We start from the raw sequence: 288,358 nt of genomic DNA, 5'->3' as shown, positions 1-288,358 counted from the left end.
ACCCTTGTAGCCCCCCTGCCACCAAAACCCAGCCATAGAAAGCTACTACAAATACCTTTAACATCACTGTAAGTAATCCTTATTATTTTGGATGTATCACAAATCAAAACGTATCTACTCTCAATTTATCATTAGTTCCCACGCACTGAAGAGCCAAACTGTGGATTCCAGTGAAATCTAACCAGAAGCTGGCAGGATGATGAAGGATACAGTAAATTAATGAAACTGTTAAATCAAGAAATCGTCATTGGATGGCTATTTGCTTTTTTCATCTCTGCAGTAATCATGGCAGCTACCACAGCCACTGGCACTGGCCCTTTCAGTGCAGGTCATGCATACAGTGGCCAGTATATTGGGTAACATGTCAGCATCAGCATCACTCAGCCATGCATTTGCTATGCATTTGCACTTTCTGCATTGCTTATCAGCTTAGAACTTACACAAGATAGGAAGCAGTAGGAGCTGTCAGTCTTGCCAGATGACAGACACGACTGTACTGAAGTTCACTTGCACACACTGGAAATTTTTCAGCACCATCAGTTGTGGATTTCTACACAACCATGCTGCCAAGTCAACAGTCCCTGCTGTGCAAATGCAGCAACCTCACATTCTCACACATTATGGCACTCTTCTGGGGTGGCTGCACTCTTAGTACTGATGGTGGTCATGAAAGAGAAGCAGACACAGTTTCACACTGTTATCACTACTGTCAGCTCCAAAACTTCTCTTCCTAGAGTTGTGGAATGAATGAAACTGGGAAAAGTCTTTTTTTGAGGTAACTCCACATCCCTACAACAAGGAGAAATAATGCCCATTGGCAGCCTAAATGGCTGCTTTTCCTGTTATAGCAACCTATGAAGGAAGTGCTCTCATTTTCTGAAAAAGAACAATGAAGAAGCCTGAAGGCGGGTGAATTTGTGGGACAAAGAAGTCTAAGGGATACTTACTGACTCAGTCCCAATCAGGTCCACAGGTTACCCATGATATGTGCAACTGTAAGATCACTTAAGGAGTTGAGGTAGTATTGGTAGGTGAGGCTTCATAGCCTGGAAAGGAAAAATACTGTCTTGAGGTCATATGCAGTGTTCTCCAGATGTACAATACTACTGACAGAAGGTCACATAAGACAACTGCATCTGCCTCTCCAAAGCAGCAACAGTGTGTCATTGCCCTGTCAGCCCTGCCTGTCGTACCTTCCTCTCAGCTAGTCTCTGTTCCCAGATGCCCAGGGCTGGGGCTACACTGATGCTCTCCACTACCCTACTCCTGGCTGGGACCCCATGGAGGTCTGAAAGTTTGTTGTAAAATAAGGAGTTAACTGAAAAGCCTTACAAATTACACAGTAGAGCTACTGTAAAAAGTGAAGACCCAGAAAGTGTCTGTTCCAGCTGACGGCAATGAAAACAGCATCAGCTGGACCCTGCACACAGGCTAACCTTCTCTCTCTAGGCATGGTCATATCACAGATGTGGGGCTCTGGAGCAAGTGAGCAATGATCCAGCCAACCCAGAACATACCTGGGTAGGTACTGTGAATATGTAATAAAATTTAGAATTAAAATTTTTATGTCTTTTTATCGTGTCCCCTGATACACACTATCAAACACTGCTGATCACATTCAGCTCTTTTCTTTCCCATTAGTATGGATGCTCAGTGTACTTCACAGTATTCTTCCTGGGGAAAGTGACCTTGCTGAGGTTCCTGTACCCTGTCCACTCAAGCCAGAAGACAGTGAAGTTTTAAAAAGGGACCACAGTAATTTGGGTTGCTGGAAGGCAAATAGAGGGAAAACTTTAGGGCTTAAGTTCAACTTTGAGTCTATGTCTCTGGGGACTACTTAGGGAGAAAGGGACAGTGACTACACCAGGGCATACCTATGCCACTACTATGCCTTAAAAGACCCAGTAATACTAGTTTAGTGTTCAGCATGAGGCTAACACAGAACTAGACACCAATGCTGTGAAAGTATATCTCTTTCTAGGAATGAAATTCATTTGGCTAAAAGTAGTAGATATTTATGAGAATGACTACTTTGTGTTAAGGTTCTAATGCAGTTCGTGTTAGTGCTTGAGGTCAACTCATTTGTGAAAACTTTGACACCCATCTCCATCCACATAGCTATGCCCTCAGCCAGAGTTTCCAAGACCAATTGGCATTCTTTTCCTAAAGAGAATATCTACATATTTCTCTTAAAATGGACACAAACTGTCCAATATACTGAAATAGGTGGTTAGTTTCTGGTGCTCCCCCTGTTCAGAACACTAGTTGAAGACCTCTCAGACAGGTACATTCACCTGAAAAAAAAACTAGAAGGGAATTCCTCTGAAAAGTCTTTTGAACTGTGAAAATAGTATGTGGATTGGCTGACAGCTTGTCACCTTGGGGGCCATACCTCATTATAATCTGAATGGTTCCGTGAGATGGAACTAAGCTATAATCTTGGAAGTATTAAGGTACACAAGAGATGGATATTTTAATATGTTCTTTTGCCTTTATCTATTTAGTAAGCTAGGCTAACCTTTCCTACACCACATAAGTTACCAACAAGGCCATGTTGGTAGATTCACACCAAGTATTTGTAGAAGTATCACCATATATAAGTCTGTGAGCAGAGCCCAAAGATGTAACCCTCCACTTCTTGCATTTCTTGATTCCTGCATGTCGAAAGAAGTGCAACAAAGCTGGTGAAGGGTCTAGAGCAAAAATCTAGAGTACAGTCTAGAGTGGTAGAAGAAGATGGTGGTGTTTAGCCTGGAGAAATGATGCTCAGCAGAGAACTTATCACCCTCTATAATTACCTGTAAGGAGGCTGTACCAAAGAGGACACTGGTCTCCCAAGTACAAGGATAGGATGCGAGAAAATGGCCTCAAGGTGTACCAGGAGAGGTTTAGATTGGATATTAAGAATAATTTCTCCACTGAAAGTGTTACCAAGTGTTGGAACAGACTGTTCAGGGAAGTGATGGAGTCAATAGCCCTATAGAATTTTAAAAGATACGTTGATGTGGTGCTTAGGGACACAGCTTAGTGGTGGGCTAAACTAAGTGTCAAATTAAAGGTTGGACTCAATGATCTTAGAGGTCCTTTACATAATAAATGATTCTACGATTCCATGATTTTGTTGTTGATTTCAATAATCTTCTGAAATAAAAGCACTGTCATAGCATAACATTTTGTGCCAGACACACACCACCTCTTTTCACTTTGATGCTGTAGTCTAGATATGCTGCTGACATGTGTCTAAGGATTTTGAACTGATATGCTGTAGTGAGTGTATGCCTAGTGCTGTTTGAGTAAATACCACCGGCTGTGTCTGAGGCAGTGGGAGGTGATTTGTCCTTGTAAATGCCTTAATACTGTCAGTCTGAATTTGAGGCAAATCAGTTTTAACTTCTTTCTGTTCTGGTCCATTCTGGAATGCTGAAAACAGGTGCAGAAAGCCCTTCCTTCAGCCCTACGCATAACCAAGTTTAGAGACAGAAGGAATACATGTCTCATCATGTAGTGCATATTTTTGGTGCTCAGAGTCCAGTCTTACAGAACAATCTCCCATGCCTTTGGTAAACCAGAAACTTCTACTTTTGTACATAGGACAGCTTTGACAGGCTCTTACATGAGATGAAAAACCGTTCACTTGTGACATATATACAACATTCCTACCTATATAGGCTGGAACTATTATAGGAGTCTAAAGTCCTCAAATTTAGAGAAAGGGTTTTCTTCTCAGGGTGAGTATAGACATAATGTAAGGAGGAATTGAGGGTGCACTGAAGAGGATAAGTGCAGCTTTCGTGGACATGACTTGTAATACAACTTTGTTGAAAACATCACTGATCTGAAATGCTATTTTCATGAAGGTATGTATCTATAGAACCCCCAGTGAATATATAAGTAAACAAGTTATTCATCACTGGGATGAAGAAACTCATGAACTATGATGGCTACTTCAGGAAATGCAGGTAAACTAAAGATAAACACATATTTAATCATAAACATCACTCCTATAGTCTTTGAAGTCTTTCTATGTAGAAATAAGAAAAATCAGACTGAGGAAGTCTGTGACAGAAACATGTTCACAAAAGTTGCAGTTCAATATTTGTTTAATTCTTCATTCAAAGAGTAAAACAAAAAACAGCATGCAGTGCTTTCTGTGATAATAGGCCTCTCCTTACTGTAGGAAACTGGAGTCTAGAGTCATCGATAAACAAATACTTCACTCTCCATGTCCCAAACCCTTGCTCCCACACACTAATAGCCAAATGTAAGTTACAAAAACATTTTTATGTGCTCAGTGATATTGCTGAGGGACACTTTTTACAGGTTGAAATGGTTTCCTTCCAAACTCATTTCAGTCATGACTGAACATAGGAAGTATAAAAGCCTACTTGTCTAATATGTACTTTTAGTATTATAGTTGTACCTTAAACCCCATGAAATTCAATGTTATATAAAAAGTTAATTTATGTGATTTTAGATGTAACATAAAAAACATAAAATTACTACAAATAATTGCTGAATAAATATGCTTAAAACCTGAAGGTAACATGACATATAAGGAAAACTTCACAAGAATAGATTCCTGACCTCACATTATTTTGACCTTTATCAGTGACCTAAAAAAAAGAAAGTTGCAGTCAATAACTTAAAAATGACAAAGATTGTGTAATTGGTTAAATAATGAGTACAGATAATTGCCACAAGAAGATATGGATCAGTTGGTAAGCTAGGACAAGAAAAATATTCCTTTCAGAACTAAACAATGCAAGCTGTGTATATAGAGAGATTGTTTTAGGGAGGCAATGTTAAAATGTAAAGACTCCAAAAGAGTAATTAGATAATCAATTAAATAGAAATTTCCAATAGTTTCCAGTATTATAACTATAATCAGTAATTGGTGAGAATATGAAAGAGAAGTAAAAAGGTGCCTGTTAGAGATCCACATCTTGAGAAGAATGTTAAAACACTGGAGAGAGACTAAAGCAAAAATAAAGCCACAGAATCACAGAATATGCTGAGTTGGAAGGGACCCATCAGGATCATCAAGTCCAACTCCTGACTCTGTGCAGGACACCCCAAGAATCACACTGTGTGCCTGAGACCATTGTCCAAATACTTCTTGCATTCAGGCAGGCTTGGTGCTCTGTCCACTTCCCTGGGGAACCTGTTCATGGTACCAGACCATGCTCTGGGTGAAGAACTTTTTCCTGATATCTAACCTAACCCCCCCTGACTCAGCTTCATGCTATGTTCTGTAGTCCTGTCACTGGCCACGAGAGTGAAGAGATGAGTGCCTGCCCCTCAGCTTCCCGTCATGAGGATGGCGAAGATTTGACATGAGGATGTGGAAGATCAGTGAGGTCTCCCCTCAATCTCCCCTTCTGCAGGCTGAACAGACCAAGAGACCCCAGACACTCCTCATTAAGCCTTCCCTTCCACACCCTTCTCATGGCCTTCCTTTGGACACTCTCTAATAGCTTAATGTCTTTTTCATATTGTGGTGCCCAAAACTGCACATAATCAAGGTGAAGCCATACTAGTGCAGAGCGGAGTGGGACAATCATCTCCCTCAACTGGTTTGTGATGCTATGCCTGATGCACCCCAGGACATGGTTGTTGCTCTTGGCACTGCCATCAATCAAGACCCCCAAGTGCTTTTCCACAGGATTGGTATTTCACTTCTCATTTTCTCGTCTGTACAACTCGTGCTGCCCTGGCCTGGGTGTAGAATCCAGTTCTTGCCCTTGTTAAACTTCGTATGAATTGCAATTGCTTTTCCCTCCGATTTTTTGAGGTCTCTCTCTACAGAGCCTCTCTGGTCTCAAGGGAGTCGACAGCTCCTCCCAGTTTAGTGCCATCAGCAAACACACTTATTATTCCTTTGAGTCCTGGATCCAGATCATTAATGAAGATATTGAAGAGAATTGGACCTAAGATGAAACCCCATGGAATCCCACTAGTGACCAGTTACCAGTCTGATGTTACTCCATCTATATACCCATTCACTATAACTCTTTGTGCCCAACTTGTGAGGCAGTTGCTCACCTATCACATAACATGGTTATCCACCTGTGTGTTGGACATTTTGTCCAGAAGGCCACTGTGAAAAACAGCATCAAAGGTTGGCTGAAATCCAAAAAAATTACATCTACTGGGTTTCCTAGATCAAATAAGTGGCTTACCCTCTCATAGAGGGAAATCAGGTTTTACAAGCAGGACTTTCCCCTCATGAGGCCATGCTAGCTCTGATCTGGCCCTGAAATAATAATTCCTGGGATTGAATAAAACATTCATAAACTTAAAAAAAAATATTTAGTTTTTTTAAAGTAGCCAAGGGAACTTGAAAGAGTTGTTTGATCATACTCTTTAACTATTTGCATGGCTGTGCTTACAGCTTAGGTATATTTGAAATGCCTTTGTAGGGGTTTTCATTCTAGCAAGGGAGATAGCTGTGCCAGTATTCACCAGACAGTTGTCTGGATGTGTTGGCTTAAATTAATTATATTAGGAAATTGCAATTCACAGTAGTAAGAACCCTCTTTGTGGTGTGCTTAGTGCAGGTGATGCTCTGACATTTGATTAACAATATCATGTTTTTGAAGAGGATCTTGAGAATGGCATTCCAAGTCTAGAGGCCTGAATCCACTGCTGGACATCCCACATAAGACTACACCATTATCACCAGCATAGGACCTAGTTTTTTAAGTATGGAACCACTTTTCTGCACTGCAGAAGGAGAGGAGGGATATTGCAGTTTGGATGAGGATCATGGTTATCTGTTTTGAGATTATGACGATGGCTGGTTCAAAGAAACAAACCAAGTTAATACGATGTCCAGAGTTCAGCAGGTGGTAGAGAACTTGTAGTGACCAACAGTTCTGCAGGCCCCAACCCTGAGGAAGAAGACAGCTGCCATTTGATCTGAAGAGGATGCGAACACAAACGTGAGTAACTGGAGCATGACAAAACCCTATAATTTGTATTTGTGGCAAGAAAACATTAACAGATTTTGAAATTATGAAAAAAATCTAGTTCATCTAAAACCAAGAATAATTGAAAACAATTAACATTGCTTTTAAATGTGTTATAATTTAAAATTAACTTTTAATGGAGGAAATTGTCAGTGTTTGTATTTGAACAGTTCACTGTAGTTTTCAGGAAATAAATGTGTCATTTTTAAATGTTTGGAATAATTTTCACTCTCTTCCCTATTGACTGAAGTACTTCTTAAGCAAATGTTTGCATATGTAATTAGAAAACTGTATGCATGAATACTTGCAGCAATCATATTTGCAGCACTGTAAATTTTTTGACATTTAAACTGTTGAAATTAGTTGCCTCAAACATTAACACTGATTATTTTGTTTTAAAATTTTATTGGTGACACTATTCTGTCTATGTTATTAGTTCATACACATATACTATGATCTAGTATGATTTACTCTTAAGTCAGGGAAATAAAAAATTTTGAAATATTTTCTTCTGTAACAGATTTTTTTTTTTGTGTATGTATGTGGGATGATGAGGAAAAACTTCATTGCTTTGAGTGACATATATTCTATTTCTCTTTCAAAAAATACTCTGCTCTCATGTTCAAGACCTGAGCTTGATTTGATTTCAATATATGCATGACTGTCTTCCATGTCATGACTAGCTGTTATGTTAATAGAGAAGTGCACTGATATAAAACTTGGGCAACATTTAAGAGTTCTGAACCTTATCAAAGTATATCTTTTTCCTTCTAAAATTCTATGGATTTCTTATGCATTTCTCCATGAATTATTGCAATTTTAAAATATGTTGTTCTGGAAGAGTAGGGGCAGGTTTGGGTATAATCTCAAGTAAGACATTTTTGACCTCTTTCAAATTTGTTCATCTAATGTGCTGGAAGGTTTCTTTGATGAAGTAATGATTTCTGCACTGATCCCAGACTCATTAAATATAAAATATGATAGTTCTTCATGCTGAAGTGTTTTTTGTTTCACTGGCTGAAGTACCTTTGGCTGTTAAACACGGACTCATGGGGTATATTTTCTGTTTGCACTTTGACCACTCAAGCTTCAAATCCAATTGCTAAAATTTATTACAGATATCAAATCAATGTTAAATGTTACATTTCCCACTGATCACGATTGTTCATTAATACTTTTAAAGTTTTTTTATTAATATACCATTTGTTGACTTAAACAATTATTAGCTGTTCTCTAGTAAAGAAAAAGAGGTCCTCAAAAAAAAATTTGTATTTTGATAGCATGTTCCTTTGCCAAATATGGTTACAACAGAATTAAGACAAAACTCAGCATTACTTAGGTGGTGACTCAATCTGACTGAAATGTTAAAGGCACAGAAGGTCAGTGCCTCTTCACTTTGATAAGTGCTTTGATGAAAAACTCAGAAAAAACATGTGTGGATGTATTTGTGCTATTCAAAGCTAATGAATTGAACATAGTGAAAAAGAAAATTTTCTTCCCAAGGAACAAAGGCTATCTGTGCATCTGCAGTTTGAGATTAAAGGTAGTACAAGGACAATAGTGTTTTCACTTGTAGTACTCTTGCCCCATTATAGCTTGGCCCCACAATGCTTCATTTATGAGGAATGCGTTATGGGAGACAGTTTAAAAATATCCAAGTGATAGATACTCTTTTCCCTGTTGTGTTCAGAATAAATGGCTTACTGTTATACTGTAATTGCAGAAGAATTTACTTCAGAGCTTCTGGGAAAATGAATTTCATAAACCCTTAAAAACATTCATCTAAGTCATCTTTTCTGTATTTTTGTTAAAAGATAAGGTATATTTCAAATATCATTGTCCATATTTCTCTAACATTTTTGAAGTATAAGAGTGACAAATGCAAGTTTTCATCGCTGTTGGTCCATTTTCCAGACCTTTGCATGTATCACCATTCTCATTCCTGGAATAGGAACTGTATAGTTTTATCAGCTACACCATAAGTATTTGCAGACTGAGACTCATTTATATACCCTGATAAAAAATTAGTTTACAAATGACTCGTGATTAATTGTTGGGTAAATGATCCTGCACACACTTTTCTTCTGGAAAATGGAATGTAGGAAATTCTGCTCAGAAAGAGAAAAGCACGAGAATTCACTTTTACCACAAGCATTTTATTGCTCTATTCACTCTGACTTTCTGGCACTGTAACCTAAGTTAATTAAAATTTTTAAGAGCCAAGATGTCAATTTCTTGCCCATTTCCAGCAATGTACACCCACGTCAGCAGTAAGATACAGCAAATGGAATAGTTGCTGTGTGTTTCATTAGTATGATCCTCCACTACCAGGTAAGTTCATTTAAGAGGCAGGTTTTGTAAACAATGTCATATCCTCATAGCACTTAATTTTTGGTCACTATCCATTCCATAAGTTGTTGGGCAAACACAGGAATTTGGCAGAGTCATAATGTTAGCAGTTTCACAGAAACATGGAAACATAGGACAAACATCCACCAAGAATGTAGGGTAGAAAATACAGTATGCAGGTGTGAGCCCATGCATGGCGTTATTCCTGCATGGGTTTCTCAGTGTGTATCCATCTAAATGGTTTCTATTTATTTTACAGGCTTAAAGTCTCACAGAAATAAGTTTTTGACAGGACTGGAGTACAGCTCATAAAACTGTGAATTTACCAATCAATACACTGTAGCAGTCCTCATAGATTTATTTCACTACTAAGTTTAAGTATAATTATTTAGGAGTTAGTTTACTAAGGCACAGTATCCATTAGGGAAAATGAATGACATATGAATGGAAAGGGATGCTAAATCTAACAGTACAACCATATTCATATTTCCTAATGAAGCAGAACAGACTACTTTATTCCACAAGAACTTTTGCATCTAATCTAAATACCTTTCAGTAGTACCTTCTAAACATGAAACTATGGGAATTTTTTTTTCCCAGTGGTATTACGCAAATTGGACACCTAATCCCTTTTGTTTATATGGTGAGAGAATTGCAACCCCCTTCCTCAACCCTTGACAGGAGGTTTTTGTCCAAATTAATCAACAGAACTTTTCTGCTTCTTCTTCTGAATATTTTTGGAGTATCAGATGATACTGAGCTAGAAAGATTTACAAAATTCCATGGCTACTAACCTGGGATTCTAGGTCTAATTATGTGGCCTTGAAGAGATATCGTGCCATAGCTTGTAATGGTAGTGTTAGAAGAGGTCCTGAGGACTATGATACAGTAGCAATTTGACAATAGCAAGTTTGACTAAAACTCCCCATATCTCTTTATAGAAGGTGTCTGAATTACCTGCTCTGTATGAGCTTTCTGTACAGAAATTAATTTTATAAATTTTATGTATTTTAATACAGAATAGCTAAAACCTTTGCCTGACTCGCCATAGTAAGCAATTAATTACTTTATTTCTTATGACTTATTATATTTTTGTTTGCTAAAGTTATGCAAGAACACTTCCAGAAAAGAGGTTTCCTAAGTTTCTTATAAAAAAATGTTGCAGAAAGTTGAAATCACTAGTTTTCTTCTTGTTCGCTTTGTCAACTATTTCTGAAAGTGCAATCCAAACAATGCTTTTTTCTCATTACTTCAGAAATAACTAGTTTGGGACAAAATGAAACCAGTTATAATTCCTGTGCACATACTTTTAAAGTGCATACCTAAAGAGATATTTTCAGCTTATACTATACTTTTTTTTTTCATATGTATGTGTGTTTAGTCCTTAAACCACAAAAAATTGCATCATTTAAACTATTAAATGTCACTTCAGCACAGTCATTCTTCTGTACTGTAGCATGTCAATCAAAAGCCATAGTTCCCTAGCTACATTTCTGCCTAAGAATCAAAAGCATACAGATAATTATATTTGCAATAAATACTGTGAAGGACTGAGTTCTAAATAGAGCCTTACTGTAGTATTCAAGAGAAAGAAAGGTCCTGCCCCTTCTTTGTTTCCCTCTTCTGTCCCCATTCATCCAGAGTCTTAGAGAAGGGTTTTTCCCGCCTATTCTCTCCTAGCTGGTGAAGAGACTGATGGCTAGTCCTTCTTACAGTCCAAAGACTTATCAAAGAGTGGATATTACTTGAGTGTTACTCTTATCATCTTCTTCAAAGAGAAAGAGAACATTCAACTTTATTTCAAAGAAGATTTTTCAGCTTTGGGGATATGCTTTTCCTTTTCTTTTCCTTCCTAATGGGCAGAACTGAATGTAGACCAGATGGAATTTAACTTTCTTCATCCTCTGTGAAGTTATCATTTGCATAAGAAAAAAGAAAAACAAAATTCTGTATCATCTTTGATATTATTCTCGTACTTTTTTATGACAATGATATTTTGGAGAAAAGTACAAAACTATTGGTTTACAAAGATAACAACATGCCAGAAGATATGTATTAAATGTTTACCTAAAAAAAGGAAAGAGACAAATTCTACAGTTTTAAGTATTCCTCTCTTCATAATTCCTTCCATATTCCATTAGTTTGTCACATCATGCCACTTATGTTGTATCATCTGGGTAATTAATGAATCTTTTAATAGCTGTCATTAAATAATAAATTAGAGAGGTAGTTATGCTACCTTACATGTTGCAGCAACCTATGCTATTATTTAAAAGAAAATCAAGTAGTTAAGAACATATCTAAGCAGAGAAAGGTGAGAAGAAGAGAGCTACCTATGGAAAGTTAGAAAGAAGAGTATAGACATGTTTATCTCAATATTATATCAATTTTGACAAACATTCTTTGTGTTTATATCTTATATTGCTAATAGCAAATAGGCAAACATAAGTAAAGTATCTGTACATGTATTTGAATTAAAATCACTTATTGTTTTATTGACAAAGAGATTAGTTCTACCTTGGAATTCCAGGGACTGTTATAAAAATATCCAGGATATCAGAAGGTCTTCTTTTCAGAGAATATAACATCTTTTCAGATTTCTATCCTACTTCACCATTAATGTGACATTTTAAAACTCATTATGTTCAGTAATACATACATAAAATACATACCTATGTGAAAAAAAAAAAAAAAAGAGGGGGTTACAAATTTTTTTTCATGTTTTTTATGACCTTATATTGTACATGATTATAGTAAGTTTTGCATCTCTTGCTCTCTTGCTGAAATTCAAAAGATAATATTCATCCCCTAGAAAACTTCATGGATCAGGGCACAGATATAACAATCAAAGACTACAGAGACAATTCCCTGTAGTGTGACTTTGAAAACCCATCTGAATGATGATAAATAAACAGAATTATTAAACATGGCTTTTTTTTCAAATGCTGGCATACAGGAGGAAATCAGTGTCTCAGAGGGTGAAACCCAGAGATGTTTGACTTTGGTTTTGGTTTTTAATCAAAATGGAACTTGATACTAAACACTATGGTGCCTACTTAAACACTATTCTGAATATATCTTTTATTTTTTATTCAAGAAAGAAATGTGGACTTATTGAAGTCTAATTAAATGCATTTATTTTAAATAAGTGAAGTAGAGCTTAGGCCTCAAAAAGAAACTTAAGAACAGCAGTAGCATTATTGATGAGATACACTGGACTGCTGCTGTACAGCATCAGAAATATTTCTTATGTCATGGTGCCACAGGTAGATTCTCTACACTCTTTTTCAAGTGCAGAAGTATGACCTTTGCTGCTAAAAAGCTCTTGGCCAAATGATAGGTTTCTACATTTTATTTTATTTTATTTTATTTTATTTTATTTTATTTTATTTTATTTTATTTTATTTTATTTTGTTGTTGTTATTGTTTTAAATCTGTACCAAGATTACATCGAATTACCAGTTTGATCACTGATTATGCCTTCCTTCAAAAGCATTTGAAATTTAAATCCTAGATGTCATAGTAACTGGAGTATTAACTGTGTTCATAGTAACTGGAGTATTAACTGTGTTCTGAAAACAATTAAGAATAAATACTACTACTGCTAAAATAGATGTGCATTTATAAGTTTTGTGAACTCCCAAACTCTGCTTGATTTCTAAAATATTCTTTCCCCTCTTTGAACACAGTGCCAAACTGTACCAAGAAAACAGAAGGAAACAGAAATCTTCCTGAATCCCTCTTGAACTGTGGTATTTGTCCTTCTGGATGAGTATAAAATTCTCAAAAAGCAGTAAGGTACAATAAAGAGGAAGAAAGGAAAAACAACAAACAAACAAACAAACAAAAAAGAAAGGGACAAGAAAATAAGACATAGGGGTATATTTATCTCCAAAGCATATCATGAAAGAGTGATGTGCTGCCTGATATCTGAATCCCTTTTGTTCTCACATTCTGTAGTGAATTTAAAGGTCATTTGTAAGTCCTTGTCTTCACTGGAAATGAGGTCCCAAAATTGCTGTAAAAGCTGGTCTGCTTGAAGTACAGTTACTTATCCCAAGAGAAAATGCTATCATTTTCAAATGAAAGAGTAGGTGAATGTGGAGCTTACTTACTGCGTCTGCCACAGACAGCATTTAGAGTCCATTGTTATATGCAAAGATAAAGAAAACTACTGTTCCTGAACACAGTATTCTTAGACTCTCTATATCAGTTTATAGTGTTTTTCTGACTACAAAATTACTGTTTCTGGTCCTGATATTTTCTTTCCTTACTCCTTCATACACTACAAATGCAAGACCATGAAATTAAGATGAAGCTGCTTGGGGCAGGAAGAAAACCTGATTATTTCACACTATTTTTTCTTGAACAATTTCTATTTCAAGAGGGCCTAATCCCTAATTTTATGTGCACTGTTAGTACACTGATGTGTATCATCCTACCAGAAGACACAGATGATAAAAAATATATTTAATCATGTAAAAATTGTCTGATCCAACCATTTTCATTGAAGATCTTCCTTTGCCAATAGCTAACCAGGAAACAAGCTTCAAAACCACCTGACCAGCCAAAAAACCTTCACAGAATCTTAGCTTTTCTTTTTTTAACTCAGTTAAGTAATTAAATATTCAAATAACCTAAATATACTTTTGCTAGCAGAAATATCTCATTGAAGGTTAAAAAAATGTTTTAAATATCTCTCCTCCTTTAGCGTTACTCCTAAAACACTTTTCATTTTTATGTCTTTCTTCCACTTCTTGAAGTAGATACTTTTACTGTGCAGCAAACACAGAGCATGGAAAGCTTACGTGGATGGAAAAAAACCCCAGAAATTGTTCCCACCATTGATAGTGTAAAGTAGAAGAGTAAGTGATTACTGAGAAATGATATAAGAGAAAATATTTTCAATATATGTGAATTACAGAATATCTCCAAGAAAGATATAGGGTTTTTTGAGATATGTAAATCAAAGTTAATTCCATTTCTTGTTTCTCACTCTTATCCATCTAAATATTAATGAGAGACGGTCTTATTACTCTTTTGGTTTGCTTTCTTTTATTTGTCTATGTAACTTGAAATAATTTTTGTTTTAAGAGTTGCATTAATATAGTTTTTTGTATTTATAAACTCTCTGTGAAGATATGTTATTTTTAACATTTTTCTAAATAGTCACCAATGAATTTGGAATGGCAAGTAAAAATGTAAGAGTAAAGCTTTTGTTTTTTTGTTATATTAAAATATAGTTGAGTAAATCTATTAGTCACAAATATTTCATACATCCCAGAGTTACAAAAATTAAACAATAGGTAGCTTGTGCTGAGATGTAATAGAATGCTATGTATTTCTCTTTCTTTGCCTGGATGTTTTTGGTCAAATTATAGTAATATTTGACAGGACATGAAAAAATCATATTTCCATAAGACCAATAATATTTTTAATTTTTTTAATTTAATGAAGATTTTAATAATGTAAATAAGTGTAATTTTAAAAATAGAATTTTTTTTTTTTGCAAAGGAAAGGCTTTCTTCTACTATATATTTGTGAATTATTGCACAAATCATGGATAACATCAGTACATGGGTAAAGACACTGTTTATGTTTAACCATTTATGGTTAAATGTTAACACCATTTATGTTTAAAGACATCAGTTATGTTTAACCAAGAAAGACCTGCAATCCTCTTTTTATTTTGGCCTTCCATGTTTCTTTTGATAGTGTAACGTTAACCTAGTCATATAGTGAATAGAAAAAAATAAAGACATGGAAAAGGATCAGAGCAGCATATTACTTCAAACATTCTTACGGTAACTGTTCTGTGAGAAACACTTCCCACTGTGTAAGCTAAATGACATTGGCATGAGAATAATAGCTCAGAGGTTGGAAAAGCTACTGTATTTCTTTGCAAACAATAGAAATAAGGGAATGTGAAGAGGTTACATTTAGTGCCTTAGCCCGCTTTTTATGATACAGATCAACAATCTGCATCATCATATTAATAGCCATTTTTCCACAGACCAATGGAAAATTTTCTGGCCACATCTGTTTGTGCAGAGATCACAGTTGGAGAATTTCTACTCACATTTATTGTAAGAAGAAAAGAAAATGGAAAGAAAGACATTTTGGAAGTACAATACGAACAAGGGAGTTTCACCATAAGTACTTAAAATGATTCCCAATTTCTTTCTGACACAGTAATTTCCTGGAGCAACTTCAAAAAGGTCTTCCCAGTTCATTGTGATGCCCTCTGTTGAAGACCATGTTTCATGAAAATGCAGTTTGAAGTGGAGTTCCAAGCAAGGGAAAAAGTAGATTAAATGAATGCACTTGCTCTAAATAGAAACTGTAGTGATATGAAATTCCATTCATGATTGTTTTCCAATACAGATCCATCGGTAAGGTAACAAACGAACAAATAACATATGAAAATCTCAGTAACACATAGAATTTCCTCCCTGAAAGCCTAATTGCTCTATCTTTCCTGTTTATTAGTAAGACATGGAGATTCTGTTTTGCCTAATTTTAAGATAGGCACTTCTGCTATTCATTGACTCTCCTGTTCGATTTGAAATGCTTTGTTCACTATATGACCACAAGATATGTAAATTGAAGGAAGAGGTGATAGCAAAGAAAAATACATTTTAAAGTAAATAACTTGATAGCATTCATGAAATAAATGAAAATGTACTATTCAAACAAACACCTGGTTAAGGATGGTCATAAAAATCATGCTGTTGGTGAATAAGAGTTTTAGTTATTTTTACCATACTAACAGATCTCTTCAGGTACACACACTGCCTCCAAATTTTTATTACATTGCAAAAAGGCCTCAACCTGACCTTCATTTCTAACATTATATATACAAGTGTTTCTATGTATGCAAGAGCAGTACAGTGTTACCTAAATTATAGCATAGAATATAACCCTTAGTTCTGTCTTCTGTGTAATTTCAGAGACTAATCAACTGTGCTGAAATGTAGATTTATTAGAGATCTTTGTCCTCTGCTCTTAATTGAGCTGCTCTCTTGAAAAAACAAAACAAAACAACTCTCTGCATTCATAGTTGACAACTTTTGCTGTAATAACAGAAGAAATTACGTTCACAGACAAGACATGATTGTCACTTTCTCACTGTAATCAACTAATTGTTAGGGCTCTTCTGTTATCTTTAATAAATGAAATCTTGAGGTAAAAAATAGATAAATAGCAGAGACTTTTGCTGGAAGTCAATCAGTCACAAACTGGACATAAAAAGCTTATTGTTCATCAGTGATCTTAAGAAACAACAAGGTCATATGAAGTGGGGCTGACCTTGGTCTCACTCTGGAGATATGAAAGGAAAATATCACTAAAGAAAAGGAGTTATTACAAGCATTTGCTTCTGACTGAACATAAAATTTTATAAAAGCAAGAACAAGTATCTGTAGAGGATCTTAAATATATCAATAAAATTTTCAAACACAGCACTATGGACACAAGACCTGAAAAGTGAACAAAACTTCAGTATGTATTTGATATCTGCAGCTTACAGCTCATAACCCTTTTTAACACCCTCTCTGCAGGTGATTTTTAAGATCTCTGCTTCATAGTGGATTCATATGTCAGAAAACAGGTCTCGATGCTCCTGACTGGGCAATACTAAAGTGACCATCACTGTCATATTGGTGGTATTCACTATGTCAAGCTGTGAATAAACAGTTCAGTATATACTAGTATATACTAGTCATATGAAAATTGAAACAGGACCATGAGTGTGACTCGTAATCTATCTATTTACTATATATTGGACAGGTGGGGTCAAGAGCAACCTACTTATCTCTGCAGAACAAGTTTTAATGTTCAAATAGATCAGTTTATTGTCATCAAAACGTCAAATAACACCTTACTTTTCACTTTGTGTTCCTCAGTTTTTCAGCTTGGTCTCACCAGTAGAGTACTGATTTTCAGCTACTTGTTGGCTGGAAGAGAATGGTCACACAGTTATGTTGTCACTTTGGCATTTGCTTTCTAAGTTACGCATGGTGAAGATTTCTGGTCTGAACTTTAATTAAAGAGGAATCATATGTCAATAACAGTCTCATGGTTTCAAAACAAGTAAAATCAAACTCCTGAAAGGATTAAACACTGAAATATTTAAAACAACAGATGTCTAGTTTGATCCCTAGGCAGAGCTATAATTCAATGACTGAACAAAGCTGAGGATAGTGAGTTGGAATAAAAAGTACTGAGCAGCAGCACTCAGTACCTCATCGGAGGTTTCAGTTATAGAGCACATTATTTATTAAACTGTCAATCTGCTGTAACTAGAATAGCATTAGATCGAGTTCCACAGCAACCACCTCAGGATCATCTGGGAGTGCTCTATCAGTAAGTCTTGAAATTGTTATCCAGATGCTTCAGGGTAAGGCAGTGCCTGCCAGTAAAGTCAGTGATAATTCTGACTAATTCTGACTAAATACGGGCATCTTTTTTCTTTTCACACCAGAGCAACTAGTAATCACCGTATGGAATAAAGTGACAATAGATTGGGAATTTAAAATGGAAATGTCATCCATCCCTACAAGCATGATAGTGACAGTGGAAACCACTGTTGTTTCTCTCAGGTTTTTAAAATGTCCTTGACAGAATAACAATCAGAAGAATCTGTTGAAAAGATTCCTCCCTAAAGGTAATCTGACTGGTGAAGGCCAGACTGACATGATTTTCTGCTCACAGACAAAATCAAGAAATGTTCAGAAAATAAAGTCAAGGTCTGTATGCTCCTTGCCTCTAACAAAATTCATTAGTATTGGGATTCTGCAAAAACATCTATAGAGATTCCTGTCCAGGCAAGTCAATGGCCATCCCTTTTAACTTGGTAAGTTTTGGCATCAAAGGTGAAACACTAGACATTTTTTTATCTAAAATGTAACCAGACAAGGCAGTTTGTCAGGTTTGGACAGCTTTATTTTGTCACTATATGAGTTGGAGCACAAGTTTCATATATGTGCACAGATGTGAAAGTATGTTACTCATTACAAACGGTAACTCTCAGAAGAGTCTTATTGTCAGTAAAAAGTATGTTAAATCAATTTTAAATATCAAAATTTCAGGACAATTCTAATATCACATAAATACCAAATGGAATATACCTAAAAACAGAGTCTCACAGAAGACAGCAAAGCCATTACAGTTAGTGGGAAAAGCAACATGGTTGGAAAGAAAAAATCTGGTTTCAAACAATAGTAAGTACCCTGCAATCATTTTTACCACTTCTCTATATGTCTCAGTCTTTTTCAGAGCTGTCACATCAAATGATTAGCCATTGGCTGCCTTCATGTTCTTGGTACAAAATGGCTAAATGTCTGAAATAGTGAGTCTCAAAACATTGCCTATAGCTGGTATCAAAGCAATGCTCCTGTGAGCTGAGCTGCACCAGACATCTGGTGCGTATATCAGATAACCAACCATCCATAAGCATTTTGTATGGACAGTTTAAATACAATGAATGGTTAAGATTGACCCATTAAACATTACTGAGACATTGGCAAGGTAAATCTTCAGTCATATAGCATCAGCCTCACAACATGAGATGCAATTAAAGGTCATCTGCTATGGTAGAGAACATATGTTGATGCTACCAAACATATGGAGAAAAAAGAAGGAAAATAATGCTGAGAAAAAGACACCTAAATAAAATAAAATACAGGATGCTGCATCTTTCACATCCCTAGAAGTGAGTATGCTGCAAAAGTTTAAACCAAAACCCACAAATAAAATTTCCCATTTTTTAAGTAGACAGGGAAAGATTTTTGACAGTGTTGAACATGCCATCAGTGTACATACCTCACCAAAACCTCAAAAATGACAGTATCATTGTGAACATTCTACTGGTAGCACTACACTACCAAAACAAGCAGACAAACAAGTAACTTGTTGCAAATTACATCTACTGAAATGCAGGAATCCCTGAGAAGGCTTCCCACAAATCTAAAAATATTTTGCACAGGAATTTTCTTTGGGGGAAATTACCCCTTGAGTGTAGCTTGGCACTGAAATTAAGAGATTGTTTCTAACAGTCAAAAAGTAAAGCAGCTGCACATGTAGCAGCTTTGTCATCAGTCTCACAGATGTTTGCAAATCTTTGTTGTCTCAGCTGCTTGATGGGTATTCATGTATTCTGTGGTCCAAGGGACTGAACTGCACTTCAAATTCTTGCTCCCTGTTATATGGGTGTGGTACTGCACTGTCAGGAAGCTATGAGGATGGGCAGATACAGGAGGAAGGTGCCAAACAGAGGTCCAAACCTGAGTACTGGAACAAGTTGATCAGAGAAAGACCAGTGACAGTAACGGAAATTAGGAAAAGGTCCTGAGTTGGCTACGGAGGGCCATGGGCATATGCAGCACGTGGGAATCTGGGTCACTGAGGAGGCGTCACAGCATGGACACCCCTACAGCACAACCCAGGTAGGAGCCAGAGCAAAGGACTGAACTCCAACGCAGCCCGTGCAGGATGAGAACTGGCCCACAGAGGCTAATCCCAGACCTTATCCCTATCCCAGGTGACCTCACAGTAGAGCTGGTCCTCACTACCAGCGTCCCAGGAGGAGGAAAAAGGTTGCGACGTCCATTGGTGCATGGCTACTTCGCTGACCTAGATGAGACTTGAACTCTTATCTCACCGTAATCTCAAATGAAATGTTCATGCTTTTGTGAGTTCAATATTCTTCATTACTGGAAACAAAAAGTAGAAGGTGTATGACTCTATGACACCTGTGGGTGTAAATCAGTTCTGATTATTATTAGCTCATGTAAAAATTGTCCCCTTATATCATAAGCCTGCAGAGGCTTAAACTACTGAGAGTTAGCACTGCCTCCCTCTACCAGAAATAAATTTATATGCCTGAGAAGATCCACTGAGGGCAAAACAATATGAGAAAATTGGATTACTTGAATATAGACTGTATTAAATATGAAAATACAGCCAATATATTCCATCTAAAAAAACAGATTGCTTCCTCAGGTGCTTTTTAACTTTATCCAGATGCAGTTGAAGCACGTTTCTCAGCTACCAACTTTATTATGTGAAACAAAATCTCTTATGTTGAGAATAAACCACACAGAAGCCCCTTGTGACAGCAGCAAGAGGGACTCCCCAGGAGCCCGTTTCTCTCTGCCTTGAAGGTCCTCTTAATATCACTGATTACTTCAGAAATACAGGACCAAACTCAGACTCACAGAGCATAGGTAAATATATTTCTACTGAATGCACCACAGATATCTCAAATAATCCTATGTGTAGACAAACTTTTAATTTAGGGATATCAAAGGAGTAAAAACAATGTTGAAAAACTGAGTCAACACCATCCATTTTAAATTTCTTTTGTACAAACAAATTTGATACCTCTTGGTCTTAACCCTTCAAAAACTTCATATGTTCCATATAGAGCTAAGATATAAACACAGTAGAACATCTTGATGTAACCCAGAATCATAGACCCATTTAGGCTGGAAAAGACCCTTCAGATCATCAAGTCCAACTATTAACCTAGCACTACCAACTGGTTCAGAAGACAATGGATTTCACTGTTGATTAAAATAATAGAAAAAAAAAGTAAGTCAAAAATCACTATTTGCCAATGAATAGCAAGCAGCCTTTATATAAGTTTTTGGTTATTTATAAAAATCACATTATAAAATAAGTAATTGCCTAAAAAAATTAAAAATTAGAAATTGAAAGGATAGTGGAATTATTTATATATATATATATATATATAAGGATGGGTCAAATTCTTATACCTTCTCATAAGATACCTAAAGGGTTTGGGGTTCTTTTTATTCTCTATCAGACTCTATGTACAGAGAATTTAAAAAAAAATTCAGAAAAGCTTATCATCTAGTACCTAGAATCAGATTGTTGTTCATTAAGTTAAAAGTGCTCTTGTAAAAAAGTAGTTTGTTATTCAAAAACATGATTTACTGCACATAAGGTGGGGCAGAGAACAAGGCTGATTTCTTATAAGGAAGTATTGCCTCTTAGATATTCAAACTGTAATTGCAAAATGTCTGAGGAACAAAGCCTCAAAACAAAATTCAGTGTACAGCATCCTTGATGAAATATCTTGTCATGCAGTTCCATTGAATGGCAAGCTGTTTATGAGAACTGAATCATTTTCAATATATAAAGAGCACTCATCAATCTCCTTCCTTGTTGAAGTTTCATAGTTTAAGCACTGAATAGTCAAACAGGCCATTAAAATTGGTGTTTAATAATAACTATTTGAAAAGCTCATCTGAAAGCAGATAGAGCTTCCATGTGACTGTCTGCTTTGTATATGCCCTGGTATCACTATACAGTGAGAACAGCATATGGTTTCTTTGATGGAAAGTAATGGAAAATGACAGACTGTTTGAAGATGCTGTGGTACCAGTTTCATGAATAATGCATTAGGGTAACAGGTATAATCAGAGCAGTTTAATAGTCTGCAGCCTCCAGAGATACAACAGCAGCATACAGAGGAATTATCCTTGTACTAGGACCACCTGACACTTTTTTTTTTTTTTCCTTGACTTTATTTGATGGAGACTACACTAAAATGTGGTTTTTAAAAAGGCAGTGTCAGAACCAAAAATGTTATGTTCTGAGTCAGAATTAATTTAATATAAATGTTCTGTGCGATTTACCTTTTAATAATAGGCAGAAATTTCAAAGTCCCTTTTCTCTATTTTTAAATTGAACATGGGTTCTAGAGACTGAAATTTTATAGGAAAATAATTTTATGGTTGTTATTATTCATGCATTGAAACCATTTTCTATATTGTGGAATGACTTTATGCCATTTCAAATGATATACCAATTGCACATACACCAAAAGTTGGTTTTAATTTGATTATTTTCCTGCACTAAAAATAAGTATAAGAATAATTTACAAAAAAACTGTCTTGCAGAATACTGTTAAAAAATTTTGCATGAAGAGATTTACACTTAGGGACACATAATCCTCTTGGCACCTAGTTCTTACATTATGATGTCATGACTCCATAGCAATGAATATGAATTAGGGTAAATTACTTGGGATACAAGATTACAGTCCTTGCACTTACACTTTTGCTCAAGGGAAGATGTCTATGTTTCTGAGTTAAAAGTTCCATTTTCTACCTGACAAATGAGCTACAGTGATGTATGTCCAGGTTTCAACTTTATGAATCTGTTCTGATTGCTATATATCTGCATCTGAAAAGTCATCTTGGCAGATCTCACTTTAAAAATAAAAAAATCATGCTGGGTTTTTAAATAGCATTCTGTATGTTAACAGGGCACTGTGTAGTAATTTGATGTGTGTGTGTAGATATATATATATGCATGTGTATCCATATAAATACATATTCTACAAATAAGAAAAAGCAGTAGGAACCTAGGCTGGGTTCGTGTAGGATATATTTTTGAAAAGTAAACTAAGGTGATCTAAAACAATAAAGTCAGTTACCACAAATAAATTTCTATAGAACACTATTGCCTATGAAATGAAATTTTCTACGTTATGATTATCTGTTCTGGTCTTTCCACCCTTTCTTCACTGCATCTGTTATTGCAGGTATAAATACTGCATGTCTTGCAGCTCTTAACAAACCAAGTATATGCAAAAAGAAATGATAACATACTGGGGACAAATTACTATATTTTAATTTTATAGCAACTTCAGAATATCTAGGGTTTTTAACTCTGAATAATTAGGAGCTCAGATACCACCATTCATTATTGGAAGTATGATGCTTCTTGTGTTGCAGCGTTTCTTATTCTTCCAGTAAGCAAAAATCTAGTCTTGCAAAGAGTAATATATTTGAGCATGAAAAATGTGAGTTTCTGGTTTCTAAACTGACCTTGGTAAATATATATTACACTAACATCTGGGAAATTTTGCATGCAGGAAAGATGATTTCTGTAAGTATCTGCCTTTCCTTGCAACTATTTCTTTTCTAGAGACTGTGTGAACGTGTTAGGAGCTTTCAGCTACCAAGACTGTACCAGCCCCTCCCTTTATTAAAACCTTCTTTGTCAGCCCCATCTCATAATCAAGCTCTGTCTATCATTTGTGTGTCAGCCATTACTGACAGATTTGTACTAGATTTTTTATTGTCATTGCTTGCTTTCTCAGCAATAAAGATTTGACAATGCTAGAAAGTTCTGCTGTGTTCCAACCACAATGAAAATCACAGCAGATACAGGAGTGGTTGTTAGGTCTAGAGGAGTAGGTTTTGTAGCAATATCTCATCAGCATTTAGTAGATTCAGAATAACTGCAATATTCTTTATGAACTAGTCTTTCTGTTGAATTAAGAAAATAAAGCAACAAGGGACAGAATGAATCTGATTCAAAGTCTGAACTTGAAAAAGCACTCCAAAATTGTATTGCTTGCCTGAACTTATTCACCTGTAAAAAAATAAATGCCCAGCCTCAAAGTATTAATTACAACTTCTAGTACTGTCTCAGTAGCATAAACTGGTGCAATGAATAGTTGGTATTGGGATATCTGAAAAAAGTTTAATTATGATAATCCCTTTTGTATTCATACTTGTTTAGCACTTCTTCCATATACTGTACATGAAAATCAGAAAAAAAGAAACAAGAATACAAAAAAATATGTAGGAGCTTTCATGGAACCACAGAGTTTAACACAGGGAATTCTGCCAGGTCAGATTTAAGCATGCGGTCAAACTGCACCAGTTTACATGTACAACAGATTAAAAGCTAAAAATGCCAGTACAATTTGGAGTTTGAGATAAGAGAAAACCGTTTTCCTGGGCAACCCTAAATCAGTTAAAAGATATTCTGAAAATATTGTTAGGTGAAGAAATTACTGTTGAAACTCTATTGTCTTGTTGGTTTAGAATGACCAGCAACAAGATAAATAATTCTGTGTGCATAAGACTGCATTTGAAATCCCCTGCAAAGAGACGCATGCCCACCCATAACACTGTTACATTAAGTGCTAGGCATAAATAACAACAAAGAAGAAAGTAGATATCTTCTGACTGCGGATTTACCAACCCATCTGCAGTAGAATTCCCTCCTGTTAAATGACCACTGGGGTGTGACAATATCATACAGACCATTTGTTACTATGATGTGGACATTGCTGATTCAAGCTAATGGCTTGGGCATACCTCAAAGATTGCCATGCTATGGTTACGAGTCATAAATCATGAAGGGAGATTCTTCAACTCCACCTCTCTGCATGGAAACCTGTTAGCAGAGGCTAGAAAACAATTCCTGACATACACACCAGAACAGGTATGGACATTAGTACTTCTAAACTTATGTCAATGCAGTAAGCAGTAGCAATTCATAACCAACCAAACTGTGATCACTACATCTGCAGAAACCTCATATGCCATGCTTCTGTGGGAGGGCTGAAACAGCCCTTTGCAGTGCCCTTGGCAGTTCTGAAGATACATGTGGCAGGAGGGTACGGAGAAGTGATAATTTTTCACAGTAGGCCATCACAGAGTTCTCCAGCAGAGCTGAGTAACCAACTGGCTGTAGGGACTTTCTATGTGTGCACACACACATCTGACATTTTTTCATCTGGGCAATTCAATAGTCAAACAGAAACTGGAAATACGGTTATCTACTCTGCTCAACATCATTTGTTAGGTTTGACTTAGCTTACTGTCCTTTTTTTCTGGCCTTACCTTCTTACTTCTGTGTTCCAGGGCAGACAGAGGACAGATGGCCTGACTATCTTATCTTTCCAATTTCTCCTACAGCAGGGAAGAGATTGGATGGGAAGAGCAGTGCAACATTTCCTTTATCACCAGAAAAATATGTGGAGAGATGAAAAGCCTTAAAGATCTGTGAAGACACAATGAACTGCTCTGTTGCTCGTAGAACAGCCTCTCCACAGCCCCCTGACTCTCAAGAGCAAAGATTTCTGTCAGGAGTGCAGACATAGATTCTTTCCTTTGTTGACCATCTCCAGGGATGACTGATTGAATAAGAGACTGTGAATAAGTTAATTCATTATCTGATGAATATCCCTTATGCTTTCCTTGTCAGTGTGGCATAGAGGCCACAGCTGCAGGGCCTACACAAGAACCTTGAGTTGTCAAAGATATTCCAGCAGGGAGAGGATTTAATGAGACTGGGTTACATAATGTAAAGGAGAGGACTGCCAAAGGAGGATGACTGAGGTGCCCTGTGGAAATGTCAGTGTCTCACTGGCCTTCACTGAGTAAAGACGGAGTCACTGCCAGAGTAGTGGGAAAGGCCTCTGAGTACTGTAATGTGTTATGCTGGAGAAAGGAAGAATCTGTGTACACCAGATCTATGAAACATTGTCTGATACAGGTGCTTTTGGGAACTTTAATTCCTGCTATGTGTTCAGCATCCAACACCAATATGGAAGAAGTTGGTTCTAATTCACTAAGACTTGTGAACTGTAATTCTGGCATAATTTGAGACAAGTTATGGCAGTGTCCTCCTGATCCATCCTCAAATCACATACAGGTATTGGAAAGCTGAACACTCAGGAAGAACCTTTTGTACTGGAGTAGAATAAGTCATTCATAGGGCCCAGGGTTCTGCTCAGGCTAGGAGGAAAACCAACCTTGCCTTTCAGTGTCTGTCTCCTCACCAGGATGCAAATGTCACTGATGGGTGTTGGGACTACTTTCTTCCCGTTGGAATGAACCCGCCTACATGCCAGCATTCAGGAGCTGATAGTTTATTATGGGCAGTGGCTCAGTGAGTGGTGACCCAGTGAAGCGAGTGTGCTTTTCCTTTGCCATTGGAAACATCTTCTTTTTCTTAAACTAGAAATAACTGTGTTCTCTTTTCACATCTGGCAGCAGAATGTCAGAAATTCTACAGATCATAAACTTCTCAGACTGTTCTTGACACAGCATGATAATTTCCTTAAGCCATTTTCATTTCTATGAAAATGAAGACTTTTCACGGTTTGTGTTTGGTGGGATTTCTTTTAAGAGGGGAAAAGTAATGTGAGAAAGAAAAGAGATAAGTGGGAACAAAGTAAGAAAAAATTAAAACAGAAAACAGAACAGAAGGTGCAACATATATAAATATATAAACATATGAGTTGCGAGCATTTTTATTTCACCAAAGGAACATTTTTTATAAGCTTTCTTTCTCTGGACAGATGCTAATAAACTAGACCAAGTGCCTGTAGTTCCAAATTTTAGGAAAATTAAAACAACAACAACAACAACAAAACCACAAAACAAAACCCACAACACACACACACACAAAAAAGCACAACAACTTTTATGACCCTACCCTCCTTTTCTTTTTTCCTGACACCCAAATTAGTCTCATTAAAGGGTCTGTGTATTTTTACTTACACATAATTTCATTATTAAGTTCATCATTTATCAAGTTATGAACTTTGTCTTGGAATTCCACAGAATTACTAGTTTTGTAATATAGAAGTTGTCATAAATAGGGAAAAGTGTCCAAACGTCCTCTGGAGAATATTTATAACAGAAGTAGGTAAGTTATTTCAGGGTTATATGGATGCTAACAACAATAGCAAAGAGGAAGCAGACAGGATGAAACAAAACATAGAAATGATTGTAAAAGGATAATATGAAGAGGCAAGTTAGTTTTCAACTTTAGAAGGATGAAAGAGGAAGATAATAGGAAAAAAAAAAAGAAGAGACAGCAGAAATTGTGATTGAAGAGCTGTGTGGATTGCAATTACTGAATGGTAATTAAGGTGGTGAAAGACTTGCTGTATGAATTTAACATAGTCATGAACAATACACTAAAATTTTGCGGGAGTTGAAGTATACCTAAAGGTAATTGAGAACATGTACAATAATTTGTCAAACAAGGACAGAGAGGAAAGGGTATAAAACACCCATGTGAAAAATCCCTTGGTGTAAAAGAGTTAACCAATAGCTCTTCTAGTTTAAGTCCCAGTAGGCTGCTCCAGGAAAAAGCTGGCACAATATGACCACAATTCCCAAGGAAAGCCTGAAGTCTTATTCAGCCAGACCTATCCATTAATCATTACAAATAGGTTCCTGTAAATAATATAATTCTTCCCTTACTTTTTGGAAAGCAGAACAGCTCAGAGCACAAAACTGCACTAGCTGCATATTTTGCAATTATCACAGTAAAGATAAAAAAAGCAGAAGTTAATGTTTGGAGTTAGCTGTTGGTTTGCGGGTTTTTGTTGCTTGGTTGGCTGTGGTTTTTTTCAGTTTTGTGTTTCAATTTTTTTTTTTTTTCTCATAGAAGTTGTATTTATAATCTTGTCTTTGGGTACCAGTGAAAATTTATCTAGAAAAACACTAGCTGGAAAAAAAAATTGACTCCATAAATGTTCCAATTTTTAACAATATTAATTTATAGTATAAACACAATGTTACCACAGTATAAACTTTTAAAATGCACCACTGCACCACTTGTTGGGGAAATAGAGGCTTGGTCCTCAGGAGCCTGTTCCAGTAATCAACTACCCTCTGAGTGAAAACCCTTTTCCAAGGAGTCTGTGTTCTCTTTTCACATGTACCAGCAAGATGTCAGAAATTCTACATACATCCTAAACCTCCCCTCACTCAGTTTCATGGAGAGGTATACGTATGGAATCTCTTTTTTTTTCTCTCTTTTTTTTTTTTTTTTTAGTAAAAACTATTTGGCAGAACAACAATTTTGTTTTACTTCTAAATCACCAGCTAGATCATTTCTCCTTGTAAACTTCTATAGTGAAAAATCCTCCGCACTCCACGTCATCTTCTATATTCTTTCTATTTGAAAGAAAAAAAGGGTATTAAAATAATAATAGCAATTAACAAATTGCCAATTACAATGACAATCAATGAATACCTAAAAACTCATATTTTGCTTCCTGTTCTTTAATAGGGTTTTGCATGCATTACTTCTGCCACAATGGAGGTCAATGTCACCTGAGTTACAATTCTGAAGCAATTGACATTATACTGGGACACATATCATCCCTTGGCTGAAGAAACAGAGGACCTGAAATGCAAACATGAAGATTTTCAGGCATATAGGGGTTTTTTTTCCTTTTTTTTTTTTTTTTTTTTCCTTCTGTGTAAGAAATAAAAGGTCAAACCTTTTCACATCGATGTTAGGTGTACAGGATAATCTGTCCAAGCTGATGGAAACTCATATCCTCCATTATTATAGATGTGTCTATATTGATATCTGCTACTGTGAGGGTTCCAAATTCAATACAATTCTCTGTGGATCTCAGATCTTTTCAGGTCCTTCGACCCTTTGAGGAAGTTCTGTACTTTCATTATTCTTTTTTCTTTGTTTAATAATGAAAAATTAATTATCAATCCTTCATTGTTTAATGATGCACATACATTGCCTCATCCAGGCTATCTCTATCTCCTTCTGTAAAATCAACTAATTCAGATATGGTTCCGTAGCATTATAGGACTCCAAAGAATGTTCATTTAGCATGTTGAATTATATAATGCAGACATGCACCATGACTTAAAGAGGAAGGAATTATCAAAACTCATGACAGAACAATTTTTCCTTGGGTGAATAATCAGAAGGGGGAAAAATGGAGTATTTAGCAAAAAAATAGCTATCTTAATCCACACTACTTGAACAAAAAAAGAGGGAATTACAAGTCTATTTTATTCTGACATAGAGAATTCCCTGTCTCAGTGTATTATCACCAGTAATTATGAGTTCCTGTATTGTGGAAGGTGTATTAAGGAACATCATTTCAAAAACACTTCAGCAAGCTAACTTTCTAAGCTTGATTTAGGATTTTAACACTTCTTTATAATATGAAGTATGCTATGGATATAAAATAGCAGAGAAATATTTCTGATGAAATAATAGAAAAGTTGATCAAATATTAACATAAACTTTTATTTACATTTACAAACAGTGTTATTACTGCTGCATTTTTGTTGACTCAGTAAAAAGAGCTGATACTTGCAGCATTATACCTAATGAATTTATATTCACAGTTCTGTTGACTATACGAGAACCACAGTTTATGTACTCCAGCACTTAAGTCCACGGGAAGCACTATCTATAAATATGAGCCATTAAGCTCCAAGGTTATTCTACAGACTTTTTTTCTTGTGTTCTAATCCAATACCAAAAAAGGTACATGCATAAAAACAATGCTGTTTGTAAAAATCTTTGACAAACAGTAGACGTTGATTGCCATGCGTGAGAATTTGCCTGTGTTGAAGTATCAAGTCAGTCAAAAAATACAGCATAAAATAAAGACAGTCAAAAAATAAAGACAGTAAAAAAATACAGCATAATTTATCGTAGTCATAATTAATTTAGCATAATTTATACAGACACAAAATAAAGACAGACAAAAAATAGAGTAAAAAAATACATCATAATTTATACTTAAACTAACAGAGTGAGTATTTGTCATTAAGCAGTTTTATCTACAAGGAATGAATCCATTAAATGTCTGTTCATTCCATTAAAACAATGTTGTTTTAGGAGGCAATAATTCTGAAAACACGATAAATAGAAATGAACTTATGGATTATATATTATTTATTCTTGATCTTGGCAATCCATATAGTGTTATCATATTAAAATATTTAACTGTAAGTCTCCATAAATCATTATACGCAGCCATGAATAATATCATTCAACCAAAAAATATCAAGAATCGGGTCCACTGAATTGTTTATAACCTATAATGCAGTCAGAATTAACCCAAAATAGTATAAAGCATACTTGATGGCACAGAGTTTCTCTTGCTGTTATTTAAATATTTCTTTGTAACTAGTTCTATAATTTTCAATGTTCATTGCAGATTTTGGTTATAAATAGGTAAATAAAATGAAGACTAGATCATGACTCAAGTTTTTTCTGAATGCAAAGTTGTTAAGATTTATAAAAATATTGAATAGTCTGAGGAAAATTTAGTGGATTGGGTTTTTCTTATTATTATTTAAATAATGATGAAGAGCAACTGTCTTTAAAACCACTTTCTTTCAACTTATTTCAAGTATTCATATCTCTTTCAAGTTCAAAATGCCATTCCTACTGGGCAATATGTAATTGCAGTAATGATTGAATGTAAAATGCAGTTCTTATTTTTAGTTAAAAAATTGACTAAATTTAAAGAGATGTTTCTTGGTATGCAGCTGCATCCAGAGAAATAAAATAGTTCTCAGTATATGTTCTGAAAAGAGTGAATACTGTCACAGCTGGGATTAAATTAGAACACTGCTTAAAAAACATCAGTGGTGTTGTTACAGCTGCCCCAAAATGGCTCAATCCAGTGAAGTACAGTTCCAAAAATAATTTATTTTCTGCTTTTTATTACAATCTCTCACTCTCAGCTTTCTACCTCCTGTAAAAGCAACATATGAAAGATCAAGAAATAAGAATTAAAGACTGCCATGAACATCCTCTTTCTGTTAAATTGCAATTCCACATTCTCTAGGAACTATATAGCTTGATGATTTTATTTATTTTTTTTCATGCAATACAACAGAAACTACCAGCAAAGCTTAATATCAAATGCAATATCTAGTCAAAATAAGCCTAAATATTGTAGAATGGGTGACAAGTACCAGTCTTTTTTTTCCCATAACCAAGGGTTAATTTGCTGCTCAGGAAACATTGCATACTGCGAGATTCACGGTTCAAGATCTTTTATTTTCCACAAAATGAGAACAAGCTTCACTCCTGTGTTCCCTGTTTGTTTTGTTGGGTTTTTTTAAGGTGTAGTTCATTTGCAACACTCTTGAAAATGTACCTAGAAGGTACTTTGAGTTAATTTCTCATTCCTTATCAACTACATGTGGCACATTAAATTAGCATCTGTCCATTACTCAGAATATATTTCATATGGATTATGGAAAGATATTTGCAAGTCTGTTGCTCTCTGTCAATCTGAATCAAATGGCATTTATTTTACCTGAGAAGCACTTCAGCCTGAAGCACAAAGGGAATTTGGGCATTTTTTTTGAGAGGAATTTTTGGTAGTTATGATTTTTACACAAATAAAAACTAAATACAGACAAGGCAAAAATTCCCCTCCAGTTAAGGTAGCATTTGTGTATTCCGTGCTTTATAAGGACTTTATAAGTGCTTCATAATTTATGTCTTCAGAATAGTTTCAGAATTAAACAAGTATGTTAACAAAGATGTGTTTGAGGAAAGATATTTGAAAGCTCAGAAACTAACTGCAGGAGATTAAATATTTCCAACTTACACAAGTCAAAGCAACTTCACATTTCAGCATGTGACATTATATGTTTCCTCACTGATCAAGAAATATATATTTTTATTCAATTTTTAAATACTTAAAAAGTGAACACCAAATCCCTTACTTGTGATTTTTTTCTGATTCGTAGCACTGCAATAGCTTTTAAAAAATAATAGCAATTGCAGTAAAACTGGTCTCAGGTAAATTTACAGCCTATTGTCCAAAAGAACAAACAAATGTCAATTACAGAGGCATATGCAACCTGACTTTTCAATAGCTGAGTGTGCTACACTGCAAAAGTTCCATCCTGATAGCTTTTGGGTCATATTAATAGAAATACATTAGCTAACATTATTTAAATGCCCACTGAAATGAAGACGAAACTGTATTAAATGCAAGTTAAATGATATTTTTCTAATTTAAACAGGTTATACGTTTTAAAGTGTACTAGCATACACAGAACATTTCCTTAACTGCTAATAGTGTAAATTTCATTCTTTTTGTAAATATTGTCAAGTTCTTGATTACTAGAAGGAACTCTTGAGGATTTACAATTAGTGGCATCACGTTTTAGTGTATGCCTAGTGCCTAGAATTAAGTGTCAATTAGCATCTTAGTCTAGCATAATCTAAAAAGGATTTTAGGAAGAAAAGAATCTAATAAACATTAACTGTCATCTTGAGACATCCTTTCGTAGCAGAACAACTAAGCAAATGTAAGTCTGTGTAAAGTGAGGCTATGTAGTGATCAACAGTTTTCAGAAATATTATAAATAATTAATTTTTACATTAAAGTTTTATGTAATTTTTTTCTTCACCTATAATCATTTCTCTGCCCCCAAATCTCAAGTTAAACCTGAGAACTGAAAAAGACACACATATATAATATATATATATGTGCATCTGTATACTTGAGCATGGGTACATGGGTACAATATACACATAGACATGCAGAGAGTTCAAAATCTACCTTTTTAGCATTTTATGCATGATACTGTGCACCTACATACTTAAACCTGCTATACTTCAGACTTTGTGCCATAAAGCTTAATACCAACTTCTATGAATACATTAGGATACTACATGACAGATAGAGACTTTAAACAATAACTTCAGGCCTCATTGCTTTGGCACTCCAGGGTTTCATTTGTAGCCTCAACACTACTCTTTTATCTTATTCATTCTTATTGCTCTCATTGAGAAATTCTATGATAGCATTTCTGAATTCTTTTATTCCAGCCCATTCCACCTCAGTAGTTCACTTTCTCTCTCCAAAAGCCAGGTCTCCTTCTGAGAAATAATTTATTTCTTTTACCCAAAATAGATTTCTTAATATTCTTGATATTCCCACTTGGAGTGGTTAAGGAGTAGCAAAATGGAACTATTTCACTGGGTCTCCAAGTATCTAATAATTAATTGCAAACTTCAGGAAAAATGTTAGGGCTAATGAAGCTTTACAGGAAAGGTGAACTGAAGATGCAAAAAAAAGAAAGGAATTGCAAATTACAGAATCCATCACTGTTCATTTTATTCTGAAAACATAAGGCAGAGTGAGGTCAAATTGGAGTAAGAAAATTAAGATAGCTAAAGATGAAAGAGTGGTTAACATTGCAAGAGTCAACTACACACTTAATGTGAAAGGAACTGAAACTTTAAACACCAAAAAAGGTCTCTTCTGAGATGAAGAATGAGCTGATTTGAATTGAATCATCTTATACGGGTTTTGATTTTTCTGTTTCTAGTTATCATCTTTGCTTGGTATGATCACAACAGAAGCTAATGGCAGAAAATGTGGCCTATCAACCAGATAAAGTAGTATATTTCAATCCCAAACACATTACATGACACAGAATAGAGAGAGCTAGGGTCAAATGGTCTTTAGAAATTCAATGAAAGAATGGAAGAGTGTTTTTCTTTGTAAGAAGGAAGGCATTGTACTAGAGAAAAAAATATAACCAATTGCATTAATGGCAATAAAAACACAATAACTAACTTCATTTTTTACAATGTGTACAACTTGTTAATCTAAAATTACCATACCCAGATAAACATCTGAAAAGTAAAACTGAATAATGAGAACCAATTAGTAAGACCATCTACGTAGGATTTCTGTCAATTGTGTAACAATTTAAGAGCTAAATTTCAGACAGAAGGTGAAGTTAAAAGATAAAGCAGCTCATCAGTGAAGTGAATAAATTCTTTGATTGTATATAAAACATAATAGCAAAATAGTTTTTTCTAAAATGTTCGGTATAACACAGTCATCAACAATTAAATAAGCTGATCTGATAAGGACTTTTATAGTTTAAAAAATGTGATAAGTATTTTTCAAAATATTCTGTTAAACTTTGAAGAGTTATCTATTTCTACATCCAGGGGAGGACAAAAATATGAACTTCAGAATACTCTGTCTAGTATTATCCTCTCATTAGCCTCAAAGGTGGCTGTACTGTCTGAAGGTATCACAGATGCACTTTGGCCTTTTCTTTCTCCCACAGTGTCTCTCCCTCTGATTAGCACTTATTTTCAAATAACATAATTCAAAATCACAATAAGTTATAGGTTATTATTATTAGGTATATTACAGGTGTGTTATTATTATAAAAAGATTAGGTTATAGGCTTGAAAAAAAATGGAAATAATTAAAAAATTAAGTTGAACTGATTTTTGAGCTTTCTTCATACTTCCATTTTTTTAAGTCCACATAAACATTTGTATGAAAAACTTTAAAATTAACAATAACATAATGCACAAGATAAAGGAAAGGTTATACAAGAGAGGAATTGATTAAAAACATCTCAATTTTTCTGAAGGTGACATTTTCCAGATCAGGGGAATTCCCATGGAGTCAATGGAAGTCTCCTCTGGAAGTCTTTTGAATGCTAATCTGACCAGGACTCGAAGAGCACGTGCAAAGCATGCAAAGATTAGTTCAAGAACAGCTATCCAGTTATCTCATTTTACTAATTTGTAATGGAAGACATGACTCTCCTTTATGAGAAAAATATCTGCATGAAAATTGTAAGAATTGAAGGCATTTTGCACTAACAGATCTACTTAAACCCTGGAAAGATTGTTCATGTGAGTGGGTTACTTTACATTAGGAAACTACATCTTGGTAAGAGTTTTCTTTAAGAAATACAAAATCAGAAAAAATTACTTGCATCGTAGCTCTTATACCTTCAACTGCTGACTTTCAGTGAGATGATATCTGTCCAGTTCTGCACTGATGCACTTCAGAGCTTACTGTATGACAGAAAGATGATTAAGGCTGGAGTTTTTAAAAGTTGCTACAGTTACCATCTATGTTTTGCACCTAGATTAGTCATGGAAACCAAGAAGACGGCGGTAGGGGAAAACTAGTTTACAACTATGTCAAACCGAAATGCGCGATGTCAGTTCAGGGCTGCCCTAGGATGCAGTCTGCTTCTCAGAAGTGATAAGATTGATGTAACTATTTAAGTCTAGAAGGAGAAGTGAGAAAATTTACTCTAAACTCATTTGTACCACAAGTTACATAATACTCTCAATCTCTAAAGAATTAATATAAAATAGAATTGAATCAAAAAATCACAGAATTGTTTGTATTGTCCAGGACCTTTAAAGTCACCTATTCCAATGCCCTTGTGATCATGGACAGGAACATCTCTGACTAGATCAGGCTGCTCAAAGACCCGTTCAACCTGGTCTTGAACATTTCAAATCATGAGACATCTGCAACTTCTCTGGGTAACCTGTTCCAGTACCTCATTATACTTATGTTAAATTTTTTTCCTTAAAGTCAATATAAATCTAATCTAAATCTGCCTTCTTTCAGTTTGAAACAATTGTCCTTGTCCTGTCACTCACTACAGACCTTGGTAAAAGGTATTTCTCTGTCTTTCTTATAACTTCCTTTTATATAGTGAAAGTCACAATGTCACCAGAGCCTCCCTTTATCCATACTGAACCCCATCTCTCTCAGTATATCTACAAAGGAGAGGTGTTCTAGCTGTATGATCATTATTGTGGCTTCCTCTGGATCCACTCTAACAGAGTCATGTCCTATTTGTTGTCACACTTCTTTTTATACAGCCCCAGACATGGGTGGTTTTCTGGCCTGTGAGCACACATTGTCAGATCAAATCCAATTTTTTATCCACCAATACGCCAAAGTCCTTCTCTGCAGGGCTGTTCTCATAAGGTTCATTCTCTAATCTTTATTGAGAATTGCCACAGTTCAGGTGCAGGATTTTGCATGTGGTCTTGTTACACTTCATAATATTCATGTGGACCCAATCTTCAAGCACATTAATGTCCCTCTGGATGGCATGACTTTCCTTCTAGCATGCCAACTGCATCACTCAGCTTGGTTTCACCTTGATGACTCAGTCCCACTGTTCCATTGATGAAGATACAATATAGTGTTGGTCCCACTATGGACATTTGAGGGACACCCCTTGTTACTGGTTTCTGCTTGGACATTGAGCTGTTTACTGTAACTCTTTGGATGTGACCATCCAGCCGATTCCTTGTCCATCTAACAGTCTATCTATCCAGACCATATGTCTTCAATTTATTTGCAAGAATGCTGTGAAGGTCTGTATCAAAGACCTTTCAGAAGAGCAGATAGGTCAGCTGTAGCCCTTCCCTTGTTCGCTGCTGCAGTTGCTCCATCATAGAAGGCTACCAGACTGGTCAGGCATGATTTGCCCTTGGTGAAGTCTCTCATCATCTCCTTGTTTTCTGTATGTCCTTCAACAAAACTAGTTCTTACTGGTGGAACTACCGCAGGCAGAATGTAGCTTCCCTTTTGTCACATGAAGTTAATATAAACATTGCTGAAAATAATGTTGGGTAAAATAAGGTTTTGACATAAATGAAATGTCTAAATTTTCTTTTTTTTTTTTTATCTACACAAAGTAAGGAGTGCAGAGTTACGGTGGTTTACTGTCTAAGTATTCCTCTTACCTGTAATATTGATATATAATATAAATTCTTCTCTTTTGAGAATAATTCTAAAACTCTTTTTCAGTGTTGTTTGAGGATATTTTTTAAGTACAATAACATACAAGCTCATTGAGTATTTTTTGTGCATATATAAGGGAAAATTTTTATAAGCTGTTATGATCATCAGATAGCCTGCACAGGTATTTAGTTTATTTTAAAAGTATTCTAGATCATTGTGACTTGGGTAAGGAGAGAATAATTACCTTGATAATTGATTCTGGTTTGCTTTATGTGTAATAGAAATAATAATATTTTCTCAAACCATTTTTCTTTCTATGCAGAATATTTAACAGAAAGACCCCTGGAAGTCTGAGAGTTCCTGCCTAGTTAGAAGTGTCTGTGTACTGTATCATTATAGACAGTACACACAACAGACAGATTCCAGACAGAATAAACCTAAATCTATGCTTCAAAAATTCCTGGGGAATTCTACACAAATTTTGTAATAAATACAAAATCAAGTGATCTTTCTGAGCAGTAAAGACTTGGACTTACAATGATTGTGAAGCTGAATGTTGCTTGAACTGCTTTTACATTGTATAGAGCTCCTAGATGGTAATAGAATCAACATATTTGTTTCTTGGTTGTCAAGGAAGATGAAAACTGTATGCCTGTTATGGAAAATATTTTTGGGGAGTCCATATGGCCTGGTTCAGTTCGCACATTTCAAACTTTATTTCCTTTTACTCTTATGAGTTGATAGACTCATAACTGCAGGCACACCATAAGGTGCTTAGGAGGAGTAACACTGGCTGTGCAAAAGCTCTTAAAAGATTTTCACCTATGCAAGGTGAAAGGTTAAGGATATCAGGAATATATTCAGTCCGCAACAGTTACAATTCTGTCATCAGGGCAGTGAGCTAGGCACCTCTTGTGGAAATTCAAGGAGACTAATGGAGCCCTCCTACTGTGGAAGGATTCACAAAAGAGGGCCTTTTAGGCACCAGTCCTTATGTTTAGTGTTTGCAGTATGATTTCACATTTTGTTATCAGGTTTCCTACTAGACGGTTTGGGGTTTTAAGAGGCCTAGTCAGCCGGAGTAACCTCCATTCACATATATGATATAATTTGTGAACTATATTGCAACTGTACATTATTCATCTTACTCTAGGATGCATAAGTGATTCAGTCTATCTACTTGAATAATCTTTAGAAGAATACTAATTCATTTTTTGTTTTCCAAATACTGCTTGACTGTGGATGGTTCACCATACCCATTCCATTTACACAGTCTTATGTTATGAACAAAAGGCCATTGTACTTGACCTGTGAAGAAGAAGCTGGAATGAAATTTTGTCTCTCCATATTAATTTTGTACTCTACTTCTTTTAGTAGGAGTGATTTAAATAATTCAGTTGGGTTTAGTTCCAACCTTTTGATTTCTTATGTTGGCTTTATTACAAGTTGTAACTGCTCTTCAACTCAATACCCTCCTTGAGTCACCTTTTTGGTCCTTGGATTCTTTTACAGGATGCAGTACATGAAATTATAGCAAAACATTTTTCATTTTAATTATTTTTATATCTGTTTCAGAGTTATTAAACTTTTCTATAAACTTTGGGTGATTTGGCCAGAGGAAAAAGCAGGTAGCTGATTGTTTGTTTTTGGAAAACAATTTTTATTCTCCCAATAAAAATGAATTCTTATAACAGAAAGCTGTGCTGAGAGAACACAAATAGTATCAAGAGAATAACTGCTGTAGAAGTTATTTTTAGTATAGTTTTATATATATACTTGCCCTATCTCTGTCACCTATTTCACTTTGAATGTGAACATAGCTGAGTCTTTAAAATCACATCTGTCTATTAAAAAATTAGTCCTTGAAAACTATACTATCTTCTGTGCAGAAACATCTAGAAACTTGAGATCTAAAGAGTGAAAGAAAGCTATGCTGTTCTGGAAGAAAATACATGTTCTGACAGTATTAGTAGCTAAAAAATATACATTTTTTTAATCTATTGTAATTTAGAATCTATTTACTCTATTTTACTGATTCTATTTATTAAAAAAAAAAGCAAAATGAAAGTTATTGTTGTAATCATGTGTAATGCAAAAGATTCCTATGAAGGTATATGCAATGCTACTCTGAAATATTTGGAAATAGTGGAGTATTTACGTAAATAAAGATCTGTAAGAGTTACACGAATACAAATTTCATGTTAATCTTGGATATCAGTAACATTGTCTGATGTGGAGGTTTTACTATTTCCTCACACCAACATATTTCCAACAATCATTAAGTAGTAGTGCTTGTGTCTGTTAATTACCAGAGTGTTTCAAAAATATATCTTTTTTTATGATATATTACCCTAACTGCTTCTCACAGATAAAGTTTCCATCTTGAATCGATGGTCTGAACACTTTCAGACCCTCTTCAGTACTAACCGTGTAGTTCAAGACTCAGCATTGCAGTTCATCTCACAACAACCCGTGAAAACTGAACTGGATACCGCCCCCACCATGGGAGAAACTCTTAAAGCAATACAGCAGGTGAAAATTGGCAAGGCAGCTGGGCTTGACGGAATCCCACCTGAAATCTGGAAGTATGGTGGCCAAGCACTCTGTGCTAAGTTTCATGAATTTGTGGTGCGCTGCTGGGAACGAGGTGAACTACCTTCAGACCTTCGTGACGCTGTCATCGTCACCTTGTACAAGAGGAAAGGAGATAAATCAGACTGCTCAAATTACCGAGGTATTACTCTGCTCTCCATTGCTGGTAAAATCCTTGCAAGAATTCTGTTGAACAGATTAATACCCACCATAGCAGAAGATCTTCTACCTGAAAGCCAGTGTGGTTTCCGAGCCAACAGAGGTACCACAGACATGGTATTTGTTCTCAGACAACTGCAAGAGAAGTGCAGGGAACAGAACAAAGGACTCTATGTTACCTTTGTTGATCTCACCAAGGCTTTCGACACTGTGAGCAGAAAAGGTCTGTGGCAGATTTTGGAACGTTTAGGATGTCCTCCCAAGTTCCTCAAAATGATCATCTTGCTTCATGAGGACCAGCGCGGCCAAGTGAGACATGGTGACGCACTTTCTGAGCCGTTTCCAATAGCCAATGGTGTGAAGCAAGGCTGTGTCCTTGCACCAACTTTATTCACAGTCTTCTTCAGTATGATGCTCCAAAGGGCCACGGCAGACCTCGATGATGAAAACGGTGTCTACATTCGATATCGTACGGACGGGAGCCTGTTCAACCTAAGGCGACTGAAGGCCCACACTAAGACCTTAAATTGTCTTATCCGTGAGCTGCTTTACGCTGATGATGCCGCCCTTGTTGCTCACACAGAAGTAGCTCTGCAGCGTCTAACATCCTGCTTTGCAGAGGCTGCTGAGCTGTTTGGACTGGAAGTCAGCTTGAAGAAGACAGAAGTTTTATACCAGCCTGCACCTCAGGAAGTCTCCCATCATCCCCATATCACCATTGGTGAAACAGAACTCAAATCAGTCCAGCAGTTTAGCTACCTGGGTAGCATCATCTCCTCAGACGGTAAGATTGATGCAGAAATAGACAACAGGTTAGCAAAGGCATACAGAGCTTTCGGTAAACTCCATAAAAGAGTGTGGCAAAACAAACACCTGAAGAAAAGTACCAAGATCAGTGTTTACAGAGCTGTTGTACTGTCTACTCTTTTGTATGGGTCCGAATCATGGGTCATTTACCGGCACCACTTGCGTCTCTTAGAACGCTTCCATCAGCGCTGCCTCCGCACAATTCTAAACATCCACTGGACTGACTATGTGACCAACACGTCTGTCCTTGAACAGGCAGCAATCACGAGCATTGAGGCCATGCTGCTGAGAACACAGCTGCGCTGGGCAGGGCACGTCTCCAGGATGCAGGACTACCGCCTCCCTAAGATCGTGCTCTATGGGGAACTTGCCACTGGCTGCTGCAAGAGAGGAGCCCCGAAGAGGAGGTTCAAGGACTCCCTGAAACAATCCCTCATCCTTGGCCATATTGATCATCACCATTGGTCTACCCTGGCCTCCAATCGGGAGGCCTGGAGACACACCATCTATAACGCTGCTGCTGCTTTTGAGAACACACGCAGGATCACTCTCGAGGAGAAAAGACAACGCAGAAAGAATCGCGTCTTGTCTGTATCACCTGGGGAGTCTTTCTGCTGTGCCTTCTGCAACCGGACTTGTCTATCTCGCATTGGCCTTTTTAGCCATCAGCGCGCTTGTAGCAAGCGTGGGTAGAGCCCTTTCAAATCTTCGTTCGCGAAGCCTAGCCATGATTACCCTAACTGGTAATGTTATCATCTGTGGTTTTTTAATTTCATCCCTGGACATGATATTGTTCCATTGGTAGTGGGGACATACCAAGTTTGTTTTAAAAACTTATTTGCAATCCTAAAGGTCAAGGTGTATATAATCAGTTGGTAGGCTATTGACACCTTTATGTTCCATAGAGTGAAAGATTACAAATACTTCTTTTTTTTCCTCATTTTTTTGCCTCTAAAATTAAAGGAAATGGTCATGTTCTTTGTAACATTAACTCCATTATAGAGAATGACATTATCAAAAATCATCTGTGATTATAGTAAGTTGAACAAAACTATTCCAAACTTTTTGTGCATAAAGTGATATTGTTCAAATGGCTTTTTATAACATTCTCTCTATGAAGAAGTTTTTAATTTCATAGGATATTAGCATGCAGTTTTTCACTGCATTTATGAGGACTTTGTTTTTGAATACCAACTTCAAATCCATGGAAAAATCATGCAAAAACATAATGTCAAAGAGCCTTCATGGGAGAAAAAGATACAAGCAGGTTTATCAGTACCTGATATAATTTTGAACTGTATTCAAAATTAACAATATGTCTCACTTCTTTTCTGACTAATAAAATCACTGGACTCTAAGGGGTTTTTTTATTCAGTACTCCTTCATTTATTCATCTCAGAGCTTCTCCACTTGACAAAAGTATTTAGTCAGTGATCACAAGAGAAGGCTGATCTTATCTGGACTCTTCAAGTTCATCCACCTGAAACATACAGAAGACAGAATGCCTTGTAACCAAGTACCCAACATGAAGCCATATGAGCTGAAGTTGCCTCAAACATAAAAGTCTCAGATAAGAGTCCTAATCACAGAGTTATCAGTAAATTAAGAGCATTCCTCCCCTTTTTTAAGAGTGGAAAATGTAATGGCAATTTGTTTCTGTTCACTTTGCCGGTTTTGTAAATGTTCCTACCAACCATCTAACATATAATCAGATTTCTGAGGCACTCCCTTTAAGAAATCAAGAATCATGACTTTTTCAATGTCTTCAACAGTGAGTATAGATGCAAAACACTCATTTATTATTTCTGCTATTACATTATATTCTCAGGGAGCCTCTTTTTTTTCGCATATCTGTGCAGGTTTCCTACCTCTGTTGCCTTTGGGAAAGAATTTATTAATGGCTTTTATGCCTTTTGAAAGTTGCTCTCCAACTCTATTTTTGGACTGCTTTTTATATTTAACCTGCAAGAATTTGTTGCTCCTTTCATTTTCTTCAGTTGCACACAATTTCACTTTTCTGCACGATGTCTTCTTGAATTAAACATTTTCTATGACTCAGCAATTTAATCATACCAACTTTCTTTTGCATTTTTTTGAAGTCTTTAGGCTATTTTTATGCAGCTCCTCACTTTGAAATTACAAATAAAGTCTTGGATTTCTTAGTTTTGTTGCTTCAACAAGGACATTGGATGCAAGTACATTCTAATTTCTATGCTAGATCAGCTTTTTGAATGCAACATTTCAAATAGTTTCCAACTCTGTTAAAAAATAAGTTCTCATTATTTTTGTTTTCTGACTATCTACCTAATTTTTATTTATCATGAGGTATGTACACAATGTTTTTTTCAGGGAAAAGATTCAACAGGAGTGCAAAGTGTACAGTTTCTGCCTATATCTGTTAATATAGGGTTATATCTAAGAGAGAAAACACAGATCTTTTTTTACTTGCTTATTATCTTTTTTACTTGCTTTTTGCATTTTTCATTCACCACAGGTTTGTTGTTATAAAAAAATATTGCATCAAAAATCTGATCTAAAGCAGTTGAACACTTTTTCTATGCCTCTTATTCAGCAAAGCACTTAGAAAAACCTTAAAAATCCTACCATCTTTGAATTAGGCTGGAAAACATCACCCTGCAAAGGAGTAAAGGCATGTGAGTAGATAGCCATACCTTTTATCACAAAGGAAGAGAATGCATACTTCATATCTGTTTAATCAGACCTGGGGACAAGAGGAAACCCAGGTGCCTCACTGAATCATGCCCCATAATAACTCAGACACCGCTTAAGGTTTCCCACAGTTTTGCAAAATTACATTTTAGCTTACTCATACCTGCAGTTAAACAAATAGGTAAGGACTTACACCATTATAGCATATTTTTAGAGTTTCTTCTACTATTTGTCAAAGCAATTGTGCTTTCTGATCCAGCTTTCCAGAGTGAGGGATCCTGAGTACAATGTTTCAATTTTGAAGTGACCTAAGGGCAAATACAGTGTTAAGTATACTTGGAATATAACCAAATGAAGGTTAGCTGGCAAAAGTAACTGAAGTTTGCATTTCTGGAAAGTTCACAAAATGGATAGCCAAAAGTTATACATCAGGAAAAATCAATTGGGAATTGAGGGAAACAGCTTTCAATGATTTAGCCTCGCACAAATCAAAAGTGGCAGTCAGCATTAATCGAGCTGGGGAAAGAAAGGATGTTCCATTTCAGACTCCATTTTGCTATCAGTGAGCTTTATATAATGGCCAGTCTTCGCGAGCGAAGATCCGGGGAAGGTCTTTCCACCTTCCAGCCTGCGCATTGGATTTTTTAGGTGAGACACAGTGTGCGCGGAACTGAGCCCACCCTTTAATCCTAAGGTTCATCTGCCGGGGCCAAGCGAGCTTGGACGGTGGCAGCGAGGTCCTTAGGACGTAGGTGGGTTGCCTTTAAGGGCTAACGAGCCCCACCTGCCCGGGAGTGGCCCTGACCGGGAATCGAACCCGGGTCTCCGCGGTGATAGCGCGGCGCCTTTACCCCCTAGACCACCAGGGGCTCCAATCAGTGAGCTAATAAGAAGCTAAATAAGTAATATCTTCTTAATTGTTTTCCTGGCAGCTTTTAATATTAAAGATTGTCCAAATCTATTATTCAAATATCACAGTACTGAAATCTGTTTCAGCACTGTGTATCCAATTACAAAAATAAACAAAACAAACCAACAACCCCCCTTTTATTCAATTCAAACTGTAAGACATTTTTATTACTGTGTTTTCAAACACACTCTCAAGCATGTACACAAAACCATATCCATTTATTCTGCTGTAAAACCCTAATGCTTTCATGACAGTATTTGCACAGATGAGATATGCAACTAATCAGTTGTTCCAAGTTAGAGACCTTTGAATTAATGCATTGTATTGAATTTTAAGAAATTTTTATTACACACAGGCTTGAAAATTAAACTCTGACGTTTATGCTGTAAGATCCTGTTCACATTAATAATTAAGTGATGCTGATTAATGAGTCACTTAGTTGTTGTTCAGTAACATCCCTAAAAGTGTAATCAAATCAGGATACCAGTCAAGTAATGCACTTTTATCGGAAAACAAGCAATGTGTAGTAAATGAAGGAACATGTATTCTTCGACTAACTGCTGAATGAATTATATAATCCAGGTATAAACAGCAGTCAGAAAAGACATTTGATTTGAAATCCTCAACAGTTTCTATAAACCTTTGCAAGCTGGTGTTTTCTAGTCTGGAGGAAAGGAGGTTCAGAGGAGATCTTATCACTCTATACCACTACCTGAAAGGAGGTTGTAGTGGGGTGGGTGTTGGTCTCTTCTCCCAGGTAACAAGAACAAAAGAAAACAGCCTCAAGTTGTGCTAGGTGAGGTTTAGATAGAATATTAGGAAACATCTATTTGTTGAAAGGGTTGCCAAGCCTTGGAACCGACTGCCCAGGGAAGTGGTGGAGTCACCAGCTCTAGAGGTGGTGACACATAAGACACATAAACCTGGTTCTTAGGGACATACTTTAGTGTTAAGTGTTAGGGACATGCTTGACAGTGTTAAGTTTGTGGGTGGAATTGGTCTTAAGGGTTTTTTTCTACCTAAATGATTTTATGATTCTAAGTATACACTAGGCTACTTTTAATACCATTTTCATCATCTCTATCCAACTCCTACTTGTTACACAAAGTTAAAGGATTTCACTATGTGCACCCATAATGTTTGTGAATTTCACTTCCAAATGTGGACCACTAGGTGCTATTTATTTCATTTTCTTTGATGTCAGGCATCCCAGATGTTCATTGAGACAACCTGCCTGGTCTTAGGATATCCTCATAGTACCTTATCTGACACCATAGCCATTCTACAGATGGGGAGCTAAGGCACAGAATGATATCAAATTGTCATTTTAGTTTGTTCCTTGATTTGAGGTACTTTTTTTCTTTACCATGTTTCTGGCTACTTGTCATGACACAGTTTTCAAAAAATTACCAATAAATACCATAGGCTTCAGTTGTTTCTCTGAATTCCTAAGTTTCTTACAATGAAACCTTGTTGCACCCCAAAAAAAATCCATGTACAGGAAAAATAATGAAGAAATAAAAAAGTCCTCCTTTATACATTTTCAGAACCATGATCCTATAGGTCAGAAAAATTGTAAACCTACATGTCCTTCTATCACTTCACCAGCACTTCCTGCTGTCTTCGTAGGAAGAAAGATGTCATTTATGTTCTTATACTATTACATTGGAAAAGAAATTAATCTATAGAAATGTCTTGATTCCTTGTTTTGGATCAGTTTGTATTTTACTAACAAGCAACACAGACTTGATAAGGCATTACATCTGCGTAGCCCTCAATGGAAGTACATGCTAATTCCTTCTGTGAGAGGAAATGAGAAAAGTGAAATCTATGATTAGAAGTCAATACATACAAGAAGCTGATTATCTGCTGTTACAGTAAAATCTATCAAAATTATATGATTCTCAGAACTGCTGAGAACGTACTGATATTCTTACTCCACTGGGAATAAGATGTGTTCAGTATCTCTGAAAAGAAAGTCATTTAAAATTGATCTGGATGTCTAATAATGTCTAATTGAAGAACTCTCTAAACTGAATACTAGAGGGATAACTAAGAGTGTGAAGGAAAACATATGACATCAGGGACTGGGGTTTAGAAAAGTGTTGAAAATTGATTGAGCTGAAGGAGGCACTCAAATTCATGGTTTCTTTTCTTTGCATACCTATGCTGTCTTTATTCATTATTTATTAACAGGTATTTTCTAGTCAAAGTGTTTCACATCACAGAACAGCAAAACATACAGAAAACCATTTCAAAAAAGAAATTAATATTTTTATAAAGACGCTGTAAATGAGCACACAGAAATTATGGGTTTTGTTTGCAATGACCAAGACTTGACTGAGACATTTTAACCTCTTGAATAGCATTAAGTCAGGTAATAATCCCATGTCATTACAAAGGAAAAAACCCATCAGTAGTTTCAGGTCAGATTTCTAGAAAATAAAACTCTTAGAAATTCTCCCAGAAAATAACTACTTTGATAATAGCTACTCAGAATAGTAGGAACAACTGATCCTAGTTTAAAGGTTCAATTGTTAGTATTAACGTATTATTGTAGTCCCGTGGATCTGAGATATTATTTTGTAGTTATTTATTTCCCTGAAAGGTGTCATGTTTCAAATAAGCTATGATGTGCTTATTTATCCACTAAGTTTGGTCATGGTACTTTCTCGAATTTATGTTTGTGTAAAGATAACATTCCTGCCTCTACCCACAATAACGCACTTCACAAAATCTTGCCTCGTTTCATCATTTTCATTATACAGGACTTACAGCAATTTCTCTGCTCTGTTTCTGTCTTGTTTCTGGTGTTCTGTGATCTTTTATGTGATACTTCTTATCTACTCAGATGATTACACATTTTGCAGCTTTGATCTATGCAAGTTGCAATTGGGCGGACTTGCTTGATCTGAACATTCACTTCTCTCTGAGACAGAGTTTCTAAATTGCTTGTCCAATTTTTTTCTTTGTTTTAAGCAAAGCGTATTAATGTGTAGGTTGTAACTGGAAAACAGATATCCTACTGACTTTAAAATGATTATATCTGTGCAGCTCGTGAAATGGCAAATGGTTTTGCTTTTCAAGCCTTCTTTTTCCTGCTGAGCATCCTTTCTCACAGTTTCCATTGCAAAGCTTTTTTTTTTTTTTTAAGAAAACCCTAAAAACATATTCATGTACTGCCTTTCAGAATATAAGAAGGTAACATATTTGCTAAGAGTAAACTGCTGCTTACTGATTCTTTCTGACAGAATCTAACAATAACATCAATGAGTCTCACATAGTTGTGTTTAGTACATTTGTGGACCTAAAATGCAGAGTACTTTGTTCCTTTCTCTGTTCCATCAGGGTATAAGCTGTCATTTTGTTTGAAAAGTCTTAATCCTTTCACAGCTCTGTAACCTTAGATCTTTTAAGAAAAACATTATCTTAAATTAAATAAAGCTTTGGTGTTTTTAAATACAATTAAGGTCCAGGGCAAATGTCAAAATAATAGAATTCTTGTCTAGTTCCTTGCATTCTGTACTACAAGAAATTCTGAGGATGGAACTAATGGTAACAATCTTTCAACACAGTTCTTTAAGTAATTTTTCACCCTTTATCTGTTTATGCCATCTGTAGAATGAGAAAGTACTTAATTTCTTGCACTTATTCAGTTACTTCCTTCTCCTTTTGTGCATATTAACGTAGTTGCCTGCTAGTGCAAAATCCAGATGAATTACAATATGGCAATCATCTGTCAAGAACAGGACAAAATCCATTTTCTCTGGGTTGTATGTTGACCTATAGGCCAAACTCTTGGCAAGAATGTGACTGCTTAGCATAAAAGACAATGTGTTGAGAATCTGGTATTCTTTTGGTGGGATAACCTGTACTTCTTCTGGAGGTCATCTGGTCCAATGCTCTGGTCAATGTAGTGTAAATTACCAGCACAGATTCAACATCAAATTCAGACCAGGTCGCTCAGTATTATACTCACTTGAGTTTTGAGTATGACCGTGGCTGAAGCTTCCACAACGTCTCTGTTATGACATTTGATCACTTTTGTAGCAAGTTCTTGTTAATCCCTAATATCTAGCTTAAATTAGTATTTTTTAAACATTTTTGTCCATTGTATAATATGATTACATTGTGCTCCTCTGGGAAAAGTCTGGCTCCAGCTTCTCTATGACCTTCAGAAAATTCTTCATGTCTAAATAGACTCTGTTCAAAATTTATTCCGTTTTATATTGACATGCTATATATTTTGATTATTTGAGAAAAAAGAAGTATTGAATAGTAGCTAGAATATTGGGAAAGGATTTTTTTAAAGAAGGAAAAGGTCAGAATATTGGGAAATTCAGAAATATCTATAAGAAACATGTGTACCCCTAATGCAAAAATGTAGCATCTGAAGGATTTGACAAAAAAAATTAAGATAACGTTCTTGTGTTAAGACTATAATGCTGTTGAATTCAGGTCTCTCACAGACAAATAGGTTCTTGTCCATCCCTGGAGAAATATTTTGCATAAGAAAAATTGAGAAAGGTCCTGTGAGCCATCATGGTCTTTATCCTCAAAGTCTGAGAACTGATGATTTTTCACCATTTCAGGAGAGATTATTTGGAATCTAAATTTAATTGTTTATCTTCCTTGACATACTTGCAGATAAAATATTTTCTCATTTTCCTCCAGCCGTTTAAGAAACCTACAAGATTCAAAACAGTAACTTATAATCTTAAGTTCACACTTTTTATGTAAGCAACAAGATATATGCATATGAGTTGAGCGACATTCTGAGAAACAATAGTTAGTAATTTTGTCATACAGGAATGCAACCTTACACTGGGGAGTTGTGTGTATCAGCACTGCATAAAAGGTGAAAGTCATAGAATTTATCAAAAGGAAATCAAAGGATAAATGGTATACTCCATAATATGCAGCATTTACTAAGAGTTTCTTTTTTCACCAAATCAACTGTAATACCATTTCATTTAATTATTACATTGACTGTTCTTTTACAACTCCAGAAGAAGATGAAATGTATTTATTCATTGACCAAAAACTAGCACCATAAATATATTTGCTGCAATGCACCAGCAAAGCAATTCCAACAACTTCAACCCACATCCATTCATTAGCATATCCCTTCTGGGCATTTTGACCTTGTCCCTGCTATTAAAAAAAACTAAAGTCCTGCAGGCTATCTTTAGAAAGTCTTCAGGTTACTCATTTTGCAAAGAAAGTTGTTCTGCAGTTAGACAGTCCAGAGAGAGATACAAATTCAAAATGGAAGTAGATGCATCATTTCTAGAAAGAGCAGCAATCAGAAACTAAGACAGTAGAAATTTCCCAAATCGCTCTCCTTTTCCTCACTTGATTGATCCCACATTATCAGTATTTTTCTGCACTGTAGCCTAGATCTTAGATTCCCCATCAAAGATTTCAAGAGGAACAGATCCTTTATTCTGTCAGGCACCAAAGCAGAAAAGGACTTTCTAATCCTCCTTTAGTTATGAGGTTAAAGTAAATAAATGCAAATGTATACATCAGTCTAAATGTATTAATATGAGATAAATAACTCCCCAAAAGCTATCTTAATTTTTCTGTCAGTAAAAGTCTCTTCTTTTAATGCTTTCTGTGCTGCTTTGCAGATCAGCAAATCTGACAGAATTCAAAGAGTTACTGCCAAAATGATAGAGACAAAGGAAAACAAAGGACAAAATACTTTCACTTTTACAAAATAAAGTACATATATCTTACTTGCGGACAATCTCTGTAGTGTTATCTTCTATTTGGTGGATACTATCTTGTTAAAAAATCTATGCCTTATCTTATAAATAGCCTGCTTTGGATGAACATTGACCTTAGGTAGAGCTGAAATGATAAATGATCATTTCCTTAGTGAAGGTTTGCAAGCAGCAAGTGTTATCAATTTTAAAGTAGTTTTACAAGTAGAAAACATGTCAGGAAGAGCAAGATTCTGTCAGATTATCTATACTGCCTGACACTCCACCCCTTGTGAAAATCTATAACCACGGTATTCTTCATGGAGAACTAACAAATGATTAAATAAATAAAAAATGAATGAATGAGGTTTATTAGCTACACATTTTTGTTTTTTTAAATCAACTGTATGGTTAGGCATTTTCCATAAACACCTTAAAAAATTTTAAATACCCAAAACCTAGAAATATTATTGGATAAATGAAGTAAATCTGGAAATATTTTCTTGTTGTGTTACAGAACTATTCCAAAAAAATGGATTGGTGGAATTTTCAGATACTTCAAAATACTACTCTAGCAATATGATAGTTATTGAGTAAATCTTCACAAGGCTTTTAGCACAGCCCTTGTGCTTGCCTCATCCACAACTCATTGTACAAGCTCAGTAGCATTTATTTCGTTAACAGTAGAGAACCAGAGCTAGCTGGCTGTGTCACGTCACTGCTTATCTGGAATTCTTCTCTACAGCCATTCTCATCCGACATTTCCCTAAATGCATGCATATACCTGGCTTTTCTGTCCAGTGAGCAGCTACATTCAGAGACTTCCATTTAGAAAGGAACAATGAGTTCTGTCTACAATTTTCACTCCTCACAGTTTGATAAAAGTCCTGTTCTTAGCTGAATGCCGACTACTGTTTGTTTTGCTACATGTAACTGGTGGAAGGAGATGGGAAACAAGAAGTTTATTTGCTCCTGTTAAAATGCCACTGAGAAGCAATGGAAGCTGTAAAGAGATCTGAGAATTCTTCCTTTATATAAAGTATTTAGATAAAGATCTGAGAGCTTCATAAACAGTGTAAACTGTGAAACAAAGTGAAGGTGAAAGCACACAGAAAGAAAGGCACGTTTATTTTTCTGGGAAAAATTTGTCTCTTCCCTATAAGAGGCAGAGGCAGGCAGGCATGGTCAAGTTTGGACTTTTCATCAAATCCCCATGCCCCACCTCCATGAAACAGGCTTGCAGGACTGGTCATTTGTCTCATTCAAAGGAATGGGTGAGAAGGCTCTCCAGGACAGGTGGAAAGTGACAAACACTACTGCATTTCCAGAGCAGTGGTAATGGTCGAGACAAGTTTGAGACTCTCCTCACTTGGGTTATATAACCAGACAAATTTTGAGGCATATGACAAGCATATGATAACCACATCACGGTGAGGGAGGTGCTGGGATGTTCAGGGGAAGGTTAAACAACCCTAGAAGTGCCCTAATGAGTATTCCATATTTTCCTTCTCTGAAGCACGGACCTGGAGGATATAAATCAATACCAGTTTCGTGTGAAGGGACTGTTCTGTGGTACAGGGCCCTAGATGAGTCCCTGCATGAAGTCGCTGTATAGCATCCTTTCTGGTAGCCACGTGTCACAAAACAGCAATGGAAAAAGCAGGAGTGAGAGAGAAAGCTGCCAGTGAACAGAAACAAAACAGACAGGAAAATTGCCTGGAACCAACCTGAAGCCCACTTAGTTTGGCATTTTTCTGCCTACACAGTCACACGAGCTGGCTGCAGACAATGCTGGTGTTATTTAAAGACAAGCCTTCTGTTGTTTCGGGAAGAATGTTTGAAAATGACACTCAAGGTGGAGCCAGGAATGATGTAGTCTCACATTCTCAGCAAAGCCTGGAACTGTTTTCATGTATGTCTATGTGATTTGTTTGGAACCCTTACACCCTTGTTTTGGTGCACTAAGAGATTAAAAAATGCAATATATTTTTCAGAATATTCTTTTTTTTTTTTTCCCCACAAATTTCCTTATCGTATAGATAAGTATTTATAATAAAAGATAGCTTTCTCTGTTTTGTGTGTCTGTGTAGAATGTATTGTAATGGCAGTTCTGGCAAAGGTGTGACATTAATTTATTCTATTTCCAGAAACAAAAGAGTACAAGCCACTTGTACTTCAAGTGGCTTCAGTAAACAGGAAAATATTTTTATCATGGATTTTTAGGTACTTATTTTTCAGCTTTTAATGGAAAACAGTCTGAAAAGGAAGCCTTTAATTTTTATTTTTAATTAACCAAAGAATTAGAAGGCATTCTTGCAAAGAATTCATTCATTTAATAGAGGCATTCATAAAGTATTCTGCCATAACAACACAATCATGTAAGAATTGAGCATGGTATATTTGAATTATTGAGATCATTACAAACTTCACCCCAAATAACAGCACTTTTAATTTCAAAATATTAATATTTTTTAATAATACTTTTCTTATCAACTGAATGTCTCTAAAAGTATGCAAGGATTTACAAACACCTGAGACACTGGTAAAAGACTGTACAGAATGGAACCAAGTAGAACCTCAAATTACTATTCCTTTCGCAAAATGCTTCCTAATATGCAATAAACCATTAATAATGATAATACTAGAACTAGAGTAGCAAGAAAAAGAGATTAATTTTAAAACATGTTTTACTTTATTCCACTTTACCTGGAATACATTAACTTGAAAAATATCTTTGAATAATTACTAATTTTCTAATGCAATTTCTTGACTCGACACATAGCTCAACCGGTCTATAACCAGAAGAAAAAAAAAAAAAGAGAAAAGAAAGAATGTTTCATTTGTTTGTCTGATGTTGTCTTATTTTCAATACTTATTAAATATTTTCCTACTTTTGAAAATGTATCCAGTTTGAAGATTGCATGTAATCATGTATTAAATATGGTAGATAAACAAATTTAAGACTGTGATTTAATCAAGCATTTTAAAAAAATCAATTAAGAGTCAGATGTGAATTAATTAACCTTTAATCTAACTAAAGAATGGGAAAATGGAGAAACTTGAAAGTCATCTAGTTGCTGTTCACATTTCACAACATGCCATAAGATTGTTAAACATTATAATAAGTATAACCTCATTATAACATTTAGATAACCATATTTTTCATTATGCAGACCTTCATAAGTTCTTAAAAATTTAAAGAAGAAAAACAGGCAATTTGCAAAAGGTGTGGCAACACCGTAAATGATTACAGACTTTCTGAGCCCTCTAACCCAGATATTTGAAAAAAGGCATCCTATGCCAATGTTCATTGAAAAAGTCTACTCCTCTCCTTTCATGGTAATAAAAATTTCATTACACCACTTCATCAGTAAACACTTCTAGGTAAGATCTTCGAATGGAAGAGTTACAATCACAGTCTATAAAAGACTCCCCTAGAAAGCCCTGGAGAGGGCAAAATGTGTGTTATGCAGAGCAGACTACCCAAAGCTGGGCATTACAGTTGTGTACAGGGAGCTGCCTGTGTGGGAGGCCATGGCAGTAGGTTGGAGTTAGCAACCTCTTTCAAGAAGCCAGAACTCAGTAGCCTGTGTGCACAAGATGAAACATAGTTCAACAAGAGATTCAAATAGTAAAATAGACTAAGTTGTAATTTGCACAGAATATTACTGGAATAGAATTGCTATTACTGAATGAAATCCTAACAGAAAGAGACTTCTGGCCACTAGACATTTGTCAGCTGGTTGAACTTTCTCATTATTTTAGGTATGGAGGCGATTGAGTACATATATCAATGCCATGTATGAATAAGAATTTTGTGATACAGTATGTTTATACAGTAAAGAGCCCTTTTGGCACATAAAGAATCCAGAACTGATGCATTCAAGGGAACATCACATGCTCACTGAGAAGAATTATGGTTAAGAAGAAGATTACAATTCCTAATACTATGATTTACAAGGTTTTTCCAGAATTTTTCTCTGTGCTGAAAAAGCACAACAAAGTTCCAGAATAAAAAAATATTTGTGTAAACTGGGCTAACTTTGTCCATTTCTGGTGCTTATGACTCTGTTCTTGCACGTGTATCTGCAAACTATAGTAATTATACATTTCTCCTTAGGTCTTTGTCTTTCATGAGACTATTTTAACACTTGCATGTAACTGAAATTGGCCTGAATCAGTCCACCAGCTTGAACAAGGTTTCAATCAGAAGTGCAGTACCAAATACTTTCAGTGATTTCTGTTAACAGTTATCATTGTTATTAATGATTTTTTCAATATGAATTGAGGCTAATATGTAATCACCATTTCCTCCAGTGCTATTTGGTTAGTTTTCTTAATTAACTTCATAATCGTCTTTTAAAATTAATTGATTTTCCATTACTTTTCTAGCCTTCTTTTTCTCTTATTTTCTTCTATAAGAACATGAAAATGGTGGTATGTACAAAGGCATTTAAGAAATGATTAATCAATTCATTGTTTTAAAGACTCTAGTCTCTCTGTTTTCTTCCTTGTCAATTAGTGGCATCATCCAGAAATTTAAGCTTCTTAACTTCTAAGAATAAATAAAAACAATTGAGCTTCAAATAACTTCGTTTCCTTTTTCTATAGGGAAGAAGTTTTACTAGATATGTACTATTAGTAAAATGGAAAAAAACAACCAAACAAAAAACAAAGCTAAACACAAACATATCAACAACTGAAAAGAGACCAACCAAACATAAAAAAGCCACTACCCTTTTTTTCCTAGTTTACACCTACTGGTCTTAAATTACTACCACACTGTTTTAAGAAATAAGCTACCTCTATAGGAACAAAGATCTTCTCTAGCTATGATCCTACTGGAAACCCTCTCAGTTGTGAAAAATTATAAAATATAGACCTTTTATATTAGAGAGGAAAAGTAGGCTTTTTTGTTACTTTAAGGGGGGTTGGTTAAGATTTGGGGTTTTTTAGTGGTTCATCTGGACTTTTTTCCCCTTTTTTCTATTGATGCATTTGCTGTGAAGTGATGAAATTGCTGACTTGAGTGATGACAGCCTGAACAATGATTGCTGTCAAAGAAAGAATTCTTTTTATCTCCAAACTTCTGAAATATTAGAGCCAGCCAATAGAGATTTCATTTTTTTTAAAATAGCCTTCCAATTACCTTTCCTTTTAGTTCTATTTTTGTTGCACAAAAGGATGCCAAAATGTGTGTTTGTCACAATCCCTTTTTCTTTCATTTTTCTCTTTTTTTTTCTTCCTGATGAAAGATTTCTTCTATGCTGTGCAGAAAATAATCTTTGAATTGGAACTTCACAATGATAGACAATATGCTTCTAGGACTTCTGCATAATGGGCATTCAAAGCTTTACTAAGAATGTGTAGGGGGAAGAGGATGAAAAAAATTCATCTTTGATATAAAGTTACTGTATTGTTTTATAGTAAAACAAGTAAAAAGAAGTGAAAAGTTTTACAACCAACAAACGTATACATAAAACAAGAATTCTATGCACAAACATCAGACAGATATAAACATGTAAATATATGTTTTTTGAAAGGGGAAAGCCAGGTAAATGTCATCACAGTTAATAATCAGATAAAGGTACCTCAGAAAGGCTAATATGAGATTACTTAAGCAGTTTTAAGTACAAAGATTTACTCCTTTTTTCATTCTTGACACTTAATCACTATACAGTATTAAAGATTGAAATGTTTCTGAGCATATCCTGACACATATTCCATTATACCATTTACATTCCAGGTTAGCTTTTGTTTCTGTATAAATCCCACATATTACTTTGAAGTTGGTTTTGAGTATAGCTTTAATGAGGTATTTTATTTAGATGTGATAAACTATTCAGAGAAGTCAATAAAAACTTCTAAACTGTTTTTCTTAGACAAGCTAGATTTCCATGTTCTAGTATTGTTAAAAATTTGTTAAATATTCAAAACACTTTTATAACTGCGAAAAACAAGAATTACAGGCCTATTATGGAAATAGAGTCAATTTCTCAATTTGAAATTAATTATATATAAATAGTTCAAAATGTGTGAAAATGAAAACAAAGCAAAATAAAAAAAACAAACAAAAACACACACACAAAAAAAATTTCCATTTGAAAAATGCCAAAATTTATATTTTAGAACTTATTAAAAAAAGAGGAAGAGAGGGATAAGATTTCTTTTTTTTTTCAATGGAAAAGGAAATATGGTTTCCAAACAGCTTCAATTTATTTTTGCCTACCTTATTTGCATTAATTCAAGAATATTTGTTGCCATTTTCCTCAGAGGCATAGTTGGTATAAATAAGAAAAGTCTATTAAATTAAGTTATTATATCTTTTAATGTATGTTATAATTAGTAAGTTTATTTATGTTCCTTTTTGCCTGTTGACAGATTTTATCTGTAATTTATTCACACCTTTTAATTCTACCAGCTTTATTACTATCTATTATTATTATTATTGTTGTTATTTAAATAATTAGGTTACAGATATTTAGTGTTATGGAACTCTTTGACAAATCTGTGTTGCATTCTTTAAGACCTATCAAGATTTTTAAAGATTACTTAGTCCATAACCTTATGATTTGATAATTAGGTGGATTTCTGCAAAGCACATGATGAAGAATTGTTATGGAAGACATTTTTATGTAATCTTCTGTTCAGTGTTTCTTTCCAACATTCTAAAACATATTTTTTTCTACCTGACGTGGGATTGAATACATTTTGCATTAGTTATTCTGTTACCTCAGATCAGCTGGAAAGTAGTCAACCCATTTGGTTAGTCTAATCAATTGTGGCAGGAAAGTCACAGTTAAAGATACTTACTCTAAAATGATCTCTATCTTGTACTATTAAATCACTTTTGAAGTACATATAAAGTTTAGAATTATAAAGTATGGAATAGGGAACAAAAAACTGAGTGATGCTGAAATTAGAATAGTGCAGTGAAAAAGGATCACCTTCATTTAAATATAAAAGTTGTAATGTGCATAATTATTATATCTAGAAATGTAAACATTTTTTCTGTTGATTCAATGAATTTGTAGCACCTGCACCAATTCAAAAAGACAGTGACATAAAAATACAAATAAGTTATGAATACCATAAAGACAGTAGTTTAGTCACTTTATATTAATAATTCAAGTACCACTAATGTTATCTACATTAGTAGATTGCCTCAGAGGTAGTGGTTTTGCACATTTCTTTCTCTGTTTTCAGAAGTTATTCTCTCACATGAAACTATGAAATTCTGAACACACAATTTATTCTGAAACCAAAGCATAGTGAAAAATACAGAAGAGTATTTATTTTTTGGATGTTTGTTCTTGTATGCATATACATTTTTAGAATTGCTGTAGTCAAAAAGTTTATGATTTCTGTTCCGTGTGAAACAATGAATTCTGAATTTCTAGATGCTGAAATGAGGTAACAATTCATATACTTTACTGAAATAGTATTGAGACTATTTTATTAGATTCACAGATAAGATCAAAGTGTTTGCTTCTATTAACTAAAGTACTACAGGTTTCCACCAACATGAAAACAATTTCAGAGGAAGAAAATATGTACAAGGATTTTTTTTAATGGTACACAGCAAGACAACTAACATCTGATTGTCTCTCAAGGCACTTTATAAATTTTTGCAGAAGAGATAAATTCTAGAAATATGTACCTATTCCTGTTATTCATTGCTCTCTGTGACCACTTGACACCAGCACTCAGTTTTGTTTCCACAATACCAAATAAGAAGAGATTAGCATAAATCATTCAAAGTCACTGTTAAGGGTAAGGTAAAACCAGAAACACATTTAATACAATTAATGCTACAAAGGAAAACAGGGATTCTAAACTTTGTGTCTTCAAAAAGTATATTTATTTAATCAGAAATGCTTCTACAACACTACTTTGACCTGAAGGTAGTAGTGAGACTTCTGCTAGGCATATTTTTTTTTCCTGAGATAGCCGTTCCAGGGTAGACAATCTGCAGATACTAATGATGATTATGTATTTGTAGATGTTATATAAATATATGCTCAGCAGGCAAACAACCAGTGCCAACTGACTATAAATAATCAATAGCTTCAAATATTTGCTATGCTGCTGGTAAGGAAAAGGATACTGTTTCTGTAGATTCAAGTTATTCAGGGTGAAGCGGATAGTTAACATCAATAAGATAAAAATAAAAGATAGCAATGAAACTTATGTACATAAACAAAACCTGAATATGTAAAAGAAAAGAAAACTATTAGCAGATGCTTTTTAGAAGTGTTAGCTCTCAATAGAAGGTATGTCTTGATTAACTCAGTACACTAGACAATCAAGATTTGATTTTGGTTTTATGAAGACATTTGAGCTCTGACAGTCTAAGTCTGGGCAGTACTTTTGCATAAGTCAGGCAGCAAATTCAGCCACTGACTTAATTTTTAAAACCAAAGTCCAAAATAAGCAGATTCACTAAAATATCTTTTTCTTTCTTCAAATAGACACAATTGAGGCTAGTTTTACCATGTACAAAAAAATCAAAGTAGGATTTGTGACACTGAGTGTCGAAATTTATTTTTGTTGAAGCATTACTATAGATAAAAGATTATTCATTAGAAACAAATGTTTTGGAATCTAGCTTCCACATTCTATAACTGTCCTGAAGAAGAGCTATCTGAATATTGTCTAGGACAATGCTATACTGAAAACAAGCAACTTTGAAGCTATGGTAAGCCTCCTAAATCTATTAACCATCTAAGCCAAAAATAACTGAATTAACTAAATTTTGTGTCAACAGTACAAAGGTTCAGCTTCATATAAACACTGAGGACTTGGTAATGACTTCATCCAACTTTAGTAGGATAGTACAATAGTATTGAATGCAAACACTGAGGTTCACCATGTGAAACCAGAGGCACCTCTCAGCCTTTCCCAGAAAAGATGTCTTTGTGGGCCCTAAGTAACCAATTAAAGTTTGCAGAGGGTCAGAGGAAGCCAGAACAGACACTCATTACTTGCTACTCATCACTGCTAAAATTCTGTCTTGATGCAGCATTTGAACACCTCTCCTCATATGGCAAAAGTTACTGATTCAAGAGTCAATTAAGAGACCAGACTCTCTCACTCCAGCTCCAAGGTCAGAAGCATCTTCGCCACCACTCAGGTTCTATCTTAATATGCTGGACTGGAGTCCTAAAAATTCCTCACTGGTAATAAAGTTCAGAGCAAGTCACTGTAGTCTAGGGGCAGGGTTGTACACTCCCTGTTGCAGAGGGAAGGCTGCATTGATGGACTCTGGGAGATGTCCTCATTTCTTTGGGCTGAGTTAAGGTAACATTGGTGCTGTGTCCTCACCATGGAATCAGAGGGACATACGGCCATGACATGGCATTGTCAGATGTTCCCACTTAGAAGAGAGGGCAAGGATTATGTCTGGCTGAGAGAACTTTGAGGTGACAGGCACAAGCAAGTCCCAGCCAAGATCATTAGCATGGCACAGACAACATCACACATGAAACCTAAGTTTTTCCAAGCTCTGAATGTAACTGAGATATAAACATTTTGGAGTAGCTAAATCACAGAACCAAAAAGAGTTCTTGCCAAGAAAGATTTAGGAATGGTTGAAACAGCTGAGGCATTCTGTGAGGACCCTTTTCTTTCAAGCTTTTGCAGATAATAAAAATAAAAATTTATAAAAAAAAAATCACTAACTAAGAGAAAAGTACATCTAATGTATCAAAAACAATCAAAGAAAACTCCAAACAAACAAATAAAACAAAACCAACCAAACTAAAAACCTCCCTAAAACAAAGACAAACAAAAACCAAAACACCCTGTCCCCAAGAAACCAAAACCCACACAAACAAACAAACAAAAAAACTTGAACAGAAAAAGATGGAATTCGTTGCCTCAAAAAAGGTAAATTCCCATTTCCATGAACTCCAGTTCATGGTACGTGCCTCCTCCTCATCCTCCAGCAGATCTGTTATGTTTAGAGTAGAGATTACCAAGCAATCAGTGATTAGAATACAATGGCACCTAAATACTCAGAAACATAGTGGGGAAGAGATGTTAACATAATACTGTTTTATCTGAATACCGATTTTATTTCTCACTGTTCTTATTGCAGTTGTGAATTCTTCTTCAAGTTCAGTGCCACTTTTACCACTTGCAGTTGAAAGAAAAGATTAAAATATGGTTGGAAAGGTTGCCTGCCCTGAAATTTACAGCCTGGAGTTTGTCAACAGAAAAGTCATGATTATGAATAAGCCAATTAAGTGCAAAACAGAAAATTCCACAGAGACCTGACTACATGTTACAGTGATTTGCTTTGGCTGAGTTCAGTAATATAGAACTCCTTGCTCTTGCCTCAATCAAGTGTCTAAAGAAGGTATCATTTGCACTTCTAGGTCAAAGATGGTAAAGTGAGAACAATATTTAATCCCCAAGTAGTCATTCCCAGTGGGAGATTCTGTCTGTACAATTTCTTTACTTCTGACCCATTTGTAATCATCGTGAAGTTTCATTCTGCAATCAAAACTCATGGGATTTATAGGACTAAGTCTTATTAATGCCAATGGAATTTATGTAGGGTTAGTCTCTAGGCACTGTTAACTGACCAGAACCAACAACTGCTGGTGAAAGCTGGGAAATTATATACAATTTGAGGATTATAATTATACATTCAGCATTTTTTTTTGTCTTCAGTTATTTTATTTTGCTTTATCCATCGCAAGAGATGAAATTACCAAAGTAGCATCTCAATTTAAAGAGAATATTCCTCACGTGGATAATGCTCACTTTCTGACTAATTAGTACAGTTAAAGGAAAACTTTCTTCCTTTGATAATTTGGGACAATTTGGGGTCAGCAACATTATTGTCTATGACAGTAAACAGGTTTATTAAATAGATCAAACAGAAATTTCACATTCTGCTTGATCCTTAATTACCTGCAAATTTAAATCCCTATTTTATTGGAAGTCTCAGGTGTTCTACTCAAAATCTCTATTAAAATGCAAATAGGTCATTATATAATTGAAGATATTTAAATTAAGTATATTTTCTTCACCAGTTCATCCTGTCATGAATTTGTGAATTCGTGAGATATTTGAAAGAACAAGGACTAGAGGGAATTTGAGGGGGGTCTGTGCAAATTGTAAGAACACATGAAAATTGTCCAATCTCTCCATTTTCTTTTTCACCACATAACAGTAAAACTCCACAAAACACAAGAGTAATATCTCTAGCTTAGGAGGAAATAATTAATTACATAAGGTATGGTTTATCACTGGATTTCATTACCCTAGAAGGTCATTTAAACAAACAATGTGACTTTTAATCTGTTCAGTGACACAAAATATGTAAAGGTCCAGAGTATAGAGGAAAATTCACAGTACCTGTTTGTGTTTGGGAACAGGTGATGATGACACTCTAACTATGCACTGTTAAAGTGCACAGACTCTCGAGTTGGTTGCTTTGTCCAGTAACGTCAAGAAGGGGGACTGAAGGTCTGAAGCCATTTGAGGCCACCGGGTCTTAGCAAATTGGCACAGTATCTGAGTGTGGTGGTTTTAATCTAGGCCTTCCTTGGTTACCAGTTTGTAACCAAGGAAGAGGCAGTGTTCCCAGTATTCCATACGATTTTTACGTAAATCGGGGTATAAATAAGAAGGGAGGAGAGGCCTTCACTCTCTTCTCTTCTGGCGGGGTACGGGAACAGTGGATCCTTGCGTTGGTCTCGCTTATCTAAGGCTGAGGCCTGCAGCGACCGCTGGCCTGCCACGTGGAGGATAGCAGAGTGCTGGCCGTGTGTGCCAATCCTCGTTTTTTTCTAAGGGACGTGGTGAGATTTGTTTTGCTAGTTACTTTACTAATTCTCGGGTTTGATTGTGTATATCTGCTCAGTGTCCCTTCTTTGTCTCCTTTTGTTCCTTTTCCCCCTTTCCCTATCCCTTCGGGGGGTGTTTTGATTCCTTTTTGCTGTGTACATAGCATCTTAACTGTAATATACATCAAATATATACTTTTTTTATATAACTAGCTTGATTTTCGGGTTCTTCAATTTGCATACTTTTTTTTCCTTTGCCCTGGGGGAAGAAGGGAGGGAGGAGGCGGGGGCTGCTACTGAGTCCTTGGGCATTTGGCAGGGAGCCAAGTCCGAACCATCACACTGAGACACAATAAGACGAAGATAACACTGGTAAAGGTTTGACTCTAAAAAGTATATAGGTTGCTCAAAGTGAATTGTAATACCTTGAGGATGATTCCCTCTGACAAGAGTGACTTAAGTTCGTATTTTTAAGTTGGTAGCTCCAAAAGAACCTAAAAAATTCCTAAGAGCTCTTTCAAAGATAATTGAAATGTCGCATTCTAACTATTCCAGAACACTCTTCATAGATGTAATTCTTCAGGATGACTAAGAACTTCTGAGCACTATATTGAAGTGGCTACTAAATTTTCCAGAACTATCCCTTGTTTGAAGATCTAAGGAACATATTTTTTTAAGGTGACTTTATAATATAGCTGTGTGACAAATAATGAGAGGATATTTTACTGCAAATTCTGCATTTGTGGTGTTACAGAGTATATAAAGACAGGTCTTCAAAGTTAATAAAAACCAAAACAGTGTTGAGTTCAGTGTAGTTGAAACTAAGTATTTTTCAAGGAAAGAGCCTTAAAAAGAGAAAGGTTACAAACAAAATTATAAAAGATAGAGATAATAAAAGTGAAGATAAGTAAAATTCAAAACTCACAATATTCTTCCCTCAGGAATTATGACATCTAATACTCTGACATACATATTTCCCTAAAGAAAAAAAAATCAATTTAAATTTCAGTTTGGAATAATTTGATTATTTCTGTTTCATCAGGAATGAAGTGCTACAGTATATTTACCTGCATAGGTAAACACTTAAGGACATATAGTTATATAAACTGTTTAATATTGCCTATGATGCAACTAATTATTTATGTGATCCTGACATAATGGAATTAAAAGAAGTGAGAAAATAGAATAAAATGAGAAGTATTTTCTTGGGGAAAAAATGTGAGGTTGACTTCTGCATTTGGAAAATTTCAGTGTGAATGCAATGTTCTACAAATTTGTTCATATTGATGTGTAAATTTTCCAACATATAAAGTCTCCTTCAGGCCATTTTCTTTCCTTTTTCCTGTCTCCGTCTCTGCAGAGACACAATATTTACTATTGATTCTAATCCTTGCACTATAAAGCATGAGCAACCTGGTTTTTACTAGATTTACTTCACATAAGAGTGTCATCCCAATTTTTCAGGTGAAAGGACAAAAGAAAAGACATTAGGTGACTTGTTCAATACCAGCAGATGACACCATGATGAAAGCAGAGGCTTTCAGATTTATGTTTGAATGAATCAAACATGCAGAATCAAAAAACAAAGTGTATCTTTTCATTATATCAGTTTTTCTAAGCTAATTGTGAGAGTCTTTTTTTTCCCCAAAAAAAAATACTACCACTTTTTTTTCTAACTTGTTTCACCCTCTCTTTCTGCAAAAACAGCTGCACAAATAGCTATTTAAAAAAAAATATATATATATTCTTCTAGTGAAGTTTTTGCCTACTAACACATATATAAACCTCAGAAATGTAGACACATTTATAGCAAATGGAGGGCAAAGCTATAATATTGCATTTGAGAGTGTTCACCTCCCAAAAACTTGCCTCAGGCTAGACCAAGGTGTATGCCAACTGTTTCTCTCTTTCCTGTACTCCAACACACATGCATACATATTCTGTGCAATCTCATGCTGAAGTTCAGTTTTCTCTGTCAAGTGCTGTCTGAAGAGTGGTCTAACTCAAATCTACAGTGTCCACAGGTGAAGGGAAAGATGAACATTATGCATTGACAGAAAATATTTAGAGAATATATTTGACTTCCTAGAAGCTTAACATTTGCTATTACACACATGAAAGTTTTTTATTATTCCTTTACTAAAGAGAGACAATTAACAGGGAGAAAGGAAAAATGGAGAAGAAGAGCTATATTTCCATGGGAGAGAAGTGAATTAAGGTAGTAATTTATCATGTCATCTCTGCAGATAGTAAAAAAGTATTTAAAGGATAGAAAAGTTAACTTGTTGGCTTTAAAACAAAAAAACAAACAAAAAACCAAAACCAAACAAAGGAAAAAACCACAAAAATCAAAACCAAAACTAAAAAACAAAACAAAACAAAACCTTTCTAAAGTCGATGGTGAAATTTAGAATAAAAATCACTTCATTAAATTAATTATTACTAATGAGCAAAGTGATAGATTTAGTGGTTCTTTTTGTTATATTTTATTATTATATATGTTAATAGAAATGTATATACATGCATAGTTATATTCTCATCATTTCATCATCTATATTGTAAAACTTATCTTGACATGCAAAAAAAGTCATACACATAATTTTAGAGGGAAGTGTTAGTCACACTGTTTATGGCAACACATTTTTCTTCTGCTGACTTAGTCAGAGGTACAATAATGGTGTAGCTAGGCCACTGAAATGATTCACTAGGAAATTTATTATTTTGTTTTTTTATTTAACATTGTAAGTGGTTAATTGCTCATTTTTCTTTTGTTTTGATTTTTATACCAAATTAAAAAAAAAAATAAAAAGGCAGAAAAAAAGCCTTTACAGGTCCCAATTAATGATCAGTAAAATTTTATATACTTTCCAACATTAAAAAAAAAAACCACCATCACATAAAAATTGAAAGTAGTTTTTAAAAATTCTGCAGAGAACTGAATTCCTAGGTGGTGAGAATGTGTCTATTGAACTTCCTACATTAAGACTATAAGTCTAAATGAATAAGGAAGACTCAATAAAGTCTCAAAGTACAATGCTACTCAGAAAGAGACAATCAACAGCAAATGTCACTTCTCTAATAAATTGAGAAACATAAGTCTTATAAGTAAGTGTGTGTTGTCTCTCTCATCTGTCCCTCTATGTAAATATCATGATTTTTCAGTATTCTGATATTTTAAATTCCTGGAATTAGAAATTCACTAGAATATTAGTTCTGATATTTATTCTAACGTGATGTGAACAGTATCTCTTTTGCAGAACATGTAATATTCTGAGTTTAAATCATGAAAATAGTTTGAAAGACAGTTTCAATCATGCATATCTGGTCAAGTTTAATGTTGCAACAGCTGGGTAAAACATTATGGGCCTAAATTCTATAGGAGGTCATAATGGGTACTATACTGTTCCATTCTGTCCTACTAACTTCCAATTTATGTAAAAATATATATAAAGTTAAAGCCAATTTCAGAAAAATGTTTTATTATTAAAAAGTACAAAAAGTACTGGTGGCAATCTGTCTAAAATGGGTGTATTTCTTTTAATAAGAAAATATTTAAAATATAAAACCAGTCTTCCTAATCTGATTTTCATAATTCTTGGTAAGTTTAACTGAAAATTATACAAGAACTATATAATTTTCTATGTTTTTTTGTTTTTTGTTTTTTTTTTTTTGGTGGGGTGGGAAAAGACAGACTGCTCTATCAATCTAGAAATTTTATTTCTCATTTTTAGCTCATTCTCTTTGTTCCCTTTAAAAAAATAGCTTGTGTTTCACAGTGATGAATGATATTATCTGAGCAGCACTCTGTCTTCCCCAGCAACATGAGTTCAGACTATTGAAGAGAAATAAGTCTTTCAAATTCCTAGTAGCAACCTTTCACCTTTGCTCCTTGGTCTCATGAAAGACCAGAGAGTAGAAACTGAGTTAAGCTTTTCAACACCAAATAACCTCAACTACAGATCTCATTTTAGAGTCATCGGGAGTGTCACTCAGAAGGCAGACTCTTTGACACCAAGGAAAAAAAGAACTTGTATTTTGAGCATCACAAGAGGCCTATTGTTGCTGATTGCTAGAAAGGGAGAGAGAGGAAGGAGGGATGGAAGGAAAAGAAACAACAAAACAAAACAAAAAATCCCTCAAAAAACCTTCAGAAGCTTTTAAGGAGCTTTGGGCTTTCAAAAATAAATAAAATATTTCATTGAAATCCCTTTGTATATTACAACAAAGACATAAAAGTTTATCATAAAATAAAGGTCTGGTAACTTCAGCAAATATATCCATGGAAATAGAGTTTACAAAATGTTGTAAATAATTAAAAAACAAAACAAAACAAAACAACCCACAAAAAACAAAACAATTGCAAAAATGTTAAAGTGAGGTTTGCCATCTGGGTTTGAAGGTTATTAGAATGTTCTTTGTTGGAAGATGAGCTTTTTCAATTAATGACTATGTAGATTTAGATCAGTAATTCCTTTAGTAATTATACTCTGTGTAAAGAAGGAATTATAAGCCTTGTAAGCATGTTTAGTTCTATCAAAGTAGATTTGTGCAAAAAAACTGAATTAAAAAGATAGTTTATCAGTAGTAGTTCACATAATAGATATGTCAGTCATTGCATCCTGGGAGTCACAAGCATAATGCAGACTTGATTTTTACCTAATAATTAGACGAATTCCTTACCTTAAACATATACTTTTACTTGACAGGTTCTGAATCCTTTTGTTTAGCTAGTTGAGGAAGAAGAGAATGAATGGAATGATTATCTTTTATTACCGAATGGACCATAATTTATATTATTATTTATGTTTCTACTGACACATTTTCAGATTTCAGTGTGTTACCATCATCAACTCTCTTACCCATTACTGTTTTGGAAGAATCAGCTGGATATTATTTTTTTTTTTTTCAGTGAAAAACATATTCCAAACAAATGTTTCCAGATAAACTGAAGGAACTCATATATATTCATCTTACAAATGCTGGCATCTGCTTCACTCACATGACTTTAATGACATTCAAATGAAACACCAGACTATTAATTCAGCAGAGAAATAAGTTAGTCAAAAATATTTACAAAAGAAGATAACAGTGAGTACTAAATGTAATTCAATTGTACCTCATCTTTAGGGACTTATTTCTTAGCTTATTCTACAAGACGGATTAATGTGAAAGCTTGTTATAAATCTGACTTCAGTCATCATTAATGGTGCCAGAAAATAAGAAAATACGATGTGGTTTCAGAAACAGATGAATAAAATGGGTGTGTGGCCAAACAGGAAATTAAACTGCGTTTGTTACCAAAATAATAGAAATAATTAGCTTTAGTATTAGCCTTTATTTCTCTGTCACCATAATACTTGGCTCTTTTCCTCCTATTATCTTTCATTTCATTTAGTAAATTTGGCACTTGTTAACTAAAATTAATGCTGATATTTATCCCCCATCATTCCAGTACATCCACATGATCTTGAGCGTGGGGTACTAAGGTGTCAGCAGAGGGTCATGCTTCTCTCTGATCTGCTGCAAGGCTTGGTTGTTTGGCTTCTGGCTCTATTTCTCCTCCCCCTCACATTTTTTGCTCTTGCGTGATTAGAGAGATCCTAAAAGTCCAAAATTCTTTATCATTATGTGATTATCTGTCATAGAAAAGAAAAACAAGATCCTTAAGATGAGTACTTTACCACAGTAAATCAGACGTGTGCAGCTTAATGGACCCCAGTTCTTCCCTGAGGACACTACATACTATGGTCATTTAATTTACAGAACACCAACTTCAGTCCTTCCTGCCAGTTTCCTATAGAGTAGTGTCTGTTATTATGACCTTCTGTTTTCCATTATTTTCGTCTCTTTTTTATTATTATTTATTTTTCCACAGCATATTTTTTTATTTGTGTGCAGTTTGAAAGTGACCACATAAAAAAATTAAAGTGTGATTACTGAGCTGATGTATTGAATATAAAAATAGGGGGATAAAATAAAAAAAAAAATTAAAAAAAAGCAGATATCTTCCATTTAGAATGTCTCATGGTTCTCATATTGGTAGTCACTGATGTCCACGAAAACAGGATCCTTTTGAAGGTGTTATTACAACAAGGGAGATACTGGTTTTGAAAGTCTTTTTTCAAGACTTTTTGTGTTATTAATTTTTTTATACGATTTTGCAGGGAATTTTGTGTGATATTGAATACATTTTGAAAATAATGATTCTCTTGAAACAGAAGCAATACACTATATCAGATAATACAAAAGCATTGTTCCACCTTTCTCTGAGTGCACTCAAACGCCAAAGTACTTTTTGAATTTCGTTTTTTAATCCAATAATAAAGCATCATTTAAGTAAAGTGATAATAGGATTTAACTGATAATAATGCCAACAATGACCCCTTCCCACTGAGGTTGAATTAATTTATGTTTCATTTGAATCTTTCTGTTTGAGTTAGATTCAGTTCTTTAATGTATAACATAAGTCTGATAAAGGAAGAAACAATTTTTCATCAGTTCTACCTTTACTCCTCAAAGCCTTCTAAACAGAATTAGATGAATGAACACAACTCATTCAATAGTGGCCTTGCTTTTACCAAATATTTGTCTGGCAAGGAGAGTTTTTGTCTGACTTTCAATATCTGTTTAAAGAATATCAAGAATTAATTTACTAAGGACTTCCTGATCAGCAGTAAAACAATTTCCTAAATTTAGTCTGAGAACGTACACCATTGTTGCCAGATTCTTACTTTACTTTTTCACCATCACAATAAATTTCTTTTTATCGTGAGCTCTAGGGAAGAAATTTAACAATTTTATTGGAAAATTAGAGAACAGGAGAAATATCTTCAGTAAAAGGACACAGGAGTATCAAGTCTTCTCCTTCATTTCTTGGCAATGAATACTGATACTCTGTTCTGAGTCTTTACAAACCCAGTCAAGAATTATTAATTTCATTCACAAGAATTAAACATTCAGGGTAAACTACTGCCATAAGCTTGGATCTTTTTTTGCACTTTTCCAGTGTTTTGTTTCTTCCATGGGGTTCATCATATTGAGCTTCAGCAGTGAATAATCTAGCCTAAGACTTTGCTTTTGCTTTTGAGCCCTTGTAAACTTAAGAATGAGCAACTATCTTATATGTACCTGAATCTACTGCTACCTGTTATGAAATTCGCAGGTTGGATGGGGCCCTGAGCCTACCTGATCTAGGAGAAGGTGTTCCTGCCTACAACAGGGGTTTGGAACAGCATAATCTTTAAAAACCCTTCCAACCCAAGTCATTCTATGATTTTATAATTCTATGAAATTTATTTATGGATTATTTTTAAAAGAAGCCAAGTGGAAGTACAAATCAAATGAAACTCAGTGAAATTGAGTTTTTCAGAATAAATACCTTGTGTCCTAAACCTGAAACAAAACAAACCAACCAACCAAAAAAAGAGATAAATTAATTAACATCTTTACAACATCACAATGACATATCATATTTTGACAAATACAAAAAAAAAAATTTGAGCCTACAAAGGTTTTGATTTCCCTTTCAGCACCGTGTGAATCAAATCTGACTCCTCTGATATCCACGTAGCTGTGGTGTCCTAACATAAGTGCAAGGGAGATCACACTTGAATTTCCTGCTCCTGTGACAATGTGCATCTCAGCATTTTTTTGCCTTCACACTCTCAGTTTTATTTATAGATGTTTTTATTAAGAATAATAATGACCCCTAGGTCAGCCATTTCCTAGCACTTCCAATCCCTGAGTGCCTGAAGGGCCTAAGGCAAAGCCTGTGGGGCACAACTTGTCTGGCCGGCAACTGCCTGCTTTCTAGAAACTGCTTTCTTTGTCTGGCATCACTCCTTAATTTAAGTTCTTTGTGAACTTCAGAAAGCTAAATTGTTGCTTTGTTTTGTTGTGTTTATTCAGGTACTATTTCCAACAATAAAACATTTATCTGTTTAAAGCATCCTTGAAATACACAAAGAAAAAATCAAAGCCTGATAGGTTTTGGTTTATCTTCTCTTGCTTACAAATTTATGTCCATTGTCACATCAGAAGAGAGGTAACAATCGTTTTCAGAGAATAGTGCTTTCAATTTATGTACTTTTATATAGAAATCTTGCTATTTAACCCCTGGAACAGAATAATTGAGGACTTTTTGATTAACAATCTGTATAAGAGAAAAGTGCAAGCAACACAATGAAGGCACTTATTATCTGTCAACACAGGGCTTTTTTTTTTTTAACTTATGCCACAAATTTTTTTTTTTTGTATATTCATCCTTAGAAATCAACATTAAAAATAATTGGGATTAGATATGTTTGGGAAAAAGATCTGTATGGTTTAATATCATTGTTCAGCATTTTAGACTCTGAGAATGAGGCATCAAAGCAGTCAAGTTCCTGCTAAGCATATGCAGCTTAGTAGTACAAAAGTGATACAAAAACTATTTCTGAGTTCATAACTATTTAGGATAAGAAACTTATAGAAAGGGGGTTATACAGTTCCTTTTTAGTTTTAAAAGTTGGTTCATTTTGTATTATTCTTAGAAAGGAAAAGATTTTTATCTTTAAGCTAGAAAGATACAGAAGTGTTTCTCAAGAGCATCTGAATTTACCACAACTCAGATTAAAATTTGTCCAATGATTTGTAGTTTTTGGAAATAAAGTTATCTGATGTCAAGTTTAACTAACTTAAAGTGCAATATTTTATTTACATGATTGTAATTCTGTCATTTCCACATTTTAAAGGCTGACATTTGTAATCATAGTTGTTGGGTTAAGTTACTTAGTTGAATACAACCTGTTTGTAATTTTCTAGATTCTCAAAATTAAAAGTAGTAGAAAAAAATGACTATGTAAAGTTTCCTCAAAACTCCTTGAAAACACAGTCTCTCCTAAAACAAACTAAGAATACTGTCTCAGCGGAACAAATGCAAGCCATAATCCACTGTTCATTGTACAGGCCAGTTTTTGATGGAAAAGAAGGTGTCATTTTTGGAAGTGAACTCCGTAAAGGGGGATTTGTGAGATTTATGGATCCTGGATTTGGTATTGCCTTGTACTTCTGCCTGTCTTTTACTATTAATTTTATCTTCTTTCTGTCTTGGCATCTCCTTTTCTTCACACCTTTTATCTTATTTTTATTTTTTTATTTTTTATTTTATTATTTATTACTTTCTGTTTTGCATCCCCACACAGTACAGATTAGCTGCATTTTCCAAATCAGATTCCTACACACTCAACTTTCTAAAACTTCCAACCTTTGACATAACTTCTCTGTATTCCAGTAAAACTGAGATGTTTCTCCTCATTTTTGTAGTTAAGGAATAAAGGTGGTGAAAGGACAAGACTGTTGCAGTACACACTAAAAATCCAAACAGCCCTCACACTTTTAATAGTAATATATATTTTAATAGTATTATATACATATATAATAGTATATATATATTTAATAGTGTATATATATATATTATGTATTTAGATTTAACAAAGTTAGCAAAGAATCTGCATTTAGTCAGAACTTCACTGCAATTATAAAACGCATATTTTCTACCTTGGAGATGATTGTATCCCTCACACCGGTTCTGCATTTCAATTTTTGGCATCCCAGGCTTCCCAGACAAATAGTTCTAAGCAATTGTTCATATGAACAAATTTATGTTTTCTTCCTTCATTGCATTTTACTGATATTTTTCAGAGACACTCACCCCAGAGCAAACTGCTTAAAAGCAGTTGAAAATATGTAATAGGAATTCTAATTTTACAATGCTGTATTATAGCAACTATACAGATTTGTCTTGAAAAGGTCAGTGTTGAAGATAACAAAGTTTTTCATTGAGATCTGGCATAGTTCTTTTCATGTACTTACAATGCCTTCATGTTTAAATGTACAAAGCATGGAAGATGAAAAGAACTAAGGAACTCTTTCATAAACAAGTTTCTTTCCTGACATTTGTGACAGGTTGTATGCTGGTGACAAACCAGATCTGTAATAGTTTTACCATTCCTGTAAACAGCACAAGTAACAGACTTTTACATATTCAGTGACAAATAACAACCCCCCCTCCCCAACCTCTTCTTGAGTATTTTCTAGTCATCTGTTACCCTTTAAGGAATTATAAAATAGATTTGCTTGTGAAGATGTCTGTTTGTAAGCTATAAAACTCCATTCTAATTGCCAGTGCTGTCAGTAATTGATTTACTTCAATTCTTCTCCAACAGCTTTAGTTAAGTTACTTTATTTTTCTAATAAATAACAAACAAAATAGTTTTGTTAACTCCGAACAGTCTCTATTTATTACTGTGTCTGTACTGTAGAACTCAGCTTGCTGAAAAGTTGATAAATTTTCCCTCACTGAGCTCCATGCCATGGGTTTTAGATCACCACAAGCACATGCTCAAGCTATTTTAAAACAAAATCACACACCTTTATTCTGTGCTAAACCCTGGAGAGCAGACATAAGCAGTAATATTTAGTCATGAGTAATATGAAGTCATTTAAGTCCTTTAATGCTCAGAAAATGCCACTTCTTAGTTTCTCAACCAATATTAACTATACACGTGGTATTTCCAAACACGTCTTGTGCACTTACAGGCATGATTTCACTAAGCTAAATATGCAAAGGAAAATAGCACAAGACAAGTTTAAAAACTACACTCTCAGCAGTCAGTGGAGTTGAAAAGACTCCAGCTTGATGTGCACTTGAAATTTTCATCAGCCCATAGAGGACTAATTTAAGATTACTTTGTAATTCCGAGAGAATTTAGTAAGGAAGCTGGTTCCTGAAGTCTTGATAATCTATTAAAATGATCCTTTAGATTTTGTGTGAGTCCAGATAATCTTAAAACACTGTTAATTACTCATAAGCCATACTTTTAAAATTTGTTCTTGTTGACTTTGCAAGATCATCATACATGCTGGGAAACATTAGGGTAGAAGGTGGAGAGATGAAAATGAAAGTTATTAAAAAAAAGTTAAAATAAAATTATATCTCAAAATTAGGAATACATAGCTACATTTTGCTTTCATGTATAGTTTATATGGGAGAGGACCTATGGAGTAAAAGGTTAAAAAAAGTACTTGTTCTTTGTTTGACAAAACACCCTATAATCATGTAATGTTAATGTTGTTCCAGTGCAAACCATATTGTTATGTGATTTCAACACAGTGGAAACATTTGCAAACCAAGAGCAAAAATTGTAGCTCATTTAGATAATGCACAAAAAGTATATTGGTTTACTCTACATTCACAATCTCAGCACAGAAGAGTATATCCAGAGAAAACAATTTGTTGTAGTATAAATTTGGCAGAAGCACTTGGAACAATGGACAATGCTATAAAACTTCTTTAGCTTTCTGTATTTGGAAATATCCTCATCTCTTCAATACTTCCAGTTCCATTAGTATACATAACAGGATACTCAGTTTCCTCTGAAAAAACACTAAAGGACACTTGACAGTGGGTGATTGAGTTATTTATTTTTCTGTATAATTTTAGACTCCTTAAGAACGTATGCAAACATTAGGGTACCAGTTATTATAGATTTACTATTGCATTTCTGCAAGAATCGCTCCTTCATTGGAAGAGTGTTTATTTGATTGTTTGCTGTTACATACACACGTGCTAATAGAGTTGGGCCAGAATTGGGGCTGCTCTGTAGTAATTGATAAATATTTTATATAAACATGGTTATTGGAATCCTTAATTCATAATTTTAATGGGCTAAAGCAAAACTGCTGAAGGCAAGAAAGCAGAGAAAGCAAGCTGTGATTCTCTAGCAAACACTTGGGATGTTGTTATAAACCATGACACTAGCTCTGGTTTTAGATGAACCAACCAATTAGTTTCAGACAGGCAGCCTGGTTTCAAAACTGTAAAACAAAAGAGGAAAGACTGAATAAAAAACCATGTCCCAGTGCAATGAGGTCAGGCAGACAGCAGAAAGTTGGGTGTGTGTCAAAGACCCTTGAGAGAAGAGATATGTGAGAGAGCAGCATCAAGGCAAGCTGAGCCACTGCAGTGGTGATCTGATGACAAAGGGGCCACTTCACCCCTCCTGCTCTTGCTCACAGATCCTTAGCACCAATTGCCTCCCTTGTCCTAGTATCGATGCTCATCTCTTTCCACAGTACACTCATTCAGAGAACTAAATGAGCAGAAAATAAACCTCTGCTCTTATGTAGTTTGGTCTCAGCTGAACTGTCTCACTTGAGGCTCCAGTGAGTGCCTGAGTTTGTAAGTGAATTATTAGCAGGTGGGAAAGGAGGGAGACTGCTCTTTTCAATGACAGTTGAGACTTGATGGAAACCTTAGAGATTTTACTGAAAAGAGAACACCTTTGGAGGTACTAGACATTTGCAAAAAGGCTAAAAATTGTGTTTCTGACAGTAAATTCAGCTAAGATAACAGAAGTAAAGAAAACCATTCTCAGTACTATCAGAGACTCCTGATGACCCACCTATCAGGGTCAGATGAATAAAAGGTGACACTGATCGCTGTATCTTAAAGCTTCTTTAAGGCTGATTTAAAAATAGCATAATTTAATGTCATGCAAAGTAAAGCCACAAAACTTGAGGCTCAAGGAGGATATCAGAGAGAAAAAAAGTGGCTGACAGAGTAACATTAATGAGGAAGTTTACATTTGAAAGACTGCTGCAGTTCACATGCTAACCTTATATACAGATAATTATATCTGAATGTTGAACATCTGCTTTTATGAGAGAAAATATCTTATAGCCATGCCTATCTCCTGAGGGAGCTATCAGAGCTGTAAAATCTTCACCAGAGTTTAAACTTTTTGAAGGTACAAGTCTCAAAAAGGTCAGGTGTTCCTGTGCACAAAGGGTGATAGTAGGAGATGTGGGGGATGTCCTTCCAGAGCATAAATAAAACTGAGATATATCAATGTATTTTTGGAGCAGAAACATAAAAAAAAGAAATGTTTATGGGAAAGTCTGTACCTGATGGAAGCTAAGTAGACAAGAAATCAGCTATGAGGTCATATCTGAATTTGCTGGTGGGGGGCAAAATTCTCCTCAGTTCCTAACTGCAATAGAGCTTATGTACAGAGTGTCATAAAGTGTAGCTGGCCTGTAACTCAGTCCTTTATAGGAGTCAGCACTCAAAAGTCAATTCCTGCCAAGGCTCTGTGCATCTATGAAGTCAATATATGACCACAGTGCACCAGTGAACTCTTATTCACTGAAGCATGTTCATTAAAAAAGTTGTGATTCTTTCTCCAGAAAAGGGCAGATCAGAACCCGAGTCTGGGACAAAAGTAAGTCCAAGAAAGACAATTTTAATAGACACACAATCACTGACTGGATTCTGTCAGTCAGAAACATCTCCCCAGCCATCCTAGGTCCTGTGGGCAGCAAATCTCTCTCTCTCAATTTATCATGATATCGTGGATCTGACCAGGACAGGGGTAAATTTTTGCAGTAGCCAGGAAGAGCATTGCTAAGGATGCAGAGGTTATTCTATACCATCTCACATCATTACCAGGAGTAGGGGGGAAAGGTGACTCTTTCAGTGAGAAAGGGTCTCTTTGGGTCTGGACAGTATGGCTGCAGTAGGGTTACAAGCTCCATAGTGAGCATTTTGCATGCGAATCACTCTCAATAGGTTATTATTATTGCTGTTACTGTTTGTTTTCTTAATTCATTGATGTTTCTAATAAATTGTTCTTGTCTCAATGCATGATCTTTGCCTTTTGTGCCTCCAATTCTCTCCTCGAACCCTACATAGGGGAGCAAGCAGCACGTGGTTTTAGTGGGAACATTAGATTGGATAAACCACATCATACAGAGACTCCAGGTATCATTCCTCTGATTTCTGAAAGAACAGATTTCTTGAGTACCAGACTGTTAGGGAAAGATATCGCAGAATAAGGCTGCCAGAGCAGAAGTCTGAGGCTACTACTATTCAGATATATCTGGTATGTTTAGAACACATCTTAAAGAATTTGAGGAATGGGAGAAATTATTTAAGAAGCACTAGTCATAAAATATTATGATAGTAAATACATATGTAGCAGATCTATCAAGAGAAGAATTAATGAAACTTACTTTCCTGTGGGTTGGGGGGTTTATCATTTATAGATTTTTCACTGACAATAAGACATCTTGCTTAATATATTTGTTGGAAAAATCATGATACCCTTTCACTGTAGGAATTCTCTGACATATTTTGGGTGATAAAGAAACATCTAGTCTTCCCATCACTGTATTGCAATAGCATAACATGTGTCTATTATCAGCTTGTAGGAGCCCCTGGTGGTCTAGGGGGTAAAGGCGCCGCGCTATCATCGCGGAGACCCGGGTTCGATTCCCGGTCAGGGCCACTCCCGGGCAGGTGGGGCTCGTTAGCCCTTAAAGGCAACCCACCTACGTCCTAAGGACCTCGCTGCCACCGTCCAAGCTCGCTTGGCCCCGGCAGATGAACCTTAGGATTAAAGGGTGGGCTCAGTTCCGCGCACACTGTGTCTCACCTAAAAAATCCAATGCGCAGGCTGGAAGGTGGAAAGACCTTCCCCGGATCTTCGCTCGCGAAGACTGGCCATTATTTATTATTATCAGCTTGTCCATTTTCATGAAGCCAAATATTTGTAAAACCTCTAATTTTTCTTGTGTTTAAATAAAAACCTTTTTGGTGGGAAAAAGATAAATGTATTTATTTTATATATATATATATATATATAAAAATATATAATGTATATATTATTTATATATATGTATATATTTATTATAGATATAACACTGGCACAACTTCATGTCCTCAAGAAAACAGACTAAAACCAGTGTTTTTCAAAGATGCTTTTCAGAGCAACAAGAGTTGCCTCAAAATAATGCCAGAACAGAGAATATTTTTTTCTAAACTTAAAACAAATAAAATAAATGCAGAAATAATGAACACTGAACATCGAGGCATTTGTCTAATTTAGGAGTGCTAAAGATTGGCCCATATTTTTATTTAGGGCCTCTCAGTACTGATTTGTCCCTAACTCATTGCCATTGCCAAAAATGTCTCTGGCGTTTGTTCCACTTGTGGACTTGTACTTTTTTTATACACATATTTCATCTGACATCTGAATTAACACCTAAGACAATATTTATGGAAGCATACATAGTTGGTAACATGATTAAGCACAGCAAAATGTAGAGCTAAATGCTGTACATTGCAGAGGAGTTTAGTAATGCTATGCTGTCTCAGATGAAACAAAAAACTCACCGAATAATGCTTCTTCATGAAGAACAGAGATGACAGGCAGGGTAGAGAATATAAGCCACATAATGGGGACAGTTTTAGTTCTATCCAGTAAATCCAAGCTTGGCAATGATTACTAAAGTTATGATCCAAGATAAGACCCCAAGGAAAGTGATTAAAGCTGTTAGCACAGTGTGGCCAGTCCAGCAAATGTTACCAATTCAGAGTAGAGATTTTGCTGCCGAAGGGATTTTCCTTTCAAGAACCAGATTAGTTATCCCAAATGTGTTAGAAAAAGCATTTTAAAGAGATTGCATGAAGGCCACTACAAATTGTAAAATCAAAATGAAAAATAAGATCTCCTTCAAACTAGTGTTGAATGAGCAGTGATAAGAAAGAACCTATAAAACCTGTCTTCCAGCAAGACACATCAAGATAAAGAACCCTACATAAACAGCAGAGGAAAGCTAATGCCTTGAAGTAAGCTAAATATGGAGTTGTTCATTTTCACTAGGTATAGGCAGTCTGTTCTATATAGCTTTTCTAATTCTTGAAATAGCTTCCCTAGATGATCTTAAAATTTAAAATATATTTGTAGTAGAAGGATACCAACAGGAAAATTTGATATTGCACTCCTTGTATTAAGAAAAATAAATTGGTCAAATCCATGTTGCAGAAAGGAGGAAACTGCCAAGTTTCCCAGTTTAGAACTAAACTAATTAACTTGTCATCTGATTAACACTTCTAAGGTATTCACCTGGCTAACCTGTATCCAGAATCTACCTTAACATCTCTTCAAGTTAATATACTGTTTCACATTGGCTTGCCAGTTCCCTCAGAGCTAATTTCATGATGTGTACATAATGTTATTTGCAGTTGTTTGAATGTGATCTCAATAAATCTGACAGAAAAGTGACAAGTGGAGGAGAAAAAATTGTCTTTCTGAAGCATTAGAATACTAACATAGAAGGCAATTAAAGGTTTTTGTCAGGTGTTTACTTTCAAGATGCTTAAACCAATGTTCTTATCTTGTTATCAGAATTGGAATATGTGGGCTTCAGAGCCATATATTACCTTTTCAAATCACTATAAGGTATTTGTATGCTCTTATATCACTTTCACCATTATGGCAGAGAAATGCCTCCAAAACAGTTAGTTAGTTAATTCAATATTTTCTTTAAAAATTATGTAGCTAAATATCTAACTTGTGGTTGTCATACTTGTAAATCTCAAATAGTTGTCTACATCTGAAAATTATTTGTCTTTGCGAAAAGACTTAATTTTAACTAAAAAAATTTTCTGTTTGCCTTAGGTATTGGAAATTTTGTTGGCCTTCTATCTTGGTTACAGTCCCACGAGAATCCAACCTCTGGTTGGCACAGTGTAGTACAATTTTCAATTAATTTGCTTTCCTGAATTAATCTGGTTTTATTTCTTTTAGCAAAAACATAATAATTGGTTTCTAGCCAAATATGTTAATTCAGATTTCTTGACATTTTCATCAGCTGAGGGCACTAATCCTGGTGTTTTACACAAATCACAACTCAGTTGCATGATGCCTACCTGAATTACAGCAGATTTAACTGAATATACTATAAAACTGGAATACAGGGGAGAGGAGGGGGACGTCTTCAGACTGTTGAACTTTGCAACAGTGTTGTCACAAGTCTTAAGAGAAAAATGAGAGATTAACTTCATCAAGTAATGGTGGGTTGATCAAATTTGTGTATGTTCCTCATGTATATCACTTGCTGGTTTTAAGGTGAGTTTCATTGAAGTTGAAAAACACTTTGAGGTCTTCAGACGAAAGGTCCTATAAAATGAAAAGTGATGGTGTTATTAGATTGTATATTCCAAGTCCCTCTAGGATGGCTGCAAAATCCACAAACTGGAGTTTGCATTAGAATCTCTGATCGTAGGTAAATTCTCTATCTTTGAATTAGTGGATTAAAGAAACAAAAGAGAAACAGAAACTTTGCATTGCATTTGAGTCTCTAATGCATTATGTATTATATAGCATGTTGTTCTTGATCCTCCAAGTTATTCATAATTAATGAATAATATAATAAAACCCTTCATATCCTCAGTGTTAAGGTAGTAAAGTGATTTATGTACTCAAATAACTTAAGACATCGTATTACGCTCTCATTTTAGGTACTTGGAAACTGAGACAAGGATAAACGAAAAGGTTTACATTTTTTGAAGAGCACAGACTGGAATTACATACACGACGTAGACTTTATAGAGTACTCCTTCTTACCAGAGCATTAAGTCTTACACATCTGCTCCGATGACGTCCCAGGTGTTTAATCTATACTGCAGAAATTCACTAGGACTGCTATTTCCATTACGTTATTGCTATAGTGCCCCTTAGACTCATACTTTAGTTTCCTTCTATGCAACATAAATGGGAGAGGTTAATCATTTTACTACTCCAGTTGTTCTCTCTAGAATCCTCTGTAGAGTACATTTATATTTGGTGTCTTGTAAATATTGCATATGACAGAAACTTGTAAAAAGGAAGACACAAGGCTTTCAGAGATAGGGTCAGGTTAAAATAGCAGTAAAATAACCACAGGACACAGACAAGACCCTTAGTACGAATAATGGCTTTCAAGTAACATTTATGTAAAGGACTTTTTTGCCGTTCTTAGGTTTGTTTTTTTAGGTTCTATTTTTTTTTTTTTTAAACTGTTGTCTATATTGGAGCTTTAACTGCTCGTACAATCAGATTTAAATTGTGCTTGCCTTCTCAATTTCATTCAGTAATTTAAATGTCATTTCTCAGGAATAAATAACCAGGACAAAAGGAAACTATTGCATAGTTGAATGGTGTTTAAAGGCATGAAGATAAACAAATTCTATTGTAATTATGCCAGGGGCATAATTTTGACTGTTCTACTCTGCTTTCTATAATTAGTTTTGAAAGCAAATACTGTTACATTCAGCCACGAAATGAAGTGGAAGAGCTGAGTTTATTAGAGATTAATAAAGTCTCCATGAACATTCCTAAAAAGCTACTGAACCCTTAAGTATAGACTATAGGTCAAAACACACTGCCAGTACTTTCTCAGAGGGCAAGAATTTGAGTACACTATATCTATTAACTAAAATGAGAGTGAATAAAGGGCTGTCGAATGTTAATGGAAAATTTTAACAAATTACACCACAGAAAAAGATATGTGGTATTTTTATTACAACATTTAAATGTATTTTTAACAGTCTTATAACTGTGATGTTTCGAGACAAAATCCACAGCTCTCATTACTAAAATTCATTGCAGCAATATGTGCATGTTTAAGTAGTATTGCTCATTTATAAAGACATTTAAATGTAATTTTCTGAAAAATTCTAAACTATGTTACCAAGCTATGTTACCAAACTATATTTCCAAACTATATAAAATGCTTACATTTAAAATGGTGTCTCTTTCCATCCAGTGACTTTCTAAAGAGAAGTGTCAGCTAGTAATGCTTTCACTTCTCTTTTCATAAACCGCAGACTGAATACAAAAATTATAACAATATTGTGTAAGTTTTTTGGAATATACATTTATATACAATATACTGCAAGCCTTGATCACTGCATCGTAAAGAGTAATATCAAATAAAAATGAATACCGAGTAGGGAGAAGAGAATTTAACAACATGCTTCTGTGGGGTGCTTGGCTAAGAACAGCACTATGAACAAACCATACTATTAGGCCTTAGCCTGCCTCAGCAAGAGGCCTGCTTGCAGGTTGCAGGAAAAGTACTGGCATTTGATATCAGGTTGCAAGAATGTAAACTATTGAGATAACGGGAAGGAGCTCTCAGAGAAAGACAATGATTTCATACGCACGAACAGCGCATGGACACTGCATATAGACCAATCACATAGCAACATGTACTAACTAGCAAGAAGTGTGTTTTAACTATTGCAGGCCAATTATGTAGTGACATGTACCTATAGTTAACCAATAGTGACATGACCATTAACCAGAAGTGACATGTGTGTGTGTGAGAATATAAAATAAACGCTGTAACACATAATAAACGAGATATGCCTATTGATCATACTGGTCTGCGTGCAGTTACTCCATGACCTCTCGATCACCTGCTTCCTTCTTCATGAGCTGAAAGACACTCTTATAGGTACACCTGAAAGCTTTCTCTTCTGCTTCAGTCTTTTAATATTTTGTTTCCCATAATAAATTTCTCTCTGTTGATACAGCTGATTTCCAGGCAACTGCTTGAAGTTTTCAAAAGATCAGAAGGAAATTGCCCTGTACTTTTTGAATGGATTGTCATAATAGCCATCTTCAATCAAACCATTCTTATCTTGTATTATGCACTATAAACACGGAAGTATTAAACAATACATATTTTGTAAAGCTGACATCAGGCAAACCCCATAGACAAAATCTAAGACTTGACTTCCCATTCTCTTACACTGTCATCTAAATTAATTTTGTGTATCAAATGATAATTAACTTCATTTTTCAACTCTGCAACTGTTTATGTTGCAAAACTGGTCACTGTTGCTCTGAACAACAACAACAACAAAAAACCAACCAAACTGACTAATAAAAACCAAATAAATCATATTAATTAGAATAAATATTGATAAATGACCCTGAGATTGCTAGCCAAACACAATAAAGGTATTCTTCTTTACTCTAAGAAAGTAGACATTATTGGTTTTTTTTGAGATGTTTTCTATTTTTTATGCCCCTCTGACAGTCTGGTCTTAATCTCATTTTTAGTAAAAACCCTTAGAAATAAGGTAGATTCACATCTTCACATCTTCTCTGTGAGACCTTAGTTTGATCAAGAAGCAAGAAAAATAATTTCAAGGACAGAAATTATAGAATGTCAAACTGTCCATGCAAAAAAATGTGGAAGATGATTCTAGGTTATTAAGAAAGAAACTTCTGAAAAGACAAAGAGGGGGTGGAAGCAGGATAAAAGAGACTGAACTTTGTTCTGAGAGTGACAAAGATGGATAACAACATTCTCATGATGAGATTGAAGCTGTCCTATGTAAGTTTATGATTTCAGAGTGTGAGTGTCCAAGAAGAGCATTTAAATATGTATTTGGTCATGTTTTTTTCAATTCATTATATATATATGTATATACATACTTTCACTGACTGCAGAGACAGACACCAATAAATGCTGGTTTTCCTTTATTTGTGTTTTACCACTCTTGTAATTGCTGTAAACTGGACAAGACTAGGGACAAATATTGAATGGGAATTCTCTCACTTTTCCTGTTGATTTTGATTATGTCTGAACAGCTAAATATATTCAGTCTTGGGCTCTCTCCTTGGTTTATAAAGTACAGCTTACTCTAAATTGCTTAAGACTGTTCTTCCTTCTAAAGGAGAGAGTCATATCCATTGTAACATGGCATTTGACTCATTATGTACCTCATAGAATGAAAAGTTTACTCACACTTGCATTGATTTAATAAGGTGTTTTTCACAGTCAAGATGAAGAAAAAGCTAAATTTCTGGATGTTAAGGACTACCATCTCCAAATTTCTTAGATTTTGTGTAATTGAAATGATTAATATTTTTCCTAGAATACATCAAATGACAATATTAAATTGGATAAAACACTACTTTACATGCTACTGAGTCATTTACTAAAGATAGCAGTCTCATAATATGCACTTTCAAGTGTAGCATTCTTTTATACAGCAACATTTACTTATTTCTTACTCCTCACCTATGCCGTCTGTGCTGTTATAGTGAAGTCAGTATTGATGAATGACTGCATATAGTAAAATAAGCAGATCTCATTTTGAAAGATTCAGACTTCTACCATTTGTAAATTGTTTTTGTTATGCTCAGATACAGGTGAATTTTACAATGAGAAATCAAGTACAGAATGAAAAAACCTTGCTGAAGTGAAAAAGAAACACTATCCCCATCCTCTCCGCCTCCTACTTCTATTTGACAACTTTAAGGAGAAGACAAGAGAGTAGAATAAACTGTGTAGATTAACCTCTAGTGTGGAGGAATGCTTTTTCTTGCTGTTTAAACAACTGCAACTCTAATTTACCACACTGTTATCAACACTTAACTTTTTATCACCCTAAAGTCACTAGATGTGAATCTACCTTATTTCTAAGGGCTTTTACTAAAAATGAGATTAAGACCAGACTGTCAGAGGAGCATAAATCCATGTAGCAGCTCTGTTAGCTCCAGTGGAAGTTACTCAGGACTCCTAAACCACACAGTACTTTAGATTGAAACTGTGAAATAACACTCCTCAGATGTATTCTCTGAACTCACCACTTGGGCTGCAGTGTGAAGTCATCAGTAGTCTTTTTCAGTCAGTAATATTTTTCGATACTGATTTTGTGTATGATGTGAAAGGACCATAACCAGAGGATGGTGACAATAAAAACAATGTGGGTAAAATGCTTCAATCTGGATCTTGATGCTATCTCCTCATAAATCTAAAGCATCTCACACTCCCTTCTGCATGCACAACTCTACATTTAGTACACACTTTAAAACATAATATGTCTTTATATAATCTGATATAATTTTTAAGATATTATATCTCATAGGGAAACTACAAGTTATAGATCTTTTCCCAAAGTCCCAATATATTTCTCTTTCTGTATATGCATGGCTATTACTCCATTAACTACTGTCAATCACTTTGGAGTAACTCAATGAATTTAGCCCACTCACTCCACAGAGGACTGGATTTCTATATCTTTGGAGAAATACAAGTCATTACCCCTACATAGCTTTTTTTTTTCTTTCTTCTTTTTAGATGCATTTTGTACTTGAAAATGACTTGTGACTGGTAGGATTTGTGTGTGTATGTTTTGAGTTTTGGAGATTTTCTTAATTTTTTCCTGTGTCAACTGCTGTTATAATTATATTTTATTATTGTAGAACTGTATGTGCAGGTATGAATCCAAGCTCACTTCAGTGCACAAAATGGTACTACATTACAGTATATGCAACAAGTGAATTCAGCAAGTGTAGGTTTTGTATTAACCTCAAAAGTCAGAAAATTGGCACAGTTGGATGGAAGTGACTCAACAGGACCATTTAAACTGAGAGAGGTGATTGGGTGATTCACAGGAGTATACAGCATATTGTTTGAGTACCACTTATTCAGTCATTATGCAAAATGTTTATTGAGTATAACTGAAGACTGTATCTGGTTGTCAGGAGAAACGCACTGTCATTATTTATTATATGTATATATATATGTGAGCAGTACTATATATATATGAGCTTTAGAACTCAGTGCAAGTATAATTTTCTGTGTTTCCTGATACTGTTACTTTCTTCTTTTGGTGAGATTAGAAATAATTGGCATTTAGATAACAAGAATACACAGAAGACCATCTTTTCAAAAAAAGGTACATTTATTAGCCAGGTAGTTTCAAATCTAAAATCTAACATAACTGTAAAAAGGAGTGTCTGGAGTTCACTGCAGCTGGTAAAATGTGTTTAGATTTCTATGTAAGGTCAAAAAATATACCCTTAAATATATTGATCTGCAGTGAATAAACATTCAGAAATTCAGACCCTGAAAACACATGTATAATTGAATGTTTGTTAAAGCCTAAATCAAAAGCATATGAAACCATTGTACACCCTCCAAAGTAAAAGGTAAAAACTTGCATTTAGAAATTTAGTGATTGCTAGACTTTTCAGTATCTTTTTACATCATTCATATCTGAAACAGTGAAAAAATTGTAGTAAAATACATAATGCAGAAAAGTATACATATCTTTCTTTCAGTATAGGACAAATTCCTGAAATAAAATAGTAGAGGGTGTGATAGTTGAGTCTAGTCTGCATATTTTATTCAATTTTAATCTGTATCTATATGTGTGTGATGGTGCCTGTATATATAAGGTACATATACATATAAAGAACAAATCATCAGAAGAGCACTAAAATTTTCAATCAAATAATTACACTAAGTGTATTTTTTTCAATGAGTAGTCCATTTCAGTCAACAGAATAACTAACTGGACTTTGCATTGCACCTTTTCTTGAATAAAGACCAATGAACAGATGCATATTTGCAGGATCTAATCAAAATTTTGAGAGGTCTCAGTTGCTTGATCACTTCCCTTCAGTTTCCAAAAGTAAATCTCTTTTTATGCCAAAACATTTTCTGAAAGGTCTATTTGTGTGTGTGTGTGTGTGTGTGTGTGTGTGTGTGTGTGTGTGTGTGTGTTCAAAACTAAATGTTCCTGGCAAGAAACCGCTGTCCTTATCTTCAATTAGAGATATAGGTAACAATCTAATTTACTTCCTCACATCAAAGAAGTATATCACTGAATAAATTTTATCAGCTTGTGGACTCACTTGATAAGATAAACAAATGAGAGTCTTCAAATTTATAGTGCATTGCAGAATTAATTATTTGAGGCAAGATAAGTGAAAAAAAGAAACCCACTGGAAAAAAATAACAAATTGTTGAAAGGAGAAAACTAACAGTTTTTGAGACTTGAATGACACTATTTAAAAGTATAAGAATGGAAAATATATATTATGTATACACAAAGATGACATAAGTTCTGAGAAAAAGAAAAGAGGTCAGACAGAAAGATACTGGAAATATGAATAAAGTGAAATCTCTCATTGAATTAATAATAGAAAACAAATACTTGTTCAAAATAACTCTAGCTTAGATTTGAAAGTAACAAATCTTCTAAAGATATTCCTATGTCTGAATTATGAGATGGAAAAATTTTTCATGAAAAGTTCTTTTTCAAGAGATCGGTCCCAAAATGCTTCTAAGGTCCACTGCTCATGACCCTTCTGCTTCATAAACACTGAATGAATATGTTTCCAAACCACAACATTAACTTTTGCAATTGACTTTTCAGAGAATGTTCTTGTATTTTCTATTTTCTTTTATCTGTTTGTTTGTTTGTTTGTCATGAAGTGCAAGTCCTTAATCATCTCTGGTTAGACTTCAACTTTTTACTTCTGATGGTGCTCCTTTTAGCCATTTATTGACACGTTGATGCAGCCAGAATTCAAACAACACTTGTATGCTGAACTAATCCTGAGGATTTCACATGGATGAAATTTGTATTTCAGTCAAGGTAGTTTGCAATGAAAAAAGAAAAAAGTAAAATATAATATGTCAGTGCAAGGCATGCTTTTATGAGTAGCTATTTATTTATGGAATATTGTAAAGTGAAACACAGAGAGTATATATGTAAATGTATATAAATACATGTGTTTATATAAGCAGCATTTATTTTCATACACATAGCATAGATTCATAGACATGCTGTGACACTACATACATTTTGATTTTCCTGCCTCATAACTGAGTAATTAGTATTGTAATATATCTAAATTCCATCTGTGGAAAATATAAGTTTTCTTTTTCTGTTGATTTCTGTAATCAGCGTTTGTTCTAACTCTAGGAAGTAACCTGTAACTTTACTTACTTTATACCCAATTGATTAAAGAATTATACTTTCTGTAGTTATATAAATATACAACCTGTTACATAATTGCATAGCTATAAGTATGTATAGATTGTTTCATTCCCATAGCCAATATTTTTTCTTTAAGAAAATTGATTTCTTCCTGACTGGGTTGAAAGACATGCTGAAACACAAGGAACTTTATATTTTAAAATAACTTTTATGTAGAAATAAAAACCTTGAAAAGAAATGTACAAATATAGACATATAACTATTTCATTTCAAGGAAAACTACTAATTTTTGTTCCAAGTAAAAAAATATTTTGACACAACTATTGCTTGTATTCCTAAGGTAAATATTTTAGTATTTTTTCAGTTCTGATATTTAAAATTTCAAAATACATAATAGATTCTTTTTATATTACTTGACTCTTTTATCTAACCCCAAATTTATTAGGAAAATGAGAATTTCCTTATGTTGCCTTTTTTAATTGAAGTAGGAGGTATTCAAACTTTGCTGGTTTTGCATCAGGAATAATGAAAACATGGAATTTCCACTAAAATGTATAAACAAATAAAAAGAAACACCCAAACTTGTGAAAATCAGTACCTCCTAAATTTTAGTTTAAACTGGTAGAGGAAGAATGTAGAAATTATGGGAGGGAGGGAAGTAAGTTGAAATTGTCTCTATAGGTTACCTAGTCCAACTTCTTGTTTAAAGAAGAGCCTGTTCCAAAATTACTCATCATTTTACAGTGCTAATGAGAACTGTTTATCCCCAATCAGTTAGCCATTCACTTTTAATAACAGATTGGCAGCAGGAAATGTGCAGCAATCAATGCTTAAAACTGAGTTGTATATACAAGTTCATAAAAACCTAATATAGTTCATCAACCTAAAAGTTTAGCTTTGGCATTCACTCTACACAAATCTTGAGTCAAATGATTGCTTGAAGGTCTCATAAAGCATTTGTAATAAGGATAAGGGCTGTCCCTTTGTATCCTGAGTTTATCTTCAATGCCTACAGCATAAGAATGAACTCTTTACCAGTCACTGAAGAGCATATTAATCTAAAAGGCTAAGTACTATTTACCAAGCTTTAAAATTTCCTCTGAAGTTTTCAAATGAGATCTTGATTAACTTTGTGAAAATCATTTATGAATTGATCAGAGTCTACTAAAACTGAATAGTAATGAAATCATGTACCTATATATATAACAACTTTAATTATCAAATCAACTCTTTAAAATGAGTTCACATGTTACCCAAAAACAGTCCTTGAAGCTATGTCCTTCCATCTGTTTTTAAAAAAACTAATTTTTATTTTGTTGTCTCATCAAAATATGGAAAGTATGAGTTGGATTCTGTGGAAAAGGTACCTGGTGAGGGACCTTGCACATGTAGAAAATGAAGCCAGGTATTTGATATGACTTTACTGAATTTGGTGATGTCCCAGTTTAAATGAGACAAGGGTCTTTTGCTGAGGATGTATTAGGAGGAAAAGACCCAAACTTCTCTTTCCAAGCAATTATAAATCCAAAATTAAGAGGCTTCGATTGAAGGAAAACAAATTATGGAAAAGGGAAAATAACAGTCCTTTATTAAAAGGTATGTGTGTATTAACAGGAACACGAAAAAAACACAAGTAAAATAACTAAGTAATACTTCTATATCCACCAATAATTCCCTTCAAGAACAAAACCGATAAACCGGCAAAAGGAAAATAGTTCAATTTCTTGCACCCTTTGGTGCGGTTCCAACCACAGTCAGCAGGGGGCGCCGTTGGGTCACTGGAGATGCAAAATTTGTAATGTCCTGTACCATTCACCAGGTGGCGCTGTTGGGTCACTGACGGAGTAGAACTTGTAATGTCCAGTGCCCGTCACCAGGCGGTGCTGTGAGATCCTTGGCTGCTGCCAGGTAGTGGGGAAGAAGGGGAAGGAAAACAACAGCAATAAAACAGAAAGTTCTCCCAATGGAAGAAAACTCACAAACTTCAGCTGATTACAGTCTGTTGTAAGCAAGGCTTGCAGCCAGCCACAACTGAGCCAAGAGCAGCAGCCAGAACTCCCCTCCGACAGGAAAAAGACAAAGGAACCTGACAGTGTCTACAGCCCGCAGTAGCCTCTCACCCTGGCAGAGAGAGAGACTCCCCTCTCCCCCAAGCCTCCACCCCCTTCCAGTCACACACCAGCCAACTCCCTCCCTTCGTTGTCAAGGAAACAAATCTCTCGGCTATTACTGGGCCAGCCTGGTTCTTTTGTTCACCTAATGGGCAATATACAGAGCACACACACATGGCAGAGGGAAGGGAAAGAAAAAATTCTTTGCTAAAATCAGAACTATGACAGGTGATCACTACACTAACCTAAAAAAGAAAGTATGGACTTGATTTAAACTAGTTCAACACAGATAAAAATACCATTCCATGAAGCAGGACATCTTGATTTACAACCCTGTAATAAGAGTAATTTTGCCCAGCCAAAGGCTGCCATAGAAAACACATGTGCATATCCGGATGAAACTCAGCTCCCCATAACCATTTTCTATGCTTGCTTTGTGCTTTCCCAGTCTGTACCAAACCTATCTAATGAGTTAGAGGTAGAAAGACGTAAGCAAAGTCTCACTTACCTGAATCCTGCCTTAATAAAGTGTCACCTTGTGTCATCATTTGAGTACAGATGGCAGACACAAGAGAATTCGACTGGGTGGGGAGAATAAAGCAAATGGGCTGTCAGTTTTTGGTGGCCATTAATACAGTTGGTTCTAGCTGAAATTTAATACTTCACCTTTGAAATATCTGATTTGAAGGATCTCCTAGTTATCTCCTGTTCACAGCTAGAGTGTACAGCACAACCTTTAAGTCAGCCAGTGCTCTGCTCACCTGGTAGTTATTTGATGCACAGAAGCTTGCAAGAATTATAGTAGGAGGGAATCATTAAACTCAAGAAATTATAACAATTCACAGTAATTTCAACATAAGCATTGAATAAGCACCTTTTGAATGCAGACAGGCTAAGTTGCTAAATGAAGTTCTGGTAACAAAAAAAACTCCCAGTGATTTAACTCATAAGATCATTCATACAACATACTTAATTTATAGCAGGTGTACCCTCCTCCTGCTTTGACGATCAGCTCCTCCTTGCACCTATTTTGTCACTTCTGTTAACACTCAGAGAGACTCAATCAATCTTTTTATTCTAACAAATTTCTAATAAGAATTATTTGCGTTTACACAGCCCCTTCTAATTTTCATAGGGCAGGAAAACTGAGAAAGAAAAATCTAATATTCATTTAGTTAAAATACCTTTTTCATTAAGAGTATACTGCTCTGATATAGCATAACAATAATATAGGTGCCTAGTTGAGTTGCCATAGTATTTATTTATTTATTTATTTATTCTTCATTGGTAAATATCCACTGTTTGGTCTGTGCTTGATTGGAGTTTGGACAGATAACAAACCAACATTTCTGAATTGGTGAATGGAAGTTACTGGATATTCTGTCTTATGCCTTTCTTGAAATAATTCTGCATTTGGACAAACATGGAGATGCACCATACTCATTAAATAAGAAACTCTAATAAATATGCACCTGCACTGCTACATGCAAACCTTCAGCTGAATTAGTTGCTATTCCCAACTATTAATTAAATAGCAGAATTTCTATATTTGGGACAAAAAAATCTGTGCCAGAACATCTGTTCACTTTTCTTGAAATGTATTTTGTATTTTCTAGTACAATAATGTGAGAAATTGATTGTACTCAGAAAGCACAATTGTACATCAAAAAAAACATGCCATGTTGGACTAGCTCTTTGGCCACATTTGAATAGATAGTAAAAGATTTAATAATAGTCCACAGTGCAAGAATTTGAGTGATGTTTCATTTAAAGCCAGGAAAATATATGGGACATGGAGATTTTCTAAGTGAGAGAAGGATTGTAAAAAACTAAATGTTATTTTAATCGCTGTTTTTCAACCAGTAATCTTCCAGTTCTGAAAACTGGAACTGACAAAGGAATTGATGCATATCTCAGAATCACAGAATCATAGAATATCCTGATCTGGAAGGGACCCGCAAGGATCATTCAGTCCAACTCCTGGATATGAACAGGACAGCCCCAAGACTCCCACCATGTACCAGAGAACGTTGTCCAAAGGTTTCTTAAAATCTGTTTGACATGATGCTGCGACCAGTTCCCAGGGGGGCTGTTCCAGTGCCCAATCACCCTCTGGGTGAAGAACCTTTTCCTTATATTCAACCTAAGCCTCCCCTGACACAACTTCATGCCATTCCTTTGAGTCCTATTGCTTTTCACCAGAGAGAAGAAAGTACTTGCACCAAGCTTTCTGAGTTCTTCATGCTCTTTTCAGGGCATGCAGTAGAGGAGAATGAAAGGTCATCAGATGTTTTTATTACACTGACTCTCCCTTCCAAGGAACAAAACACATTAGTATCAATGAGGTCCATAGTAAATTAGTACTTCATTTCTTCCGTTTCTTTAGCATTGCATCCCACAAACTCCCAGATAAACTCTGAAGTTATACTGCCTTTTCAAACTACACTTCTTGTGTACCTTTCCACTAAATCATGAAAAAAAGTAAAAAAAACTTATTTTAATCATTCTCTTGGGATATGTACTTTTTCTTTAGTGAGAATTCTTATTTTGTACTCTCTGAAATATCCTACCACTGTTCAGTTCAACCTTGGGGTTAGTCTGCTACTCAGAAACGGTTGCTACATTCCATATAAATACTGTTCTCAAACATAGATGGATTCTAGCTTTTATTAGCAGAATTCCATAATCTAGGAATATTTCATTTGTGCTTAATGATGTGATGCAGTAGAGAGTTTATAACAAGAAAATGTAGCTGTTCAGGGTGAAGGAATTCTTCTGTCTATTCATTATTACTTAAATTGACTGTTTGGTTTTCTAATTGAATGAGTCTTTGCAATTACTAAGAACTCATAGATGATAAGCCTTCTTGGCTTCCAGTGAAGTCAGTCACTTGATCCTGAAATCCTGTCTGCAACGGCAAATCATGTGGAAGTTAATGAAATCTCTGCATTGGCTTCAATGGATTCCGTATGATTGTACAGGGAAGTAAACAGAGTTATATCATGCCTACTGTCCTAAGAGAAATTATTAAAAAATATTCTCTTGACATGTTGAATGTTCTTTAATATTCTGTTGAATATATTCTGGTCAAAGCTTACTAAAATATAAAATGCCAGTTTCATTTTATATAAAAAGAAGAATACCACAGTGGAATTTTAGCCAGGTATCACAATAGACAGAGAAATGAAACAGGAAATTAAAATTAATGAGGCAAGACTTTTCTCTTATTCCAATGTATTTTTAATTCTTATTTCAAAAGGGAGTACAAGCTAAAAAGCCTTCCAGGTTTATGCGACAGTAGGACACAGAAGCTTGCTCTTGGCTTCATTAAGTCCAGCCTAGAGATGTATGCTCGAGCCTGGGCACACACACACACAAATACATACAAAGTATACTACTTGTTTAAATGAAATTTCCCTAGAGGCTTTTTTGTGTAAGAGAAATCTTTTGCCTTAGTGCACTACCAGTCCTTCATTTCCAGTCATAATGAGTTATTTTACTTTGTATTCTGTTGTTGAAGTTTTTATGAGAATCTTTGCTCTTCCATATGGATAAGTACTTTATGATTTTCATTCTTCATTGATTTAAAGGTCATTATCAATTCTAGTTATTTTGCCCATAGCTCTTTTTTGTTTTCATGCAACTTCCCAGTCCTTCACTGACCTTTGAAAAACTTATGAAAGTTACGGTAATTTTTTTTATCTGAATTCATAGGCTTTGAAGCATAACTGTCTTCTATCATGCACTTGTAACTTAGCCTTTAGGAACTGTGAATCATATTCCTATTTAAAACAAGTTTAATGCAGAAATGCAATTATTAAAGAAATGTGAACTAACTTAAACCTAGTTTGAGGCATTAACCTTCCCATATATTCATCCACTTTGACTGCACAAGTGCTACCTTAATTTTTAGTTGCCTGTCAGTAGAAAAGTATCCCATCAATATGCAATAATTTGAAGAAATGATGTATTGTGCTGGTGGGCAGAAACAACACAGATTGCTTTCTCTGAATACAAATCATTGAGCAGTTTCTATGTTATGTTGTCCATTTACTTCCATGAGAACATTTTTTAATGCCAAATAACAATATCAGCTTCATCATTCTCAGCGTTTGACTTTGGTTTATATTGGTTTTGCTTTGCTTTCTTTTCTTTTTTTTTTTTTTTTTTTTTTAATTTTTTTAATGTTGCTGTGTCTGGGGATTTCTAATCACAGATACTACTTGTGTTAAGATGATGTCAATTTAAAATTCCATTATATTGACAGGTCAGGATTTAGCTGCTGTGATAGAGGAGCAAGGGTGTAACCCAGAGTGATGTACAATGGTCTCTTGTTTATGCATCAGAACAAAAGCCAAGCCAACAGCTAACAAATTAATAGTTTATGAATACCTCAGACAATTTAAAAAAAAAAAAACAAAAACGAAAAACACAATCCTAACAAAAACAACTTGCTTTTCTTCTTTCTCCTCTGAAATCAGGGTTCAAAAGAATTTGATACAACACAGAGCACATTCTGTCCTTTTATACTTGCTAAAAATCTGAAATAAATATATTTGTTTGAATGAAGGAGCTTACTTTACTAAGATTTTTAATCACGGAATGTATGGTGATTTGGGGTTCTCTTTCATCTCTTCTCTCTCTCTCTCTAATGTTGAATGCAAAGCTCTTTTGGGAAATCCAGCTGATCTACAGAAGATTATTCCAAGTAACAACAAAAATACCATATGTCACTTGCTGCTGTGCTGACAAAAGCAAATTCTAGTCAGAAAGGCAAGGAGCTTAAACAAAGGAAAGGCCAGCTACATGATCAAAGGGTTAGTGCAGTTAAATTAATTTTAGTCACTTCTAATACAGTGCAATATAGTACAAATCCAGTTTTCACATCCAGCAAATGGTATATACCCCCTGCCACCACAGTCCTGGAAAAAAAGAGGGCCTTGGTATAGCAATTGAATCTATTTCTGTGGGACTACAGAGAAAAAGCAGTAGGGAAAAAAAAAAAAGAAAGCCATCTTTGGTCCAGAAGGATTTCTAGCTAGGCAAATATTACATGATCCCCATTAATATAATCCCCTTTTACTCTCACCTCTTCAAGTAGAGCTTTTGAGCAGCTATCACAAGGGAACTGAGAAACTGGCAAACACAAGACGAATCAGGTCACAGTCATGCTTTTATAATGGTGCTGACAATGTTTTTGACCTTCATGTATTGGCAGGTAGTCTATTTTCACCAGCAGTCAGAGCTTTTGTTGTCAAAAATTGTCAGTAGTATCTCCGTTCATTGTGCACTTTGAGGATGTAGGTAAATTTATTTCAATGGATTAGCAATGGGAGAAAAAACATACTCATAATTTAAATTTTAAATAATAGTATGACAAAGAAAATGGTCCTTGAATAGTCTTATGACTTATAAAATCACAGCTAGATAGTTAATCACCAATCTAAAGAGAAATCAATATCTTCATAAAGACATCACATGCAAACAGATCAATTAACGTTTGTTTTCATTTTAGGCAATAGAAGGATAGAATGTGGGGTTCTTTTCCCCATTTTCCAAATTGTCAGCAGTGACTTTTCCTATATTTTCTTTATATTTTCTATTTTTTTCAGACTAGAAAAGTCCAGAAAAAACTTGTTTCCAGTATTACTGGTACTGGTCACATGCAACAAACAAACAAACAAACAATTGATTAAAAACACAGACTATAACTTCAAATTAAAACTTTCACAGTGAGGGAGAAGTTATAATTTTCCCACTGTTTTAATAACTGTATTTTTTATTTTAATTTTACCAAGAAATACAAGTTTGGTTTGTTGGGGCTTTTTTTTAATGGGCATGGGAAGGTACATTTAAAACATACAAAAAATATTATTTCTTCCTAATTTATATGAATCAAGGAATGAGAAAGAGTAAAATCTTTCCTTTTGTGTTTCATCGTGGACAAGTATGAGATTGAGAGTGTAAAAAGGCTTCTAACTTTGACAGCTTAACTGTGAGCATTGGGGCAAGGAAAATAGTGGGTATAAAAGAGCTATGTCACCCTAATTTGTGATTCATTCTCTATGCTGTTTTCCCCCAGTAGGCAGCTGTACATGTACTGCTCTTGCCTAGGGTGGATTTAATTTACTTCATAATAGGTATTGTGTTGCTGTGTTTCAAACTTGTGACCAAACCATTGTTTTAACTATTGCTGAGCAGCACTTGCACCATTGTCGTGGTTTTGCTCACCGGCCAGCCCCTGGGGCTGAGGATGGTTTTGTCCAGGCGGATTTCCAGACAAAAAGCCAATCAAAACTCTTAGTGACGCCTTTGCTAATTACGTATATAAGAAAATGGAAGAGAAGGTTGGTTGCGCAGTTGAAATTAGCGCAGTTGAAATTAGGTAGCCATGTAGAGTGGTGGTAAGCCCCAGGTGGGGACCAGGCCCCCCTCCCCCCTCCGGCCTGGGTCCCCCTTCTCTCCTATAACTGAACAAAGGAAAAAAAGCTTAGAAGACTGACTGCTTGGACGAAGAACCGCTGCAGAAGAATTTCGGCAAAGAGATAAGGGACCTCCAAGGTCAAAGTTGGCAGCTGCGGGAGAGAGAAGAAAAGTTCGAAGGAGGGGGGCTGTTTCCCCTTTCACTCTCTCCCTTCAGCAGGGAAAAGACTGAAAAATAAATCCCTGCTACCTTTGGAAGATTGTTGGAGTGAGGAGACCTCCATGTGGCTCACAGAGGAGCTTGTGGATGTACCAGGAAGCCGAGGCTTCATGAGAAGGACTGAAATGAACCTACGCTGGAGCAAGACAGCTCAGGTGGGATTTGGGAAGAGTTGTGACCCTTTAGAGAACCTATGCTGGAGCAAGATGGCTCAGGTGGGATGTTGGGATCCATGTGTGGGATCCATGCTGCTGCTGAAGATTTATGACCCTGAGAGAAAGGCTTACGCCGGAGTGAGAACAGCTCAGGTAAGCTTGGTATCCAAGTGAGGGATCCATGTTAGATCCATGCCGCAGAGGTCTGTCAAGGACTATTCTCCCATGGAGAGGGACCTCCACAGAAAAACAGGGGTGGACTCAAAAACCATTATCCCCTGTGACCCTGTGGTGAAGATCCACAGTAGGCAAGTGTCCCCTTGCAAGCCCATGGAAGAGAAGACCTTCAGGGCCTGGGTAACCCCCAGCCTCCAGTTTTAGCCCAGGAGGGGGGTAGGCCCAGTCGTGGAGGCCAACACAGAGCAAGAGAGAAAGAGAAAGAGTTCCAGCTGCAACGAGAGTGCTGCAGAGTTATTGAAGAGACCCAGAGCTCCGAGAATGGAGAAAGAAACTGCTTCTCCTCCTTGGACTGATATAAAGAGGGGGAGAAGTATTCCTGTAAATACATAGTATTTTACTTAATTAGAGTTGTTGTAGATATAGTTCTTAAGTAGTTTTTATTTTGCTAGTAATAAATATTCATATTATTTTCCCAAATCAAATCTCTTTTGTCTGCCTAAACCTTCTCTCAATTTAAAGTAATTGTGTGGTGGGTGAGGGCAAATTGACCCAGAGCAAAACCACGACACCATTATCTCACTCTGCTCCCCTCAGAACTGGACAAGATACTGGGAGGGGACACAGCCAGAACTCCTGAATCCAGCTCTCCAACAGTACGTTCTATGCTCTGTGGTGTCATGCTCAGCAATAAAACTAAGGGATATTTTTTCTAGACAAGTAGCTGCTCACAGGTTCTGTGGACATTATGTGTGGCCATTTGTCTGCTGAGGGGACACAGTGAATGATCACTTTGGGTTTTTATTTTGATTTGGTTTGGTTTTCTTACTTATTAGCTTGACTTTGTCTCTGCCCATGAGTTTTTCTCACTTTTGTCCTTCCAACTCTCTCCCCCATCCTGCTGCATGAGAATAATGACTGTCTGTGTGGGAGCTTTCCCCCTGGCTGGGGTCGACCTACCACTGGATGAAAAACAATTAATCTTCCTCTGGGAAGGTTCTAAAGCTAAAGTCTATGCAGTGACATCAGCACAGTCTTCATCATACCTCTTTAAAGCAATGTTAAAATTTTTTTTTCTTTTTTTTTTTTTTTTTTTTTTTTTTTGTATTTTTTCCAGATGTCAAAATAGCTTTTATTTTCAGTCTGAAAGAGTATGGTCACCCAAGCCATCATTTTACTCACTGCTGCCTACAGAAAAGACAAACTTACAGATGAGGTGTAATAACAAAGCTCTGGGAAGGTCAAACAGATTGCGTTAGATCAGCCACATCAACCTCAAAGCCTCTATGAGCAGAGTCATTTTGACCCTGAGAAAAGAGTTGTGATAAATGTATATATTAGATGGGAGCTCAAGGTAAATGGTAACTTAAAGAGGGAGTTAAACAATAGATTTAGCACCCTTTCAGAGATCCTCATGAGGGCTGGTATAAATGACACAGAATCTACAGAAAACCTTAAGCCAAAGTGCTAGGTATAAACTAGGTAATTTTAAAATGTTTCTAAAAATGGCCTGAGATACTTGCTTTTTGACACCCAAGTCCCTTTCTAAGTGCTGCTCATTGCATTTAAATCCCAGGATTTCCATTTCACCAGAAAGATCAAGGTAATAAATGCTTTCTGCCTGGATTTCGATTCTACGTGTCTTTTTCCGTATAAGATTGAGGGAGAAAAGTGTGAGCTGGGAGCGTGTTAGGCTCATTACATTTAAAGTACATTGTATTTCACCTTAGAGGAGAAAGTGAAACCTAGGAGCACAATGTTATTCCTCAGGGTTGCACTCCACATGTATCTCCTCCAGTGAGACAATGCCCTGCCTTTTCCAGGAGAGCTTCCTGAAGAACTGTAAGTCAACGCACAGCTTGAAAACATTTATATGGTCACAACTAACAATGCTACAGTCTCAGAGAGCTGCTGCTGCATACCTAATTACATGTACACTCTATTATGTATTAACAAGAGATAAAATACTTCACATACTTTTGGCAAGTTCTGTTTTAAAGAAAAATTGTAAAGCTAAATACTTAATTTAAGTATTATTTACCATATCAAGTAGAGACATTTGTAGTCATATGCATTGCTACAGGACTAAGAAAAATATGTATTCATTGTAATTTGCATAAGTATGTAGTCACTGCCTCAAGAAAACCATAAAAGGAACACATAAAGTATTCATATTTTTACTTAAAATAACATTAAAAATGCATGCATCTTCATTACATTGGCTCATTAATATTTTCAATTTATTCATTCTGTATTCTCTGTCTTATTTTTAGCTTACATTTTATTATTTAATAATATCATACCAAGCCTGAAGTTTCCATTTTACCAGTCTAAAACTCAGTGCAGTTAATGAGTAGACGGGCTTTAAAATACTTTTAATCAAACAGACCTCTCTCATGTTCTCCAGGCAGAAGGATATATTAAAATATATAAATTCTTAACATACTGAAATTGACTGTGTAACTGGGATTAATTCTAAATATACTTCAACAATGTATAACAAATTTTCCTATTTGTCAGACATAGGTCAGGATACTTTAAATATACAGTTCATTTATATCAGCTGGTGAATGATGTGGCTCGTTCACTGGAGTTGTTACATTTTATGCCAGTTACATAAAACAATCTAAAAGCAAAGAGTGTCTATAAGCAGCTCTGACATTTAGCTTAGCTGGAATATATATAGTAACCAAATAGGAAAACTGTGAGATCCTCAAGTTTTTTTAAAAAGGGAAAACATCACATATCTCACAGCAGAACAGCAAAAATAAAATATTTCTTGGGGAAATCCAGAGGACATTACCTTAGTTTTCTTCCTAGATTCTAATCATAGAAGCATTTTCTCAAGGCTTTGGCTTTTGCAAACCAAGAGCTAAATACAGAGGCAGAGTTATACTCAGTTCAATTGTAGAATGATAGAGTATGCCTGAACTAAGTAAAAATTAATTTAATTTCTGCTGATAATACACAATTTAAAATGTCTAAAGGTGAAAAAATAAGGAAAATAGAAATAAAAATATTTGCAAAATATTTGGCAAAAATTATATCACATGTCCACTTTTAATTGCCTGGCAATTTGGGCTTTCAATGTACTTTAGAACGGAAAATTGCTTCATTCAAGGCCAATATGAGTAATTCTTTTTCACATAATGGATTAAATGTGTTCTAACCTGTGCTTCAACCTTTCACCTGCTATCAAAATCCTATCCAAGATTCTTCAAAAAAGAATATTAGTTTGTATAAATGTTTCCAAGTTGTTCTCTGACTTTTAGATGAATTTAAATGCCATTCAGGAGAATTTGGTACTTTGCAAATTCTGGATCACATAGGGTTTTATTTTATTAAATTGTAGTCATCTCATGTAGTTTAGACTGAGGTATGCTCTCCAAATAGAATTTCAAGTAAGTACACCTTTTTAATGTATGTTGTATATAGAAAGATATTCAAGGGAATTCTGTCATATGCTGTGTGATTTAAACTAAAGAGGAATGTTTAATTTACATGTAGGGACCCCATATTTTCTAGCCCAATCTCAGAAACACTGGAGTATTTGAATCATAGTATAAATGGCATTGCAAATACTGGTTTTGGGCCTAATAGCTGAATTTTCTGGGCTTGGGATGCTCACCTCACTGTCTGGGACTAACAGAATCTCAGATCTGTTCCTTTTGTCAAGAATTATATATTATATACCACTCATACCACATACAGTACAAGAGTACTAAGACATATTCTTGTAACTGCCTATATTAATGCCCTTTGTGTGGTATTACATATTTTAAATATACCTTAAAGAAGCACAGGTATTAAAGTATATCCTTTATTTCATACGTTTTAAGATGCATTGTTCCTACTATTGTTTTGGTGTCCAGGATTAATTAAATTTTCACTGTACAGTTGTTCTCCAACAGTAAGAGCATACCTACCTTTGCTAGATACATGCTAACTCTTAGTAGTTTTTACGTCATGCTAGCATTTCTTCCTCCTTTAGTTTCCTTTCTTTGCTTGATTTGTCATAGGAATGGTCTCCTGGATTTTTTTTTTTTTGGTTTTGTTTGTTTTATTCTCGCTGATTAATTTCCAGTTGTTTCCATATTTCATATGTCATTGGTACTTCTGATAGCTGCCTTCAAAGATTACATTTTTTATACTTTTTCTTACTGATGACTCTCTCCTAGATATTGATATGCTTTTTTCCCCTTCTTTTTGCAAAAGTTTAAATTATTTAATCCCTAATTTAGAGAACATTTTAAATACAAGTATATTTAAAGTTACCTCTAAAACTCAGTTAAAACATTAAAAAGTATAGGAATTTTATTTCCTTTTTCACAGATCTAAATAACAATTTTAAATTTTTGAGAATATCCAGCTGAGTTTATATATGTTAATTTTTACTTAATAGCTTTTAAATATCAAAAAGAGGGGTTTTCATATAGATTTAATATAAATTCTATACTTCTGAGTTTTACTTGTTTTTCTTCTTAAATTCACACTATATAAATGCAGAGAATGTGGAAATTAATGCTATGATGAAATGCACTGTGGTGTTTTCCTAAGAAAGATAATTTAAAATTTGAAATAATGTTTTAATATTTTATACCTTACTGTCTATGAAAACCAAAATTAAGCCATTGATCTCAAGGAAATTTTCCTGGTATTTTGGAAGAATTTAGCTCTAAATTTGTAACCCTCTTTAACACTTCTATTTTAGGAATGGGAGTGTAATCTTCAACCCGTGTTAAGTGGTAAAGGTTACTCTATTACCATTGAAAAAAAAAAAAAAAAGAAAACAGCACCAACACCAGCAACAAAAACTGGCATTAGTTTTTCAATATTACTGCTTATATGCACTCTGAAACAGTCAGATGACCCAGTGCTGGAAATTCTACTAGCTGCTGGAGTTATCTCATGTGTCTGTTACTTTTCCATGTGTTTACCTTTCGCACGGAACAAAAAGAACACTAAATTTTCTTAATCTGCTACACATTCGGGTCTAATGATGAACATTTCTATGGAGGGGAAGGAGGTGAACAGGAGCCTGAAAAATGGAAGGCAGAGAGAAAACTTATGAAGCCGTAAACAAAATAGAGGGGTGGGGGGGGAAAGACTTAGTAGGGGTTTCATAGTCTGAAAAAAAAGAAGCACCAAACCCTCACCTGTAGTTATATATACTGAGAAGAAAAAAAGGATAAAAGCAACTGCTGTCAGTAGACCTCTACAAACAGGGTGACCCTTTTAACATTTGAATCTTTCTTCTTCTGCCTTTATATTTCAACTAGGGTTACAATAGCCTAACAAGCTCCCCACACAAACTGAGCCAAATATATAGGTTGACTTTTCACCAAATCTCCAAACAGGAATAATTTCTTGTTGTCACCAGACAGCTGATCCTTTTTTTCAGTTACTTTAGGCTACGAAGTCCCAGAAAGCTAGTTTAATGGTAATTGTTTTATTTTGGAATTACTTGGTTGGGTCATTTTTTACTGCATGGTCAGATAAGTAAAACCATCTGATTGGGAAAGTCAAATGGAACAAGAGAGGGAAGGGGTTATGATGTAAGTTTTGATCCATTATGTCATCTTAACCATCTCAAAGATGCTTGTATTTCCATATTTTCCCTGTTCCATGAAAGTAACAACAGCTTTAAAACAAGTGAGGATGCAAAAGGTTATAGTGCATGTATGTTGACCACTGAGTTATGAGGGGAAAGGCTTTTAAATCTGCAGTCTTTCTGGTTTTTAGGTCATCATGTCAAACAGAATGTAGCACTACCTCTTATCCTATTGCCACCTGTGCTGGCCCTTCTCTGGGTGCAGGCTAGCAGAGGGGTTGTACCTACTGCTTGAACAATGATAATAATATTGGTTAGAGCACTTTGATGAATTCTTATGTCTGATAATCATTAAGAGGACCATATAAGAAGAATGTGCTAAAAGTATATCAGTAGAGAGGTACAAGTGAAATAGGCCCATAGTAAAAGAAGATAAAAGGTCAATTTTATGTAGGGCAAATCTAAGGTTTTGATTGTGTCTCTACAGTAGGAAATTGTAAAGAGAGAAAAAATTCCCTCTAAAACACAGAACTGGGAGAATGTTAAGGCAATGTTAGCAATATTCTGCAACTGCTCAGTTTTTGAGTACAGACTGAATCAAGCAATCAGTGGGAGTTTAGAATGAATATGCAACTTTGCACAAAATCTGAATGAACAAGAGACTTAAGATTTGGGAAACATGATCAACTGAATGACACTTGCTGAACTGTGATTCTACATGTTTTTCTTGAAGACAACACTAACCTAAGTGTCCTTTGCACCTGACTTTCAGTCTCACCTCTATATTTAAATTACATTCATCGGATAGCTCAGATCACAAGAGAGCTCAGGAAGTCTTCAGTCCAACTTCCTGCCCACAGGGGGATCACTTTTGAGGTCAGGCCTCGAGTTGCTCAGGATTTTGTCCAGTTTGGTCTTCAAAACCTCCAAGGATGGTTATTGCATAGCATCTCTGGGCAGATTGCTGAGCTATTCTCAGGAATAAAACGCTTTTCCTTATATCCAACCTGAACACCTCTTTTCTAAATTTATACTCATTGTCTCTTCAGACCACCTATGTCCTTCTGAATAGCAGCCCTGCCTGAGTATATTGATATATCCCCTGAACTCCTAAATAATTATTTGTATTATAGGTACATATCATACCAGTCAGGTAGAATTTGGATTTATGTTTCCTGTGTGCACAATTTTCAGATGTTTCACATAATATGAATATAGGTCTTTCTCTAACCTGTAAACTATTCAAATCTGTTAGCATCACCACCATTTTTCCCTTGAAATGAGACTTTTGCTCACAAATGTGTTAATATTTCATTATTCTTTCTTTATCTGTAGATTCCATCAACAGCGTGACAACCTGAAGTTGGAGGACCTATGCAGGAACCCAGTATTAAAAGAAGTTTTTCACTTTCTGAAGTAACCAACTCTCTTCCAGCTGTTTTGGGCCAACTTGTCAGATTTGTGAAGCTCTAATTAGGACATGATTTCAAGTTTCACCTCGGTTATTGTTTGCCAACACTTCTTTCTCTCTGGTATATTTACACAAATTATAAAGCCTTAGTTGAACAAAAATCTTTTGTTCCCCCCACCAACTAAGGGAGAGTCATGCTTGTAATTTTTTTCTCCATGTTTTAAACTCAAAGGTTAAAATACAATGTTTAAATGGTGACAGAAAAGTCTCAATGAAGAAATTGGGGTCTTTGACCTCAATCTCTGCTGCTTGGAGTGGGAGGGGGAAGAATCACTCTGTGTTTGCTAGCTGAACTACAGTAGCCTGCACCTGACAATTTAACCTATTATGTTTTGAGCATTTTTCAGATCAGACCAAAAATATCAAAGTCTGTATAAGTAACATATTGCAGTAAATAGTATCTCATTTAAAACTAAAACTAGGGAAAACCACAACTATTTAATTACATAATGAATCATATTGGCTGTGCAAAATTACATATAATGTACATTTTTAATAATTTATTCTCCTACTGCTTATATGACTCTCATTTCCATATTAGATTTGGGTTCAGCTTGTATGTGGTCATAGGAGATTAGGCAAGGTAGTTATTGATATCAGAGGAGTAGACAAGTTTAGAACAAGATGAGAGGAAAAAATGATTACGTAAGAGTCAGGAGCAAAATAAAAGTAAAAATCATTGACTTGAGAACCATTTAAAATCCCATTAAAACTGTTGAAAGGGTTTGACTTTTTTAATACTGTTGCTCAGTCTTTATTTTCTGAAGTGTAGATGGTGAAAACACTGAAGTAAATTCATAACCCTAAGACAAGTTCTCTTTACTAATATACTAAATTGCATATTTCTAGAAAAGAAAATTGCATAATCTATGCCTAGTTTTGCAGTCCAACTTGATAAAAAAGGGGAGGAAATACAGGTATTTATTAGTAGCTAGCTTTTCTTCCAGATGCACTGAAATACATCGAAATATATACTACTGCGCCAGTGATGTAATTTTTTTTCCAGAAAAAAATGTTAATTTAAAGATGGTTATTTCAACAAACAGCTTCAAAGTTTTTTAAACCTCAGTTTAGATATATTTCCTTTACAAGCCTTCACGGCACCTCTAAAATGAAATTTGGTTACTGAGTTAGACAAACAGTAATCCCCACAGCAAATGAATGACTTGTTGAAATTCTGCTTACATCAACAAGAAGTAAAGGCAAATCTATAAAAAAGACAATTACTTAATTTAGTCTCTTTTGTGCAGCTTTTCTTGGTAACGCCAAAATAAAACACATATTATGATACCATTATATTTGATCACTACTAAATCATACTTCAAGGCTTTCAAGGTCTAGGCTAGAATTTTTACATATATGGAAGGGTTGTCTTTTTTCATTCTAGCATCTCTTCAAAATTGAAACTGAAGTTTTCTGTCACAAGTCTCTTTTCAGGGAATTCAAGTATCACTATTTTTGTTTCCAAGAGTTCATTTGTGCTTCCTGCACAGCTTAGAGGTCAATAGGAGGGGACACAGTAGATTATGAGACAAGAAAGAACAGTTGGAACTTGTCAGAGGAGGGCACCTTAAGAAAGTTCTGTTACTGAAGTAACTGGAAAATCAATATCCTTGGTAAAAGTAATTGTTTGGGGTTTTTTATGTTGTGTGACTATTGGTTTTGTCAGTTACTATTTTTCACTACGTTTCCAAATTAAAGCTTGCTTGAAGTTTCAGTACATTAGGAATAACATTCCTCACTCTTATACCTTAAAAATGCTTTCACTGTTCTGCTTATCTCCTTTGCTCATATAAAAGAGTTATTTTGCACTTTCAAAGTCTTTATGCCATCCTGCAAAGAAGATCTTTTGGAGTCATCCTCTTAAAAACAAAAAAACACAAAACAAAAAACAAAACAAACCAACCAACCAAACAAAACAAACAAAAAAAGAACACCAAAAAAAAACCAGCAAAAAACCCCCCAGTGCATTACTTTTAAAAATTATTTTCAAACTTCAAGCATAATTAGCAAGTAGTCTACATGAACACCTCCTTTACTCTAAAATTCTTTTATAATGCAGTCACATATTCGTCACATATTCTTCAAGTTATACATGGGATTTGCAAAATGTGGTATCATGGGTTTTATTTAACAAATGGAAACAGAGAGGGTTCACAGTTCATATAAGTTAGAGAAATATTAATATGTTTAGCATTTGTTTCATTGTACTGTTTTTCAAGGAAGGGAGAAGCAGAAAGGACAGGATAAAGAGAACCAGAATAGAGTTGAAGAAGATCAAAATAGGCAAGGTAGGCAAATTTTTAATACAACGTACATGTCTTGAGAGAAAAGGGAAATGGAGCAAATTAGTTGGAAGAACATGAAAACAGAATGAACAAAGAGTTATGCAACATATCGGAAAAGCATACAAGAAGGAGGAAAGTAAATATGAAAGGCAGAAAGAAAGGGAAGAAAAGAGAAACTAAAATAAGACTAGGATGGTGGAAGACGTTTGTAAAAGGACTATAAAAAGATGCTGAAAAACAGATCTAAACTTTATACTGTATAGGATCATAACTGATTTTTCAGTCAAAATTCCCCAAAATTATAAAATTCCTGATTTTTTTTTTCCAAATGACTTTTTTTTTTTTTCATTTCCCAGAAATCACTTATGAGCACTGATGTGCTTCATCTAATTAATCATGTTAGTCACTGACGACAGTAGTATGTCTTAGAAGGTATGGCAATATTAGTTTCCATTGAGTAAAAGGTAAAAGGAAAATAATCTATTCTGTATTACAGGCAACAACATATGAGATATAGGTTGTTCTACAAGGAGTCATTCAAGATATGAAATGCAAATTCAAAACTTCATACCTTAGGGCTTATCTGTGGCATGATTTTACTTTAGCTGTGCTATTAGAGTACAGAAATAGGACTGCAATTTGAAGGTCAGCATCCTAGAACATTTGGGAGAGATTGTTTTGTTTGAATTATTTTTTACTGTTAGATAAATCTGTCTTTGAAGAGATGGAATTTCTTCAAATTTAAAAATTAAAAAAAATAAAAATCTGAACCAGAATTTTAATATGAGGGGGCAATCTGAGATGTAGTATTGTATGATTATTACCTGTACTAGAGTATGATTACTGAGCAATCTATGCTTCAATATCTCATTTTTTAAGTTTACTTATACCAACAGTGGTCAATGTTTTCTAATTAGTTAAATGCCTGCTTATATTTTAATACCTTCTACCTGTGACCAGGGGAGATATTTTTTCATGGTTTCTTTTCCTGTGCTTTAGTATGATGAATGATGATTTACATATATTGCTGAAGGATAGCTAGACAAAAATATTGAGACTATGAATCACACATATTAACACAAGAATTGATTAACCCAGTCAAATTCCCTGCAGACTTCTTTTATTTCACCAGGTGCAATATTCTGTCTAAGCAACTGGTGAAGACTGACAGCTCATAAAGAGCAGCCAGCATTGCCTGTTTTACACAGTATAATCACTCCAAGGTTGGCGGAGAAGATTATTTGATGCAGCCAGGTAAGTTCATCAGAATCCTTGCATGCATTCCAGATGGTATAAACCATCACACTGATATGTAATTTGTTCTTCACATGTTCCTCTTTGACAAAAGCAGCTCAGAAAAAAGGACATTTTTTGCAACACAAGGTTTCCCCAATAAGCAAAGATCTATGGATTGCACTCCTGTACTAATTAGAGATGTTTAATTAACAATGAGAATCTGGAAATAAGAAGCAACCAAAGTGAACTTAGAGAAATGCCAAAGGCTTGATAAATAAATAGAGGTTTTTAAACTACGTGTGCAGGAAATTAAATTTGGGGATTAAACTAAGGACTTCACTTCAAACAGAAGTTTAATTCAGGAGGTGAAGGAAATAATAGTGGCACTGGCTGAGCATTTCAAAGACAGGGAGAGAAGTAAAAATTTGACAATCTCAAGAACTTAATGAACTACTTCTAGATCATGAAGGATTCCATTATAGAGGAGACTGAGAAATGCTGGGATACAAAGTTTTATGTACCTCTACTTAAAAGAAGATAAAAGTATTATATGAAGAGCCTCTGAATGAATAATTGTTACAGAAAAGAGTGATTCAATCATTGTCATAGAAAAAGACACAGCAAAATAAGAACTGATTAGCAAAGCAGACAACTTTAGAAGCCTCCCTCACCAAAACAAAAAAAAAATGAGACTGAAAACATGAGTTTAAAAACTATAGAAGCAAGTAAAAAGTGTTTGAGACATAAATACAAGAAATAAGAAAAGAACAAATATGATCACAATGAAAATTAAGTAAAATAAAGGAGTAAAAATACTTAGATTAAAGATAATTGCATATAATTCAAAGAATCAGAATAAAATAATAGTTTGTTTTCAGGATTCAGAAAGAGCCCTACAAAATATAAAAATTATTGCAAGTATTTTACATAAATCTGTCCAACTGTGGTCAAGGTCTGTCTAGGGGGAATGTACCAAATTTATAAAATGTGAAAAGTAATCCATGAAACTAAAGGCACATTACTTTAACATTAACCATATGTCTAACTTTAGAAAGAATTTCAAATACTAGAACAATTAAAGACATAGATGTAAATGGAAGGTAGAATAAAATGCAATATGGGTTTATCAAAGAGTGCTACCTCTGGATAATAATTACCTCTAATATTTTTTCTTTTGTAAGACAATTATATTTTAAGCTAAGAGCTCCATTTATATGGAATTAAAGACACTACCATACTGGAAAAAAACGTGCAACAGACCTCAAGAACTCAAAAACCTCATAAGGTCAAGAGGTAACATTAAGAAAGAAAGTTACAGGTTGCTACAAGATCCTTGTAAATCTTTCTTTCTAATATTTTTTTTTTACTATAATATAAATAAGTAGAATGAGTAGATGAAATATGGTCAAGAAACAACCACAACTGGGATGTTTATCCAATACAAAAAAGAAGTCTAGGGTATCACCAGGGAAAAGCAATGTGAGAAAAAATCTTGAAATGCAATAGAATGAAGATTAATTTCAACAGTATATAGCAACCCTGGGGAATAACAGAAATTTTAGCTTTAAACTGGGAACTATTCATCTGGAAAGGACCATAGAAGGAAAAGGCACAGCCTTGTTAGCTGAATACACATGTCTAAACCACACTAATGTGATGCATGCAATATATGCTTGTATTTTACACACAAAAAATGTTTGTAGGTTGCTGAATTTATTTTCATAGAGATTGAAACTGTCTAATTATATGACATTATGTGATGTGCTTTAGGAGACTCCATTTGGACTATTGTAAATAGTACAGGCTATCTAAGGCAGATGTTCAAGAAAGCTGATTTTCCAGAACTGTTAAGCAAAGGGTTGTAGTGTCATAAGAACAAAGTACACCCATAAAAAGACTCTGAAGAAAATTAGACTGGGAATCAGAAGGTTTACAGCTGATTGGATATTGGGACTGTGGACAAAAGTATTTTCAGCAAGGTTGGCAATACTCTGATATTTTAATATTAATCTAGAAAAGCAAACATGTATGAAGTGATACTTGATTTAAAGAAGAAATAGAATGGGTAAATCAAAAGACCCCCTGCAGTCCTATGGTCTTGTTTTCTCAATAGTTTCATATGAGTCTTTCCTCCAGTTGTTTGTATTGCTAAAACTTTTATTGGTGTTAACTCTGAGTCATCTCCTTCCTATATTTCTTTTATCCATTTTATAAGCAAAGCCAGTGTGTTATTTAAGGGTACAGTCCTCTACCATAATTCTGTTTTCTGAGGCATGTTCTAAATTAAATTCATTGTTTCATGTAAGCATCCTCATGGATTACTGGATGCAGTGAAACACATCCATATTCAAAGTGCTGGCAATGTGTCTGGAATGAAGTAAAGAACTCCAATACTATACTCTTGACCCGAGTGGTAATATACTTACTGAGTGAAATATTCAGAAATTTTATTATTCAGATTGGATTTAGCATTGCAAATGAAATGTAGTAATTAAAAGTTTTCAAATTCATCACTTTTGAATGTAAGTTAACAGTTGTTCCTTATGAATATCGCTCTAAAATACAGAGAATGAGTCCACTGAATATTGACTATTCTCAATCACAAGTCAATCTTATTCTACTTTTACTCTTTGATTCCTGACCCATGCTTATGTTTCCATTATTGTGAATATATTGTGTCCCTCTTATCCAACAAATTAATATTGCTTATAGAAAATTACCTAGATGTGCTTGAATACAGTGCTATTGGTCTGATAACCTTCAGTTACTAACCATCTAAGGTGTAATTCTTCCCTGTCATAGCAGAGCAATACATGAGTTAAAAGCATTTTTTTTCTCTTTCATGAGTTGCAACTCTCAGCCATTTAATCCTCCAAAACACATCTCAATAGGACAGAGATGCCTAGCTAGCAGCTCAAATTATAGGAATATTGGTTCAAATGTTCTCTGGCACTGGTACAATGCATCTTGAAGTCACATTTGTTCAGATAGCTAAACCAGACTTTTACTGGACAGAAAGCAAGAAGGAGACAATAAAGAGATCAAAGGAACAAATTGTGATACTAAAAGCATAAACATGCTGCGAAAAGAAGAGGGCTACTCAAGATAGGGCAGCCCAGGTAGAACTCAAGACTCAAAACCCACAACACTGATTAAATTAATGATATCAACATTATTTGGATGCCAAAGAAGATAACAAGCAGACAACAAGCAGACAGAAAGCATTTCCAAGATTTTCCAGAAAAATTTAAATGAGTTTATGATTAATACGTAGTTTTCATCTTCAGGGGTAAAAGTCATATTTCTTAATGTATCTGAGTGATGATCATAAATGAAACAGTTTATGTGGCTTCGCTTTTATTTTTTCTCAGTAGAAAAACTGCAATCAGGTTTGAGCAGTAAACAATCTCATAAAAAATATCTACTATACTGTTGCAATGGTTATAATGTTCCGTGACTTATATTTAAGTTAGAAGGAAAGTCTCAGTGATTTCTCATTAACTAGTACTCATTTAAAATATACATTAAAAAAAATAAAATTAAGACCTGTACTACCTATCTTATGAAATTAGAAATCTGTTTTTTATTATGATTTGGGGTTCCTCAATCTGGAAGGATTATACTCTCTTGGAGAGGATGAAACTTGCCATTTGCACTGAGAAAAGAATATGTCGCTTCGTTGCTCAATCAATTTTGCTTAAACATTAGCAAAAAAATAGAATTGTTCACTCTACAATGAATATTTGATAGGCAGTTCTACTTTTACTGAGCCCAAAGTGGAAACGAACTAGTGAAGAAGAAAATGATCAGATTTTACATATCTAAATTATATCATCAAAGTGCCCCTTTCTGTACAACCCATTTGATTCTAAGTTTGAAAAAAAAAAAGCTAATGAACTTGAGTACTATCTGAAACATGTGAACATTATGGAAAATGTCTTAAATTTATATCTGGAATTTCACAGTCATTCGGTATTTTCTTTCCAAAACAATTACACTGACATTAAGAACTTATTTCCTTATTTAATAGACTAAAAGCTAGTAATAAAAGTTTGTTACCATGTAGAGGCTGTCATGTTACTACCTAACACAGTGTTAGGATTACAGCAAGCCAATATATTTTCCACTGAATACATCAAGAACAGGAAGCTTTTATATATTCAGATACATCATTCCCTGGAGCCCCTGGTGGTCTAGGGGTAAAGGCGCCGCGCTATCACCGTGGAGACCCGGGTTCGATTCCCGGTCAGGGCCACTCCCGGGCAGGTGGGGCTCGTTAGCCCTTAAAGGCAACCCACCTACGTCCTAAGGACCTCGCTGCCACCGTCCAAGATCGCTTGGCCCCGGCAGATGAACCTTAGGATTAAAGGGTGGGCTCAGTTCTGCGCACACTGTGTCTCACCTAAAAAATCCAATGCGCAGGCTGGAAGGTGGAAAGACCTTCCCCGGATCTTCACTCGTGAAGACTGGCCATTATTATTATTATATTATTATTATTATTATTTATTATTATTATTACATCATTCCCTCTCAGTGCCATAAATTGCTTTATAGGGGTTTTTTTTTATAAAATTAAAATTCCTGACTCTCTTAGCACAAATGTTTACTTTTTTTTTTCTTTATTAAAATGCCTTACCAGAATGACAGAATGATGCAATAAATTATTTTATACCAATAAACTGGAACAAAACACATGACATCATGTGCAACTGAATAATCATCCAGAAACAGTGAAAACCTGCTGTGTTCTTTAGTTACAGGGAGAGTACTTTTTCTCAACTTATTTTCATATAAAATCAAAATTAACAAATATGTAAAGAATATAGTGAAACTGTGTATAGATTTTCAGTAGGAAAAGGATTATCAATTCCTCCCCAGTATATAATGTTATTTTTTAAAAATAACTCAAATATTTTCCTTTCTACCTTGACTTAAATTTTATTTTCCAGTATATGTTCTTCCATATAAAAATCACTTCCAGTTAATATGACTCAAAATCATATTAAACATGTTTTCTACTGTGTTTTGGATAGATGATAGTGTGAAAACCTAAATGATATCAGAGAAATTAGTTCCTTCTACCTTCAAGATGTGTAAAATATCCAAAGTTACAATTTTATTTTTAATAGAAGACTTATCTGCAAGAACAATTTCCATGAAATAACTAAATAATTCTCAAAATAGATATTGGAATAAATCTCTGGATCATGCAAGAGGAAGTAAAAGATCATGGAGAGATCACTGCAACAGCAACCATAACATGTGAGAACTAACACTGCAATCTAGTTACCACAAATGATAGCTCAACACAATATTGCCTTGCAGATGGAGATCACCCCTGTTTAGCTAAGATGAGGTAATTAAAAACATTTCTGTCTATGAATGAATAAGGCCCTTTTGACAGAGTTTTCAAATATATTTTGCATCTTAAAATTACTAATACAGTTGAAGGCTATTTTGGAATTTAATGAGTATTTGTTCTACTGTCAAACATTAATCCAATCCTGGTCCAAGGAAAAGCATTTTCGTTTATATTACAATAAAGTAGAAATGTCTATACTACTAGTTACAGGGCTCAGCATGAAATTTTAAAATGGAGAAAACAGTAGTCTCTATTTAAAGCCTCCTAAATGTTTCTAATGAATTGCCAAGAATATATTTAATGTTTCATGGGGCTTTTTTTCCCCAAAGTGCAAATTACTAAAAATAATAATAATGGAACTAATTAAAACATTTCAGAATCGTTATTATTTCACTGAAATTAATCAAGTTGTCAAACCTACACTTTCCACATGAAGTTTGTTTTAATATTACTAAATATTTATGGTTTTTAATAATATTTATTTGATAATTTTATATTTTGTTTCAAACCTTCCATTTCAAAGTTTATTGTAAATAAAATACAGTCATTAATACAAATGGGAATAAAATTTTAAAAATCAACAATATTCTAACCACAAAATTGAATTGCTGATTTTAAATTTATTTGAATTTTAATTATTATTTTGATTATGGACCCACACAATAATACAAAATAATTACCAAAACTACAAACAAATTTTAGGGGTAAGAAAAAGAACTTTCCAAGAGCAATTGTGTATACTCCAAAAAATTTACTATGCTACTCAAGTTTTTCCTATACTTTCTTTCACAAAAAACATTGACACATTTTTAGCTTATTTCGGTCAGCAACATATTTTGTCCTGAAACATATGACCAGAAGTCTCTGTGTTTTTAAAATGTAGTATTGTAGTAGTTTGCAGTTCTCCTTCTTAAAGAACAAGTTTAATATTCCACCTTGGTGGTGTTTTAACTTTACTTAAATAGACTCATAGAATCATAGAATTTACTGGGTTGGAAGAGACCTCCGAGATCATCAAGTCCAACCCTTGATCCAATCCCACTGTGATTCCTAGATCATGGCACTCAGTGCCACATCCAGCCTCATCTTAAAAACCTCCAGGGACGGTGAATCCACCCCCTCTCTGGGCAGGCCATTCCAATGCCTGATCACTCTCTCTGTAAAGAACTTCTTTCTAGTATCCAACCTAAACCTCCCCTGGCAGAGCTTAAGCCCATGCCCTCTTGTTCTTATAGGCAATTAATTGCATAAAAATCCATTCTTTCTTATTTCTTATAGAAAATGAATGTTGGTTGTCCTTTAACATATATCTCAGATATTGAAAGCCATGGATACATAGTTCATAAGACAAAAGTAACACTCTTAATAAACTAACTAAATATATAAATAATTATTGGCTTTGTACCAACTAGCTTGAGATTTCATGACTGGAGATGGCTTCACTACTTATGAATGCAGTGGGTACTAAATATTTCTAGGAGATAGCAATTTGTTTAAATAATTTTGTATGTTTTTAAAATCTGAGCATTTGAATGATATCTTTTTTTTGTGGTGACACGTCCAAAGTCATTTAGAAGACATTAAAGAGGTTGGTGTGTCTGGGTAGAACTATTAAGTCAGAGCAGGATGGAACAGACTTCAGCATGCTGATTTAGCCTGTCATAGGAAGAAATGTCACAGCCCACTCTCCCTTGCAGAGCTAGTTCTTTGTGCATACATACCTAAAGTATCAAAATATTTCAACTGTTATAATTGCAGTTTTGAAATGCAGTCCTCTGATGCATGGAAACCTCTGTCAATGTTGGGAAGCAGGATATCTGTGGATATAGTTTCAGAGCAGACTAAAAGACTAAAAAGCATTAGTACCATTAAAAAAAAAATGAGATGTTATTTTTATTTCAAAATATTTAGTTTAAATTAATCTACCTTAACTGTACACAGGTTTTAAAAATTTCACATTCACCCCCTACTTAATAACTTGACTCATAATATGTAATTATTGTTTTTCTTCAAGGAAAACCTTAGAGTAATCACTGACTTTACATAACAGTCTGGTTTTATTTTGTAATCTCATTACAGGAGACATTCCTTCTTTATGTTCTCTTATCTTCCATATTTCTTCATGCATAGCACAGTGCCACACTGTGCATTGAAAGATATTAGGTAAACTATAATTACATTTCAGAATTTCATTTTTGGCAACAGATGTTTTTGGAACTACATTTTGTCATCCTTTTAAATATATCTGGATGAAATCCCTGAAAAACACTTGTGACTGAAACTGATTAAGAACATAATTTTTCGAATGTTGGAATTAAAAGCAAAAAATGAAAAGTGGAAGATAGTATGTTTTTTTTTATGACATTCCTAAGTATAAAATCAGCATGTAATATGTAGCAGTTATCATAATTTTGCCATATCTCTGAGCAGGAGACATAACAAACAGCAAAGAGCAAACGTAACATGTAGGTATTAGAAGTGGTGTCTGCATTTCATTGAAGGACATGAAGACACTGCTACAGGGCTAAAAAAAATGGTTCTTTTTATGTCTGTTAAATTACAAATAAGCTAATTTGGTCACTAGAAAAAGTGAGTAATGTCAACCACTAAATTTTATTCCATTTACTCAGGCTTGGAGTCAATTGTCTTGCATATATCAGTAAATGTTGACTTTTTTAATAGCAACTATTAAAAAAACCCAAACCAAAATCCTCACTCTATACTTCTCTCACTTTGTGTAATAATGTTATGAGTAGAAAGCGAGCATAAAGCAAATGTAAAATGCTACTGAGACAAGAAGTTAGTTTTATGTTCACTTCTCCATAATTTGCCATAGCACAACAAAAATGTCACAAGATAAAATATGAAGATGAGCCGAAAGCAAACAAGAAAATCCTAATTCTTTATAAACTCACTGTTACCAACCTTTCCACTCTGTATGAACTCCATGCTAAAGCCTTCTTTCTGCCAAAAGCTCTAGCACCTTAAAAGAAGGGATTTTTAGAAATAGGTAGGAAATAAATGACACACCCTTCTGTTCTCCTGCAACACTGAGAAGGAACCTGCACTGGACATATAACTGGAAACTATGTGACCTCTACCATACCAGTTTCAGCAGCTCTTGCTGGCTAACTTCAGCCCATAGCTGAGGATTTGGGTTGTCCGAGTCACAGTTTTTGATTCAGATATTATTCCAGAAGCAGAGGTTGAGGGTATCATTCCTTCCTCATTTTTTTACAACCTTCGCTACCCAGGAAGTGACACAAAGTTGCTCTCATCAAGCTTTATATTTAATTTATTTTCTCTCTCTACCATTAATTCAAGTAATTTTTGTTATTTCACTCCACTTACTCCCCTGGATGTTACAAGTACAAACGTAAGAAAAAAAAAATCTTCTGATCTCATACTGTTGTGTAAACCTAGTTGATTCAAACAGGGAGCAGAGAAAAATGACCATACCCAGTACAGTCCGAAACATACTGCAAATGAATACAATTGTTACAAATCATAGGTGTCTGAGAGTGCAGAATGCATTTAATAAAGGTCTGTATAGGTGCCTATTCCAAAATTTTACTTCTCTAGAGGTAAAGTAAATACTTTCTAATATAAACTTGGAATTTCCCATATTTCAGTTTCTATCCATGGCCTTTTATCCTATCACATTGCACTTTGAGAAAAGTTTGCCCTGCCCCTGTCTGTGCCCATGGCTGAAGTAATTGCTGTCTGTAAATATCTCCCAAAACTGTCTGTTTTTCTGGCTAAACAGGCACTTCTCTCAGAGTTTCCTTAGATGCCACATGCTTCAGTTCTCTGACCAGCTTTGTGGCCCTCCACTGGGCTCATTCCAGTACATAAATGTCTTTCTCCTGGTGGGGAGGCCAAAACTGGAGAGAGTTCCTTGGACAACATTCCCAAATGAAACATTATGTACATTTAACTAATTTAATAACTCAAATTCACGGAACTAAAAATAATCTTGAAATGCCTTCAGTTTGGATTTGAAAAGTGTAATGTTTCCAGCATTGTAGATGTCAAAGCAATTTCACTGGCTGATTCAGCTTCAATTTTGGCACAATCAGCAGACTGGCATCTTGAGCACTTAGAACTCAACCAGCATACGAAGAAAGAACTGCTTGTTAAGCAAAGAGAATTCAAGGGCAAACAAGGTCTGGTGAGGCAAGAAACATTTTAAAATTGATACTGAACATTCATGGATAACACAGAGTGAACCGAAAAAGCTAGAAAATGTGCCAAACCATCTCAATTTTAGTGTTTATGTATGTGGAAAATAATTTGTCCTTAGTGACACAAGGAGATCAATACAAAACTTATAATTAAAGATGTTCCTCGTCTAGTAAAATTACGTGTCTGGTTTAGACACATAAAAATGTACTCTCATGGCTAAACATATAGCCATAATGATCAGAGGGCTGGAGCACTTCTCCCATGAAGATAGGTCAAAAGTTGGAATTGTTCAGTCCAGAGAAGAGAAGGCTCTGCGGAGACCTTATTTCAGCCTTTCAATATATAAAGGAGATTATGAGGAACCTGAAGAAAGACTTTTTAACAGGGCTTATACTGACAGGACAAGGGACAATGGTTTTAAACTAAAAGAGGGTAAATTTAGATTGTACACGAGGAAAAAAATTTTGCAATAAAGGGTGATGAGACACTGAAACAGGTCACCCAGAGAAGTTGTGGATGTCCCCTAATTGGAAGCATTCAGCAACCTTGGTGGAGCTTTCAGCAATCTGGTTTAGTAGAAGAGGTCCCTGCCCATGGCAGGAGGGTTGGAACTCAATGATATTTAAGATCCCTTTCACACCAAACCATTCTATTTGAATTTAAATCATAGCAGATACAGCAGGGAACAAGTGTAATAGGCAAGTATAATAATTAGTGCTAAATATTTATTATATATTACTGTTCATTGGCATATAAATATCAGGTGTTGTTTGTCCTTGTCACCAGCAGGTTCCTTATCCTGGGTATAATTCACCACTAATTAAAAACTCTTTGATAAAGTGCCAACGTCAGTGGAATAATTTGATTTCTTTCAGTGTTGTTTTTATTTAGCTAATCCATCTAGCACTACTAGACATATAAAAGAAAGTAGGACAATAATGTGTTTATTAGATATTTAAAAAGCCAAATCAATCAGGTTTTGCCTTTTTTTTTTTTTTTTTTTTTTTTTTTTTTTTCTCCTTTTGGATGGCAATGAAAGCCTGGAGTACTCAGTCAAACAAGAGCAGGTAAAGGTAACAGACAGTCAAAATAGAATGGAACACTTATAACAGGATTCCTGGGATACTTGAATACATTTTGGACATTACACAGAAAGACAAAATGTTGTCTTTTGTTGTATCTCTTGTTGTATACCAAGACTTAAACCGCTCTGAATCACTGAATCTGAGGAAAATCACCTCCAATGGCAACATCTAAAACTGGTCTGGAAATTCTGTGGTTGAATAGCTAGAAAAGATGATACTTGAAAATGTACCTTGTTTTACTGGGGATTGTATTAGATAATTTCAATTCTTTCAAATAATTATTTTCTTCAGTAGGATTTACCAAAAATAAGGTAGCATATAGAAATCAGATGATCAAATATGCTTAGCAATCCAAAAAATATAAGCGAATTAAAATGGAGCACAACTTCAGAAGTCATACTGAATTAAAAAAAATAAATAGACACTTGTTTAAGTTCCTTCTATAATACTGTTAGTATGAAATATCTTAACTAAACATTTTGTTACCTATCAAACGTGTCAGTGAAATTATATTTTGAAATAGTAATAACATGACAGGACAGGGTTTTTTGATGTATCATTTTTCTTTTCAGGTATAAGAAAAGTGACAATTAAACAAATAATTTTGAACTGTGGGAGCAAAGGGAAGAATAAACTGGATGCTAAACAAAAGGAAACATTACATTATAGACTTTGTAAAGATTAGATATGCAGAGCTAGAGATTATGAAATATTTTGGTTTTGGAATGAAATAATAATTGAAGTTGTTCAGTAAAAAACTCTCTCAGCAAAAGGAGAATGCCTGTCCACAAAATCCCCTCCACTCAAGCCCAACAAATTCTGTTTTGTATCTACAAATGTACAGATGTAGGTACCCTTTGAGAAGAAAGACCTCATATCTCCTCTATTTCTGATTTTGTTCTACATTCAGGGTAAAATTACCAAGATTTCTTAGAATGAAAAGAGGTGTTCCTGGTGGTGCACAGGAAAATCCAAATCAGGAGAACAGGTGGAACTGTATGGTTTGTCTCTTTTTAGTCTTAGACTTTAGGCTCATCATCATGGCTAGGCTTCGCGAACGAAGATTTGAAAGGGCTCTACCCACGCTTGCTACAAGCGCGCTGATGGCTAAAAAGGCCAATGCGAGATAGACAAGTCCGGTTGCAGAAGGCACAGCAGAAAGACTCCCCAGGTGATATCAACAAGACGCGATTCTTTCTGCGTTGTCTTTTCTCCTCAAGAGTGATCCTGCGTGTGTTCTCAAAAGCAGCAGCAGCGTTATAGATGGTGTGTCTCCAGGCCTCCCGATTGGAGGCCAGGGTAGACCAATGGTGATGATCAATATGGCCAAGGATGAGGGATTGTTTCAGGGAGTCCTTGAACCTCCTCTTCGGGGCTCCTCTCTTGCGGCAGCCAGTGGCAAGTTCCCCATAGAGTACGATCTTAGGGAGGCGGTAGTCCTGCATCCTGGAGACGTGCCCTGCCCAACGCAGCTGTGTTCTCAGCAGCATGGCCTCAATGCTCGTGATTGCTGCCTGTTCAAGGACAGACGTGTTGGTCACATAGTCAGTCCAGTGGATGTTTAGAATTGTGCGGAGGCAGCGCTGATGGAAGCGTTCTAAGAGACGCAAGTGGTGCCGGTAAATGACCCATGATTCGGACCCATACAAAAGAGTAGACAGTACAACAGCTCTGTAAACACTGATCTTGGTACTTTTCTTCAGGTGTTTGTTTTGCCACACTCTTTTATGGAGTTTACCGAAAGCTCTGTATGCCTTTGCTAACCTGTTATCTATTTCTGCATCAATCTTACCGTCTGAGGAGATGATGCTACCCAGGTAGCTAAACTGCTGGACTGATTTGAGTTCTGTTTCACCAATGGTGATATGGGGATGATGGGAGACTTCCTGAGGTGCAGGCTGGTATAAAACTTCTGTCTTCTTCAAGCTGACTTCCAGTCCAAACAGCTCAGCAGCCTCTGCAAAGCAGGATGTTAGACGCTGCAGAGCTACTTCTGTGTGAGCAACAAGGGCGGCATCATCAGCGTAAAGCAGCTCACGGATAAGACAATTTAAGGTCTTAGTGTGGGCCTTCAGTCGCCTTAGGTTGAACAGGCTCCCGTCCGTACGATATCGAATGTAGACACCAGGTAGCTCCAGATAGTTTTAACTTTTTCAGTGATTACAAAATGGTTTAAAAAAAAGGAAAATTACCCATACAGAAAAAGGCTCTGTAGAAAGCAATCTTTGAAAACATAAAAAGGTTCTGCCTGACTCATAAAGGTCATTTAGATTCAAGTGGTTTAAATAAATGGATTAGCATAAATGGATTAGTTAGCCAAGTTGTGCACACTACTTTTAAGATATATAGGCTTCATACTTGTTCCTAAATAGCCTTCATAAGTCACGCAGAAAATATTGTTCTCTGAGTCTGTTGACTAATGAGATATGATTTCATTCCTGGGTACTAAATAATTTGATTTAGGTATTATGTGAATTGTGTGTCCATATATGCCTAACTGTACATGTCTGTATGTTATGACTATACATTTATATAAATAATGTGATTTATTCCTAACATCTTTAGTTATTATCTTCATCTGCTTAAGCTTTCTAACATATAAGGCTACATGAATACTTAAATTAATAAACACATCATTAGTAATTGTAAGATTCATTTTTATGATGCTTTCAATTAGCATGAATCAACTGGTTAGTTGGAATCATCCAATTCCTTGCACATAGTGGAATTGTTTTATATTAGTCAAAGATGCTGTACTAATGTAATAATGTAATGAGAAAGGATGAGACACTTCAATAAGATTATAGATATACCTGATTTATCCTTTTTACCTCATTCTGATTACCTCGATGTCTTCTGCAGAAAAGGAGCAGTTCCCAAATTCCAAAGACTGAGACCAAATGAGGAGTATTTACTTCCTTATATGTTGTGAATTTCCTTAGATGTTCTTGCAAACTTTTTTAGCTTATTTGATCCTCCTCTGTAGTAAAGCTTTTCAATAGTAAGAGCATACTTAGTAGAAAATCTTTAAGCAATTCATTCTCTGTGTATCCAATTTTCATTTCATGCTTTGTATGCCATTTACTTTGACCTTGTAAACTAATGGTAACAAATGCCACAGTCCTCTTTGAAAGCATCATATTTCAGGACGTACTCTCTAAGAGCATTTCTCAGAAGAACATTACCAGTACATTATGAGACATAATCTTATGCCTCTATTAGCCATAACAGAGAAGGGAGTGAAATTGGACCCTGGGGAACAGTTTAACCATTGTCTTATGCCAAGACAAACCAGAGTTATAATGGTGAGCTAACACCTCACATGTCCATAGAGCTTCAGGGTTCATGCTGAAGGGACAAGGCATCTTGGAGACAAAAATCTGACACTCTGTAAGAATGCAAATATTGTTACATCAGTGGCAATGGTTGAAGATTTATAAGTTATACCTTCATTCTGGTGCCTGAATTGAATTCACTCCTGCATAATACCCCTGTAGATAGTTTTTAATCATATATTATGAGTGTGCCTCATTCTGATGATATGCTACAGTGATAAATCATCAGTGTGCTGCTGCTCTGATGAGCAGTTGCTTCAGCACCCCATTGAATCTGTCACGCAAATGATGTATTAATAAGGCATACTGATGGTGTGTTCTGCAAAAGATGGCACTGACTGGAAAACAAAGGGTTCAGGAATATATTCAGTAAGATTGCAAGGTAAAAAGTCAGTCTGCACATAGCATGCTAGGAGCTGCTTTCCCAGCCACATTATAGAATATTATTTTTCCAAACTGTTTGTGGTGCTATTTTTTTGCAAACCTAACTTGCAGGAAAGAGGCAGGAGAAATCACTTTTGAAAATTATTATTTCAGTTGAGATAAGACAATCGGTATAGAAACAACTTCTTGCTTTTTATCAAGCATGAGGTTTTAATTTCACTTTACAGAGAACAGGGCACAGCAGAAAGTACAGAAATACATGAATTTCGTTCTATGATATAGCTAAATAAAAAGGAGTAGAAAACTGCTTTGATAGATAGATATGAATTTTACGAACATATTTAACGTTTTACATGAGTAATAATCACAAGAGTAAATCTGTTACTGTGACTCTAAAACTATGCCCATGATATAAGTAATACCATAAGAAATCTTATAAAGAGTGATCACATCTCCATCCGCATCCTTTATTTTAATATAGATGGAATAGAAGAAAATAGCGCAACAATAAAAGAAATCTGTGATCTTTCTAAGCACTTTGCTAAATATTAAATTGTGAGGACAGTTTGAAAGCCATATAATTTTTCCATTTTTATTTTCTCTCAGTTTTTTTACTTGAAAAAGTAAATCTTTGAATAAGAGATAGCTTTGAATTCTAAACATTATGGAATACTTTCCAACAGACCATACTAGTAAAATCATATCTTCAAAGTAATAAATTTAAAGAAATCATAAATATTCCTCAAAAATTCCTGAAACTTAAATTAGGAGTATTTTATTTGATTTGGGTAAGCACTATACAGGAATTTTAACTAACCAAAGATTATGTGAAAGACTCTTTCATCAGTCTAGATTTTGCAATTCAGTTTTCCACTAGACAATAACAAAAAAACATTGAACACAAAAATGTTATTTTGTCAAAAAAGTATTGAGTATTATATAGTTATAACATACTATGGGTAAAAAGCACCAATTTTGGATTACATATCACATAGGATTGAAAAATAGTGCTAAGATTTGTTCATAATTTTACAGCTAATGGTACAGGAATGGTACCATACTATGTAGTTGCAAATACGAATTTTTTTTTTTCACAACTGCCAGTATTTGGAATACATTTAATAACTTATATGTAAAAATAATTGTTGTTATTTTCTCTTGTGAATATTGCCTGTTACTGATATCTATATGTTTGTTCTGGTACTTACCTTCCTTCTTGCTTACATTGTTTGTTGTGTTGATTTATTTTTCTGCCAGTTTGACCATTTATAGAAAAACAGATGAATAATATGAAAAATCTGTGTGTCCAGCTGTAGTTTGTAGCTTCAAATTACACCTTTTCAGTGCAGCATCAGAACTAAATATAGACAAAATTAAAAAGATAAACAAGTAAACTAAAGCAAATCCTTGACCCCAAACACTAATGTGTTAACATAATGTTTGCAACAGGTAGATTATTAAAATAATTTTTTTTTTCTGTGTTGGGGTGTGCTTTCCTAAAAATATTAAACACTCTCTGTCTGAATGCTGAACACATTTTTTTGGAAGTAACTAAGTTTGACAATTTTTAAGTTTCTCTGAAAGGAATCAATATCAAATTACAACAAAGTAAAGCCTGAAGGAAAAATTGGCTTTACCTGGCCCTAGGCTAGGCAGGTCACTGGTGAACATTTAAAAACAAAAACTAACTTACAAAGTATGATTCCAAGGAATACTTATTAATTCATAATATTGATCTACAGCCAATTCTTCTAGATACCTCTCTGCCATTTTACCTTTTTTTCTGACAAATAACACTTAAAATATTTTGTTGACATTATAGCACAAAAACAATACAAAGAAACTAGAATATGCATGACAGTTTCTCCTCAATGCAAATATTTACCATTTCCTTCAAATCTAATACAGTAAATCAAAAGGAATATGAATTATCAGAGGCAGCAGAATACTAGCACTGAGAATAAATTAAAACCTAAAATACAGTGAGAGTCTGAAACCAGCTTTATAGGGAAATGGTCTTAAACAAATTAAAATGGGAATTGCTTACTTGAAGGATGCAAAAGAATGCTTTGTCAATTTTAAACTTTTGCTCTTTTTTTTTGTTTTGTTTTGGTTTTTTTGTTGTTTTTTTTTATTTTTTTTTACTGAGTTTTTAATCAAGGCAATAATTTTCTGGGAATAATTTCAGTTTTGACAAATCATTTACTGTCAGAAACATTTCAGTGAAAAATTTCCAGTCAATCAATCAATCACTTCATAAGCTCTCTTCTAAATGTTAGCATCTAATTTCCACATAATATGGTGTCCATCAAAAATGTGTCTGGTTTCTCTCTTTAGATAAAGAGCATTTTTTTTTTAATTAAAAGTTTCAAAATTAAATGAAGAATCTCTGAAAGAAGATCATTTGCTCGTTTTTCACAGTTTTCAGACTCCATCTAAGATTTGGATTGCTCTTGTCCTTGTGACAAGATCCTCTTGAAATTTCTGGGTAAAAGAAATGCTTCTATCTGTGATATTTGCCTCTTAACATAATTTCTGGATGGACATCTACTACTTTTTTCTAATTCCTGAAGGTTTATGTGGTAGTTCTGACAGCACTCTAATTTCCTAGTCCCTGAGACTGAATTTCCAAAACTCTCTCTTCAAAAAAACCTGATGTCTTTGTTACATCTCTCCTTCCTGTAACAGAAAGTGGAAAAAGAGATCAAAAAGTTTACAAGTTGTAAACATTGCCTTAGTGATGTAATCATCAACTGACAGCTGATCTTTTTCTAAAACTGAATTCAGTGTGAATATTTCTATTTTTCCGTAAGCTGATGAAACGGGTACTTGAAGAATCAGAACTAGTGTGTAGCCTTGTTCCAACTGTAACAAGAAGTATAAAGAGATTTTGGAAAAGATCAACAGCTTCTCACCACCAAAAGTATACTGATGAGGCATTAAATGCTTCTTCTGCTTTCCTACTCACTCTTGAAGACATCCTGAGTAAGTGTTAAGATTTTTTTTTTTAGGAGTTTTGCACTCAAGAAAAAGTACAAGTATCAAGTTAAAAAAAAAGAAAATATTTTTCAAAAATATTTTAGGAAGTAATTAAAATACTTGGAATTGTTCAGACCAGAACGTAAAGAAAGCAGAATGAGAACTACAAAATCACTGAGTTCTTTTTCTTACAATATTGAAAAATTTGGGGAGAAAAATGCCTATTTTCTAAGAGGCAAGTTCAAAAATATTTCTAAAAAGGACACTGAAAATTATGTCTGAAAAAAAACCCTGTCATTTTAAAAACTGTTGGTATAAAATGGCTTACGCTCTGACACTCTTGACTAGTTTTTTTCCACATTAATGTGTTTGGAGACACAGTGGGTTTGGTAAATTCTGTAAACAGCTTAGACATCAGGACTGTTTCCCCTTAACTGCCAATGCAAGCCACAGCTACCCAAATCAAAGGCATTACCTAAGTCTTAGAATAGCAGAAACTAGTGGCTGTTACTGTAGTCTGTTTGTGACTAATTAAAAAAAAAGTCAACAAATCGGGACAACCCAGGGAAACTTTCAGTAATGATCAACTTATATTTTCTAACAGAAAATGTGACATGTGAACAATTTCAAAGATACTCATATTTTGCCACTGGTTTTATCCCTAAGATTCATGTTTTCTCATACAGTAGAAAGCATTTTGGGAAAGCAAACAAAAAAAAGTAAGTTAATGCCTAAAGAGTTTGGTGCAGAGAATAATTAGGAAGTATAAATCATACACAAAGATCCTACACAAAACTCCCAGAAATTAGTCAGGGGATACTTCCCATCTTCTCTTTGCAAAACTCAGGCCAACATAGAAAACATGTCATGCCTTCATTATAAATACTTGTTCATTAACAGTTAATATCACACTGAATGGAACAGTTTGCTCCTCATTTTACCCTGGAAATTTCACAAGTATCTATTCAAACACAGTGAAGATAAACCATTTCCTATACACAGAAGAAAGGTGCACTAATCTTAAGAAATTACATATCTGAGTTCCTTATTTGAAGGACTTGACCTAATCAGCCTTTCCTTTCACACATAGGAAGCCACCATATATTTGATTTTAATGCATATTTAAGATAGTTTCTCTGAAGGTAATTGTTCCATTTGATAGAAATAAAGTATGTACAGCAGATGATGTACTTTCAAATGCAATGATGTACTTTCAAATGCAATGATGTACTTTCAAATGCAATGGAACCTGATGTCTGTATGTGAGGTGTAACAACCTTTGGGTTATACAGAAGATACAAGCAGTGTGGACACAAACTGAAAGATAAATTAAAAGAAAATATTTTGTTTCCAGCAAGTTTGTTGAAGAAGTCCTTGTGTTCAGATTGTGTTGAGATTTTTATAGGGCTTGAGTTGCTGCCATTCAATAGTCATTCTCAGTATATATATTAGTCAAGGATGTGGGGGAAACAGATTTTTAAATAGTTTTTTTTTTAATAATGATGAGAGCAAAACATATTCAGTAGGAGAAACATTTCTCATTTGAAGGGGAAATAAACAGACATTCTCTGCTCATTATTGTTTTAGTGAAATTTCTTATGTAAAATAAAATTTTAAGAAGTTTTGATAAGTGTAATAGTGACAATTCCGAAGAAAGCTTTTAGAATGTCAGTTAACTCTAAAAGTTTCCAAAAAGTCAATCCATGGTCAAGCAGACTAACCTAGATACTCAAACAGATTTATTCTTTGCAGGAAAGTTTCCAAAATTAGAAAAATATTCTGTTATATTTATGAAACTAAACAATATTATATGAGTAATCACCATGATAACGTTTCAAGAAATCTTCAATTATTTTTTCATATTCTGCAAACAAAAAAAGTAAAATACATATGGATGAACACTTTTTCTCTGTAATCAACAAAACAGGGCAACAATAACTGTTAAAACGGTATTTTTAAAGAACAACCTAAATCAGCCTCCAATGAATAAGATGCATATTTATTGAATGAACCCTTTACAGTATTAAGTGAAACTAATCTTTTTATTGTCTTAGAACATGTGTCTTAAGCATTCATAAGAATATTTTAGATGTTACTTAATTATAAAGTGGTTTCCGTTTTGAGTGCACAAAGGAAGAGAAAAGGTTGCTGGAGATTACTGATTCTATGGTAAACAATTTGTCTTTTTATTAAAATGTTTGTATTTATCATTTGAAAAATACTTTTCACAGAGAGAATATGAGAGGCATGGATTGCATGTCTGCAGAAAGAACATGTATAAAAGCATCTTATAAGTGCAAAGGAATACATAAGAATTTATTATAAAGTTATATTACTCTTTCCTATACAATTATTCTCCTAACTTGAACTTAACTAAAACCAGAATCAGAACCTGAAGACTCACACACAATCTCTTTGTCTCTCTCTCTCTTCTCTTCATCCCATCCTCTGTCTGTGTGTCTCCCCCTCCCCATTCTATTTCTCATAATTGGAATGTGTTTGGCAATATTATGCTAACTGATAGTCAGTGAGTCACTATGAGATGCCTCCATGATGTAATCTGTAGTTCACATCTTATAGCTAAACTTTCTATGAATATTCCCTGCAGTACAAACATATGATTTGATTTATCACACAATGAAATATTAATTAAAAAAACCCCAAACCTGTTAGACATAACAAAAAGTCCTTCTATAGATACACCAATAGCAAAAGGAGGGACAAGGAAAACCTCCATTCTTTATTGGACATGGGTGGGAACATAGTTATCAAAGATAAGGTTGAGGTATTTAACACCTTCTTTACCTCAGTCTTCAACAGTAAGACAGGTTGTCCTAAGGACAGCTGGCTTCTGGAGCTTGTAGACAGGGATAAGAAGCTGAATTGCCCCCCTGTAATTGAGGAGGAAACAGGTAGCAACCTGCTGAGCCACTTGGATCCTCACAAGTCTATGGGATCAGATGGGATCCACCCAAGGGTGATGAGGGAGATGGCAGAAGAGCTTACCAAGCCTCTCTCCATCATTTACCAACAGTCCTGGCTCCCTGGGGAGGTCCCAGGTGACTGGAAGTTGGTAAATGTCACGCCAATCCACAAAAAGGACCAGAAGGAGGACCTGGGAAGCTCCAGGTCTGTCAGCCTGACCCTCCAGGTCTGTCAGCCTGACCTCAGTGCCTGGCAGAGTTATGGAGCAGATTATCCTGAGTGCAATCACACAGGACCTACAGGATGGACAAGGGATCAGAGCCAACCAGCATGGGTTTAGGAGGGGCAGGTCCTGTCTGACCAACCTGATCTCCTTTTATGATCTGGTGACCCACCTGGTGGATGAGGGGAAGGCTGTGGATGTGTCTATCTGGACTTCAGCAAAGCCTTTGACACTGTCTCCCATAATATACTCCTGGAAAAGCTGGCAGCCCATGGCTTGGACAGGGGCACTCTGTGCTGGGTTAAGAACTGGCTGGAGGCCAGAGAGTGCTGGTGAACGGGGCTGCCTCCAGCTGGCAGCCGGTCACCAGTGGTGTCCCCCAGGGATCAGTGCTGGGCCCAGTCCTGTTTAACATCTTTATCGATGATTTAGAGGAGGGGATTGAGTCCATCATCAGCAAATTTGCAGATGACACCAAGTGGAGGGGGAGTGTTGATCAACTGGAAGGTAGGAGGGCTCTACAGAAGGACCTGGAAAGACTGGAAAGTTGGGCTGATTCCAACAGGATGAGGTTCAACAAGACCAAGTTTCAGGTCCTGCACTTTGGCCACAACAACCCCCTGCAGTGCTACAGGCTGGGCACAGAGTGGCTGGAGAGCAGCCAGGTGGAAAGGGATCTGGGGGTGCTGATTGATAGGAAGCTGAACATGAGCCAGCAGTGTGCCCAGGTGGCCAAGAAGGCCAATGGCATCCTGGCCTACATCAAGAATAGTGTGGCCAGCAGGACTAGGGAAGTGATCCTTCTTCTGTACTCAGCACTGGTGAGGCCACACCTTGAGTACTGTGTTCAATTCTGGGCCCCTCAGTTCAGGAAGGACATTGAGGTGCTGGAGCTGGTCCAGAGAAGAGCAACCAGGCTGGTGAAGGGACTTGAAGGACTTGGTGAAGTCCTATGAGGAGAGGCTGAGGGAGCTGAGGTTGTTCAACCTGGAGAAGAGGAGGCTCAGGGGAGACCTCATCATTCTCTATAACTCCCTGAGAGGAGGTTGTAGCCAGATAGGAGTTCGTATCTTTTCCCAGGCAACTATCAGTAAGACAGTAGGGCATGGTCTCAAGCTCTGCCAGGGGAGGTTTAGGTTAGATATTAGGAAGAAATTCTTTAAGTTAGGGTAATCAGGCATTGGAATGGGTTGCCCAGGAAGGTGGTGGATTCTCCATCCCTGAAGGTATTTAAGAAGAGACTGGATGTGGCCCCTAATGCCACAGTCTAGTAATTGTGGTGGCAGTGGATCAAGGGTTGGACTTGATCTCAGAGGTCTTTCCCAACCCATCTGATTCTATGATTCTATAATTCTGATCTCTTTACCCTGCTGGTATCCTCAGCGAAAAAATACATTTCCTCTGGTTGATCGCTACTGCAAGGCTGGAATTCAGGTTTCATTCTCTCTGCCTGTGTTGATCTCCTTCCTTTTATATTCAGGTGAAGTTCAGACTATTAGCATGACACTGACAGAGATGCTGACATGAGGTGTTTGAAACAAAAGTTTTTGAATTATTAATGAAACTACAAGGACAAAATCAAATGATTCAATGAAAGTTGGGATCTTAAAAAGACCAATAATGGGTACTAAATTTTAATGAAGTTCCTAAGTAACACTGAAATGCACCATTTCATTTGCCGTTAACCTTTTTGATATGCTGCTCTTTGGACTTTAACATCTTTTACACAGGGTGCCTCTTAATGACAAGGACAGGTGACTTCCATTTAAGTGAACATTCTTAACTGGAACATGGCAGAAGAATTAAAATCAGTGTGGGCTAAATATGAAAGGATGGGCTAAATATGGAAGCTTGAGAAGATATTACCAAGACAGAAAAGGGTGAGGAGGTGTGCAGAAATAGACGGTACTTGGCACCCTGGAAAAAGAAATAATAATAATAATAAAAAAAATCAGTCTGAAACAGAACAAATGTAACTTGAGAGATAATAAAAAGGTCTAAATGTCTTCTGGGAAGAGATGCTGAGGAGGATCATTCTTAGAGCTTTTCATGCACAAATATGCCTTATCCTAATGAGGAAGAGACCACACAATTTAACATCTCTTGAAGTCTCAAGGCTGGGCACTAACTTCATGCTGTGATGCAGGACCTGGGATACAATACTGGTGGACTACTCTTCTACTGAACGAGTCCAACTTGGTTAAGTTTTTAAAGCAAAACTGTGGATATTTTTATGAAATTTCATAAGTGAAATTATAAAGGATATCTCAACAGTTGGTATAAAAATGAAGAGACTTCATTGACCGAAGTGTTTCTGAACAAAAACCACTTTTTTTCACCTGCTATCAAAGAGCTGTTTTATGGTCCTCTGATTCCTACTGGGAATTTTGTTGAGTCTGTGATTTGGGGAACTTTTGGGATGTTACTTTTCTTCATGGGAAAGGCAAGAAAAAATTATGACAGGTTAGTTAGAAATGTCTTACATGATACTACTAACCTTTACCCTTCAAAAACATATCCATTACAGGATACTTGCTTACAGGATACTGTTCCTTCCAATTGTCAGCAGCCCCAGAAGAAGATTATTTTCACTTCTTAATCACTGGCTTCAAAAAATACCATATCATCACATTAGGTTATCTTGTCCTTCAAAGAAAAACATTTTGTATTCATTCATTTTATATTTGGGTCACCAGCTCCCAAACCTTTTTATCTGTGGTCTTTGGGGAAAACTTGTAATGCTTACACCATTTTTTTTTAATTCCCTCCAACCTGGCAATTATTATCATCATTCCTTCTTTATTCACCAAGAGGGGTTGTAGGGTTTTTTGTTGTTTTGTTTGCGTTTTGGTTTGTTTTCTCTGTGTGTGCATGTATGAGTATTCCTTTTTTCCATTTTCTTAGATAGGGATACAGAAGAAAGCTATATTGAAACACTGTCTCACTAAACTGCTAAGAAATTATGTTCAATGTTTATTTTCTCTACTTCATTCAGTAACTCCAGCTTTTCTGCCTTTGGAGAATCATAAACTCTTGACCTATACTGTTTATACACTTCATAGTCTTGTTGAGGGGTTTGATAAACCTAGTAACTCAAAAGGAGCAAATAAAACTTTCTACTGCAGATGTGATTAAGAAGGATCTCAGTTTTGATGTGGATATAGTTTTTATTAAATATGAATGAGCAGAAATAAGACTAACTAGGAAGAGAAGCTCTGTTGGAGCTGTGTGGGGTCATTGAAAGTTAAATGACTATGAGATGTATTTGGAAATAGAAGGAATGATCAAAGTGTATATTTCCTGAGGTCTCCTCTCCTCTGTGATTCCTTTTTTAATAGTAGATCCCATAGTTCACCTGGAGATGAGGAGCTCTCTACTTTTTAGAGGTATATGTATGGACTGGTTTAAAATGTATGTATTAATCAATTAAATAATCAACAATTAAAGGATTTTAAAAGTTTTTTTGTCTTTCTAGGAGCATTAAATCAAAGAATTTACAATTTCTGACTAGAAAACTGTGTGACAAAAGAAGGGAATATGCTAAAGGAGGAGAGGTTATGAGTCCAGAGGTTGAATAGAGGAGGGATTCAATCACAAGTACGGATTTGTCTTTGCTTATAATTAATACCCACTCTGTTCAAGATATCTCTTGAAAACGGTTTTAAAAAATTAATATCAACACTTGTTAAGTAGGGAAAATTTGATAGAAAATCTGTAAAATTTTCTGCTGCAGATCTAGCACTGTTAATACTTAAGGAAGGTGTTTTTAATCAACAGTCACTTACACAGATATCCCTTGCTGGAATTTACTACAGCACCTAGACACAGGAAATTTTATTACTGTATTAAAAGCTGAAGCTGTCTAATAAGAACATTCATTTACCTCACATCACTTTTACAAGACATCAATATTTAAATCTTTGCATAGTGTCCCTTCTAGTGTATATCATATGAGCCTTATCCTTTCAAGATAAGGAGAAACCCTTAAATTTCAGTTCAGTGACTATGAGCTTGAGAACTTCACGCTGCGTTAAGAAACAATGTAGCATTCACAGCTTCCACACATTTGGAAGGGAACTGTTTTGCAAGACCAGAAATCTAAGCAAATATAGCAACAAATATAAAAAAGCCCTCTCTAAAACATGCCTCTAATCAAATACAAGCTCCTATATTTTATAAAAATATATTAAATGCTTCATAGATATATCAAGTAAATAGTGATTTTCTAATGCTGTTAACAGGAGATCAGAATAGAAATAAATAAGGTGGGATTTTTAAGAAGTCCAAGAGATGGTATTCTCTTCTCTCCACATGTACATGCTGCATCTTGAAACTGGAAAGTGAAAGTTATTGACAAAATTACTTGCAACACTTGCATTCAGCTTTATCACATTATTATTTTTACTGCTTGCACCTAGAACAATCAATAACCTTTCTTTTCAGCCTTCAGTCATTTAAAGTATTTGCTTATTTTTTGCACCCAAGATGTGTCCTTATCAATACGACTACTTCATGTGATCCTGTAGGACAATGTTTATTTGGTAAAACATGGACATCTGCAAAAATGATGAAGGAATAAGGCAGTGCAAAAAAATAAGAGTATTTACAGTTTTGGGCTCCTACCTGTATTTACTCTCCCAAACAAGTAGCCCTCTTTGAAAAGTCTTTGAATTCCAAAGATTTTACTGGGAAGTACAAGAAACCTATTAATCTTCATATTCACTGAAGATTAACATTAATCCCATACCTCTTACTGAGAACTAAACATGGCATTGATTTCTACTAATTCCATACACAACGGGGATTTCTTCATACTCAGCTCATCTGTAAGAACCTCTCTAATATTTATCTTTAAAAAAGGAAATGCCTATTTTTCTTACATAGCTTTAGGAGTGCACCAAAACTACTTTGTGTGATAGGATATGAAAACATACTAAATGAGGTTACCTAATATTCTTGTTTGAGGAAATTAATTACTGAGCTCTTTATGTCTTTATTTCCTCCTAACCTAATTCTGCCACATATTTTCTCCAATTTTAATAGAAGTTCAGAAAATAATCCTAAACTGATTTATTGGTGTGTCCCAAGAGCAGAAGACAGTAATGTTCTTTCAGTATTGCTAGGGCTTCTAAAGACTTATGCATTCAAGAGAGACTTGATTGCCTGGCAAAGATAACTTTTAAAAGGAGTTGAAAAGCTTTCAGAAACATAAAGATGATGGGATGAAAGAAGAAATCTGGTGCAGAGCATTCCTACTTCATTGCCTTCCTAGTTACAGTATCTTCAAAAGTATGAAGTTTCTACATCTAATGTGAAAAGCACAAGAAAATCAATGGTTTGTTAAGAAAATTGTTGGGATGTCAGTTAGTTTCCAGAAGGATAAGTTTTTGTGAAAGATTTTGTAAATGACAGCTCTCACTAGTAAGTGATGAAATGGAGGTGACTGCTCACAGAACAGTAATGGCAGTATGAGAGGCAAAGGAAGAGATGTGGCAAAATATACAAATAATGTATTACTGGCAACAGAAGAAGAAAGAAGTGCTAAATATACTAATTTTTGCTCAACTTCTTATATTCTTATATTACTTTTTAAACAAAGTAAAACAATGTATCAGATTAAATAGCAAATATAAGATGCAATAGAATTTCAGTGAGTGATTTAAAATTTGAGATAAAAACAAATTAAAATGAGCAAAGGTTATGAGTTTTTCATAATGAACAGTAAAATCACTACTGAAGAAAGGTCTGTCCCTACAAAGTTCATTATGATTCATAGAAGCACAGATAACTTTGGGTTCAAAGGAAACTGAAGCTCACCTAGCCAAGCCTTCTTCAGAAAGTAGGGTTAAATTCAAAATGAGATCAAGTTGCTCAGAATTTTGTCCTGATGAGTTTTGAAAAACTGACAATAATGATAGCAGATATACTGGGAAATTCCAAACATATAAACATGAATTTTTACAGCTCGAGCTAAAAAGCCAATATTTTAACAAGTCTTATGTACTTATATATATATATATATTCATATTTTTTGTGAATTAAGGAAGGTTGAGTGCTTAGCCCACATTCACCAACCTGCTATACCTGTAATTCATCTTTAAAAGGGATTAGGTTAGCTTCAGCCTGTACTGTGAAATGAAAAGTCTTGTGCTGTACAACTAGGTCTTGTAAGACTCAGAGTTATGCTGACAAGAGCAACTTTAAATGTGTCTGTACCTGACACAATATACAAAAGAAATAGAAGCCCAGCAGCATACCAGCTGATTGGAGGAAATGCTCTGACTCAGAATGAAATTTCAAAAATAAATTAAAGGAATCAAAGGACAGGAGAAAGTAGTTTACATTTTAAAAGTGAGGAAGACTTGATGAGACAGCAAATATCCACTAGAGAAAATTCATTGCTCAAACGTCTCAAAAAAAAGCAAGACGTAGAGGATAAGCTATTGCTAAGTAACACTTCATGTTCTGATTCCAGTACTGGCATAACATTAAGAATAGCAGCTGGAGAAAGGTACTGGCTATAGAAGAAATCCAAAATAGAAATTAAAAAAAAAATTTAATTAGTGAATGAGGTGATAGGATGGGCCCTGACTGCCAGGCTCTGCTGTTTCATGGCCCCAGCTCCCATGGAGCCCTGACACCCTCCTGCAAAAAAGGAGGAATGAAACTACAGATAATTTTCAACGTGTTTTCAGCCTGTGTATGAACTTGCTATAGTAGTGTTATCAAAATTAAATAAACACTGAAGAGGAACAAGAAGATTAGAGTTCCTTAATTGTTTTCAATTAATTTTAATTGTTGACATTTTAAGCAGCAATTCAGTTTCCCAAGTTCTCCCCTTCTCCCTCTCTGGATGACATTGTGGTTTCTGCTAGTTTTTTATTGTTTTAGGTTCCCTTAGTGCTGTTTGAAAAAGAAGAGCTTTAATAGGTGAAAAGTTTAAAATCCATTTTAGTCAAGTGGCTACATGGAGACAGGATAGCATTTGAAAGCTTAGCAGTTTATTTTGAGGAGAGAAGAGGGATAAAGGGAGGCAGTTCATCAGTAGTAGACTGAAATCCACCTTGCCACTTTTGTATTTCTGTTATATACACACTTTGCCACCACATACACATCATGCACTATACAAAAATAGCCTTTGGAACCATTTGGACTAATAAAAAGAAAGATGTTTCTCTGACATAAAAAGGGGTTGGTTGTTTTTCTTCTCTTTGGCTGCTGCTGTTGTTAAAATAGGACAAACGTTTTCAGGTAAATCTTATTAGACAAGATGGAAGAAGACCAGTAGCCAGAACTGACAATAAAAGGCGTGTGGAGTTTTAGATATCATAATCCATTTATAAGTATAGTCGTTTTCAGATGAATATTTCTTAAGATGCCTTTTGCAAACATGTGCAAAACTCCCTGCAGTTGTCAGCTAGATTGGTCCCACGTACGTTCCTAAGTAAATGCTGACACCTTGCTCTTTTCTTAAATCCACAAGCCATTAATTACCGACAACTTGCCTTCTGCCTCTGAGGTGGCTTGGTGACTATAAGATCTATTCCAAGTTCAAAGTTAACTATCTTATGCTATGTCAGGGGTTTGCTGCTGCTGCTGCAGTTGTTTGCAGATAAATAATTGAAATGTTCCACCTATCTCATCTGAATCAATGTCTCTGTTTCATTCTACCTGTGCAGCTCCACACCACTGACAGACTTCATGGTGCCGGTGTTTCCAGCATTACAGTCTGCGTAGTCATTTATTATGCACATTAGTCATCATGATCGAAAACTTTGATAATCTGCTTGTTTCCTGTCAAGACATACTGCTAAAAAAAAATCCCTCTGTAGCCCTCCTGGTAGAAAATGACTAAATGATCGGTGATGGGTTCACTGAAAATGGCAATGAGTCATATCGATTTTCCTGAAAGGCAGAATTTTCCTGTATTATAAATAAATAATTAAACATTCCCATAACTTAATCCAGCATTTTAACAATTAAAAAATGTAATTCTTCTTCTGCCAAATGTCCATATTTATCGAAAATAGTCACATATTGTACTTAGATAAAAGCGCAGCTGGATATTCATGAGACACCAGTTTTCTATAAATATAGAAATTTGGTAATTATCACTGTTACGCAGTGGTAATAAGCACAGCTGGGGAATGCTGTTGCAGTTGTTTCTTTGGCTACAAAGCTAAATTTCAGACTTGTAGGTCCTCTCTAGTTTTCATCTGTTTTTTTATTCTACAAGTAAAAAAACGGGTTCAGGACATCAGACTAAATCTGTGCCTGATCCATACATCTGGCTGTCAATGGCATGTTCCAAGGTGGTGGAAATGGAGTCAGTATGACTGCATCTGTGCCTTTGGATCAAGCCACAGACATTATTCAGAACTGAATCACAGGAATATCTAAGCTGAAAACTGAAAACAACAGCACTTCTCTCCCTCTCCCCGCTTCCCCTGCTTCAAATTTCCTAGCTGTTACAATAAAAAACTGGAATTATCTGTTAAGCCTTGCATGTCTTCTTCCTACCTTTTTGTCTCTTTCCTTTACTCTTTCCCTCTTTTTAACTGAGCAAACACCAGTGGTGTTTAAACTAATGAGCACTATGGAAGAATCCTAACTACACAGTGATAAACAGCTAACAGAACTAATATTTAAGAGGCTCTAATTACATTGAAATTATTTAGACACATAGGTACCTGATGGCTAACATTCCAAACTGTCACACGCTAACTAAATGTGAGACATTCGTGCACAGACTTCATTTATAGCTTTTAGAGTTCGAGTTACCTGACTCATTAGAAATTGTAAGGGTTTCTTTAATGAAAAAAAGATATTTAATTATTTATTTATTACTTCCTCTCACTTTATACTCCGAGGACTAACATGGAACTTTTGTCTTTTGTCTACTTCCTCCGGCATGTTACAATGCTCAAGAGGATCAGCTAGTCCTCTTTTGGAGTCAATCCTTCATGACTTGATATAGTTACCCCTAATATCAGAATTTACATTATCTATGCATCCCCCTTTAGAAACAAGATGTCCCCAAAAGCTGATTGAAGAGGGACCTTTGTTGCCCCTTTGCACTGGCCTTCCAACCTGGCTTGCTGTGCAGAGGAGAGCTGCATTTCATACCATTAAAGCCATTGTAAGTGTATTTTATTTCACATCTTTTTCTAGTTTTATAACAATAAGGTAAATTTTCCTTCTCAAATCTATGCCTTTGATACACTTACAGTTTTTCAGTTTTTCATTGATGGAGAAATCATGTAACCACCAACTCAAACTAACCATTGAATCTCTACTGAATTCCATATGATTTTCAGGAGTTCTGCAAGGTTTACAAAGTACCAAGAGCCAGACTGAATTGTATACTCTTGACAGAAGGTATCTTGATTAATTTCTCTTAAGGGAGACATTTTTAAAAGTTTTTCATAATCTGGCTGTGTTTCAGTTTTTCCGCCTTTTTTTTTTTTTTCTAAACTTCTATAGCTGGAAAGTACTATCTGTGAAACAAATTTTAGGAACTACATCTTGATAAGTTATTTGGGTTGCTTGGGGTTTCTTTTGTTTGTTTTATTTTGTTTTCAGTTCATGTAGAAGGAGAATATATGATGAAGTACAAAATAAGAACAAAACAGAAATAGACAAAGTAGGAAGTAATTTCAGAACATGGTAGTAAAAGTGTAGCAAAACTTAGTGCAGGCTTTCTAGAAAGGAAAAATGATTTTATTTAAACCCAGAACAAATGAAAATAAATAAATAAAAAAACTTAAACAAAATCCCCAACTACTTTAATCATATCACTCAGGCACACATACTCACAGTCACCAAGATTTTTGTGCTTTATCATCCCCTTCAGCATGCAGTGACCAAGGTGCTTGTAGAACAGTAGTTGGTCCCAGGATGACACAGATTCCAAGGAACATGAGCGACTTATCACCTCCTCAGTTTTTCTTAGGTTGATGACTACATGAACATTTTGCATGTGTCTGTTGGAGTCTTCAGAGATTAATCTCTCCATCCTGTTCAACCTCTATGAGCCTTCAGAATTTTCTCAGTTATTTGTCTATTGATACAATGTTCTGAAAAATCAACACATAAGTGTGTGTGGGTCTTGATATTCTCCTGACAATCTACCTGCTATTACCACATGCTATTCTTACAGGTGTAGCATTCTTCTGCTTTTTCTTCCATTGATTCTATAGCAGAAAAATCCTGTTCATTCTCCATTCACACCAATCTTAATGATTTTACTGCAGTTCCGTAAAAATGAAAGTTGCAGAACCAATTTCCTCTGTTTCTCTTTTGTCAGCTAATAGATTAAAGTCTTCTCTCAAAATGCAATAGTATGGTTTTTGCACAGTTTTTAAGCAAAATGTGCAAATCAGTAACCACTACTGCCTGGTCAAATGTGGTAGCTGAGGAATAGGTATAAACTTGTAATGATCCCTGGTTCTTTGATGAATAAACTAATCATTACCAAACAATATGAAGACTCTGAAGTGCAGTATGTTTATACAGCAATAGGTAGATTATTTTGAGGAAAACGAAGTCTGTCTGAGATAAAAGGCAAGAAGAACATATATGCCTAGAGATGTGAATACACTTTCCATTCTCAAGTTTCATCTGGGGAGTACAGACAAGGACATATCAGCTGCTGTCCTGGAACACCAATTCTCAGCTCAAGGCTGGGGAAGTTTTTTGAGAACCTTTCAGCACATCCCATACTTTCTAAGTTTCTTCTACATTAATTTTTCACTATTTATTACAGGGCCTTTAGTCTGAACTATAGCCATTTTTAACATCCTTGTGGATATTAACTTATTTTCAAGGTTTCTTTGAATGACATCATCTTCTTACCTAAAATGCTGGTGTAGTATTAGGAATTATTCACAAAAATATGTTGCCATTTATCAAAATTATTAGCAGAACATGGATATTTTATATTTGCTGCAGTTTCATGTGAACTACAATTAATACTATATATGAGTAAAATGGGGGGGGAGGGATAGGAGAACAAGTGATGGATGACTACTCTCCATTATAGTGCTGCAGTCAGTCATGTCTTCCTTGTCTGTTGACTTCTACTTTTGATCTATGAATGAAAAATATAAGAATGAATGAGAAACAAATAGTTAATCACATCTTGTAAAAGCTTTTGTGGGACCACATGCAATAACAAGCACACAAACCCCACTAAAATTGCAAACCTGCATTCCTTCACTGTAAACCTCCCTTTGAGTATGTGACAAATTGCCTGAGGTGCAGCAAGATGTACTCAAAGATTATAAAAGATTAACAGGTAGATGTTCCATATTAATTCCATGCATTGTTAGATATTTTAGTCCACTAGCACTCTGGGCAAAGTACTACTGATAGGTACATTGCAACACCTAAAAGTAATACAAAAAGAATCTAGTTTTCTAAAGCTGTCTATAGGTTTTAGATAGGTCTTCTGCAGAGATGATCAAGTAGCAATTTTTACAGGTATGCTACAAAAATGTAATTTTAAATGGTTTTGAATGCACTGGTAATGCATTGGAAAATTTTATATAGTTTGAATATTTTAACACCTGTCTGAATTAGTAATTAAAAATTTATTAATGCTATTGCAAACACTGGGGGGAAAAGTGAAAACTCATATAAATGCATGTGTTACTCATTATTCTGTATTTTCTCACTTAAATATCGATCATAAGAGTCCCGGTCACTGTCTTTCTTGGTATGATCCCACACTGCCTTAACTAATCACTATCTTGTGTGCAAAGAAGTGTGAATATGACCAGAACAGTTGCATCTTACATGCAAACTGAAAAGCTGTAAGTTCAGGTAGTAAAGAATTGGATTCCCTGCCTACGTTTCATTGTACGCTACTGGCTAGTACCCAGTTTTGCAAAGGTAAAAGATACACAGAAGATTTACAGACAGCTGTTCTGTCAGGTAGTGAAATTTTAATCCCATTCTCCCTCTTGCTCATCCTGACTTTCTTATCAACTTATTTTTGTTCTGTATACAGAACTACAGATCAGTCTACAAGAAGCAGATAGATTGCCTGAAGACTGCACTTATTTTCCTGGCAAACTTTTGATAGTAATTATTAAAAAAGCCTGTGTCAAGTCAAAAAATCACCTAAAATAACTAACTCCTAGTGCTAGAAATGTTATGGTTCTGAATGTCTTTGTACACTGACTCATTCCTTGAAAGTTACACCTGCTTTGGGGAATTACTGTTCAGAAAGGCACATTGTGTTACCTCGGAAACAGCTGTGACTGCATGTGTATATTTAGATAGAAGGTATTTCACTTCCTTCACATTTCTGACTGATATACCATTTACTTTTTATTTAACCTGTTAATGCAGTCAGTCCTTTGCTATCACACCTGCTCTCTTTCACTCTGAAGTCTACCCAGCTGCAGAAGATGGTCCTGTAAGGACCTTTGCACCTTTGCTGACACTTCCACATTTCTGTTATAACCAAAATTTCTACAGGAGAAAAAGAATACCATTAACATATTTAGGACCAGAAAAATAAATTCTATGCACCATCTTTAGAGGATTCAATATTTCATTTAAGACAGGCCAGCTAATAAAATCACACAAGGTGACTTCATTTCCTTTCATTTCACTGCACAATTGAGAACAAGGGTATTTGTCTGTAAGACAAATACCTGCTTGGCAGGAATGAGGTATAGCTAGCTAAAAAGGAGCCTTAAATTATGGAATCTTATTTTTGTTACTGGAATTGAATTGTTGTGTGGCCTTGGGTAAGTCACTTAAATTTTCTATGCCCTGATTCTTAGCTTCCCCTGTGCCACTACAGCTCTAATAGCTGTCTAAATGTTACTGAGCTTCAAAAAATACTTTGAATTCTTCACGCACAGCACACAATACAAATGTGAAATTTGATCACTGTGATTATTATTTTGTTCTACACTGACCTTTCCCTAATTAGGGGAAAAAGTTGCATTACTGATTTAAAGGTAGTGAGATTCTGCTGTCAGTGAATCTAATATTATAAGGCATCCTGCTTTCTGCATATGAACAATATTTACTTCAAAAATATGTATTTTGTCAAGCTCTTACGTAAAAATTAGTGCTTTAAAACAGATAACAAAATAACTGAGAAGATATAACCTATAATTTCCTGCTACTTTCTTGTAATGATAGAGCAGAGAAAGCAGTGAGGAAGAAAAAGATTAAGAAGAAAAAGTAAATATGGTCATACAAGTCTGTTTCCATACTGGTCTATATTTGTTTATTTTTGCACATAAAAATAGTAAAGCTGTTGATTGAAATTATATTTACCCCTTTAGTAGTAAAATATGAATTTCTCTTTCCTTAACCTTAATTTACCGTTTTATTTTTTTTTTCTATCTAACAAAACCTCATTTTCTTTTTTCCCCATTTCTCATCTAGAGTGCTGTACAGAAAAATACTGAAGACATCTTCTGAATGTCTTGCTCTTTCCTGTACAGTGATATATATAGAGCAGCATCATAGTCATGATAACTTAGTGATAAAGACTCCTATGTGCAAATATCATGAGGCTATTCCTGCCAGGGTGAGCTATCTTTTCCCAATTAACTTCTGGAAAAGTGGTCTTGAGTGACATACAGAAGGTGAATGATAACAGGTAGTTTCAGATAGTCAGTCAGAAATGATAAAAACTTGGAAAGGTGAGATAGTGTCAGTAAAGGGGGAAAAAAAAAAAAGACAAGTCACTCAGAGTAACTTAACTTAAACCAGTGATTTTGTAGGTATATGCATTTGCAGTGTTTAAGACACTCTAACATCTAGAATTTTGTTCTTTACAATATCGAAATTGTAAATTTCAGACTCAGAATATTACTTTAAGACCTTAAAGAACAAGAGTAAACAAAATGTGGTATTACTTCTGCTATCATGTAGGAAAAAAGAGCCAATAATACATCTTAAACTCATAGATAAATGCAATTAAATAAAGAAATAGAGTTTGTAGGGGAAGAAAAAATCTATAGCAATAGAAACCAGTGTTCACTAGTTATAAATTGAACAGCATCTTCTTGGATAGGCACCAGAAAACCTTAAAGTCACAACGCTATGTTCTTTCAACCAACCAAAGATTTCAATATTTCAACGTCAGATCAAAAGGTACAAAAATGTCCAGAAATATAGCTGAGAATATCAAGGACATTGACGCTGTCCTAGATTACAGGGAGAATGTGAGCATTTGTTAGATGAAACCATATAAGTAAGGACACTGATAACACAAAAACAAATTTAAAATGCTTTCTGCCAGTTAGTCTGTGACAACTTCTTACCAAAAAACAGAGTTTGCACTTTTGATCAATGAAACATTTATTTTAACAAACTTCAAAAATTTAAATGAGCTGAATAATCTTTTATCATGAGAAATAGGATTGATGTTTTTTTGTCCTACACAATCCCTTTTTCTCTAATCTTTTCAATTTCAGTGTTAAAGCCACAGTATTAGAAAGGCTACCCCAGGACCTTTTTTAGAAACATCTAACTGACTGTGATGACAACATTATTCGTGACCCTCTCATATCCATATGGAGATGCACAGTATTCTCTTCTAAAGCAGATAATTCTTGTCCTTCTTATATTTTCACACTTTTAAAGTAATCTTACCTCTACATTTGTTTTACTTTCTCTTCTAACAATTTCATAGAGATTTTTTCCATTTTCAGTCATCCATATTGTCTTCTTGTGCATCTAATTCAGGTAAATTTCATCCTATCAGATGAGTAATACTATATAGAATATTTTGAGTAAGATCCTGGTAATATGTTACAAAATTGGAGCAATATTTTCCTATCTGTACTGAGAATTCCTTCTTTGATGCATTCAGGGATACCACTGGCTTTTTTCACAGCCATGTCAGAGTCATCCTATTACTCACCAACTGTATTGGATCTGGCTGAGCTGGAGTTCATTTCCCCACAGTAGAGCTCACAGTGCTGTGCTTTGCATTGGTGCCTAGAAGGGTGTTGATAACACACTGGTGTTTTGGCTACTGCTGACCAGGGCAGGCACAGCACCAGCACTGTAACATTCCTTCCTCAATCGAGGGCAAGATCCTGGGAGGGGACACAAGTAAGCCAGCTGACCCAAAATGGCCAAAAAGAGATATTCCATACCATGTGACATCAGCTCAGACGTAAAAGTTAAGGCAAGGAGCAGGAAGGCAGGCATTCCTTGTCTCCAGTGGCTGCCTGCTGAAGAACCATCACATGTGTTGAAGCCCTGCTTCTCAGGAGAAGCTGACCATCACTGCTGATGGGAAGTAGAGAATAAACCTTGTTACCTTTCACTACTGTGTGTGCAAGCTTTTCTTTGTTTTTGCTTTAATAAACTGCCTTATCTCAACCCACAAGTTGTTTTTCATTTTACTCTCTCCCCTGTCGAGCTGGGAAGGGGAGTGATAAAGCAGCTGGGTAGGCACCTGGCATCCAACCAAGGTCAACCCACCACACCACTGTATTCAAATTTTCCTTTCTTTTGCTGCACACAAAGGATATAGTTTACATTTATAGGCTTAAAATTCTAATTAATCATGAAATATATATCTTTGGAATTTTTATTATTTCATTTCATTTCATTTCCATCTCTTAGTTCACAAGTTCATCCAACTCTCCCACTTGCTTATTGGGTCTTCTTGAGTAGAGATGTTAATTTCCACTTTCTAACATCTGCACACTTCAGGATACCCATTTACTTCCTGCATAAAATCTCTAATGAAAATATTAAGTATATCTACACCAAGAAAAATGACTGAGGAAAATTAGTGTCTAATCTCGTCCCAGTCTGATTTGTTCAATGCAACTTTTGTCATGTTCCCATTGCCTAGCTATTAAAAATTTCTAATAAATGTATGTTCATTTGAAATACAAATCTCTACAGGAAACTGTATGAAGTGCTTTTGTAAGTCTAGACATATTGGAATTGACTTGACTATGATGGTTTCCTGGATTAAATGTCAGAAAATATGCATACACATAGATTTGAAAAAATAATATGGAGAGAATTTAGTGGGCTAGATAATAAATAATTTTGTAACTTACTCAAAGGTCTACAGAGTTCCATGGATTTGGTAATTTTTTCTCTGAAATATGTTTTAAGGTCATTATGCAGCACAGAGGCCTATTATGTACATATATATGATGTACATACAGAGTTGTATTTTCTTCTTCCAGAGAGCATTGCCATCATTCATTCATAGTACTGGAGTTTCAATTTCAAGTGATGATTCTTTTAAGGAGTAGATTCTTCAGGAGAGAGAATAAGGAACTATTCTGATTTTTTTTAGAGTATGAATTCTAAGTTTTGGTTCCATTTCAGATACCCTTATTTCTGGTACCTGCTTCCTTTTTATTGCTGTTTTTTGTAGTATTTTATTATCATAGGTTATCTTTTCTTTCTGTATAGCAATCACAATAAAAAAAAAAGAATCTGAAGCAAAATTATTCCTTTGGAAAGTGAAATAGACTAACCTTGATCTTTTCTCCTTTCTGAGTATGTATTAGTATCACTTTTCTTCTGTTTCCTATCCCTGCTAACCCTCTTCTATTTTTATCTCTGTCACTGACAGGTGTAATTTTCTTTAAAAGGCTCAGCTTAACTGTATTTTGACTATTTTCACTTTGTTTCTGTAATTCCTTGCAATTTCATCATAGGCAAATTTATTGCACAGTCTTTTTCCATATTTTGTGCTTGTTTTCCTAATAATCTTTTGGACATATTTGAGGTTGTTTTGTATTGGTTTTCTTTTCATTCAATAAATCTTGTACTTCTTCCATAGGAGTTATTGCACCCTCCTACTTTAAATTAAAGATCATGCTCAAATTTATCCTTTTTACAGAAAATAATTCTTTGCCTGTTCTGTTCAAATACTTGTGTTTCTCATTTAAGCCAATCAACATCATGAGTTAGAAGTAAGAAACTAAAAAGTCAGAGGCTACTTTTTGTCTTACATTTCAATACATCAGATTACATTCTGTGGCTAATGTTATAAATATTCTTTAGGATCTAAAAGAAAGTATTTCACTGTTTCATTTCAGTATTTCATAGAGATATCTGCCCTCTCGCTGTACAAAAATATCTTGTCCCTAAATTATTATGATATTTATTTCACAATACATGCTTGGAAAATTGTAGTGTTTCAGAATTATGTTACTTGTTACTTTCAGAATTTTACTTAGATTATTACATAGAGAGCATCTGCAATTTCTTACAGGTTAAAGGAAAAGAAAAATATGCAAGAAAAAAGGAAGACATTGGAACTTCATCAAAAACTGGATTTAAATTCTATCTAATCACCCGTGGTTTAATGATTCCTTATGACCTGATTAGAACATAACTGCTAGAGGTTTTGAAAGTTGAGCATGGTAGCATATGAAATATCAGAAAGGTTTTATGACTGACCTTAACTTGAATTATCTTTGCTTAGTCAACTATTTCCTTTTGTTTCTAATGTTATAATAAAAATGCTGAATTAACAGTCTATTTACATCTAAAGCTTTCTTGATCTTGTTCTGTGATGGCTAATACAGCTTTTCTTCACTGGTGTAACTCAAAAAAATGACCTGAAGGGAACATTTTGAAATCAGATGGAAAGAGAGAAGTTATTATACCGTGTATGTTAATTCAGTACTTTTTGCATTTATTGAGTCTGCTGAAAAAATGTTAAATTAATGGTCAGCAGTTACCTGAAGACTTATACTGTGTATGACCTAGTTTCAAAACACAATTCATTTGACATAGGCTTCCTGATGTAATGTAATGTCTTTCAAATATCATTGACTAGCAACTCCTTCCCACTTGCAACTCAGCGTGTATAGGTATGGGGTCTTACTAATTCACTATTAACTTCCTGAGACATGAAGTCCATTGTTTTACCCCACCCTTACTCTACACCACAGTTCCTTGAAAACTTTTTCTTTAAGAATTTATAGAACACACAGGCAAAAGAAAAAAATTGCTTTTATATCTTATGCCTGCCTTTTATAAAAATAGGAAAAATTCTGACTGCATGTAAACACTATTAGAGAATTTTGTTGCAGGTTGCATCTAGAAGGCAGCACTACCAGAAGTACTGATTTCAAAACCCACTCCTGCATTCTAATTTTACAACCCAGGGAGTGGGACTACCTACTATATCTTAACCTTTTAGAGACTGCGAGCTTGTATAACAAAATACATTTATTAAAGGAGGGAAGAACTGAAGGAAAATGAGGACAAAAAAACCCCAAAACCAAACAAACAGAAAAAGGGAAGGATTATGGTTGCACCGAAGTCTGTAAAATCATATGACCAATCATTTATTTTTCAAGTTGCCATCATGGCTAACCTCCATAATACCAATGTGCTACTACTACTTACCTTTAAATTGTATGCTAATCTTTTAATTTATATATATATTAGAAATGGGAGTAGCTTACATTTATTTTCTTGCAACCTGTAATTTATATTTTTAGTCTTGCACATTAAATTACATTTTCAGAAGTGCACTAGGTTTAATAATTCATACTTAACAGCTCTCTGATGAATACACTCAATTGTAAACATGATGTCTTGTTTCTAAACTGGTTAAAGTTACATCCATTTAGTACAACATCATGTCATCTTGCACATACTCACGCTTCTGCCTGGTAGCTGTAAATAACACGTCTCTATGTCCTTGGACAATATGTTTAGAATCCATTACATTTGCTCTCTGTCTTGTAATGTAAAGGTCAGTAGGCTCTTATTTATAGAAAAAAATAATAAAAAAATAAAAAGAAGAGAATGTTTCAGGAGCTTTTACAGTTTTGTCCTAAGCTCAGATAACTTATTATTCTTCTAAACATAAGATACTCTGATTTTAAACTTCAGCTCATATTGTCAAAAGATTAGACATTATGAAAGAAGAAATAGTAAAAAAAAGCAGGTGGAGTGTGGTGGTTTACCCTGGCTGGATGCCCACCAAAGGCACTCTGTAACTGGACAGGGAAGAGAAAATATAGCAAAAGGTTCATGAGTTGAGATTAAGGACAGGGATTCACTCACCAATTACTGCCAGGGGCAAAACAGACTTGACTTGAATATATGAATTGAATTTAATACCAACAAATACAGAGCAGGTAATGAGAAGTAAACTAAATCTTGAAAACACCTTCCCTGCACCCCTCCTTCCTTCCTGGACTCTACCTTCTCCCCCTAGTGCTGCAGGGAGACAGGCAATAGGAGTTACAGTTAGTTCATCACGTATTGTTTCTGCCGCTGCTCAGGGAGATCCCCTGCTCCAGCATGGGATCTCCATGAACTTCTCCAGCATGAGTCTATCCCAAAGGCAACATTTCTTCACAAACTGCTCTAACTTGGGTCCCTTTCCACAGGGTATAATCCTTCAAGAACATCCTGCTTCAGATTGGGTCCGTCACACGGTCGTAAGTCCTACCAGGAAACCTGCTGTAGTGTGGGCTCCTCTCTCTATGGGTGTGCAGGTCCCTGCCAGGAGTCTGCTCCAGTACAGGCTTCCCGTGGGTTCACAGCCTCCATTTAGGCATCTGCCTGCTCTAGTGTGAGTCTCCTCCATGGGCTACACGTAGATCTCTGCACCCACGTCGATTTCAATCGGTTGCAAGGGACCAGCCTTCCTCACCATGGTCTTCATCATGAGCTGCAGTGGAATCTCTGTTCCAGCACCTGGAGCACCTTCCATCCTTCCATCTCCACTGACCTTGGTGTCTGCACAGTTGTTCCTGTCAATATTCTCCCTCTCTCTTCTCACAGCTCAATTACATGTGCACAGTAACTTTTTTCCTTCTTAAATATGTTCTCACAGAGGTGTTTCTGCCATCTCTAAATGGCTCAGTCTTGGTCAGCAGCAGGTCTGTCTTGGAGCCAGCTGGCATTGACTCTGCTGGGCATGGAGGAAGCTTCCAGCAACTTCTCACAGAAGCCACCTCTGAAGCCACACCCTCAACCTCAAAACCTGGCCACACAAACTGAATACATGAGGAAAGTAGGCATAGATAATTAGAAATTTTAAAATACTTCATTTTGAACTACCAAAGATTCCCAAGAAAAATTAGGGAGGTTACCTGAAGAATTTAGCTTACACAGTTTTATTGGAATTGGGCAGATAAAATTTCATACACTGCTTTGGTTATTTGTAGATAAAAGAGTAAATTAAAAAAAGAAAATATTAAAAGTTGAAACTTGCATATGACTTTCAGTTCTGTTCCCAGCCCTTTAGAAGCCTATAGCTGTCACTGGTCACATGCCTTAATACCTTTGAAGATCTGAACCTGGACTCATTCACTGAAAATGATATTGTTCTCTGGGTCAATTCACTGCTGTACTAGGACAAAATAATTGCCATGATATTGCACAAATTCTGAGCTACTGCAAGACAAATAATACAGCTGCTGTAGTTACAAAAAGTCCTCTTTGTGCTCTTTGAACTCATGTCTTCTGTTTCTCTGTGGCTGTTTTTTTTTTCTCCTAAACATGTGGAAAGCAAACAGTAGAACACATGTTCTCTGAGATCCCATTTACTTTAGAAAATAATTTTGCTGTCAAGAGTATTGGCATCCTTTTTAATCCACTCAGTAAAAATATGAGCAGTCTAGATTTATTTGCCTGAATTTTGATGAATTACCTCCCACTGATTATTTTTGGACGGTATGGTCACCTTTAAAATTAATAATGTATTAATTTTTTTCCTGTATCAACTGGTTTAGATTATTTCCATCCATCATCAAATTACAGAGATAAACTGATAGAACAAAACCTGTTTTTTTACTGAAGTTGATGAGAGCTTACCGGAGCTGCTTCCACTTCAGTTTTCTAATAGACAAGTGATTTTTCTTTTCTAACCTGATGATTCCTTAAACACATGGCAGATTAACTTTAGATGTCATTATGAGGTAACCTGTTTAAGGCCATTAGCTTCTCTCACACTTTACTTTCCCAATCAACTTGCTAGTGAGGGTCTTTAATTTCATGTTTCCAAAGAGGAAACAGATTTTTGAATTTACAAAGTCATTGTATTTTCTTATGATTGAATGGCAAACAGGATGAATTAATTATCCTTCCTCAGATGGATTTTCCATGTCAATAAAGTTTTTATTTATTAATCTCAGTTAAACCATAAGGTTTTTAAAATACATATTTTACTTTAGGAGCAGATCTTAACCAGCTTTTGCTGTTGAAATAAGTTAACTGAGGAGAAGGTACATTCTCAAAACCTCTCTGGTTACTTGCAAATATGGCTTCTTTCATACTAAAATATCAATCAAGTATTTGTCTACTTGTATACTTAATGGAAGGATGTTAAGCTGTCTTTTACCTCAGAGCAAAGTTTACTGGCCCTCCAATGTATTTGTATGCCTCTGTTTCACTGTGGATTTGCTAGAACACTTACTTCAGAGACAGAAAAACTAAGCTAATTAATTCAATCTCTTTTTCTTTGAAACTCTATGGAACGTAAAATGTATGAAAGTAAACTATGGGAAGCCTTTTTGTGTGCTTTTTCCCCCCCCTACAGCATTCCATCCCACTGGAATGGAATATTTATTTGCATACCTTTGCATTGCAAAATCATTTTCAGAATTCATTGCTATTTCCTGATACTTCCTTGCAATCCCATATACAACACTGAAATTGCATTGTTGATGTCATTGCCTCGGGAATGGTTTATTCCAGACTTATGCCAGGACTGAAATAAACAAACAAAAACCAATCACTTATTACGTAAATGTGGCCATACTATTTTAATTTTCAAAAATATTGAAACTGCTCCCTTGAGGGAATGCAGTCAACATGCCCAACTTCCCTCATTCAATATATGATAAGGGAGGATGAAATGGAGAGTGAAGCAGAGTGGAGACAGCCAGGTTCTGTTGAAATCCTTGCAGAGGAGGGAACTCAGTGGTACTTTTTACCTGATAAATCACATAGCAAGGGAGATAAAAAAAGATGTCTTACTCTTGAACCAGAAACTGGCAAAATCACTCTCTTTAGACATGATACTGACACCCATCTCCATCCCAAGGTTACCTCAGATGTAATCCTGAGGTGCACCTCCCACCCAAAGCTACCTGCCTCCAAGGTACAATCTCTCCTCAATGAGCATGAAATATAGGTAGAGTCACTCAAGCTCTACCTAAACATAAAGAAATACTATAAAAGTAAGTTAAGAATGGGGAGAAGTTAAGGAAGACTCCATTGTAACTTCTGGGATCAGTCTGAACCAGTCTTCTCCCCCACAGGGATGCCAGTTGTGTAAGAACCATACTCTATGCATGATGAATTATTATTACCAGTCAGCTTTTGTTAAGGATCAGAGCTGTCGTGGGTTTGCTTTGGGCCAATTTTTTCTCATCCCCCACACAATTGCTATAAGTTGAGAAAAGGTTTATGCAGACAACAGACATCTGATGTGGGGAGAATAAAATTAACATTTATTACTAGGAAGATAAAGAACCCTATACACAACAATTCTAACTAGGTAAAAGCCTATGTATTTACAGAAAGTACTCCTCCCCCCTTGTAACAGTTCAGGAGGAGAAGCAGTCTCTTTTCCATTTCCAGAGCTACAGGTCTTTTAAATAATTTTGCAGCACCAGAAACTTCTTCTTCTATTATCTCTAGGACAACAGCTCTGATTCATTGCAGCTGGAACTATTTCTCTTTCTCTCTTCTATGTTGACCTCAGGGTTGGACCTATCCCCCTCCAGGGCTAAGACTGGAGGTGGGGGTTACCCAGGCCCTGTGGGGTCCTCCATGGACTGCAAGGGGACACTTGTCTTTCCATAGTCTTCACCACAGAGTCACAGGGAATAATGACTTTTGAGTCCACCCTTGTTTCCTGTGGGGTCCCTCCCCATGAGAGAGTCTTTGATAGACCTCTCTAGCGTGAGTCCACCTTCAGGCAACAGTTCTTCCATTCTCTGCTGTCCCTCAGGGTCACAAATTCAGCTGCACCAGCGTGGATCCCTCACTGGGATCACAAGATCCTGCCCAAGCCAACTTGCTCCAGTGTATGTTTCTCTCTCCATGGGCCACAGGTCTCTCCAGCAAGACTCTGTTTCATCTTAGGCCTCCCATGGAGCCACATCTTCTTCATGCACTGCTCTGCCTCGTTATGGGTTCCTTCATGAGCTGCAGAGGAGGGTCTCTGCTCCCCAGCAATCTTCTACAGACAGCAGGTTGTTTTAGTTTTCAGTCTTTTCCCTGCTGAAGGGAGAGAAAGAGAGAGAGGGGGGAAAAGGAGCCCCCCACTTGGGCTTCTCTCTCCTCCAGTTGCCAGCTTTGACCTTGGAGGCTGCACTATCTCTCTGCTGGAATTCTTTCTGCAGCACGTCTTGTCTAGGTTCTTCTCTAAATTTTTTTTCTCTACTCTGTTACAGGAGAGAAGGGGGTCTGGCCCCCCTAGCCCAGGCCAGACTTGGCCCGGGGTGGGGGACGCACAGCCAGACCCAACAGGGCTGGCTGCTACACTGGCTCTTCCATTTTTCTTCTGTGCCACAACCTTCCCTTCCGCTTTCTTAAGTATGTAATTGGCAGTGGCATTACTAAAACTGTTGGTTGGCTTTGCTCCAGAAATTCACCTGGAAAAAACTATTTTCAGCCCCAGAGGGCAGCTGGTCAGTAAACCCACGACAAGAGCTTATCTGTATATTGCTTTGAATAAGTTTTTGCAGTCCGATAATATAACTCACAATCTTTGAAGCTCAACCGGTAACAATTTTCTATTACACTAACAAACAGTGTTATTCTGTAAACTGCTCTTTGTGAATCCTTCAAGGGCAGTAGCAGTCGCTGGCAGTGGGTAACATACTCACCCGAGGAGACCTGGGAGGGGGTCTCTCTGATGCTGTTGGTGTGTGAACAAGGTAGTTGAACCGCCCTTCAATCCTGTGGACTGCTCAGATGAGTGTCCTCATAACAGGATGCCAACAGACTGGTCAGGCAAAAGGGACATAGCCTTCCTGAGGCGCTGACAGACTAATCAAGAACAAAGGGTCTAAGAAAATACCCCCTTTCATGTGACATTCAGCATGGTCTACACATACCATCAATCTTATCTATATTGTATATGAGGCCAGACTGCCAGACAGACACAGCTTTGGTCTGTATTTGCTTTACCTCTTCACGAATGCAGAATTCACCAGAAGGCAACATAAATCTTGTGTTTTTTGTAGTTAACAAAGGCCAGACCAAAATACGACAATTGTTAATACAGACTACAACTGGCTAAATTATACTAATTAGAATGAATGCCAATGAAAGACGCCTCCTGTGCTTCTATCTTGCTTTCAGTTGTAGTCAACTGCATTTTCATACATATTCCCTACAGGTGTTAAATTCTAAAAGCTTGCCCTTTCTGTCTTCTTTGCATATATCTACTTGTTCTCAGAAGGACAAGAAGTCTGGATGTTGGTTACTCCGTTTATTTCCAAGGAACAGTGGCTTTTGAATATTGAAATAACCCCATATTTTATAGTAGCTATATGAATTAAAAATCCCTTCATGAAAGTGCTTTGTCCATGAGCCAAGTTGTTCTACATTAATCTCTAAGTCCCAATATACCATATTGACCTGTGCTAAGCCACAGTAAAAAAAATTTGTCATACATATTAATCTCCTTTTCATGATCAGCTGTTACTAAGCATCGATTTTTCCTATTATTTTATTTTGTTATCATATAGAATAACTTATACTGAAAGATAAATCATAGCTCTACTTCAAAGTTAGTTTGTCAAAAAAGAGTAGGAAATTATTAAATCTTTTCCCTAATTCTCAACTTTTAACTTTGACACTGGCTTGTTCTCCATTCACCTTCTACACATAACTACTACAAAAGATACCAAATGTGTACTCAAAACATTAGCAAAAACGTTAGTGTCATATATTATCTTTCAGAGAACAGACAATAGAAGGGGAGAGAAGAAGATAAAGGGGAAGACAAAAATGCTCATGTTTTTACTGTTACAAAATAATATTTTTTATACTACCTGAATCTTCACCATATCCTTGGAGCTAAATACACCACACTTACTCATCTCTGTAGTTGTGTTCAATATGTCACAAAGTAGCAGAAACTGAAGGGGAAAAGATATGAACAAGTATCCAGACAGAAATAATAACTGCATCAACAGGTTGCATGTCTATGAGAGAACTCTTCATGTGTTCCTCACACACAAAAAACCAGGAAACCTTAATGTCTTGAGGAATAGAAAATTTCTTATTAAGCTTATCACTGAGGTATCTAATCTCTCCCCTTATTGCTTCTTTCTCTATACTTGAATAAGAGACCAGGTCAAGCACTGCAGACTGTTGGAAGATATTGTTCCACAGGATGGAAACATCATTAGCTCAGAGGAAATTGTATTCCAGTAGCATCTGGTAAAACATTATTTTTCACATCATTAGATCATGTATGAAACGATAAAACCACCAGGAATAGCTTAATACTCTTAAACTCTCTGTCAGTTTGTTGCCACCACCCCTTTCTATGTTAAAAAAATCTCAAGCATCAGCATGACGACATATTTCAAAACAAGAAGATTATGGTTAATTTGGATTGTACCTCAAGTCATAGAAATTGGTAAAGCTACAGATAGTTCACACAGTCTGAGGAAAGGTATAATAATTTAATTTTCACATCTTGGAAATTCTATATGTTAATTTTAAGGAGAAATAGATGTTTTGGGTTGGGTTTTGTTTTGCTTTTTTTCTTCAGAGAGTATTTTATCATACATACTTCATCAAATATAAATCTTTTGTATCACTGTCTGTATTTAGTGTGTGCACAGAAATGATCTTTATGAGCAAGAATACTGTTTGTAACAGCAAGGTTATGTGAACTATGCTGATCCTAAGTAGCTTATGCCATTAAAAACAACTTATTAAGCTACTTGCATTACCATTAAAAGAAGCAGATTGTGACTTCCAAAATGGGAAAGTCAGTAGAAGAGGCTATGTAAAAAGAAAGGGTATCCAGCTCAAAGCAACAATCTCTCATCTTGATGCTGTAAGTGATCATCTATCTGTCTCTCCCACCAATGAATAAATCTTGACACCTCTTGAAAGCCAGAGGGAGATCTGCCAAGTATTACAATATGATCAAAATTTCACCAAGCATTTTGTAGGTGCATCAGTAAACACTTCTCTCTCCATATAATTTCAACAGTGTGATGATAATAATAAAGGATGTTTTGGTCCTTAAGGAAATAGGACATTGAAATTCAGACTGTCCATTCTTGTCAGACTCAAATGGTCTAATGTGGTTTGAATATCTGGCTCAATATCACACTTATCTTAATTTATTAGCAGTTAGTCTCAAAGAGAGGAAAAGCTATCAGTGTATTGGGAATAGTAAGGCAGAGTAATAATTAAAACACTACATTAAATGTCAGTGCACATGAGGGCATTTTGTACTTTTTCTGTTTTACTTTTTAAATTTTTCCTTCTTTTTCTGTGCATCAAGACCATTACATAAATAATAATGATGAAACTGAGTTACAGGTAAAAACCTTGATAATCCTATCTAATAGGATTTCATTAAATGTGTAAACATTGCTGGTAGGGAAAAGGACAATATATTTTAAAGTTGTAAGATTAGATCCATGCCATGATTTGAATGGTGTTAATGGCAGCTTAACTATGGTGTTTGTGAACTTGTGTTTAGAGAAAATGACAGATTAGTTTCACTGCAGTATGTTGATCCTATGTTTATCTTTTTCTTTATAGCTTCTTGACACCAAAGAGAGGGGGTACCTTTCTTTTGTGCTATTAACAGTAAAGAAAAAAGGTGGGGCTGAGGTCAAAATAGAAGAAAAGTCAGGGCATACAATGCTGGTATGGTTTTGACCAAAGAAAAATAAACACAAAAAAATTCAATGAAAAAGGTCAACTCATTCAATCATAAGCATTTCAGCAAGAACTACAATTTTAACAAGAACCAAAACCACAAACGAACAATATGCTCTGCCCACCACCCCCCACCCAAAACCTCCAAACCCCAACAACTTCACAGGTCTTAGGCATTATGAGCGAGGAGTCCAGACATAATCAGACAAGAATATTTGCATAGAATGACCTAGTAAACAGTCTTTTAGTCTTTGTGAAGAGGAGAAAAGATTTAACTCCCTACTGAGGCCAACTTAGACTCAACACGATTTTGCTTTGGTGTACAGTGAAAAGAAATTCTGACACTGGCTGAAATGGTGGTGAGTAGAAGAAGAAAATAAAACCCTTGACTTCTTTCTAGTACTGATTCAGCATTCAACTTGCTGTTATGCTGCACAATAGGTTTATGATCTTAGTTAATCAATCAAATAGTAAACTCCATTTAACTTTACACCATTTCTAGCAATAGTAATTTCAGTCTGATACCATTTATTATGAAATAACCCATGGCTTTAAAAAATCATGGAAGTAACAGTCCTTGTAATGCTTCTAACAGCTTTTAAACTATTTTGGGTCAAAATCCGAAACCTGTTTCCATTCATTGTGGGGGCAATCTTAAAAGTTTTGCCTGAATCTAAACTATATTCTTCTACATCAGATATAGATGGGGACAGAAGAAGTCTTTGAAAGTAGGATTACTTTTTGCAGATACTTTTAGATTAAAAAAGGGTATTTGAAAAGAAATACTGTGGGGGTGGTATATTTAATATACATGTAATTTTAGGAAATATATGTTAACATATGAGATAAGAGAAGATGTGCCTATGTGAGACACCATTGTGGTTTCAAATGAGATTTTTTTTTTTGATTTCCAGAAAATTCTTATGCTATTTTCTTCTTTCATTGTGTTTCATTAAATACATAAAGATTCACTTAAAGATTTTGAGACCATCTTGTATCATGTAATGCTTAGGTAAATCAAGTTTTTTCAAACAATATATTTCCATATGCAATTCTATATGGTCTAAGGTTTTGCAGATTTTATGTACCACGTGGTAAAATTTTTTCTTTCTTTTGTGAGAAAAGATATAGTATCGTAACAAGGTAAAGTCTAGACTACCATATATAGATTTTTTTTTTCATTCCCTTCATCTAGAAAATAGATTATACCTGTTGTGTACTGTGAATATCCTAGTTCAAAGAACAAAACTTCAGGTAGATATGCACAAAGAAAACTTTCAGTAAAATATAAAATGCATTTTTATCTGCATCGAAAATAGCAGAGGAAGAGTTCTTGGTTTGAAAGGAATGATCCTGGGGAGAAAATATATCTTAGGATGTATCTGGAAAACTTAGATATAGATCTGGCAAACTTAGTGCTGCCATCACTAAGATAGCAAAGACGGTAAAGACAGCAACGTGTAGAGCTCTGGTTATTTTGTAGACTTTCTTGTTTCTGTCAAATAAATAAAGTGATATTTTTATCTTTTGCAATTAATTTTTAGAGCCACAGATCAATAAAAATATACTTGACCCCATATATCACAAATGAGGTGAATACTAAGATGTCTCAAAGCACCATTATTCTACATAGATTTTAAAGTAGAGAAAAAAATTTACATATAAAAAATTTAAATCAGCTCCATGACAGACTGTGACCACGAATTTAATACTAGATTTGATATAGGTAATGGTGTTCCCCTTTCAACTCTTTATTGATCTTAAAAGTCAGTGTGATTGTACACTTTATATTATATTTATTTTCTTTTCAGAATGACAAACTACTACTTTTCTTTGTATCATACAAGAGTATTTGTCCATAAAAAATAAGATGCTGCTAAGGACAGGAAATATTTATTGATTACTGTTAGCATCTGAAAGGTAAACAGGAAGAAATAATTGAAAAAAGACCCCAATTTTAAATGAAAATGTGATGAATCCTCCTGCTTCCTTTCAAAACAACAAATAAAAGCAGCAGTAAAGAGGAAGTTGTTTTTTTTTATCTCCCTTAATTTTTAGGAACAAGGAGAACTTTCATTTGGGATCATCAAACATCTTGAGTCCTACAGCAATTGTATTAACCCAGCCATCAGAATCAGTAAGCTTAGGAAGGCCCGTACTATGTCTTAGAGGGATATAACTTAAAGAAAGTACACTAAGTTTACTCTTTTGAATCAAAGATGTAAGCCAGAGTGTTCCATTGTTGAATTCAGTAGACTTCACACTGGTCAAGGCAGAGTAAGGAGTCTTTACCATAAATCTTAACCAAATAGATTAATTTTATGTTGATTTTTTTAAATAAAACTTTTAAAACTGTGCAATTTCCAAAGTGCTTGGAAATATCAATTTAAAATAACTCTATTCAACTGGCACTTGGTGGAAGGAAAGAGGTGTTTCAATATAAAATGGAAGTGATTACAATGTTTGATAAACTTTTTAACTAGAATTTGTAGCCTCTAGTTAGATACTGAAACTCTTCAGAAAGTTAAATAAATAAATAAGATTTTAAATAATTTAAAAGGGTCTTTCTAATTAAATTGCTCAAATAACTTAATTACCTTTCTAGGACAGAGAAAATATTTCTAACATTTTACACTATTTAGTCACTAGAATATACTTTACGACTTCATGGTGTGCAAAATAAATAACACTCAAAGAAAGAATTTGAATCAGATTCTGAACTGTGAAATCCTGTAGTCATGGTAACTTATGGAGAGCATTATCTATTATGTGTACTATGCATACCTTGTGTATATGCTATATCCGTCATCAAACATAAGGGATTTCCACCTTTCTTTCTTACTGCAACAATACAATCAGTAGGCAAGCATATATAATGTAACAGCAAGCTTATTCAATTATTTTAGAACTGTGCAACAGAAAACTTATATAGGCAAAGAGTTTTTATGGCATCAGAATAAAAAGGAATTTTTCCCATAGAAAGCACACCAAAAAAACCACCTTAACGTAGTTTCCTAGCAGTGGACCCTTTTGGTTTTCTTTAAAGATACAGAAGGTGGAAAAGCAAGGGAACTGGGATGTTTACTCCAAACCACATTTAAATCTCCTTTGAGTATTTTGTGCTAAAATCAGCATTTTTGACATCTTAATTCAGATGCATGAATTATCTTCTGAAAAACAACAAGGAGATTAATTAAAAAATTGTTTTCTCAAAAACTTCCTTATTTAATACCTGCTTAAATTCTGCAGCATATCTCACTCTCATTAAACTGTATACACGTGGTTTTTTTTTTTTTTTCTTTTTAATTTTTTTATTGAAAATCTTACATGTATGACTAAAAGTCATGGACGATAGCTTTCAGTTTCATTACAAAATTTGTCATATATATATATATACCTATATATATATATTTAATACAACTAGAAGCAGATCTACTGAATTATGAAACAATGATTGTCTATTAAAATGTAACTCAAATTAAATGTGTTGCAGATTATTAAAATTATTTTTCTCTTTTTGATGGAGCTGAAGGCCACTTCCACATAGTTAATTGATAATGCTGGGCTGCAAAAATTACAAAGCCTTAATGATACTTTCTCACCCCCCAGCCTCATGTCACTCATACATTAGGATTTCAGTACAAGGGTCCTTCTTTCAGAAAGAAATACTTTTAGAGTGAGCATCATCCTCTATGGAGCACCTTCTATTCACAAAGACAGTTCTGCAAACAATTCTGTATACCTTTCAGTAATTGCAGGCAAGTGAAGTAATTTCAAGTTAGGTACAAGCAAAAAAGTTTGCAGGAGCAGACTCTAATTTAGGAACTCATTTACATTTTATCCAAAACAAAAAAATCTGAAGTAATATACCTAAAACCACTATTTAACTTGAATATATGCCTTATTATCTAGTAATAAATCATGAAATATGAAGTATAAATACTGTCAGAATCATAAAAAAGCTGTCTTATTCTAAGAAATCCTACTTCAAAACCATACAGTATTTTAACCAACAGCAGTAGTCCTTCCATTTTGGCACTCCTGAACCAGTGTAGAAATTATGTGTAGTGAGTTACCACCTTTGGGGAAAAAAAACTTATGTGCAGCAGGATATAAAGATGACTTTTGAAGGTAATAGCATTACATTGCTGGTCTTATGTTAAGCAATGCAATACTTTCAAGAAATTGAAAACTCTTTTACTGTCATTCAGCAGCAGCAAAAGACAAGGGAAAGGAGAAAAGCAAGGTGTTTACAGTCTTTGAAGCGTATAGCATGTTTAACCTTGAAAATGAAATCTTGGATTAAAGACACTCCCAGCTACCTCTGTAGTCTTCTGTCAAAAAAATTCAATGTACAAATATTTTATTTAAATGTCCCAGACTTTGTAATGGCTCAGAAGAACAACTGTACATCCTTGGAGCTGCTCTCCTTTCTAAGGGATGAATGGTGGGCGGCATTGCTTTACTGTCATTTATCCATTTCCATGCTTCATTTCCTACATTTATCTGAGACTGGAGAAAAATCAGCATGTTCTAACAAGTCTAATACCATGAGGCAGTAAAATGGACCTGAATTTAGTGGAGATTGGAGCTCCAAAATAAATATAACACTTTATGTCAAACAATAGTAAAAAAGGATAAACTCTCCTGTACAAATCAGAAGAGAGAATAAAAAAATAGCAAATAGATAGCAACATCTTTTCTATACCTACATAGGCATCACAAAACTTTTCAACCATAAGACTACATCTAAATTATTCTCATTTTATATGGTTTATAAGCTACTTCGTAAGTCAATGACAAATACTGTGGAATTTCTTAGTACAAACAATAATTTCTGAAAAGCTACCCAGAAAATTGCAGAGACTTCTAATCAAATAGCTCTGAGAACACAGAGAAACACAAAAATAATATCTCCGGGGCTTTTGTTTGTTTTCACGTCAGTCCTTCTGCTTTTGTTCTAGCAAGTTGCATGCCCACTGTAAAGAAAATCTGCTGAAAAAACTCTGCATGTGTAAATACCATATATTGTAATGTCCTGAATTACAAATTTACAAATTTGTTTCTTCTTATACCAGAGACTCTGTATTCTGGATATAGCAATACTGGGAAGGCATCTAAAGTGTATCCCTAGCTCGTTGAGGTGACAGTAACATACTCTTGGAAGTGAGATGCCTCTGTAGGTATTTGAGTGTTGCTATCTATTTGTACGTGGCTGAGCATTTCATTTTATCAAAAATGCCACTAAATGCTCATATTCTGTGTGATCAGTGCAGTCCTTAGGACAAGTTTAATGAAGATATGTTCCACCAAGGCAAAAAAAAACCAAAACCAAAACAACAACCTAAAAGTTTAAAAATGAAGAAATATTTACAACTTTCCTTAGTCCGAAAGGTTGAGTTTTCTATTTCAATATTCTTCAGTGCATTTTCAGAGAAAGGTTCCAAGGCTATGAGTATAAGCAGTCTGGTCCAGTCCCATACATGTCTGCAAGCCTTTTAAAACGAGGGCCCCAGTCACTGAGGTAATCATAGTTCTGGTCAGAGTTTGAGCTGATGGAATCTAAAGAACTGAGCGACTCTGCCACCGAGCCGTTCCCCTCAAACGCGTATGTCTGCAGGGAGTCATAGGGTGGTGCGCAGGGATCCACATCAGCTTCTTTTAGTCTTTCCCAGATAAATTCCCTAAAAATTACATTATCTGGGATACTTTTAAAAGTTGGTCTGCTCAAGAACTGAATCTCAGGTGTCACATCCCTTCTGGTCTTGGTGTCTCGCATGATGTTGAGGTTCCTCAAGGCAGCCATGTCAAAAGCCTCTGTGTCCTCTTCTCCACCACCCTCATCATCATACCTGACAATGTTCTCTCTGATATCTCTCTCTTCATCAAAAATGAGGGGCTCTTTTTTCCGTCGCCTCATGGTGACAATCAGCAAGACAAGAACTGGAACAAAGAAAGACTGAAGTTTTAGCAATGCTGAAGTTTCCTCATATTTTTACTAGTGCTGGAAGTACTCACTAATTTATATGGCAAAGACCCAAGGAAATAGTAGGCAATTTATGCAGGTAGATACGAAAGCTAGCAGATTCTGAAGAAGCTTTTAAACCATAAGCTTTTTACACATTAAAGAATCTATTTCCCAAATCATTCTGGATTAGCATCTTCATCTCTAACACTATATCCTATGCCCAAATGATAAGAACACATTCATAAAGTAATGGAATAGAATTTGACAACCATGATTTAGGAAGAGATTGAATTGAAGTATATGACCAATCTCTGCTGAACAAAAATAAAGTAAAAAAATTAGAATTGCAGAAGACTGTGCAGCAACACATAAAATAAGATTGTCTTCATTCATGGATTAAAAGCACCTCTACAAAAGACCTTGCTTTCCTGAAAAGTGTAAAGTGCAGCACTTGAGGTTTATGAATTACATCTAATGAGAACTGCTAGAGCTGGAGTTTATTGGAGGAACCAGTGCTAGAAATGCAAATGGTTATTTAATTTTAATCCTTAAAGTTTCTTTCAACTTCAGCTAATGCTAAACTGCAGTGACAGTCAAAAGCACTGGGAGTAACTAGCTCAAGGCTCTTCATGTTCAAATACAGTTTGGGTAAAGAAATATCATTGCTGACACACAGAACGTGGAACCAATAATATGAATACTGCACCCATCTGTGGGACATGATGAAGTGTGAATCATCCTCCTAGAAAATAATTAATACTATATTGCAGCATCTGGATAACATTTGCTGAGTTAATGATACTCCTAGAAAATAGCAGGCATCACTATGACTGTAAAAAATAACAGTACATTGCTAAGTGCCATTCCATATTCAATTAATCTCTTTTGCTTTTATGTTTATTTTTAATGTTAAGATTATGTTATTATATGCATTCATAAGGTTTTCAGTCTTTACTTACAACACTTTGATATGCCAATTAAATTCTGTAGAAACATCTGGAAAAGCAAAAACTAAAAGGTAATATAGATAAAATTAAGCCTGAGATTCCCTAGGTAGTCTCAAGAGTGGTCTCCATAAATTGCATGATTACACAGAATCACATAATATGGAAGGCACCCACAAGGATCATTGAGTCCAACCCTTAACCCTGCACAGAACCATTCCCAAGAGTCACACCATGTGCCCAAGAGTATTGTCCAAGGGCTTCTTGAACTCTGTCAAGTTTGGTTCTGTGACCACTTCCCTGGGGAACCTGTTCCAGTGCCCAACCACTCTCTGGGTGAAGAACTTTTTATCTAATACCCAACCTAAACCTCCCCTGACACAACTTCAGGCCGTTCCCCAGGGTCCAGTCACTGGTCACCACAGAGGAGAGATGTCTGCCCCTCCTCTTTCCCTCATGAGGAAGTCGTAACTGTAATGAGGTCTCCCCTCAGTGTTGTCTTCTCCAGGCTGAACAGACCAAGTGCCCTCAGCTGCTCTTCATAGAGCTTCCCCCCAAGGTCCTTTGCTGTCTTTGTTGCCCTCCTTTGGACACTCCCTAAGACCTTAATATCTTTCCTATATTGTGGTGCCCAAAACAGCTCACAATATTCAAGGTGATGCCGCCCCAGCGCAGAGCAGAGTGGGACAATCCCCTCCCTCAACCAGCTGGCGATGCTTTGCCTGATGCCCCCCAGGACACGGTTGGCTCTCCTGCCAGGGCACTGCTGACTCACATTCAACTTACCATAGATCAGGACTCACAGGTCCCTTTCCATGGCACTGCTTTCCAGCATTGCATTCCCCAGTCTGTATGAACACCCAGGTTTGCCCCATCCCAGGTGTAGAATGCGGCACTTTCCCTTGTTGAACTTCCCTTGTTGAACTGGGTGATTGCCCAGTCCTCTAATTTGTCGAGGTCTCTCTGGAGGGCCTCTCTGCCACTGAGGGAGTCCTCCCAATTTTGTATCATGTCCAAACTTGCTTAATATTGCTTCCAGTCCTGCATTCAAGTCATTTATGAAGATGTTGAAGAGCATAGGGCCCAAGATGGAGCCCTGTAGAACCCCAGTAGTGACAGGTCACCAGTCTGATGTTATTCCTTTCACTATTACTCTCTGTGCTTAAACTGTAAGCCAATTGCTCACCCACCACATGATGAGTTTGTCCAGCTGCAGGCTGGACATTTTGTCCAGAAGGATCCTGTGAAAGACACTATTGAAATCTTTACTGAAATCCAGAAAGATTACATCAACTGGCTTCACTTGATCAACTGGGTGAGTTGCCTTGTCATAAAAGGAAATCAGGTTTGATAAGCAGTACTTTCCTCTCATGAAGCCATACTGGCTGTGACCAATGACTGTGCTGTTTTTCAGGTGGATTTTAATGATGTAGGACTACGTTTCTTGAAAGTCTTTCTTTTCATAGATGAATTTTTAAAATCAGTCATTATGAGGAATGACTTAATATTAGGATCACTGGGCTAGAATAAACCAGTCATTTGTACATGCAAAAAAGCTGTATCTTATATGTGTACAGATATTACGGTACTATTCAGAATTGGTTAAATTCTGGAATAGTCATGGAAATGACTTTCTGTAATATTTTTATTTTCCTTTAGAGCAACATCACTAAAAATAAAATTCAACAAGGTGGGTTTTTTTCCCTAAACTTTTTGACAAATACATTGGACAGCAATTTTTTTTTAGTACCAGGTGCACACCTAATGATCCATCTACTAAGAGATGTCTTGTGGCTATATTACTCCATAATCAACATCTTTCACTTTTTTTTTGCCACTGGCATCCACCTGATTCATGCTTTATGTATTTTATTCAGAAGGTAGTAGTTTGGGGCATTTTGCTTTGAACAATATTTACATAAGCAGTTTAATAATATGAGATATTGACCTTTAAAGTGGCTTTTACGAAATTTCAAAACACTCTGATATTTGTATAATACAAATTAAACTGTAAATTATACAGCAGAGAACATAAAATTCTCATCAGAGACAATTGCACTCCACTCTTAATGCTTTTCCATATTGTAAACAATATATTTTAAAGTGAAAGATAAATTAGCTTGCTCATAATACAAATACATATTTTAACCAAAATCTCTATTGACGTAACTTCTTATTATTTTTGACATTTACCGCAACAAATTATATTGTCATATAATTAAGCATTTATTTTACTCAAGTGTAAATGCATTTTCACTCCGTTGTCCCTCTTAACATACTTCATGTTGAAAGTTAAAGACCTGTTAATAAGTGTAGTATACGAAAGTTAGTAAGAAAGTCTGCCTAAAGGTACAATAAAAATCAAGATTCAGTGAATGTTTTATATAGTATTCTTTCTACCTCTCACACTTGCTTGAAGCCAAGAAAAATATGGAGTCTTTCTAAAGGTTAAATATTTTAGCATTTAGATGACTATACAAGATCATTAATTTCTAGCCTTTCCAACAGCTATGAACAATAAAGTTTAACCTCTAAATGAACAAAGCTTTAGCTGCATTGCAGGAGCTGCAGAGATGAAAACAAGCCCTAAACAATTTTCATTGCTATCCAAATCAAATGCAAATTGTTTCAAAGTTTATTTATTTCTCATTAAATCATAGTAGGGATTTTTTCCTACATTTATGACAAAAGCAGAGATTAGGTCAGTAATTAGTGACTGACTGAACTTCTAAAAACTTAATTTCATGATTTTTAAAGAAAAAATAATTCAGTGGAAAAGCTCTAAGGCACAGTGAAGGCACTAATTTGGCTCCATACTGGTACACCGAATGCATGCTAAAGAGATGAAATGACAATACTGATTTCATATGTGATATAACAAATAAACATCAATCCATATTAGAAACAACTAAAGATTTAATAACCAGAATTAGCAAAGATAGATCTCAACTAACCTTTTATTTCTTCTGATTTACCCGAATTATTAGAAATATTGATTTTGTTTAACAGGTACAGTAGCCAAGAAAAAAAAGTAATTTGTCTCTATACTGGCTGTGGTAATACATAGTTTTATCCTTGTGTCAGTATAAACTTAACTCTAATATTGGTAGTTTCAGTTCACCTAAATCAGTCTTTAACAAACACCTTTGAATACAAGAGTGGATTTTTTCTTTGCCATTTTGCAATGTGCTTTATGGAATTATCACTAAATTTCCATTTTGTCAAAAGTCAGGTTTATGTCACCTGAACATATTTCTCTATTTTAGTGTTTATCTTTCCTTTTGTACTCAAGGCAATTACAACTGCAGTTGCCACTGCAATTGTAAGGAAGCCATAAAAGTCGTGAGACAACCTGAGGGAGAAGATGACATGCAGAGCTATACTGTAAGAAATAGAGTTAAATCACAAGTGTTACTGTGCTTTGTATACACTACACCCCTAAGCCTGGCATTTACTATAGCAGTAAGCCACATCAGCTGCAAATAGATGTGCACATTGGTTTATGCCTTAGGTGTGTTATGATTCATAAAGCTGATGATTAGAGATCTTCGGCCATCTAAGCAGCACACTAACAAACTATTTAGTTATACCTTGCATTTGCCACTACAGTCAGATGAGATTTGGGGATTACAAAAGCCAAGACTCAGGAAACCTGAATTTAATTCCCAGTTAACAAGCTTCGTCTGTAACTGTTGTTTAATCAGGTTGGACTGATATTTGCAAAGTGACTGTGACCTTTAAATGCCCACACTGAGTGACCCTAATCACCTCCATAACTTTCAGAAAACAGCTTCTGCATTGCATACTCAACCACTTTCTGAATGTGTTGCTTTGGGCACCGCCAGTTATACATTTATCACTTTTAGAACTGCAAGACCAAAACCCACATATACTACATAGTCACATTCTGTACAGATTTTACCTATTCAGAGAATAAGATACTTATGACTAGAACTGTTTCTTCTTGTTTACAAATCATACAGTTATGTGTGCTGATTTAATTCAGTTCTTGCAGGTACTGTGATAATAATAACAAAATTGTTGTCTTCAACTGAAAAACAAATTTTTTAAAGCTCTATTTTGAAGTCAAATCAATGTATAATTTAATTACAAACTTTAGTACCACACCAATAGTAGGCTTTCTTCAGTCTTTATAAGTAAATGGATGGTACTAATAGATCACATTCAGAAGTATGAAGGAAAAAATCATGACAAAGTATTATGCCAATCTAGCTTTCCACTGCTTCCATGTAAAACAAATATTTAACCTCTCAAATACCATTAGTTTTTCTACAGGTGAGTATTCTTTTTTTGTGTGTGTGATTTTATATAAGTATTTTATTCTAAACACTTGTTACAAAAACATTTATTGTGTCCAAAAGATGCTAACTGAAAACCAAATTACCTTGAATTAAGTTACTGTGTAATTTCCAGAGCAGTCAAAAAATTCCTACTTACTTCCCTGAAAATTGTGTACAGTTCAGAATTAATCAAACTACCTCTTCATAAGCTTTTTATAGAATAAATTACAAGCATATTTTTTTTTAGGGTTTGGGTTCTGGTTTGCTTTTTTTTTTCTTTCTTTCTTTCTTTCTTTCTTTCTTTGTTTTTTTCTTTAGTAACACATAGCCTTACTGCATAATTGCAAAACTGTTTTGAATAATTAAAAAAGTACTGAAACTTTCTCGTGGAATAAAAATTACAATTAAATCTCCATCCGTCAGCATGAGGATAGAAAAAAATTTTGGTAAAATGCTTATAACTTTTCAAAATTATTCTAGTTTGAAAAAATAGTCTATACCATGTTATATGCAATTATAATAAAATAGTATGATTTACTAAATTTCTTCCATTTTAGTATAAGTGAAAATATTGTGCTTCTTTAAAATGAATTGGTTGCTTAAGTAAAAATAGTAACTCTAGGAAATTCCACTGAGACAATCTGAGCCTTGGTTCAAGACAAATGGTTATATGTATGGGGCAAGAAAACATCACCTATCAAAGTATATCATACTATCATACTTTAAGAAAATAAGAGCCAGTTGAGAATTCAAGATACTGGTACCAGAATGCATGCACTCATTCATTTTATGCAAACATCATGACTCCTCTACTTTACAACTGGCACTCACATTAAGATGACATTGATGAATGTGACTGGATTTGCATTGCGTGTTAATCTTGAGTCAGAAAAAGATATTGATCCAGTAGCCTGTATCCACTTCTCACTGATAAACTTTTACACAATACAGGCATCCCTTGGTCCCAGTCCTGGAACCACCTGCCAACAGCTGAATTTTTATGCTGTGCTAGTGGATCTTCAAGATTTTTCTCAGGAATGAAAGTGAAGAGCAGAAGTGAAAAAGTAAATTCCTAGCAGTACTACCATGCAGCTGGTTCCAGAAAACATCTTCTAGGAACAAATGATAGAAGAAAGGCTCTGGGACCAGACAAGCAGCAACACTTGACTGGGGTTTCACTGGGCAGCAGTGACGCTTAGGTACCTCTTCCTTGTGGAGACTGGCACATGATTGGGAACAAAACAGTAGTAGGATACAGTGCCAAAATGCAGGATTAAAAGCCAGAGTTATCAAATAAATGCAGCCTAAACTATGCCTGCACCTTTGAACTGTAAACAAAGTGAACAGTTTAGATTGGAAGTGATGATAGCATAGCCCATTATTTAAACACTATGTTCAGAGACCTTACTCTCAATTCTTTTCCAAACACTTGTTCAGCACACTGTAAAAATGACTGGAACAAGAGTTCCCATTTCTTGATTTATTGGCTGTATTTGAACACTGGTGTACAAGCAAGTTATCTGCTGGTAACATGCTGTGTCTCCATTCAGTGGTCTTCTTAAGTCATATTGCTTCTATTTAAGGAAAGCTTGCTTCCAAGACAGGCTGTGTAGTATCTACAGTAGTTTCTTTTGTCACTTTCAGAAAGTCCCTTCTTACATATAACAGAAATGGTGGCATTTTGTTTTGGGATCAAATGAACTGCTATTGTTACCAAACTTTCTTCCGAAGCATATTGGACTAAAGTCTAAAATAAGTGTTTTTCCACTGATGTTAATGTCAGTTGATAAGAAAGAATATTTTCATGTCTTTTTTGAACTCTACCATTTAGCTTCATGTCCAAATAAAGTTCACTTGTGTATATAAATTGCCTAAAAACGTTACTAGAAAAATGGCATTTGAAAATGTTTAGTAAAACTTTTGGCAATCATTCCTTTCCATTTCTCGGTAAACCTAGGCCTAACCATGTGTTGAGTGAGATTTAACAGTCTTATGGAGTTAGTGGGTTTTTGCCACACAGATGGAAAACTTTAGAAATGCCACCTCCTTTATATAGCTACTGAGTAAGTTGGTTGAGTTCATTGCAGAGGTGGTGTTTTTTCTTACTCTGTAAAAAAGTATGCAACAGGTTTTTATTTTTGGAGTTCTGAAGAAATATTTTTTAGCAGAAGGAACATTTCCTTCTAATGGTTTATAGTGATGTGAATCAGAGTGCGAAGGAAGAGTTCTCTACACATGGTGGAAATACTGCCATGAACAGAAGTGTGGAAAAAAGTTTCTTCATTTGACCTATCCAAATTACTTGGATAATTGGATAACAGTGACAGATAAAGAACCACTGGGATTATACCAACATAAGGAGACTGTGGTCTTCTCCTTTTCCTTAGACTGATATGTACAGACAGGGAATAGAAAAATCTCCTAATGATAACAACATTTTTAAAAAAATTCTTGTGCGTTGAATTGGTACCATTCTTAACACACGAATTTTCAGACAATAAGCAAAACTGCACTTTTGCTCACCTTCTCCTTCGTCTTTACTCCTTGATTCAACCATTTAATCTCCCATGTCATCATGCTGTTTAATGACTAGGCGGTAAATGGGTAACTAACTAAACTAGAATGTTGACACTGTTCCACTATTTTCCACTGCCTTTTATGTTGTTGCAGTTCCAGTGCTCAACATAAAATCTAACAGTTTACAGAAGTAACAAATAAAGTAACAGTTATAGAAGTAATAAAAGATCATTCTGTAGAAGAATCCAATTAAATATATTTCTCATCAGTAAATTAAATTTGTTGCATTTTCTGAATGTCTTTTGCTCCATGGAAATCAATAAATGTTTAAAACCAGTTATGCCTATGGAAAAGGGACACACACCGATACTGGTTATAGGGTGAATATGCTAAACCAAGTGCTTCTGTACACTGTATTGTCTATCTCAAATATTACATTTGATGCAAATGCTATCTTTTAATATTATTTCTTACATATGTCTGGAGGCTTGACATAGAAACAAAGTATCTGAAATTGAAAGTCCCAATATAAAGGGTTTTTTGTGGGTCACGATACAAAATGATGTTCTTCCCAGAATGTTATCTGTGCTTGTTTACAGAAACCAGGGTGGAGGGGCATATTGAACCTTAAACATACATATATTTTGCTACTATGGATTGAATGGAAAATAAGGGTAACAGAAAGAAGACATACCTAGCAGTGTCAAGACACAAGCCAATATTGCTATCAGGGCTCCAGTGCTAAGTCCCGCAGGCAAGATATACGCTTCTGCATTGCATGTCTGAGCAATACCATCTGCATCACAATCACAGACCCTGATGGTGAGGGTGTTAGTGCTACTAAGTGAAGGCGATCCACTGTCCACTATGAATATTGGCAAGTAGAAAACAGATTGTTCCTGTCTTCGAAACCCATTTCTTTTGGTTAATACTGTTGCAGTGTTATCTAGATAAAGGAATAAAAAGACAAATTATAAAATATGTGACTTTTCTAAAACATAAGCCTATAAAATACTATAACCTTTCACTTAAAGACTTATAAACACATTTATATTATTTCAGCAAGTTTGGCTTTCGTGGTCATATATTTTTTGAAGGTGCAGAGGTACAATCAGCTGAGAAATGATACCTGATTAACAAAAAAGATTTCTATTTTCTGTGAAAGACTGTTTAAAAATAACAGAGGTCAATTTGGGTTTTTTTTGAGTTAAGCTCACAGTTTCCCACTCTTGATAGACAGTTGAAGATGAGATCATAATAAAAAAGAAAAAAAATTACCCTTTGGTGATCAGATTAAGTATCTACATACATTCACGTTAATTTACAAGCATCTATATTCATTATTTAAAGATACACATATTATATTAATGAAAGCAATGACAATACTAATAGGAGAACAGGTTCTGAAGATCAATGAAATATTTTTTAAATGCAAAAAAAAAAAAAATCCGGTAAGAGCACAAATAGAGGTAATAGCGCATGTAGCAAAGATATGCAGTTGTTTTCAGTCTCTTCTGAGAATCAAGATGACTAATACAATCAGCCTAAAATGTATAGTTCGATGTTGCTCTGAGTTGTTGTGATTAAAAAGCCCATGTGTTGGAGAAGCTGTGTGCAAGTCTCACTGTGTTCAATACATATTGACAGCTCCTGTGAGGTATGGAGTTACATCTCCTTGGAAGTACAGACCAAAGTTAGTTTGGTTAGACTGTCTATCTATCTGCTTACCTATCTATTCATGGCAACACATGCAATCACTTCTTCCTATAGCATCATATGAGATATGCATAGAATTAAGTATCATCATTTAATTATATCTAACTATATTAACTATAACATTAAAAGAGGGAACTGCTGCTCCGTTTTGTAACTCCATTGATTTTACTGGCATTGCCAAAATCTACTATTACTTTTTTCAAATTATAAATTCTCTGTAAGAACTTTCATTAAGTACTTTACAGAACTTGTAACAATGTAAGATTTCTGAATAGTCTTATTCTACTGCATTTTTATTATTTTGATCATTATTTCTGTTAGAGTCTTCAGTTTCTAACTTCAAGCAGCTCATATGAAGAAAATTAAGCATTTCAGTAACTACATGCAAGGTAAGGCAACGAAGACCTGCATGAGAGAACTTTATTAGGCCACATGTTATACTTCGTGAATGTTATTCAGTCTGGCTCTAAAAAAAGTGTCCTTTAGTCCACCACATGCCTGTTTTTCTTGTTTTACTAATAGGATGACTTTGTAGCTCTGGTTTAGTACTGATCCATAAAAGAGCAGTGCAAGAGCAATATCACTTCTATTTAGTTCTATTTGCTTCAGCTAATAGCTAAACTGACTGACACATGCCCAGCTGCTGTACTATGCAGTGCAACTAATGAGGGCACTAATTAGAAGTGTGTTCTCAGATATTTTAACTAACAAAAATGTGATGTCAAGGAGAGTCTTTGCGGAAGCAATCATAAGAAGTCTGTGCAAATAGTGCAGGCAGCATTCATTACCGAAAGCATTCTTCAAAAGGGGGTATACTTACTGAAAAGGTATGTTTTTCTAAAAATAAACCAAAAACCAAATCACAAAATGTCTCCATTAACTGTGCACTCCTGTTTTATGCCCTGAGTTATATTAATAAAACATGAAATCCTGGACATTTTTCAGTCACTGCCCTAAGGTAAAATCTAATTTAGATAAAAACTTATAAATGCGGGGGGAAAAAAATGTGAAGAGTGACTGATGGGAAAAAAAAAAAAGGAAAGATTTAAAGATTTGAAGCCACTCTGTTTGGCTCAAGGCTTTAAATGATTCAAACAACAGCTTAATTCCCTTGAAAAATAGTCTACAGATAATATTATTTTCCAGGCTGACTGTAGTTTAATTTATGTTCTTACCAGAAGAGAAGTTTATGTAGGTCATAATGAGCATGCTGTACTGAAAATGAAAGGTGTTAGTGTTGAATATTTACAGAAAAAAAATTTTCTTACCTTTGTTGTCCTGTAGTGTAAAATTGTGGTTATTTGCTGCCTCTGCTGTTAAACTGAAGTAGAACTGATGGCCATTTGGTGGGTCATCTTTATCAATTGCACTAATTTTCTGGATCACCTGTTTTGAAATATGTCAGAGTTTCATTGTACATATACATTGAATAACCCCTCTATTGCCTAATAAAGTATCAATACTCCCTTGAGTCCTGATCATCTTCCATTTTGGTTTTCTAATCTTCCAAGCATGTATAAACATTGTTAAAATTAAAGTGTGACCCGACTCTTTACTTTATCTGTACCAAATTTACTGGCCAAAGCAATGATCCACAGGGCCTGGGAGAAAGTTAGATCCTGTCATTCACCAGAGCTACATAGAAATGAAAGAAGTATATTTTCTGTATGGTTCTTGTTGTAGTTATCTGTGGCTGCAATCAACATTGTAAATGTTTGCAAGGAAACCATTATGCTATTGAGCATTTTAATTAATATATATGTTTGTTAATATAATGAAAAAACAAAAGGCATGCCATAAGTATATTAATATTTTCTGGAATTTTGTCGTAGTGTTTTCCATTAAGAATTTAGATTATAATGTGATTTTGAAATGTGCAATAAACAACACCTGACACAGGAAGGTCAATGCATTGGAAGAGGGCACAAAAGTGCAAAGTCTTCCAGGGAATATGTGGGATCTGTGCGGGTGCAACCTGTACTAGTTTTCTGGGAGCCAGAAGAGAGAATGAGAAAATATATACATTTTGTGAGAGATCTTAGCAAGTAGAGAGGAAAAGACCAAATATGAGAGACACCAAGGATAAACAACATATAACTTTAATTGAGTCTAGGGCTATTTGGAATTCATTTGGGTAATTAAGAACACTAGGAATACATTCCCCTTTTGAAACTGTGTCCTTAAGGCCCTTACTTGCTAAGGGGAATAAAAGTGTATAACTCATTTGTGAGGGTAGGCCTTTAGTCACAGAATAACCTCTGTGTTACAACTTCCCTCTTTCCAGCAAAATTAGGAGGAAGTATGTGTTCTTAATATTATTCAAAACCTGGTGACTTTAGCAAAATCTGTCAGTTACACCCATAAAAAAGCCAGAGATTTTAAAAGTACCTTCAACTAGTAATTTTTACATCTGCACCTTTCTTACTATTTGCTTGTACTGTACATAAGAGTCTCATTTTTACTGTCATAACCTGATTTTTCTTTATCTTAAAACTGGCAGACTTTCAAAACAATTGGCTTCCTATCTGTAAAAATAAACATAAAACCTATCAAGCCATACCTGACCAGGTTGAGCATTTTCACAGACAGTTGTCTCATATTCCATGGCAAATTCAGGGGCATTGTCATTGATGTCAAGGATAGTAATGGCTACATAGCCTCTCCCAACCTGTGCTGGATTCTCTATAGAAAAAACATTTAACAAAACAATCAAGAAGAGTTCCTTGTAAGTTATTCTTTGGTTAAGTATCCTTTTCATTTGTATACATGTCAAATCAATTACAATTACTCCCTCAAAGACAAAAGAAGCTCTTGGTTTGGTCTTCTGGATCTACTGGAAACAATGTTTATGTGTTGCTACCACTTCAATTAAACTAAGGTTTTACTCTAAGGGATAAACCCAAAATCTAACTCACTGATCACGGCATTGAATCACATCATATGGAAGGATAATAGCAAAATTATGAAAACCATCACCAGGGCATACAGCCAGCCAGAACATGACTATTTATACTGGGAACAGTATTATTATTATGGGTTAAATATTTTTATTTTGCTGCAATTTAGATGGATCAGGCTTTTAAGAAGTTTAAACAAGAATTTTATCAGCTGTGTATAACAGAAAAAAAAGAGAAGGCTTCACTGCCAAGCAAATCCCAAAATATTTAAAGTGCACAAACAATAAAGTATTTCAGTACTGTCATTACCTTGTTCAACACCTTAAATATTAATAATTCTTAAACTGATGCACATCTCTAGCTAAAATATGAATACATTCAGGGTCTAATGTCAAAATTTCAACAGTAGATGTGTTTTGAGCTAAGCACATCAGTGAGTGCAATACTTATTTTGCTTCTCTTGTTTACCACAAGTGGTGGTGTTAGTGTTAGAACAGGGCAAAATGAAAAGCTACACAAAACTTCTACTATGTACCTATCTTTTTATAGGGTATTGCAACCACATTTTAGTAAATATTTTAGGTATTTAAGTCAATGCATCCAAATGTAAATCACAAAGTGGTTTTGTCTTCTTTTTCTTTTTATTTCACATGTGGAATACAACAGAATAAGCAATTTTGATATTAACTTCTTCCTCTGCTGATCTGAGCTTACTGAAAATGAAGAAGACTGTGAACATAAATTAAAGCAGTTTAAGGTTTTGCTTTTGCTCCTAGACACTCACTTGTGTTGGGTATATCCCTTGTCTAACTCATCAGTTTTGTTACTACCCAGAAATATTTTATTTTTCCATTTTAGGCTCCTCAACCAAAATTCTACTGACAGTACAAGAGAAATTCATATAGACACTAAATGATAAATGTAAGCTTTCAGGTTAAACATTAAATTAAGCTCAGTGAAAGCAAGAAGAGAGGATTTTTAAAATAGAAGGTCAGAGAACTGATAACTCTTTTATTATCACAGCCCAACAGAGTACTAATAAGGATGAAATCTGAAGAAATAAATTCATCGAATATAAAGGAAAAAATATATCGTTCTCCAAGGAATGTATTCAAAGCTGAACAAGTTTAGATTTAAACTTGCATTAGCAAAATTCTTATATGCATTTGAAGGGTTATATTCCCTAACACTTCATCTTACACCAGAAAAAATATCAAGTACAAAATAACCTCTGCATTGGTACTTTAGTCAGGAAAATGAAAACACATAAGCATCCACATCCCTTTGCCTTCATAGCTTCTAAGAATGCTGTGGTTTACCAACACAATCAGCTCTGAGTGCCCCCACTAAGACTGGGTAACCACTCTCCTCTGTATTCCATATCACCTTTCCTGTAATGACACTTGGTCTGAGACTGCTGACTTAACATTTTTCATCTTTCTTTGTACTTTTTCTCAAAAGTCAAAAGAGGTGTGAAGCAAATGAAAGAGCAAATACCTAAAGTGCTGTATTTTTTAATTTTTACCATATGAGTTTCTTTTGCATTTAGTAGTTGGGGATTTTTATCTGCCATGGTTTGAAAATGTCAGAATTTCTCTCAATGCAGCTCATCACAACCAAACCTAAAGTTTTACACAAACAAAGTCAACAAAATCTTTCAGTTGATACTTACGACTTTCCATGGCCAAAACTGTGATATTATGAATAGCGTTAGTTTCCCTGTCCAAAGATTTAGCAGTTGTAATGACTCCACTGTTGGCATCAATATTGAAATACCTCTCCAGGTCCGTGTTTCGATCTATAGAATACCTAGGTAAAGGATGAGAGAAAACCTTTAATTTTTCTTCAATTAGAGCTTGTAAAAATATTTCATTGATTTTTTTTTATTTGAGGGAAAGAGTTTCCCGTTTCCCTAGTTTGACATTGTTCACTCCAGTTTCCCTGGGACATTGAGGGAAGTAAAGCCACATACAAAGGTGAGAGTGCCGCAGTGATCTGTGCTGACAGTGGTGGGCTCTACTCCCACATTGTCCTATTAAGCGAGGTGATACGTATTCCCTTGTCTTTTATTTCTTCCTCTGCTGTAAGGCAAACTCAGGAATTAATGAAATAACATCCTCCTGAAAGCCAGATAAGGAAAAAGTGAGTTGGAAGTTTGCTACGAGGCTGTGCCAGCTGGGCACTGATCCCATGGGAACTGACAGTCTGAGCAGAGAGCTTTCTGTCACCAGCAGAAGAGCCCCTGAGTCACCCAGAGCTGACTGGGCAGGGGGAAAAAGAAAGATGAGGCAGAATAGGGTCAAGGGATTGCATGTCATCACTGTCAGCTCCCAATGTTTTACTGTCATTAGACAAATACAGGCTCATGCCCTTAACTCTTCGGTTCAATATATCTTAACCTCCCAATTTGTTTTAGGAAGGGGAAAGGAGACCCTTAGCAAACAGAAAATAGCATAAGAGAAAAGGTCAAAATGCCTGTGGGTGATTTACTTGCGAACTTTTTGAGAAAAAGGTACAGTTATTAGGCAGATTTAGATTTACAACTGGAATATTCTCAACATTTGATTTAATATTTGGTCAGATTCTTGCACTCTCATTTAGGTTAAGTATGTACTCTAGAGCACTTCCCTAAACTCAGAACAAATTAAAATGTCTGAATCAGATCAAGTGTGATCATTACAACTACTGTCACACTGATGATATATTAAATATTGATATTAAGAGTAACCAAATCATTTGAACCACGTGGCAAGGAAGAATTATGGATGACAGTTAAAAAACAGGACTTCCTAGATATAATGATCTCACAAAACTGTTTGGTTCTGTGTTGCATTATACCAGCTTTTTCTTTGTTTTATTACCATCTTTATAATCTATCCCTCTTGGCTGCATAATCTAAGAGCAGAGACTTGTCACACAATTAGAATTGTTTTACTATATTATGTCTCAGCAAAGGAGAAAATAGAGAAACAATAACAGCAGATTTTGTGGATTATGGCTTTCCCTCTTTCACTTTTTCTTCTCTTCTTTCATTTTACATTAACTGCAGGTCGTTTTCACTTAATTTCCTGCCAGCACTGTTGTTTATTTGGTCAGCAGTGCTCTACAGCTGTTTTGTGGCTGGCAAGTTTCCCCATGAGACTGTGCCTGTCATATCCGCTATGTAGTCAATCTTGGCAGGCCCCATAGCTAGGACTCAATCTCCTGCCAGCCCTTAGATTTTACAATTATTAACACTATCACTATGCAACTTGAAGAGCCAAAGACCTTTCTTTAAAAAATAGTAAAGAAAGTAAGGGAAGGAGAAGGAGGAGAAGCAGGAGTTGGAGAGGTGAGAAAGACAAAAATAGAAAATAAAGGAAGAAAGCAATAAAAAGGAGGGAGAGAGAAAAGGAGGAAGGAAGAGGGAAAGCAAACAAGTTATATAAACTGGATGACAGATTCTTATGAAACAAGAAGAAAAAAAATTTTTATGCATAGAAAGCAAGCAGTTTTCCTTAACTTATTTACAAGCATTGTATCCATACTCAAATTCTAAAAAAATATTTTAAATACTTTTAATCCTTTAATTCCTTGAAGCCATTAATACTTGAAAATCTTTGGGCTGCAGGAGTTTTAAATCCTTTATTTAAGCTAGTTCAAACATCAACAGTTCTCTGGTCCATATGAGATAACCTCTTATTTTCAAGACATTTTTTATTTTCCCCAGCCCCCAGTATTGTCAGGGTTTTGTATCTGATCTTGTAATTTCAACATTTTCTGAATTATAACAAATCTAATTTTTAACCAGTATCAACATTTGGAAGTTGGAATAGTTATTTATAGATTAATAATTTAAACTTCTTAAACAGATCCTGCAAAGTTTTATGCATTAATCCTCCTTAACACATTCCAATTTTAGGTGAATCTGGCTCTGATGTATCGTAGCAGATGCAGAACAGCTTCAAATTATATGGTCTTTCAGCACCTTCAACAATGTACAGAGCAGGTTCGCAAGGATATAGATAAATCCTCACTATTTTTCCCTTCCCCTCAAATTCCAAACAACTTCGAAGCAGAGGAAATCTTCAAGATGTTAGTTACACTGGTGATGTAACTATTTTTTATGCTGCAGTTGTAAGAATTGACCAGATCAAGGCAAATAAACTCATCTTTATGTTTACACAGGAGTTAAAAGTATTCTAAGTGTGGCCTGAATTAATGGAACTATGTTTAATCCTATTCTAAATGATTCTGCTAAATCACATTTTACACCAGATGATAACATCAGTACCAGAAGACAGTGCCACAGCAAAGGAAGAGCTCAGCAAACATAAATTTCACAAGTAAATACATGCCAACCATCCATCTAGGACTTGTTTATACATTATAAGAATCAGCTATTTTCAATATGTTGCAAGTATATAATGAAAGAGAGAGAACACTTGCATCATCTCTAGGAGTGAAATATATGCTTTATTTTTGCAACTTGAAATTGCTGCTTTAGAACTTAGAGAGTTACTCAAGAGTCCCAGGTTCATTTTCAATGCATGAAAGTAAAAATTTAACATAACCAAAATGGGTGACACCCAAATAACTACAGTACCTGTGAAGGTCTTTTCTATGTATGTCCTAAGTGAACAATAACAAATGAAACTAAGTACTAACTTTTCATTGTGTATGTGTTCCTCCTCCTCCTGCAGATCTTTAAATTAACAAAATTCCTGAGTCATAGCCACTACTCTCTAGATCCTCTGCATGTTCCTTTGAGAATTAATATTACTACTCTGCATAGGAAAAATAACAAGTAGCTCATTACTTGTTTAACTTAGGTGATGAGTCTTTATCCTTGAGCTTTGACCTTAGATACAAGAACACATGATCCTGGACATCATACCGTGAAAAACTTACAGGTTCTTCACATGCTGAAGACAAAGAAAGAGGGCCTTGACAGTTCATGCATCTCTAATGATCGTATCTCTTTCTATTAAAACCGAAGGTATTTGGCTCCAGCAAAATTAACAAACCCAAAATATTATTGTCTTTAGCCATCCTGATTAGGACATGATGCACCTTGTCCTTTCCAATTCTCTAATGTAAAGAGTTTTTACTAATGTTTCCTTCTATGGTACCTTGGCTCAAGTTTACCATGTGGGAGTCTATGTCCTATTACGTTCTTATTTCTAGTGCACACACAATCATTATTCACACACACACATAGACATACGTGTGTATCATAATTTTTGATCTTGGTTGATTTAAGAGAATATAACTTTTCATAGAAAACATTAGGTTCTTCCTAATCTTAGGGGAAAATAAATATGAGCAGTATTTTGAGGGTTTTTCTTTCTTTGGAATCCTGAAACTATATCTTCTTTTTTTTGTTTTGTTTTTAAATACATATTTTTTAAAAAGGTTCTGTATTTCAGAATATAATAGTCAAACCATGCAAACTCACAGAGCATCTCAATCTCCCTCTGCAAGGGAACAAAGCTGACTAATTGATTCAGTGTAAATAAAGACCATCCCACCACAAAATGAACAACTTCAATACAAAGGTTAAATAAATAAGACATCTTATAATTACCTGACAGGACTATTTGAGGCATCTGGATCATGGGCCGCCACAGTTCCAATGATAGTGCCAACCTTTGCTGCTTCAGACACCACCATGGAGTACAAACGTGAAGTAAACACAGGTGGCTCATCAACATCTTCTACAATTATTTTCACTGTTGTCATGTCACTGAAAGGTCCCAGACTCAGGAAACGAGGATCAATATGCATATTGGCTGCTTCTATCCTTAGGGTGTAGCTTGTCTTAGCTTCAAAATCCAGCTCCTATACAGGTAAAGTTATTTGGAAATTTTATTATCCAGTAAAGCTGAAACAAAACTCTTTCATGGCTTATGATAAGTACAAAATGAACTTTGCCATTTGTATACAACCAGCAGTTTCAACTGACAGAGCACAGTTGAAGGCGCATTTTTTAGTTTTCTCAAAAACTGTATTTGCAGTGTCTCACTAATGAATATTCCCCAATGCCTTTAGCAGTAAAGATAGTTTACCTTGTGAATGAAACAGTTCTCTGAGATAATAGCAAAATTTTCTGTGACTTCTGTGAGGACCAAATTCTCACCCTTTATTTCACCAGTGTGAATGAACACTTTGTTTTGTCTTTTTAATATTTTATCTAAGATCATGGTAAATAGAACATGCCACAGTACCCAGATGTAAGAACTCAATATAATATTCACAGGTTATTTACAGGTAAAAGCATCTTGTTCAGAAAATTGTAGGTAGGATTTTTTTGTTTTAGTGTTCTTTTTTTTTTTTTACTGCAAGCTCTGTATAAATTTGTGTAGAAAATGTGGCAATTGCTTAAATGACATTGCTTAAATGACAATACTTTGTACTGAGATGCAGCCTGAAGATTGTTCTGTTTTGTTTTGCTTCTTAAGCAAAATGTACATTATTTTTTTACACCTTCCTTCTGCTTTAATTTTCTTTAATGAAATTATAGTTTCTTTTCAAATAAATACTGAATTAGAATCAAAAATGACCCTAAAAATAATGAGATATCTGCGATCTGGAGGGCAGTCCCATGAAGAAAATTATTTTAGAGACAAAAAATCATCTTAGCTCACAAGCAATTACTGAAAGAAAGCATCAAGTTAATATTAGAACCTAACCCCACATTTATAGTCTTAGTTTTTCAGTTTGTATTAATATTCAGCTAACTATTCTTTTGCAATTTCAAGTTTAATCATTAAGAAAAGCAGCAAAAGACCCAAGCACTTCTAAAGCTTCAATCTGGTTGCTCAGCTATAATTCCAAGTCTATAAAACAGATTAAAAATGGTTTTCTGCAGTTCTGCGACTGAATACATCAGAGGGATCTGAGATGCGCTTGCAAATTAATCTGTCAGCATCTGCAAAACATTCCAGTATTCACTCAAAGGAGCAGCAGAGGTGAAACACACATCTGTTGACCTACAAGGACCTACATTCTCCATCAAGTTACAGTAAGACAAATCCCAAATGAGCATCCTAAAGTCAGAGATTATGTTGATGCTATAATACAGCTGTAAACAGTCTAGATTTAAATATGAAAAATGAACTGCAGCACATCACACTCAGAAAGGCACTGAACTTTTACAAACTCTGTGTGGCAGCAAAAGGCTTCTCTGAATGGGAATACATGTGATCCTCACATTATGCTTACTTCTTGCACTGAATCTCATCTGTAGTATCCATAGCTCTCTGAAAACACATATGCCATGAAAGAAAGGTTCTCTGGATACTGATTGCTGTACCAGATACAATTAGTTAGTATTTATTACTAAAGCGTGTTTAACAATTTTTTTATTTCCACTCTGGTTTTAAAGTACAATATATATGTTATGAAACAAACCTCGTAGCCATAATGCAAACGTAATGTGATGTCAGGATGACGAAAAATGTCTCAGAAACTATATTCTATAGTGGTAACAATCAGAAAACTACTATGATCAGATGAGCAGCAAGGTTAAAGAGAAGACAACCAAGTACACATCTTAAGACTTCACATTTTCCCGTAAAAGCAAACTATTAACTAAAGAAACGATAACCCGAAAAACATCAAAGACAAAAGGCCAACATTTGTTGAACTAAAAAAGAAACCACTCATCCCCCCAAAAAACCCCAAACCACCAAGCCTTTAGCAAACAGTATATTTTCAGTCAGAATATACAAAAGTATGTAGTGGAGAAGGGAAAGCTAATTTATCCTCATTAATCAGTGATATCTGTTGAAACTGAGTGATTGAGATTACAGGGATATGTAATTAAACACATGGAAGTACATCTTCAGACTGCAGACAAGATATCTCCTTCTGATATACTGATGTCAACAGCACAGTCATTCTAAGTAAAAAAATATTAAGAAAATTCTGTTTTAATAGACAAAGTCATACAACACAATATAGGTAGCTGGACAAATTATGTATCTTCTATTTTTCTAGAAAAATAGAACTAACAAAATAAAGAAGAAATATTATTTTACTTAATTTCAAAATATTTCTATAATGATTAAAGAAGACTAAATTAGACCTTTATTAACTGAAATCATAAAAATGTGTTTTTCATGTGAATGTTTATCATGAAGGCTGACATGCACTTTTAAATCATCATATTTCATTCTTGTAATACAAAAAGAGAATACTCTTCATTTGACTGGATTACAGGAGTGTTGGGCTAGTAGGGAATACATGAAAAATACAATTTGATTAGAGAAGTATTTCGTCACAGAGAAGGATGCAAAACTATCAGTGGTGTAGATGCATATTCTAAACAGCCTTCCTTAAAAAGAGCAGGTTTAAGCTTCTCTAACTTAGCCAGGAACATCTCAGAAATACACCATGACGTCCTTAGTGTGATTGTACCAAAATTCTTCTGGAAAAAAGTCAGCTGGCCTAGTTATGAATACCTGTTTTTCACCAGTCATTAGTAAGGGAGTATCAATAATTGGAAGAAGTTAACATCTGCACTCAGCAACATGAATCCTGCCCTAGGATTTACTCAGATATCTTCTGGAACCCAATGCTGCTGACAATATCCAAAAGCTATGAGGATCCTTGTTAATGAAACATGAATAAATAAATTTAAAAATCTAACATGTACATGCACAGTGGAGAACAGCTGGTGTCTAGAAAAAGGTAAGCATGGATTTTACAAAGGGATTTTACAGCATCTAGTGCTATTGTGTTATGCAGTGGCAGTAATGCTGGTTTATTTCAGTTCTTCGTAGCAATGCCTGTCTCTTGTGGGGTGTGGCAATGTCTAAAATAGCTACATTCATCATCCTCAATCTGTTTCTACAAGATACACAACCTCAGATCCTGTGGTGAGTACAGAGGTATCAGGTTTTAAGGCAGAATATATTCTGGAAAACAAACAGAACCCCTAAGGTATGATTAATATGCAAGAGCTCTTGACCTGGCGGAAATGTTTCAACATTTCTTACATAATATAATTAAGACATTACATGCTACAGACACTAATGAAAGACTGAGAAAGTGAACTAAAAAGATTTTCTTTTCTTTATTTCTTCTTATCTAATTATCATTGGTGTCTGTTAACAGACATTATTTAGCTGGCCTTCGGATCATGCCTTTATTATTTCCTGCTATAAAAAAAGACACAAGATTCCAATAATGGAACACCAACTTAACAGACTACAAATCACTACATCAGTGTTGAAGGTTAAATGGACAATGTATTCTTCAGTCCTTCAGTACAGTGAATAGAGCTTGACAGCTTCGTTAATATCTGTGCATTAGTATTATCTGATTAGATCTTGTGAAAGATCCATTAATCTTTCCTTTTGTGAACTCTGTTGGTTTTTTTTAGTTTATCCTTTTAAGGATTAAGAATTTTATACTCTCTGAAGGAAATTACAAAACAAGTCTTATATTACAAGGGTTGAATATGAACTTATAGCTCATGGAAAGCTCATTTTTGTGATTTTCATTTTTATTGAATGGTAACTTTGTAATACTGTACTTTTTAGGGGTAAAAATCCCATTTTTAAGCTCAGTTGAGGTTTTATATTGAAAACATTATATTACATTACAAAACATTACATCAAACAAATGCACACCATCTCTAAAAGGAACCATGGAAGCCTCATGTTCTTGCATTGTAAACTCTGACACAGAATTGAAAGAAAAATTTCTAGCAGGAAAAAAAAATTGTTAAATTGCTAAAAGAAAAAAATGTTAACAGCAATGGAAAGATAGTTTTTGACTCAAAAGCTTATGCATAAACCCTCTCCTCTCTCATTTTACAATTGCCAGTATTGCTTTTAGAATGAACTTGGGTTTTAAAATAATCTCTTAGCAGTCACTGTCTATGAGAAAGTACTTTGCAACACTATTTTCATATCTTTTCCTTTAACATTGAAATTGGTTGGTGATATTGGTGGTTGGGCTGTGCATTGGGGGGAGAAATGAAGGCAAAGTGAGCAAGAACTGTACCATGGGAAATCTTAGTGCTTGTCACTTGCTGCAGTAAGACATTACAACCCTCTCTCTACAGAGTTTTCAGGCTTTATTTGGCCTTTTTTTTCATCTTAAGTCCACTAAAATCTCTCCATAGACTTTCAAACTTGAATCAGATTTCACATAATTTCAAAAAGTCACATATGATATATAAAATAAAAATACATCTTACAATCTATTTTATTATTAAATTACTATTGCTACTTTAAGCACCAAGTATTTGATAAAGGTGTAGGTGGATAAAAAACATCAGGTTTTTATCTTAAGATGTTTTGCTACTGTGCTATTACTATTACTGAAGTCTAACTATAGCCTGCAACTTTGTGAATAAAGTGAAATCTGTACTTATATGATACCCTTTTTAGTACACTATTTTTAGGAATAGTGCTTTGGAAATCACAAAAAAATAAGGTTCTGTGTATGCATTTTGCTTAGAAAGTGAAACCAAGATTCCATTCATGTGTACTACAATCTGTGATTCTGTGAACAGTCAAATTCACTTGAAAAGTGTACACACATAGGTTTGCATGGACACTTCAGAATTTGCTGTATTAAATGACTAAATCATCATTCACTTCCATACATGGTTCTTCAGTTCTAAGATTGCTACTACAGAGACAAATCTGACACATTTTTTAAAACTCCAATATATGCAGAAAAATTACACATTTTCTCCAAACACCCTCACCATCGTGAAATCGAGCTATGCAAATTATGTGAGTCCTTACTAGCAGAGCACTGATAGCAGAGTGTAAATTACAAACGAAACCACAGGAAGGAATTGATCCTACTCTACAGATGGAGAATTGAGTCACAGTGTGAACTGAGAAAAAAATGTTCAAACACTTCTAAGAAATACAAATGCCCGATTCCTTTTCAAAACCTGTACAATACTTTGTGGTTTTTTTGTTTGTTTGTTTGTTTCTTGTTTTTTTTTCTGCAAAGGTCACCTAAGAAGGATATTTTCCTAAATCAAGCTTGAAGTTAACCTACACATCTAGTTTCGTTTGACTTTCTAATTGGCAGCCCATGGCCTTGACAGGTGCACTGTTTGCTGGATTCAAAACTGGCTGGCTCGGCAGACCCAGGCAGTGGTAGTGAATGGTGCTACACCTCCAGTCACTAGGGGGGTTCCCCAGGGCTCAGTGTTGTGGACAAACCTGTTTAATATTTTTATCAATAATTTGGATGAGGAGATCGAATGCACCCACAGTAAGTTCACGGATAACTCTAAGCTGAGTGGCAGTGTTGATCTGCTGGAGGGTAGGACGACTCTGCAGAGGGACCCAGACAGGGTGGATCAGTGGGCTGAGGTCAACTGTATGAAGTTCAACAAAGCTGAGTCCTGCACTTGAGTCACAACAACCCCATGCAGCACTACAAGCTTGGGAAAGAATGGCTGGAAAGGGGTCAGGCTTTCCAGAAAATGACCTGGGGTGCTGGTTGACAACTAGCTGAACATGATCCAGCAGTGTGTTCAGGTGGCCTAGAAGGTATCCTGGCATCCTGGCAGGACCAGGGAAATGATTGTTCCCCTGTACTCAGCACAGGGGTCTGCACCTCAAGCACTGTGTTCAATTTTGGGTCACTCACTACAAGAAAAACATTGAGGTGCTGGAGCAAGTCCAGAGGAAGGCAGTGGAGCTGGTAAAGGGTCTAGAGAGTAAATTCTATGAGAAATGGCTAAAGGAGTGGCTAAATGGTGTCATTCAGCCTGGAGAAAAGGAGGCTCAGAGGAGAACTTAACTGCTCTCTAAAACTACCACAAGCTTGTACGAGGAGAGATTCAGGTTGGACATCATCATCATCACTGAAAGAGTGGTTAAGCATTGGAACACACTGCTCAGGGAGGTTGTAGAGTCACGGTCCCTGGAGGTGTTCAAGAAATGACTGGATGTGGCACTAGTTGACATGGTTGTGTTTGGTCAAAGGTTGGACTTGAGGATTTTGGAAGGTATTTTCCAACCTTAATTATTCTATTCTATTCTATTCTATTCTATTCTATTCTATTCTATTCTATTCTATTCTATTCTATTCTATTCTATTCTATTCTAGACTCATTAAGGGACTGCCTACAGTTTGGAGAAGAGTCAAACTCTCACATTATTTGCAACATCAGAATTGTAGCAAAAAGTTTAAGTAGGTGGCATCTTTAGACTGCTCTGTAAAAACAGAGTTTTCTTCTGTTTCATTTGACAAGTGAGACATTTTCATTTATTTATTAGTATTTTTGACAAAAGAGATAGTGGGTAAATAAAAACATGGGAAGGCTTCCACAAGAACTTGAAACTATTGGACAACAAATTGTTTGAATATAGTAGCTTACAGGAAAAAAAACCACTAGCTTTGCCACCACTTTCCCACTCTTCATTTAAGCTGAAAATACCACTTATGGGTCCCATTCACTTGTTTATACCAACTTCTGAAGAAAGAAGAAGAAAGACAAGGAGGAAGAAACATAAAGTTTGTCTTCTAGACTTTTTCATATCCTATTGCAGCTTGGAAAGAGAGCATAGCATCCTAAAAACAACTTAAACCCTTTTATGAACTGTCCTATATACATGCTGGATACATTTTTTTTGCATATGAATTCATTTCATGTATTGCAGAAGAGGGTAGACTTTATTTTTTAGTGCAAATAACAGAGTAAATGGTTCAGTAGGGTTTCTGTCATTAGATGAACTTCTAGCTTCACTGATCTCAGAAAATAACAATTCTACTCAGACATAACCTGCTGATATTATGTAAGCCATAAATTCACAAAAAAAATTAGCCCTCGTCCCAAATATTTTGAAAAAGTTGTGAGGGTTTGTTTGTTTGGGGGTTTTGTTGTTGTTTTGTTTCGTTTAGAGTGAACTTAAGCAACTTCCAGGAATATGTGAATTTCCCATCTCACTCATTTTATCCTGATTCAAAAATCCTAACCAGGACAAAAGGAAGTAAGGTGTGATGAGCATGCGAAAAACAATATAGCAGCAAACACTGTACAGTGATACAGCACGCATGCTTCTTAGTTGTGCTGCATAAAATAGCATAATCTTACTGTTTACTCCTTGGAAGGATAAAGGTCAAGGGGAAAAGCACACAGACAAATCATTCCTTCCTTGACTGAGGTTTAGATCAGTAGCTAATACATACTGACACTAGGTAACAGTAGTAGCAGCATGTTCAGGAACTTGGAATCCCCAGTCCTTCCATGGCTATAAAAACTATGAGCAGAACTACCAGTAGTATTCAGAAAGCAACACTGTTCCCAAAGTGTTGAGAAAAACCCATTTTCAATGGACTGTGCAAGCCAAAGATGTATCTGGATTTAGCAATGCAGAAGAGATATAAATAAGGGAAAAATACACTCCATATATTTCTATGAATATCACTGTTAGAGTAAAACCACTTTTTTTTTTTTCCCTGCTGGTTTTCAATGTTTTGAAGTCTCTGTTTCATAGGCTACAAAGATAAAATGCGTTTATACATGTATGGAAATATACATATACATGGAAATATACATATACATGGAAAACAATCCAAACCAACCCAAAAATGAAACACACTCAAGTTTTATTCACCAGTTTTGTCACCTTTCAAACTAATACATATATAAGTCTATTTCTACAAGTAATCTTGAGATATATTTAATCATGTAACATTTTTATCTTTCTAATGTCATGAAACCTGGTATCTCTCTGTTTAAAACCAAATCATTTTCCTACAATTTTTGCTCATCCTTGGGCATTTTCTTTCATATTCCATCCACTTGGAGCATAAAAATCCTGCTTTGCTCAGTGAATTCTTAAATATCACTTCTCAAAATTTTTTTTCTTTCTTACAAAAACTCTTTTCTTTTTATTTAATGCTACTTATGTGTTAAAAGAAGTGTTAGTTTTTAGGGAGGAAGTCAACTTTTCAGAAGTGGCTATCCTTCTAAAAGCAGCATGAAAAATCCTCAGTTTGTGTGGAACTCGGATAACCAGGTGCCAAACTTTATCCACAACATGCAGCACAAAAATGAATGGAGCAGTGCTTTCAGCTGCTCAGTTACTGCTGGTGATTTTCATGCCCAGCCTGCTGAGCTTTATGTACAATTGCAGCAGAAGTATGCAAAACTAGTGCATCCATTTGCATTTAGAACCAAAGCATGCCTTTTCAGAAGTCTTTGCCTTGGCATTTTACTGTTTGATGTGTACACAGACATGTCATCTGAACGTATAAATATAAGTTGAAAAGGATGGGCATGCATTTTGAGGCTGAGCTGTTTCTCAATACCTCAGCTGATTTCAGGACGTGAAAAGGAGAGAGGTAATTGCACTCAGAAGAGTACAGAACATCATGTGCTGGACACCAAAATGTTTAGGCAGATTTCAGGCTACAGACTTAATTTCTTCCTTGATTTCCTACCAACAAGCACACATTATCATGAAGGGATAACCCTTGCCTGACTCCATAGTGATCTGGCAGGTAAGACTCGGTGGTTGAAGCCCATTTAACCTCCATAGACTGTTATTAATGGTCTTCTATGTATTTGTTCTCCAGAGAAGAAGGAAGTGCAGTTGCCCAGTAGCCACTGTGCTAGAGCTCTTCACTTACTCCTCTCCTAGACAATATTTTCTGTGGGGTTGGCAGACAGGCTCCTTCAGCCCTAGGCAAAACACTAAGTTCTCTGGATTCAAAATGAAGAGCTAAGGACATCCAAAGGTTTGGAAGGTGTCCCTCAGCATGGGGACTTGCTTTTGGGTATGGCAGAGTGTACTGAGTCTGGATGCAGTGCAGTTAATTTCCCACACACCAGCCTCCCACAGTGCTGCACTTTGTATTGATAGCTGGGAAGGTGTTGACAACACACCAGTTTTTTGGCTGCTGCCAAGCAGTGCTGGCACAGCTTCAGCACTGTCTCTCCAACACTCTCCACACACACCATTAGGCTGGGTGTGGGCAAGATCATGGGAGGAGACACAGTCAGGACAGCTGATCCAAACTCACCAAAGGGATATTCCATGCCACAGGCTGTCTGCTCAGATATAGAAGCTAAGGGAAAGGAGTAGAGGGGTGAGGGGAGGGGTATTCATTATTTACAACCTTTGCCTTCTGAAGCAACTGATGCATGAACTGAGGCCCTACTTCCCAGTAAGTGGCTGGACATCACTGTACGGAATAAGATCTGAGTTTTTCCCATTGTTTGGTGTGCATTTGACCTTCACTTTTGCTTTTGTAAACTGCCCTTATCTCGATCCACAATGTTTTTTCCACCTTATTTTCTACCACCCCCTGTCCCAAAGTGGGGTGTGATAGGCTTACTGGGTGTTCACTTAGCGCTGAGCCAAGGTCAATCCACTGCACAGAGTAAAGTGAATTAATAATAGCAGGAAAATTGGAGAAAAGTTCTAATGATGTAGAAAAAAGAAATCTCAATTCTTATGTCAAAATACAGCAGCATCTAGGTTTAAAAATTATTAACAAATTGGACCATTTCATCAGGTCAACAATATGTAACCTTTTTAGTGTAGTCCAATAGTTATTTCACAGAGCATTTCTTAGAACAAATGTTCAGTATTGAAAAGTCCAGTTCAGCTCCCTAGATAAAGTGATTATAGAAATAATAAATGGCAATTATTTGGTCCACTGTACAGCACTGCAATCAGGATATTCCAGGAAAAAACACCATGACTACAAAAGTATACTAAAATTTAAAGTGAACCCACCAGTTTTCAAATTAGATCACTGACAATCCTGACTGACTCAGTGCTGGTCACTGAGGCACTGGTAAATGTTCTCCCTCTAGAACAGATGAATTTTTCTCAAATCTTTGCTCAAAAATCTTAAATGAGCAAACTGAAGATGCCACATTGAATTTGGCTGTTGAACAAAGAGATTTCTATTTCAAGCATACAAGTTTGAAATACAGAATTTAGTACAGTTTGCAAGAAGCCTAAGATGGGTGTTTTTGTCTAAAAAAAAATGATTCACATTACACATACTAGACCCTGATCTTCCAAGGGTGCTGAACGTACTCCATTTGTTGTGACATGTGTGGATGTTGACTAGTTCTCAACAGCCATTAAAGGCATCAGAGAATTAGCCCATTGCTTTGCAGCATCATGAAGTTTTAGCTTCTTTCAAAGGAGATATGTTACTGAAGTTTTATCTACTTTAGAAAGGAATTGATACACCAGAGAAGGGGGAAAAAACCCCAATAAAACAAGACAAAACCCCCCCACAACTGATAGGTGAAGTTTACAAAAATTAAAGAGTATATAGGTAAGAAAAATCCATTATAGCATCATATAAAGTACAAACATAAGTTCCTTTTTAGGAACATGGTTACACATATTCTAAAATGCCAAGTGATTCCCACATTTTAGGGGTATTAAATTGCTGAGGAATACATTCAGTACAGCTAGCTGGGTTGCAGTGGGAGCTGCAGATTTAGCTCTGGGTGGCTGGAGCCCCATGCAAGAGTCCACGAAATGCTGACCCTTCGCAGAACAAAGGTCACAGGGATTCAGAGACATGGCAGGAGCTGAGAACCCCAGACTTTACTGGGCTTAGACTGTGAGGCGATACCCCGGGGATGTCTTTGTTCCCAGTCCCTCCTCGGAGGCACCAGCTCAAGCTGCTATTTTATTACTGTTATTGCACCAAAATTAAATTATTTTAAGGATCTGGACATCTGACACTCTGCTACAGGAAACCTGGGGTCAAGCTGGTAAAGAAACCTGATCTGACTTTGTGAGCGTGGGGTGTGTAGCTGTGAAAGAGCTTTGGTGCCAGCTCAGGTAGTGCAAGTGTGATGGCCTGAGTGGCTCCTGGATGGGAAGACAGGGAAGTTTCCTTAACAAAATTACTCTACCAGAGTTTGTCCATAGATTCAGCATTGTCATTGCCAAGCACTCATACACTGAGAGTAGGAAATTATTTAAGAGATTCTTCTATGGTGTTGCATTTTTTTTCCTGTTTGCAAAAATTAAATTTTCTTTAAAAATATTTCAACATATTTTTATTGTTTTAGAGCGTAGTCTAAAATGTGTTGAAGGAAGGTAAGTAGGCTGGTTTAATATTTTTGTTTGTTTTCTAACTGTACATATAGAGAAAAGAACATATGAAGAAACATATGACAAAAAAATATTTATTTAAATTTTTCACATTTTAAAAAGTAATATTCTTAATGACATATGATCCTGTAAAACAACTATTTTTACTGTTACATAATTTAAAAGTTAGGAAATTGTGCTTTCTGAATAGAACCACATCAGCCAAAGACAATTAGATAATTATTTTTTAAATTAATTTTGGGATCTATTTCTTATTTGGAGCCTGCATTTTCACTGTGAAATATACTCTTGTATTTTCTCTTTAATACAAAGACAAATAAGACTAAAGCTTACATTCCCATCCAAATAGAGGCGCTTTAAAAAAAATCCTCATCAAAACAATACAGCTCTTATTAAAAAAAAAAAAAAAAAGCACAATATTTTTCAATGTAACTCATTAAAACCCTCAAAATCACATAGTGAAGCCAAGATGAAATACATCAACGGAAAAAAACCTTTACAGCAGACAAGACTCTCATTGCCTGTCCTCATCTTGCAGAGATCCAAATAGAATTGGTGGATAAAATCAGACTCACCTTCTGAATTGTTATGATTCCTTCTTGAGTATCTTTGTCAACAGAAATTTTGAATACGCCCAAACCATCACCATCCACAATTTTATACTCCATTTCAGCATTAGGTCCCACATCTGCATCTGCAGCTTTTATTCTGGCCACCACAGAAGCCACTGGTAAAGACTCTGGGACATTATATTGGTATGATCCTGTGAAATTTAAAAATTTAGTGAATTCAGAGTCTTTTGGGGCTGAAGGCAAAACCCAAAAATCCAGCTTTCTTAAATTTACTTTTCTTTAAATCATGTGCCTGAATATTTACTCAGGTTACAAGAATATATTCTTCAGTTTTGAAATAGAATTGCCCTTTTTGCTAGGTTCTCTTTGTGACAGACTCTCGCTTAAGTACTATGGGCAAAATTTCTTCATGTGACAAGAGAATTATAAGATAAAGATGCAAAAATGGTAATGCAGAGAATGTTTTACTTTGTTTTCAAGAGAAGATGAAAGTAAACTAATATCTATATAAAATCTTATTATTTTGTACCTGTGTATCTTGATTAGGCAGTTTGCGATCTTGACATCACTAGAAACTGATATATATTCATTTCTTTAACAGTAAGTGCATCATCTTGAAAATTGCAGCTTCTTTATTCAAGTACCAAATGATGTATATGCTATCAGAAGGGTATCTGAGTGCAGCCTGTAGCAAATAACACCCTCACCTTCAAAAATAACTCCAGTTATTCTCTTATTATTTCAAACAGTTGGTGGCTTAAAATGCAGGAAATCTATTACATACAGATCTATTCTTTTCATTATCGGAGGTAAGGCTCAAGCTGATGTGCATATATTCTTCACAATATTTTAATTCTACTTTAAGAAGTAATTTTTTTTTTAATTAAAAAAAAAAAGCACCCTAGACAGAATGCTGTGAATAAACTGCTCTCTTCAGGTTTGAGCATACAACTTTCTTTGGTTAGGAGGAGAGACACCTTGGTCAAAGAAAGCAAATGGAGGGAAGGTGAATTTCCAGTTCTTTTTTGATTAACTCTTTAGGAAACACCGTAAGTACATGAGAAATACTGTTAAAATGCCAAAGGAATATGAAGGATTAAGTCAAGTTAAAGAATCCTGAAATCTATCTGGCATGAGCTAAATATATATTAAGATATATATTTTTGGTCTTCTTTTTCATAGAGAGTAATGGCCCTGCTGTACACCACTTCTTTTCAACTGATCTGATACATGCTAGGGAAAGAAAAATGACATAATAATCTTAATAATAATTATTATAACTTGTGGTCAGTGATTCTCAAAGTACTTAATGTGGAAACTAAGCCCTTTTTGTTTAGAAATAGCAAGGTGTGTAAAGAAAATAACAATGTTTAGGAATAATATTACAAGTCATGTATTTACAAAGCAACTTACTGCGTGGAAAGCGGGGTGGGTTGTCATTAACATCAGTCAGGGTGACAGTTACAGATGTGGTCCCTGACAATCCACCATTCTGCCCAACCATGTCCTTTGCTTGAATAACCAACAGGTACTGGTCCTTGGCTTCTCTATCCATATTCGGAAGGGCAGTCTTGATAACACCTGCAGTAAGAGAAGGTGTCAGTCAATGGTTGCACAAGCAAATATGCTACTGTGAAAGCTGAGTTTGCCTTTAGAAGTTAACAGCAGATCAAAGATAGCAATGAGAGGAATGAATTAATTTCAACACTAATATCACAAGGTTTGACAAGGAGTTGAACTGACATAATGCAAGCTTATTTTAAGCAGTCACCAAAACCCACCAGTTTTTATTTAGTACTAGATTCACTCCGTAATGTTGTGCATAACTGTGTTTTCCAAGTAACTTCTCCCTGAACTAGACTTCATAATGTGTTGGGTAACACACTCCCCTCCTTGGAAAATATCCTTTCCTGTATTTGATTTCCTACTCTTTTAGAGCTGGGAAGAACAGAATATTCTGCATTAATTTTTAACATTCCAAGGTAAAGATTAATTTAATGATGTTTTGAATAGTCATTTACTCCATTAACTCTTACTAATACTGGTATCATGCCACAGCTTGTAGATATACGAAATTATCTTATTTTTCCATATATTTGATTTAACAATACCCACTTCTAAATAATTAGCATAATTAAGAGATTTTTTATTTATTAATGGAAATGCTGTGATATCTGAAGTAGGTTTTTTATATCCATTTGATGATCTTCACACGATTTGTAATTAATTGATTTGAAATGAAAACTGGAAGAAAATTCCATGTTTCATCCTTTCAGTTATGCTGATATAGAGCAAAAAATAAATATGCCCTCTCAAAATATGATATTTTATGAATATTTCATGCTCAGTACACAGTACAGCTGCTAACTCTGATTTCCAGAGAGGCAGCCGTTTACTCCACCAGCACTTAGTGTCAGCATTGAAGGAAACATAAACAAACTAAATAAAGAAGAGGCACATTGGGACACATATCTCTTCATCTGCTATTTGTTGAATGTTTAGTTAGAGTTTTATTTCTTTCTTCCCTTATGAATGCAGGACTTGTCATTAATCACCTCTGCATGGAAACATTTATGTCACAAACAGAACTGTCTGGTACTATTTCACCCATTTTACAAGACATGTTAAAATACAATTAATATACAATTTCATAGTGTTATTGTTTCTACATTGCTTTTCCTGGCCTGCTTATTTTTCTGTCATAGTTAAATTACCAGGCAACGTTACCCAATCATTTGGAAGATAACTGTCAAGAACAAAGGAAATTGGAGTATCACATCAAAGAGAAAATGTATGCAAACATTTCAGTCTGAATTCATCAAGATTTTGGTTTAGCAGAAGCTACCATATTATTGTTCAAGGGCTGTCTGCACTCATTGTGGCAATATACAGTGTACGTATATATATATGGAAAGAGAGAGAGAAACAGAGAGAAAACCACTATAAATCATACTCATTGGAGGGAAAAAGACAGTGCTACGTATACCTGCTGAGCATAGACTTGTTGCAATATGAAGATAATTATAGTGCTTATTTCTGCAAATTTAGATGTTGCTAAATTGAGTGTGGCTTTGCTATTCAGGTCGGATTCACATCCAAGATTATTTATAATAAAAAGGGTAAATATTTTTTTTATCTTTTGTCTCAACTTGGCTATTTTCAAAATGAAGATTGTAATTCTTCTCCTTGGTGTAAATGAAGGCTCAGGCACTAAAATGAATTAAGCAGAGTGAGAACCCATTTTCCTGCTTTATGAAATGATATAGCAGAATGGGTAATGTTTACTAAAACAACAAAGGCTTAAAGATTGCGTCTTGTCATGACTTAAAAATATTCACAAAATTTCATGAAAACTGTAAAAACAAAATTTCACCAGCAATAAGTTTTGAAAGTAGCAGCAAAATGCTGTACCAGATAAGGATAGGAAGTACAATGTTTTCTCTTTCAAATTATTATATAGATTCATTTCCCACGATAAAACTTCAGTTTAAAAAGTAGAATGGAGAAGTAATCATGCTGTAAATCTATTCTTATGGAAATCTGGCTATGTGACATTTAGATATTTCTAAGGCAAACATCTGCAAAAAAAATTTTTCACAGAATCACAGAGTATGCTGAGTTGGAAGGCACCCAAAAGGATCATTGAGTCCAACTCTTAGGACTGCACAGGACCATCCCCAAGAGTCACACCATGTACCTGAGAGTATTGTCCAAATGCTTCTTGAACTCTATCAGGCTTGGTGCTGTGACTACTTCCCTGGGTAGCCTGTTCCAGTGCCCAACCACCCTCTGGGTGAAGAACCTCTTTATAATATCCAACCTAAATCTCCCCTGAGACAAATTCAGGCCATTCCCTCAGGTCCTGTCACTGGTCATCACAGTTCACAGTACCTTGAAATTTTCATTGATCAGAGAGATGGCAACAGGCAGCAGACCAGGCAGCTGGAAGATTGACAAGATAAGAAATTCCATTCCAGCAATGTCTGTTTATTACATAGCTCAGACTTACGGTTTTCATAATCTATTCTAAAGAATAAGAGATTAAAAGATCAATAAAATCCAAATGTATTCAATTAAGCAAGAGATCATATTAGTAAGTTCCTAGCAAGTTTTAAAGCATATTTTCTTTTTTCTAAGCATTTCTGCAAAGAGTTTTTGGAAAGTTACCTGTTTTTGGCTCCACAGAGAAGTAAGGTTGTCCTTGCAATATGCTGTAAACCACTCGAGCACTGTTGCCGTAAGTAGGGTCATCTGCATCAGTGGCTGTCACTTGAACCACAGAGGTACCTGTAAAGTGTTTAAAGGACCGTTGTACATGAAAGATCGAAAAATATGAATCTCAGTTATTCAATATGCTGTTCCAATATATATCTGTAACAGTGTGAGGTGGCTTTTTCACAACTCTTCATCATTTCCATGCTGACTCAGCTTAGTATATAAAGTTCTCTTTGTAAACTAGTAGTATCGGCTATTACAGAGTTCCATCTTCCCAAATAGCCTCAGCCTTTGACTCACAGCAATAAAAGCCCATCTCACCCAGTAGCTCCCCCTCTCTATCTCTGCCTTTGGTTGAGGGAATTTATAGGAGCAATATTTCTGTAACGATGGTGATGCCTGAAATCTGTTTGAGTCTGAAATATAGTAATAGTTTCCCTTTTAAGAAAAGTCCGCATGCTGAGATTGTAATGAGTCATTAGAAATTCAAACATACTTACATATATATGTTTTGTACATTTTGATAATCGTACACAAAATTAATGTTAGCCTACAAAATTATTTACTGTTTCGTAAAGAGATGGATGAAGAGTTTATGTTTCAGCTCAGAGAAAAACTGGTACGAAGTCCTTTAGAAAATACTAATTTCCTTCAATAATATGCAATACTTTAATATCAGTTGTGGTAATAACCTAGTGCATAAAGATTCCTTGAGCAAGAAATATCTCTATGTTGACAGGAATAAGAAAGCAAAATGTATAACTGGCTAGCAAGTAGGGTATATTTCGTGAGAATCTCATTCTGCATCCAGCTCCTATTCATTACATTCTCCACATCAGTTCCCATTTGTTTTGCTCTATACAACAGCTTCCATGATGTATGCTGAGAGCAGAAGAAAACAACGCCTGGGAGCCAGGGCCTTGGCCATGGTCACCACCCTTTGGTAGCCAGAAAGGATTATTTTTTTCTCACTGACAGATTGTCTGGAACATTCAGACCTTCCATTCAACAGCCCAGGGACCCATTTGGAGGTTAGATTGCAAATTAATATTGTAGCAATTTGGCAGGTGCTCAGTAAAGGTCTTCAAGAGAGGATCAGATTGCTTCATAGGCTGAATTTAGACACAAGATTAGAGAGAAGCATTTGTTAAAGACAGTGTTCATTTTCTGAAAGAACACATTTTTGACTTGAAAATGAGTAGCAAGTCTTGAAATCACTTTTTAAGAACAAACTGCAATAGCAAGTATCCAGGGTGAACTTAACCTAAGTTGTATTCTGATAAATTTTATTTGGATTTTTTCAGGAAATGGCAAGAGAAACTGAAATTCTTTCTACCTGATACTGTATATCCCCCATCCATTTTCCTCAGCTTTTCAGTTCTCAGTTAAGTAGAGCATCATAAATGGATCCTGGGACTAGGTTGGAAGTTTGGAGAGAGGATTAAGTGCAGCCCTCCATAAAATGGAACAGGATGAGACCCACTTGAAAGAATTCTGACCAGAAATGATCATTCATAAGATAACTTTATTCACTTGGGTTATGGCCCAGCTAACCTGCATTCCTGATCTCTATTCCTGAAGTATCCATGACGAAGTGGTATGATTGCAATTCTATTTAAATGCCATTTTTCTCTCTTGTGGCCTGTCTGATATTTTTGGACAGGAAAAAGGTTATTCTGAACCTGAAATTTCACATGCAACTATTAAGTAGATGGAAAGTTTAAAAAGAAAATTGGTAGTTAATCCATCAAGTCATTTATCAGTTATGGAACTTAAAATACATCAATTTTCTGTTCACCAGTAACTAAGAACTTTGATTCAGTATGTCAAACTGATTTTACAGATTACTTTATAATGTAATTTCATACAGAGACCTATTTTAAACTTGCCAGAGTCTCTCCAGCTTTTGAGAACAAGGGTATCATAATGACTATTTGACATCCTGTGTTCTTTGTGAAAGCCAGGCTTACCACATTTACAGAGTCCCTAAGCCCTGCCAATGGAGCTTACAACGTCTGCAAATATTGGCAAAAGTGCTTATAAACCTCACACAAGTTACGTCTTTGCTCCCTGCTCTTGCTACTTTCAAGGACTCCAGACCAATACAAGATCAAAGAAATTACAAGCTCTGCAATCTTAGCACAGACATTTTGGAAATGCTGCAGCTTAGAAGTGCTTGTTTGCTGTAAAAATATATTGATGTAGCAAACAAACCCTCTACATTCCACAAGATGAATAAAGCCATTATCTGAATCTAATTGTCTCTCTTCTAAAACACATGGATCCTTTAGAAAAGGGTGGTTTTTAAGTAGAAAGTCTAACACCAAGTCTTTCTGAGATATTTCCACTTGAGTGTAATCAGTAACTAAAAAACAATGACATTTTTCTAGTCCCTTTGTGCTACTCAACTTCTCCTAAGCCTCAATGGGTGAAGATCTTAAAAAAACCCAAAGAACAAAATAACTGCTGTTGTCATTATTTCTTCACTAATCTTACACCATAAAATTTGAGCTTCCAAGAGGCTGAGAGTCCTATGTTGAGAGGAAGATTTCTGCACAATATGTATTTTAAAAAGAATATGCATGATAACAGAAGGTATTTTAAATATGTTAAAAGTCTTATGTGTAGGAAATCAGTTCCAAAGAAACATAATGCACAGAAAGATCTACGTGTGAAGATTTCAAGAGATTTTTCCAAAGGAAGCAGACTGCTCTTGAAGAACAGGAATTCCTTTGGAATTGCAATACCCAGTTGTCCTAATCTTTCTGCAACAGATTGAAGTTAAATTAGAATATTTACTTTCCTTTGAAAAAAATTACCCAGAAAGCTGTAGGGATACTCATGGATAGTAATTAAACCTGTAGTTTGAAGGAAAAATGTGTAGTTGCATCATAGTTCCATCTATACCATCTTAGAAGAGTTTGTTCTTCTGCACTGAAATTGTCTTTCTTTTATTCCTGAAAAATTTGCCTTACCTTCTAACACAGACATTCAGCTACCATTTAGGCATCCAAGACTAGGACTCAGAGGTAACATGGGGCAGTCAACAAATTTCACCACTCCATCTAACAAAACCAATGTACCAGTAAATCTTATTTATGTCAGCATTGTTCAGAGCCCTAGAGTGCAAGTGTAGACAGGACACTAATGCTACCCCATGTGCTCATTAGTGACTTATTATAAACTGCAGCTTCACAACTAGAACTTTAAATATTACTTACACTTTGTGTATCTGACATGGGTTGAAAAAATAAATAAAGGTTATTTATTTTTAAAGTGTATTTCCCTCTTAGATATGAATTCCTCTACAAATCCTTTTTCTCTACAAGTATGTTTGTAACGAAGCTTGAATATCAGTTAATTGAAAAGGCTTCTACATGTAGCAACTTCATAAACTTTTTCAGCAACTGTAGCAAATACTGAGGAAAAATCTGTGCTGCTTAGAAGTGTTTCTCATATTTCTTTTTTTGATACTTGCTAGTAACACACTGAATTTCATGTGGCTGGCACAGATTTCTGATTTTATTTTCCAGAATGTTAAAACAATTTTTAACCTACCCTCTAATAGATATTGGTAGATATTACAAAATCACAGTAATCTCAGAATGTGACCTATTTATTCTGATATTAGGGCAAAAGGAAGGGAGGATATTTGCAGAGAGAACCTTGAATTTAGGATGTTATTTGTACTTCAATTTACCCAAGTCAAGGCTAAGAAATATTCCTGATGTGGTGCAGAGATCAACCTTTCCAGGGATAGTATCCGATAAAGCTAAACTTGCTGCAGAAGTTCATTTTGAGTTGGAGATACTTCAAAGGGATTTTTGAATCTCTGAGTGCATTGTTTTAGAAACCTTTGCAGAGCCTTTCAAAAAGCTTGCTAGTAACTTCTGTGTATTTTATGAAACATTAAAATGATTTTTTATGAGAAATGCTAGTGTGACTTCTACTTTAACATTAGCGAGATCATTTTTGGGAAAATTGGTTTCTAAAACTAGATCATCTTAACAGATCCATAATTTTGAAACAGCATAAACCCTTATCGATTGAATTTTAGCCACATTAACAAATTAAAAATGGACCTTTCAAGTAAGTCAATTATTAAAGGTAATAACTGATATCAATTAATGACCTGTAATATGTATAACACAAACCAACAGCATCAAACTTCTACATGGTATCAGCTGCTACTAGGAACATTAAACACTTTTACTATAAATCTATCCATAAATCCTGCTTAATCCTTACATACAACAATCCAGTCTGGTTCTGCTCGGTACCATCTGATATTTCTGTGCTTCTGCCACTGGCCCTCACCCACAGCTGAAGCAGCAACGCCTCCACAGCATTTCCCCTCCAGGAGTGTGAAGGGAGAGAGACAGAATCCTCTTCACCTCCTCCCTTCTCTCCCAGAGCCTCGTTAGGTTGCCTTCAGTCTCTGACAAAGATCAAGTCTGGTCCCAGACAAGCAGCAAGGTCTCCAAACACACTACACACTTGTATCAAAGACTTAAGCATGATACAACATTTTTGCTTTCTTTTCCGTTTCTTTGTTATAAAAAACATGGTGAGAGAGATATTTATTGTGCTGGGTAACAAGAAAAGCTGATGATATGAACAGAGAGAAGAGAATATTAAAAAAACAAAACTATGTTGTGTATTAGAATTTTCATCTCCACTTTCATTGGCTAAAAGTCAAACAGACCAGTATCTCACATCAGCTATTTTTAGGGTGAACATCCCAGAAACACTCTTTTAACTACAATTTGCAATCTTTTTGTTTGAAATATAATACTGCTGTATTTTTTAAGTAAGAGACATAGTTAAAAAAAAAAAAAAACAAAAAAACACAAAGTCTTATGATTTTGAGATAAGCCATATCTTGGGGGTTTTTGCTATGAATAGGTTTACAAGCCATCAAGATATTTACCCTATCCAGGATAATCAATATAATTGGGCCTGACCCAAATATAATTTGAACCCGACCCGAAGTCATTTCAAATAACAGAAGAGATTGACTTCAATTAGCCTTAGATAATGTCCTAAAATATTTGTCAAACAAAATACAGAATCATTATACTTGCATAACCAGCCTGGAGGTTAAAGGTTATAATTTTCCTAGCTTTATAGTTAATTTGGGTTTATAATCCTGTGATCTCTTTCATTTCCTTTAATATCCAATTAAAAATCCTTGTCACGGATATAGTTTTAAACAAAATAGGAGAGAGATACTTTGTATCTCCTTAATATTTAATGAATGCTCTAGGTGATTAAGTAAAAATTATGTTATATGAATAAACTATGAATTGCTGTAACTATGTAAGACAAGTGCAACAAAGGCATTCCATGGTAATCCTTAATGCTGTAACAATGCAATATTCATTAGTTGTGTGATACTAACCACGAAGACGTTTAACATATGCAGTTTCAGGAAGGTAATGAACATGAAACTGCTCTTAGTTGACACAAATCTCACAGAGGGCACAAGTCAGAGTTCATAATTTTGCAGAACATTTCACCTAATTTGGAAATATATTTGGTGTTGTATGGTCCATATGGGAGATAATTCTTTGTATTCATTTATAAGGTAAACATTCCAAAAAATATGCAAAAGTAGCTCGTTTTGAAAAATAGTCCTTATGTTTTCCACTGCACACAGTGCACTCCTCACAGATTGATTTCCAATATATTTTTGGAACAAATGGAGCATGGGTAGGGATAGAGGCATGGATTTGTATGTATGTGTAGGTAAATCTCATATATTTGTAATAGTTGTCCCTAAATCAGTATGCCAGTGCAAGAAAAGACAGAGGTAGCTCATGCAAAAGAGAAATATGGAGATAATTGTTTTTCAGGGCATAAGACAAAAACAAAAAAAAGAAAGCTAACAACTGCTGCATGCAACATCTTTTAATTCTAAAATAAAACAGCAACTTCATCAAAGAAAACCAAATATATATTTTAACACAACATATTTTTGAAATGCTGACTATTTAGGTTTTACAGTCTTAGATTGTCTGATTATCTCTGTTTTTTCAAAGTTTGGAAATAAAAAGTTCTCAGCAAATTACGATGACTTCATGTACTTCCTGTTACTCCACAGAAGCTGTGGTGTCTCTGCCAGTCTTTCTCCCAAGGCTGCTATTGCCTCTTCAGCCATTCACATAGTGTTTGAGTGACAATGAACAAATACCAAGTGTCAATGTGAAATAGTGTCTATGCTCACTGTTTAGTGGAATAAATATATAGGAAACCCATTAGCAGTGTTTTACTTATCTCCTAAGATGAGTTTCAAATACAGAAACAATGTTGACTACCAGTTGCTGCAGGGCTCTAAGATAGGGAATACTCTTTCTCTCTCTAGCTCCAATTTAGATGCATTGTCTAACGTTCAAAAACACAGGAGATCATATTGAGGAAACTACAGCAAAATTTATATGCGCAGTCTTACTGTAAAAGTATCAAATTTTAACGTGGTTTAAAATCAGTCAAGCAAAGAAAATCTTCAATTCAATCACCATATAACTCTCTTAAGTTTAAGTGAGCCTTCCCATGTACATATTTCCAGTGAATTTTCTGATTAAGTTCTGCTTTTTTCTTTTTTCCTCTTCATGCTTGCATTTATAATTTTATGTTAAGGTAAAATTTACCAAAACATCTCTAGATCAAGGCTTAATCTGGTTTGAAAGAGTCAGCTTTCAAAGGAACAGTGGCACCTGACAACCCATGAGCATTTGGTCTCTTTGAAATGAAGAGATAGTGGATTTGATGTTGAAATTCTTCCCTAATTCAAACTCAGGAAAAATCAGCATTTCTCATTTTCCAACAGAGAGATGGAAGCCTCTAAAACCCATTCTTCTCTGATTCCACTGGAACTTTGAAACTATCTTTAGTTGTACCCCAGTACCTGCTGCTTGCATATATTTCCCAGAAAATGGGATTTCAGTATTAGAAAAAAATATCCAGTAAGCTATTACTGATATTTGCAACACTTACCAAAAAAATCATGCTATGCACTAGCAAGAATTTGAAGACTTTCTTATGAACAGACCTTATCTGAACAAAATTATGTATTATCACCTCTGAGAACCACAACATAGGTGTGAAACATATTACCGTTAATGGGAATTATAAAACAAAGCCTCTGGGCACTGGAATGAGAAAGACACCATAAAATGGTTATCTGAATCCTTACATAGCAATTTGAGTTTCACAACATTTTTGAAAGGGTAAATACTTAATCTAGCATGTTATTTCCAGTTAAGTCTTGAAATATCTAACTGTTGCAGGTGCCTCATAGATAATTAAGTAGCTGAGTGTGATACAGTAAAAAATAATGAAACTTTTAAAAAGGCAATAGGAACAAATTTCCCACAACACCAACAGTGTATTTTGCACTTACCCACAGGAGACATCTCAGGAACTCCGGCAGTGTAGGGGCCATCCAGAAATTTTGGTTCATTGTCATTGATGTCCTGAATCTTAATGACGAACTCAGACTCTGGTTCCACAGGTTTATTAGTCAGCCTATCTAGTGCTTGTGCTCGGAGTGTGTAGTAGGCCTGCTCTTCTCGATCCAGCCTCTTTGTAGCATGAATATCCCCCGTGTTCTCATCAATAATGAAAATGGAACTTGCCCCTTCGCCTGACAAGATGTATTTGATGGAACCATCTCCTTTATCAACATCAGAGTGAAGCTGGTGAAAAATTGATGAGAGATGAGATTAACTTACAAAAGGTTCAGTGGCATGGAGATATGTAAAAATAATTCTTATGTTGAGCAGTAGAACATGAAATTTCATTGTTCTTGGAAAGATAAGCTGAATGTTTACTATGTACAGCCTGTGAGGGACGATTAGAACCTGTCAATTTGCTCTTTTAAGCAAGAAAATTTCATTCTTTCCTGCAAACAATCTCATTTCTTTACAACCTTCTCATGCCAGAGTATTATATAGCCACACGCATGCACAGATATGATCATAACTGGGACTTTATTCCTATCTGAGTTTAACTATGTTGTTTGTTTCAGCTTATTATCCTACTGAAGGGTGAGACTTCAAACAAATATCACTATAAATCTAATGTCAGTGTGTGTTTGCTCCTGTGTGTGTTTACAGATTTTCTCAGTATTTACTGTGCTGAGCAGTAACTCATGTTGAATGTTCCTCATGAGGGGAGGTAGAGGAGCAAGTACTCTTTTGTTTGCTCTTGTGACCAGTGACAGGACTCAAGGAAATGGCATGAAGCAGAGTTGGAGGATGTTTAGGTTGGATATCAGGAAAACACTTTTCACCCAGAGGGTTGTTAAGCACAGGAACAGACTCCCCAGGGAAGTGGTCACAGTATCAAGCCTGTCTGAGATCAAGAAGCGTTTGGACAACGCTATCAGGTACATGGTGTGACTCTTTGGGATGGTCCTGTGCAGGGCCAGGAGTTGGACTCACTGATCTTGATGGATTCCTTCCAACTCAGTATATTCTGTGAATCTACAAAATGATAAACTCACTGATATCTGATGGGCCAGTAACTTCACTTCTTCACTTCCATATCTTGCTTTCCATTATCTAATTTCAGAAAAATGCAGAGCCTGAGAAAGACCAAGGTGTCCTGGCACTGCCAGTATTACACAGCATTGAAAGCCGGGTGCAGTTTCCCTGGGACTACTTGTAGCAGGTACATAAAAATACCTTAGGAGGTCAAAACATACCTTCCATTAGAATGGTAAGATCAATTTACAGAAAGAAAATTTCTTCCACATCACTTTTAACTTACAGAACAATATTTCATAGGTTTGCCAGCTCTTTTATATCCAAGTTTCACCTTCCTTTTACAGGACACAGACTCAAACACTTCTTACGTTCTTCTCAAACTTGTATAAGCACTGTAATTGATCTGCACATCACGTTAAAGTACCACACACATATGATATATTTGACACAATACGAGTGAAAAGAACATCAGTAGAATTTCAAGTACCTTCTTGCTTGTTAAAAGTGGTTTAATACTTGTACATAGCTGAGGACAATATTAAAAATGTTTGGATTCTTTGTATCTCATATCTACTTTGTACCTGTCCTAACTCCATGTCAACGTTGGATTTGGAGGTAACTTCACTGTCATAATCATCACAATTTCCCCCACTAATATTTTTTTTTTCTCTCACTTAGGAGTATCACCAAGACTGTAATCACTTTCAGAATGCATGCAGAAAATTGCTATCTATGGTATACCTTAGCACAGCTGCAAAACCTTTTCCTATTTCAACAGGGAAGTATTTGTGATCAGTTTTGAATTTTTCAGCTGGATAAAAAGATGCATATTTCTTGCACATTATTTCACTTACTCTGTTTGGGTATCTCATATTTATGCAATTGCAGTACTCTCCCTCTCTCTTTTAAGACAGAAATGGAATCTGGAGCCTTGGACTAGATCAGAAAAACAGAACTAGGGTGTCCAAGATTAGCTACATTATTTAAAAATATAGCTTATCCTCATACTCCTACTACCTAACTCCAGAGATACCTAAACAAGCCCAAGATTTCTTTAGTGGAGTTCCCCAAGCATTTAAAACCCTATTTCTCTGCACACTCAGGAATAGTCAATGCTGACACTGTGAGCAGGTCAAGGTAAAATTTATTTCACATTCAGGCCTTCCGATTTCCACAGCACTGCATATTCCTCAGCCCTAATGGCTGTGGGGTTATTGAACAAACCATAGCTCTGTTAATCTGACAAATCTGGCCACTAGGGCCCTCAGTGCTCTTTCAAACTTGACTGGAGGAAGTATCCATCTTCCCTACAGAGAGGCAGTGCCTTGTGCAAGTAAGAATCTGTCTGGCTTGTGTTTGATTTTCTCTAAGATATACTTCAGGGTGCAAAAGTCTCTGATGTACCACAGAGGTACTATGTGGGTTTCCCTACATGGCCGCAATCCTACAGTCTAGACTGGATGCTGAGCACCACATTACTCAAGAACTGAAGTTACAGGGTACAAAGATTCACTGCCTTTGTGATTGCCTTAAGTGATTCAATTTTCTCCATATGCCACATCCTGGCAGGGCACTCGTCTTTCTGCAGTGGCTGAGACACTTACATTCTCCCCATAAAGGTTATTCTACCTTTTGTGGCACACTTAAAGATATGCAGGATGACAGAAAAGCAGATGCCACCAGCACACCCAGCAGTTTATCAGGCAGAACAGTTTTCTGAGGGTTAGAGAAATACAAGTAGATCTCTTCAGGCAGAGAAAGGAAGGCTTCCATGTCTCCACTTGCTGAGATTAACATAGCACTGCCTCATGGGCATGAAGCTGAGCACACTACAGCAGTCTCATGCTGCAGGACTGCACACTCTACCTTTCACCTTGTATTTAGATCCACCCCTATCCTGAACAACTAACTAGCAGTCTTTAGAAAGAAAAGAGACCTTCAGGGGAGAGGCCAGAAGTGTAAATCCTTGAAGATGCACTGAGTAAGGCTTTCACATCCCAGGGAAAAAAAGAAATAAAAAAAATCTGTAGCTTTAGCATTTCCCATTTGCTCCCTTAGTGTCTTGTTGATTAACACCACATTGTTCTGTAAGGAGTCCCACTCTGAGATCCATAAATCTCCTCATGGATTACACTACAGTGGCTGGTGACCTGGAGGGAAATGCTGAACAGAGGCCATTTTTTTTTTTTTGAATGATGCCTTGGTAGGAAAACTGGTACCGTATGGATTAGTAAAGTGATTAGCGAGGACCTTTGTTATTCCAAGGTTAAGGCTCTGGAAACATAAAACTTCTTTGAATCTTTTACTAAAACTTAGTTCTACTAAACTTTTAAAAACTCTGCTGGCCCATGCTCAAATTAGTAATGCACCATTCTCTACCAACTTAACCCCAGGAAGGTGATATATCTTGAGATTTATTTTATCTTTAGCACTGCAGTACAGTCAATTCAGTGTATAGCACTCTAAAGAGATTTTCCAACATTTTTGTATGTATTTTAGAGCAAATATGATATAACTTAGAAGTACAATACAATAGAACAATGCAAAAAAAAAAATACTAGCTGAAAAAAATGTGAAGTTTGGTGCAGTTTTCAGATCACCTGTATTCCAGTTTCACATCCTATAATTATTCCAGTGATCTTCAAAGTCAGTAATGTAGAGGCATCAATGATTTGCAACTATGAACAAAATTTCTGAATGTCATGTACCATATTTACAGCTCTGCCACTACCTAATGTGATTTCAAACTACCTGTGGTTCCAGCTATTTAACTTAACATCCTAGGAAGTGAGAAGTGCTATTTTCCATATAAGGTTGGCTTTAGAAAACACTTTGTACATTTTTGTTATTGTTGGATTTTCTTGTTTCGTTTTGTTGTTACTTGGGGGTGGGGGGTAGGTGCCTCTTTTTTAATAGAAGAAATACATTAAAGAATAAGACCTGGGGTTTTTATTTGTTCTTGTTATTGATTTGATGGCAATTATATAGAATGATGATAGTCCCCAGGACAGTTGCACTTTACAGGACGATTCCAGGAAGCATCTATGGTGGTGCCATCTGCTACCTTGTCTATCACTCCTCCCACTTTCTACAGAGATATTCATGCAGGAACGCATGCAGAACTGCAGCTCAGTCTGTAGCTGCACTTGGGGACTATGACTTTTGAAGTAGAGAGGATCAGGACAAAAGCAGTTTCAAATTCTTGTTTCAAGAAACAAGGAATTCACTGGTTAAATCTCATCTGATCCCATCCTGGATCCTTCCAGACAATTTTTCTTTCAGAGTCAGTTTGCAATAGATTTTTTATGGCCAGTCTTCGCGAGCGAAGATCCGGGGAAGGTCTTTACACCTTCCAGCCTGCGCATTGGATTTTTTAGGTGAGACACAGTGTGCGCGGAACTGAGCCCACCCTTTAATCCTAAGGTTCATCTACCGGGGCCAAGCGAGCTTGGACGGTGGCAGCGAGGTCCTTAGGACGTAGGTGGGTTGCCTTTAAGGGCTAACGAGCTCCACCTGCCCGGGAGTGGCCCTGACCGGGAATCGAACCCGGGCCTCTGCGGTGGTGACAGCGCCGTGCCCTTACCACTAGACCACCATACTGTAAATAAAACTCTCTGTTTTCAGAAACAGGAATGATAGAGACAGTTTCCAATTCATTTCATCCATTGTCACCTCCACACAACATCTATGATTGTAACTCTCCAGTTTGCTTTGGCTATCAAGTAACCTTATTTATAATATAAGATTCATGATCCAATTATTATACACTAATCCTACTGGTTCTTTGTTATATTCAACACACATTTAACACAAAGATTTTACGAGTCCTGAATTTGGGTGTTCCCTGCATTACACCCTGTACATGAGGGAACAGGAAAGGGAAACAGCAATTCTCTACGGAGAGATGATGTATCTTCTAACAAGACGGTAACTTTTGATGTGCTGGGAAAGTTTGCAGAGAGTGAACAGATCTAACAAGAAAAGCCACACGATCCTTGTGGAGGCAGAGAGGAACAGTGAGTATAAGAAGTGCACCTTTTTTGTTGTTTTTTAGAAGAAAATTTATTAAGTGCCCTGCATTGTCTCTGAACTCAACTTAAAAAAAGAGGGCAAATGATCTTAGGCCCAACTCCCAAAATTCCTCAGTTTTCTGAAGTTCTTATTTGGATATGCGTGACAGAAGGAAGCAGCCAGCTTCCTTCTAACAACAAAGACATTATTACCCTAGATCTTTTAATAAACCCAATTTTGTTCTCACATTTTTTTGGTCCTGCAGCAATATAGCTTAGTATAGGGTCTACCCTAATGCATTTATGTTTATGTTGACCTTTAGGGTGAGGATTATTCTCGGGAAACCTAAACAAAACATTTCCTTCTAAATTCCTAATACTCAATCATTTATGGATATTGTTTATTTGTATGTTAAAATCTATAGAACCAAAGATGACATCACTTTGTATCACTTGTTATTAAATTATGCTAATGCAGTATTTCCAATAAAGAAAGACATTCCATTTTATCAGTAAGTAGGGATACTGCACTGCATTATTAAAAGTATTTAGAGTATTAAAAGCAGTTTATCTGGCTACCATTGATCTATTTTATGTCTAAATGAAAGATTTGCTGTTTTTCTGATTTTCAGTTCAGGCTCCTTTATAGCAGGTGCAATGTTCAGATGCCTCTCTTCTCTGCTTTTCCTTTCCCAAAGATCTATCAGTTGTTCCTCCCTCTGCCATCGTGGTTAACTGCAGAGTTTATAGATTCTTGGTGAAGAAGAAAATGAAATTGAAAACATGAGGAGCTGATGGGTTTTTGACACCAGCAGGATCACAGAGGTAACAGAGAGAAAGAGATGGACAGGGTAAAGATTAGATGCTTCAATAAAACCTAGCTTCATAGCTCCCTGAGACCACAGGAAATGTGCACTCCTTTGCAGAACTGAAAAGTTTTCTCAAGGAGTAGTTACTTTGCATGCATCTCTTCCTTTCTCACCATGAAAGTAACTAGAAATGGAGGAGAGGGATGAAAATGCCTCCTCATGCCTATAGTTATTGGTGATATGCAGCTTTATCCCTGCCTTCTCACTAAAAGCAAGGTAGTATTGGGAAGTAAAACAAAAAAAATGAGACAACAACAACAAAAAGTACATCAAGCCAGGAGCAATATTCCTACCCATTTTATAACAACAATTTACAAAACAACCAATTTACAACAATCACAAAACAACCAAGAATTGATTGGGGGGTAAAGCACTCTTGTATTCATACCCCTTCCTCCCCTTCCTGTTTTCTGGGAAAACTTAAGAAGGTTGTATAAAGATTTAACATGTAATTTCCAGAAGATGAAAGAAAACTGGTGATTCAAAACAAAAATGTAGTTTGGCCATTTCTATCAAATTTTGGTCATTAAAACAGTCAGGTTCTTAAAATTTCTCTTCTAGGATTCATCACTTCCTCTGTTCTTGGATTCCGTATTTACTGTGGTTGGACAAAAAAAAGTTTTGAAATCCCCTTTCCTCTCAGATTACTAACACTGTAAGTATGTATTTTGATTTGTGATGACTCATAAAGTACTAGTTATTTACAGGGTTGGTTGGTTGGCTGTTTAAAATACACCATTATGTTTGTCAACCATCAGGATAACTAAGGGTTCAATGTTGCTGATTTGGAACAATTTCAATGCAAATAATAAGTAATATTTAAAATTCAGTATGGACAGTGGAGTTAACATTTAAGCAAAATCCAGTGTGCACACATACCACATTTCAGCAGTGTCTAAAGGCTTCATGAACACATTAGTTATTAATATGATTGTTGATTTCAGAGGGAGCCATGAAACTCTCGCTCTTGTAAACCAAAACTGTATTTCAATATCAACAGCTTAAGATGTCTTTTTAGATTTCTTTTTCAGTCTCAGTACAAAGGTCATGTGGGACAGAAACAGATTCTGCAACATTTTATTGATGTCAGTAAAGTCTTGTGATTCATATAATTGTCTTCATACCCAGCCATCAATGAAAGTATTATTTAGCAGGTAATGATTTTCTTATAAAAGTCTATTTTCCAAGAAATGTTGAGAAAGTGATAAAGGAGCTCCTGGAGGGCTTTTGTTTGTTTTTCTTTGTATTAATTTATGTAAAACTATAGTACAGGCCTAGGTTCAAAAAGAAATATGCTGGTCTACATTCTGTGCTTTCAGCGTAACAGATAACAGCGAGGACAAGAGATCCAGTCAATATAAATGGCTATACCCAAAACCTCAGCATCTTTAATTAGAGTTTGAAAAGAGGGAATATGCTTGTAATGCTGTCAGAGTTTCCTTGTCTCAGCAGTGTTGTCAGTATAGTAGGGAAGCAGCACGGACATCTGTGTCACAGTGGCACAATTTGCCACACTGACGTACTAGCAATTTCATGCACTGTTTTGTTGCCTCCAGACTTTCTCTTTGTCAGGCAAGTGCAGAGATAGTCATGTGGGAATACAACAAGGTCTCATGCTGTAGACCACAGTATAACCACGTTATATTTATCTAACACAAGCAGTGGGTGACAGGCTTACTAAAAACCCAGTCAGCTTAGGCAAGACTTCTGTGTTGATTTAAAATACCCAAAATAGTATCCAGAGTGCTTAGAGCTGACCAAAAGCTTAAAAGCTTCTGAAACAATTGAGGGTCCAAGATATTCCTGAGATCTCTTCATATCCAGCACTGACCTTATAGGCTGCCTGAATTCATCTTTTGTCTTTCTACAGGTAATAGTAGACTGCCATGAATGACCACAAGCCATAAATATATATATTTATATGCCCAGGATCACCCCCAAATGCAATGGCATAATTACCTATCAAATGAGCACATTTCACATTCAAGGTAAAAGCAAGGCATATCCCTTTGGGAGTATACCAGTTGTGTCATCTCACAACTTATCCTCAATAGTCCTCCTGCAGGCAAATTGTATGACATTTGGTAAAATTTGACCTGCAAGACTTTCATATTCAACAGTATATAAAGCCAGTGAGAAAAAGCTCCATCTACAATCAAGGTATTCATGCAGATGCATGATTAAGAAAGAACAGGATAACAGAGAAAATACATAAGAATGATCATCAGGAAAACAAGTTTAAAAAAAAAAAAAAAGGTAAAAATATCCACAAATAAAAAATGAAAGTGAATGGGAACACAGACAAGTCTGAAAGACCAGGAGAGAACTGGAATGGGAAGCTGATTGATGAAGAACCTCTAATTAATATGGAAATGGGGAAATAAGAAGAGAAAAGGAGGTAGGTAAAATGAAGAATGACAAGTTGAGATAGAAGGAAACAACAAGGAAAAAATAAAAAATATAAATGAAAGAAAACATTGTAGTAGTATGTGGAGCTGATCTCAAGTGACTGATGGGTGTCAGAAGAGAACAGTACTTAAGAGTAACTCTGTATAACTTTATCAGCATCTTCTTTTCATACTCCACTTAATGCAACAGGAATTAAAAGAGTTGATAACCTGAAACTGGTCAGGTGTCATTTTACTGAGGATGTGTAATACTATTCCAAATGTACAAGAGAAAAAAGACCTACTCTGGAGGGGCTGGGGGGGGCTGGGGGGAAGGGTACAATTTAAATTGTCATTGATTTTAAAGTCCTGGAACCAGAGGAGCAAACATAACAAACATGATTCATGGGCAGAAAGAGTAGCATAACTATCAGCTTTCTTCAAATAAGCTAGGCATCTTTCTTTAAAAAAGAGAAAAATCCATATTTCCCCTGTTAATATAGTTTCTGAATTTTTTTAATGTTACAGAATGCATGTTTCAGTGCCTAAGAAATTGAAATAGTAAGAATTTATATTAATTTACTCATACTGTCATCAAACTTGGAATAAGCAGTAAGGTTTTGCTCTTCCCTCCTTCCTCCATGTTGTTTCCCCAGTAAAAGGTTCAGAAATATTGGTGGAAGAGTTTAGTGAAAGCCATCATACTTTGTACCTTATACTTTAGTTATGCAGCCCTGACGGATCAGTGCTCCAGGAGAATAATAACCTTATTACCTCAGCCACATGAAGTGAGTATTTAATTTTGCCAACCTTTCAAAAAGGGGGTTAAACAGGAAAGAGAATGGTGAAACTTCTTTATTTTCTTGATGGTTATTGTTCAAACAAAATTCAAAATAGAAGTACTAAAATTCTAAAACTTCCACTTCAAAACATCTCAGTCAGTATCTAAGTAAGTCCTCAAGGCTTCTAAGTCAAAGACAAAGTTCAGATGAAAAGTTCCTCTAGGAATAACAGATACTGTCATCTAAAGGCTAGTGAGTTGAATAATTAATAGGAAATACTGGAAACTTAATGTGATAAGAGCAACTATGTCAAATTTTTATGATTTTTTTCTCCTTAATAATACTCAATTGTGCCTATAGTGTTCTCTCTCCCTATGCATACTTACATACTGTAGCTCTTTATATAGACAGTGCTTGTATATATGTATACATTTAAGTCCATGTATGTATACATAAATATGTGTGCAATCACACACACACACACACACATATATATTGTTCCTTAGTCTGTCCTCTTCTTTTCTGATCTCTGCAGATGCTGTATTCACAAATCTGTACCTTCTCCCCCCTCCCCAGTTTTAATAAGAACTTGAAATGCCCTGTGGCGACAGGGAATTGTGCAGCCAGCCCATTAAGTGTAGTGCAGCTACAGGAGGAACTCAGAAGCAGCTGCTGCTGTAGATGGAGCTGAGTGGGCATATGTAGAGGGCTGAGTATTCTTGAGGAGTTTTAATGGGCCATCATCATGACATGTCACTCTCCAAAATGACTATTTGTCATTCAGACTCTTAAAAAGACAGTTTGGCAGCTTTGGGAGGTAAAAACCATCTGTATACTGTGCATCATCACGTACTAATTGCATAGTATTTATCGGGGGTGGGGGGACAACAATACTGTATTGTAGCACCACCAAGAGCCTACAGGCAACATAACACATTCATTACAGGAACTGAAAAAGAGTCCTACTTTTCCCTCACACTCAGGCTTCAAGCTTTTCACAAATCAGCTTCTTAGAGTGGGGAAACAGACCACAGTGTTTGTAAACAATATGCATATTGGAATCTTTATAGACCTGTTCTATTTTTTTTTCCATACCATTCTTAGTCTATCAGTATTTATTCCTTGGAGTACTCATTCTGAGCACCTCAGTAACAAAACTGCATCACTGACAAACCCAGCCACCGAGTAGTGGATTTGCCATCTGACTTACAGAAGCAGAAAAACCGCTTCTGTTTTTATCTGATAGATTTAATTTTTGATTAAAGAAACCAATGACTCAAACCTCATTTATACAAGTGCCTAAAACAATTAAATCATGTGAAAATAGCACTGGAGTGAAATTCTATTTACAAATTCCTGTTTATTTTGGGTCTTACTTATTCTCCAGGAAAGGGACTAAGTTCCCTTCCATACATACCAACAGTATTTTCATATGATCCGTATCTATTCATAACTCACCATGCAACTTGCCGCTATATACTAAACCAATGTATTTACTGGTCCAGTGATTTGATTTATTTTGTTGCCAAGAATCACTGAAGCTGTAAGACAAAATTCTCTTAAAGTCACTACACTCTATTTCAGCAGTGTAATAAAACTGTGAGGATGCGTTCTCCCTGCATTCCCCACATATGGCTTCTATGAAAGCGTTCAGACTTAAAGAATGCAGCATGGCAAATAAATACCGAAGACCCCAGCATACTTCATAGAAGAATATCTCTGGGCTAGCAGATGTCCATGGACTTGAAAAGTTTATGTATGTGTAGCAGCTTGCAGAAACAGAACCTTCAAGAAACTTCACTCATTCTTTTTCTCAAATTTCTTCCCCGCTACACATGAAACAAACAATCTCTGCTTGCTCAATATTGATACACATAGAGTAAAGAACTGTTTCTTGAGCATACATTTTTCTTGAACAAAACACATGTGCATGATTATATATATTTACAGTAATATACCTTCTCTTACCACTGTGCATGCTTCTTTAATTATTATTTCAATACTATTTATTTATTTATTTGTTCGTTTGTTTATGACCGGACAAGGTCTGAATGTACTTTCCCTTATGGCAGAGAAAGAAGCGAAAGGGTGGAGATGAAACAAGAAAGGCAGTAACAGAATTTATCTACCTGCAATAATGTAAAATTAATGCTTTTGTTTTTTTATCTTATCTTGAAAATAGAAATAAGAAATTAGAATACCAATATGGTGATTGGAAAGTTGTTTCTTCCCTATAGCTTTTTCTACTTAGCCATAATAATTTGGGCCTATGATTTCAACCATGGAAAAAGAGAACATATTAGAGGATCTATTTTTTTATCTCTAACTCTCTAATCTAATGAATTATCTGTAACAGCACTGAGCAGGAAAAATAATCATATACACTTCTTGTTTGACTACCATATCAATAATACCAAATCTACAAACAAAAATGACATGTACTTATACTGAATGCATTTATTTTAGAGTGGAAATTTTACCTCCAATATTGTCTCTTCTTTGCCAAACTACTGATCTATAGTTTAGAGTGATTATCCTCTTTCTGCTTCAACTATCCAAAATAGCTTGCAGCATTGCTTGGGTGATAATGATTTTTCTCATAGGAACCTGCTTCCAAAGAACATTAGTACCAAGGAATAGACACCCAGAGGGTGTAGATTTTTTTTTTTTCATTCTGATTTTATGTTGTATCAATTCCTCACATTTAATTTGCTTTTGAAAGTTTAATGCTACTAAAGATGCACTCATAATCTTACCTTGTGTGTTTGTAGTGCTGAAACCCTGACAGACTAGAAAGCAGTGGTAAAATATCTAACTGCAAAGCAGTTTAAGTAATTGCTAATTGTGCCTGTAAAAGCCTATGAAGTACTAGACTACAGAAGAGAGTATGATCTGATAATTTCAGTGATGAGAGACTTAAAATACATTAAAAATTTAATTATCTAGGTCCACTTCCTCACTAACCTATAATGTCCTGAAAATAGGTAATTAATATTTACAAAACTGGTCAAACAAAACAAAATTCCCATGCTAGTCTAAATCTTAACCTTTAACAAAAATGATAATATAGATGTCAGCATAAGGATGTTTATTACTGTGTTTTGCTTCTTAAAAAATAAATTCCTATTGTCTTTCTTTATAAAGTTTTGTATGTTTGGAATAATGCAATACTTGGTGGTGACTTTCCTGAAACATATAAAGTCAATTTGAAATTGGCAATTCTTCATATGAACAAACTGGTTATATGCTATAAAATATTTCATACCACCCAGATATTTCCCAAAGCATTTCCACAAATTTAATCTCATAAGTCTTCACCACTAATATCAATGGGATTACTTCTAGACTTCAAGTGCAATATTAAGATTTTCATGCATGCCCGCATCAGGCATAGTCAGTACCTTGGAAGGCATGTTGGAAAGAAAGTCACAACTTCTCAGAGCTGACAGTGGGTCAAGGAAATAAGTCAAGAACAGATAATTTGGACACAAAATTTTACTATAACGTTTTAATGTGAGTAAATTATTTCATATGAAAAGGGCAGCAATGAATACCTATAGTAAGGCACTACAGTTTCATTGATAATATGACAATATAACATGAAATACAGCACGACCAAACAAAGTGGAGTGTTAGATATCTTCCTGTGGACACTTACCTTGTGCTTTAAAATTATTTCTCTTAAAAAAGAGCAGAAGAATCCCTTGATTAACCTATTATCTTAAAACACAAGTTACTGTTGTTACTGTGTTTACATTTCATTTAGAATCTCTTTTTTCAGTTTGTCTTGATTAAACACCCTAACAGTTCTGTAGTGCTTTCTATTAACTACTATGACTGATTTCTAACACTGTAGTTCAGTAAAGATAAAACAGTGAATGACAAATAAGATGTTCTTTTTTCAGTAGGCTATAGGACAATTTATTTTTTTTTTCCTCCCTGCTTTTATGTATTTCTCTCAAGATAGTTTGTCACATTGATTTTTACCCAAAAGTGTTTCACAAATGCATCCATCCATATATACTGGCTAGTTAATTCACAGCCCATTGTTCTAAATTCGCTTCAAAACCAAGGGAAATTTAACCCTGTGCTACATAAAACTAAATCTCTGTTTCAGAATTTTCGTAACTTAGGACATCATCTTTATCCATGTACATCACTTAACAGGCATGAAAGTTGGTACTAAACATATACCTAAGTACCTTTCTAAAATACAGCCTTAAGCCCTGCTCAAAGAGGAAGGTTGCTTTAATGAACATGTGCATCACATAGACTAATTGTAAGAAGCGACAGTGAAAGATTAAGTGATTCTGTTATACACATTCACACTGTAGCTATTCAGTATTCAGAACAAGCTGAAGCAGAGTATGCACAGTAAATATGGACACTTGAAAGTCTGCTTTAAACTGTTCAGATCATTTAAAAAGATCCTTTTGAATAAATACTTTAAAAGGTTTGATTTCTCCTTAACTGTTTTTAACCATTTGAACTTGCAGGTCTGCCAGGGCTTTCAGATATAACCAGGCTGATCTCAAGACACTGATTCATATTTTGATAGGTATTTTAACTCTATGGGATTAAAGGCTGAGAAATAAATGCTTTTAATGCCCATGTTTTGTGCTGGTTTTCAGAAAATATTTGAAGAGAAGGATAATGCGTTAGTATTTCAAACCCATAAAAACCCCATGAACAATACTAGGTTAATTGTAAAGCCTTCCAGCTTAGAAGGATTTTAACGGCTTTATCAAAGGGGCAATGCTTTTTTAGTGCCTTTTTCTATGTTGGTGTGTACAATGAGTGTTTAACAAAGACAATCTCATCAAATTCCTAGGCAGTCATTACACTTTGTCTCCTTAAATTATATTTTGACATTTCAAATTATGTGAGAAGATATTTATGAGTTAAGATTGAAATTCATTCATTAAAAAAAAAAAAAAAATCCATGGATGTGAGATTTGCCATGTACAATGCTGATGCCAACCCAAGATGTTTTCATCTGTTCTTCATGTTTCCACCCTTACATATTCTTCCTGTATTTCTTACTGTCATTAAATGCTGGAAATACAGTCAATTTATGCGCAATTGATAAAAAAAATTATGAGGAAATAGTGAAATGGTAGGTGTTGTTTTACACTGGTCATGTATACTTGCTAAATCTACATTAAAATTCAAATTGTGCAGACCTGTTTCTAATTCTGAAAGTTATCTGGATTCTACTGAAAATTTTGAAGTCTTCCTTCAGAAACTCATTTCTGAAGGTTCCAGTACTTCACATATATTGAAATTTTTCAATTTACATAAAGACCCCTCTGATTATTGGAAATAACATGTCCTTTTGACACTAAAAAAGACATTGAAAGCGGATACATAATTCAAACTCTTAGGTGGTCCCCAATGAAATTAGAGTACTCTTATCTAAGGATCATTTTCATGTTCATTTGTTCCCATTTTGAGTGAGCTCTGGTTCAGTAAAAATAGTGCATGCAATGAGTTCCTTATGAGAACACTCCCTTTTCTGAAGCATTGTGGTAAACAATAAGGTACAGGAGTTGTTAGTATTGTGCATTCCGTTAGCTACAAACAAGATTAATCATCTGAATTTACTTTCATCTACTTCAAATGTTTCAACTCAAATGACTGTTACTAATTTGTCTGTCATACTTCTTGTGTATACACCATCAAACATCTCCTTAAGGGATTTTTTATTATAGTATCTGATTGTTATATTATAGTATCTGATCCATTTTATAGCTAAATCTGAAAACAATGAATTACTCTTGCAGATTAGAGTTTAAATCACTATAATGCTTGCCCCTAGCATTCAAGACTGATCTTTACTAAGTTTCACTTGACACAGCATGTAAACTTCTCTACCAGATTGTCTGAGCACTCTCAAAGCCTAATTGATCCAATTTGCATATCTCATCCTGGCAGAATTGTGCATCATTTCTATCCTCTTGGACTAAGTGATCACAATCTAATCACTTTGTATACAAAGCAGATGGAAAGTTTCCAGCTCCTTTGCTATCCCTTTGCATGTATCCATATTAAAGCAATTCTAATTCGACAAGCAATCTGATCTTTCTGTATTTTTATAGGATTACTGTCTCATTGATAGGCCTTCTGTCACCAATTGTAACATTCAGAACTTTATACTCAAGGCATTTTCACTTTTGTCTCACACCTTCTGTGTGGTCCATTAAAATGATCGTTTAATTTAACAAACTTCCCTTAGGGAAGTTCTATACAGCTTGGTGTAAATCAGCACAGCTCTGTGCACTACAAGAAGGGTACAATTTCTATTAATTGAGGACACTGTATTTTTAAGGGAAAACAAATAATTACTTATATTTCCATTCACAAAATTCTGAGCCTCATACATTAACAGATAGTACCAAAGCTTTTATCTATTTTAAAAGGAAAATCTTTTTTTTAAATTTTAAATTTAAATTTTAAAATATTTTCCAAACAGTAACTGCTTCTGCACACGAACCACAAACCTCTTATGTTCTTTTGCTGTACATTTTCCCTTCAAAAATGTGCAATTTGTCATTTAAACATGATGACAGTTTAGTAAAAAGTTATATTGTTTACAAATAGATGAAATCTACCTTGTGAAAATAACACAAATAAATAAGAGTTTATGCAAAGAAAAGTCACAAACAAATTAGTCACATTAATGAAGGATCTAGAAATTTCAAATGTCACTAAAATTCAAACTGTCTGAAGTGAACTGAAAGTTCTGCTTCCTAATCTCACTTGTAGTTCACAGATGGAATTTATACCCCCCACCCGCCTCTAGTTTATATACATCTTCAAAGGACATTGCATTTCTTCAACCATACTCCTTCCATGCATTCCTACTTGATGAATCCATTGTCCCACAGTACCTCTGCTCTTCTGGGAATCTGTAGTTGGCTCATATTGGCTTACTTTTTTCCTACATACATCCCTTTTATCACTTCTTGCACTTTTGTTTTCTCCATTAATCTCTTTTCCTATTTGCTCAACAAAATTTATGAGAAAGTAAAAGGATTGTTTGAGGGTTTTTTTAAATTTGTTTTAATTGAAGAACACATGGGAAACTCTAAAGTATGTTGTTCACAGAAGTGATCAGTCACTGGTGGTCACTGTTCATGGCAGCAGAAGATAAGGAATACCTTTCAGTTTGCTCTGCAGCTGCTTTTGAAATAAGTGGAAGACTGGAAGACAAACCCGGTGGCTATATAAGAGAATAAAGAAACCAGAATACACTATTAAATTCTACCATTTTTACTTCAAAGGTAAAGCATGGCAGTCCAGTAATATAACCACGCTTTTATGTCCATATATGCCCAAAAATAGTGGTGCAAGTGGAAGGACAGTAGTCATTCAACAACAAATCTAGTGAATTCAATGTTAACTGGCAAAGAAAAGTAACCAACTAAACAAATTTAATCATATGAAAGGCATTAGGAAAGTAAACAGACTTTCTATTAATGTGCTGCACAATTAAAGTAGTAGTATAAAACCAGCAATGCCTTTCTTTGACTTGCATTTCAAACAGACTCAGTGGACAAGTCATATGTTAAGCTATTCATACTGCAATCTTGGCTGAGTCTTGTAAAGACAAGCTCTTTCCAGGACATGCCTCCGGTTACATAAGGAAGTAAAACTCCTGCTATCTTCACATTCTGTTCTCATTTTAAAAATGTATGGTCCAATAGCTTACAACTGGGTTTTGCAGGTGTAAGTCAGTGGAACATAAGAAACGCATCTGTGGATGACACTCAATTTGCTCTCAGCTGTCTTCACTCAGTAGGACTAATAGCAATAATAAGTAGAAAAAAAATTATCACCAGAACAGGCAGGTGTGACTCACACACAGAACTCATCTACTGAGTAACACAGTATAATTTTATACAGTCACTTTTCAGAGTAAATATTCTGCTAGTCTGTAAACAATCAGACACTTATTACACCATCATATTGTTTTTAGTGAAGACACACGGTTTCCAAGCCAATGTGAAGGTTCATGGCCCTGAGCAGCCTTTCCCATGAGACAACCTGCTGCTTCTTCTGACAGTTCCACACTTCAGTTTCACTCAGAAGGCATTTAAATACTGAGATAAAAATGTAACATTAAATGTTTGAGCCCAACCTTACAAGAAAACATCAGGGAGAGTCCAATGATTACTGAGACACACAACTTCAGGAATATGAACAGAACTACTCTTACTTTGCCTTCCAAAACATCAATCATAAAGTAATATTATCCTCTGCCAAACGTTATCAAACAGTGCCTTAATGTTTAAGAAAATCTATCTTATTTTATTGCATTATTTCTGTTGCCACCAACAAAATGAAAAATGTGCTTCAATTTTTAGACTGAATAAAATGTTCATCCTCAGTTGTATTGATATTTTCACCAGATGTAAGTTATTATGTGGGGAAAAAAAAAATCTGGTTTCACCCCATCGTTCTCAACAATGGCACTCATATTGATTCTGTTGAAGGTCTGTTATCAGTAAAGATTATTTACAAGTGCGAGAGTGTTTGACTGCAGGAAAATTTGCAGTATTGAAGGTCATTTTGTTCACTGTAACAAACTTAACTCTTCCTACCTTGATAGTTAAGTTGCAGCATGTTTCCCCTTTATCTTGCTAATTATTTTTATGAAGTAATTTTCCAAAGAATTTAACCTGATCGACTGTTAGCACATCCTGCTACAGTCCAAAACAGTGTTCTGAATTGGTATTTCCAGTTTTAGTACAAAGCAGGCATCAAATGGTCAGAATTAGAAGGTGAGCCACTATCTAATACACAGATGATAACATAATTTCAGATGCAAAGGTAAGTATCTTTAATTTTTAGTGCAGTATGCAGATACAGACTCTTATATCTCTAAAGATATCAGAAGGACCTGTCATCAAAGTGGACATCTTAATCTTTCCATCTTCCTTCCAGCCTCATTGCTTGCTTGGCATGTATTTTGGAAGCATGACAAAGCACCTGGGGCCCTCAGTCTGTATCATCCCACATGAAAATCAGTCATTGACTTAATTTTGTGCTACTAGAAGTAAAATTGGAAAAAAAAAATTTGAAAAGATGATTCTGCCATCAGACTAGCAGAATGGACCATCACCTTCTACCCATCCCTACTTACAAAAATAATAGATGAATGGAAATTGTTGAATGTGACACTGTGACTTACATAGTATGGAGCAATGTCTAATTTTGACAGGACGTTGAAATTAGTCTGCAGGAAAAAAATTCTCATGCAGCCTTCAAACAGATGGCATAAAATATATTTACATGAAATGATGAATTTCAAAATATCAGTCTAGAAAGAAAGGTGTCTACTGAGGTTCTGAAAATCATGTGTCATTATTTCATCCCTTTAACTCCCAAGAAAAATTTACTTTCTAAGGTGAGAGCTACCTTCTTTAGTGGTAGACCAGAGAACTCCTCATTTTCTTATTTTGAAACAGTCTGGACATGGTCCATTTGCTGCCCTGACAGCTGCACATATTTGCATCCTTCCATCCGTTTGCTGAGAGCTCAGACTTGCTTGGAATCCCCCAGATCTGCATGTTACTTTTTTGCTATTCTATGCTTTATCTCGACCCAAAAATTCTTGGAACCTCTATGTATGGAATGGTATTCTGTCTTGTCCTATGCTGTTCGGCACTATGCTGTTTGTGTTTTATGCTTCTTTTGAACAAATTCCAAATTTTCTAGCCCTCTCAAGTAATGTTTTATAAGAAATATTTACATCTTTCATTTTTTATCCATTGTTTCCCTGTTCCCATAAAAGAATCATAAACCTAGTTCTACTACTTTTCCTTTTGATAATATTTGGTTTTGCTGCTGTTTTGTGTCACAGATTACCTTGCGGCACATGGTATCTTCCTCTTTTGATCACAAATGAGCTTTATTCACCTTTTCATCCCTTTTAAATGCATCTGCTAGTTAACAGACCTAGTCCTCTGCACATTTCTCAAACCTGGGTGTTACTGGATGTCTGGCTAGCTACCCTTCACTTCCATCTGTGATAACATAACCAAGTCAGCTAGCATTGGTAGCTGCAAGGCTTTCTTTCTAGAATCCATGCGGTTGACTGATGCAACTTAAACCAATGTGTGAGCCATAGAGATGCATACAGCTTCCTTAGCAAAGAGCAAAGGGGTCAAGATGCACACATAAGGCAAGCCTCACCTCAGTCCCTGGAAAGGTGATGGAGTGCCTCGTTCTGAACACCATCACTATCCACGTGGATGACAAGAAGGTGATCAGGAGTAGTCAGCATGGATTCACTAATGGCAAATCACACTGGAAAAACCTCATTCCTTCTACAGTGAAAGGATCACCTCGACGGATGAGGGGAGAGCAGTGGATTTTGTCTACCTTTCTTGACTTAAGCAAGGCTTTTGACACTGTCTCTCACAGTATCCTCATAGGAAAACTCAGGAAGTGTGGACTGGATGAGTGGACAGTGAGGTGACTTGAGAATTGGCCAAACTGCAGATGCCAGAGGGTCATAATCAATGATACAGGGTCTAGTTGGAGGCCTGACACTAGTGGTGTCCCCCAAGGTCCAATACTGGGCCCAGTATTGTTTAACTTATCCATCAATGACCTGGACGAAAGGGCAGAGGCCTCCTCAGAGAGTTTGCTGACAACAAAAAACTGAAGGAGTGGCTGATATGCTGTAGTGCTGTGCAGCCCTCCAGAAGGAGCTCGACAGGTTGGAGAGGTGGGCAGATAAGAACAGTCTGAAATTCAACAAAGGCAAATGCAGAGTCCTGCACCTGGGGAAGAATAACCCCATGTACCAGGACAGGCTGGTGACTGCCCTGGTGAAAAGCAGGTCTGTAGAGAAGGACCTGGGGGTCCTGGTGGACAACAAGCTGCCCATGAGCCAAGAGTGTGCCCTTAGGGCCAAGAAGGCCAATGGGATCCTGGACTACACTATGAAATGATGTGATCCTGCCCCTCCACTCAACCCTCGTGAAGCCACTTTGGAGTCCTGAGTTTAGTTCTGGGCTCCTCAGTAAAGAGAGACATGGACATCCTGGAGCAGGTCCAACAAAGAGCAACAATGATGATTAAGGGACTGGGACATCTCTCTTACAAGGAAAAGCTGAGCAACTGGGCCTGTTTGCCTTGAGAAGAGTTGACTGAGAGGGGACCCCATAAGTGTGTATAAGTACCCGAAGGGAGGGTGCTAAGAGGATGGAGCCAGGCTCCTCTTAGTGGTGCCAAGCAATAGGACAAGACCCAATGGGCTGAAACTGGCACACAGGAAGTTCCACCTGAGCTTGAGGAACAACTTCTTTACTGTGACCATGCACTGGAACAGATTGCCCAGAGAGGCTGTGGAGTTTCCCTCACTGAAGATTTTACAGAACCTTCTGTAATATGCAATTCTGTGCAATGTGCTCTAGGACAACCCTGCTTGAGCAGGAGGGTTGGACCAGATGACCCACTGTGGTCCCTTCCAGTCTTACCCATTCTGTGATCGGATTTTTATACCTTAATCTAACTTAATATTTGCACTGATTGCTTTGGTATGTTCTTTTCAGTTTTACATCTGGCTCCAGAGTGAGAAAAACACAGTAAAATACTTCATTCTTCCCTTCTCACACTTCCCTTCTCACACTTATTCTCTGGGATACTTTTTCTTCTCTTTAACTTTTTCAGTCTCTATTTTCCTGTACTAAAAGCATTGAGACTAGAATTTTTACATTTTCTTTGACCCTTAAGATAAATCTGAATTGATTAAATGTCTCTGTGCAAGCAGCAATTATTCCCTAATGTGAGGTCCCTCCATTGTTTGCTACACATATATACCTATGGACACATTTATGTGTGTGCTTCATCAGCACTATTGTTCTAATTCCTGCATATTTTTTCTTTAAAACCTCATTGGATGTGGCTTCATTTACTTTATCAGTCAGATAAACTGAAGCAACTTTTCAAACTAATATTTTCTTTGCTTTGGGACCAATACTCACTCAGGATTCAGCATAAAGAAAAAACTGAAAAGCAGTATGCCTTTAAGATCCCCAGAGTGGTTTTGGACAAGAACTTGCAAAGAAAGAAACAAACATGAATAGTGGAATTGGAATCATACAATGACAAAGGAAGTAATAGCTGGCTTATGTCCTGTTTAGAAGAAGGTAGAGTAGAGTGCTTTTGTTCACGGCTTTGTATTGTCAGGAACATACTCAAAAAAGAAAGGGAACAAATAAAATAGCAGTATGGATGAACACAAGACTGCAGTGCTGATTGAAAAGGGAAACCTTTTTAAAAAGTCTTGCTTGGCTAACCAACAGTTAAAGAGTAAAGGGTAAAAGATGGGTGGTGAGGATAATGGTCTACATATGCATGAAGATTATCCAGGAGCAAGTGGAATTATTTAACAGTTTTTAATATAAACACTATACAGCATTATAGCCCTGCAAGCTAAAAAAGAAACATAAAAATATGCCAAGCACTTTTCCAAATGCCTACTCTGCCCATATAATGTGTATAAATTGTATAAGAAAGACAAGTTAAGCATTTTGCTAGTTTATGGCATTGCATTTACACCATGATTATGGAAACTTAAGAAATGACCATCTGCTTTTCCCAGCTGTGTCTGAAAACTTTTCATTGTTATAGGATAACAAGCTAAACTTTGCCTCATACAGCACCTGCCTACCTTGTAAGGAAAATGAATTGCTTCATTGCCTAGTCAGCAGGGTTACAATTTGGTACCTCTGTATGAAATATTTAAGCAGCTTATCATCCTTACACATGTATCCAAGTATCAGATTTTCCATATTTTGGAAGTATTTCAAATGGAAAATAACTTTATGCGTTCAACTCTCCTCACACATACACCACAGCAACAGAATTGCATGTCTCTGTAATCCTTAAGGTAATTACCCATGATTTACAGAAACAGGAAAACTAAATGAGACAATATGACTGTGGCAGCAGTTTGTGGAATCCATGCAGCAAAATCTCCTTATATCACGTGGAAAGTGACATTAAATGTATTTCTACTCAGAGGGAGACAAAGAATCTCCTATGATGTAGGCAGAACATTAGGTCAGACCATTCTTAGTTGTTCTTAGCATACACCCTATTCACCCATGAGAAATACTGTAATGCAGTCCTTCAGTGCTTTAAGAATACTATATGACTATTTAAAAGGAAGACACTATTTTTTCACTGTCAGAGTGTAGAATATGTTGATACTTGTTGCAAATCATTCCTCAGTGCTCCTCTTTTTCTAACCTATAGAATAAAATAGCCATTAAAATTCAATTTTAAAATGGCCAGATAATTGTATTCAAACATTAATATTCTCAAATGGTCTCCTAGGGTCAATAAAACTGATTTCGAAATTCTGGATTAAATCTTCAGTTACTCTATAAACAGCACAACTTAATAATCAAAACATATTAAAAAAGTTTTGCCTTCTTCTTGAATTTTTAAAATTACATTCTTCTCCCAGGGGAGCACTCTGAAAAACACAGCTTAAGAGTGAGCCAGTAAGGCATATTTTGTGTTTTCTGGTACATGAGTAATTGCACATGAAATACTGTATGCAAAATAGCTATATTTCTCTTGGCATTCCCGTTTATCTAAAAAAAAAAAAAAAAAAGAAAAAGAAAAAGTTTATTCTTTTCTATGTTTATGACTTGAAAAGTGCTTCTACCACACTATGTGACTTACAGTCACATAAAAACAATCTTACTTTTGCAACAGCACAAGGCTGTAACACCAGCAAATACTTGTACATGGACAGAACTATTAGTGGTAGTAATTTTTTAGTGGTGTCAAAAACATCTGCAAGAATTAATAATAATTATATTCTACAATTTTACGAACATATTTATTGGTTTGGGTGATCAGTTTCGTTTCATGATGTATTCTTCCGTTGTCAGTGGAGTTTCTTTATTGGTTAAGTTTACACTTAGCCTGGAAATGTGAAGGTGGTTCCCATTTATAGATTGAGGTAAAGTGATCTATAGTTAGGTGTTCACAACATTTATTTATATCAACAACCCCCGTCCCTATTTTTAACTGGCTGATCCTCCTTCTTACAGCCTTGAAGTTAGGAGAGATTAAGCATGACATCTCCAGACTTCTGCTCCTGGTAAAGGCTGGTACTCATACCATGAACTAGAGTTTTCTCAATAGCATAAACTCCACTTTCTAAGAGCTACTTGTCTCTAATCTACATGACAGTAAGTGCCTCTTCCAGTGCAAAAGTGACAGTGGAGATTCTCATAGTATAAGGTAGCTAATAGTTATTCTGAAAGAACTGAGCAACCTAGTGTATTAACATCTTTCTTCTCTCAGCAGTTCCACCATTAGTACTTAGCTCAGCTACCTCTTCTCAAGGAAATGCATAATGCTGAGAGAAAAAGATTGTACTGCAGAGATTTTCCAGGACTTATCACCAGTATATTTATGTAAAAACCAGATAACTGCATGTGAAGCAACCATTCCCTGATTTTTTCAGAATCTCTAAATATGTTGTCCCAGGTGGTCTCTTTAACTGGTTAAAGTTAGCACTGAGACATTGACATATGTACACAGATACTATTTTATTAAGTGATTACTAGAAAAAAAAAAAAAAAAGGAAAAGGAACTTAAAAGGTGCAAGGTATAATATTTAAAAAACAATATGGAGCAAAGAGGAATCTCAGCAGAAGAATTACAACAAGGTAGCAATAGTCCTGGCAGCACTTTTAGACTGTGATACATGGAAAATACTTAATGTATTGAATGAATGTCCGATGAGTCTGTAGACAGACACTTATGGTTAACATAAAAAGTATAAGAAAAGGCAACATGAAAAAGGCAGTGTGACAGCAGGCTACAAGATGTAAACCTTTAAAGCTTATGCATTTCAATATTTTGATAGCAATTTAAAAATACCTTTTATCTTCACTGGTCTGAAAGAAGATGCAACCTTGTACTGACATAGCTACTGAATAGGTCTGTACTTAGGAATTTCAACTGACTTGCCAAAGGCTGGTAGGTAAAGACAGGAAAGGACTCTATTATCTGTTCATAATGTTTTAAAATATTGGATTAATCTGTCAGAAAAAATAATATTCTATCTCCATAGCAAAGAACAAGACTGACCTATTGTTCTCAAATTATTTTCAGATGTTGACTAAGATTATATTTCTCTAAATTCTGTCATTGCTTCTTACTCTGCTATCGTTTCTTGCCTCACACTGCCTTAGAGCAGGGGGTGCATTTGCTTGAATTTTGCCTAGCACAATAATTCATGAATGGATCTCCTAAGCAAATACTCTGTTCTTGCTAGCCATAGCTTTATAGCACTTTATTTCCAATGTTGTTAATACACAACCGTGAGACAAGAGGATGGAGGTAAAGCTGGATGCTGAATGACGGCCAATAGCAATTACTAGAGGACCAAGAACAACCTCAGGAGATGAAAAGGAGAAGCAATGTCACAACATCACTAAAAAAAAATTCAGCTGAAGCAACATCAGCTTGACTGACATCAAAACTGTAAGTCTCATGCTCTCATGAAAAAAAGGCATTTTCTGATAACCAGCCAAGCATACAGGAGACTCACATCTACATATTGTTGTAAAATTAGGTTTTACTCTTGCTTTTCTATTTTGTCAGAGACCCATAAAATATAGTTTTAAATAATGCCCAAAAGAAATTCAGAGCAGAGCACTGCAGGTAGAGCCTATTAGTCTACTGAAATACAGAACAGGTATTACAGGATTATATAAATAGCACGGCTGCGCCATTGAATGAAAAACTGCAGCGAGGGCTACTTCATCTGCGGATGTTGTCATCACCTTCACTAACCTTCCTCTCCTGTAATGGCACATGTTAAGGATCAATGTTCTATATTATACTAAGAGATCAAAAAGCTGCATGTTCTGGTTCAGTATCCTACCGTAAGTCTCTCAACTCTATTTTCACTTCTAATAATGAAATTACATACAAACTGTATTTTAGTTCTTGAGTACATGAAATTGTCATAATTTTAAATCTCCAGCATAAAACCCTTTACTGTATCCATGAAGCTATGTGAGAAGAGGACTTCCTGTAAAGAGGGAAAGAAGAAATTACAGTATAGCTGGGTAGGCTAATGAAATCAACCAGGAAAAAGCAGCAGATTTTAAGTTATCCTTTTGGATAATTCTTCCTGTGAGCCTTAATCTCACCATTCTCCCTAGAGACACTTTAGCCCTGCATGCTAAGTAGGAAAAATTCAGATTGTCAGTCAGCTCTTAGTTATTTGGGGTAATCCGCATAAAGTACAGTATGGAATAATGCAAAGCCCACAGTGACTATCTTATGAAGAGAAGTGTGTGCTACTAGTGACTGGATAGAAGAAGTTGAGATGGCAAATTCATACCACTCCTGTAAAACTGAAGCATCCCTTCACCAAGATTCAATGCACAAAGCAAGTAACAGGACTTGACTATTTTGTCATTTGTTCATTCATTTCATTTGCAGCACTTGTGGTAGAATGCCATTCTGCCAGGAATGGCATGTCCCATTTTACTTAAAAGGTCAACTGTTATCAATTTTCATAGCACAGAAAAGCAAAGAGTTTCAGAGATGGATAAATATCAGAAATACAGTAGATTTGCTTCTTCCCTTTCATAAATGGCCTTTGGGGAGTACATAAAACAACAGCGCTTCAAAGATTATGATAAAAGTAAAGATAACACAAATAGAAAAGGAGAAAAAAATATAACAAAGAGGAAGTTTCTTTCTGAGTTATTATGCCGTCTTTGTTTTCCACAGAGAGGCCACAAAGACAGATAAAAAATAGTTGGTTTGAATTTGGTTTGTTTGTAAATTTTTTTTTTCCAAAAGTACTTGGGGTAGGGAAAAAAAAGGAAAAAAACGTCTGTGCAAAGCTGTAACTACTCTCAGCCAGGAGCTTACTTGCAGAGTAGACGTGAACAGGACACTGTGCAGGACGTTTTGAGGCAAAGCTCAACTGGGCTTCCCCCAGTTGAGCAGAGAGTGCAGGTCCCTGTGGCTGCCTCCAGAAGCATCAGGAGGGATGGATTCCTCCAGGGTATTGCACCCAACCCACCTTCTTCTTTGCTCTCTGCAAATGAGGCAGCCCAGCCTCTTTTACCAACATTTAGCCTTTGTAATATCACCTTATCTTCTCTCCATTTGCCAAAGTGTCAGTAAAACTGCTGTAGAAAGATGAAAAGCTGTCTGGGCTAATTCTATGCAGAAACCCTCAGCTTTTTCGTCACACATGAAATTCCCTCAGTTTCTCAGCAGCTGATATGGTCAGATTGGTCTGAGTTTGACTGAGGGGCCAGCACTTCCATAGTATGCACTGCCTTAAAGTGTTTTAGCGAAGACACTCATTATCCGAGTCAGTCAAAATTCATCAGCAACATCTGAAATTGTCAGGATACAGTTCTAAGAAAAGAACTCTACTGCTGATATAAGGTCACAGTACAGATAAATATAGTATGTGAATAATTATGTCACCTTATTGACACATTTGCCAACATCTTTGGAAAAAAAAGGAAAAAAAAAAACAAACACAAAAACCCAGTATCCTCCCCTGTCTGGCCTCCTTCCCTCCAAACTAATGAGACCGAAAAAAACCCCATCCACTCTCTATACCAAGAATAACATACACTTCTTGTTATTTTTTCTACTTTAAAAATCTTTTCCCTATCCTGCCTGGAAGTTCTCTTAAAACTTGTAAAACCTGCAAATTTTCTTAAATGACCCAATTTTATAGGAAAAGTTTAAGTTCACTGCATTTTTTCATGCTTCACTCATTCTGCACTATTCCAGAAAGTAATAATACAAGTATTAGCTTATATGCACTTCCGTCACTGTTTGAAAATTGAATCCAACAAGCCTTTTTATCTTAAAATAGAGTAAAAACAAAGACAGGTAAAATTGTACTGGAATGCAGTGACTGGGAGCTCTAGGAAACAACACACTCGGTTTACTCGTTTAACCTTTTTTCTTGAATTTACAATCTAGAAAAGGCAAATTAGAATTTATGCTTTCCTTTTGCATACATTATAAATAATAACTACATTCAGGACAGCTTACAAGTTCCAGGTGTTATTTTTGAGAATTACCAGGGCACCTCTCAAAGTTACATATAAACTTAATGGGTTTGTGCTCAATCAAAAATCTGTGTCTTTTATTTTCAGTGCTTCGTATGTTAGTGAGATCTCAGGAGAAAAGAAGAGTTCAACTCAGCAAAAAGCTTGAAACTGCCTTTTAACTATACCTAAATTTAGATCCATTGGAAAAGAAGTGTTGATTTGGATCCAAAAGAAAACAGAGAAGCCAGCCATCAATCAGCATCTCACATGGAGTTCACAGCCTTGTTTAATTTCCTCAGGTTTATTTGTGGCTTCTTTTGATTTTTTTTCATTTTTTAATAAGAAAAATGAAAGTATTGCTGGTTGAGATTTTGTGTCATAATGCTTTTGAGGAGACTTACACTCTTGTAGCAGAACATATTAAAAGAAATTATTCCCTCCAAATACAAAACAAACAACAAAAACCCCAAACAAAAAATCCCACAACACAATCACTCCAAAAACAAACCAACCAAATAAAAATAAAACCACAAACAAACAAAACCCAAACAAAAACAGTAAACAAACAAAACTGGATGTCTGATAGTTATATAACAAAACCCAAAAAAGATATCAACAAAATTTTCAAGTTCTACTTTAACTACATCCCTTCTTGCCTGTGTGTACGCATAGAAACTTCAAGTACAAGACTGTATATAGCTTTTCAAAAATGCAATGTTACATAATATGCTTTTTCCTAAATTTAAATCGAATCACTTAGAACTACTCTATACTATTACTTTTTTTTTTGCCCAAATAGATTCTATTAAAGTTATTTATATGGAAAATAAAGACAACATATTACCAAGCAACAATAAACATTTTTCAGAAATCAGGAGCCAACTATGCTTCTAGCTCAATTAGCATCACAGTTAACTACCTCATTTTCTACAAAGAATGCCTAGAAAAGAATAGGGTTTATCCAAACAGGTAAATGGGCTAAATAGTTAAATGCTTTAACCCTTCAAGTGAATATAACATATGCTGTGCTGAGGGACAGAAAGAAATTGTATATGGTTCAGTCCACAACCTGATTACATGTCAAGCACCTCCCAAGAGGTGCTCAGAATTACATCCAAGATAATTAAAATTTGTATCATGGAGAGGAAAGACCTACATTGGAAAAAACCCCAGCAAAAACACAAAAAACAAAGGCACAAAATTTCTGCCACCTCTGACTCCTATTAGTGTAAAATTAAAGGAACTCCTCCAGAGATTTCTGCAGAGTGACATGAGAAACAGGCCTTGTTGCCTTAAGAAAAGAAATACATATGCATTTAGGGAAAAAAAAAAAAAATTCTACCCATAAATGATGTCCAGAAGGAAGGCTGCAATATACCTCAGGTATGGATCCGAAGCCTTGTTAAACAAACATCAAACTTACTGAGGTGAATAGAAATCCTGCTACATTGTTTACAAGGAATAGGGTTTTACCCTACATGATCGGGTAATTAAAGTGTCAGAATGCAGACACCCACGAGCAGACTTAATGCTGAACATGGAATTAACATTTGTATTTCAAAACTCTTGAGTGATTTGCTGTGAAACCCTAGTATTCTCCAAATGTTGCCTTCCAAACAGAATTGCCTAACACTTTGTAAAATTCAATAGTGGTGGGGAGATAATATTCCCTATTGCAGCTCCATTTGCTTGAGCGTTTCTGAAGCCTTTTTATCCCACAGCACTTAAAAGCTGGAGAAAGGTCCCTCCTTCCTGGATGTGCAGTTAGATTGGCACCCTGCAAAGCATCGTAAGGAAGTGCAGAACTGACCTCCCTGGAGTAGAGCACTCTGCAAAGCATGAGGCAGAGTCTGGTTGCTGCTTACACTTTGCTTGATGAGAGAAGTGAGTTATGCCAGCTTTTTGCTTCCTGTAGCTTCCTCACCAAGGGGGAAAAAAAAAAAAAAAACAAAACACTAAAAAAAAACCAAACCAAAAAAACCCAACCTTCCTACCCAAACCTCAGTCTTCTCAGTCCCTACCTAGCTGCAAAGGATTTAAATCAAGAACAGCAATGTTTTTAAAGGGAGGAGAGGAGGAGGAAGGTAACTGCTGCTCACTTCAGAGTGATGCTACACATATTATGTAGACACAGAAAAGAAAATCACTTCTTCACCTTTTTTGCTTCCATGTGTGGGAATGTAGCTTCGGTCATGATGGCACCTCAGGAGCCACACAGTGAAAAGCCTCTCCAGTGAGAGGGTTAGGAACTGGACACGTCTTATCTTATAAGATGCTCAGCAAGGACTCTGTTTCCAGGAAGATGGGCTTCCTTTTGTAAGTGCAAATTTTTATCTGCTTTTCCTACAGAAAGGATTGCTGGTACAAGTGTGAGTTCCTGAGCCAACAATTCATACTGCTGATACAAAAACAGGCTGCACACAGACGGTTTCAGAAAAAAAAAAAAAAAGAAAAAAAAAAAGGTTTACATTTCAAAAGATATCTGCTTATGAATGCTAGGACTCTCGTAAAGGACAGGAAAGAGCAGACTGTGAAGCTAAAAATAACCACATACATGCAAATATCATGTACTATAGCGCTACCACAGCATTTTTGGCCATAATACAGCAATTGACTGAATATGAGAATTACTACAGATCAAAACCAGCCTTCACTGGAATATTTAGAGACACTTCTCTTCCAGGGGAGGAATTCAAATTTGCAAGCCACATTTTCTATTTTATCAGTGGGCAAGAATGCCAAATAGGACATTTTCAAAAGCAGAAGAGAAGCTCCAACCTGAGAGCAAATTTGCCTAAGAGACAAACTCGCACAGACAAGCAGCAGCAACATGGCATCAGAATGGAAACTGCTACATAACCTAAAACTTTACCAAGACTTTCAGGACTGCTGTAATTTCAGATCACATTTGTGATTCTAACACATGTTTCTTAAAGGCTCAGTTGTGCAAAGTATAAGTCTCAGTTCAGAAAAGGACCTAAACCCCACCATAGCTGCAATCGTGAAAGCAGTTCACCATTTAACTTGATTATTCAGTTGGCATGATTAAATTCTAAGTGCTTAACTGTATTAACACAAACATCAAGGTTTTGTCTCAGTAGGATGCATTAAGTAAGCTGAAATTCATTGCAGTTGCATATTTGAAGCGGTGAATTTCAGATTACTTCATTTCCTTTTCTGCAAGCATGCTGTTGTGCCAAAAGCTGTCACTCCCTTGTTTTCCATGCATTTGCTGTATTTTAACAAGAAACTCTATTTATTGATTCTGATATTACAGAGAAAAATGGGTTTTCCTTTCAATAAGATGATTACACATAAATGTTACATAGAAACACCAGAGGGGTTTTTGTTTGGTGTTTTATGGGTTTTTTTCCCCTTCATCATTGCTGAAGGAAGCATATTACCTACTAGAAGTGAATGAGCTAAGTCCCAGATTCACAGCTGTGCTCACAGTGCTCCACGTGCAGCGACGGGTGCTCAGAATGAACCATTTGGGATGCCCTGATGTAAGGGCTTGCTCTGTACTGGACCCGTGCCCATCAGACATAAAGCCACAAGGCTGTGCTATGTGCAGAGGACAGCAAGGCCCCCAAGGTGCCAATATGCCAGCCAGGCAAAGTCAAAGCAAAGCAGTAACACGGACATGCCCTCCTTTTCACTCGTCACACCCACAGATGCCTGATTCTTTCTCTCTTGCCTTCAGCAGTGCTGATTTTTAGGGAGCAAACAAAATAATACAGAACTTATGTGTTCTGGGGCTAGCTCTTAAAAAAGAACATTCATCATTATGTTACTCTATTTCTATGTAAAAAAAATAAACTCTAATGTAAGTAATAAATACTTTCTTCTGTCAGAGTGGATAAAACATTTTCATTACTGTATTCTGTTAAAGAAGTAGTGCTAATATGTAGAGCTCTTAAAGCAAAATGTGAGAGGAATTTTGCAATCTTATAGGAATGTAATATGTTGCTGTTTTGAAGTACTAAGCCTTTTTCTTTTTCAAACTACAAAACTTTGTCCCATCCTGGCTTAAGACAACCACACTGATGGAATTAAAATTTTCAGTCAAAATTAAAAGTTTGCACCATATAAACACAAGAGAAAGGAAGCATTTGCACCCTCCAAAGTTTCTTTAAATCCCCTACCTTTCCTACATAGAGTGGGTCTGTACCCATGTATTCTTCCAGCACAAAGAATTGATTCCACACCCAGCTGCGTTTGGTTCTCGTCCTCCCTGATTGAAAGTAGGGCTTTGACCTGGACCTTGTGAGCTCTGCTTGATTCATCCCAGAAAGACACAGGAGAAGAGCTAGTATCTGCAGAAAATGGCAGAACTCCACTTTGCCCAGCTTCATCTTTTTTTTTTTTCTTTTTTTTTCCTCCGTGAAAGAAAAAACCTTGACCAAAGCAGGCACAATTCCAGTTGTCTCAGTAGCTCTAGCCTCTGGCAGGGTGTCAGCTGGGAGTCCAGAGACAATAATTTGCAGAGTGGTCAATTGGAAGATGTCACCACTGCTGAATAGCCTTCACCAAAGAAATGTTGTAACAGGTACCTATCCAGGAAAAAGACAAGAACCATTGTCAGAATTTTTTTTTTTTAAAGAATGCAAATAATTTTTCACAGCTTTCACATCATGCACGAAAAATGTTTATTTATTACTTTTCTCATCATCAATACCAATGAGTTTACATAAGCAGTCTCAGAGTTTACAGCAAATTCCTTGGATGGCATTACTGCTGCTGATATAGATGTACTTATAGTCATAACATTTTTCCCTGACTGTTCTCTTAATACACCATTTATTTTTCCCAGTACAAATGCTAAATTTTTTTCTCTTTAAAATAATCAAAGCAAGTGTTGTTATATACAGTCAGTTGATTTGATTTCTTTTTTCCTCTGTCTGCTGTGGTTTACTTTGCTCGTCATTACTATGATATAATTACAAACTGGCTACAGTCAGGAAGTTGTATTAACAGCAGGGACACATTCTAGCTTAACTCTCTTCCATATAACTCAAAAGTAAAATAAAAGAGTATAAGATTAATCAGAACAATTTGATTGATTCTTAGTCACAGTACACCAGATGCTATGATTTGTTCTGATCTGAACCTGACCTGCTAAAAAGCCCTGAGTCTCCCCACTCATTTTTACTACATTCCTAAAGCAAATGTCAGACATAGTAAGAAATGTGTTAGACTAGTTTATATATTTATATAGAAATATGCTGAGAAAGATCAGAGGATAATGTGATTTTATGTTTTCAGTGAAACCTTGATTTAATGATGAATGATTTTTCAGCAGTAGCAAATACAATTTTTATCTTTTTGTGCATCTGTTTTTATTTCAAAATTTAATCATTTAATAGCTGGTAGAACTCACTAAACATATATATTTTTTTTTAAAAGAAAAGCCTCAAACTTCAGTACTTAAAGGAGACTTTTTTCTGCCTTTTACAACTGTGAGCCTTCTCTGCTCAAGTAAAAATGTATACTTAGTATAATGTTTTTAAAAGTATAAATTCTGTCAGTCAGAGCCAAACATAGCTTTGCCTGTTGGGGAAATCACCAGGTAAACAATGCTGTCTCTGAAACAGGCATCCTACTTGTCTGAGTGAGCAATGAGGAAGACAAAAAGCATTTATGAAGTGCCAAACGTGAGATGAAAATAAGGGTGAAATTAAAATAGATAACAAGGCATTAATTTGGAGTGAACTGCTGCTACTTAGGAAAGCATGGAAGAAAGAAGATTTCATCCTTTCTATATTTAATTAATCTAAAAAGGCTAGATATTAAATCACACACACATTAAACGTTCCAGATAGATTATCATTACATCCCTACCCACTACTATTAAAACTGAGTGAAATGTGATATCCACTATCTGTTTTCAGTATGTCAGGTCCTTTTAGCTGCAGAACGCCTATGCATCGTGCTGCCAAAGGTACCTAGAGGGCAGAAACATGAAACAAATAAAAAGCTCTTCTGATTACAGACTGTATTTAAAGCCTTTTTATAGTAATCCCTTCTGTGGTACTGCCCTGCACCAGAAAGGCTTTGCTTAGAGGCTGGTGGGATAAACCACAAACCCACTGAGCGTGTTTGCTAAGCAGCAGCAATTTGAAAGCTTCCATATGTGAAAATCCAGTGTCTCCCTACAGGCAAACCAAAGAGAATAGGCAATGTCTTACCTAAAGACCCTAATTTTGAAAACAGGATGCTACAGTTATAAGAGACATCACTCCAACATGGACCAAGACTCTTCTCACGGCGGGATTAACACGCAGGTGTCATTCTCGCTAACAGAGCCTAGTTTGAAATGATTAATCCCAACTAGTCATAGCTCAGTTTTGATCTGGCCCTTTGGGTAAATCGTGACCATATGACAGTAATTACTGAGAGAGTGTTAAGGAGAGTAGCTATGCGTCCTCTGTGATATGTTCACTTCCTACCCCTCTGTTCAACTACTGTAAGCGTTGTTTGTAGTAGAGGCTGTTTACACACCCTTGATTTCCCCCCTCTAAGTTACATCATGTTAAAGACATCTGATATTGATAAACTGTCAGTTTATTTCAAAGAGGCAGCAGATTGTTATTTAACAGAGATAAAAATACAAAATGGATTTTCTTAAGAAATGTCACTAAAACATTTACAATATGTTGGAGGCTTTTCACTAAGCAGTTTGAAATGTCTTGTTCTTGCTCTGAACAGACATTCCAAACCTAGAATTGCTCTAACCTTTATCTCGAACAGTGTTCTCTTATATCCTTTCTTTTACACCTGCAGGAAAGTATGAAAGCCACCATATGGAGTGCCATGGTCCCCAGCCACATGCCACAGTACAGAACTGAAAAACGCACCCAAAATACCAACTGAAAAACAGTCCATATGCTAGACAGCACAATCTGATGAAAAGCAGAATACTCACACCTCCTGGAAAAAAAAATTGTTGTGGTTTACTGATTCTCAAATACTTTCACCACATAGATTCCAAAATTCCAATTATTTTTATTCAGCTGTGTGGTAGCACTTTCTGCTCTGAAACACTCTTCCCTGCCTTCTTCCTCTTCTTCAGGAAAAGTCTTCCTATTCCTCTTAGAGCCCTTTTTTTAGGTTTTTATTTATAGTTCTTTCAGTACATTGCCTTTTGAGTGTGATACCTCCAAAAGCAGAAGTCTCTGGTATTTAAAAGCCTTTTCTGTTTTGGGAGTAACTCTTTATTAAATTGCATTGCATTACCTTTCTTACTTATACACACACACACACACACACACACACATATTCTTACATATTTTTTAATTTTAAAAAAAATGGGGTTTTGTCCAAGCATAACTAACACTTCAACATCAGCTGTTCTATGAAGTCTATAAGTATGAAGTCCACAAGTCCACATAAGCAATGTCACAGCCTTCATAAAACTGAAAACTAAGAGGTACTGTTGGTCGTTTTTTCCTCATTAAAGCATAACTTCAGTGTTCAGGGCTGCACTTGCAACATTGGATATGACTAACACTGACAGTGATAGAGGGTATTCAGTGCTCTGATTCTAATGTCTTCACGGCCATCTGTGTTTACAGACTTGAGTGTCAAGTGAAGGCAAAACTGACCTGCAACTATTTTGTACTTTTTGTTGAAAGATGCTTTTTTATGAAATGGTATCAATCACTTTCTGCACAAATAAGACTCAGATTACACAGAACTGATTGATGTCATTAATTACCCTTGGACAAAATTGCACTGTTACATCTTGTTTCTGATCTTCAAAATGTTACTCCCCTTCCCAAATAGGAGCCAAATGCAATGTCTCCTCATTCACACTTTGCCAATATTAAAAAGTAATTTAGGCTTTAAAAATAAAATTAAATTTTCTGTTGGTATATTTAAAGCATTAGGCTCTAGCTTTCACATCTGAGTTTGTATTCCATATTTTCTTTACATATAGTCCTGGCAATCAAAAATATGAAAAATATCAAGTAAAAAACTGGTGGGTAATTTGAAGAGTATATTATGTGATCTGGATAGTGCACGTGGCATGTCTTTGCTGAGCAGTAACATGCTGTCCATGTGAACCACTGTAAGAATAAAAATTAAAAAATCCACTAGATATCTAAACTCTCATATTTATGTTCTCAAATAGCTGGCTGATACATAAAACATCAGATTGAAAATATACACATTTGACAAAATAATAACCTCTTTATTCAATATATATCGTAAAATTTACATTTTCTCCCATCTGCTGTACAAAAATCAAACTATATTTAAGCCACAGTCTAGTAGGAGAAGTGTTCTGGTGTACACTGCTATCTGAAAAATATTACTACTTTACTTCGCCAAAACAATCTGCTAGTGTCAAAAAGACACTAAGACACTATTATGCACTGTCTCTGAGGGGCAATCTTGATTTGTTGAAAACATTCAGATCATGAATAAGATCCTCAGCTTTAAGGAATAGTAACCCTCACAGCAAGCAATTAAGGTAATTTACACCCACTGAAAATCTCTCTGAATATTTTGCTTCACTCCATAATTTCTAAAACATCACATCATGACTAGTCTTCCCTGTTTGTGTGTAGTAAAGAGCAGCAGTAGATAAGGACAAGTCTTCACTCTCAGAGATATCATCTTGGAAGCCCTCTTTCCCCACCACTGAGATTTCCCCAGCCCTGTAGGGCAGTTTGCTGAAGGCTTTTGAGATCATCTTTGCACCAGCTAACCTTTGCTGCCAAAATGCAAATTCCTGCAGACTTCTGCTCACACATTGCTACCAGTGTCACAGTGCCAGCCTAATCTATGAACCGTATCATTTCCTTGTCAATCTCTTCAACCCAATAGGGAATTTTGTCCTTCAGCATATTTTGTCCTGATGTTTTTCCAATGCAAAATGCTTCAGGAAGAACTGGAAATCCAAAACCTTTTCCACCAGTGAACTCCACCAGTCTGGATTGCATTTCTCTATTTTGAAGTCTTGCTGTTAGCCCAGGGCATTCATTGAAGATGTAACTGAAGAGTTTACCACTTCTATTGCCTTCTCTTCCCTCTTCCTTCCCTCTGCCGCATTATTCTCCTCTCATCAAACTACTTCAATTTTTGATACCATTGCAAAATTTACTGCATAAATCTGGACCCCACTGACTCTGAAAGTGCACCCCAACCATCACCTGCTAGTAAATCTTGCTTTCCTTGGTCAACAATGCACAGTAATCCCACACTTGTTTGTTTGTTCTCTACTTTAGTCATTCAGTAAAATCAGATCCTGGGTGTTGAAATAATTCTGAGGGTGGCTGTTACCACTAGAACTTGAACCACAATGCTTTAAACACAGTGGAATCAGCAGGTGAGCCTCCTGACAGCTGAACTGCCTCACTGAAATATTTATGTTTTGACATTCTATTTTACAATGTCCATTGGACAGGGTGTTACATTCAGTGACAGAGAAAATTCCCCTTTGTTATGAGCCTGCAGCTCCTCCATGTTACACATCCTAAGTATTACAGGAGACTCCTTCACAGGCACAGGAACTATGTGATCCTTGAGACAATGTCTAATTATGGTGTCAATTGCATTGTCTGGTTATCACTTCTTTCAGGGAAAGCAAAAAAAACCCAAACAACAAGGGTGGCTTGGAGCAAGTGGAGTGGGGACCCTTCAGTGAAATAAAGCTCTGCAAGTCAAGGCAGTACAATGAAACCTATTAATTCCCTGTGCCAGATGACATTACATCTACAGACCACAACCTCCTGCCGCTAACTGGCCTAAATATTCACATGGGAGATCTGTAAATGTAGTGCACATCCTGCAGTCTGCATCTGGTTATCAAGCAAAAAACTATCACTGCTCCAAACATATGGCGCTGTTACACTAAACTGGCTCCAATACCCTCTGACTCAGGTGAAAGGACCTGATGAGGCAACAGAAAAACACTAGGCACACTTCATTAATGTTACGGCTTAAAAAAATGCACAAAACCCCCCCAGGCAACAGCTTTTGGTCTTTTATACAGCTCTGCAGTTGATCATAAGATGGAACGTGGCTAGAGTGTTAAATTGTTTGGGTTGTTGGTGGGTGGGTTTTTTCCCCAAGAAAAATTAACAAAAGAAAAATTTGTTTTGAATATCATCTTCTCCATGTGAAAGTGCTTTGCTGGTTTTTCACCTTGCTACGGCACATTTGAAACATCTAAGTTGCTGAGAAGGATTATGCTAATTTGATCAGTTATTGAAAAGAAATGCCAGCAGTATTTGTGGATCTGGGACCAATCAAGACAAATATTTAAATTTGCACAAGCTCAATTTCTGCAGCCTCATTTCAGCTGAGAAACTTCACATAATGCCTAGGGATGATTTTCTTGCAGAACCGCTGAATTCCCAGAGGAGGCACTCCTGCATTACTGCTTAGAGTTAAGCCTGGTTTGACAGGAAGAACCGAAGTAATCATCTATTTTATGCACCCTTCCTCAGCTAGAATTTAATGATTTTTATTGCCACAAGAAAACAATACCCAGTAGTAGCATGAAAAAATGTGTGTGATAAACTAAAGGAAACTGAATTCCTCAAGAAAGGCCTTCATTGAAGAACTGCTGAACACATCAGATACTGAAGCCAATAGCCAAAAAACACACACAGAAACTTACTAGCCAACCCATCACTAAAACTGGCTCCCAAGTAGTATATTCATCTGTAAACCATTTGAAGTTTAAAATATTTTCTATTTCCATCACACACTAGAGTCAATTTATGAGTTGAATCCCTTTGAGAAAAGGTTTAGCCAGGTTTATAGTAAAGTAGGAATTTAAGTTGGACTAGAACAACGTAAGGTCTTGCATTAACAATGATTTCCTTCAGTCAAGTCTCTGACTGCTGAAGAAACATAGAAAAATGTGGACACAGCATGGACACGTACACAGTCATATATGAAAAGGATAGTTGAAAATCTACATGGATGCTGTATCCATTCTTCTCATCAGATAATTCACAGTTAATCTGTAGTTATACAAGTGCTTTACAATTACCCTTTTATATGAAAAGATAAGAATTATTTGCTATTAAATCAATAGCAAATAATCAAGAGTGCTTTTCTATCAAATCAATGGAAGTAGACTTAAGAGAGTTGTGAGACTGTCATCTGACTTAACACAATTCTAATGACCTACATCAGCCTTTAATTACAGTAAAGTCTCCCATTATAAGGGTAAAATGCCCCTTGATTAAAACTGCAGTTTTTAATGGCTTTTTGCAAGAAAATAGTCTGTATTACTGAAGTCTGTAATTCCATTCACATTAACTGGCATGCACTTACAATATGCAATGGTAGATCAGATTATTATTTTTAACACTTTCCTAATATTCCAGGTAGTTTTAAGACTTTATTAAGTACTTAAACCCTATATATTGCACATACTTAATATTAAAAGTTGTCAGAGTCAGGTTTTAGCTCCTTTGCTTTTCTTGCCCCGATGTGGATTTTATTGCAATTGTTTTGTAAATCTCACTTAGCTTTTCTTCATGATTCTAAAAAAAGTGTGTCTAGATGCCTAGATAGATGCCCTGGTAGGTGCAGACTGGAAAACTATAAAACTGTGTCCAGGCACTTTAAACAGGATGATACATTTGATCCCTGGATAGTTCTTTGAGTTTGTTTAGTGGGCTTTTTGCTCTTTTTTTTTTTTTCCCTCCAGAAATGATAATACACACATTACACTGAACTATCTCTAATGAGGCACAATCACATAATTTCTAAACATCCTCACTTCACTTCTGCATCTTTAAAACTGTTATGATATTGCTGAGAGAAAATTGACGTGACTTTACAGCTGATCTTTATCTGCTGACCTGTTGTACCTTCAGAAGCTTTATTCTAAGCAAACTTAATTCAGTTATGCAACTTTCATGCTATTGCCCATCTGAACAGCTCTGCACCTGGTATTATGTAGACCTATCTTTTTCAGAAAGAAAGTATCTAGCTTTTACCAGTAACAATTCCCTGCAAACTTCAAATATAACACAGAAACTATTAGTAGATGTAATGAGTGTAGAAAAGTCAAGTCACACATCAATACCAATGAGAGACGTTCAGAAAATGGCACGCTTAAGAGTTTGGCTCTTTTATGTACTTATTTATTTATTTGTCCTGGAAAAGCAATTTGTTTTCTGCAAAGCTGCACAATCACCTATGTTTTAGCTGAAAAATGGCAAGGCAGTATGTCTTCTTTGAGAGACTATGAAGCATACTCTGCTCTTTCAAGTCTCTGCTTTGACTTGAGAAGTCATCTATCAGAACACAAGATTTTTCCTTGCAATGGGAAAAAAAATAAAGCATCAGCATTTCAGTTCCCTGAATCAGAGCACCTCACTAGTCTCCATCTCCCATCCCTTCCTAAATCCCGAGAAAGATATCATTTGCAGAATCCTGGCTCACCTGAACTACCTCACTTTCTGAAAGCAGGAATATAAAGGCTAAATCATATCTCAAAAAGTGATTTTTTTTTCCTCCATTAGCAATGAGAAGTCTGAGGATCCAGATCACAAACCACTTGCTACCGATGCACACAGCCTATTGTAGGAAAGCAGGACGTGCCCGTGAGTGTGGGTATGTGGATAGATGGAGGGGACGGGGCAGAGGGGGAAGGGTTCAGTATCACTCAAACACTGCAGAGCTAGCCTTATGAACTGAATACTAATAAAAAAAAACCCAGCTCCTATAATTTCAACGTTTGCAAACTCTAGAACATCCTTGACATAAAAGGACAAAAGCTCTGGGAAATAAGTCAGGAAATTTCCTTGCTTCAGTAATCTTTTGCACTGTAACATCCTTGCAGGACTTCAAGGCCAAGCAAGACAGTCGCTTTGGCTTGGCAGAAAGGACTGAGACAGTCAGGACTTTGTGCTGCCTATATTTTGCAGAAGTCCGTGGTCCTCCCTTCCCCCACCCCACTTCCCCGCTTGTCTGTGAGACTTCTCCAAAGAGTCAAGAGTGATGCTATTGTTCTCTAATTTCTCACAAGGTGCGCGCACGCCTATAGTCCCAGTGCTCCCACTCTCCCCGTTCCCCCGGCCACCCCTGGTGCCGATGGTCCCGCGGCCGGTCCCCGCCGCGCTGCCCGGGTCGCCCCCAGCGCGGAAAGCGCCGAACTTATCCGCGGCCGCGCCGGCTCCGCGGAGCCGCGGCCTCGCTCCGGGCAGGAGCCGCTCCGGGGCGGGCGGGTGCGGACGAGCGGCGTACAGCCCTTTTCCGCAACTGCTTCGACCGCCCTCTGCCTACACGGGAGGGGAAGGAAGGCAGGGAAAGGCACAGGTGCAGCCGGCACTTACCTGCTCCCTCTCTGCTTCGGCTGCCCGGCGCGGTGAGTATTTTAATCCCAAGGGCCACCGGCTCCTCCGCGGCGAAGTGCTGGCGGGATGCTCCCGGGCGGAAGGGGTCGGGCTGCGGGCGGCGGGGCGCTTGCCTGGCATGGGGGCTGCGCGCCCGCCCGCACGCTCGCCCGCACCCGCGGATGAAGGAGCGCTGCCGCCGCCGCTCCGCTCCTCCTCCTCCTCCTCCTCCACCACGGCACGGCGCGGCCAGCCGCTGGGCACACGGCGGGAGAAGTGGGTGTCTGTGCCAAGCCCAGCTCCGACTGGGTGCGGATCGGGGCTGCGGGAGGAGGAGGAAGAGGAGGGAGGGAGGGAAGGAGAGGGGAGGGAGGGAGAAGGCAGAGGAGGTGGGGATGCTGTTCTGGGCAGGGGATATCACGGCTCGGCGACCGGAGCCGGCTGCCAGCTCCGTTCGAGGGCGCCCGGAGGCGGCACAGGGACTCTTTGTACCTCCCGAAGACCCAGCGGTGGCTATTGAAGAGGGATCCAGGGAGCAAGCAGTCTGCCCGGCTCCAATCCTCCCCCCACCTCCCGCCTGTCCTCCTCCTCCTTGACAGGATATACAGATGGAGTCCTTTGGATAAAAATCAGGAGCCGGGCTAGGGGGTGGGGCGGGAACCACTCTCTCTCCCGATTTGCATTTGAAACGCGGAGCTGAAGGGAGAGACTTTAAGATATTTTTTATTATTATTATTATTTCTCCCCCCGCAACCCACCACGCAATTTGTCCTAGAAGCTGCAATTGACTGAGCTCCCGGGGCGTGAAGACAAAAGTCGCAAAACTAATCCGAACTTGCGGAGTCCCCGCTTTACAGCTTTGCCCTTTCAGCCTCCCCAGCCTGACACTTGCGGACCCCACACTCCCTGCCTCGGCCCGTCCTCCTGGCTGGCGGGAGGCAGCCGGGGGCACTGGGCCGGACCGGGATCCCCTCTCCTGGTCCCTTGGCCGCAGGGTGGCTCTGCCGGGGCAGGGCACCGACCTACCACCGACCTGCTCAGGGGACCTAAAACCTCGTACCCCTGCTGCCCTCTGTCTCTCTAGTGCTGCTGTCACGCCTACCCGGCCACTGTTTAAACCTCGGGATGGTGGGGAGGTGATGGGGAGCGAGGAGAGGAAGATTTAAAAAAAAAAAAAAAAAAGAAAAAGTGGAATAACTAAACCAGGTGCTTTCATAGAATAAAGAGTGGAGGGAGGGGAGTCTGAGCACCGGCATCAGGAGAAGGCGCAGTGTCACGCTGGGGCTGGTGGCCGGCAGCAACCACGCACAGCCCCGTAACCCAGGCGCTGCCCGGGGATGCCGCTCTGGGAAATGAGTACCTGCTTTGTTTTGGACGTGGTCCGGCTGGGAGAGCGGCAGCACAAACTTTCTGCCTCATTTCAGCACTGTTGAAGCCGTTTGGGTCTGCAGAATGATACAGATCTACAACTGAAACGCGATCACCCAGGAGTCAGGACGTGTCCTGGAGAAAAAAAAAAAATAAATAAAAATAAAGACAGAGGTTCCAAATGTCGGTGGAGCTGCTGAACTGACATTTTTCCATGGACAAAAATATTTTTAACACATACTGTTTTTAGAACAATGGATCGTACCAAGGACAGCTGTAAGATATGAACCTTGGCCAATGTCTTTTGATTTATATTTACCACAAAAGCATTCTCAACATGCTGTGAACAAACTAACAGTATACATATATAATTAATTTACATTCCTATTATGCACTGTACTAAAAAGTTTGTTGTTAACACTAATAAAGTAATGTGAGGATAAAGACACTTCATTAAAAAAAGGCAAAAAAAAAAAACAAAAACAAAACCCAAAACAATTAGTTTGAATCAAAAAGGATTTTTTAAAAATAATATTAATTTCTGAATTTATTTGAATATGCAAATGTAACATGCATGACTATCTTAATAAATGCAATATGTAACTGCTCTATTTTACCTGTCTTTTAGCTTCACTTTCAGATGTGACTTCCAATGTCACCCTTCTAATCAGAGGGAGGTAATTCCAACATCATGGCATTTGTGAACTGAAGAAGTGGTTTAAATAGAACAACTAGAAGCAATCTTCATTCTCCAAGTTGTGGAGCATCTGAGTGCATGTATACAACTTAATAAGATGTATTCGTGCAAGAAAATCTTGAAACATGATTGCACACAGTTGCTTAAGATTGTAATTAAGGATTCGCCTTTCCTTTGTTCTTCTTCCCCCAATCCCTAATTCATCTTTTACAAGTTAATCAAAATAAGACTCTTTGCACTGATCCTTAGAGGACAAGGTTCAAGGACAGATTGTCTTTTTTCTTCATCATGAAATATCTCAAACACCTCTGCTTTGTCTTCTTTCAAATTCATATGGAGATGTAACCAGTACTTGGAAAATTATCTTTTTTTACTTAATTCAGTAGTAATGATTTCAATGGTGGAAACAGAACATTTAAGAACAGAAGCAAAAATCTTTTTTTGGGAATAGGGTGATATAAAAAAAGGATCTACAGGGGGTCATGACCTTCATAAACTTTGCCTAACATCTTCAAACTTTTTTTTTTTTTGCTCTTCGGGTTCAACTAAATAGTTTTGTGATCATTTTAAATCTTTATTAAGGAGGACTCTTTCTTATTAATTTTGATTCTGATCCAGATATTACTAATGGAGAACTGGAGCAGTCAATTATCACCCAATTAAAAAGCTTGTAGACCTTCACACAGTATTTCATGATGTTCTTCCTAACTGAACAGACCTCTCTCAAGGATGTGCTTTATGTTCCAAAAATCTAGTCTCAAGCAAAACCTTTCATTAAACTGTATGTCAGTGAAAACATTTGAAATTATTTTTACTATGGTGAAAACAGGATAGATATTTTTGTCTTAATTTTTTTTCTAAATGCTTATGTTGTCATATCAAAAGAAAATGTATTAAACCCTTTGACTTTCATGAGAGCAAAACAGTGACTCCAAGCAAAATGTGTGACTAAGCAGACCAATTTAATTTCATTGCACAGGCAGAATGAAATATAAAGAAGCAATTATTCTTAGTCACTTTTGGCAATCTACCATTTTTAGTAACATAAGCAAATGTATACTTTTTCAATACAATTTGTTCTTGACTATCTTGATTGTGGGGTTTTGCCAATGAGTCAGTCCATTCCAGTGCACTGACTGGATCATTTTGGCAGTAATCCATACCTACAGTGATGTGGTATTTCCTTCTAATACGTTTTGTAGTGCATTTACTCGTCTTGAGAGGTACGGCTGTACTCTTTCCAGAGGAAAGCCTACGGTTTGTACAAACAAACCTCAGACCATGCTAGGCTTTCTCTTAGCTAGGCTCTGTAAGGACTGACTGCAGGCATCAAAGGATGCATTGGTACTGGCACCTTTCCCATTTTTTGATTTCTGAAAGTGTCAAGGATGTCTCTTCACAGTACAAGTTATGTTGCTGTTCTGTATAGCTGATCCATAGGCAGATTTACGACCACAAAACCTGTCTCGAAACTTACTCTCAAATGCTTCTTAGACACTGAGTGCTTTGGTAACCACTGCTTATAGAGGATTTTGACCTGAAGCAGAAAACAAAAAGTTTCATGGCTGTATTCAGTCCCCTGAGCCTCTGATTGTCTCTTGACATTACCATTTCTATCTATACACTCATTATATACATTCTGAAAAAGAGCAATACCTGGTAACTGCTACCTGAGTCCTGGTAACTCACTGTGTGGGAAGAAACAACTTCCATTATGCACTCAGAAACAGCTTGCAGAGTTCCTTCCATATGAAAATGTATTACTCTCAGAGGCAAAATGCTAACTTTTCCTTACTTTTCTTAAAAAGTTATATGTATATTAGTCTTTCATGATGCAAATAGGAGAGCTTGCATTTTAGGATTTTTTTTTTTAAGAAAACACTGCTTAACACTATTAGCACATGGTTTCCCAGTACAAGTGCTAAGGTTTCTGTAAGTTACTCTTATGTAAGGGCTTCAGCCATCCAGATAATATTATTTACAGGTGACTACAATTCTGATTCCAATATAGAACTGAGCATTGTTTTTCTGTAGTTTTCTTTTTTTCTCATTTCTACAAATAGCAGAAGACAAAACAAAAGGCCTAGTGAAACTGAAGACACTCACTGCCATTAACAAGATACTCAACACAGGAATGTCTCTTCCTTCCATGTCCTTACAGTTGTGGCTTGATTACCTATTTAAACTGATTTTTGAGACAATTATATTGTTGTCTATATTCCAGGAGTATTTTCCACCCCAGGTGAAAACACAGTAATATGGGGACCTGCTTAATAACAAGATTGACAACCTATTCTTTAGAATATATTTGGTAGAATATCTTCTGAAGATATGGCAGTCAAAAAGACATAATAATATGAACTAAAGTATAGTAAATAATAGTGGTGATTCAACTGGCCAATTTATGAGGTCTCTTTGTATATTCACAACCCCCTATTCTGCTTAGGAGGTGTTACCTTATCAATTCAACATTACCATCATGGCTCCATCTGTTCTTCTTTGATTCCTCTGTATGTTCCCTTGAGTTTCCACATTCTTTTGATGACATATTTGGTCCACATATACTGGCAAATCTGAGTAACTGATATGTTTGCAAGAACGGTATTCTTCAAAAGTAAATCTAGTTAATCTAGGGCAAAGTAACTGTAAAAGTCAAGTTACTGTTGCCTAAGATAATAATTGTGAATGCAGTTAAAAATGGAGTTTATGTTGCCAGGAAGAACAGAGAAAAGCAACAGAGGGAGTTGTAGGAAAGGAACTTGTAAAGTTAAGAAACTGTAAATAGGAAATAGTCTTGTTTAATCATAGGGAAGCTGCAAAATTAAAAGATTTTGCCATTGAGTGTAATTTATTAGTCGCAAAGCAGTAAGAACAGCACAAGAATAAATCAATTGAAAAACAACTGCATGGAAAGAATTTTGAAAATGTCACAAGACGATGGTAGCAAATGGCAGGTAGGCTGTCAGAAGACTGAGAAGAGAAATGGAGAATTTCATTAAGACAGGAATGGGCTATTTGTACAAACAAGGATAGATAGCTTTAAAAAGCCTTAAGACCAGAATGGAGGCTGTGTGGCCAGGCTCCAGATACTATTCATCATATTATAAGTGGATGTACCAAGCTGGCCAGCACTGAGATAGGATACAGCATGACAAAGCTAGCAGTGTGGTGCAGTGAGTGCTCTGCAAGAAGTATGGATTACCAATAGAGGAATAAAAAAAAATCAGCAGCAGCCAAAGAAAGGTGTTGAGAATAAAAGTCTAGGAATAAGAGAGATGATTAAAAGGTAAGCAGAATGATTTAAACCCCTTTTTTTCTGTTTCATTCAAGAATGTTGTTCAAATAAAAGTGATTGAAAAGGCAGAACTGGACAGTAGAAGAAGAAAATCCAGTTTCTGAGAAGTGCAAGTAAAGTGTCAACTACTTATAGATCCTTGTACCTGCACTAACATTGCAATGGTACCAAGATAAAAAGTAGCTCTATATCAGACCTCACAAAGGTACATTTATGAGCATCTCTTGATGAACACAATCATTCAAATTGTAAAAAAAAACATTGGGTCTCAGACTGATGCTTCATGCCAGCAAGATCCTGCTGGTGGAGAAGAAGCATCACCATTCTTATATTCAGCACTCACTCCCTTTTTTGATATATGTTGAAAAAAATAGGTTAGATACATTTCTGCTTGATATTCAGCTAAATTCTGCAGGACATTCGCATTGTGGTACAACTAAGGTCATTTTTTCAGAGGACTTGCAGTGTAGAACAAAAACATTTCTCTGATCCTATGAAAAGCTATACATAGGAAGTCCAGTTGACTTCAGGGAGTTTTGCATACTTAAGGGGTATTGCTACTGTGTAGCAGTCATTTAGAAATCTGCAGCTAAGTTACTTATGAAAAATGCTAATATATATGAAATTAAACAAGGAACTACCCATACATAGCAGGATGTATCTCTTCAGATCTGACTCTAAATGGTGCACCAAGTATACAAAATTAATGTGAACTAACTCCTCCACTGACCTCTAAACCCAAACTAGATTTCACTGTTCCAGGGTGCTTTGTCAATACAAGCTTGAACACTTGCACAAACAAAATCAGAGATTACAGATGTAATTGTACGAGTCTTTTCTGAATAAATGGCCCAAATTATGTACACTTCTGCATTGTAACTGGTATTCAAAATGTTCATAAGCTTCCCTATGTGAAAACATTAGCTAAGTAAGCAATTTTTTTTATTATTATTTTGTATGGTTTTCCCCTGACCACAGCAATAATTGGACAGGTGGTCTCTCTCTTTCAAAAAAAAAAAAAAAAACCCTCCTGAGACCAAAGACAAAAAACAAGACAAAAAATCCCCAACAAGTCCAAAATACTATACATTTTCAAAATGGGAAATCCAAGTATTATAAACACAAGCAGTACAAACAAGGAGCATGCTGCTGACCCTTCTTTTTCCCCTTCAGGCAATCAAATTTTCATGTCTGAATGTTATCCTAAATGCTAAACTCCTATACCTGAATGTTTATGGAGAAAGAATTCTACACTGGTATGTAAGCAGCTGTATAGGAAGCAGATGGAAATGTCTTCTAAGTGAGCTAGACAGAAAAATGTCACTGTCTTCATCATCTTGAACTGCCCTCTCTCAAAATTACTTGGTGTGAGTGCCGACAGAGACATAATTTGATATGTCAATTTTCCACCCAGCTAATGTATCCATCAAATTTTTTATTCCTTAGGAATGACAACTCAGGCATTACTTTTATACTTAAAATGGTAAAAACATTATAAATCCCTTGATCCTGTCCAGCTTCTACCTTTTCTTGGGATGTATTCTGAATTCATTAAAATCAGTAGGAAAACATTGTTCGAGCCAATGAGCGATAAATTTTATGAAATATCTAGTTATTGCCAGTTTAAAAACTAGCTCAGGGTATAGAGCACAGCGATTTGTCCCACTTCTGCAGAAGGTGATGGGAATCTTTGCCCACTGCTATGAAGATACAGATCCCAAGATGTTACACTAATGGTTGTGTTGCAAGAATAAAGAAAGAGCTGGATGAATCCTTATTTCCTCCTACTTCTACCCATGTCTGTCTATATAAGGGAAAAAAAATGGCTGAGGGCAGGGAAAAAAAATAGCAGTTCTTTTGAACTTGCTTGCTCCCACACCGAATAGGTTAATGGTATAATGCTCTAGCACCAGAAGTTAAAACCATTCAATGTTCTTCACTCTCTTAGCATATTTCCTCCAGTTTGGCCTTTGGAGACATCAGGCACTGGTCACTAGGATGCTGTGTCTACTCATTCAGCAACATTGGCCTTAGTATTACCAGTTGTGCGAGCCTTGGTTTTTCAACAGAAGTACTACTTTTGTTTTCTGTGAGTCACTGAGGTTTGTCATACATATTTCTGCTATGAACTTTCTGATACAAGGGTTTTTTTGGGTCAATCATGGGACATAGAGCACAAGCACCCTGATCTCAGTGTGAGGTACTACCGTACAGATATATATTAATAATTTATTAACATTTGCATATGCTACACACATGAGTCAGCTAGTTTAAGACAACCCATGTCATGAAGCTTATGTTTTTGCATACATGTTCATCTCGCTTTGAACTTAATGACCATGGCCTGATCAAAACAAAATTCAGTAAAACTGGAGGCTCCACAACATTTCTCCTTGAGGACGCTGGTAGCATCTTCTGTGTCTACAAATGTGTACTTACATCAAGCTCCGTTGCTAATACATGTAATTGAATTCTCTACTAGTCTTCCTTTGAGTAGTTTTTATTTAATTTACTGTGATTATCCTCAAAATAGAGAAGGACTGATAAGAATGACTTCACATATGGGATACAATATACATCCTCTGTCTCAAGGCCAGTGAAAGAATAGGTGCCTTTTGAGCAGCAGATGCCTGCAGGAGGATAATATACCCACCAGTTACTCAGCTGCTTCATCCGTCATTTTTATGAAGGCATGTCATGGTTGGACAGAGCAAAATTGCCTGTGAAAAGCTATGTGAAGAAAAAAGGGAGAGAGAAACAGGTAACTGCCTCTTCCTAAGTGCTGGGTGAAATTAATGTTTATGGTGTAGGTGGGGAGAGCACACAGAAAAACAAACATAAGAAATAACTTTATAAAATATATCTTCATACAATATCAGCCATCTCAATAGTGCTAAAATGCTGCAATTGCTCCACTGCTATTACTAGTTCCTTTAAAAGATAAAGTAATGTGAAAATTAGAAAGTAACAGATGTGAAACAATCTTAAGCATAAATTCCTTCACACTTCTTATTAACTGTGGTTACGATTTTGGTTGCCAAACACCCTTTAGTTCAGAGAATAAAGGAAAAGTGAAAATTTAACTGTTGTTCAGTGTTGTAAGCTCACCGAGCTCTGTAACTTGCTGAAGATTTGTTTTCTGACACTTTCACCAGAAAAGGGGGGAGTGGGGGAGGGGGTGGAGAAGTGTTTCTCTGAAAGCATTCTGACCCACAAAAAGACCCAACTGTGTGTGTTGGGAAACATGTCCAAACGCTTCTCTATTTAAGACTTTTTTCTCTTTTTTCTCTTTCAGTAAAGTGTCAGTAGCTCTTTGAATAGCTATTGGCCTTGGCCAAGACCCTAGTGAAAGGCAACAGATGTTGCTAAGATTGTACCCAGGCTATCCTCTATCCTGTTTCATTTCTGAAAGGGAAAAAGAGAGAAAGGGAGAAGAGAACTTGCTTTAAATCACTGGACCATTTTGTACTTCAGCAAATCTGTTTGCACATGCTCGACTGGCCTCGCAGAAAAGGCTGAGCCTTTTGCATTCAGCCTGAGGTCAGTCCTAATGCTCTGTTCAGTGGTCCACGCTCCTTTCACATGGAGCAGCTGCCTCTGATTGCTAGAACAAATTGAGGTGATTCAGGCCACCAGCAGGGCCACGGTACAAGAGCTTTTCACCAGAAAGGGAGGGAAAGCCATAGAACAGGACCAACTGGGGCTACCTACAATAAACCGTAGGATTAGATTTGATACACTCAATATTAAGACATGCTCTTGCTGAAAAGTAGGCCATAGTGACATAAACTACAAGACGCTTGGACTGAAAGAAGGCAGGAGAAAATGGTGTTCAAACATTTATTAAGTTACACCTAATTATTTAATTGGGGGACATTTAAAATAGTAGCACTAACAGTGCGTGCTCAGGAACATCTTGCTGTTTAACCCTTGGCAGAATATTCTTGAAGTAAGTGGGATTCAAGATAAGTTGTGTCATCATTCCCTTCACAATATTGTTTGAAACATTGAAGGCAAGTTCTCTAAACTATTTCTGTGATCAGTTTGAAGAGGAATAATCAACAGCACCATTTCCTACCATATATCAACTCGTTTCAGTGACTGGAAGATGCTATATATCTGTTATCCAAGAAAAAAAAAAAAACTAAAGAAAAAAAAAGGAAAAAATAAAGGTTTGATATTTACCTCTTTATAGATTCTTTCTAATCTACAAAATGAGATAAAAGCACACAGAAAGCATTAACAGGGAAAGATGAAGGCATAACCCTCCCCCTTTTCCTGGTGCAGCCAAGCTTGTGCATTACTTGCTTCAGTCCCAGATATCAAATTGCAATATTTTCTGCTGTGTGAAGGATCAGACCAAGAGCTCTCGGAGTCTGAGGCTAAACAAAACAATACAGTACTGCATTAAGCCACGATACCAAAGCACTTACCACTTCAAAAGGAAACACACTTTGATGCCTCTGAAAGGAAAGTGAAATCTCTACAGATATATAGGTAATCTTACCAGACTGGTCAAAAAATGGATGTTAATGTTAATTCATAAAACTCTGGATTTAAGATCAGGGAAAATTAGAAATTACAGCATTTACTCTGGCTCTGCATTTAGATAGAATGGTTCAGTATAACACATGGCCTTTGAAGTACAGTTATCCGAGAGGTAGCTTAGAAAGCTGAAGAAGAAAGGGAAAAGATCTTACTATTTACTCAATTAGCTAGTATAGAAACAGAATCTAAGGGAAAATATATTCAAAAATCTGCCTGTTAACTCAGAAAAATTGAGATGTAGAAAAGAACGTGTCCAAATGGTATACTAGGATCTGTGAAACATGGCTTCACAAAAACAAAAATAAAATTAAAAATATCTTTTAACTCCTAGAATTACAGACACAAAACTGAGGTGCATTTCAATGTTCCTTTATTAGCATTTCATTCTATTACTTGCTCCTGTTGTCACATAGAGAAAAAAAAAAGCTGCATGTTCGAAGAAAAACTTTAAAAGAAGGCCAGGAAGAGCTTGTATCTTCAATAGAAAATTTAGGTAGGCAAGGGGTGGAATTGTGTGTTTTGTTACTGGCAATAAAGCCAGCTGAGACATTCCTCTTCTCCTTCCTTCTTACCCCTAGGGCTACTACCCACTCTCCTGTGAAATAGGGTGACATCAAGTGTGTGAGTCTACACTGCAAAATTGATCAATTATTCAAATTAAATCAAGCAATAAAAAAAGAAAAGTTTTAATTAATTTTATTTAACATGGATTGCTTTCCTGAACAACTTCACAGGATAAGCATAACAAAAACTAGGGGTGAGAGAGCAGAAGAAAGCAAATTAAAACTTTCAGGTTCCTTCAGTAATATTATATATACTTCCTTGGGAAGCTTAATGTTAAAGGTATTTGAGCACACCTGCTCTTATATTATCTGGATTTTATCTAATTCTGCTCGTTAGTTATATGTTCTTCTTGTTGGTCCTTTTCCAAGCCTCTACCAAGTCATAGTTTTCCCAGATGTAGATATTGAGTGAGAAAAGGCAAGGAATTGAACCTTACTAAGTTCTTCAATGCAAGTTCTAGAGGTGGAAATGGAGCCTTCTGGGGTTAATCTGACAAAAAAGATCAGAGTCATTTCAGCATGCTTCTGCCTATACTTGCCAGAGTTATACAGCATGTAAGCAGAAATGTATGACTGACAGTGTCAAACACTGCTGAGGAGAACAGTAGAAAAGGTTTGGGCATTTGCCATTTGTCAGTCTGACATGATACAGGCTTTAATGAGCTAGGCACCAGGGTATGGACTGAATTCATGTTTAACAGAAGCAAGTTCTCTGTTGGAATTACATAGTTGCTTCTTGCACAAGTTGCTTCTTGTGCATAGCAAATCCTATTTTAAAAAATAATATCAGTTCTCACATATTCATTTTGAGGATGCAGGGCTTAATATTCAGGTGTGTAAAATTTTTGATGAGATAAAAAATAGTCATATATATATATGGCATATATCTATATATATGCCTCAGCAGAATGTAGCCTAAACCCAAATACTCAAGCCCTCAAAATTTAAGCAGATAGGCTACTAAACAAAAAGAAATTTAGAAGATGTCCCCATTAGAGTGAATTCATGGATGGTTATTGCTATACCATGTTTTAATAAAAGGTACTATCCTTATCACATTGTTGTACTCCAGGCTCTTTCAACACTGAATGGAACAGGGAAGAACTGTACTGATCTAAGTCTGAGTTCCTGTAAGTGCATGTCTCCTAATTGGTATCACTGACCAAAGGTCTGTAAGAATCTCTGATGAGTACAACATGAAAAGGGAAAAAAAAAAAAAGACAAAACTTATTGTTACAGAGATTTTTACATTGTTAAAGGGTTAGTACTACTTAGGATAGTTAACAAAACACATAATAGAAGCAAGTAATATAACTGATTTAGAATTTCAAGAGCCTTTTGAAAGATTTCTTCTTTTGAGGATATTAAGCAATGAGAGGGGATGATGCACAGTCATGTTATGGATTAAAAACTAATTAGAAGACAGAACACAGAGTAGGAATGTATTCCAGCTCACAACCCAGAAGTGAGTGATTGTCTTTACACAGCAGTGCCAGAGCAAGCCTTATTTGCACAAAACTGCACTCGTTGCTCTCCAGTATCCTTACAAATTAAAGGAAAAACAAACCAAAACACTACTTAAAAACTTCTTTCTTTCCTTTTTCACTATAACTGGTATAGAGTGATCTTCTGGTCCAAGCGATAATATGGGTTGTAGTTTTGTTCTTGACCATTTACTTGGCAGAAAGAAGTAATGAGGAAATTTCAAGATTAGCAGTCTTTCTACCTGAAGCAGGCTGATGAAAACTGAAGGATAGCGTTGAGATCTGAAGTGGTGTGTTTCTCTGCAGAGGCTTCAGTTTTCACTGGCAGTAGTTGGCACGCAGGATGATCACCTGCCTAATTTTGTGTTTACATGAGGTGCCTACATTTGGCACATAGGGAATTCCAGGCAAATCAAGGACTGTCAAGAAGACTGGACAGGAATTCCGAGATTTAGCCCACTATGGATCCACGGGAACCCTCGAGAGCAAATTATACTCATTTCATCCCTTTCTAGTCCTTTATGGGGCTCCCTTCAGTAATGATTATTTGCTAACCAGAACCTCCGGCACCCATTAGCATATGGCCATGCTGAAGGGATGGGTGATCCTCCTAACACCATGCTGGCTTCAGAAGATACCCCGGTGAGAACTCATTATCTCAGTTTAGTTCACAAGCCTCACTCTGTTTGGTCCTTGAGGCCACAAGCTGCAGGTGGTCTCCTAATGAAGATAGGAGCCTAAGGTAATGAAATTCTCTACAAAGTAAAAAGCCCTTTCCTGCACAGGAATCTGATGTCCTCCTTCTTTTTGAAATTGAATAGAGCCCAATAAGAGATACAGTGAGTATAGACTGAAATACCAACAAATTAGGAACATAATCAAGGGTTTAGTATCAACTTCAGGCATATTTTCACAGAGAAGGGACTGTCTTTTCTCATTTCTACTTGTGCAATATCATTTTAGTCTTTGGACAGTATCTTTAAGATCTATCAAAAATTATCCAAATGAAAGACAAACCAAAAGATTATGAAGGTTTTTGATCTTGATTTAGTTTTAAGCCGAAAATAAAGAAGTGATTTATGAGTGAGAGGATTAGCATATACAGAAAGGTACAATACAATATAATCCCCCGGTAGAGAAAAAACATCAGAGAAGTAAAATCAGAACATGGATGCAAAATAGCTGACTGAAAATGAGATCATGGATAGTGGAGGTAACAATGGGTTTAGGTAATGAAAAGCAGCTAAGGGTTGGCATTTGCTTGCACACACTGCTATTCTTTGAGCACCCCTTGCATAATTGTGAGGGTTAGGGCAGTCCCCTGGTTCACTCAATTGCTTCTGCGTACAACTGCCAAAAATATTTCTTCATCCACATCTACTTGGAGTACTTAGCTTTTTTTGCACATAATATACAAAGTATTAGATTTTTGTATATTCAGACATATTGAAGTACTTCATGATTCAGGGTTAAATCTCTGCTTGCAGCCAAAAAATGTCAAAAGTGGGGACAGACTACATGATATGGAGTGCCTAGGGAAGGGGTTTAAGGACTCCAAATCATCTGACACTGGCCACTTTCTCAGACAGTGACTGTTCAGAATAGACTTTGGATCTGAATCAATATCACAATTCCTCTGTAATAATAGCATAAGGCAGTCACAGAACTAGTTGCAACTTTGCAGGAACATTCCTAAGTGTATATAGTGTGAACATAGTGTCATATCTTTACCTTTCAAGCACAATTCAATGATGTGCTTTTTCACACAAGTTTTGCCCGAGAGAGAAGGTTGTATCAATTACTGAACTGTTTAAAATGATGTATTGTGAAAGTAGGAAATCGTTAAAGGAGTTGCATAATATTATGGTAAAAATGTCTCTTTCGTGTAACTCCATGCTTCCTCAAAGCACTTTATAAGCACTAACTAATTAATACTTACTCAATAGAATATACATTAACATTATTTTTCATTTGTGATTTACCCTTAACTATTTTACTTGAAAAGACAAGACAAAACAATGTTAATAAGTCCTTATTTATTGTCTTTAGCTTCCTTTTTGATGGACCTATATCACCAATATAATGAAATAAAAGGATTTCACTGTTGTGAATTTAAATACAGTTCTTACCTGACAACCAAAATAGTACTACTCTCATCAGTTCTAAAATCTGACACTCGTGTTACTTTTTGGTGTTGTTTTTTTTTTTTTTTCATTATCCTTCTTCTTTTTAATTTATTATATTTTGAGATTTGTCTATTCCATATTTATGTATGCATGTTTATGTATCTGTGTGTGTTTGTGCTGCTATGTATTATATTTATGTGAATAGTTCCTTCACTACTTATTCAGAAAAAACTCTCAGCGAAGTCAAAAAGGATTTTACTAACCATACAGTGCAGATGTTTCTCCAAGGTAAAGTGTTCCATAAAGTAACATTCCTGAACTCCTCCAGGCTACTTAGGCTTGGATATGTCACTTGGTTGAGTATCAAAAAAAAAAAAAAAAGAATAAACTCCTTCCCAGTCCAGAAGGTTTCATTAATATACTAATTTGCATTCAGTATATTTTGACTTTCCTCCATACCTTATGATGTACCTCATGGTACTTCTTTTGGTGTTATTCATGCTTAAGAAAAAAAAAAAAAAGGTGAGAAAAAAACCCCACACAACAAGCTGTAGGATAACTTGAGACTAAACCATCTTGAGAGCACACATTTCTTAAAATACTTGCAATGCAATTTTGGACTACTTTTACTATTTTCATCTCAGAGTAAAACTCAGTTCTCAGTTTGACTAGACCTCAACACAGTTTTGATGCTTTTCTATTAAGACATAATTACAAATGTGATATAACTACTTACCTGGTTTAGAAGCCTCCAATCCATTTTATGCTTTTACCTAGGACATACAAAAGTGTTTGAAAGTTGTTTCAAAGGATAGATTTATTAATAAATTCCACTTAAAAAGGCAGCTCCTGGCCAAAAACCTACAGTACAAGGTATATGAAATACGATGTTAATTAATTAATATATCAACTGTTCTGATGTAGCAAAATAAATGCAATAAAATTTGTTACTTTGTAGACTAGCTGAGGGATATATAGGTTAACTGACCTTATCGTCAGACACAGCAAGAACTCTCAGAGTATAACTGCAGAAGAACTCTACTATAGATTCCCATCCAAATATACTTGGTCCTTAGTAGTCCAATTATTTGATCCACCAGCATTCATTATATTTTGAAAAAAAAAAAATAGAAAAAACCTGAAGTGATCATAATGTATCCAGTGAAATCTATCAAACAGGAGCAGGAATAAGTCATGGTTTAATCATGCTACAATCAATTAAAACGTAAAACATAAACCATGAAAACTTACTTATCCAATTAAATACACTCTAAAGTGAGTTTTGGGTTTCTTTTTCTGAAATTCTGAATTTAATTTTGGGCACTCAGGAAATATGGAGAGATTAAGAAGATTTACTTTTATGATGTGGAGGAAAAGATAAAAATATTTTGAGGTTTTTTACTTCAGTTGTTATTTTCCATTGATAAAAAAATCCACCTTAAAGAATATAAACTGTATTTTTTGTAGTCATTTTATGTTCAGTAAGTAGAGTAATCTTAACACAGAAATGGTCCCAAAGAGCACAGAAACTAAATTTATTCTTCAGAAATATCATGAATACACAGAGTTGCTTTGTCCCAAGTATGATCTGTAATTAGACACTATGGCAAAGGGCATTCTACTACTGCTTGCTACAAGCCCCTTCAAAAGAAAATGTATTTAAAAGACCATTTCTTCTCAAATGAAAAGAAGAAAGAGCCTGCAAAACTGATGTCTGGTGAGTTTACTGCTTTCTTAGAGTCGTGAAGGAATTGAACTGGATATCAAATGCCCTCTATACTTTCGAAAATCGTAGTCATCTATCAGACACTGAGATCTATAAAAGGCAATTAAAGCAGTCATGTATTTTGCTGTAATGTGGAATGAAGAAACCTTGAAAAAAAATGCATAGCAATACATTTGAGATATAGAAGAATATCTTAATGCAGAATAGAAATGGCCAAAAGAAATCTGCATTTTTAAGAAGAAAAACATTGATTTAAAAAAAAAAAAAGAAGAATCTGAAGGAATTATTCTCTATTTTTTTCTATGTAAATGAAACCACTTAATATCTACTGTGAATTTTTAATTCCCTGTGGATAATAATCAGTGTAACCTGGGGAGACACTACACTTCTCAGTCTCATGTCTGACTGGAATGAGCATTACAGTATGACACCTGAAATTGTGTGCAACAATCATGATTCCTAAAACTAATTGTAATTATGTGGAACACTGGGCTGATTTGTTAAACCTGAGTATAACTCTATCCCTAGCAAAGCGGTCCATACTCAGATGAGCTCACTAACAGTAAGGATGTCAACACTTTGAGATTTGCAGGTTTATGAAGATGTATATGGTACTTCATTTATTAAGATAAAAATACTTTGATCATACTAGCTTTCGTTCTCAAAGTAGTTTCTTTCTATCTGAGGGATGAGATATACTGTGAACATTACTATCACAGTATGGAATGTAAATATACACTGAAAATAAGGAGTGCAAAAATATGACAAATTCAGTTACTTGCTTGGTTCATCAACAGTAGTTCTGAGATGTAATCAGAAACAAAAATGTAAATTCACTTTTCAAGTCAATTCAATTTACAAGTCAATTCACTTAGTTTGGAGGAAAAAATGCATTAGACTGATCTGCTGGGACACTGCAAGTTAAATCAATAAACCCACACTTTGGAATTACTGTAGATGCTGAATCAGCACAAGCCTTGTGAAGATGAGCATTTAAGGGTTAAATTGCAATACATCATATACATATCTAAATGCATTCACTAGTCTGCACATATAGCTTCTCGAATGAGTGGTATGTAATTCGTATATTGAACCAAGTCTGCAAATAAAGTAAGTCCTCTGAAGTCATGCTATTTTTAGCTGTAGAACATCTAAACTTAGACATTGAATGTTTTTATATCTTGGTATATTAGCCTCTCTTTCTTGTCTAGAGAGACCCTCTACTTCACTCTGGGTACTTGTCCTTATGACTGATGCGCAATCTCTCAAAACATAAAATGTTCTGCTGGGCAGAGATCCCAAGTAAGGAAGCACAGCAACTGAAGGATTCAGTGACTGATTGAACTGTGTTTCAAGTCATCCATGGGGTCAGTTGTCTGTGGCACAGCAGCAAAGATTGATATGAATAAAATGTATTCTCCACTCAGCTCTCATTTGCTCGAGCCTGAGAATCAGGAGTGCAGGTCCATAAATTTATTGAATATCCTCTTTAAAAAGAATTGCATAAGCTGCATTTAACCTGGCCTTGATTTTCTTTAGAGATTGCTCAATAACTGATTCACCCTCCACTTTTGTTTTGACCTCTATTTTGTGTTGATTTGGGGGCATTCTGCTGACAAATCTGCACCAATGTTTTTTTTGCGCTGTAGCTGAACTCAGTGGAGAGACTGCACAAGGTATAGGACTGATATTCTTGCTCTGTTAAAGTGTGTGTAAACTGCTTTGGAATAGATTTAATGTCCTTGCCTTGCCTTAACCAGGATCACCCTTGTTTATGGGAAATATCAATGACAACAAAAAAGTGGGAAAAAACCCCAAAAGAAAGTGGCAACAAAATCTTCCCAAGAAACGTTGTCTCATGGAGAATGTTGTTTACCTTAGTTTCTACTATACCATCGAAATGGATTCTTGCAGACCAAGAGACGTTACATCACTGGGTACAAAGCAGGGAAATCCCAACTGTGATTCAATAGTTATTTTTGAACTTCATATGTTCTTCTGGTTTGTGATGCCTTTAGGTCAGTTTGGGTACCCTCTAAATATTTTTTTTTTTTTTTTTAAAGTTTTACCAAAGAAAAGTAGTAGGAAATTTATAAAGAAACCTGAGTGACATCCTCCACATCATCAAAATCAAATTGGTTTGACTAGGTGGGTCTAACAGTGAGATATTGATGTAGAGACTATAAACGGCATTCATCAAAACTTTGTATATTAGCAAGTTTGTTTAAAATCAAGAGTGCACCTCAGGATTTGTCTTCTCTAGGCTGTGAAACATGTTGTTACATTTCTCCCTTAAAAATATTTTCCATTGTATATGTGACTGACCCTAGAAAACTTCATGCACTGATTCTCTAAGTCATATCAATAGCAATAGGATGACTGGCCCTTTTTCCACAAGTATATCTTTTGAGACACAGTACTGGTGGCTACAGGCTTATCAGAGGGGACCCTCTTTAATAGTGATCTTTAGTCATTTAACAAGGTATTTAAAATTACTACCGGTTAAAAAACCCTAACAAGTCATGCTTAATATTAATTATGCATATTAGCATGATTTCATTCAGTAATTGCTCCCACTAGAAATTTCTAGAATTTGATTAGTTGTAGTTGAAGCACACAACTTCAACAGATATTACTTACTTGTCTTATGTAGGATCATGTGAACTATTTTGCTGCAGAAAATTGCTTTTCACAAGTTTACTTTGAGTTGCAGAATCATTTATAGACTTCAGAAAATAAAAAAGACACTTTCCACTTGTGTGAAACTTTCTACTAGAGGCTCAAAAAGTGCTTCCTGACATTTTTGTTTCACAATCTTTGCAATACAGAATAGCACTATTATGAGCTTACAGATAGGGAAAATTAAGAAGAAAAACCCCTCAGATAACTTATATGATAACACAAGTCCTTAGTAGAAATATCCACTGGACAAGGGAGTATATTATTAATACTGATATAAGCTAGGTAACCATGCGAGTAGATTTCCATGTAATTATTAACAAAAATTGCAAGTTTTTTAAATTTGTCAGAAAATTCAGATGTATCTTCAAGCATACAAAAAAATACTTGTCTGATGCATCCTGGACCCAGTGTTTCAGCTAATGCACAACATATCTCTCTTCATCTTCCCAGACAGACACACAGCAGCCAGGGCAGGGCCCCAGGAGTGCCAGTGGACACGTACTGGGAGTTCAACCCAATCACTTCAAATCCAGGAAGTGGCTAGCTAGTGTATCGATCGCTTAGTTGCTGCACCTTGTCAAATAGCAGTAACTTTGTTGTTTAGAGGATGTTTTGGCCAAGTCTTCCTGACTTCAGTAAGACACCAGAAGGAGAAAAGACATCTTATGCTGCATTTTCACTCATTGATTCCGTAGTGTTCACTGGATTGCGTGATGAGGCATAGAGGAAGTCAGAGCAGACTAACACGTGCCATAATGCAGATAACTTACCTAATTGTGTGGGTTTAAGTGTAAGTTTGGATATTATTTTGAAACACGTGTCCTAGATCAATGGAATACCAGATTGTGATTTTTTTTTTTTATTTTATTTTTTACCTCAAGAAAGAAAAATATTGGAGTGAAAGCATGTCAAAGGAGGGAACTTCGGGCTACCATGAGATTTCAAATATGTTGGTGTCTATTCAGGAAAATTCCAGTAAAGTCATAAACATTATCCAGCTTTCACACAGTCTAATTGAATCGAATAATATTCCAGAATTTCTCTGTTATCACCCAAAACAAAACAAAGTTGAAAATATTCAACAGTGTTCTGTAAGAGAAATACATTACAATGTATTTTTCCTACTGTAGAAAGGATTAATTCACATGCAATGCATCAGCAATCTATATTTTACATTCCCACTCAGAAATATACACATGTACTCACTCTCACAAGAGTATACAGTAGCTGCAGTCAGATTTATGTCTCTGTGGAGCAATTTGAAAGAGTGTGATCCAGAAACTAAGCTGAACATTAAGCCTGGAGGAGCTGTTAAGCAACAAGGCTTTACTGATTAAAACATGAACTTTATTTTAGTTTATTTAATTCATTTGGCATTCAGCTGTTTTATGTTAATTAACTCTTATGCAATTTTTATTAAATTTACTTTAGGCCCTAAATGAATATATTAAGTTGCTATTGACAATTGTATTGACTATGGAACCCACATTGAATGTATTGCTGCATTTAATTCACAACACAATTATGAAAAAGAAGATCTTGGTGGTCAAAGACAAATATAGAAAGTCAGGAGGTATAAATCGAAACGGAAATCTGCAGTGCATTCACTGGAATGTTGCAGCTACTTTAGACAGGGATTTTTGGAAGAGTAGCAACTCACAACCTTACAGTTCTTGGGAGAAGATACCTTGGAAGCCCTAGTTAAAGTATGCTCAAGCCAATAGTAGGACCAAAAACCAAATTTGGAAGACTCTGTTTTGTACTGCAGTGGTGGATAGGGAGAGTTCCCTGGAGGAAAATCCAAACCTTGTATTTCAGTCTCCGCGTTTGTATATGGTCATGGTTACCTATATGTTTGAAGTGCTTCAAATTTTATAATGCCTTATGAAACAGATTCTGCTCTGGTATAAGCAGATACAGTTTGACTGTCAGCTGTGCTACAACACTGGATAATCTTTTAAGTAATAAGTACCATCAGTAATGACACTATTAAAAAGCATTACTATCTTAGCTTTGCTGTACAAGGTAAAGTGGAAAGATGATTGTGTTGTTACAGGACAGAAGTTATGAGTTCAATATCCACTTGCTTGGCAAACCAGGGGTAGGGTCTCCATATTTTAGTAATCCCCCTTTTCTGAAAAACTACCTAAACTGTTGAGATTAACTTTTTTTATTTCTGTGTTTAGCACCACCACAACAGGACAATTAAAAGATATTCTGAGACATTAGCAGAGGGTTTTTTGTTTGCTGTGCTGGTATCCTCTGAAACACTCTAAGCAGCTCAGGTGCTGCTATCTGTGAGTATGCTTGCTTTTCCTTAAGTTAGTTTTTAATATTTTGAAAAATGCAAAGCTGGCAACAAGAGAGAACAAAGTTCATTTATCCACGAGCTAGGAGCACTAAGAAAGTGATGTACATTAGACCATTTCACATCTGGAAATTTCTGCAAGGTAGTTCAGCTCTCCAGTGTCTTCTCTTTTAAAGCCACTTAAAGATAGTAACATCTGTTTTAATGAGGTTTTGCTGATTGGTATGCCTGATGAACAGGAAATGGGCTGAAATCAGCAGCTCATTTTGTAGACCAAGCACTACAAGTAGAAATATGTCCAGGTGGTCAGTTTCTCTAAGAAGAGTGAGGTGAAATGATCCTCTCCAGGGGCAGAAGGACTTGCAAGCCCTGGCAGATGGCTGTTTTAGTCACAGGAAGTAGCTCTAATAGGGATGTTTGTAGAAAGATGTAAAATCAGTGAAAAAGGGTGCCAGCCATTGAGTTAAATGACTGAGGAAGTATAGTGGCTTTTATCACCTTGCTTCAGTCTTTTTGCTGAAAATAAGATATGGTGTCCTGTTCTCCCTGCAGAAAATGGTACAGTATTATAAGCTGTCCTGTCCACTGACGCTATGACACAAATGATAACAGTCACTGAGTTCATAAATCTGAGAGGCCTTCTAGAGTTACAGATGGATACAGCCATGAAAATGTAGGAAGATGAAAATAAATTTTAAAAAAGTATGTTCATGGCCTCCTCTAAAGGGAAAAAGGCAATAAATACTCCAACTTGGATTTGGTTCTTCAACAACTACATGTAAAACACTGGTTAATTTTGAAAATGGCAGTAGTGTTATAATGCCAGTGAGGATTGCGTTGTTTGTTTTCTGATCACTCTGCAGGAACAAGTCTGGGAGAAAAATCTTAGAAAAGTCCATAATACTGCCTTCCTTCTTCCTTATGTCTTCCTTTTCAGGGGCTTGCTGAAATCAAGCCAACAGTTTTCCATCCCACAGGAAAATATGAAAAGAAAAGCAGTGCTATGGGAAGAAACCTCTTCAAGGACCTCAAGCAGAGCAATTACATTATGGCAGAAAACAGATGGCAGATCCGAGTATGGGTAAGAGGATATACAAGAAGTTAAGATCATATACAGTGTGATTTTTTTTTTTTCCCTCAGCTACTGGCTTCTCTCCTGTGTTTCTGGTACACCAGCTGAACATGGATGACTGATAACCTGAGGTCCATTCCTTCATTGGTGTTGCTAACTACAAGAGGAAAATATGCTGCTTTGTGCTAAAATCATGTTAATCATTAAAAACATGTAATTTTCTTTTAGGATCTCGAGCTATTAAACTGAGAAATAGGACAAATGTAATTTGTTAAAATATTACACTCAGTGAAAATAGCGATAAAGTTAAATTCCTACTTAACGGTATGATCTGATAAGGCTTTCCTCATCTGACTGCACAAGGGCAAAAGATAAACAACATGTTCTTTAGATGCTTGTAGTCTCTGAAAGAAAGGGCCTTTGCCATTTACGTGGGGGTTTAAATGTTTATTTTATGTGTGAGTGTAAATCCCCCTGGAAAAAGCGCTGGGGATGATGGCAGATTATAGGGTGCGATTTACTCACATCCATATCCTGAGAGACAAAATGCCTTGAAATGGTCCCCTGTGTAATCTGATGTAAATTATTGTGGAAGTAATAAAGTAATGAAGAATGTGTACTGTTTCATATCTAGAAACTGTTATTTCACATATTTGAGAATCTCTTGGTCACCCTAAAAAAAGTCATGCTTTTGATTACCCTGATGTTTCCGACAAATCACCCACGTTTTTGTTTTTTGTTTTTATTTTTAATGAGGTGCACTTTTGCCCCACCCAGTGGTCTTTACCTAAATTGCCAGCTCTGCTTCTTTTTTCAGAGGCGTTTTCTCCCCTCCACCCCAGTTTGGAGGGTGGATCTGCCACTGATAGCTGAACAAAAGCAGCATCTGTCCCCTGTTGCTACCCTGAGTATATTAGGCTATCATTATCTGCAATGACACTACCATCTGTAATGTGCTCTGGGGCAAACACAGGCACTGCCAGTAGCTTCAGCACCACAGGCAGATGCTTCATCATGCAAGAGGATATATGAAGCCAAAATATGCTATACATGAATCCAAGTACTTGAGAAGAGAGAGAAGGAGAGGGAAACCAGGAAATAAAATGCTATTCATGTGTCTCATCAACAAAGACAGAAACAAGGAAGCATAGGCTAGGTCAGGTACATTACTCAATCTAAAGAAATAACAGCTATAAAAAAGAGACTCGTTTTATTGCACTAGGAATCTGAGAGACTATAGCTTTTTATGGACTTTTATATCGTCTGCTTTTCACAAAGAACTTAGAAAAAATTGGTCTCAAATTCAAGTCATACATAGAAGGGTTTTTTTCTTTAAATTCCTGCCTTTGTTCATTTGTAACAAAAACCAAAACACACACACACACACAAAGATAGGGGAAAAATAGAAAGAGAAAAGGCTTTCTTTCTTTTTCTTTTAATTTTATTATTTTCTTCTCTCTAAATCACAAAACTTTTATGCAGAACTTTATCTTCCTCTTCCTGAACCAACATCTCTGTCATTAAGTTCTCAAGGAAATAGAATTCTCCTCCTGGACCACATTGTCACATGTGAAGACACAAGTGCAAAATAGAGAAAAATAAATCCTCTCAAAAACCACAAGCATTCTGGACAATACTCATTTGTTTGGTTAGCTTTTTACACTTTGGAGGTAGGAATGCAAAACCATGTATTTCAACCCCTATGCTGATTTCTCTACCTGCAAGACATACATTCAAAGAACACAGTTCTCTTCTTTTTATAAACCATATGCTTACTGAGTATGTGCTTTATACATCAGTTGCATCACTAGCTAGGTCTCTTGGCCAAGATTTGGCCTTCAGCATCATGTGTTCTGTATTCATACGGCAAAAGAGAGCCACCATCAATAAAAATGTACTTTCCTTCCAGAAAGAAATGTCTCTACAAAAGCTACTTCAGTACTCTGTAAAGATGTTAAGAACACCAGTATCCAGAAGTGCCCAAACACATGAGTAACAGCAGATCTGCATTTTGGTGTCATTTCCTTCCCCCCTCTCTGTCTCCCTTCCCCCACATATGGTCTCAGAAATTTTCTCTGAATGTTCCAGAAATTAACTGCATTGCTGCAGGCAAAATTCTTCTCCTGAAATATGTAAAATACACACAGTCTTACATGATTGTACACATCACATGCATATATTAGCAATATTTTTCCCCTATTTCATTTGCTTCATAAAAAAAATAATCTTTAAGGAGTGCACTACTTTCACAGAAGCAGAGACAAATATTTTTTGATAAATATTACACAATCAGTTTTAATCATAGGTATGGAAGAGAGGATTATAATAATTCTACATGGTACAGAAAAAGACCAAAGGATTCTGACTTCCTAATCCACAAATTGTTGTACCCTCCAGTCACTCTTTTATAGAACCACGAGGACACCGTCTCGTTGCAGAAGAGGAGTTATCAAATGGTGCCTTTGTATTAGGTGGTCCAGTGCTGCCTCTATCAAGACTAAGTAGGTCATTTATAAGAGCCCCAGCACACAGTGTATTTTGCAGTAGGAATTTGAAGTTTAACAGACAAGCAACCATCCAGGCAGCAGACCTGATCGCATTGTATACAAGACAACATTTTTCTCAGAAACTCTCCTTCCAAATAAGCACAAGGTATCTTGAACATGCCTAGAGAGAAAATGGTGCTTTCACTATGTTTTCTCATATGGTAAATGTTTTGTAGGCATTGTTTACACATCATCATGAGAAATCTATGGTGATTTTCTGGGTATTTGTACAGGCTTTTTAGAGTATTCTACACATTGTTGCTTCTAAAAAGAGCCTACTTAGAAATACAGTCCCAAAGAGTTAAACCAGTTCAAGCTATTCTAAACTTGTCACATTTGTCTAGGGGAAGTTTCAGGGGGTTTGTCAATTTTAATTAGAAATGGCACAATGATTGTGCACAATGCAGCAGATTATCAGGGCTACTTGTTAAATTATAAAAGGCTGGCTAAGCTTCAGAGTGAAGCTAGTGTCCAAATTAGCAAATTTGATAGTTTATAGTTTATGCTCACAAAAAATAATTGCTTTTTCCTCCTTTCCTTTGCAGACTGTGTTCTTCATCTGAGAAAAATACCAAGCCTATAGATCTCTAGCTAATTTATGTGAATTAAACCAGTGTTCACAACAATAAAACCAAGTAAAATACCATGCCCTTTCATAAGCCTTATCTCTTTTCAACATTTCCCATTTTTATGTTAAATTCATAATATACCCTTTGCTGAAGTATAGTAGTTTTTCATCTCAGAAGGTAATATATTGTGAATTCCAAGAACACATGTTGAACAAAAGAAAAAAAAAAATCTGTGATATGCATGGATGAGCGAAGAGAGGGAAGGATAGTCTACCATACACCTTTTCTGTTAGAACTGTCTGACATGAAAGACATCTCCCTCTGCCACAGCACTGATGCAGAAGTTATGTCTTCCTCTACCAATGCAGACTGCAGAAAAGTAACCTGGCACTGGACACACATGAAGCTGAAGCACGGGCTCCTGCATCATCCCCTATCATCCTTGGATGACTTGCAGTGTTGTTTGAACTTGACTTGTGGGACAGCTCTGATTTCACGCCCAAGGTCATAGGATGATTTTCTTGCCTATAGAGCTAATTCTGGAGTCAATACAAAGTTTTTTATGAGAGGTAGTCAAAAGAAAGATAAGGATCAAACCCTCCAATTGTTAAAGTCTCAAATGATAATCCGTGGTGCATCAGCCATCTAATAACTCTGTTGATGGTCATTGGAAAACTATAAGACATTTCTTCTTTTAATCTTTAAGTATTAATTTGTGTTCAAACACAGTTAAGAATACATTGAGTAGGAAGTAAACTATATTTGCAAAAAAGCAAAATAGATTTTGGGGAAGTCTGTCAACAGTGTATGATCTGAAGCTTGACTAGAATTAGTTTTTAAGGTGTTGTAAGCAGTTGTGGCTATCCTGCATCTTGAATTCATTAATTTATTTTTTCATTTTTCTAGAACAAAGATCTTCCTAATTGTATAACTACATGTAACCTCAAGCTCAATAGACAGTGCACTATTAAAAAAAATTAAAAAAAAAAAAAAAAAGAGAAAAGTAAGAAGTTCAAGTCCTATACTGGAAGAGACAAGTGAATCATTGGCTCTCCGGTTCTGAAAAAAAAATACTAAGAGTTAAAATAGGAAGAGGAGATAAAATCCAATTTCTCTGTATCAAGTCCAGCCTCTCTACTGATTATTTGAATTGCACTGACACCTGTGGGGCAAAATAAAGACAGCTCAAAAATGTACCAAACCTGGTACACTGTAGAATACATCTTCCCTCTTTGCAGTCATGCAGTCATCTTCCATCTATCATGCAATCAACAACCAGGTCAACAATCAGATGGTTTGCCGAGGTCAAACAAATTCCAAACAAGTGCAAGTCAAGGGAGCAAGAGAAAGGGATGGTAAAGAGTTGTTTCTTCTCTCCCTCTCTTTCAGCCCTCTCTTTCCTCTTCTCCTCTCTCCCTCCTTCCCATCTTCTCTCCTACTCTCTCTCTTTCTCACATACTGTGGTGACTGTCAAAACAGCATATCCACACTAATATATTCCATCTAGAAATAATCTCTTACAAAGTACCTTATTAAAGAGTAAACCTGCATAATGATTAATTTCATTAGGCAACATTCTTCCCTGAAGGCTCCTGTTTGTAATGAAATCTTCAGACAATCACTACCTAGGGAAGCAACATGTCTGCTAAGAGCATTGCAAAATAATTATCAAATGACAAAATATGACATATCAACCTATTTAGATAATTGAGTAATAATATTCTAAAGAACACCACCCCCACCTCCCCAGGCTCATTTTCATATACATTCAAACTGTTTACACTACATAGTGCAAAATGCCCATTAACTTAACTAAAACTTCACAGTACCAAACCACTCTCACTAGAGCACACTGATGACATGCAGAACAAAGACAATGAACAAGACAATCCCTAATTTTAAAATATTGCCACACATTATATATTCCAGAACTGAGTATGTTATATTGTCTCTATGTGTCACAGTAATTTAATGAAATTCTAATAGTTTTGTTTACAAATTTTATCAAATATAAGAATTGTGAAAACTGCCTAACACGCACACAAAATAGGCTTTTCTTAAAAATGTCATCTAGAGACCTGAATAAAACCCTTTGTGGAATCTGTAATAAGGAACTTGCTTATACATATTTATTACATGAAAATATCTTGATGCCAAGACTTGAGAAAGACTTGTTTCAAATTAGAATAAGCTTGATTTTGGAGCAAGAGATAAAGTGTACAGTGGACAACGTGCTTTTTTCTTTTCTCTCCACAGACAACTATCTTGTATTGACAATGAGCTATACTGAAGAGGCCTTGCTCTGAAGGAATAAAGAATGTCTGCATTGTGCACACAATCTTGTGCTGAATATTTACATTTGCTTCCAAGAGTTTAGACTCCAGTAAATAAGGATTATGCGGTGGATCTGCCCTTACAAAGGTTTGCTTACTGTATGAAAAAGCTAGCTTCCTCTATTGCTCCCTTTATTGACGACTTTCTTTTCAGACCTCAAGAACTCAGAGATAAAACATCTTTTGAATCCTTTTTAGACAAAGATGCCTTATGCCCACAATGCACCCTGTATCTCAACCTCTGCATTTTGCTAACTTGCTATAATTTATTTAAATGTAAGCATTTTTCAGCACAGTTTTGTTCTGTTCTATATTAAAATGATTGCAAAGATATTAAATTTTCAGTATAGTGTATTAACTCAGACTACAGAATGGGCATACTAGTAGAAAAATTCTGATTATTCAGCAATGCACCTCACAATTGTAGTGTTCTGTGTAGGTCAGATGATGTCATCCCAATTGCCCTACTGTTGTGACTAAGGAGTTAAGGAAAACAAAGAAGATAAACAGGAGGAAAGTGTGCCTATTGTGATATGGTTTTTTTCCCAATTATCTTGTTTTAAATCAAATTATCAACTTCAGGAAAGTACTACTTTTCACTATTTTTTTCATAGTTTTAAGAAAACTTTTTTCTTAATCTATATTTATTCTATTTTTAGCATTTGAAAAGTTGCAAAGTTTTTGCAATTTACTATCTATTATGTGCAACATAATTTATTCAGTAATTAACATGCATTAATTGCCATTATGAATTCAATATTTGCTCACAGTTGTTGCATGTTGATATCAAAGACAATTTGAAATTGCGCTTTCCTTACTGTAGAAAGGTATCGCCTCATTTATATCCCATGCAGAGCACTGCATTAACCACCACTGACACTCTCATTAACTCCTAAATCTTTGTTTTAGAGCTATAGTTGGTATGCTGTATAGGACCATCTTTCATGCATACTCTCACTATTATGTGTAGGTACATTCATCTTTTACCTTTCATTTCCCCTTTTTTATCATCTCCAAGTGATGGGGCTAAATGGAAGCCATTTCAATGAAAAATACAGTTATCATTCCTGAGATTTTCACATGATATCTGTAATCTTTGGATGGACACAGAACGGTTTTGTTTCTAGGTTCAGACAAGAGCTCAGGTCTGCTCCTGCCATTACAGTAGATAGAGTGTTTGATTGCTATGGTAATTTATTTCCTCGCTTTTAGCATATAGCAGAGTATTACAATCAAATGGTTAGTACCAAAATTAACTCTTCCCTAGTTGGTTTCAGATACTGTTCTCTGCTTTGAAAATGTGTCTTGGGTGTGTCCTGCCTAGGGATTCAGAGGTCTGTCAGTTGCTGGCAATGACACCGCTCCAGGGGACGGAGAGAAGGTGGCCTTTCAAGCAGGTCTTTCTCCTCACTTTCTAAAGAAACAGATAGTTGAAATAACTTTTGCCAAAACTGTGAGTACTGGGTTTGAAATGGCAAGTGGGATAGCACAGCTAAGAGGGAATAGCAATGGCATCTAGAAAAAGAACTGAGAATATGTGAGAGAAAGAGACTAAGGCCACTGAAGAAGGAGAGGGAGGAGGTGCTGTATCCTGAAAATAAAGGATATTGCAATAGTCTACACTGGGCATGGAAGGAGAAACCCAGGTACTAGAATGTGAGTCCTGCTGCAAACAACTGCATTGCACACCCTGAACCCACTGTGACTGTGCTCTCCCTGCCCACTCACCCTCCTCTCTGCTCCACTAAATTCAATTTCAACCTATTAAGCTCGAGAGCCAAGCAAAAGAGCCTTAAAGACAGTTGCTTAATATGACTTTGAATTCCAAAGTATTCCATTAAAGGAAAAAAATTCAATGATGATAAGATGTACAATATTTTGCACAATAAGTAATAATGAAAAGAAAGTTCAGTATCTTATTCTGAAAACCTGTAAAATCTATTAAATGACCTGTTTGGTAAATACATTCATAGCTCTTCCAACCAAGACCCACAGTACACAAAATAATATGTACAAGGTATTTTTAAATACTGTATATAAAGTGTGAGAAAATTTATTACATTTATAATTTGGTGAACAGTATAATAAGCCATCAACAGAAGCTATTGCTTGTCATGCATATTGAGAGTTATGGTGTATGAATGGGTTGTTACTAATTAGATTTCCATGGTTAAAGTTGAGTTTACCTCCTTCTCTGGATACGGCTTGGTGAGCTTTTGCAACTGCTTGTTGTTCAAGATACTTAAAAAGGAGAACAGTTATTTCATTTTCTTTGAACTCGATGAACTCTGATATGTTTAAAAAATCCTTTAGTAAATGCTGTTTAGAGGTGATAAATTTGCCCCATCAAAATGATTAAATTTTATTCTTGCTGCATTTTTTTAAAAATTAAACCTTGCTCATATGACAGTTCATATGATTACAAGATATATGATTAATGTATGGTCAGGATTGGTTGGATCCTTTGAATTTGATTTTAATCTGTCAGGACTGCTCTTCATGTTGGACGCTGGGTTTTTTGATAAACTTGACACCTAGCAAGTGCATTCACCATACAATTATATGAGAAATTCAATAGCCAAATTGTCCACTAGAGCATCCTCACTACTTTCCATCAGTTATAGTCAGGAGAATATTAAACTTTTAAAGTATAGTGTAACTAATCTTGGATTCAGTGCAATCAAGGGCAGAAATCACTGAATGTGATCCAAAGAAATCTTGTGGTGTTTTTTTCTCATCAACACATTTCCTGGATCCTTGGAGATTTCAGAACATCACTTCTAATTTGGGAATAATTCTGACTCTTTGAATTACAAAGAATGGCATGCAGTTAGACAGCATATAGTGGGGAAGACAGATTTATTTCAGCATATTTGAATGCAGGATTAACAGAATCATGGAAACATTTAGGTTGGAAAAGGCCTTTTAGATCATTGAGTCCAATCGTAATGGACTTGAGTCAATAGATTAAGACCTTTTTTTTGCTGTGTTACAAATCAATGGAAAAGCAATCTTTGTGATTATTCTTGAAAGAGAAAGTAATTTTTTTTTTCCCAAAATCGTTCAGTTTTCTGCAACAGCAGCCTATATCAGGGAGTAGTTCAGGTTGGAATCCCAGCCTGCTGGTTAGTTAGTTGGTTGTTACTGTACTTTGTAACACTGGATCTTTGTAATGGTAAGATTACAAATAAAGCTTCCTGAGAAGCAGGTTGTTTTCTATATGAGAAGGTAGGTTGTTCCTATCTGTAAAATATCTGAGTTATAAAATCACTGAATTTTTTCAGTGATAGTTTCAACTTTCAGCAAATAGATATAATTTCCCCCTAGGAGCTGAAAACTCAGTACATTAAAAAAATATTCATGTCACATGTTGGCCAAAAGTGCATCAAGGGGAAAAATCTTTGCTAATGAACCAAACCTACTGAGAGTAGTGGCATGAGACTTCTGAATTCCCATGGGGCATTATTATCAGCAGATGTGAATAAAATGTTTCAGCTGAGTATTTTTGACATTCAGGTATTTTGTTTTTGTTGAACAGATGCAATTTTCTGCAGAGGGCAGACACATCTTTCTAATTCTTATTTTTGTCAAAATCTATTAAATACGTTTCAAGAAAATATTTTGATGAGGTATTTGTGTACATGCATCTTTCTTTTCCCCTGTACCCTACCTCAAAACCAAGACTTATTACATTACAGTTGGATTTGTTTTGCCTCCTTGCTCTCACAGAGACAGTGTGCTTGACAGAGAGCAGCTTTTCAAACACAATATGCACTTTGATATTAACAAAAATAGTAAGAAAATAGAATAAAAACAAAAATGTAATTGCTTTTACTGCATGACTGATTGCTTCCACAATACAATTAAGCAGAAGGGAAAAATTATTGCATCTTTGGCAGTTAATTCAGGGTGTAGCACACCACTAATCCTCAGAGGACTTAATTTTCTGCCAAAACTAAAGAAAGTATATTAAAAATACATCTGATCACCTGAAAAGACAATTCAAACAATTGTTTGTAGATATTGGGACTGGCGCTGCTTAACATCTTTGACAGGCACATGAACAGTGGGATTGAGTGCACCCCCAGCAAGTTTGCCAACAACACCAAATTGTGTGGTGCAGTTGACCTGCTGGGGGGAAGGAATGCTTTCCAAAGAGTCCTTGACAGGCTTGAGTGGTTATGTGTGAACCTCATGAGGTTCAGCAAGGCCAAGTGCAAGGTCCTACACATGGGTTGGGCCAATCCCAAGCATAAATACAGACCGAGAGGAGAATAGCTTGAGACCAGCCCTAAGAAGAGGGACTTGAGGGTGTTGGCTGTTGAGAAGCTCAACTTGACCCAGCAATGTGCGCTTGCAGCCCAGAAAGCCGATCATTTTCTGGGAAGTAATTCTGCCCCTCTACGCTGCTCTCATGAGACCTCACCTGGAGTACTCTGGGTTTCCCAACATAAGGAGGACATGAGCCTGCTGGAGTGAGTCCAGAGAAGGGCCATGAAATTGATCAGAGGGCTGGATTACCTCTTCCATGAAGACAGGCTGAGAGAGCTGGGATTGCTCAGACTGGAGAAGAGACTGCTCCAGGGCCTTCTTACAGCATCCTTCCAGTACTTAAAATGGACCTACAAGGAAGCTGAGAGGACTTTTTACAGGGGCATGTACTGATAGGACATGGGGGAATGGCTTTAACTGAAAGAGGGTAGATTTAGCTTAGATAATAGGAAGAAATCCTTTGTTGGGTTAACTCTGCTATATATAAAAGGATGCAGAAATTGTAATGTTGTTAAAGTGAACATGCTTCCAAAATGGCTTTTGTAACTTGTGCAAACTTACCTTCTCCTTCCCAAAATCCCTCGCTGTACTTCTGGAATGCCTAAGAGATACCTGGAAGCTCACCTATTGGTTGTTAACCCTTTCTTGTAATTGGTTGGTTTGTGAGACCTCCTGGACTCTCAGTGGTCACCTTGTGATCTCCCCAAAAGGTATTTAAGTCGCTACCCAGAACAATAAATCTCTCTGCCTGCTTCTCACCTACCTGCTGCTGGCATCTGTGGTCTCCCCGTACCAGCCATGAGATGCCACGGGGTAAAGTGGGGAGGGGAAGGGAGCATCACTCCCCCTCGGAGCAAGGGGTAAAAGGAAAGGCCTCTTGCTCTGGGGTTCCCTCTCCCCATCCACCCTCAGCGTTTGTCAATCCTTTACTGTGAATGTGGTGAGGCACTGGAACAGGTTGCCCAGAGAAGTTGTGGATACCACACTCATGGAAATCTTCGAGGTCAGGATGGACGGGTTTGAGCAATCTGGTGTAGTGGAAGGTGTCTCTGCCCATGGTGGGGATGGGAGTTGGAAATAGATAATCTTTAAGGTCCTTTCCCACCTAAACCAGTCTACGATTACATGATTCTATGAAGAAGACAACTAATGCACATGTTGTAAATCACTGTCAGACCACAGATTGTTTTAACTAAAGCCATTCCTGTCTTGAATTGAAGTGCTTTACTTACAGAAAGTAGTTTGCCTTCAACAGAGTTTTGTTTGTTTGGGTTTTTTTTTTCTGCTAACTAAACCATCATTACACGATGCCTCAAAACATTATTTCTTTATTTTTATGGAGGAATAGCTTTAGCAGATCCAAATGTTTAATCTTGCTGTAAGAGAAAAGAATGGTATTGGGTTTCTGAAATAAACTCATCTGTATGAGTAAAAATGTATGTATATTTTCATATATTTATATATATATGTGTATATTTATAGACGTAATTACATACTCTCACAGACAGACACCTATAAAGTCATTTGGCTCATGTCAATCTACTGTTACTCTTTAGGTGGCAACAGTTTTATTCACCTGTGAATGTAATATTGCCCAGATGCACTCTATAGTAATTTCACTCACTATCCAAATATTTTCTAGCACATTTTTTGGGACACAAAGAAGCATTAGATGATGGTAATATTTTAATGGATTAACCACTGATATTTTAACTTCAGTTAACTTCTTTTTTTGACTTTAAATTATCTGATCTGTTTCAATAGCACATGGCTAAAGTTTGTGCTGCCTGTAATGGCGGTAATTTTCCTTTCAGGTTTTTTCATTTGCTTGTTTGCTTAGATTTTTTAGAAATTTATATACTGCAACAAATCTGGTTAATAATTGTAGTAGTAGTAGAGAAAGGAGAAGTAATAAGAACTGTAACAATAGAAATTGTAAAATCTTGTAAAAGTCCTTTTCCACCAAGGTAAGAGCATTCTCTTGAAAATTGAACTTACTCTTGCAATACGCGTCTCCCCTCCTGCTCCCCCCAAAAAAGAAACCCACAACCAACAAAAACAACAAAACCCAAACAAAAGGACAAAAAAACCCAACAAAAAAACCCCACCAAATCCTGAATCAAAGACACAACCAAGAATGAACTCAAAACTCCTCTTTTTCAGGCAATTGCCCTAACCAAACTACTCTTCCCCTTCCCAGAATGCTGTCATATACTGAGGAAATTTAGTCATAGACCTTAGAATGAGAAATCTAGCTTTACTTCCTCCAGGTGGCAGAGGCGAAATCAAATTGGTATTTCTATATGCTCAGAACAATACAATTTTTGTGAGTGTTCTGCTATTTCTGTTTTCATATCTTATCCTCTTATTTTGTTATAAAAAGGCCAATTTTAAAGCCAGTTGACATTATAACTAAAGAAAGCTATGCACTTCTTCAGCTAAAACCCCAGTTCTGCAAGTACAAGTGTAGTGCAAAAAGTCTGAGACACTGAGTGAAGCAAATGTATAATTACTGTTTGTCTTAAACCATTATTTATTTATGGTTAATGCAGGTTTTTGAAAGAAAGTGCTTTACATCTTCATTTATTTAGCTAATTGAAAGTTACTTATAGCAGTCAGGCAGCAGAAAATTGAGCAATTGATAAAGGCATTATAACTGCATCAGCTGTTCTGTCTTGTATTTCTTTTGGTAAATAAGAAAATACTAATTCAACTTCAATCACTTGCATTTAACTTTTTCTTGAAAAAGTTTAATCTGTTACTCTATCATTAAAAAAAAATTATGCCTGTCTTCTATGCTTTCTGACACTTTATGCAAGCATGTCTCCAGTAACTGTCTCATGCTCCGAGACTCTTACTAATAAGAAAATTATTTATAGCTCACCTTATTCTTAAACTATAATAATGACTAATAATAAGTCAAATATTTTGTTAAATCCTTTACACTGATTCAATTGGAGAGAAAGTATTTCTGCAGTCTGCTGTGTGAGGATCCTCTTCACCATGGTGAGATGATAGTATGCTGCAGGATCTTAATCGCTCCTCTTAAATACATTGTAAGAGAAATACAAATTAAGATAGAACAAGAATAGAAAATGTATCCAGCTGTATTCTTTCTGTTCTTTTTTCAATTAATTTTTGCTTGTTATTCAAAGAAAAAAATGTCTAAGCTTTGAATTTATCTAAAAAATTCCCAAAAAAGTAGTTCTGTATAAAAGTTGATCTCAATGACAAAAGAGTTTTGATGCAGTTGGTAAAGAATTCTATCAGTAAAATTTTAGTCTTTTTAAAACCAATGATATTGATACAAGAATTGAGAGTTTATACAAAGTCATCACTGATTTCTCTCAAAATTTTGAACAAAATTTTGAGGCAATCATGTTCCTGTGATCCAATATCATGACGAATCAGACAAAAGAAAAAAGTAGCTAGACATAAAAAATGATGGAATCTGGTAATTGCAAGAGTTGTGTTAGGAATTAAACAAGTTAGCTCAAGACATAATAATTCATAATTATATGTAAATGTCTGAATATAGGAATGAACTACTGTACACATATATGCACAGGAGGTCAAACTGAGAAAAAAATCTATGTTATTGAGCAATCAGTAAAGATAGGTATAGATAAAGAATAAATAGGATAGGAATAGATGGGATATATAAGGAACGTAACTTCATGTGCTAAATAACACTGAAATGTTAGCATGAAATATTTTTTCTTTGAATCTTTTTCCCTGTCCTTGTCATATAAAATATACATGGAAATATATTTATGATAGCTACTTAGGACAATAGCTACTAAAAATAACAAAGCTTTCAAACATACCAGTGGGATCTAACTTGCTGAATACATATTTGCTATGTAGAAAGGATAATTTTAAGCCAAAGAACCAGCTGAACAAATACATATATATATATACAGAAATGGCTTAAAAAAGGTTAAAAATCTTTCAATTTGGTTATGGTTTTGTTTGTATTTTAAATAATTTAAATGTACTAGCATCTGCAGTGTAATCCTGAATAGCTGGAATTCCCCACTGAGGGCATATGGAAATATTAGAAAGCTGAAAGAAGATTCACAATTTTCAAAACTGGGAAAATTTTTAATATTCCAACATCTACACGGGTGTCATCCCTAAGGCACTTACATGGTAAATTATCATTAGACACTGATGGAAATAAACTAACATACTCCAACAGAAAATAACAGCATTTTGTACATTGGGACTATGATTTTCTAGGGGATGGAGACAGGACAGAAAAGGCTTATGAAGACATTTGTTGCAGCATACCACACTGATACTTCATAACCCAGACATTCTCAATATGCACACACACAAACCCTCAGTGAGACCCAGCAACTGAGTGAGCTTTAGATCCAAATTTTATCTAAGTCTACTACCTTTTGATCAAGAGTTTTGGTGCAGATCACTCTCTAACACTGCTTAAAAGAAGCCTGTGCTTTAAAAGTTTTTTTGAGTAACCAGACATAGGGGAATTCAGTGAATTTTTAATTTTTTTCTAACTGTGTGTGTGCATGCATGTTGATATCCATTCTGCTTTTGCAAAAACTACCACGTTTTGCAGGCTGAGAATGAACACAAAACTATTTGCATAACATCTGCACTGCTTGGAGAGTTGAGACACTACAGCAATTAGATCCATGCTCTATAACATTCACTTGCAATTCAGGCAACTACTATAGTTGAGCTAATTTAACGTTTAGTTAAAAGATATTTATTTTTATTTTTCCCTTTCTTATTAATGCTGTATCAAAAAACATTTAATAAACTGTTTTATTTTTAAACAGGCAGCTATAAAAATATTTTCCCTCTATATTTTTAAAATGAAAGAAACTTTGAAGGATAATAATTTGTTAAATATGTGACAGTTTGCATCTACAGCGTGTGTTCTAATCTGACTGATTTTACACAGCTGTCATTCTACAGCCTATAATCTGTATGCATATGATATAAACATAACCTTTAATGAACAAGATTCACATGCAAAAGTTGCTAATATAATGCTAGCATAGCAGCACCTGCCAACACCTCTACAATTAGAAGTCTGTGTCAGCATTTCAATTATAAAGCAACTTCTAATTTAGAGGATCATAACTTGACAGTAAAAATTCATTCTGTGTTGCAAGTTGACATGCAAGGTCTCAGTTCAAAGCATTTTTATTAATACAGGTTTAAATTGGTTTAGATATTATGAAGTTAGAGAAGACTAAAGTGGAAAATGAAGACACTCTGTGGATGTTTTTTCATCACCACTGTAGCTCAAACGCTTTGAAAGGGAAATCTGCAAATGTTACAGTTGTTTATGTGTAAGTAGGATCAGTGACTGGTTCTCATGCTATTAATGTAGCAGTAAGATCTAAGCTTTAAAACTCCCCAGTGCTATATTTCTTTCTAGTGTTTTTTAGGATGCATATTTGTCATTAACATTAAATATGATACATTAATTTATTAACATATTCATTCTTTAATGCACTGATTCACCACTAAAACTTACTATGGCAGTACATGTGTGAACCTACGGACTAGAGGTCTCTCCATAATGACATATCACTTACTAATAGCATTTCCATGAATTAGAAACTTCCCAAGTGTGTATTGACACAATTGTTCCAGCTGAGAAATTACTGTGTACTGTGTCAATAAGCTACTTATCAGAGTTGCCTATTGCTTTGCACTGACACAGTAACTACTAACTACTGCTCAGATATAGCACTATTTATTGTGGAAAGGAAATAATTTTCAGTCTGTGACAGGGTTAGGATCCACTGAGGGAGATAAATGACAAGGATTTCATTCTATTCTTAGATGGGTGGTTGTAAGAGGCAAAAATGTCAATAACAACTAGATCATTTCTGTGACCTTGCTGAGAATATTCCCCTCCACCCTATTTCTAGCTCTTTCATGCTGTTTTCAAAGCCCTAAAGGACTGAAAAGCATTGTGCAGAGCTCCTGGAGTTCAACAGTTACATCAAACAGTGTGCAAAGGGTGGCACTGCATTCCTTTGGTGCCTTATGGAAAAAAGCATCTGAGCTTGACAGGGAGAGCAAGGAGAATTACGTCTGAGGAAAGCCAGAATACTTTGGGCAACCTGAGGTGCTGGAGGAAGGCTTGCTGCTGCAAACCACAGCAGCAGGGGAAGCTTCTGAGTAGAAGCCAGATACCAGCTCATGGGGCCAGAGCTTCATGTAGAGCTGCTCTTCATCTGGGGTATATTTTCACATGAACATGTCCAGGTAGCAGCTGTTCCCTGGAAGAACATGGGCCAAGAGAACCCACATGTCCTTGCAAAGGACAGCAGTCAAAAAACAGTTCCTGAAATTGTTTTCCAAGGAATGCGTCAAGTTCACAACCATGTTAGCCCCCTTGTGAGCAAGGCAGCTCTTTGCTGAGAGACATGTTTGGAGATTTTGCTCCCACAGATGGAAACCTTTGTTACATAATTACGGCAGCACGTGTCAGAGCTCCAGTGTTGCAAGCAGAGGTAGTAGCTTGCATTTTTGTGCCAGCAGTAGGTGCCAGGGGTTCAACAGATCTCCAAACACATAATGGTGTCTTGTACTAGTCCCTTTAAATTCAAAAACAATATCTATGAACTGAGTTTGTTACTGGGAAAATAGTAATAATTGGTTTGTAAATGCATTGGAAATTAAAGTTAAAAAGCTATCACAAGCAAGGGAAAACTGGGGGAACAAATTGCCAAAGAAAGGCAAGGAGGATGTACATCAATAAAGTGGGCTTCCCTTAATATCTTTCATGTCCACATACTGCCATCACCTCTAAACTGCCTTCGGCTGAAATCATGCCACTAGTACTAGTACATGAATCACATATACACCTGTATCACCCTTCAGTGCTCATTACCTTACAGGAGGCTTTTAATTTGTAGCCGTTTTCTCTGTTATTTCTCATAGTGTCTTACAGTGCCAGGAGTATAGATATTGTAAGTACCCTTCACAGTCACAACATTTTCCAACATCTGCAACAAGTCATAAATGCACACCATAGCTCAGAAGAGTAGCCTGGGATTTATATGATTTATACACAATTCAGCCAATAGAATACCAGACACTATTTCTTCTAATGCTCTCTTGTTTCATTTAGAAGTCTTTGTAACAACAATGAAAAAACAAAAACCAGAGGTCTGTTCCTCCATATTATATTAAAGACACAAAATTTTTCAATCTTTATAGAAAAGTACAGTTCTTACTTTCTTAATTAATCTTCTTGATTCAACATAATGACATGCTACTAGTCAGAAGACATGCTTGAAAGAAATTTGAACTATTACATAATTGTGCAAAGGTATCCTAATCCAAACTCATTCATATGTATATGAAAACCTAAAACTTCTCATTGTTAACTCATGTTTTGCATCTGTCATTGAAACTTGAAAATTTTTCTCCCTTTCTTGCAAATTATGACATTCAAGTCTATCAGCCAATGATAGTTCATCAGTACTTCATAAAGACTTTTTAACCTGAAAGTTTAGACCTGCATTTTATACAAACACTAAACTAAATACCAAAATTATCTGTATAACACGTTAGAAAACAACTTTGCAGCACCCTCTAGTGACACATTAGCAAGTCAGAATGTTCTGGAAAATGAAGCAGCCAACAAGACAACCTTGCTCTGAAGAAAACCACTTTTGACATGACCATGGTGGCAAAAGGTGTTCACTTTCACTTTTCTAATCTCATAAGGTAAATTAAAAAGACCTGATTTCTCCAAGGCTCTTATAAACAAAAATGCATTTTCTTGACCTTAAATCATTCAGTATAGGAACTGGATTTATTCTACATTTGAAGCCACTCTGTTAACATAAAATCAAATATTTTTTTAATATCTGTTAAGAAGCTAAATTGGCACATGCAGAATTCCTATATCTCCTTTATTCCTTATGACTTAGGTCCGTCATTGTTCAGTGCTTCCTGTGTCAATGTGTTCCTACAGCATGAAGATGTGACAGCAGACACCTGACAGCTGAAAGATTTGCTTCACTGCATGCAAGTCTTTGAGCATGACTTTTGAAGCTTAGTATAATTTGGCTCCTAAGCATTTAGAATCAGCTTAAGATCAACTCATATCTTAAGATTATAAATAATTTCTTCCCCTTATGACCACCATATCCCAGCTGCTAATAAAAAACCATGCATCTATATATAAATATTAGGCTTTATCACTGATTTATATCTAATACTGTGGTAATCTAGTTAAGGAAACAATACACACTACTTAATGAAGTTGTTAGTAAGGTATTGGAGGCCTTTGGTGACTTTGTTACTGCATTAACATTTGTGTTGCTGTAAAAGGAAATTATGCACGTGATGGACTCATCTGTCAATATTTTACTATATTGTGTAATACAAAGCTTGGCTTATAGGGTTTTGTATTGTTTTTTAACTCTCTGATAAAACAGTATACATCTCTAATTAATAAGGAGCATAACTTTTTCCTTTTTTGTGTGTGTGCTTCTTTACCTTTAGAATTGAACTGTTTTTAAATAATGACATTCAGCTTCTCATTCTGTTAAATTATGCTTTTCCATGTGAGCTATGACACATCTTTCCTTCCTATATCTTCCTATATAATACCCAAAAAAGTATAATTTAAATATAATGATGTTGCAGAGATCTTAAGGAGTTGTTTTGCTGAATTTTGAACTGTGCCGCTATATCTTGTGGTGGAAAGTTAGTAAAGTAGTTTTTTCAGAAAAAGAAACATTATTACTTTCTTTCCTTCTCCCAGCTTGCTCCTTTAATATAAGGGTTTCCATATTATATTTCCATTATTATTCCATTGTTATATACACAGATAAAAATGACAGTATAGAATAATGGCAACTTATTTGGCATTGTTACATACTGTGAAACCTAAGATTCTCCTGTCTTCTTTCATCTACTCATAAATAAATGTAAATACTTATTCATAAAAAATAAATAAGTTCATCTGCCCTTTTCCTTTCCTGATCTGATAACAAAATTATTAAAAAAAAATATTTTCTTTGTAAAGGTTCCTTGAATTGAGCATTTCTTGCATCACATAAATTGTTTACATACATCACATATATTGTTTACATACACCACATATGTTGTTTACCTGAGTAAATATCAGTTAGAGCAATGAATCATAGACCTTCTTAGAAAAACGTTTTTCAGGTGCTATGCTTTATTCGTTGTCCTCTGCACCCTCACATACAGTTTAAAACCATCTTCAGTATTTATTATTGTTGGCACCTGTTTTTAAGTGTCCAGAAATAAATGATATGTAAAGAAAATTAATGTCCCTTCTTTTAACATAGACACCTGTGGTTTGAAACATCAGAGTTGTACAGCAATTCTGAAGAAGAAAAATGATCCAAAGAGTATTTCATAGAATAGCTAATAACTACTGCATATAGCATACAGTTAAAATTTGTAACTTTCTTGAGGAAAGATGACTGAAAATAAAAAGGCATAAAAACATTACTTTTAGTATGTTTATCAAGAGAATAGAAAATAATGGTATGCAATATATATATGCATAACAGCAACAGAGCTATTGCTTCAGGAAAAAGAACTACTGTTTTCTCCAACGGACTATATTTTCCATTTCAGGGCCTAGAAATAAAGTAAAAAGCCTGCTTAAACCCCTGCCACTTCAGGTTTATACAAATAGTGCACATTGACAGAGCTGGAAACTGTACCTAAAATCAAAATTAAGACTATTTGTCATGAAAAATAAAGTGATTACTACAAAAACAATTTTATGGAAATAGCATTAAGAAGTGTATGAAAATCAATTAAAAGTGTCTAATACAAGTCTGTTTCCTTTATGGCCTAACATGAGTGGTGCCTTTCATACTGTGAGCATATTAAATCTTTACACAACTCTGCTTATATTATAGTTAACTCACATTAAAATTTCTCTTTGCTTTTCCTATTCTACAGTTCTCTCTCTTAGGTAAGTTCACCTAGATCCAGAAAACATTTGTTTACAATGTAGAATAAACCGCTACATAATCAATTACCTCATAAGTGTAGGAGTGAAAGAAAACATTAATCTTTAAAATTCTTTAATATATTGACAGACATACTACCTTACCTATTCTTTAGAGTCATTCTTATATGACATATAATAATTGATATTATAGAACAATGCATGTTTGTCAAGGAAATTATTTCTCACTTCTGACAATTCACCTCAAAAACCTTCTTTGCATTCACCAGTAGTATATTCCTAGATGTAGAAAGGCATCATATTCCATCATTTTCCTTTATTTCCTCCTCCATTAAAAGCATAGTTTTTCTAGATGTTTAAGTAAACTCATTGTGATGTCTGAATGTTGTTTTTGTTTAACTAACATAAAGAGCTCTATACTTCTACAGGCACACATAGATCCAAATTTTGTTAGTTTTAAATTCCTCATCCACAAAGAGTTCAGGGCAGGGCATATCAGTTCCTTCCATCCCAGGAATTTTGAAAAGATCAGATCTCCTCAAAGATCATGCTAAAGATCATATTAGTTCCTTTGCTCACATTTAAGAATTCAAGAGAAGGTGTGCCTTTTTAAGTTAGTTCAATGCTAATTCATTATCACAAATTCATTGACTCTTTCATTGCAATGCAAATGTCATGTCGATTGAATTTTTTGCTGCTTTGAAAAGGATAAATTCAAATTTCACTTTCATAGGGAAAATTTTCATTTTCTTCTTTCGCTGAGATAGAAATATATGCTTCATGTTAAAGCTCTGTGCATTTTAGTAACTTACATATTATTGGTCCTTCACTATGACTGCAACATGGTTATCAGATGTAGGACTTCATAAATTATAAAGACTTAGAAGTAGTACAACATATTTAATTCCATTTCTCTTCTTTTCCACATTTGAAGAAATTACAGAAATTAACAAAAAACAAAATGAAGTGATAATGTCTGATGAATTCTTTCGTTCTGGTTATAATTCAATGGGTATCTTATTGCTACTTAGTTTTGCATCCCAAGCATATGGATAGTTTTTTAAATTTCTTTGGAATTTGACTCTCTGAAGAAAGTTGTTCACCAAAGCTGATGTTTTCTATTTAGTAAAGTATTGATTTTATATACTGATCTGAAGTTCTTAGTACTCACATAGTGTACCACACTTTCAGGAAATGCAAAAATACCATATCCTGTGTTGTGTTGCAAGTCATACAGGTGTTACCATTTGGTTCAATATGAGATAGAATTTGTTCTACAAGACATGATCCAACATATGAAAATGTTTCTAGTTGCCTGTGGTAGAAAAGGACGACCCTGGAAACTAGCAACCTCTCAGCCTCACCTCTGTCCCTGGAAAGATCATGGAACAGAAGAAGCTATGCTAAGGTCCGGGGAGGACAGGGAGGTGATTCAAGACAGCCAGAATGGCTTCACCAAGAGCAAGTCCTGTCTGACCAACACAGTGGCCTTCTACAATGGAGAGACTGCATCAGGGGACATGGGAAGGGCTACAGATGTCATTTATCCAAGGTCTGTAAGGCCTTTGACATAGTCAAAATCTCTCCAAATTGGGGAGAGAGATTTGATGAGTGGACTGTTTGGTGAATAAGGAATTAGTTGGACAGTTGCATCCAGACGATAGTGGTCAATGGTTCAGTGTTCTGATGGACGTTGGTGACAAATGATGTCCGTCAGAAGTCTCTCCTGGGACAGTGCTATTCAATTAATGCTGTTCAATTAATCAATGACATAGACAAAGGGATTAAGTGCACCCTCAGGAAACAAAACCATGCTGATTGGTGCGGTTGACATACCTAAGGGCTGGGATGCCATCCAGAGGGACCAGGATAAGGTCAAGAAGGAGACCTATGAGCATCTCATGAGGTTTAACAAGAACAAATGCAAGGTCCTGCACAAGGGACCTCCAGTACCAATACTGGAGGTGAACAGATGAAGAACAGCTCTTAGAAGAAGGACTTGAAGGTGCTGGTGGATGAAAGACTGGACATGAGGTAGTAGTTTGCACATGCAGCCCAGAAAGCCAGTTGTATCCTGGGCTGCATCAAAAGCAGTGTGGCCAGAAGGTTGAGGGAGGTGATTCTATCTTTCTATTCTGCTCTGGTAAGACCCCACCTGGAGTACTGCATCTACCTCTGAGGTCCTCAACATAAGAAAGACACAGAGCTGTTGGAGCAAGTACAGAGGAGGGCCATGAAGATGATAGGAGGGCTGGAGCACATCTTCAAGAAGAAAGGCTGAAAGAATTTGGATTATTCAGCCTGGAGAAGAGAAGGCTCTGGGACAACTGATTATGGCCTTTCAGTACCTAAAAGTAGGTCTATGAGAAAGTTGAGGGGGAGTTTTTACAAGGGCGTGTAGTGATAAGACATGGAGGAATGGCTTTAAGTTGACAGAGGGTAGGTTTAGATTATATATAAAAAGATTCTTTAATGTGTGGGTGGTGAGACAGTGGAATACGTTGCCCAGAGAAGTTGTAGATGACTCATCTCTGGAAATGTTCAAGGCCAGCTTGGATGGGGCTCTGAGCAAGCAGGTATAGCAGAAAGTGTCAAAAAATATTTTCTCGAAGACCTGGGATCCCTTTCCATAGTTAGTATTACTCAGTGTGTCTGTGCATTATTAGTTTAACTGAGTTATGTATTGTGGCATTTTTAAAAGGATGTTACTGATTCCACTACTTTTCTGTATAACAGGTTTCTACTCTTTTTGTTTCTACCTTAGTTTTTCCCCACTTTGCACTGTAGTTAGTCAAACAAACATTTTTTTTTATGGTCTCTGGTAATTTATAGTCTATTTATTTCAGTGTTTAATAACATGTTTTTCATCCTATGTTTCCTTTTTGTGAGCTAAAGTCTTGATATAGCCAGTTTTGTGCCACTTTTCTTTTACTCTCATATCATAGATTAGCTCAATGGTAGAAGTTGTCAACAGCAGCAGATAATGTAACACCACTTCTGATAAAGTGCTTTCCCATTTCAAGCTTTGTAGCATCTCCCTCCCTGTATAAAACCAGAGTGATTATTTCTAAAGATAACAAATTCACGCTGTTTTATAAAGGAGAAGAAGCACAAAGATTGATTTTCTGCCTTTATTCTTGTATAAAATTTGTGAAAATATCATACCTAACCACTTGCTGAACCCTGTTGGATATTCTACAACCAAACATGAATGTATAGACATCTAAAGCACTGTTAAAAATAGAAAGTATGCTTGTTTGTATGAAGGTTATACTGAATTCACGGAGTACTTATTCTTGGCAGAAATATGCTTAATTTACCCTTGTATATATAACTCTGGCATGAATTTGGACATAAAGAAAGCACTGCTTAATGCAGTCCCAATGAATACCATAATGGCTTTTGCCATAACAGTACAGCAAATATTGCTTATCACTTGCCTTGTAGTGAAAACCTCTCAAGTCCCCAGTGTATCATGTCTTGTACTCTACAGAATAGTTACACTACATGTCTTAGAAAAAGCAAAACTCTATGATGGGTTTACATTCCTTTACCATTCCTGAGTGGTTACACCAAAGAGCAAAAGCTATGATGAGTAAAACCAATTAAAAATATTATTGATATCCTAGTGGTTGGATTAGATAATGCTAATTATGACAAGTACCAAACTGTATTTTATTGTGATATTTAGAGAAGGAAATTTTATATTACATGGCATACATTTCTAATGTACTTCTGTCACACATCTTGAAACTTGAGTGGAAGCCATTAGAATTCAACAAAAAACTCCCTAAAATTTCAGAGAAAAATAAAACAAAGTATGGAAAAATGGATTTGGACTACCAAAAGAATCCTGAAAATGCTCCATGGATGAGTTCTGTACAGTTCTGAAAACAAAAGGAACATAGGTTTTCATCACTGACATGGGTGACATAGCAGCAGACAGACATGAATGACATCGTAGTGGGTGTCTCCTGTAGGCCACCTGGTCAGCAAGAACAAGTGGATGAGGCCTTCCAGCAAGTTCACTTATGTTACAAAGCTGGGAAAAGTGGCTGATAAACCAGAGAGTTATGGTGCCCTCAAGGGAGATCTCAACAGGCTGGAGAAATGAGCTGACAGGAACCTCATCAAGGGCATTTCATAAAGGGAAAGTTCAAATTTCTACATCTGGGTAGGAACAAGTCACTGTACCACTATATATGCTGGGGATCACCCAGCTGTAAAGGATTTTTGCAGAAAAGGACCTGAGGGTCTTGAGGGACACCAAGCTGAACATGAGCCAGTAATGTGCCTTTGCAGTAAAGGAGGCTAAACTATTGTGCTAGTTTAGGAAAAGCATTGCCAGTACGTCAAGAAAAGTGATTCTTCCCCTCTACTTAGTGCTGGTGAGGCCATACCCAGAGTGTTCCATCCAGTTTTGGGCTCCCTAGTACAAGAGAGACTGGGACATAAAGGGGAGAGTCCAGCAAAGGGCCACAAAGTTGATGAAGAGACTGAAGCATTTCTCTTACGAGGAAAGGCTGAGAGAGCTGGGGCTGTTCAGCCTAGAGATGAGAAGGCTCAGGGGGTCTCATCAATGTATAATAATATCTGAAGGGAAGGTATAGAGAAGACAGAGCCAGGCTCTCAATGTGTGACAGGACCAGAGGTAATGGGTGCACAGTGAAACACAGGGTTCCCTTTGAACATCAAAAAGCACTTTTTCAATGTAAGGTTGACCAAGCCCTGGTGCAGATTGCCCAGGATGATTGTGGAGTATCTATCCTTTGAGATATTCAAAAGCCAGCTGGACACGGTCCATGGCAACTGCCTCTGTGTGAACCTGGGGAGTTGCATCAGGTGACCTCCAGATATCCTTTCCAGTGTCAATCACTCTGAGGTTTTGTGATTCTATGATCACTGCAGAGAGGCATAAATCCTTCAGTGAATCTAACCCCCTATTAAAACATGTATCAGTCAATTGTTAGGTTGTGTAATAGATCAGAATTGTGTAAGAGACCAGAATTCAAACTAGAAAATCTTATTAATGACACAAAAAATACTGGACACATTGCAGTATTTGATGAATCTGCCATTTAGAATATACTAAACTACTTCAAGGTGATAACAAGACAAAAATAAAGTATGTGAAATATACACTTCCCCCTTTTTAACTGTTGATGAATAATAGAGCTATATATTTTATAATTCTTTGACCTGAAGTGAATGCTGATGATGAACTATAAAGTTTACATTTAATGGTACTGAGTGTTAGAACTATGGAAAAAAAACTTCTTTTATTTTATATGACATGAAAGCAATATTTTCTTATTTATCAGTGTTAACAAGACTTCAGTAACGAATATGGTTTTTTTCTTTTATCCATGGTCTCATTTATGGACCAGGAGCTCAGCACCGAAGGCATTTTGCAAACTTCCAACAAAAATCCCACAGACTTTTAAGTTAAACCCTAAATTCTTTTTCTGATATTTGTTCTTGTTAGAAGTTCTGTATTATAGCAGTTTAGAGACATACATAATCAGGATTTACTTATTATTTTATTTTATTGTCATCATATCTGGTAACATAGAAATTGGATTAAAGTCTGCAGAGATTTTTGCCTCACCTTTCTTAGATCACTGTATGTTTTGGCTGACTTGTATTTTTATCTGCATCAAAGGGAGAAAAAAAAGAAGAAATATGTACTTACTACTTCCATATAACTCATGCATAAGGAAAGGAAATACTTGCATAACAAGCATTCACAGCATCCTATTCTTCCACTGAATTTTTACTGATGCCTCCCCAAAGACTCTTCAGTGTGGTCTGATTTAAAATGTACTTTGAAGCAGCTTCAAGCTTGTCTTGAACTAATTATCAAGTAACAACACACTACCACACTTGACAAGTTGCATCATTTCTAAGTAAAGTAAGTCTCACTCTCCTGTTTGTTTTTTTTCCTTTTGGATTGTAAAACTAATCCTGACCTTAAGGCATGTGAATAAATCTCACCTCAGACAGCTTGCTGGAGCA

At 35.8% G+C, this 288,358-nt stretch overlaps 1 protein-coding gene and 1 long non-coding RNA gene across 3 annotated transcripts; one reads left to right on the top strand and one right to left on the bottom strand.

Moving 5' to 3' along the window:
* Window positions 1-155,969: 155,969 nt before the first annotated feature.
* On the bottom strand, window positions 155,970-241,214 carry CDH7 (cadherin 7). The gene is made up of 12 exons (XM_050323345.1): window positions 240,791-241,214; window positions 231,629-232,036; window positions 200,266-200,560; window positions 192,816-192,935; window positions 190,062-190,229; window positions 188,652-188,839; window positions 176,580-176,833; window positions 172,686-172,822; window positions 170,677-170,798; window positions 169,385-169,502; window positions 167,095-167,346; window positions 155,970-158,613 (listed from the first exon to the last, which is right to left on the bottom strand). The coding sequence occupies exons 2-12, from the start codon at window positions 231,836-231,838 to the stop codon at window positions 158,120-158,122; spliced, it is 2,358 nt and encodes a 785-aa protein (XP_050179302.1). The 5' UTR covers window positions 231,839-232,036; window positions 240,791-241,214; the 3' UTR covers window positions 155,970-158,119.
* On the top strand, window positions 240,706-280,773 carry LOC126644280 (uncharacterized). 2 transcript variants are annotated; one of them, XR_007629901.1, is made up of 4 exons: window positions 240,706-240,822; window positions 262,525-262,668; window positions 268,031-268,195; window positions 280,314-280,773. It is a non-coding gene; the product is annotated as an uncharacterized LOC126644280 (long non-coding RNA). The 2 variants fall into 2 exon arrangements; XR_007629900.1 differs by lacking the exon at window positions 240,706-240,822 and adding an exon at window positions 261,484-261,576.
* The last annotated feature ends 7,585 nt before the right edge of the window (window positions 280,774-288,358 follow it).

The sequence above is a fragment of the Myiozetetes cayanensis genome, unplaced genomic scaffold, assembly GCF_022539395.1.
Source record: "Myiozetetes cayanensis isolate MyiCay16 unplaced genomic scaffold, myiCay2020 scf1, whole genome shotgun sequence".
Taxonomy (NCBI): domain Eukaryota; kingdom Metazoa; phylum Chordata; class Aves; order Passeriformes; family Tyrannidae; genus Myiozetetes; species Myiozetetes cayanensis.
This window is presented reverse-complemented; position numbering and strand designations above follow the sequence as displayed.

Excerpts from the sequence above, each read along its gene's own strand:
- CDH7 (XM_050323345.1), bottom strand. The coding sequence starts at position 231,838 with ATGAAGCTGGGCAAAGTGGAGTTCTGCCATTTTCTGCAGATACTAGCT. Across the intron at positions 190,230-192,815 it reads CTCTGTGGAGCCAAAAACAG|GTGTTATCAAGACTGCCCTT; the intron begins GTAACTTTCCAA and ends CTCTTACTGCAG. Across the intron at positions 170,799-172,685 it reads AGTTTTGGCCATGGAAAGTC|AGAATCCAGCACAGGTTGGG; the intron begins GTAAGTATCAAC and ends TTTTTTCTATAG.